Below are 288,358 nucleotides of genomic sequence, written 5' to 3'. Positions count from 1 at the left end.
AAAACCATTGTTAAAAGTGACCAACTTAGGGGACTACGACCATCCAGCACTTATCAAGCACCCAGTAGCCATAAGTGCATTGACCTTTTTGAGAATTTAGTGCGCAATGACTTATCTAAAATCAACTTCAAAAGTTCAACTAAACACAAGAACATCACCAAGAAAGACCGAGACACCTTAAAAACGTTGGCTAATAATCCACACATCAAATGCGTCAAGACTGATAAGGGAGGAGCGCTTGTGATCATTAATTCCAGCATGTACAATCAACGTCTTCTTGAACATATTCAGGACACTACCATCTACATGCAACTTGAGAACAACCCCACCCGGGAGTTTCAAAGCATCTTACAAAAAATAGTGGTGAATGCCCATCAAATTGGCATTATTGAAGATCGCACCAAAAACCTCCTTCTACAAGAACATCCCAGGAGCCCCACTATTCATATGTGTCCAAAAATCCACAAAAATATCCATGACCCACCCTTTAGACCTATCGTTTCCACCAAAGGATCTATCCATGAACCTACGGGCAAGTACATTGATAAATACCTCCAACCCTTGGTCACGAAATCCAGAAGTTACATTAAAGACACCACTGATTTTTTACTCAAACTGGCACAGATTCAAATCAACACCACCGACTCACTGATTCTTTGCACTGCAGATGTCAGCTCACTATACACCTCCATACCCCATCAGGGAGGAATTGAAGCCATTGAACAAGCTCTCCTCAGTAGTGACATTCACATGTCCATGCAAACATTCCTCATGGAACTTATGGTGTATACACTATACCACAGTTATTTTCAAGAGTATAAGAAATGGTACCTTCAGCTATCTGGAATGGCAATGGGAAACTGCGCAGCTCCAACATATGCCAATATCTATATGGAGAATTTTGAAAAGTCATATATATACGCTGACACTACCTTCTACGACAAAATCAAAATGTACGTAAGATACATCGACGACTTGTTCCTCATATGGACCGACACTAAAGACACACTCATCAATGCCCTGATGGAATTAAACACCAAAGATGAGCGCATCAAACTCACTTGGTCAATGAGCGAGACGGAGATTACGTTTCTAGATGTCAACATTAAGATCACTGAAAAAGGATTCAGTACCGATTTACACCGGAAAACCACCGACAGGAACAATACATTACACTTCACCAGTTTTCACCAGGGTTCACTCAAGAAGCACCTTCCTTTTTCTCAGATGTTACGTGTAAGACGCATTGTATCCGAAGAACAAACTTTCAACACCAGAATCAAGGAGATGCACGATCGCTTCTTAGACCGAGGCTACCCTGAAAAAATCCTCAAGGAAGCTCACACACGAGTGGCAAATACCACCAGACAAGAAAGCCTTCAAAAACAACCCAAACAAACAGAAGAACGCATGGTCTTGGTATCCAAATTCTCCACCGCTAGCACAAGATACAAGAGAATCATCCTTAAACACTGGCCGATCCTACAAATGGAACCCGACTTTCGGGACATCTTTCGAACTCCTCCACTGTTTGCCTATACCCGCACTAAGAACCTTAAGGAAATTCTCACCAAACCTACACCTGATATTAAAGTTTACAAAGGTACCCAGCCATGTTTAAACTGCAACAATTGTAATTGCATTATCAAGGGCAACACCATCAGACACCCTATGAAAGGTTACCCCATCAAATTTCAAGTCAGCGCCACATGTGACTCCACAAACTTGATCTACGCTTTAAAATGCCCCTGTGGCAAAATGTATGTCGGCAAGACCGAGAGAAAAATAAAAGTGAGTATGAACGAGCACAAATCCAACATCCGTACCAAACAGGAGAAATCCAATGTTGCCATGCATTTCCAAGAGTTTCACCACACCATTGCGCAACTCCAATTTACCGTATTGGAACTCATCACTCCAACAGAAGGCATTGACAACCGCAAGCTATTACTCAAAAGAGAACTTGAATGGATATAACGTCTACAGACACTCAAACCACATGGACTTAATGACCGTGTTGAATACAGTTGTCATTTATAATGATCATATGTGAATAATGTATCTCATTGCTCTCTATTGCTCCCTACTTTCTTCATTTTTTCCCCCTGATCAGCCTTTGTTGATCACCTTTTGACCACTCCAAGATGGCCCCCTCACTTTTAATCCACTACCTCTTCTATTTCTATTTTCGTAGTGACACCTTGTTAGTCCCACCTTTATTTTGACCACTCTGCACTTCCGCATTTAACTTCCTTTAACACACTAGAGTTGACCCAACTTGGATACACCGACCGAAGTAGCGGTTCCCGCCACTTCGTAGAAGTAAGTACCTTGCCTTCCCGCAGGGTCGCGTTGACGGAATTCTCACCTTTTTTCACTTACGCCAGGTTCCTATCACTTCCAGTCTTTCCACCCCACCCTGCTTATCCTCCCTTAAATCACGATTCGAATTACCACTTACATTCGTCACGCCAGCGTTTTGTGCACTTTTACTTGAGACACCGATTGATCGGCACTTAATTTTAATTTTTAACTAATGTCGTTCTTTTACCTATTCTCACCCCTGACACGGGCTTGTCTTTTCTTTCCAGCTCTCCTTGACAAAGGGCGTGCAGCCCGAAATGCATTGGAGTTCGTACTTACCATTTATGCCTTGAACCTTTATCACTGATATGACGACAATATCATTGAGAATTTCTATATAACTACGATTGAAAAATAAACCTACAGCTTTCAAACAATTTTGGAATCATTGTTTTGATTCCCCACGGAGTGCCTCATTCAGGGAACACAGGGTAACCCCATTACACTTTATGGTATTCGAGCGCAGGTACATACCGGCGAGGGTTTATTGCCACATTGATTGATTCTCTGACACAAAGGCAACATGTCAGAAAAAGAAACACTGTCCTACACTGAGGAATATATTAGGAAATTGATACAAGAACAAGCAGAATTCGACTACCTTGGCACAGGACTAACACCTGTTGACACCACACTTAACGATAAGTTGACAGATCTGGAAAGACTAGACGGACATCGCTTAACAAAGTACTTGCAAGAGAACATCAACCCTAAGGGATTACGAGTACGCAAAAAAAACGGGAATCTTCATCGAATTGCCAAAATTTCGTGAGGGATTTAGCTTTGTAGCCAGCAACTGTTCTAGACACTGGATGGTGTTAGGCGTCGTGACAGTCCTGGAAAGCGTGAAGAAATTGACCCAGGAAATTTCCGACCTCAAGAAAGAAATCTTGGAAGACAAGGCTTTGAGAAACGATAGAGAAGCCTTGGAACGGGCAGAAAAAGCAACTGCAGAATTCAACACCATAACACTGAACAAAAAGTTGGACAAATTGGCCAAAGATATTAAGGCATATGACAAGAAAGTCACAAATCCTTACATCAGTGACGGGTATTATATCCAAGACTCTCAAGGATACTATACTAACCGTAACAAACAGACCAACAGAAGGTTCGCCACCTTCTCAAATTCCTCCTTTGGAAGTGGCCAAGAAAGCGACTCAGAAAGAGCAAGCTCAAGTTCGGACCACAGAGGATACCAACAAGGACCCCTCTTCCAACCACAACTACAAGGTTACGCTACTGGAGCACCACCCCAAGGGGGGCTACAGTACCAAGATTCGTTCGGCCCTCAAAATCAGTCTCCTTTTTTAGGGAATCCTACATGGACTAACAGAGACTCCAACTGGAGCCGCCCGCCCAGATGGAACCAAGGAAGAGGCAACCACAGGGGCAACACCAGAGTACGATTCCAACCACAACAGAATCATGGAGAAATCAGTACGAGATGCCAAACATACCGCTGGTAACCACAACTATAATAGCGGCAACAAGCGAGAGCACCCAACTGCCAACACTCACAATGGAAGATGGCAATACTGCTAACTACAATAAAGACCCAATCATAAATATTTCTAATCATGTCCTCAGCCCGGCAGAAAAGGGTATTTTGGCCAAGGTTTAATCATTTGTACCGACAGTACCTCCTGACTCCTTTAATGTGAAACTAGAGCTCCAACAGTTCTTCAGGAAAATTTGCCTGAAATACTTCTTCACCATAAGAGATGACTATACAAGAAAAGCGGCTGCAACTCACTTTCATCCACCATCTACCTTTAACCCAGCCAGCTACCTTATGAATGAAAGAATACTGGCATAAGAGAAAGTGGTGATGTCGGAGGTCATGGAACGTCTGCAAAATACAAAATACATTCAGTACAACATCACCAAAGAAGAAAAAGAGGCACTACGTTCACTCAGAAACAACAAATCGATAGTCGCCAAAAACGCAGATAAAGGTGGGGCGGTAGCTCCACTGTGCCTCATGACGAGCTGAGCTCGTCATAAGCGTCGAAGGTGTTAAAAGTGTAGTATGGACGAGGGAGCAGAATCAAGAAAGTGGCCTCCTATAAGTATCTAGGGGTCTGGTTGGATAGCCGGGGTGGCCCCATAGTGCACATATATGCCCAGCAAGCATCAGTCAACTCATTGATCTTGGCTTTCTGGAAGCTCAAACAATAAAATGTTAACTCCAATGTATTAGTTCTTTTAAAGGGAGCTGCTAGAAAGCTACTACCCGCTACAACCTTTGGTGAGCTATCTTTAAGAGGCAAAATGTCCCATTGGCTAGACAGAGTCTAAGTACCCAGCCACAGGAAACGTTTTGACTTACCCAGCTGCAGGACTTATATATAGCAAAGTCCCATTAGAATTTAATTTTACCTCACAGCAGTCTATTCAGAATGCAAAATTCCTGGCCTATTGTTTGAAAGCGAAGCAAGCACAGCCTGGCACTTTAAAACATTCTTTAGTCAGCGATAAACAAGGCACAATTGGCCCCTGTATTTGAACTGCTCTCTAACAGAACAAGAAGCATTGGGTATATGGGCAGCAGACCTCTCGGCAAATCTGACCTCAAAACGGCTCTTAAAACAAGCTAAGCTAATATCATTGGACAGAGATCTGAAATCCCTGAAACGGAAGGCTCAAGGGAGATGGCGACCGATTTATGTGACCCAGAAAAACTACCAATCATCTCTTTAACGACTAGTCAAGAACATGAAAAGCCTCTTAAAGCATACTGGTATGGGAGAAAGGAGGGTGATGAAAACAGACTATGCAGGCTGTGTGCTACGGGAACAGAATAGCTAGTCCATAGAGTGTTCATTTGCAAACTGCTCCTACCCCACAGACGATTGTAGCTGTGACCTATATTTGAGCATTTAACATCCGGACAAACAATGAAGCTATGCTGCCTGAAAGGGGAATCCACCTAGCTAGCAGCACGCTTCTTGATGTTCTAAAACTGCGATCTGAGCTCTGCAAGTGGCAGGAGAGCACTATCACTGACCCCAGGATCACCCCGTGGACCTGGGAGTTGAAGCACAATAAGGGAGCTCCCTCTCTGTGCATAGATGTCCCTCAATAATACAGGGAAGGCTTCAGGATGGGCGTGGTGCTTGTCAGACCCATCTATCGTCAGGAAGTGCCAGGTAGATGTCCCGGGCACTTTGGACTCGTATTACGATGGATGCATTTTAATTATTGGACAAGGAGAATTTTAAATGTAATTTTTTTTTATAAATGACTTTTTTATTTTGTTTGTTGGGACACCCAAGCTGTGACTGTTTTATTCGAGGTAGTCTGTTTTTTAGAGCTATAATCACCTGTAGGAGACACCGCAGGATTTGATTTTTAACAGTCATCCATGCCCCCAAAGTGCCAGAAGAAGGCATTTATCGATTTTTGGGGGGGCGGACCCTCCGATACCCATAAGTATTAATATTTGTGGTTTTAAACTGATTTTAAATAATTGCACAGTAAAATTTGATTCTGAATCTGCCTCATTTGCTGCGCTTGGAAGACGTGAACAAATGTACAAGTTGTGTTTTCTGACAAATTTCTGCCTATTTTAAACATGGGAATTGGTGTTTTGCAGAGAGAGAAACAAAAGTAGAGTGAATTATGTGACAATCTTGCTGGGGTACAGGGAGTGAGAAAAGGCTGTAGGTTGATTTATTTTCTTAACACCCAAAAATTTAATTAGCTGCAAATAAACTGTAAACATTAAGCAGTTAGGAAAGTAAAAATGAAGTCAAAATGAAACAATTTTTGTATTTTTATTTTGCAGTGTGGTGGAAACAAAGAGGCAGATTTACAAGCCCCGAGCGGCACTTTGCGCCGCCACTGCGTCACTTCTGTGACGCAGCGGCGGCGTAAAGCTAGCACCATGCTGCTGAGAGAGCGCAAACTGATATAAATGTATGAGTACATCACACTTACCTATAGTAAGCATAATTCATGAAGAGAAATGCCATGAGTGCTAATAGTATCTGAAATTATATTCTAAAGGTATAGCTAATATAGAGATTTAAGTAGAAGTGGAACTAATACAGAAAGGTGTGACATTATATGATTTTATTAGACGTGATTATTTTGAATCTATGTCGTGTAGCTGTTAACATATAAGATGGTCTGTGGTAAAACGCAGAACGTGGTAGGCCACAGGGCCAGAGCTGGAGCTAAAAGGAAAGGTGGTTCTTTTCACGACACAGATTGTTTAACGTTTTTGGTCATTGCATTAATGGGCCATGATTTATAGTAATGTTTTTAAATAATAGAATAAGAGTTTTAACATGCTTTAATTAAATGAAGAAGTTGAATGCTATAATCATAATGAGAAATATTGTAGGCCTGAAATGTTTTAGCATTGATTTACACGTACATGTCTGGGCTGAGAAATGTTGCAAGCCTTTTTTAGAAGTCTATGAGAGTTGGGTTCTTGGCGGCAGATATCTGTCTGCAACAGGAAAGGGGGGATCCAATTATAAGTGAATGAATAGAGGTCTGTTCAGTAGACGGCCCAGACATGGAGGAGGGTTCTGGAATGTTTAAGGGGTATCAGCGGGCCGGAGAAGAGTCTGAGAAGCAAGGTCAACTCTAACGCATGAGGCCCAAGACAAAGCATCATGGAAAAAGCCTGAAGTTGCACCACGTGAGAGGCGTTTCGCAAGGGGCGTCTCAAATGTTGTTGACTGTTTTGTATTAGGGACAGCACCCCTGGGTGGAGTTAGAGCAGAGACCTGAGGACCCTTTAGAGAGCGGATGGGTAGGCAGTGAGGGGTCATGACTGGAGAACTTTAGGTTTTCACCAAGAGACTTAGAGTGGGTGACTTCCCTTGGGGGTCATTCATTGCTGACACCTTTGTTAGGTTGGGATTTGGTTAAGTAGGGATACCATCTAGAACAGGGTAGGGACGCCTAACCTGTGTTTGTTTTCCTCCAATCTAAATGAAGGAGCGATATGCGTCGATGCTTATAGCTTTACTATTTTTAGAACTTGTGTTAGTGATTTCTGTTGCTCGTCTGAGGGCTTTTCGAGAGCACATGTATGTAATTGGACCTGTGTATCTCGTGAATCTCATTCTGAGATGCTTGTATTTGCAGCTCATTATATCTTTACAATAAACTTTTGAAACCTAGAAGTTGTCCGTGATCTTTAAGAGTAGAGTCCTTTATTGGGTGAACTAACTTGCAGATAGGTGTACTGTTTTCTTCCAAGACAGGCAACAAAGGTTCAGTCGACCAGATCGAGGTTTGGATCAATAGATATAAGGTATCGATCAAAATCTCGCCCTTTCAGTTGGTAGCTATAGAGGATGGTTGCCTTCTTGAGGACGGTGACCTAGGCCAGGTTAGCTTACCCCAAGGCCCCTAGAAAACGATGATCGGAAGAACAGCCCGCCGAAGAAGATCCGGATGACGTGAGACAGAAAAAGCAGCAGTATCGGTCGAGAGTGAGTATAAAGGGTTATGCGTGTTAGATTGCGGTGTTTTGTATTGTATCTATGTTGTAATGTCTGGCGGAGTTGAATGTCTGTAGAGTGACTGTGGAACAGGTTGTGAGCGCGCGCAACCGGTGGAAATCTTAAGTTCAAGGAGAGCTTAAGTGGTTCGGGTGTATCGGACACCCAGAGTAATTGTCAACTAGAGTGAAGGGGGTCATGAGGTACCATTGATCACCCGAGAGACCGAGATAGGGGGAACGTAAGAGTGAGTGCGTGAGTAACGGACGCTGGTCGGAAGTTACTGTGTGTGTAAGCAACCTATCAGAGAGACGATAGACATCTCGTCAGTTGTGTTGACAATTACAGATAGACTGTGGACGTACAGTCGAGAGAAGTGACCGCTTGGTCGGAAGTAGTCATTTTTCAGTGTATGAATGGGACGCATGCATAACCGGGAGACGAGTTGAGAAAGGAGGGGTGCTGCTGCGAAGCGGAGAAAAGAGACGTCAGGTGGTGTCGCGCAGTGATTGGCTGACCGGAGAAAGACCGCGCTGTGATAGGCCAGCTAGCGAACACGTCACACAGGGTCGCGACGTGATTGGCCGACAGGAGAAAAACCGCGCTGTGATAGGCCAAGCTAGCAAAGCCGCGACAGGATTGGTGGAGTGTCATCAGGAAGTAAACAGAGTAGCGAGGCTGGATTTTGTGCGCATAATTATGAAGTGTTTTAAATGGTTGAAAGCGCTGTTTAAGAAAGAGAAGCGGGGATCGTATGAAGGGGAAGAAGCCCCGCCGGAGGGTACGCCAGCTCGTTACATGGCAGTAAACGTTGGGTTGCATACGATCCTTTGGATATCAGAGTGGAGTAAGATTACTGAAGGAAATGAGGAACTGACGTTCCCGAAGTACGGGACGTTCAGATTAGAGGTGTTACATCGATTGAAATCAGTCATGACCTCAAAGAGACCCTTGCCTAGACCAACCCAGTTTGAAGCCCTTGATGCATGGCTTAGGGCAGCGCATGAAAGGAATATGAACAGACGACAAGAAAGGGTGAAACGCTCGGTAAGGGCAGTACAGGATGCCAGGTGGGATGCGGATGCTAAAAGATGGAGAGTGCATAATTTGGAAATAAATAAACTGTACCCAGTATTAGAGGCGCCAGTAAATAAAAGTCCCCTAGAAGAAGATGATGAGAGCGAAACAGAGGACAGCCTGATAAACAGATTACTGACAGACAGGCCACCCCCGTATAATAGAGCAGGGGGAGAGGTCGAGAATACTGAAGGAGCAAAGGGGGGCAATGCAGGAGAGCATAGACCGCTTCCCAGTTCAGAGTGGGATCCTGAGCCAAAGAAAGAGTTGCTCCAGCCTAGTCAGGTGCAACAGGTAGTCGGTAGGTTTGTGGTACAAAGAGCGCCGGAAACGGAAAGCGCCACATCCTACCCATTACCAGATGCACTACAGGTACCTGTTACCATAGGTCCTATAATATCGATATATGACCAAGAGAGAGCAAAAGGGGAAGAACGGAAACGGAAAGACAGAGAAAGAGCAGAGCAGGCAAGGAGGAACGATACCACTAATTCCCCAAGTCAGATGCCGATACCCAGAGAGTGGAGCACCCCGATGCACACAGTAGGGGACCCAGGAGGAGATCCTGGGGGCCCCAGATGGCCAATGGATCTGAGGGGATCTGGACGAAAATCCTTCCAAGAGCTAAATGAGTACATGAAGCAGTGGGACGAGGCAGTGAAGGCTCAAAAGTGCATCAATGCTGCAGAAGCAGAAAGGGAAAGTCAGGATAGCCGAGCACGGACTCACTGCGGGGCTGGGGAGAGTAGCCCGGAGTGGGACTGTAGAGGGAGTAGGGGAGTCACCCATTGGGCCCGGAATGGAGGTAGAACAGACCTGGAAAACGGGGGCCCCGGGAGTGGAGGGGTGGCGTGCCCAATACTCAGTGAAGGGGAGAGGAGGGCGCAAGAGTACAGGAATAGCTTTAAGTGTCCACACTGTGTGCCTGGCACCAGAGAACAGAATGGGAGTTGTGAGAGGTCGCACCATAGTCCCTGTGATGACAGAAATGAGCGCAGCCCAGGGAATATGGGGAACCAGGAAGGATCGTATCGGATACTGAGCGATACGAGGCAAAGGGAGTGTAGCGACCAGAGGGAAAATAACAGAGAGATGTGCGGTGAGAGGAGAGAAGAAGATGAGAGTGGGCAGAGAGAGAGTAGGGATAACAGGCCCGTGTTCCATCACCTTCCAAGATCGGATGGCCGAGCATGGGACCTGGAGAGATGGGAGCAAGGGAGGCCACCCATTAATTCTCCTGAGCCCAAACGCAGAGCTCGAAGTTGGGATGGTAGGGAGACCAGTGAGCCCCCTTCAAAAGACATATTGCGAGCTGAGATAAAAGCCAAGAGACTTGATGTCTCCAGCTTAAGGTCAGATCTGGATGACATGGTAGATGGTACCCTGCCTTTAGAAAGAATGGAAATGTATGAACAGGATGAAATACTGTATATGGCAAAGGACATCACACGAAAGGCGAGAGCAGTCCATGAGAAGTTAGTCGAACTAGCAGGCAAATATATGGTGGACTTGTCAAGAACCAAAGCATTACAGGGTAACCACAGGCTACATTACTCAGATCGAGATCTAGATGAGAGGAGAACGATTGGGCTGAAAACACACATAAGGGAACTGATTACTGGAATAAGGACATGGAGGGCACTAGATAAATGGGAAGAGAGGTGGTCCAAGAAAGGGACCGGCAGAAGAAGCATGATTGGTATAACACCAGGACAGCAGGGAATAGAAGCTTACCCTTTGCGTGAAGTTGCCAATGGGAGCTATGTACATGTCCCTTGGAGTAGGGGAGATTTAGCTGCTTTTACCACATCTTTCCCCAAGTTACGAGAGAGCCCCGTGGAGTGGTACAAGCAAGTCGAGAGGTTTGTAAAGATCTCAAAAGTCCTATGGATAGATCTGAACACGCTGTTTGACATTGTAGTACCAGGAGATCTGTGGACAGCATGCAAGGTTAGCGCTGAGTGGCCCACAACGGAGCCAGAGAGAGATGCTAGGACTAATGGGCCGTCCGAGATCGTGATGGCAAAATTCGAGAGAGTGATGACTTGGCTGAAAGAAAAAGTGCCAATGCAAGACATAGATTGGGTCAGAATAGACAGAACGAGACAGGAACCCAAAGAGACAGTTCACGAATATTACGAGAGATTGCTGAAAGCGTTTAAACAGTATAGCGGCTTGGATGTAATGGATCCAAAAGATATAGGGCAATTCGTGTCCAAGTTCGTCCTGGGACTGAGACCGGATATTAGTTTAATGATTCAGCAACACTCGATTTGTTGGCAAAGTAAACCCCTAGATGAAATACTGAGATATGCCAGGTACTGCTGTGATGAGGTAGACTCCAAGGCTAAGAAACTAAAAGAAAAGCTGATGGTGGTACAATTGCAGACAGCAGGAAAGGGGGGACCGCAACAACAGCAGCAAGGGACAGGTACAGGAGGTAAGAAGCAATACAGTCAGAACAAGGGTAATGAGGAGAGTACTACCTTTAGACCCAGAGTAGACATAGCTACCTTGAAGAAAACGACTAGGTGCCACCAGTGCAACGAGTTGGGGCATTGGAAACGCGAGTGCCCTTACAATGTGGAGATAGGAGAGCAAGAGATAGAGGAGGAAGAGGTCCAGAGCGCACCTATGAGAGGGGCGACGCCATACCAAGGAAAGGTGCTCAAAGGGGGGGGGGCTCCTCCCCGAGCCCAGTTCCCGCAACCTCCTCGAGTAGGGAGTATGGGTAAGACCTATAGACAAATGCCCCTGTTTATGGAAGGGGAAGAATGCTATTATGTGGACCCATTAACCGGACAGAGAGTGGAAAGAGAAGACTGCACCCTCGGGGCAGCCTTAGAGGTAGATCAGAGGGGACCCTATGTGGAAGCAGAAGTAGCAGGGTGCCCTACGACATTTCTGGTGGACACAGGAGCCACTAGATCCACGATCAGATCAGCTGCAGTTCCAGACCTGCCCATGTCTGGAGAGACCATACAGGTGGTAGGGGTCGCAAACAGGAGAATAACCAGCCAATTGACAGAACCGGTACAGGTGAAAATAGGGAAGTACAGCGATGAGCACCAATTTGTGGTTTGCGATTCAAGCCCTGTGTGTCTGCTAGGAAGAGACCTGTTGTGTAAATTGAATTGTACTATATACTGTACACCCCAGGGAGTGGAGGTATTGACTAATGATGATGATGCAGATTTCAAAGTTGCAAACTCAAGAATATGTGTGGAGCTGTACCCTACTTTGACAGTAGACGAGCTTCCCTGGGATTTGAGAGAGACAGTGGCATCAGAGGTATGGGATTTCACTGGGGAAGAGATTGGATTGGTCAAAGGGGTGGACCCAGTGAAAATTGTAGTGAAACCGCATGCTGAGTTCCCAAGAACACCCCAGTATAAATTGACTCCAGAAACGATTGCAGGCATAAAACCCGTGATCGAGTCCATGATTAAACAGGGAATACTGAAAGAAATCGTGGGTAGTCCATGTAACTCCCCGATTATGGGTCTGCAGAAACCAAATGGGAAATTTCGGATAGTGCAGGACCTTCGAAAGATTAATAACATAGTCGTTTCATGTTGTCCAGTGGTACCGAATCCATCAGTGATACTGTTTCAGATTCCATTCCAAGCAGAGTGGTTCACTGTGATCGATCTTTGCCAGGCTTTCTTTTCGATCCCTTTGGACGAAGATAGCCATTTTCTTTTCGCATTTAAGCTGGAAAATCGCGTCCTAACATGGTGTCGTATCCCTCAGGGGTATACAGAGAGTCCATCGATCTTTAACCAGCTTCTGAAGAAAAATCTTGAAAGTCTAGTGCTGCCCCAGAAGTCAGTTCTGGTCCAGTACATAGACGACCTCCTTGTGGCGTCAGAAACAGAAGAAGCTTGCAGGGAAGACTCCATTGCTTTGTTAAATCACCTAGCTGCCAATGGGCACAAGGTGTCCCCGGGAAAATTGCAGTACTGCCTGACAGAAGTACAGTACTTGGGACACAGAATTGAGAAAGGCAAACGAAAGGTGTCACCAGACAGGATAGAGGCGATCATGAAAATGAATGCGCCTCAGACCCAGAGAGAGGTCAGGATGTTCCTAGGGATGGTGGGTTATTGCCGACAGTGGATCGTGAACTTTTCACTGAAAGCAAAGCCCTTGCAAAAACTGACGCACAAAGAGGTGAGTGATCCGGTACCATGGGACAAAGACTGTTTGATGGCATTCTTACAGCTGAGAGAGGACCTGTGTCGTGCTCCGGCATTGGGAATGCCTGATTACAATAAACAATTCTTTCTTTACTGTTGTGAGAGAGAAGGTTGTGCGTTGTCTGTGTTGGTCCAAATCCATGGGAATGCCCGTAGACCAGTTGCTTATTTCTCGGCTACTTTAGACCCAGTAGCCGCAGCGTTGCCCGGATGTCTCAAATCCGTTGCTGCAACGGGTGTCAGCATTGAGAGATGTGAAAATATCGTCATGGGGCACCCGTTAGAGGTGTGCGTGCCACATTCTGTTGAACTGTTGATGACCAGGACCAAAACACAGCATCTGACCAATAGCAGGCTCACGCGCTATGAGCAAGTTATTCTTGCTGCAGAGAACGTGACCCTCAAGAGATGCTCTGTTTTGAACCCTGCTACCTTAATGCCACTTCCAAATGATATTGATGATGATGATGAATATACAGACCATGACTGTCTCGATGTGACTGAACTATGCACCAAACCCAGACCCGACATCGTAGATGAGCCACTGACCGACCCAGACGAAGTTTTCTTTGTCGATGGCTCATGTGTAAGAGACGAAGTTGGGCAGTTGAGAGCAGCGTATGCTGTTTGTACAATTGAAGGAGTTGTGGAAGCAGGGTGCCTGGAAGGAGTAAACTCCGCTCAGGTAGCCGAGATTATTGCCCTGACACGTGCTTGCTTAGCAGGCAATCAAATTCGAGTCACCATCTACACCGACAGCCAATACGGGTTTGGGGTAGTTCATGATTACGGGCAGTTATGGTCTCAAAGAGGGTTCATGACTTCTTCAGGCTCTCCCATTCGCAATGGAGAGTTTGTGCGCCTGTTGTTAGAAGCATTGCAATGTCCAGCAAGTATCGCAGTTGTAAAGTGCATCGCACATACAAAAAATGAGGACTTTGTTTCGAAAGGCAATAGATATGCTGATGAAGTTGCGCGGTATTGCGCAGAACAAGGTTACTCTTTCACAGAGGTGGATGTGGGTGGAATAAATGTAAGAACTGAATTAGCCATGATACTGGAAACTGTTGATACTTGGGATGAATTGTCAACCATGCAAGAAAATGCTCCTGATTCAGAAAAGGAAACATGGGAAAAGGCAGGATGTGTAATGGGTGAGACTCATTTTTGGGTCTCAGCAGACGGCAGAGCAGTGTTGCCCAATGAGATGGTGAGTCCAATGGCTAGACTCATACATGGTCCAGTACACTTAGGGAGAGATGCTATGCTGAGAGTGTTTAGACAGACTTGGTACAATCCTAAGTTTAGAATAGCAGCAGAAGCAGTGTGCCAGCGTTGTGTGACTTGCCAGCAGCTGAACGTAGGAAAAAGAACACCAGTTGCACTAAGTCACATAGGAAGGTCTGGAGGTCCATTCAATAGAATGCAGATAGATTTCATTGAAATGCCAAGATGCAACCGCCTTCGCTATGTCCTGGTGGTTGTTTGTGTGTTCTCCAGATGGGTTGAGGCATACCCTACACGTAGGTGCGACACCCTCACAGTGGCTAAGTTACTGCTTAGAGAACTTATCCCTCGTTTCGGGGTGCCGGCCTTTTTGGAATCAGATAGGGGAACACATTTTAACAGTGAGCTTGTGAAGATGATTTGTGTTGCACTGAATATAGATCAAAAGCTCCATTGCAGTTACCGACCAGAAGCCTCAGGAATTGTGGAACAGATCAATGGAACGATCAAGTCCAGAATAGCGAAAGTTTGCTCCTCAACGACCCTGAGTTGGCCTGATGCCCTGCCATTAGTCCTCATGAGCCTTCGTAGTACCCCAGACAGAAGAACAGGGTTGTCACCACATGAGGTGTTAATGGGGAGAGCAATGAGGCTGCCATCTATTCCAGCTACTGCATTGTTAAATATCACAGATGATATGATCCTGGACTATTGTAAGGGGCTGTCTGACGCCATGCGTTCTGTGTCCCTTCAGGTGCAGGCTGCAGAGGTTCCAGCGTGCCAGGGCCCTTGCCATGACCTGTATCCTGGGGACTGGGTCCTGGTGAAGAAACATGTGAGAAGAAGCTGCTTGGATATTCGTTGGCGTGGGCCCTACCAGGTCATCCTGATCACAAGTACAGCTGTAAAGGTGGGAGGCCTGCCCAATTGGATACACGCGTCACATACGAAAAGGGTTCCAGCACCTCTGGAAACAGCTCCTCTCTCGGATGGACGTCCAGCTGAGGACCAAGAAGCCATAGAGGGGGCTAGCCAAGCTGTAGAGGTGCCAGTGGAAGCAGGGAACGAGTCTGACCAAGCTGAGGACGGTCAGTACAACAGCGAAACAGAAGACGCTACAGAAGGAGAAGACAGCTGGGAGTACGAGTCTGACCCTGACAGGTCTGAAAGAGAGCGAGAACAGACCAGAAGGAGAAGGAGTAGAAGGGCACGTGGAGAAGCAATTTGGCCGCAAAGAAGAAGTTCTAGCCTGAGGTCAACTCCAGAAGCAACCCTTCCTCCGATATCAGAAGACTCAGACCCAGAAGAAGGTGCTCAGGGCGCTGAGGCACCGGACCGAAGAAGGTCAAGAAGAGTGCGTGTGCCTAACAGAAGATACTCCACACCTGAGTGGACATATCTGGCGACAAATGTCTGTGAAACCGGAGACAGGGAGGATCCGAGCGGTGGTGGTGTCCAGTTCTGAGCCCATTATCACCGTGGAAATACAACTGTTGGTACCCGGTGTCGAACAAGAAGGGTCACTAACATTCGTGCTCCCCAGACCTCCCCGCCTCAGCAAGTTAAAACACATGTTTCTTACAGAATTGCAATTCCCCGACTTTGGTACAACGATAACAGCACATGAAGAGCATACTCTTCGCATGGAAATATTGAACTATGCTATTGAAGCTGCAACCACAAATCTAATAGTCGATTGTTAAAGGACTTTGTAAATAAAGCAAGCAGAAGAAAAGAAGATTACCTAGCGCCCAGGAAGCAGAGAATTTTAGGGAACCCCTTGAGTGGATGGAGAAGGGCTAGGGTTGTCTTTTTGAACTGTGAAAGGACTTTTTGCGAAAAAGGCTGTCAGCCTCCAGCTGTGTGGATTCTAAAGACAAAAAAGGACTGAAAGAGACTGTAAAGGAACGAGAGGAAAAGAACTTTTTGCAAAGAGAAAGGGATAAGCTAGATTGTCTGACGAAATGGAGGCCGGCACCCCGAACCGCAGAGCTAAATGTATAATAGGTACACTAATAGTAGGAGTGATAATATTAATAGCTTTAGTGGTAACAATTTCTTATGTAAAGGGACATGAGGAAGAGGTGAAGGTAACTGATGTGAATTCTGTAGTAACGCTTACACCCACTGTTGCTGGTGAGAAAAGGGAAAACACTCAAGAGAAAGCGTTATTGGCTGCAGAAGCCCGCAGGTTACATGTAGACGAGTCCCAAGGAGACTTTAGGTCGAATGCTTATGCTAAACTTTTGTATGAATACGTGGATGCCATGGAGGTTAAGGATTGCTACGTCTGCATGCAGTTGCCTGCGTCTGTAGATGAAGGAATTCGATATCATCACCTCCCTCTGACATATGGCATTACATGTAGCTTATTGCTTAGTATATTTTATGAGAGAGATAGTTTTGAATACTATTTCTCCAATTATGATTCTGTGTTGCCAGAAGTCCCGAATTATAAGCAGATGAATAAATGGGATTACTGGAAGAGTGAAGACAGATTGGCCAAGTTCTTCATTCCTTGGATTACCTTAGATACTTCACATGCCCGTAGAAATAATCTGACATGCAAGGTGTCCGAAGTCGAGAAAAAGTTCATAGGGCAGGTGGATGATCGTTACAGGAGACAAAAGATTTTGAAGAAATCAGGACAAGGGAAAATAGATTGGACCAAGGAAGAGAAGTCACATAAGAGAAAGGGTAGTAGTGGTCCAATAGCTTTAGATAAAGCGCAGAGAGGAAAGTTATGTCTTCACCGAGCCAAAACGTATTATGAAAATGTATACGTGGGTGAAGTTGACTGTGAACATGCTTTTAATTTAGAGTACTACACTAAGGATTTCCTGAAGGGAATGCAAGTGATTCCAAATGTGTATTTTGTATGTGGAAGAAATGCTTACGTGAGACTACCTGACAACTGGTATGGATCATGTTACTTGGCAATTGTCTTCCCCAAAATATATCATGCACAAGACTTATTGATCATTGAGGGCCAGACATCATCGAGGGGAAGGAGAGATTTAGGCGATGCAGAAATGGTTGGAGATGTTTTTGGAGCTATGTTCCCTCTTTTGGGAATAATCCTTAATGATGTTAAAATTAGACGACTGGCAACAGTTGTCGACAGGTTGTCTGCCAGCACTGCTCAGTCCTTAATGCTGGTAGAAGGAGAGATGCAATCGATAAGGGCTATGGTTCTTCAAAATCGGCTTGCATTGGATGTCCTATTAGCAAAAGAGGGCGGAGTCTGTAAGGCTTTGAAGGTTCAGGAATGTTGCACTTACATTCCAGACCTTTCAAAACCCCTTGAGAAAGTTATTAAGAACATAACTAATATTCACAAAGAGATCGAAGACTTGAGTAGAGAAAATGTCTGGGAAAAGGTGGGCCACGGAATGAGTGCAGTTGGAGGGTGGTTTTCCACCTTAGGAAAAAGCTTTATATGGTATATCCTAAAGCCTATCATCATAATATTGGTCTGTGGGATAATATTGTGGGGATTGGTGAGGGTATTCAAATGGTACAGAGCAAGAAGGTCAGAAAGGGCCCAAAGAGAACAGTTGCAGAGATTGGCTGCCATACAAGATAATCAGTACAGGAGTCTGAGAGCTCTGGAAGCGCAGAGAATGCCAGCAATAACTGCAGTTTAAATGTTAGTGATGACCCGACGTTTTTGGTCATTGCATTAATGGGCCATGATTTATAGTAATGTTTTTAAATAATAGAATAAGAGTTTTAACATGCTTTAATTAAATGAAGAAGTTGAATGCTATAATCATAATGAGAAATATTGTAGGCCTGAAATGTTTTAGCATTGATTTACACGTACATGTCTGGGCTGAGAAATGTTGCAAGCCTTTTTTAGAAGTCTATGAGAGTTGGGTTCTTGGCGGCAGATATCTGTCTGCAACAGGAAAGGGGGGATCCAATTATAAGTGAATGAATAGAGGTCTGTTCAGTAGACGGCCCAGACATGGAGGAGGGTTCTGGAATGTTTAAGGGGTATCAGCGGGCCGGAGAAGAGTCTGAGAAGCAAGGTCAACTCTAACGCATGAGGCCCAAGACAAAGCATCATGGAAAAAGCCTGAAGTTGCACCACGTGAGAGGCGTTTCGCAAGGGGCGTCTCAAATGTTGTTGACTGTTTTGTATTAGGGACAGCACCCCTGGGTGGAGTTAGAGCAGAGACCTGAGGACCCTTTAGAGAGCGGATGGGTAGGCAGTGAGGGGTCATGACTGGAGAACTTTAGGTTTTCACCAAGAGACTTAGAGTGGGTGACTTCCCTTGGGGGTCATTCATTGCTGACACCTTTGTTAGGTTGGGATTTGGTTAAGTAGGGATACCATCTAGAACAGGGTAGGGACGCCTAACCTGTGTTTGTTTTCCTCCAATCTAAATGAAGGAGCGATATGCGTCGATGCTTATAGCTTTACTATTTTTAGAACTTGTGTTAGTGATTTCTGTTGCTCGTCTGAGGGCTTTTCGAGAGCACATGTATGTAATTGGACCTGTGTATCTCGTGAATCTCATTCTGAGATGCTTGTATTTGCAGCTCATTATATCTTTACAATAAACTTTTGAAACCTAGAAGTTGTCCGTGATCTTTAAGAGTAGAGTCCTTTATTGGGTGAACTAACTTGCAGATAGGTGTACTGTTTTCTTCCAAGACAGGCAACAAAGGTTCAGTCGACCAGATCGAGGTTTGGATCAATAGATATAAGGTATCGATCAAAATCTCGCCCTTTCACTGCGATGGATTTACAAGTTGACGCATTTAGGGAGATGCATCATGTTGTAAAGCCCTGCACCACATGAAACCTGCGTCAGGTTTCATGTGGGCGTTCCGGCGTAGGGAGGGCGTTCCGGCGCAAGAACGCCTCGGAAAAGTGCCTGAGTGAAATCTACAAGATTTCACTCAGTCACTTTTCTGACGCCGCTGCTTCAAAACCTTGCGCCTGCTTGAAGCAGGAGTAAGGCGTGACGCACCACGTGGTGTATGGGCAGGCCACAAGCATTGCTGGAGTTGTGTCGCACTCCAGCAATGTGCCACCCCTTCCAAAGGAGATGCGTTGCACATCTATTTATCCTTGCGCCGTGATGCGCCGCATTGTAAATGCGGCACATCTGTGGTGGTGCAATGGTAAACTTGCATGACGCATCTTCTCTGGGGCATCTCTGCTGAATTGCAGGGATGCGCCAGTTGTCATAATTCTGCCCCAAAGATTTTAATAGCATCAAAAAAATCAAGACACTTAACTTGGTGAGGCACAAATGATAAATATTCGCTCTGGAATCTAAATCCAGTACTTGAGGAACTGTGTAACCTGTGTACCTTTATGAGGCCTTTTAAAAGGTGGAGTTGAGGACCAGGAGGAGACTAGGCGATGGCGGGGAAGCCCTCACCATATTTTGCAGGCAGAAGTCTACATTTTCCTAAAGACCCTCAATATTGGATCAAGAGTAGGTGTTAGTAATTGAGTGGTTACACCTTTCAAAATATTGCGTAGATGTCAATTTATCGATGTAATGATATCGACTAGTGTACTGTTTACATTATAAATCTGCTAGACCAAATTCACTTTTCATTCGCAACGTATGTTGATTCTTATGTCTAAACTTAGGTAAACGGGTTGCAAATTCTTGATTCTCCCCCAAAATAAACTTTATTTGCATCGACATTCAGCAGTTTTTTAGAAGATTTCCTGCGGTACAGTTCAGCAGCTGTTTGTTTCGCACAATGGAATACATAATATGCTTTTAGTTCATGAAAACTGCGGCATCGATAGAGTTATCACCCCCTAAATCTTACGAGCAACGTGTCAAATGAATAGAACTCGGTGCATGTATTTAAAACTGGCATTTGATGTCGGCAGAAAACAAGATTGGAACAAAGCACTTCAGCCTTTTGACGAAATCTATCAAAGTCATGGGACAAGCCATTAAAATCTGGAAGTCTCCCAAATGCATCAGCGCATCCATTTTACTTAATCCTGGCCTCTGACAACTGATTGGGACAGTTCGTCCTGAAATTGTGTTTACAGTTCTGATTTAGAGGTCAGGTGCAAGCCTAAACGCAGAAAGGTAATTTATTCACGTCCTAAGTCACCTTCAACTAAAGTGATTTATTTAAATCTCTGCTTCTTGTTATATTTTTCATAATTTCGCTATCTTTTTAACATATCTTGGAAGTATCATACCTAGAGTTCTCATTTTTGTTTTCATGTCTTTGACGCATTTCAAACCGGTGGCTGCGTTTTGAAAAGCTGGATTTAACCCAGATCTGTGACTGGGGTTGAATGTTTAATTTGTTCAGCATTGTGTCCATCATCTCTCTGTTATTCTTGCATTCGTTCTTTGTGCGTTTTGCAAATGTCACATCTAGATACCGTGAGCCATATTGCATTGAAAGCTTCCTGCCCCTCCTGCAGGCATAGACTTGGGCCTGTACTGGGCAGTGGCGTAGCTAGAGCTTGTGGCGCCCGGGGCTATCCCTCAGATTGCCGCGCATGGGGGGAGGGGGGAGAAAGGACGACGAGCACTTGAAAGAGGTCCAAGATACATGTAGTATCGCCGCTAATAGTTACCTCGATCATGCAAGTTACATGCACATACATGACACGGTCCAAGGCTACACCCTGCATTATTTCTGTTGCCTACCAGGGCTCAGTGAAAAGTCCTGCAACACTGATTTGTGGTTTCACTCCCTTATTTAAACCCTGGGAGTCTCCTGCCCACAGATGAAACACTAAGACACAAGGAACTGAAAACTTCACACTATACCCTCATCAGCCTTTTGTGGACAAAACAACAGGACACACACACCGCCTGCCAACTAGATGGGAGTCACACCTGAAAGAAACAAAGAATATGACATGGCAAAAGGCTATTACTGCAGTACTAACTGAACCTCTGTCTCTAAACAACAAACGCCACCTACTATCCTGATAGGGATTACACCTCAAAGGAACCAAGAATAGTACATGGTAAAAGGCTATTCCAGCACGACTAGGACAGCTGCCTCCAGCCCTTTCATACTCTAGAGGTTGGCTCAACACAATAGCGCCAGGAACGCCAAAAATAAATATCACTCACCTGGGCTTTTCTTTGTACATTTGTGCTTCTGCAACTGTATTTGGGTGAAAAGCCTGCACTACTGCTGTCTAGTTCTTTTTTTCTCTGTCAATTAAGCAAGATGGTAATGCTACAAATTATGCAGTACATGTTTCACTTCTGGCTGCTTCTTTGGCTGTCTTTGTGATGTGTTTGAGGAAAGCCGGCTCTAGGGATTTAGGGACCCCGGGCAGAAGGGAATGTGTGGGCCCCTTCTAATTTGCATCCACATCAAATCAAAGGAAATGACATCATAGGAAGTCCAATCAATGACTATTTTTGAGCGGCTTTGCAAGAAGCAATTTTCTTGGTGCGCATATCAGTAAAACAATAAAAACATAAATATTAAAACTAATTTTATTTTAAAGTTCTATACCACATGGAAATACATTATATTAGTCCTGTGGTACACGTCCTGCCTCCCAGTTGTCATGCTGGCCAACTCTGCATAGTGGTTGGTCCCAGAGTCAGTGTTGTGGCTTACTACTGGGATGGGCTGCTTCCAGGATTCCCAGCTAATCTATTTGTTTTGCACCCACTATTGATTATCTCGCTTGCCTACATCAGTCCCTTGGCAATAAAAAAAAAGTTCGAAATTTGGCATCCAACAGGAGCTTGCATTAGTATTCAGGACAAACATCTAAAATGAAGAACAATCCTGCACCCTGCCACTCTGCTTTGGTAGGCCTCAGAGCACTGGACCATGGCTATGAGGTCCAGGGGAGAGTATGACTCTCTTGTGCCTCGCAGAACTGGATCATGCTGTGAGGCGCAAAAGATCGGAACCAGTTGTGTAGCAATGATGCCATGGGCCATCGTGCAAGCAAGGTAAATTGTTTCTTCCCACTACCCTCTGGTCATTGACTGGACAGTAAAATTCAACCATAATCTGGGTGCATTGGATCCATAACCCCACTAGACCATGGTCCTATTGCACTTCCTACACTATGGCTACAAGGTGTAGAGTAGGGGCTTCCAATCCCTTAGGCCTCGTAACCATGGTGTAGTGTAGTGCAGTCCTGGTTCTACTAATGTAACCAACTGTTTGATCCTGGAAAATTATATTTTTCCGGTTCCTCGTCCACTGATTTGACAATATGGCAGCCCTTTGAAACAGGCTTCATGTATAAAATAGATATTAGTAGCCCCACACTCAAAGGTGTCAATAAATATATTATGCTCTGCACATCTGCTTATATACTATAATATTAATAATCACCCTCCTTCTGTATTTCCCTTGCAGGGTATCAGAGTGCTTTATATAAAGACACATTGGCAATACATCTTGCAAGTGTGTAAATCAATGTCCAAGATGTGTTGCATGACTGTGAAGGTTAAAAGATGCAGCAGTCACACATAGCTCACTGTGCAATAGTATAAGGTTTACTAATTATAAACTGCAAGGAACAAAATAATCTGTGTTCAAAGCAGTAGCCCACTAACCTAGCTACATTAAAAATGAATCTGTCATTTGCATATTACATGATGTGTTTTGCAGGAGACACATTAACCTTCTACATTACTTTGATTCAGATCCGGAACTACACAAAGCAGAGATTTCTCCGACAAATACATTAACCTCCAGGGTTCTCACAAATTTTTATTCCCTGATATTTACTGGGCACCTCTGCAGAGGTCTTAGCCCCATAAAATATTAGATAACACAGACTTTGCAACCCATTAAGCATAACAGATGTAGTACCATGCTTCTCCTTGTTGCCAGTTTCTTTATGGCAGGGTTTTAAAAACAATTTTAGTACTATGTGTTGAGCTCCACATTTTACATTGGGATTGTGCCACTTTTGCAGCACAAGCCTAAAGCACAATTTGTTAAATCTCATAATGTGCTTTATATACTCATGATAAGCCACAAAACAAATGTGTGGGATCTTATCTGATGTTACTTCGCGTGATGTCACTTACTGTGATGCCACACATTGTGACATCCTGCCCTGTGATGGCACACGCCATGAGGTCACTTGCATACTGACTAACTAGGTTGCTGACTAACTAGGTTGCTCCCCCAATTGCTAAAGCTGCAACTTCAATGCCTTCTATTTTGTGAAGAAATAATTCTACCCAAACACAAAACCTGCTTTGACAACTTTTAAAAAAAACTACCAACCATTAAGTCCAATATTTAAAAAAATACAATTTACACATTTTCCCTATAATGATTTGGCAAATTAACAGACGGGTCCCATGGAAAAAGGCACTAGCACAGGCGAGGTATTTCCATGCTTTCACACCCACACATGCATTCCACAGGCCTCCCGTCCCTCCCTAGCTACGCCTCTGGCACTGGGACAGCACAGCATTGAAAGGCAGACCGACAGCTTTGACATTGACACGTCATCTTTCAATGCAGAGGGACCTGCAGCACGTTGAAGAGGAGATCAGGATCTCCCCACAGTTGCATGCCTGTGTTGCACCCTTCTGCCGGGGCAAACAAGTCAGCTTCCTGAGACCCTGGCTGTACCCCTCTCCTAAGTTGCACCCTCTGCAGTGGTGGCTGGTGACATTTGAAAGTGGTGTGGCGTAAAAGTTTGTGATGATTCCTGTCACCGGCGGTGAGCGAGCCCGACCGTCAAAAGAGGGTTTTGGGGGTGGGGGGCTCTTAGAACAGGGAGTGCTGAGGCTGTAAACTACTGTAGCCAGAGTGAATATTTATTTTGAAGGAGACTGAGCTTTGTCTGCAAGCACATGTATATTAAGTTACAGAGCTTATTTCTGCAGAGTTAATTTTACTTCTAGTCTTTAGTTGAGTCTATTGCACACATCTGCGTCTGCACATAGGCAAGAAATGAAGTGGGCCTCGTCACCTGGAGTTTTGAAACCCTGACAATTAGCACTGCTGAAGGAGCACATAGGGTACAAGAATGCAGCTCCTTTTGAAGACAAGCCATGTGACATTACAGACTAGTGGAGAAGCGTGGCTCAATGGTTAGAGCGGCAGACCCTGATGCAGAGGTCTGGCCCGGGACCAGGGTTCAATTCCCGCCTCAGCGGCTCTTGGACTCAATTTCCCTGGACCTGATAATTCTCGTCTCGGTGCCTAGTCTAATCATGGGTCCCACTCTGTGACTCTGGGCAATAGCTTGCTTAATCTCCACAATGGCCCCAGCAGCGCTTGGATACCTGGCTTCACCTTGGGGGTGCCCAGGAGTGGACATTTCACAGGAAAGCCAGGATGGGTTCCACAGCGGTATGAATACAGCGCTACGAGACCTCTGGGTAGAAGTGCGCTATATAAATACAAACGCACATATATAAATACAAACACACACACTAGTGTCAGCAATTACATTACATTGCATCTTCAAAGTCCCACAAAACAAACACTAATGAAAATAACAAAGCAACACCATGGCCCCATCTCCAGGAGCCATCCTCCTGTAATGTATAGTGCCCCCTGCCTTCTCCCACTGTGGGCTAACACTTTAGATCCACTTATTGACTTTGTCAGCACTAATTTCTCCTACTTGTGGCATACCAGGCTTGCTGCAAAAGAACACATTGCTCACATATTGGTGCACATGAACCATAGCGGCATAGTTATGGAAACCTCCCTGTTCCCATATGTACGTTTTAGCATATCACAGCAGTGATGTACGATACAGCGTTTCACAGCAGTGAAGATGCTGTATCTGATTAAAAGTAAGGGCGAAATGAAGGACGATTCATACAATAGTACTAGTACTATGGCTATGCACAGATGGTGCTAGATTGATGTGCGTATGGTTGATCTATATCTGTAGTGACACTGTGCAAACAACTAATGAGCAGAAGTGCTGCACAGAGTAATAAGGTTTTACCTAATGCTCCTTGTTCATTATTTAGTAGTCATTTTGTGCTGTTTCTTTAAAGAAAATATGCCCGTGTTTCAAATTCTTTGAACCAGCTTTTCTTTGCAGGCCTGAACAGTAGTCAGTATCACATGCACGCAGCTTCTGAATATTGTTTAATTTTGGTGCTCTTGTTGATGCACAAAGTACATGTTTGATGCATCAGAGCAAAAACATCTAAAAAGGTCTTCAGCTAATATGTTTATTTTGAATATCTACAGTATGAAGTCACAGTGTTGCTTGGCAAAGAATGCGTCAATGCGGTATGATTCTGTGGGTTTCGGTGCCACTGTTAGACCAAATTCTTTGAAGCTGCACAAAGATCTATAAGCAGAAGTGTGAAGAAGCGCGATTTCAATAAAATTAAGGTGTGCAGATGATTTTAGAAACTGGTGGTCTTTACAGAAACGTGCATAATTCTTCAAAACAAAGCGTGCAGGACTTGGTGTCAACTACGGACCCTGGTTAGAAGCACAGGCAGCGGCGAATCGCTGCTCGCAATGATTGCGGGCGGGGGGAAGGTTTAAAATAAATAAAGTAAAGAAAACTTACCTGACTGGGTCTGGCACCGCACCTCCTCTGACGGAGGGTAAAAGACAGCGAGACCCGAAAGTGAAAAGGTGTCTCTTCTAATCATCCTCCCGCCGCTGCAGCCATTGAAAGACAACACTTGCTGGTGGCAACCCCTCTCAGCCAATCTAGGCGCTGCTCCTGCAGCACCAGGATTGGCTTGAGCAGTGACTTTCCCCGCCCATAGGCAGCCACTGGCCAGTAGCAACCCTCGCTCACTCTCCTAATGCAGGGCACTGCAGGCTAGTACTAGTGCGCATGTTCGGGCTGGTCAGAAAAATTACCAGCCTGAACCCGAACATGTGCACTAGGCCTCCCTGCTGCTGCTGCTGCTGTCAGTCAAACAGTTACAAACCCAACCCTGCAGTGCTGCCCTTCCACCTTCAGCGTCCTGACTCCGGCGGCCTGATTTCGAGTAAGGACGGTCACAGTGGTTTTGAAGTTAAAGAGGAAGAAATTAATGTGGCCATGCTGTTAGTGGGGCAACGCCCCCCATGGACGCACAGCCACTGGGGTTGCACTAATTATGCACCACTTTGTACTGTATTGTTTTACGGTTAGGTCATAACTCCTATTAAATAAACCAGAAGATATGAGAGATGGATTATTATAACCAATTTATAACACTACAAATTTCACTCCAATTGTTAGATACCAATTTCAGCCCAAGGGTGAGTGTCTAAAGAACTCAATGAAGATTGTGAAACGGCGAATAAATCAGAAAATGTCTGGGGACAAAGAATGTCAATTTCCAATGCAAACACTCTTAAATGTGCCAGAAAAGAAGAAAAACACATACTTAAGGCCAAAGCCCCCTTATTCCAAAAAGAGGAAGCAAAGCAAAGCAAAGAATAGACCGCAATAGCTATATGATGTAGCAAACAGAATTGCTAACCCACCACAACCAATCACTCTGTATTCTAAAAAGAAAATTAAAAGAAAAATGCCAGTTGTTTCCTGGACAAAACACAAACAAAAATGCTCATCCTAGTGACGCAGGATAATACACCTAATTCAGAACTTAGAAGGAGATTCCGCTGAGCACATCCCAACTGACAAAATCTATGACCCTGACTTCACCATAAAAATCTTATTCCAGCCTCTTTATAAAAAGACATGGCAATTCACATTTCTCCATACTGGACAACACATAAACTTTCTACTGAAAGAGGGGATGTTCACTGCCTGCATAACACTGGAGAGCATAGCCAACAAAGAGCTAAAATACATGTTAAGAATAAAAAGTACTCGACTTAAACCAGTCATGTGTCGGAGAAGATTGCAGTACCAGGATCGCAACCTTCACGGTCATTGAGGATGAATGTGAGAAACTGGGTTTTTGATTGAGGGGGTGAAAACGTTTGCAGCAGTGACCACAATCCTTGTCAGGGTAAACCACAAAAGTCACTCAATGAGCCTGTGCTTAAACCTCTAGTAGCTTGGCCCAAAAGCAGTCAACCAAGAAAAATCCCAAACCAATTTTGGAAAATAGATACTGTACCGTGAAGAGTTGATCTCAGGACCTTAGAGTCACATTTTTGGGATCAGGAAGTCACTCCATCTGAGGCCAGCAGGGCTCAGGTATGTCCAGTTGTAGGTCCAGGCATGTCCAGTTCATCAGATCACTGGCCAGTTGCAGGGTGACCTCTGCAACTTGTTTTGTCCCTGTAGCTTGGAACAGGAGGCCAGCTAACTAGACCTTGGAGTCACTCAGATGGCCTGAGATGAAGGGAGCAGGTCCAGCCTTCCTTCTTAAACAGCAGGACTGGTCTCAAACATTAGGCCAGTGCTCCGTCTGTATCATCCACAGATCTAAAAATGTACTAAAGTGTCATTCCGGGAGTACTAGCTTTATTCTCATATCTGTTTTGAATTGTAGGTTATATCTGGAGTTTTGTCCCCAGAGAGGGGTCTGGAATTTCCTGTGTCCCTGCCTTGTCCCCAGTGGCTATGAGGTCATAAAAGGATAGTGTGAAGTTCTTTGTTTGTAGGCTAAGGCACCTCTTTTGAAGTGCAAGTGTGGTAATTCACAGCCCCGTTTAACCAGGTGTAAGCCAGTTGTATCACATTTTAGGGCACAATCACAGTTTCTCTAGCGCTGGCTAAAAGTGGTACAGTGCACAGAGTCCTTACGCCAACATAAAATAACTCAGCAAAACAGGAGGTGTGAAGGCAAAATGTTTGGGGTGATTCTGCAGAGAAGGCCAGGTCCAAGAATGCTTTAAAGATTTTAGAAAAAGAAAATTCCTGGACCTTACCGAAGCCATTGCCATTGGTCCTCTTCAACATCTCAAGAAATGGGAGCTACACATCCATATTCTAAATTGATAGCAATTTACCTGGAAAACATATCAAATATAGTTAATATGGAAACCTTCTTCTCAGATTGTCACAATCTCCTCATGGAGTACTGCACACTGTTGTGCACAACCCTAGTTCCTACACTAATTAAACTCCTATTCAAATTATCCTGTACATTGAACCACTCAATGGAAATATCTGAGAAACTGGTCTTAACATAGGTAAATAGTCTGGCAATTCTCAGCTCCATCATAAAATTATCAGACGCAGTCTTGTTGCATAAATGATGTGGAAACTAAAGCTGTAGCTTACTTCCAAGAGGATCAAATATCATGAAGCTGCAAGAAAGACAACATTCTGAGGGAGTTTGGTGGACCTGTTAAAGTACCCAAAACATTCTTACAGCTTGTGATGGACAGAGCAAAACCTTGTCATGATGCATCAAAGTATGTGCTTACCTCTGCATGATACATGGAGACGCACTACTTAGAGGTTCTGAATATGCTTCTCTTAAGAAGCAGAATAGGATAGAGGAGTGCACAGAGTGTGGGCTCTTCCTGGACAAAACCCTTGTGTCTAAGTAGGATATAGTACACTAAACACCAGAGTGAAGGCAAGTTGGACTACCTATTCCACCGAGCCACAGTACTCTGCCAGGTTTTGCAAATGATGGTGGCCCTAATGAATGCTTAAGACTTAAGTTCCTTGTGGTTCATTATTTCAGTTTCCAGGCAATAGTTATATATAGTTGCTGCAGCCGGGACTTGCAGTCTAGAAGTTTGGAATCCTTGAAATCTCTTATTCTGGGAAGTAATCTTTGGAAACATAGAAGAGTTTTCACATCACACTTCTGTAAGGCTATAGACTAGCAGCAGTTACTTTTTCAAGGAAAAGTCCATTAGCATTGTGATCTCATATTTTGCCTTTTGTTACTTTTCAGAAGGATACATCTATTGGAATTGCAAATTGGTTTGCACTTTACTTCCACAAGAAGTTGTTCATTAGAAATGCAAAATCTACTTTGCTCTTTATTTCCACAAAAAGTAATCTGTGACTTCTGAGTATTAAATATTAATTGCATTGTTCTATATGAGGAGTCAGTTGAAGCACCTCTGACACAGATGTACTCATTTGTTCTTAGAACTACTATTGTATTAAGGTATTTATTAGAACGAGTACATGGATACTAAGTGTAGCAGGCAACCTACATGATGTTAAGGAATGCCTTTCATATAACAGTTATCAGCTCATGAACTTGAATGTAATCTGAGCCATGGATTGTTGTCACATTATATTGAATATAACGCCTGCTAAGAAGCAACCCATAATATCTCAGTGTGTCATTCATAATTTCCATATCAAATTTAGCTATATTTCATCAGACGAATAGCAGCAAGTTTTATTCCCAAATAGAAGGTTAGAAATACAGAGAATACCAGCAGGTATATCATAAGCAATTCTAGAATTTAAATGCCAAAGTCAATATCATGGCCATATTAAAGGCCTGCTCTTGTATTTAGATATCAATGCTCCTGCTATGCAGTCTACGCCCAGCTGTGCAAATATGCAGTGTTACTATATCCAGTGTCTCTATTTCTCTGGCTTGAGTTCCGATGGATCTACTTCTGACATACATATTGTTAATGTGAGGTTGGTAGTAAGTTTGAAGAACTGTGGAAGCTCTCCTCACCCCCAGTGAATTTGGTTGCAAATTAGTGCATCTTGAAAGATTGCTAGCTCATATTATCATTTCACCTGAGTGACACAATCTAATACCACACTGTCTGGTGTTTTAGAATGAGCAACACTGCAACAGGAGGGAGCTTCGACTAGGTCTGAGAATTAAAACCCTACAAAATGAATTTATAAAGATAAAAGAGGAAACAGATTATGTACTAAATCCTAACAAGAAATATGCCAGTCAAGTACCAATACCTAAAGAACATGAAAGGTTACTTATTCTTGTACTTCGCAGCCTCCTATAAAAGACTATAGGGCCTATTCACAACCTGTTTTTTGTTGTATGTTTAGGAATACTACACTAATACAACCAATGTACTACAAAATGCTATTCACTAACGTATGTATGGAGGTACATGCCTCTGCTTATCCTATCTTTTCCGTGGAGGGATCTCTACCCAGACTATGGAGATCTGCCCACATGTAGATATACATTTTAGTAGTAAATGTGGGAGGGACGGGGAAGTGGCTGAAACATGAAGAATGATTACAAGTGACTTGGAGGGTTTAAGGGAGGACTAAGGAGAGGTTATATATTTATATATATTTATTTATTTTACCTACTGGTGGTCGTCAGTAGGTAGTTATAGTTACCTACATACCTGTATACCTACAGTCAGACCCAGGGAGACAACAACTTTAAAGTGAGAACCCTTGCACGTGGGCTCCTAAGGGTCCATTATGTGGCCTGGGTTATCTGTATTATTTCCAAATGAGGGTGACTCAGCCACTCACACACCCAGTCACCAACCTATACAGCAACTCACATACCCACTGTTAAAGTTTACAGTTAGGAAATCAAATAAAAAAATACTTTGAAATTCACTGGAAAAAAACAAAGGTTACAGGTTTGCTATAGTTATGAATTAGCCTTTGAAAAACCTTAGCAATTCACTGAAAAAAAACAAAGTTTACAGGGACGTTATAGATAGGAAATACAGTTTGAAAAAAACAGAGGCTACAGAAACATCATAGTAGGCTTACATTTCCCTCAAACCAAACCAGAGAAATACAGCAGTTATAGATAGCTGAGCCAACTCTAACTCGTGCCCCAGCAATGCACTGCTCAGAAACTCTTTTGGAAATGGCCCTTTTTGCAGGGTTATGCCCAAACTTTTTGCTTCTTCCTCCCTTGTTTTTCCTGACCTGTGGTTGTTGGCTATAGGACTCTGGGCACTTTACCACTGCTAATCAGTACTAAAGTGCATATGCTCTCCCTGTAAATTGTTATTGTGATTGGTTATCCATGATTGATATATTTGTTTTACCAGTAGGTCCCTAGTAAAGGGCACTGAGCATGCCAGGGCTGGTAATTCAAATGCTACTACTGGGCCTGCAGCACTGATTGTGCCACCCACATGAGTAGCCCTAAAATGGTGTCTCAGGCCTGAAACCGCAGGGCCTGTGGGCAGTTGCTAACTGCCATGTTGGCCTGGCAAGTGTACACACTTACCAGTCCAGACCCTTCACTTTTCTTGCACATTACACACCCCTATGGTAGGCCCAAGTTACCCCCCTGTGCAGGATGTAGTGTATGTGAAAGGTAGGACATGTACTAGTGTGGGTGACATGTCCTGATAGTGAAATACTGCCATTTTCGTTTTTCACTATTGAAAGGCTACATTGCCCATAGGCTAGAATGGAGAATGCTGTATATAATGTTTACCTATATATCTTCCCATAGGAGCAAGATAGAAAATTGAAATCTGGTATCCCTGAACTCAGAATTTAATAACACATCTTTTAGGGAGGATGATTTTTAAATTCTGTATTCGAAAATAGCACTTTTAGGAAGTGGCTATTTTATTATTCAACCTTTTCTGTGTGCCTCTGCCTGTTTGTGAATTGACTGTCTGGTTTGTGAGTGACAGGGGCTGGGGGTGACTACAGGAGGCTTGGTGAGTCAGAACTACGCTGAATAGACCGATCTGGATTTGGAGTGGTGAGAGGAGTTGCGCCTGGGTCTGAATAGGGCTGTGTCTGCCTTCCACAATGCTGGCTCCACCTCCTGTGGTGTGTTTGATGGCCCTGCCCCACACTCACAAAGGAAAGAGAGGTGCACTGGCAGAGTACACCCAGAACTGGTTTGGACTCGGTCCAGCACCCCTCACACATGAAGAACAAAGACTTTTGGGGTATAAAAGTAAAACCTGAACCCCTGTAAAATTATATCAGTCCTGGAAGTAAGAAGAACCTTTGCCAAGGAGAAGAGCGCATGAAACTTGGAAGAAGGACTGCCCTTGCTGTGTGTTCTGGGGCTGACTTGCAGTTGCAATTCTGCCAAGGAAAGGAGAAGGACTTGTTGCTGTGTGCTGTGTCCCCTTCTGAAAAGGAAATCTCCAAGGGCCTGAGAAGAGCTGGCCTCCTGTTGAAAGTATAAAAGTTTGCCAGAGAAGACTACTTTTGCCAACAAGAGGAATCCCTGTAAAAGAAGATCTGCTGAAGAGGCTGCAAAGGAAGACTGCCCTTGCTGTGTGTTCTGGGGCTTACCTACAGTTTGCTGTTACTACTAAGGAAGGGGACAGGGGACTTTGCTTGCGATGTGTTCGCCCCACCTGCTTGAAGGCAGGACTTTGCTGTGTGCTGTGTCCAAAAGTCTCCAAGGGCCTGAGGAGAGCTGGCCTCCTGTTGCAGGGACACAGGGATATAAAAGTTCCAAAGATCGTGAGGCTCGCATTTATTGAACAGTGCTTAGATTTTACACCGCCTATACAAAACAGCTGTGTCTACCAGTAAGCCGCTGGTGCCTTTGTGAGACATGCATTACCAGCCTGTGATCTGTCCCAAGATCGTCTCTTCCATGCTGTGTGTAAGTTGGCGCACAACCGGAGACCTGCGGGGAGTCTGCATTGCCCCAGAGTGTTGCCTGCAATTATAGCCGCTAAAGGAATCACCCACGAGAGGCCGTTGATGGAGCAAGGTTTTACACGTAAAGTGACTTGCTCGTACTCAACCCTCTAAAAAATAATATTAATATACTAACTAACATGTTTTGTATTATTAATATTGCATTACACGACGTATTAGGCATCTAGGGGAAGTTTGCCAATGTGCTTTTACTAACTATAATCCGCTTGCACTAAAATGGCTGCTGCTACGCGGGATTTTCTACTGCGCATGAGTCTGTCATGCTCACGTGACATGCTTGGTGGGAAAACTTTTGCTTCTGCGCAATAGAACTAAGATGGCTGTTATGTGTCCTAACGTGCAAGAAGCTTGCATTGCTGCTTTGCTAAGCTGTTTGTTTTCGCTTAATATTTAATGCAATAGTTAAAATAAAATAATGGGAATAGAGTAGAAAGAAGTGGTATACAGTGCATTCATTTATTTCTGTGTCTCTAAAACTGTTTCTTTTCTATTTTTACATGCAACAAAATAATGGGCCTAAACGCTTTGCTGAACTCCATCTTTGGAGAAACTGCGCCTGCGCGACAAATGTCCTGAAGCCACTGAAGCTGTAGCCTTGAACTCAAGCTAATCAGAAATGGATAGCGGAGAAGAATGAACTCCTTGCCTTGCTAGAGGAAGCTGAATTGAACAATGTTGTTTATGTTTATTGTTACATTTCACTACCGGGCGGAATAAAAGTACATGGGTAGATAAAGTTATGGGAGGGAATAATTCGAATACATGATTGACAAGTCGCTTCAGAAGAAAATGGTGTGATGGCTACTCCTCGTTCTTTGTCCAATAAAAATTGTGGGATTCCCACATTTGCAACATTTGGGGGTGGTACACTGACCTGAAAATAGTATAACTAGAGTAGGCTTAGCTAGTTAGATTGTCCGACTTGTCCGAATAGCTGACCTGTCACTGACCCAACGCACTCAATAGGTGATCGGGAGTAGAGTTGCTGGCGGAGCACTCTGTCAGAAGATTCGATAACCCAATCGGGGTTCTCGGGAGGAGATCGATGATCTGACCGGGGTTCGACTGTTAGCTGCAGAGAGGGTTTACAACGCTGTCGTTTGAACTTTAGCTGTGGTGCTGGTCTTAGCCTATGGTGGTCTTGTCCTGATCCAATTTGGTTCATAACCTGTCCTGATCTGTCTTGCACCTGTTCTTTCCTGCTGGCACCTGTACTTTGGGATTCTTATTCTTTGACTCAGCCCGTGGCCTGGGTTGGTCTCCACACCATTCTAGGTAACTATAAAGTGTGGGTTTGTCATTGTACTGTTTTTCCATTCTTTACCCACCCTCTGTTAAAATGCTTAACAACATTTTTTCTTCAAATCATTTGCAATGTTTATGTTTAAATCTGCATTAGTCTAAACAGAATACGAAGTTAATTTGAGTTCATGTTTTATAACTTTTTCAAAAGATTTACTTAGATAAAGAATTTAAACTTTTTCCCGAGTTTGTGGTTATTTATGAAATGCTAAATGTTATTATTGCTACCTATTCTCTCTTTAACTCCCTTGATTCTTTTGAACTATAGGTGTCGGTGACTTGGATTGGTAAGATAAATGGTATAAATCCAAATGGTAAAAACCCTAATTGATTGTGTTTAGGTTTACCTGTCTAATATATACATAAATATATGGGCCCAGGTGAGTATGTTGAGCAGGTGAGCCCTCGCCCTATCACCGTAATTAACCTGGACGGAGCCACGCCATAACAAGAGGGGTTGTCTAGCAACTGGGGCTCCCCGGCGTCTGAATCACCACGTGTGGGCCTACCGGGGGACTGTCGGTCACGGTCTTTCCGCAACGGGGATAAGGGGGACTGTTTCAGGCACATTTTGATAGGGGCCATACAGGAGCACTGATGCTCATGACAGAAATGAAATGAAATGATTACGCTCTTGTATAGCGCACGACTACCCGTAGGCATCTCGGCGCTTGCTTAGGGAACCCGTCCTGGTATTCCCCTGTGAGATACCCCGGCAGGGTGTCCACAAGGTGAAAGCCAGGCATCCCGCCGCGAGGGGCCGTAGTGGAGATTAAGCAAGCTATTGCCCAGAGTCGCAGAGTGTGACCCTGTGAGTTGAGTAGGCACCGGAACGAGAATTATCAAGTCCGTGGAATTTTTGAGCCCGAGACCCGCCGAGGCGGGGAAACGAACCCTGGTCCACGGCTGATCTCAGCTTCCAGGTCTGCCGCCTCTAACCACTGAGCCACGCTTCTCCACTCCGTCATGACCACCGAAAGGGTTAAGGCGGAACCTGGAGGTTTTATTTTTCATTATGCTGCAGTAAAAAAGAGTAAGGTGCTAAAACATTCTTCTGTTCAGTTGCAACATATCAAAGACCTCAAATACTTTTCTTCTAACCAAAAAGATACATTAGGACATTTAGCTAATACTATATTAGAGTTTAACATATCATCTATCGAACATGCCTGTGGCTCTATATTAAAAGTTCATGCACAATACTATGGGGGATGCAAAATGGTAATAAGCCCTATACTGATTCTAAGATTTTGGATTGTTTTCTGAATTATAAACCAACTTTATACTCCAGAACGTCTTCCATCTGAAGAGACAATAGATAATTTTTAAAAATTCTATACCTAAAATACAGGACCAAGGGCCGGAAGGACAAAGACTAGGTATAGCAATTTCCAAATAGTGATTCCATCCAAAGCGCTATTTGGAAATCGCTATTTCTTATGTACGAACCTTTCGTTTAATGCTAATGATTCCTAGTCAATCAATTAATCAACCAATCAATCAGTACCTGTTAAGTGTGACTTCTCACCAGTGAGAATATCAAGAAGGGTTTGAATTGACCTACCTCATGATTATTAATGAGGCAGGTCGTAGTTTATGACCCATTAGGAATCACAGTGATCACAGGAATAGTTGCCTACTGAGGTGAGCAGACCACCAAGTCTGTGATTGCCTTTGAATAAAGTTTTTTTTTTGTTAAAAAACGACACGTTTTTCTTAAAGGAAAAATGGATGCATTTCAACAATAAAAAATGCTACTTTTTGTTTTAATTTTTTAAGAGCAGGCAGTGGTCTGTGGGCCCACTGACTGCTCATAAAAAATATTTTCTTAACATTCTCAAAGGGTAAGGGGTTACATTAGGGTTCCCTTCTAATTTGCCAATGCATTGCCATCAACTTTGAGTTGGTGGTAAAGTCCAAAAGCCCATCAGGCATATTATCAAGAAACAGCTTTAAAATTATCGCCACTTTAGCGGCAGGAAACTGCCGCTAAAGCAGCAATAATGGGCTTGATAATATGCCCGTGGGAATTCTCAAGGGCATATTATCAAGCCCATTATCGCCGCTTTAGCTGCAGTTTCCTGCTGCTAAAGCGGCGATAATTTTAACGTTGTTCTTGATTATATGCCCCCAAATGATTTGCAAACGCATTTCGGTTAGAAAGCATTTGTGCATACCAATGTGATTCAGTATTTAGAAGGCATGCCCTAAACCCACCCCTACCAAATATCAGATTGCAAAACCCAAATTGCGATTGCAATTTGGGCTTTGTACATTCAAAAAGCATTTTTCCAGTCACAAACAGGCCAATTGTGAGACTTTAGTTCCTAAATTATTGTTATTCATTATTTTCTCCCCACAAACAAAATGAATGTCACCTTCCTCAAACCTATGTTTTCCTTTATTAGTAAAAGAGGTACAGATTTGTCTCAATGTGGAAACTATAGGCCCACTGTGTTACTTAATAATGACGGTTAGGTTTTTGCAAAGATCTTGGACCTATGTAATAATCACATTATTCCTGATTTGATTACCATTGAACATTCAGGTTTTGTAAAAGGCAGATATATCACAGATAATTCTAGAACTTTTCTAGACAGGCAACATGCAGTTCTTGAACACACCATTCCCACTGCAGCCATAACACTAAACACAGAAAATGTACTTGATTGTGTTCATTGAAAAGAGCTCTTGAATGGGACCGATTCAGTCCTGATATCTTAAACAAGTCCTGATATCTTAAAAACCAGTGGTTACTTTATTCTATGTCCAGTACCTCCATGTTTGTTAATCAGGTACAATCCCCTTTTTTCAATTGTGCAGAGGCACTTGACAGGGATGTCTGCTATCTCCCTTGCAGTTTATTTTCTCTCTTGAACCTTTTTTAGAACAGATTCATATGCCACTTTACGTCTACAGCTTATACAAATGATATCCTATCTTTTGTATCTGACCCTCAACATGAAATCCTGAATTATTTTGTTTACTCAATGAATATTCAAAGATTTCTGGATACAAATTGAATATTGATAACTCAGATGTTCCACCCCTTGATATAAACTGTAATAAAGAGATGTTTCACAATTCTGGATTCATATGGAACTCTAAAAACATCAAATGTTTGGGTATTATGTACTCCAGCCCTGTATGCGAAACTATTTCTGGTAACATAGACACTGTCAAGAAAAAAATACTTACTATGGGCCTGATTGTGAGTTTGACTGCCATCCAGCCAGACTGCCTCCATGGCGGTAGGAGGAAAACCAACAAGCCTGCTGCATCTTGCCCACCCAATTACGATTTTGTATCTGGGCAGACAGGCTGCTGCAGTTGTTCCTTGGCAGCAGCATGCTTTGGCTGAGGATTGCAGCCAGCCATCAAGCCACCTTGGGACTGCTGGCAAATTGGGTGCACTGTTTGGCATGCACCATGTTGTGCATGCCACACTGCACGCACAACGGGCAATTCTAGGGGGCACACCATGGGCAGATTCATCAGGGGACCCTGTTTAGGTTTCACTGCCTTTCCACCAACCTTTTCATGGTGAGGTCCCTGTCATGAAATGGTCGGTGGAAATGCAGGTCATAATCTCCTCTGCGGGGCTAGCATCTGCACCACCACCATTTTCAGACCTTCTCAGCGCCGCTGCGGGATCCTGGATCCGACAGAGGCGTCATTCTTGTGGTGGTCCCACCATCATCATTATAATAGGACAGGAGGCCAGAAACGATGGTGGTGGTCAAACCACTATCCAAGGGCAGGGTGGCCCCGGGGCCACAGTACTCGTAATTAGGCCCGATGTCTGAGAAAAGGTCACTTTTATATCTATCATGGTGGGACAGATTAGACACCATTAAAATTATGATGTTACCGACTATTCATTTTTATTCCTCCATGCTTCCATTGAAACTTCCTCAGCTTTTCTTAAATAATGTTTTAGATCATTTGCTGCTAAACTCTGGGAGGATGAATAAAAGAGCATGCATTTCTTTGCATAAACTTCAATAAACTAAAGTTTCTGGTGGGTTAATTTTCCTAAATGTATAAAATACCACTCACCGTTTACCATTAAACAGATATGGACACCCTAGGCGGGTGATTATACCTCAACCCCTGCTGTGTGCAATTGTGGGAACATACCCTAACAACGCCTTTTACTTTTAAGCATTTTGCTTTTGTCTCACAACCTCCAAAATCTTTCTCTTCCCAGTTATAACTTTCTCTGTGTCCTTGACCAAACCGTTTCTCACAAGGTCTTACACCAATTTAAAAATGTTTCTCATTTGGTATAATAAAAATATTAAAATAAATAATAAAGTACTTTTTGGGAAAGATTGGATGAATTAGAGTATTATTATAGTAGGTCAGCTTTTTTTATTTTCTGACTTACAAATAAAATTGAATTCACCTTCATCTTCTTTTTGTGAATATGAACCCTTCATCACTCTTCACACTTTGGACTACAATCATCAGGATAAACCCCTTTCCATGAAATGTTTCAACCACAATAAGACCCTCATAGATATACAAGGGTCTTGATACACTTCCAGAGGTAGACCAAGATGAGAAAATTATTTTAAACCTATTTAAACATGTTTTTACTATCCAACTATGGAATAGAATATATCCTAAAATACATTCCACATCTTGTTCAGCAAGTACTACACAACCATTATTTTCTTTCTATAACGGGTTGTTTTTAATCCTAAGACTCATTTTAAATTTAAGTTGCCTAACAATAGTTAATGCTGGTCTTCCAATAACAACTGTAGTGATTTATTGAATTTGTTCTTTGATTGTCCAAGGGGTAGTTTGGGATAACATTACAGCCATATGTTCAATCACACTACCGTTTAACAAAGTACATATTTTTCCAGGAGGTTCCTATCATATTTAGTATTCTAATGTTATGACGGGAAAATTTAGTGACCTAATAATTGCTAGTGCACTACAAATGATTATGTCTAGCTGAAAACATACCACCAAACTCACTTTGCTTATGGTATGCAATAATCATAGACCGGATTCACCTTATATAAACTCCACTCAGCAAATGGTCAAAAGAGATATGTTATGGTTACCTTTTATGGCCCTCCCATCCCAACACCATGTGTATTATAAGGAGCCAAATGATATGTTTTAATCTCCATGATTAATTTTCTTTCAGTGTATGGTTGATCACTACACATTGACTTGCTCTATGCTTACATTTTCCTTCTTTGACAAGGCTAACTTCCTTCCTCTATTTTCTCTTCTTCCCTCTTTCTTTTCCTTTGATATACTTTAAAAAAATGTATGCTCTTCAATGTTGGTATTATGATAATATGTTTTGTTAATTCAATTGCAAAATTTTAGTTTTCTTTGATTTATAGAATTCTTGGTTATACATATTTTAGGTTATATTCATGGTGGGTATTACCAAATTGTTGTATTTTATTCTTATTTCTCTTGATCCAATAAACCTTTTTTTTAAACAGAAATATGAAAGACTTGAAAAGTAAACCCTTTCCTTTAGCTGTCTTTGCAACTCTCTGAAGTTGAGCATCATACTTCTAATCTTTACTTCTGTCTCAAATCTTTGAGGTGGAATTCGCCTAATGCTAAAATACCGGCCCACCATGCTCAATGACCCATCTCACTCCTGATTCTGTGTACCAAGATGATGTAATAGCAGTATATCAAATACTGATCCCATTGATGCTGTTTATCAAATAATGATCCCATTGATGATCCTCGTGTTGTAGGTATGTGTATCATGCCACATAGGCTATCCTGGCCAATTAACACACATAGGGCCGGATGTAGGTAATCCGATTTTACCGATTCTAAAATACCGAATTTTACCGAATCGGTACTTTAGAATCGGTAAATGGTAAGTTGAAAAAAAATCGGTAAAAAATACTGATTCAGTAAAATTCGGTATCGGACAGTCAGTAAATACCGATTTGGTAAATACCGATTCGGTATTCCCCATGCATTCCTATGGGCCTCTGGCCCATAGGAATGCATGGGGAATACCAAATCGGTATTTACTGAATCGGTATTTACCGAATCGGTAAATCAGAATCAGAAAGCAAACAAAAGTGAAACTTAAGTAGGCAGCCAATCAGGTGCTACCACCCTCCCCCTCCCTCCCAGGAAGTGGCTACACAGGCAGCTGCAACTAATTAGAAGCTTCTGGAAAGGCAGTTGGAGCTGAGCTGAGTCACTGAGCAGAAGAAAGGGTTTGGTGCACTTTTAAAAGTGAAAAATGACAAGCAGCAAGGAAAAAGAGCAGCCTGAGAGGAGGAGGAAACTCAAATTCAGCAGCATGGAGTTGCAGGTCCTTGTTGAGGAGGTGGTGAAGGTGCACCACAAACTGTTTGGCAAGCAGTCTCTCACTGTGGCAGAATCAGCCAAAAGAAAAATCTGGCTGGACATTTTGTACAAAGTAAATGCAGTTGGGGTGACCACCAGAGACACAGAGGACCTGAAAAAACGTTTTTATGACCTCAGGAGCCAAACCAAAAAGAAAATGGCAGAACATCACAAGCAGGCATCAAAAACAGGCGGAGGCAAGAACCCAGCAGCCCCCTTACTGACCTGGAGGAGATGGTGGCCTCAACCATTGTCACTCAATCCACACATGTGGCTGGTCACATTTTGGACCCATTTTTTACTAACTTAACGGATGTCCAAGTTCTGGCTGTTTCTCCAGTGGGCTGGACCGATCATTTTTTGGTGTCCGTCTGGCTATCTCTCCCCGAAACCCCTACTATTCCATCTCCTAAGTGGATCCCTCGGCGTCACTGGAATAAGCTTAGGCTAGAGGACCTACATTACATCTTGGCTGAAGAGCCATTAGGCCCTCTGCTTAATGCCACCTCGGGCTACGACCAGTTCTGCAGCTGGATTACCAAGGCACTTGACGTATTGGTGCCCATCATCTCTAGTAAATCCAGCTCCAGGCAGTCGAGTCCTTGGTATGACAGTGCCCTCCGCGCTCTGAAGGGTTCATGTAGACGGGCAGAAAGGGAGTGGCGGAAGACGTATGATGTCGTCAAAAAAACCGCGTACTTGGCTTCCGTCAAGCTCTACCATCGAGCTATTTGTAGAACCCGTGCCGCGTTCTACGCGACGGAATTCCGCACCAGCCTCAATCCATCTAAGACCATCTTCAAAACCCTAAAAAATCTGTTGGCTAAGAGAGCGGATCCGCAAGTGGATGGTTCTACCTCCCACTGCGAGACTTTAGCCGCTTTCTTTTTGGAGAAAGTTAAGACCATCTATCAGTCGTTTCCCAGTACGACGCTGCCCTCCATTCCTCTGAACGGCCTTTGTAGTTGCCGGGCATTACACTCTCTCCCTACTCTTTCCTGGGATGGGTTTGTTAAGTGGGCACAGCGAGTCAAGTCCGGTTCTCCTGCGGACCCGCTCAGACCTGCCCTCTTTAGAGATCCTTCTTTTCAGGGGCGCACTGCAGTGTGTTCGCTGATTAACCTTTCCTTGACCTCAGGTACAGTTCCTGCCAAGTGGAAGCAGGCGGTGGTTTCTCCGATCCTGAAAAAACCATCATTGGATCCTTTAAAACCGGAAAACTACCGCCCCATTTCACTGCTTCCTTGGCCGGCCAAAGTCATGGAGGCTCACGTCAACCTGGCCCTTTCCGAGCACATGGCCCGGGCCAATGTCCTCGATCCCACGCAGAATGGGTTCCGTGCTGGTCACAGCACGGAGACTGCCCTTCTGGCAATGGTAGAACATCTGCGGATTGTGTTGGATGCAGGTCAAACGGCAGCGCTTATTCTACTAGACCTTAGCGCTGCCTTTGACACGGTGTCCCATCGCATCCTTCTGCACCGCCTGGAGGACATTGGCATCTGTGGCTCTGCTCTGCAGTGGTTCCGTTCCTTTCTTAGCGATCGCTCCTTTTGCGTTGCCACCCCTCCTTTTCAGTCCAAATATCATCAGTTGGACCTGGGGGTTCCTCAGGGCTCCTCGCTGAGTCCCACGCTTTTCAATCTGTACGTGCGGCCGCTGGCTGATGTCGCCAGGCAGTAGGGCCTAACCATGTGCTCTTACGCCGACGACATGCAGCTAGCGGTTACGATCAGCGGGGACGTCGAACAGGATGCCCCCAGGTTCCGAAACGGGCTGAGAGAGGTGGCCAGCTGGATGAATAACAACTGTCTCCAGCTGAACGCGAAGAAAACTGAGGTGATGATCGTTGGGAGGGGAGCGGATCGCTGGGGGGACAGCTGGTGGCCTCTTGAGATAGGGCTGGCCCCTACACCTGTGATGGAACTTAGAAACCTGGGAGTGTGGTTAGATCACACCCTCTGCTTCACTACCCATACTAAGAGAGTGGCGGCATGCTGTTTTGGTGTCCTGCGTGGGCTTAAGCTGGTGCTCAAATTTTTTGATGCTCCAACAAGACAGTTGGTTATTCAAGCGACGATTATCTCCCGGCTGGACTATGCCAGCTCGCTCCTGCTCGGAGTAAACCAATCTGAGATCGTTCGCTTACAGCGCGTACAGAACGCGGCTGCGAGAGCAGTGGTGGGTTTGCCAAGGTTCTGTCCCACTTTGAACATTCTGCGGTCCCTACATTGGCTACCGATCAAAAGTCGAATTCATTTTAAGGCCCTTAGCCTTGTTTTCAAAATCTTAAGAGGGTCGGCACCTGAGATTCTCAATAATCTCGTATCCGCCTATGTCCCGACTCGCTCTCTTAGATCTCTAGGGCAATCCCTTGCGGTTGTCCCGCGTTTCAGGCTTAGCTGGATGGGCGGTCGTTCTTTTCGAGTGAGAGCTGTGGCTCTCTGGAACTCTCTCCCTTTAGAAATCCGCCTGTTAGAGGATCTATTAGCATTCCGTAGGGCCGTGAAAACTCATCTGTTTTAATTCTCTGTATACTCACTTTTGTTCCTTTTAGCGTTGTGTTATGGTCACCTTTTCCCTGCGCCAGGACGCTCCTTAGCTGGAGCATCTGTGCGCAAAATAAATGATAGTAACATAACATAACATAACATAAAAGACAGCGTCTGCGGACTGGGAGAAGTGGACAGCTCAGCCAGAGCTGCAAGCAAAAAAGGTAAGACAAATGCACAGCATTCCCCCCATACCATCATCCTTACCTGTACCCTTTGTGGGCAAGTGAACCCCAGTCCAGTACTGCTAGCACTATACAGGGCCAATGCATGATGCAATATGTAGTCAGGAAATGTAACAACATGTCATACAGCACAACAACCAACTAGTGAAGGAAATGACTTCATAGAGAATATAGCCAATGTTATACATATTTAATAGTAGTGACTGTGAGACAGTAGCGCTTAGCTAATGTACGCTCATATGTCCACAGGTGAAACGTCTCGCAGGCGTTCGCAGGAGACTGAAGGCACACCACCTGAGAGGGAGGAGAGTCAGGAAGCAGGTCCAACTACCCACACCGTACCACAGGACACAGGTACATCAAGTAGCCATCCTCATGCACAAGACTCAGAAATGCCTCAAGATTTCATGGCGTCCCCTGGCAGATCTCAATCCCCACTGTTGCTGTCATCCCCAGAAATGCCAGCATCACAGCATGATACCACACCTGCATCACAACCAAGCAGGAGGCATGTTGTGGCCCCACTCCTAGAAATGGAGTCAGCAGCAGCTGACATTGAGGGGGACGAAACTCACAACTTGCCTGCAGATGTTAGCTCAGGTACAACGCATTCCAGTGCTGGGGCGGCCCATAGTGGTGCAAGAGGCTGCAGAGTCCAAGAGAGGCCAGCAGATGCAACAGTTGAGGGTCCAAGTGTGTTCCGTGGTCTGGAGGGGAGCATGGTGAGGATGCAGGGAAGAGCCATCCAGTCATGCCAACGACAGATGAGGTCCCTGAACAGCAACATAGGAGAAATAGGAAAGGGCATCAGTGAGCTGGTACTAGTCAACAAAGAGATGGCAGCAGGGATGCGTGGAATTACCCACTCGGTGCAGCTGCTATGCACCAAACTAGACACTGATTTTGAGGCAAGGCGCAAGGAAAGGCAGTGTGCTCATGGCCAAGATAAAGCCATCAACCGCCTGGCCACTGCCACATCTCTGTTATGCAGCAGAAGCAGTAACATGCAGGAGGCCATGACCCAAAACACCAATGAGGTCACTAGAGGCATGGGCAGGATGACCAGTGCTCTTGAGGCGCTGTTAAATGCCCAAACTGCACATACAGCTGCTCTGGATGTGCCTGTAAGTGAGGAGAGCACTAGCAGGAACAGCATAGGAAGCACCCTTGTCCCTGAAACAAGGAGGAGCAGGCGCCACGCTGAGGCCACAGGCCAGCAAGACAGTGAGCAGGGTGAGCTACCTACAGGTGTTACAGGGAAGCGAGGAAGGAAATGACTTTTACAGTTCATGGTGAGGTGAACCAGGACTGACATCATTGCAGTTGTAAACTTTTTGTTGCACAGTTGCGCTTTAAAAATCTACCTCATTGCCAAATTAAACTACATTTGGTGCATACTCCACCTGTCTGTGTCTCTTTACTTACTTAAACGTAGTTGCGTGTGATCTCATCCCGTCTGTGTCTTCCATCAGTTGGTGTTGCAACTCTAGAAGGGTGTGGTTCAGGCACTGCTTCCTCATCATCATGGTCCTCATAATCAGAGAGTTCAACTGCTGTGCCCTTCTTGACAGCAAGATTGTGCAGCATTGCACAGGCTGCAATCATCTTGTAGCAGATGATTGGTGTGTACTGGCGGGCACCTCCACTCTTGTGGAGGCAGCGAAACCTGCTCTTCCACATGCCAAAGGTGCGCTTCACAATGTTTCGGGTTGTTTTGTGTGCCCTGTTGTATCTCCTCTGACTTGGTGTTGTAGGGTTGAGGTAGGGAGTGAGGATGAAGGACCGGAGGGCATATGCACTGTCCCCTAATAGTAAGAGAAAAACATTACTCACATGCACACACACACATCCACCTGTAATACGTATCAAGGGAGTTTCACACAGTGTGTTACCTAGAAAGTATCCTTCTCCAAATTCCCCCGCTGTCAGGCGTGCGTAGATCCTACTGTTTTGGAAGATGTAGGAGTCGTGGGTACGCCCGGGGAATTTGGCTACTAGGTCAGTGATCATGTACTTGGAATCACAGATCACCTGTACATTTATGGTGTGGGTGGACTTCCGGTTCCGATAAATGTACTCTGTGGCAGCAGGTGGGCATATTGGTATGTGGGTACCATCAATACAGCCAATTATGTTTGGGAAATGCCCCATCTGATAAAAGTCTGTCTTTGTCCTTAGCAGTTCTGCATGCGTTGCAGGGAAGCTGATGTAGAAATGCATTCTCTGCAACATGGCATCAAGGAATATTTGAAGGAAACGTGACAGACAGCTCTGGGACACCCCACATACCGCAGCAACCACACTCTGGTACCTTCCAGATGCAAGCAGGTGTAGGCTGCACAGCACCTGCACATGGGGTGGGATGGGGTGTGCCCTTGAGGTTGGATGGACCAACAGTGGGTGGAGGTCCCTGATAAGGTCCAGGATAGTTTGGGGAGCCAATCTGTATCTTTGTAGGATCTCAGGCTCAGTTAGCTGGAACAGAGTGATCCTCTGCCTGTACACCTGCTCCTTCCTCTTCCAGACCCTCTCTCCTTCTGCCTGTAGCCGTAGCCGCCTCGCAATGACACAGAATGCCGCCATTCTGGTGAAAATGATGCATTTTGGGGCCTTTTTTATACCCTGCACCTGTTTACCACCTCATTTGAATCCATGGTAAATACTGACTCTTAAATACCGAATTTCATGCAAATTTGGTATTTAAGAGGTTACCTACATCTCACATACTCATTTTTACCATTTCTTATTTTCCGATTCGGTAAATTTACCGATTCGGTACGGTTACCTAATCGGTAAAGTTACCGAATCGGTATATTTTCCGATTCGGTAAAATTACCGATCGGAAACTTTACCGAATCGGTATATTTTCCGATTCGGTAATTATTCCAATTCGGTAAGCTTTCCGATTCGGTAAATTTACTGATTCGGTAAATTCACCGATTCGGATGTTTTTGGCTCCCCTACATCCCAAATACCGATCGGTAACGGCCGAAATTCGGTAAATTCGGCCGTTACCGACAGGTATTGGCCTACCTACATCTGGGCCTAAGAGTATGATCTTGTACTTCACAGCCATGCCCTCAAAACCTCTTTATTCAGTTAGAAATTATCATTAAGAGCCATCAATAGTGAACCTCTACTACCACTGCCAGCATAGTGGCAAAATACAGAGATCAAACCTTAACGACTGCATCCCTAGTTCAGGTGTTCTGAAGTAAATGCCATTTGAGATGTCATCAGTGATGTCATCAGTGATGTTACTGACCATGTCATGAGTCATGTAATATGTGAGGTTGTTAGATCTGGGGGTCTCTAGTTGGCAGAGGTAAGTACCTTTGTCCAAATAGGGACCCTTATTTCTAGTCGGGGAAAGGGCGTACACACTGTTGATAACCCCTGCTCACCCCCTTGGTAGCTTGGCACGAACAGACAGGCTTATCACGAAGGCAGTGTGTAAAGAATTTGCACTAACATGCACAGTAACACAGTGAAACACCACAAATGTACACCACACAGGTTGTGATAAAAATATAAATATCTTTACCTAATTTAGGCAAGATCAAAATGACTTATCCAACATACACAATAAACGTGGTTTCAACAACAAAGGTTCTCCTATAATGTTCTTTTAAAAAACGTGTAGCTGCTGTATAGGCAGATAGAATGTGATCAACCAACAGACTCTAACAACTTATCACCAGTCAGTCACCCTAAGCACCTGCACGCGGTGCTCTTATGGCTTTGAAACTCTCCCACCGGAGCTTGCCAGCTCTACGATTCGTGTTGGTGAAAGTGTATCCCCAAATGCGGTTTCCGACGTCAAATCACAAGGTATTAGAGTGGGAGTTGGCTTTAGCATGGAACCTCATTGCACCCGGTCTTGGTGCGCTGTGCCCCTCTCAGCCTTCGACCTATTGGTTTGGCAAATTACTGGCCCCGTGGTCAGTAGCGGTAAAAGAATACTCTCCACTGCGGTGTCACTGAATAGAGGACTCGGTACTGTACTACTCGCCTATGCCAGTATGGCCCCTATCAAAATGTGCTGGAAACAGTCCCCATCATCCCTGTTGCGGAAAGACCGTTACAAACAGTCCCCCGGTAGGCCCACACGTGGTGACTCAGGATGGAGTCCCGAGCCTTACCTGGAGAGACTGTGCCAGATTTGGCTCAAGGCTTCTTGGTTCTCCGCATCGCTGCTTAGGGAGAGTGGGACAACTGAAACCGAAACACATGGGAGAGGTATCATTGAGGGTACCCTTCCCTAGTGGAACCCTGCTTGGGAATCTCCCCAGGAGGGTGATCCCCAATCAGGGTTCCACCCACTAGGCACCAGGGAGGAGGGAGCGGTCCCTTTGGCAAGGGCCTTTACTTCCCCATTGAAATGTGGCATAACTAGTCTTTATGTTTCCCTTGAGGGGCAGATGGGGCAGTAGCCCCCAAAAGCACCCTATACTCCAGGGATTATTTTTTTGTGGGCCAGGAGCGGGGGATGCCCAGGATGGGCATGCAAATGCCCCCACCCTTTTCCACAATAAATGCAAAAGTCCTTCTGCTCCACCAGGAGGCAGATGGGGCGATGGATCATGATCTGCCCCCCCCCCCCCCCGAGGGGCAGAAAGCCCAATAGACACCAGAGATTTCTTTTTTACTTAGGGGTGGGGGCTGCCCAGAATGGGCATGCCAATGCTCCCACCCCAAGAAAATGTGCTACTGTCTGTCTGCCCCCCTGGGTGGCAGATGGAAGCGATATCCCGTTATCTGACCCAGAGGGAGGAAAGCCCACGAGGCACTAGGGAATATATTTTTTTCAATGTTCAGGGGTGGGGGCTGCCCAAAATGGGTCCCAATACCACCACCCCCCAAAAAAAATAACAAAGTATTTTTGACCCCCCAGGAGGCAGATGAGGGCAGCAGCCCTGATCTGCCCCCGTGGGAGCAGACAGCCCCCTAGGCACAGGGTCTAACCAGGTTGTTTTGTTATAGACCGGGGGAATCGGCGGACATCTAGGGAAACCTACCAAACCCACACGTTTCTGAAAACTAGACACCTAGGGGAGTCCAGGGAGGAGTGACTTGTGTGGACCCCACAAAGTTTTCCTCCCCAGAATCCCCTGCAAATCTCAAATTTAGCTAAAAACACTCACATATTTCTCACATTTCTGTGTGGGACGGTTGTGGGATCACTGAGCTGACACAAATTTACTTCCACCCAGCGTTCTTATAGGTGAGGTATCATTTCACTCGGAAGACTGAGGGGAACACTGAGTGGTAGGACATTTTTGCTCGTGCCATAATTCCAGCCAGAAATGTGATACATTTGTATTGTTTTTGTGCTACATTTAAGGTTTGCAGGGGATTCTGGGTAGGAAATCCTTGGAGGTTTCAACCAAGTCATACCTCCCTGAAGTCACGCTTGTGTCTAATTTTCAGAAATTTCTGGGTTTGGTAGGTTTTCCTAGATGGCTGTTGAGCCTAGGACCAAAAACGCAGTTGGCACTTTTGTAAAACCATGTATTTTGTGTCAAATATTTTTGATGTCTCCATAATCAATCAATCATTTGTAGAGAGCTGTAATCACCCGTTAGGGTCTCAAGGCACCGAGAGGGGGGAGGGGTGCAGCTATTGCTCAAACAGCCGGGTCTTGAGGAGTCTCATGAAGGTCAGCAGGTCCTGGATCTGTCGCAGATGGGTGAGGAGGATGTTCCATGTCTTGGTGGCGTGGTAGGAGAAAGATCTGCTGCCGGTGGTTGTCCTGTGGATGCGTGGAATGGTGGCGAGAGCGAGGTCAGCGGAGGAAGCTGGCGGTTCAGGGTGTAGTAGGTGAGTCGTTTGTTGAGGTATGCTGGTCCGGCGTTGCGGAGTGCTTTGTGAGCGTGGGTGCGGAGCTTGAAGGTGATCCTCTTGTTGACTAGGAGCCGGTGCAGGTTTCTCAGGTGGGCTGTGATGTGAGTGTGGTGGGGGATGTCTAGGATGAGACGTGCGGAGGTGTTCTGGATGCATTGTGGTCTTTTCTGGAGTTTGGCCGTGGTTCCTGCATAGAGGTGTTGCTGGTGACGAGGATGATAGGTTTTGGACCCCTCCCTGCCGCAGGTACTTGGCCCACTCACACAAGTGAGGTACCAATTTTATTGGGAGACCTGAGGGTACACTGGATGGTATTCAATTTGTGCCAGACTGGTGATCCCCCAACTCTCCCACTCAGGAATATGAGGAAAATGTAAATTTTGGGGGCTAAATTTGAGGTTTGCAGGGGATTCCGGATAGGAAAACGATGGGAGACCCACCATAGCCACACCTCCTTGCACTCCCTTTGGTGCCTAGTGTTACAAAATGTGGATTGGTAGGCTTCCATAAACGGCCGCCAAACCCAGTACCTAAAACACAGGTGCCCCCTTGCAAAACAAGTTAGTTTTGTGACAAATTGGGAGTGTCTGTGTTTTTTGTCCCGGGCTCGGGGCCATCTAGGGAAACTTACAAAACCCACATATTTCTGAAAACTAGACAACTGGGAGAGTCCAGGGAGGAGTGACGTGCGTGAATCCCCCAAAGGTTTCCTACCCAGAATCCATTGCAAACCTCAAATTTGCTCATTTTTGTGTGGGAAAGTGTTGGGCTCACCGGGCTAACACTAATTTCCTACCACACAGTGTCCCCCCCCCCAGGTCTTACAATACAAATGGTACCTCACTTGAGTGGGTGGGCCAAGTACCCAATGCAGGGAAGGGGCCAAAATATATTGTGGAGACATCAAAATGATCTATCACAAAACGGGCTGGTTTTGCAACTGGGGCACCCGCAATTTTGGTCCCAGGCTCGGCGGCCATCTAGAGAAATCTACCTAACTCACACATGTCTGAAAACTAGACACCCAGGGGAGTCCAGGTAGGTGTGATTTGCGTGTATTCCCCAAAGTTTTCCTACCCAGAACCCCCTGAAAACATCAAATTTAGCTGAAAAAAATCACATTTTCCCCACATTTCTGTGTGGGAAAGTTGTGGGATCAGCAGGCTGACACCAATTTTGTACTACCCTGTATTCCCCTAGGTCTCTCCCCAAAAATGGTACCTTACTTGTGTGGTTGGGCCAAGCACCTGCAACAGGCAGGGCCTAAAACGTATTGTGGAGACATCACAATTATCTATCAGAATACGACCTGGTTTTGCAAGAGGAGCACATGCATTTTTTGGTTCTGGGCTTGGCAGCTATCCAGAGAAATCTCAATAAACCCAGACATTTCTGAAAACTAGACACCCAGGAGAGTCCAGGGATGTGTGGCTTGCGTCGATCCTCCAATGTTTTCCTACCCACAATCCCCTGCAAACCTCAAATTTTGCTTTAAAAAAATCACATTTTCCTTACATTTTTGGCATGGGATCACTGCGCCTGCAAAAATGTCCTACCAGCCAGTGCTCCCCTTGTTCTCCTGATAAAAACGTATACCTGACTTGTGTGGGTGTCCAATGCGGAATCGCCTAAAATGTGTTTAAAAAAACATAGTGCTTAGAGATTGCTATGCTATACCCTCAATCAGTATGTTTTTGCCCCTTCCCAGTCACAGGTCTTTGGCCCACCCACACAAGTGAGGGATCAGTTTACTTGGGAGAGTGAAAGGAATGCTGAGTGTTAGGACATTTGTGCTGGTGCAGTAATTCCAGCCAGAAATGTGAGGAAAATGTGATTTTTGTTTGCTAAATTTGTGGTTTGCAGAGGATTCTAGGTAGGAAAACATTGGGGATTCACACGAGCCACACCTCCCTGGACTCCTTCCTGGACCATTGCAAGTTGCAGCTAAGTTATTGGCTCTTGGTTATTTGGGTTTTTGGTGAACGTACAAGTCCTATGTATCCCAGCAACCAAACATTTGTCATACGTAGAAGATTTTTACAGGTGAAAATGTTGGCATAAATGGCTGTATTTTTCAATTCAATTTCAATATTTTTTTTTCACTTTCTATATAAAAAATTAAAGAATCTACACAAATGAATTCAGAATTGTGTCTAGTTTTCAGAAATGTATTGCTTTCCATGATCCATTATTGCTTTTGTACCCATTTCTACCACTAACTTGATGGAGGGTGAAAGCACATAAAATGGCAGAAATAGGCTATGTCCCAGTAAAATGCCAAAACTGTGTAACAAATGTTGGTTTTCTGGCATAAGTCTGCCTATCCCTGAAAGCCGAGAAGATGGTGATTTCAGCACCACAAACCCTTTATTGATAACCTTTAAAGGGAAAAAACAAGATGCTTTCTTCTGCAGTAGTCTGGGAGCTTCGATCTAAAAAAGGATTCGATTATAGTATCGCCTATAATAAAATTGTCAATCGAACAAACCCTTCATAGAATTGAGAGATTTTCCAAACATTAAAATAAAATTACAGATTGAGAGCACTGTATTATTTTGTATAATGATGACAATATGATTAGGGCCAGCATTACTAATGATAATCTAACTTTAAAGGTTGAGTAGGATTGGTTCTTCAAAGACTGGAGTTACTGTGAAACTGTAACATCATACCTTTCCCTATCTTAGAAACATATATCAATCATATGTTGGTTGCCAAAGTTAATCGACTGTCAAGTGGCAAAATACATTGCTCTAAGTCATCAAATCTTGGTCTGATCCTCAATGTCCAAACTGGGGTGGCGTAGTGGGCAAAAGAACGATGGATTTAACCCAGATCTTTTGACTGGGGGAGAATGTTTGCATTGTCAGCATTCCGTCCATCATTTGTTTCCTGGAACACTTTTCGCCCTAAGTGGGATGGGTATGCCCAGACGTGGGTCCCTTGCTCACTGTGTCACTGGATTCACGTTAGCCTGGCTAAAGAAGCGTAACATACCCTGAAACCGGTCCCAGGATGCTTGTTTCCATTTCAGGGAGGACCTGGCCTGGCATATCGGTCTGGACTGTTCCCAAGGGACACAGGGTCAAGACTGATTTGCATATGGCTGGGTCCAAACAGGGGTGGCAAAGTGGGCAAAAGAACGATGGATTTAACCCAGATCTTTTGACTGGGGGAGAATGTTTGCATTGTCAGAATTTCATCCATCATTTGTTTCCTGAAACACTTTTCGCCCTAAGTGGCATGGCTATGCTCAGACATGGGTCCTTTGCTTACTGTGCCACTGGATTCAAGCTAGCCTGGCTGAAGTAGGGTGACATACCCTGAAAGCGGTCCCAGGATGCTTGTTTCTAGTCCAGGGATGACCAGGCCTGGCAGTGCGGTCTGGACTGTTCCCAAGGGAGACAGAGGCAAGACTGATTTGCATATGGCTGGGTCCAAACTGGGGTGGCGTAGTGGGCAAAAGAACGATGGTTTTAACCCAGAGCTTTTGACTGAGGGAGAATGTTTGCATTGTCAGCATTCCGTCCATCATTTGTTTTCTGTAACACTTTTCGTCCCAAGTGGGATGGATATGCCCAGACATGGGTCCCTTGCGCACTGTGCCACTGGATGCAAGCTAGCCTGGCTGAAGAAGGGTGACATACCCTAAAACCAGTCGCTGGATGCTTGTTTTAAGTCCAGGGAGGACCTGCCCTGGTAGTTTGGTCTGGACTGTTCCCAAGAGACACAGGGTCAAGACTGATGTGCATATGACTGGGTCCAAATTGGGGTGGCGTAGTGGGCAAAAGAATGATGGATTTAACCCAGATCTTTTGACTGGGGGAGAATGTTTGCATTGTCAGCATTCCGTCCATCATTTGTTTCCTGCAACACATTTAGGAAACAGTAGCACAATATTGTGTAGGTTAGTAGTAAATCTGTCAACTTCAAACTTTTGCCAGCTTTGTAATGACACTAGCAATAGCTGAATGATTCATTTTGAATGTATTTATTTCATTGGGGATGTTCACAAGTGCAGGCTGATTATTGCTGTGATGTTGGAGTTCGCTAATCCTTAGAAACGTTTTAGTATAAAAGGTTTTGGTTTCCCATAGTCCAGCAGAAATCAGGCATGGCTTTAGGTTGGTTCATGGGTCTTCAAGTCAATGTTTAAAATTCTAATGCCACCCTCCTTAAGGGATGTCCTACTGTGTCTTGGGGGAAAGGAACATCGCCCCTTGGTCAAGAAGTGCTGGCAATGCATGTTAACATCCAAATTCCTGCTTAGTTGCTGGTGCAAAGATCCAAAGCAAGGTGCTATGGAGAGGTCCCAGAAAGTGGGTGATGGACGGTAACATTATATCAAAGGTCCATCTGGGATTTTGTGAGGTGAAGTTGTGCGCTGCCTTCTGTTATATTTAATCTAGAGTTGGCAAGTCACATTAAAACCCTTACTTACACTGCCAGAGTTAAGTGCATTCCTATCTATTTTATGATGCAATTATAGCTCACAGGGCAGTTAAAACACTACAGGAACACTTGTTTATCTAGACCTTTATACAATTGAAGCAGGCATTTGGTGTCTTGGATAGATAACTCCTTTGGGAAGTCGTCCTGAGTTTCAGATCTCATCCAGCCATTGAGGGATCCATAGGTCATTTACATTAGGCTAGCTGGTATGTTTAGAAACGTGTGTCCTGATTTCTCGCGAAAAAACATCTGACTAGAATGCCTAATGTACTTAGGAAATACTAAACAATTTTGCCTGACCAACATACTGATTATAAATGTTTCTAAATCCTAGGTTTTGCAGACATGGCCTAGGTCAAGATAGGCTTCTACTTGAATATAGCAAACAGCCCATTGGAATAGGTACTATGTTATCATTCCAGCAAAGTAAGTATTGCCACTCCTTTTAGTTTGGCCATAAATTAACTAAGAACAGTATTAGTTGGCAAAATGGAGTTTTGAGGTCTATAGGGGGTGAGGCAGAACAGGGGTTTGTCAAAGCATATAGCTATTTTTACATCTGAACCAATAGGTTGGGCAAATATTGGTCCCTGTTCTCTTGTATAATAGATATTTTTGTAGGACTTATTGGGTTTTACAAAAAGAACCACCTTTGCTTCATTCCTTGTGGAAATATGAACGCTCAAATTCAGAGTAAGTTAGAGTGAAGCACGTCTCATTTGAGCTAGACTGTGGTGGAATCCAAATGCATTTCTGTACAAATCAGAATACACTCTTGTTCAACCCATAATCTTCAGAAATTTGTGAGTCATTGTGAATCAGATCTAAATGTTGCTACACAAATAAATATAGTGAACTAGATTAACTTCAAACTACGACAACTCAAAAGAAATGACACTATAGAACTACCATCTGTGCTAATCATGGCTTGATTAGAGTACTCTGATACAGGACATACTGGCCGCTGTAAACATCTTATCACCAGACTGTAAATAGCACAAAAGCAAGCTGTCAGAATGTACTTGCAACTTTAAAAACAGGATCACATCAAGCTGGCCCTGAAGGAAAGCCTGTCTGCGCCCGTCTGCGCACCAACCGCACACAGTGCCAACCACTCTGCCTAATTTGATCTCCTAGGTAAAGGACAGAGGGCCTATACCTACAAAAGCAGGGAGCTGCGAGAAATAGATGAGTCGGGAATGGTGGCGAAAGAGGCTGCCTCGCCCAGGAGGCAAGTAAAGCCGACTGAAGAGGTCAGGCTCGCGTGTGGCATGCTTAATGTTAGAACATTGCACCAACACGGGTGGAGGTCCAATTACTCATAGACACTCACAAACTGGAGGTCCTTTTTATGACTGAAACGTGGATATAACCCGGGTCAGACTTAGAGTTAAGGCTAAGCTGCCTCCCAGGTTACAAGGCAATACACAAACCCAGGCAGACTGGGAAAGGTGGAGTGGTTGGTATTATTTTTAAAGACAAATGGGATTTCATCCCATTTGATACTGATGAGATGAGTGGCTCCGAACTTCTGGAATTTGCCCTTCGAGATCCGAAGGGACATGTAGTGACTGGTATAGTCTGCTAAAGACCGCCTGGAGTAGCTAGCCCCCAACAGCAGGGTGCCTTGGCAGATGTTCTTAGCAATATGGTGCTAGCCCACTCATGACCTCTTTTCTTAGGAGATTTCAACATATGGCTCAATAGGAATCTAGATTCTGGGTATCATAATCTTCTCCAGACATGCAAAAATATAAATATGGTACAGTGCGTCAGAGAGCCCACAGACAAAGGGGGACATGCACTGGATTTAGTTTTCGCAAATAAAGATCTAATTGAGATGGGTGCAATTCTACCAGTAGACTGGACTGACCATTATCTAGTACAATTTGGAATTGTCTGAGTACAGCTAACCCGATGGAAAATAAGACTTTCAGAGGCAGGGACTGGAGAAGACTCGCCAGTACGACAATGTCACTACCAGAGTCCCTTGTGCATCGTACGTTGAGAGAAACTATATCCACTTACAAACGAGAAATAACCACAGCAAAAGTCGAATATTTTGCAGATTTTATTCTGAAATCCTCTAATAGTGCTAAGAGCATTTTTAAGATAGTGAATGATATCACTAATCCCACCTGCACTAAAAAGGAAATTCCCCCAACACAAACTCTTTGTGATGTGCTAGCCATGTTTTTTGAGGAGAAAGTAAGTAAAATCATAAAGGGGCTGCAATCTAGTAATGCACCCACGCTGGAGGATCAGACTGAGAATTCTGAGAATCATTGTACATCCCAGAAACAAGAGCGGTAAGTGATATAGACCTCAGATAGTCTTGACCATTTTGAAATACCACAAGTGGAGGACTTTATCAAATTAGCCCTTAGTATGTCCTCAGGCTCCCCGTTGGACCCTCTACCTCATAAATTATGGAAAACTTTAGGAGTAGTACTTCTTCCGGCACTCAGGCTGATATGTAAGCAATCTCTTGATAGTGGAGCGGTGCCAGTATGCTGGAAAAGAGCGTTAATTACACCCCTCTGGAAAAAAGATTAATTGGATCCAGCCTGTCCTAAGAATTATAGGCCTATTTCATTGCTGCCCTACCCGTGAAGATCATAGAAAAACTGGTCAGTAGAGAACTCTCTCAGTTTTGGAAGTTAACGGTAAACTGGAGGATGTGCAGTTTGGCTTTCGCCCAGGACATGGGACAGAGACTGCCTTGGTAACCATATTGGATGATCTTCGAATGCGGGCGGACAGGGGACAGGCTACTATTCTGATTCTCTTCGACCTGTCCGCCGCATTTGATACAGTTAACCATGAGTGTTCCTAGCCAGGCTCACCAGAGTAGGAGTGAGTGGGTTAGCACTAGAGTGGTTCCAATCCTATCATTCAGATAGAGAACAGGTGGGTGCGCTCCTCCGTATCAATCTAAATTTATGAAAGTCCAGAATGGGGTACCACATGGGTCTGCAATCAGCCCCATCTTATTTAATATCTATATGAGGCCTCTGGTGGCAGTCATCAAGTCACACAATATTAGTTTGGTGAACTATGCTGATGACACCCAGCTGATTTTATCTCTGGAAGGCCATCAGGCACTCTCACTGGATAAATTTCATAACTGTATGCAAGATACGGCTCTTTGGCTTCAAATCAACTATTTGCAATTTAATGGGGAAAAACTGATATCCTGTGCTGCTCAGTGGGGAAAGTTCCCTACCCATTACCTATTGGGTTTTGGCCACTATCGGTGACAGCCTCTTTGACCCCGGCAAAGGTAGTAGGCAACCTAGGATTCAGCTTTGATTGAAATTTGAGCCTGGAGTTTCAAGTAAACCAGACAGTCGGGAGCTGCTTCGCCCTGATGAGAGTGCTACGAAGAATTCTCCCACTGCTTCCTAAACAGACCAGGCCGCTGTATGGAGTATTATCCTCAGACGACTGGATTATTGCAATGCTTTGTTGCTGGAGTCTCCTAAATATTTAATGGGGAAACTCCCAAGAATTCAGTCAATGGTAGCCAAGCTGGCACTAATGTGGCCTCACCAGTCCTCATCATCTCAGGCCTTGGCCGAGCTCCACTGGCTTCCAGTCATGTAGAGGGTACAATTCAAATCAACGTGCATCGTTTTTAAAGCTCTACATGTCATTGGGCACAAACCTCTACAGAGCAGATTTGAATAGTATGTTCCCCCACACAAACTTCACTCTTCCTCAGCCAAATTGGTGAGAGTTTCCAGGTTTAGAAGAGTTAGATCTAGTGGAAGAGCCTTTAGCATTGCAGCAGCTTCGGCGTGGAATACACTCCCAGCCGAGCTTAGACAGATAGATGACCTGCTGCTATTCAGAAAGAAGCTGAAGCCCTGGCTCTTTCCCAGGAGGTAGTTTAGTGTTTTTATCTTGTAACCGTCATCACACTCTAGGATAACTGATCCCACATGCTCTAGCGCCAGGATACCCATAGGGTCAAGTGCGCTCTATAAATTCCAAATACAATACAATACAATTGGCTCCCTGATCAATCAATCAATCAATGACACTTATAGAGCGCGCTACCTACCTGAAGGGTCTCAAGGCGCTGGGGGGGGGGGGGGGGGGGGTGCCGCTACTGCTCGAATAGCCAGGTCTTCAGCTTCTTCCTGAAGGAGAGGTGGTCTTGGGTCAGGCGCAGGTCGGTCGGGAGGGAGTTCCAGGTCTTGGCGGCCAGGTAGGAGAAGGACCTTCCTCCTGATGTCGCTCTTCGGATGCGGGGGACAGCGGCGAGGGCGAGGTTGGCTGATCGGAGGTGGCGTTTGGGAGCGTGGAAGTTGATTCGGCTGTTGAGGTAGCTCGGGCCTTGGTTGTGTAGGGCTTTGTGTGCGTGGGTGAGGAGGCGGAACGTGATTCTTTTGTTGACGGGGAGCCAGTGAAGGTCTCTCAGATGTCCGGAGATGTGGCTGGTTCGTGGGAGGTCGAGGATGAGTCTGGCTGAGGCGTTCTGGATCCGCTGGAGTCTCTTCTGGAGTTTGGCGGTGGTCCCGGCGTAGAGGGCGTTGCCGTAGTCCAGCCGGCTGGTGACGAGGGCCTGGGTGACGGTCTTCCTGGTCTCGGTGGGGATCCACCAGAAGATCTTCCGTAGCATGCGCAGGATGTTGAAGCACGCCAAGGAGACGTTGTTGACTTGCCTGGTCATGGAGAGGGAGGAGTCCAGGATGAAGCCCAGGTTGCGTACGTGGTCCGTCGGTTTGGGTGCGGTACCCAGGGCGGGGGGCCACCAGGAGTCGTCCCAGGCGGAGGGCGAGGAGCCCAGGATGAGGACCTCCGTCTTGTCCGAGTTTAGTTTCAGGCGGCTGGTCGTCATCCACTCGGCTACCTCTTTCATCCCTTCGTGCAGGTTGGCTCTGGCGGCGGCGGGGTTGTTGGTCAGGGAGAGGATCAGCTGGGTGTCGTCGGCGTAGGAGATAATGCTGAGGTTGTGTTTGCGTACGATGGCCGCGAGGGGGCTCATGTAGACGTTGAAGAGGGTTGGGCTCAGAGAGGATCCTTGGGGGACGCCGCAGATGACTTCGGTGGCCTCTGACTTGTACGGTGGTAGGCGGACTCTCTGTGTTCTTCCGTCGAGGAAGGAGATGATCCATTCCAGTGCCTTCCCCTGGACTCCGGCGTTGTCGAGGCGCTGCACTAGGGTGCGGTGGCAGACCGTGTCGAAGGCCGCGGAGAGGTCAAGGAGGATGAGGGCCGCTGTTTCTCCATTGTCCATCAGGGCTCGGATGTCATCGGTGGCGGCGATGAGGGCGGTCTCGGTGCTGTGATTGGCTCGGAAGCCGGACTGTGAGGGGTCGAGGGATCCGTTCGTCTCGAGGAAGGCGGCCATCTGCTTGTTGACGTTCTTCTCAATGACTTTGGCTGGAAACGGGAGGAGCGAGATGGGGCGGTAGTTCTTGAGGTCGGTGGGGTCCGCTGTTGGTTTCTTGAGTAGAGCGCTGAGTTCGGCGTGCTTCCAGCTCTCCGGGAAGGTGGCGGTGTCGAAGGATGTGTTGATGATGTCTCGCAGGTGGGGTGCGATGACTGCGTCGGCCTGGTTGAAGACGTGGGGAGGGCAGGGGTCGGTTGGTGATCCGGAGTGGATGGAGTTCATCGTGCGGATGGTGTCTTCGGTGCTGATCGGGGTCCAGGCGTGGAGGGTGGTGGTGGGGGGTGGTTGTTCGGTCATGGTGTGCGTTGGTTGGTTGTTGAAGCTGTTGTGTATGTCCGTGATCTTGTTGTGGAAGTATGAAGCGAGGGAGTTGCAGAGGTCTTGCGATGGGGTGATGTCGTTGTTTCCTGCGCTGGGGTTGGAAAGCTCTTTCACGATGTTGAAGAGTTCCTTGCAGTTGTGTGCGTTGTTGTCCAGCCGGTCCTTGAATGCTGTTTTCTTGGCGGCGCGGATCAGCTGGTGGTGTTTCCGTGAATTCAGGAACACATTTTTTAGAAATGGTATTTCTGGTTGGCTAGGGCTTGCACCTAAGCCAAGCAGGGCAAGGGAGTTAGACACTTTAGATAACTCCTGCTCACCCGCTTGGTAGCATGGCCCGAGCAGACAGGTTTATCCCAAAGGCAATATGTAAAGTATTTGCACCAACACCCACAATAATACCATGAAACACCACAAACTGGCACTACACAGGTATTTATAAAAATAGATCTCTTTATCTAAAATTATGCAAGACCAAATGACAAAAATTCCAACATGACTCTTCTTTCTTTTGAATGTTCTTGATAGAAATTAAAATGGTTGATTCTGTAAGTCTTTAAATCAATGTAAACAAACTGTCCCAGATGTATGGTAGGCTTCTGTTTACTTAGAACGTGCTATTCTGAGGGCTAAGCACACAGTTACTGATTCCGGCATCAGATTGTGCAAAAGTATGCCCCCACAGTGTTTATAGCTGAAATGCTGCTCTTGAAATGGTGGTGAAGTGACAAGCTCCTTGGAACAGGCCCCGGTACTGCAGCACGTCAGCTGTGCCGGTACGGACTGTTGAGGAAAACACCGGTCTTGGAAGCTCCCCTTTGCGAGGCCGACCGGGAAACTGAAACCACTCACTCTCACAGTCCTGCATCCCCCCCGACCCAGACGGTAACAATGCCACGCTCCCTGATCAGAGCAGACATGTGGTGCGAAGTGCGGTCTCTGTTCCTCCTTCGCCGGCAGCAGCTGATCGTGGGGACAGAGTCGGGAGGCCTCACACTTCCTGGATCCTCTTATGGACAAGCCCACCTTGTTGCTGAGCTACACCCCGTGCTGCCACCAATCACAGCGCGGCTTCCCTATGACGTCAGTGGTGACTCAGCAGATTGCTCCTGAGGCTCCCGGGTCGGCGGCGATGATTTACTGGTACATAGAGCTTCTTTCTTGGTCACGGACCAGCAGCACACACAGCACTTTTGGGCTCATGTGCCGGCGGGGGTGAACTTGGCACACAGGGCTTTGTGGAACACGAAGGAAAAGCCCTCCTCAGTAACACGGGCTCCACTTAGCACACCAGCTGGATATAAGCGCATACACACATCATTTCTGGGATCTCTTGGAAACTTTTATATTCCTGTGTTCCTGCAACAGGAGGCCAGCTCTCCTCGGGCCCTTGGATACTTTTGGACACAGCACACAGCCAGGTCCTTTCCTCAAGCAGGTGGGAGGACATAGCACACAGCAAAGTCTCCTTTTCTCCTCCTCAGTGGAAACAGCAAACAGCAGGTCAGCCCCAGAACACACAGCAAGGGCAGTCTTCCTTATCAGTCCCTTCAGCTGATGTTCTTTGGCAGAGATTCCTCTTGATTGTAGAAGTCTGCAAAACGTTTGTATCCCTGGGTTTTCAACAGGAGGCCAGCTCTCCTCAGGCCCTTGGAGACAGGTACACTTCAGAGGGGGCAAAGCACACAGCACAGCTTCTCTTCGAGCAAGAGGGACACAGCACAAAGCAGAAAGTCCCTAAGTCTTCTTTCTCAGCAATAACAGCAACTGTGGTTCAGCTCCCAGACACTCAGCAATGGCAGCACTTTTCCTCAGTCTTCCTGGCTGTTCTTCTTTGGCAGGGATTCCCTCTTTTCCTAATCTAAATTCAAGGGGTTTCAACTCAGATATTTATACCCCAAAGGTATTTGTTCTTCATGTGTGAGCAGTCCTGGACCCAGTCCTAACCAGTTCTGGGTGCACTATGCCAGGGCACATCTTCTTCCTTTGTGAGTGTGGGCCAGGCCATCAGACGCACCGCAGGAGGTGGAGCCAGCATTGTGGAAGGCAGGCACAGCCCTATTCAGACCAAGGTGATACTCCCCTCCCACCACTCTACATGCAGATAGGTCTATTCAGCCTAGTGCTGACCCACTCAGATTTATGGAGCCACCCGGCACCTGTCACTCACAAACCAGACCGTCAATCCACACACAGGCAAAGGCACACAGAAAGGCTGAACAAGAAAATAGCCACTTTCTAAAAGCGCTATTTCCAAACTTAGAATTTAAAAAACATCTTCACTAAAAGATGTTATTAAACTAAATTCTGAGTAAAGGGATTTCAGATTCCATATATCTATCTTGCTGCTATGTTAAGGTATGCAGGTAAACATTATATATAGCTTTTCCCATTCTATCCTATGGGCAAGATAGCCTTTCAATAGGGAAAAATGAAATTGGCAGTATTTCACTATCAGGACATGTTACCCACACTAGGACATGTCCTACCTTTCACATACACTGCACCCTGGCCTGTGGTGTACCGTTGCCCTACCATGGGGGTGTCCAATGTGTAAGAAAAGGGAAGGGTCAGGCCTGGCAAGTGTGTACACTGGCCAGGACAACATGGCAGTTAACCAACTGCGCACAGGCACTGCAGTGGCAGGCCTGACACAACATTTTAGGGCTACTCATGTGGGTGGCACAATCAGTGCTGCAGGCCCACTAGTAGCATTTGAATTACCAGCCCTGGCACACTCAGTGCACTTTACTAGGGACCTACTGGTAAAACAAATAAGCCAATCATGGGTAACCAATCACAATAACAATTTACACAATGAGCATATGCATTTTAGCACTGATCAGCAGTGGTAAAGTGCCCATAGTCCTAGAACCAACAACCACAGGTCCGAAAAAACAAAGGAGGAAGAAGCAAACAAAGTTCGGGGGTAACACTGGAAAAAGGGCCATTTCCAACAAAATTAAAAAACATTATGCAGCATACACAAAGAATATTGTTGTGACCCTGGCTAACTCCAAAAACTTTCATGCTATTACTTTTCATCCAAAAGCCTGTGTTCCTCCACAACACCTGATCAAAGAAATCCCTTTAAGAGACTTAAGTAGACTTCAAAAGACAATCTGTAGTGGCCCAGGGTCCAAAACTGTGGCACAGTCGTAGACCACATCTCTGTATTGAATCTTTAAAGTAGGATCTGCTTTCATGGTTATCCCTACTGTTTGCCCTGTGTCATTCTGTTTCTGACTAGCCTAACTGGGATCTTGCCAATCAGGACCCCAGTCTCTGTGCTTTCTCCTTTAAATTGGTAATGGTGAGTACTTAGGTACATCCCAGATTGGCAACTGGTGTACCCTTATAAGTACCTAGTATATGGTACTTAGGTACCCAGGGAATGGGTACACCAGGGGTCTTCCATGGGCTGAAGCTTGAATTATGCCACCCATGGGAGACCACTCAAATTGCGACTTCAGGCCTGCCATTGCAGCCTATGTAAGCTGGTTCTAGCATGATTTACGACAGATACAGGATTCCCAATATCTGAGGTCACTGCACTTAAAACCTAAAGTCACCCCTAAGGCAAGCCTTGCAATCTTCCCGGGTTGTAAGTGAATCAGCCTTATAACATACAGAGGGACCATGCGTCATTACGCAATGACCATTTCTAAACTGGCTGTAACAAACCCTGTCATGTTTAGTATCAAACATGTAGAAATCGTATCCTGACACCATACATTTTGTGGGAGGTATGATCCCATGCACTGTAAAGCTCCTCCAGGAGGCCCTCAGTGCTCCTGGTAGCAGTCTTCCAGAACGAGTCAGCAAGCTAGGGCTGCTGCTGACCAGATACATGTTTGCTCTACTGCTGCTGAGCCAAACTCAAGCAGGGGAAGGCAGAACAAAGATATCCTGTCACAGGGAGGTGTGACCACCTCCCAAACAGGATTTAGTGTATTGGGATAGGGTGGGGGCGCTTGCCAGCGCCACTGAGACTGCTTGAAGGGCACATTTGGTGCCCTCCTTGCATACTCCAGTTCAAACCAGTTCAGGGAGCCCTTGGCCCCTGGTCTGGCGTGAAACAAGACTCAGGACATAGGAGTATCCTTCCCACTGTCCAGCCCCACGTTGACTTAGGATTGTTGATGCTCTTCCTCAAAGATCTTTGAGCTCCAAATAGTCACCACCTCAAGCCGCTCCTGTGACCAGGATCTTCGTTCTCACTGCATCTCTTGCACCGTGGGCCTGCATCTTTGGTGAGCTGCTCGAGGTCCTCTTGCGACTCCAGTACCTCCAACTTGTGGGTCCTCTTGAGGGTCTTCTTTGATTCTAGTGGGCTCCTTCGATTGCTTGGGGCCTACTCTGAAGCTTGTTGGTGCTCCCGACAGTACTTCGGTACATCCCAGATTGGCTACTGGTGTGCCCTTATAAGTACCTAGTATGTGGTACTGAGGTACCCAGGGCATGGGTACACCAGGGGTCTTCCATTGGCTGAAGCTTGAATTATGCCACCCATGGGAGATCACTCAAATTGCGACTACAGGCCTGCCATTGCAGCCTATGTAAGCCTGTTCTACCATAGAGGTGTGACCACCTCCCAAACAGGATTTAGTGTATTGGGACAGGGTGGGTGTGCTTGCCAGCGCCACTGAGACTGCTTGAATGGCACATTTGGTACCCTCCTTGCATACTCCAGTTCAAACCAGTTCAGGGAGCCCTTGGCCCCTGGTCTAGCATGAAACTGGACTCAGGACATAGGAGTATCCTCCCCACTGTCGAGCCCCACGTTGACTTAGGATTGTTGATGCTCTTCCTCAAAGATCTTCGAGCTCCAAATAGTCACCACCTCAAGCCTCTTCTGTGACCAGGATCTTCATTCTCACTGCATCTCTTGCACCGTGGGCCTGCATCTTTGGTGAGCTGCTCGAGGTCTTCTTGCGACTCCAGTACCTCCAACTTATGGATCCTCTTGAGGGTCTTCTTTGATTCTAGTGGGCTCCTTCGATTGCTTGGGGCCTGATCTGAAGCTTGTTGGTGCTCCCGACAGACACCAACCCCTCAACTCTCGTCATCCGACGTGGGACAGCTCATGAACAGCTCCTGGTCTTCCACAGTGTCGTCTGGTCCACACAGCTGCAGCTCCAAGGTGACCGTCAACTTTCCTGCAACATCCAACATGGTGGGTATTCGTCTTCGGTGCCCCTGGTCACTCCTGAGTTGCCTAGACTCTGTCCTCTCTGCTTGCAGGTACTTTTCATCTTGAAACCACTGTTGAGTTCCACCGGACGCTAACACCTTCTTCGCCAGCTGCATCTTCCTGAGACCTTCATTGAGTTTGTCGGTGGTTTCCAATGCCACTTTGCACCTATGCATCCAGCTTCCCTGGTGTAGGTATCCTTGGTCCTAAGGTATCCATCGGTGGGGTGGTTATCCAACCTTCTATCTTCCACTGGGTTTCATCAGAGTCAAGTGAAAGGGTCCTTCTTCTTTAAAATTGCAACCGCAACATACCCATTGACTTGAACTGAGTGCCCGGTCTCGTGTTCCCACTCTGCACATGGCCTCCGTGGGATTCCTGGGTACTTACCTTTAAGCATGGGCTGAAAATTCATTCCGCTTGCGGAATTTGCCGATTTTCCGTGATTTCGCGATCCGCGAATCTCGCGAAATCGCAGAAAAATCCGCGAATCAGCGGGGACGAATTTTCAGCTAAGCACTTACAGGGTTACAGCAGCAGGTGCAATAGTTGAAGCTAATTTTTTGTAACCTTTTACAAAAGGGTTACATAGAAATTAACTTCAACTTGGGCACCTGCTGCTGTAAGCCTGTAAGGGCTTCCTGGCGCCTCGATGCCTACTTGCAACTATTCTCTGACCCTGCTCTGACCCTTGAAGCAGGGTCAGAGAATAGTTACAAGTAGGCAATGAGGCGCCTGTAACGAAAATTAAACCTCAACAGGAAGCACTGACAGATATAAAAACAAGCATTTGCAATGCAATAGGTCTCGCATTAGGAAAGTTTGAGCTATTGGTCTTGTAAATGACAATTTTTTTTATTTATGTGTTGATTTTGAAAATAGCTAAATTATTAGCTTTGTCATTTACAATGCCAATAGTTATAACTTCCGCAAATGTGACACCTATAGCATTTGTAATGCAACATGTTTTGCATTTACGTGACTTAGCTGTATTGATATTACAAATTACAATGGCTTTTAATTTTTGTTAAACAATTAATACCTAAATAAAAGTGATTTTAATTTATAATGGCAATAGCTTAAAGTTTTGTAAATAACTTTTGTGAAGATTATGTCAGTGTATTTTATTGTGACGAAAATCCAAGAACAGAAGTGAAATATTAACATCTTTTTGTGACATTTGTCATAAAGTTTGAAACATTGAGAGAACATATTTGAACCAGTTGTTGTTGAATGGTTGCGCAGATTGATGCTGGGGTGGCGCTGAGTGGTGCTGAGTGGTGCTGTGGTGATGCTGAGTGGTGCTGTGGTGGTGCTGAGTGATACTGGGATGGTGCTGAGTGATGCTGGGGTGGTGCTGAGTGGTGCTGTGGTGGTGCTGAGTGATGCTGTGGTGGTGCTGAGTGATGCTGTGGTGGTGCTGAGTGGTGCTGTGATGGTGCTGAGTGAAAATGTGGTGGTGGTGAGTGATGCTGTGGTAGTGCTGAGTGATGCTGTAGTGGCGCTGAGTGGTGCTGTGGTGGCGCTGAGTGGTGCTGTGGTGGTGCTGATTGGTGCTGTGCTGGTGCTGAGTGATGCTGTGGTGGTGCTGAGTGATGCTGTGGTGGTGCTGAGTGGTGCTGTGGTGATGCTGAGTGATAATGTGGTGGCGCTGAGTGATGCTGTGGTGGTGCTGAGTGATGCTGTGGTGGAGCTGAGTGGTGCTGTGGTGGTGCTGATTGGTGCTGTGCTGGTGCCTAGTGATGCTCTGGTGGTGCTGAGTGATGCTGTGGTGGTGCTGAGTGGTGCTGTGGTGATGCTGAGTGATAATGTGGTGGTGCTGAGTGATGCTGGGGTAGTGCTGAGTGATGATGTGGTGATGCAGAGGGCAGAAAGGCACAAAAAGCAGTCTAACAAAGGGCAGAAGGGCAGAAAAACAAGGGAAAAATGAGTGTAACAGAGGGCAGAAGGGCACAAAAAAGCCAGTCTAACAGAGGACAGAAGGGCAGAAAAACAAGGGAAAAACGAGTCTGACAGAGGGCAGAAGCGCACAAAAAACGAGTCTAACGGGGCAGAAAGGCACAAAAACGAGTCTAACAGAGGGCAGAAGGGCACAAAAAACGAGTCTAACAGAGGGCAGAAGGGCACAAAAACAAGGGAATAACAGAGGGCAGAAGGGCACAAAAAACGAGTCTAACAGAGGGCAGAAGGGCAGAAAAACAAGGGAAAAATGAGTCTAACAGATTACAGAAGGGCACCAAAAACAAGTCTTACAGGGGGCAGAAGGGCAGAAAAACAAGGGAAAAACGAGTCTAACAGAGGGCAGAAAAACAAGTGAAAAACGAGTCTAACGGAGGGCAGAAGGGCACAAAAAACGAGTCTAACAGGGGGCAGAATTAATCCCGCCCTGCGTGTTTGTCCACGAAGATGCCACCTTTTTGTGCAATACCTCTACTCAACTGGAGTACTTTCTACTGTCTAATCAGTAAGTGCTCCCTCGTTGGCTAAATGTATAGGGGCAGATTTACAATAACTGGTGCATCCCCAGGGATGCGCCATTTATTGTGCGCAGCAGCTCCGCCACCCATGATGCGCTGCATTTAAAATGCGGCGCACCATGTGGCAAAAACGGCACAGATGCGTCAAGCATCTGTGCCGTAAAAGCAGCGCATTGCTGGAGCTGCGTCGCGCTTGCGGCGCAGCTCCAGCAATGCTCTGGGGGCCATATCTCCCCAATGCTGCATCAAGCCTTGCCCCTGCTTCAAGCAGGCGCAGGGTGTTGATGCAGCATTGGCCTAAAAGTGACTGAGTGAAATCTCATGTAGCAAGAGAGGTTGTACAAAGTTCCCCTAGATTGAAGCCTGTAATAGAGTCTCTCTCTCAATGGGGGTAGTGGAGGGAAAGGGGGTATGGGAAGCCAACAGGTCCCTTATCGGAACTAAGAAACCTCATACAACTACAGGGCTGGATGACATGTCTCATTCAGCCCTTTGTGATGTTGTTTGCATCATCGGCTTCCTGCTCCTACGTCAAGCCGGCGCTGCAATGCCTGACGGGTAACAACGCGTGTTACTCTTTAACGGAGATCTTTTGTTCCTTGCCGTGATTTTCTGGGGTATGAGGTACATAAACAGGTGAAGTAGTGAGCAAAATGTGAGTTTAAAAAAAGTTGGATAGTCCACTAAGAGACCTTTATTCGTGTGGCTAGCCACTTTGTTAAAAAGTGCAAAGAGGGGTATAGAGGCCCAAGGTAACCATTAGTATGGCCTCATTTCAACCCTCAGACATGGTCAACATGTTTCATGCCCTAAGGGCAATTCTTCAGGACCAGAAAGTGCTCATAAACTTATTGGGAGCCCTAAGGTGAGCTCAGGAGTATGGTTTATACAACCTGGTTGGTCTATGACTGGAGCTAGCCAGAAGTACTGCCACACCGTCAGACCATTGCCAAACCTGTATCGATCTGCGCAGCTGGTTCAGGTGGGGCGTGCGCTAGAGATAGTACCCTTAGCGTCGTGGTGTCTGCGCCATTCGTAACCTACCCCCACTCACTCAGGCGTGTAGGCAAACGCGAACCACATCACAAAGGGCTGAATGAGACATGTCATCCAGCCCTGTAGTTGTATGAGGTTTCTTAGTTCCGATAAGGGACCTGTTGGCTTCCCATACCCCCTTTCCCTCCACTACCCCCATTGAGAGAGAGACTCTATTACAGGCTTCAATCTAGGGGAACTTTGTACAACCTCTCTTGCTACATGTTCTTTGGACAGGTACACTGGACCCCTTTAAACACTGTCCCCCTTCGTCCCCCTCTTTGTTAAAAAAAAAAAAAAATGAGTGAAATCTCAGCCACTTTTAGGGGGCGTTCCTGCGCAGGAACGCCCTCCCCTGCGCCGGAACGCCTCCTGATGGCGCAGGGCTTTACAACGTGACGCATCCATCAGATGCGTCACGTTGTTAATACCCAGCACCATGGCGCATCTTTTGTGCTACCGCTGCGTCACAAAAGGTCTCGGTAGAGGGTGGCAGTGGTGAACCAGAGGGTGGCAGTGATGAACAAGAGGGTGACAGTGATGAACCAGAGGGTGGCAGGGGTGAACTAGAGGGTGACAGTGCTGAACCAGAGGGTGGCAGTGCTGAACCAGAGGGTGGCAGGGGTGAACCAGAGGGTGGCAGTGATGAACCAGATGGTGGCAGGGGTGAACCAGAGGGTGGCAGTGGTGAACCAGAGGGTGGTATGGGTGAACCAGAGGGTGGCAGTGGTGAACCAGAGAGTGGCAGTGGTGAACCAGAGGGTGGCAGTGCTGAACCAGAGGGTGACAGTGGTTAACCAGAGGATGGCAGTGGTGAACCATAGGTGCTGTGATGAACCAGAGGGTGGCAGTCGTGAACCAGAGGGTGGCAGTCGTGAACCAGAGGGTGACAGTGCTGTACCAGAGGGTGGCAGGGGTGAACCAGAGGGTGCCTTTATGAACCAGAGGGTGGCAGTGTTGAACCAGAGGGTGGCAGTGCTGAACCAGAGGGTGACAGTGGTTAACCAGAGGGTGGCAGTGGTGAACCAGAGGTGCTGTGATGAACCAGAGGGTGGCAGTCGTGAACCAGAGGGTGGCAGTGGTGAACCAGAGGGTGACAGTGCTGTACCAGAGGGTGGCAGTGGTGAATCAGAGGTCCTGTGATGAACCAGAGGGTGGCAGTCATGAACCAGAGGGTGGCAGTGGTGAACCAGAGGGTGACAGTGCTGTACCAGAGGGTGGCAGGGGTGAACCAGAAGGTGGCAGGGGTGAACCAGAGGGTGGCAGTGGTGAACCAGAGGGTGGCAGTGCTGAACCAGAGGGTGGCAGTGCTGAACCAGAGGGTGACAGTGGTTAACCAGAGGGTGGCAGTGATGACCCAGAGGTGCTGTGATGAACCAGAGGGTGGCAGTCGTGAACCAGAGGGTGGCAGTGGTGAACCAGAGGGTGACAGTGCTGTACCAGAGGGTGGCAGGAGTGAACCAGAGGGTGCTGTGATGAACCAGAGGGTGGCAGTGGTGAACCAGAGGGTGACAGTGCTGAACCAGAGAGTGGCAGTGCTGAACCAGAGGGTGGCAGGGGTGAACCAGAGGGTGGCAGGGGTGGACCAGAGGGTGGCAGTGGTGAACCAGAGGGTGGCAGTGATGAACCTGAGGGTGGCAGTGGTGAACCAGAGGGTGACAGTGCTGTACCAGAGGGTGACAGTGCTGAACCAGAGAGTGGCAGTGCTGAACCAGAGGGTGGCAGGGGTGAACCAGAGGGTGGCAGGGGTGGACCAGAGGGTGGCAGTGGTGAACCAGAGGGTGGCAGTGATGAACCTGAGGGTGGCAGTGGTGAACCAGAGGGTGCTGTGCCCATACACGACCGCATGGCGAACACGCAAAAAGCCCCGCGAACACACAAAAAACCCCGCGAACGCGCAAAATACCCCGCGAACACGCAAAAACCCCAAAATCCACAAATTCGCATGAATTCGCAGATTTTACGGATTGCGAATTCAATTTCGCGTGAATTCGCGGAACACAAATTCACAAATTTCGCTCATACTTACTTACCTTGAGTGGGTCCTTAGGTCCCCAGCACTTCTATGTCTTCTGGATATAGTCTTAAGTTGAGACGTGGTTCGCATACAACTATTTTAGCATTCTGTTTGGTCTCCCTCTGGCTACCACTGTGTATTTGTGCTACTTACCTGTTTTTATTGCAAAGTACTGTGTGCATTGCGTATATCTCTGGGTAGGAGATATTTGTATGTGTTAGTGAGTGTCTTTTAATAAATACCTATTTTTCTAAATATACTGTGTGATTCTTTTTTACTTAATCGAGACCAGAAGATTACGTTCTAGTAAAACAAGCTACTTTAAACTCCTTCAGGACTAAGCCTGAAGGCTGTTCTCCGCAGCTACCACTTAGAGAGCTTTCTAGGGTTGTCTAAGATACCTAAAATCACCATTATGCATTGTCTGGATTAGTGCAGGGTGCCCACTTTAATAAGTGTGCATCATATACTAATACGCAAATCACCAGGTAGGGAGGAGGAAAATTAATTTTCCACTCAGTTTCCTCATATAAGTACTCAAAATCAAAGGGGGGGAATGGACAACTTGTAACTGCGTTACCAAGGTTCTCTATCCTTCTTAAAAACCCCTCATACACGCATTGTGGAAACGGTGGCGGTATATCTTGATTCTCCGCCTTCACTAATGCGTTATTGCATCATCATTGGGTTTTTATTTTGCTGTGTGCAAGCCTCAAGCCTGAGGCAACCACTGGAAAGCGCAGCAGTGTCCAGGGATAGATGTTGTACCACATACAGATTAAAAGTGGATAAAAAAACTTTCATCCAAAATGAAAATGTGTATGAGGGTTTTTTAAGAAGGATACAAGTTGTCCATTCCCTCCCTTTGATTTTGAGCACCATATACTAAGCCAGCCTCCTACAGTTATCATTAGGATAATGTATCTACACCTGGCCCCAATTCAATCACTAACCCTCGTTTTACCTCAATCATTGACCGTGGACCTCACCCTTGCAATATCTCTAAGCCTAGCTTTACCCCTTACACTAACTCTAGCTCTCTACCTAGTCGTAATTTAACGTCAACTCTAATGATAAGCCTAACATTAAGACCAAACATACCCTTTTATGGCTAAGCTCTAAAGTTACTTTAACCCATCTTCTAAGTGCCCTCCCTTAGGTAACAGGCTCTCTACATAGTTAACAAAAATGAGGTAGTGTGTAGAGTCCAGTGGGTCCCAATAGGTGTGAAGAGGTAAAAGCAGATAATGTAATGCTATTTTTGTGGAGGTGTTGGTTAGCAGTCAGGCATATCAGAGGATAGTGCTAAGCATTTATTGTCACACACTGAGGCAATAAATGAGACACACAAGAATAAATTAAACACCAATTTGTAAAAAATAAAGTTGAATATATATATTTTTAGAAACGAAGAACTTCATTCAACAGTTAATAAATGCTTTGTATGTCCATTTTTATCGAAATGCAGTTTAAGACAGAAAGGCAGAAACCGTTGCGGTCAAAGGGAAGAAAAGCATAGGATTAGATAGCGGAGTAATGTCAAAACATTTACAGTTACAGTCGTTGGAAGCAACACTCCGCCGCCAAGCTTTGGGGAACAATGGACACCCAGAGTACAGGGGTAGTTCTACTCCAGGGGAGTCAGAGTTTTGGGAGTTCTAGGGCTCAGGGTTACCTGGATTTGAGGTGCCATAGATCTTGGTATGCAGAACTTGTTCTTCATCGTCAGCGTTCAGCTATAGGTGTGGTAAGGGCAGTCCATCTCAGTCAGGGCAGTTGTACCCAAGTTGCTGCTTTCAAGCAGTCGATGCCACCATGGCTCATAGGAGTGGGGCTGTTACCGGCCTCAGTCACAGGTATTGTGAGTATCCCTCTAGCTGGTATACGCAATAAAGGTGGTTGGTTACCAAACTGGTGACCAACAAGCCTTGGCTGTTGCAACTTTTGGTTGACAAGGTGAATTGTGACAACACGGTCTATGCCGGTCTTCACCTCATGGAGGTTTTTACCAGCGGTGTTCCGGGGACTAGTACCGCTAGACCAAAGAGAGCTCCCACGCAATTGGCAAAGGCAAGCAGGGCTCCAGGGTTCTTGGAGGCTGAACAGTTTTCAGTTAGGGACAGCAGACTACAGTTGTTGAGGCCTTTTGCAGTTGTCAGGGTTTGGCGCCATTTACTTCTGCAGCAGGTCTCAGTTCCTGGATCAGAAGCACTTCTTCTTCCTTTGTCTTCTTTAGGTCCATGGAATCTCTATTCAAGGTTTCGGGCAGCCATGTAAGCACTAGATGTTGTGCCATGTAGTAGTCAATAGGATGCTTAACTTCAGGGTGACTACACCCTCTATATGCTTACCCCAAATAGGGGGGTGGGCATATCCCTGACCCTGATAGACTATTTTCCCCATCTTTAATATGGTGGAAAGTGAAAAGTGGGATCCACCTCACCTGCCCAGCCTTGTGGATGGTGCAGGCTAAAGGTGGGCACAACTCCTAGTCTCACTAGTTTTTCTGCCTTTTCCATCACCAAACATGGAGCAGGAAAGAGGGGTTTTCGCCTCCCCCACTATCTGAAGGTTCCTGGGTTGGATTTCAAAGACAGCCTTGCCTTTGAAACTTCCCATCCATGAAGGCCATGCTGTCCTGGAGGAGGTGTGCAACACCTGGGCGCAGAGCAGGCTTTGTTTCTGTCCTCTCAAGAGCGTGGGCTCTCATCCCATGAGGTCAGAAACATGTCTGGTGGTGGTAGAATCAGTTAGGAACCACACCAGAGTTTGGTAGGTTTTCAGGCCACCCTCTAAAAGAGTCTCCTGTGAGAATGTATTAATAAATCTATTACTGGTGTCAGTGAGGATTTAATAAGAAAATATGTTTGGTACCAACACCTTAGAAATCAGTAAAGCCACCATGGAGCTAGGAAACTCGTATTGACCAGTATCCAGCCAATGTACTCTTTGTGGCTTCCCTATTCATTTACATTACAGAATAGACTGAATATTATAGGGGCCTATATGCACATGCAGATATACCCAAACATAGGATATAGGGTACCGTGCCTTGGGGCTGAAGGCCTGCAGTAGGGGTGAATTACCTACATCTAATGCAGTGCATGGGAAGCATGGCACACAGGGCTATGTGCCATGTCGCCTCTTCTGATTTTCCTGCTTGAAGACACGCAGTCTTCGTAGGCAGAGAGCCTTGCCCTGGTATGTGCAATCAGTGCTGCAGCCCCAAAAAGATCCTCTTCAGTACCCATGACCAAGGTAGCTGGAGTACCATTCACAAGCGACTTATAGGGTTAACTGAAGTTGTGCCAATCGTAGCACAGTTTTTGGCAAAGAGACATGGCACTGGTAACCTGGTGCAGAGACCCGATGCAATTACAGTTCTAATCATATCAGGCATCAGTCAAAAAGTGGGGGCTAGCTATGCAAAAAGAGGCACTTTCCTACACCGCATTATTATTGAAATAATTAACTCTGTTACAGACCCTAAACATCAGTTTAACCCACAGCATGGCCATATCCTAATCTAAAACCTGAGGTTAATCCTAAACATATATTCGACTATAACAATAAGCCTAACAGTACTCCAACCACAAACCTATGCTTAGTTCAAACACAGCATTAGGGCAAATGTCGATCATCAATTAAAATGAAAATGCAAAGGCTTTGTCGATGTAATGATAAGTCTATGAACTGATATGATTATGCAAGTGTGATCATGTAAATGTAGGGTACTATGTGATTCTAGTGGACTCCTTTGATTGGTTGGGGCCTGCTCTGAAGCTTGTTGGTGCTCCCGACAGACACCAACCCCTCAACTCTCGTCATCCGACGTGGGACAGCTCATGAACAGCTCCTGGTCTTCCACAGTGTCGTCTGGTCCACACAGCTGCAGCTCCAAGGTGACCGTCAACTCTCCTGCAACATCCAATATGGTGGGTATTCGTCTTCGGTGCCCCTGGTCACTCCTGAGTTGCCTAGACTCTGTCCCCTCTGCTTGCAGGTACTTTTCATCTTGAATCCACTGTTGAGTTCCACTGGACGCTATCACCTTCTTCACCAGCTGCATCTTCCTGAGTCCTTCATTGAGTTTGTCGGTGATTTCCAATGCCACTTTGCACCTATGCATCCAGCTTCCCTGGTGTAGGTATCCTTGGTCCTAGGGTATCCATCGGTGGGGTGGTTATCCAACCTTCTATCTTCCACTGGGTTTCATCAGAGTCAAGTGAAAGGGTCCTTATTCTTTAAAATTGCATCCGCAACATTCCCATTGACTTGAACTGAGTGCCCGGTCTCGTGTTCCAACTCTGCACATGGCCTCCGTGGGATTCCTGGGTACTTACCTTGAGTGGGTCCTTAGGTCCCCAGCACTTCTACGTCTTCTGGATATAGTCTTAAGTTGAGACGTGGTTCGATACAAATATTTTAGCATTCTGTTAGGTCTCCCCCTGGCTACCACTGTGTATTTGTGCTACTTACCTGTTTTTATTGCAAAGTACTGTGTGCATTGCGTATATCTCTGTGTAAGAGATATTTGTATGTGTTAGTGAGTGTCTTTTAATAAAATACCTATTTATCTAAATATACTGTGTGATTCTTTTTCACTTAATCTAGACCAGAAGATTACGTTCTAATAAAACAAGCTACTTTACACTCCTTTGGACTAAGCCTGAAGGCTGTTCTCCACAGCTGCCACTTAGAGAGCTTTCTAGGGTTGTCTAAGATACCTAAAATCACCATTTTGGGATGTCTGGATTAGTACAGGGTGCCCACTTTAATAAGTGTGCACCATATACTAATACGCAAATCACCAGGTAGGGAGGAGGACAATTATTTGTCCACTCAGTTTCCTCATATAAGTACTCAAAATCAAAGGGGGGGAATGGACAACTTGTAACTGCGTTATCAAGGTTCTCTATCCTTCTTAAAATGAGGGTTTTTTAAGAAGGATAGAGAACCTTGGTAACGCAGTTACAAGTTGTCCATTCCCCCCTTTGATTTTGAGCACCATATACTAAGCCAGCCTCCTACAGTTATCATTAGGATAATGTATCTACACCTGGCCCTAATTCAATCACTAACCCTCATTTTACCTCAATCAGTACCACAACCCTAAACTAAGTCCTAAAAATAACTGTAAATCTGTTCTTTAGCTCAAATCCTAAACCTAACCATATCACCAACTCTAATCAAGATATAACCATTACCGTTGAAGTAAGACTAATCCGGTGACTTTATATAGTTATAATGCACAAACTTTATCAAACATTTATATTATTCCTCACCATAATGGTAACCGTTTTTGCTTCAGCCTAACTTAGACGTAGCCAAATATTAAACCTACAACTTACCCTAACACAAACATTGACCGTGGACCTCACTCTTGCAATATCTGTAAGCCTAGCTTTACCCCTTACACTAACTCTAGCTCTCTACCTAGTCATAATTTAACGTCAACTCTAATGATAAGCCTAACATTAAGACCAAACATACCCTTTCATGGCTAAGCTCTAAAGTTACTTTAACCCATCTTCTAAGTGCCCTCCCTTAGGTAACTGGCTCTCTACATAGTTAACAAAAATGAGGTAGTGTGTAGAGTCCAGTGGGTCCCAATAGGTGTGAAGAGGTAAAAGCAGATAATGTAATGTTATTTTTGTGGAGGTGTTGGTTAGCAGTCAGGCATATCAGAGGATAGTGCTAAGCATTTATTGTCACACACTGAGGCAATAAATGAGACACACAAGAATAAATTAAACACCAATTTGTAAAAAATAAAGTTGAATATATATATTTTTAGAAACGAAGAACTTCATTTAACAGTTAATAAATGCTTTGTATGTCTATTTTTATCGAAATGCAGTTTAAGACAGAAAGGCAGAAACCGTTGCGGTCAAAGGTAAGAAAAGCATAGGGTTAGATAGAGGAGTAATGTCAAAACGTTTACAGTTACAGTCGTTGGAAGCAACACTCCGCCGCCACGTTTTGGGGGACAATGGACACCCAGAGTACAGGGGTAGTTCTACTCCAGGGGAGTCAGAGTTTTGGGAGTTCTAGGGCTCAGGGTTACCTGGATTTGAGGTGCCATAGATCTTGGTATGCAGAACTTGTTCTTCATCGTCAGCGTTCAGCTATAGGTGTGGTATGGGCAGTCCATCTCAGTCAGGGCAGTTGTACCCAAGTTGCTGCTTTCAAGCAGTCGATGCCACCGTGGCTCATAGGAGTGGGGCTGTTACCGGCCTCAGTCACAGGTATTGTGAGTATCCCTCTAGCTGGTATACGCAATAAAGGTGGTTGGTTACCAAGCTGGTGACCAACAAGCCTTGGCTGTTGCAACTTTTGGTTGACAAGGTGAATTGTGACAACACGGTCTATGCCGGTCTTCACCTCATGGAGGTTTTTACCAGCGGTGTTCCGGGGACTAGTACCACTAGACCAAAGAGAGCTCCCACACAATTGGCAAAGGCAAGCAGGGCTCCAGGGTTCTTGGAGGCTGAACAGTTTTCAGTTAGGGACAGCAGACCAGAGTTGTTGAGGCCTTTTGCAGTTGTCAGGGTTTGGCGCCATTTTCTTCTACAGCAGGTCTCAGTTCCTGGATCAGCAGCACTTCTTCTTCCTTTGTCTTCTTTAGGTCCATAAAATCTCTATTCAAGGTTTCGGGCAGCCATGTAATCACTACATTTTGTGCCATGTAGTAGTCAATAGGATGCTTAACTTCAGGGTGACTACACCCTCTATATGCTTACCCCGCATAGGGGGGTGGGCATATCCCTGACCCTGATAGACTATTTTCCCCATCTTTAATATGGTGGAAAGTGAAAAGTAGGATCCACCTCACCTCCCCAGCCTTGTGGATGGTGCAGGCTTAAGGTGGGCGCAACTCCTAGTCTCACTAGTTTTCCTGCCTTTTCTATCACCAAACATGGAGCAGAAAAGGGGGGTTTGGGCCTCCCCCACTATCTGAAGGTTCCTGGGTTGGATTACAAAGACAGCCTTGCCTTTGAAACTTCCCGCCCATGAAGGCCATGCTGTCCTGGAGGAGGTGTGCAACACCTGGGCCCAGAGCAGGCTTTGTTCCTGTCCTCTCAAGAGCGTGGTCTCTCATCCCATGAGGTCAGAAACATGTCTGGTGGTGGTAGAATCAGTTAGGAACCACACCAGAGTTTGGTAGGTTTTCAGGCCACCCTCTAAAAGAGTATCCTGTGAGAATGTATTAAGAAATCTATTACTGGTGTCAGTGAGGATTTAATAAGAAAATATGTTTGGTACCATCACCTTAGAAATCAGTAAAGCCACCATGGAGCTAGGAAACTCGCATTGACGAGTATCCAGCCAATGTACTCTTTGTGGCTTCCCTGTTCATTTAAATTACAGAATAGACTGAATATTATAGGGGCCTATATGCACATGCAGATATGCCCAAACATAGGATATAGGGTACCCTGCCTTGGGGCTGAAGGCCTGCAGTAGGGGTGACTTACCTATATCTTATGCAGTGCATGGGAAGCATGGCACACAGAGCTATGTGCCATGTCGCCTCTTCTGATTTTCCTGCATGAAGACACACAGTCTTCAGTGGCAGAGCCTCGCCCTGGTATGTGCAATCAGTGCTGCAGCCTCAAAAAGACCCTCTTCAGTACCCATGCCCAAGGTAGCTGGGGTACCATTCACAAGCGACTTATAGGGTTAACTGAAGTTGTGCCAATCGTAGCACAGTTTTTGGCAAAGCGATATGGCACTGGTAACCTGGTGCAGGGACCCGATGCACTTGCAGTTCTAAATCATATCAGGCATCAGTCAAAAAGTGGGGGCTAGCTATGCAAAAAGAGGCACTTTCCTACACCGCCTTATTATTGAAATACTTAACTCTGTTGCAGACCCTAAACATCAGTTTAACCCACAGCATGGCCATATCCTAATCTAAAACCTGAGCTTAATCCTAAACATATATTCGACTATAACAATAAGCCTAACCTTACTCCAACCACAAGCCTATGCTTAGTTCAAACACAGCATTAGGGCAAATGTCGATGTTCATTTAAAATGAAAATGTAAAGGCTTTGTCGATGTAATGATAAGTCTATGAACTGATATGATTATGCAAGTGTGATCATGTAAATGTAGGGTACTATGTGAATGTGACAGTGTAATGTAATGGTGGTTCTAAGTGGCAGTGACTTTTAAGCTCTATGTATTGGGAATCAGAACAGAGTTGAAATGTTTTGTTACCATTTTTCAGAAAGATAGCACGTGTGCTGAACATCTCTGTTTATTGTCTGTTGTGCAATAAAAGGCATCTCGCCTATCACAACACCTCTTATTACCCAGTGCATGTTATTCCTTTTATCCTCAGTTGTGCCCTGGCTTCTGCTTTGATGGATTGACAATATTAGGTTCAGTCATTAATCATTTCACACAGGGGCAATGATGTCCCTGTCAAGCTCCTGGCAATGACGATCTGATCAGTTAATTCGGTACACTGGAAGGAAACAAAGCTCAGCTACTGCACGCTGTTTACGATGTTTGACTGAGTGTCTGGAAATGCATCACATGTGAATGAATACCTGTTGTAAGCTTGGTGTTTGCTTGAATGTTGCTCTCAATTTAAAACATGTTTTGCTAAATTATTCTGATAACACACGTTAAGTGTTTAGATGATAAGACAAATAATTAATGTAGGCTCCTCATAACTTTATCTGCAAATTATGTTTTCTCTAGAGTGCACCCATACCCTTAAAAAGTCTATTTCAGCCATCTGAGCCAGAACTCCACGCCTTAACTCTCCGGAAGTGGCCCACAATCTCCCATTCTTATCATCACCGATGATAAAGCACAAACTGCAGATCCTATAAGCCTTGTCTTCCATCCGGTTCGCATAGAGCCAGACGCCATACAAGGGGGGGCCAATAGGCCCCCACGCAAGCATGGCGGGGCCCGGCCCCTCCCACACCCCGTCCCTTTCGGGGCCGCTTGCCCCGCGCCCTCGCCTCGGAAGTACTGGTGTGCTTCCGGGGCGAGGGGGCGGGGTCGCAGCGACGAAAGGGTTAAAAAGCCTGGGGAGCGCGGGAAGCGGCCTCTTTGTGCCCGCGCTCCCAGGCTCGCTCCTCGCCCCACCGTGGGGCCGTGTAATTTTCTTTTGTCTATTTTTCAGGTGACTCTTGCTTTCAGGCGCCGCTTGGATCCCAGGACGCGGTATTCCGGAGACTGCAGTGGGTGCATCGTCGTCGTCGACGCCTGCGGAGGGAGCCGACGGAGAACTGCGGTGTGTGTGCTGCCGGATTATCAGGGATAGCGGAGCGAGGTCACCCAGGCCGACGAGGTTGTTTCGGCTTCTACAGCGAAGGAGGGAGAGCTGCGGTCGGTCGTCAGTGATACGAGGTATTGTGCGGGGCGTAGGGGGGCCTTAGCGGACGTCCGTAAGAGCCGGCATCGAGGTATTGTGTGAGCGCGCTGCAGGCTGCGCATTGTGAGGGGTACATCTAAAAGCTGTTGCAGGTACGCGAGTGCCCCGTGTAAGCATTGTTTGCAAATTGTCGGGCGGGTTAAGGAGCCGGCATTGAGGTATTGTTGTGAGCGCGCTGCAGGCTGCGCGTTGTGAGGGGTACATTTAAGAAGCAGTCTGCAGGCACACGAGTGCCCCGGGAAAGCACTTTTTGCAAATTGTCGGGCGGGTCCTATTGGAGACGCGTTCAGGGAAACTAAGTGAAGCAGGGACAGCTAGGGCAGAAGCCGGATGGGAGACCAGAAATCCCTGTGTTAACAAATCAATTTCGGCAAAGTGCTAGAGCTGACTGGGGTTACAATTAAGTTTAATTAACACGCTAAGTTGCCCTGCATGTTAAATTCGGTTGTATTGCCGCATATCATTGCTTTATAATTTGTGTGAAGTTGCAATCTAAAGTTGCCCTGCCTGTTGATGTGTATCTTTGCCAAAAATTCCCTGTAGTAGTGGAAACAATGGCAGCTGAGTGCTAAACTGTACTGGTTTGATATTTTGGTGGGATTTACACGCCAAGGGTGCCCTGCCTGGTTTAGTTTGAGTTCTATTGCCGCATATCACTGCTGTTAAATTTTCTCTGAAGTTGCACGCTAGGTGCCCTGCTTGTTTAGGCTGTGATTTAGCTTGGGTTCTATGTGCTCATACTACTGGTAGGGTTGAATTCGCACAGAAAAGGGGGCACTTTTATGTATGTGGGGTTTACTGTTCTCAGATCAAAGTGTCTTTAAGTAAGGCAATTAATTTTGGTTGTGAAGGGTGATCTGTTTGCTGGTGCTGCTTGCTGGAATTGGAGATAACGTGCTTTTTAATTTCAGGGAAGCAAGCCTAGGACCTAGGTCCGTGTGATCCAGCTCGGGCACCTTCAACGGGGTCAGGTAGGGAGCACGGTGTGCTCAGCAATATGTCTCAAAGAAGGGGCCATGCAAATGTGGGGTTAATGTTCCAAAAAATGATGCGCAGAATGTCTGCAATGGATAAGCGATGGGGGAAGTTTGATAAAGTGAATAAGACTGTAGCGGAGTTGGGGGCTAAGGTGGATGCCCAGGCCGGCCCATCTGGAAGGCCTAAGCGGACGATAGTACCGCCCAAGCCAAGGGGCGTCTTCGTGTCGCCACCCAGGCGGGCAAGAAATAAGAGGGTGGGGGGCCAGCCACAGAGTACTACCCCCAGTTTACCTCCTGCTGCACCAATTCCGCCGCCCCAGGTACCCCCTGCTGCCCCAATCCCGCCACCCCAGGTCCCGGTGGCCGTCCCAGTCCCGGTGCCCCAGTTGCCAGTGGCAGTACCAACTGTGCCAGTAATGCCGGTGGCGGCACCGGTGCCACCCGTCGCGCCACCACATGCTCCGGTGCCCCTAGGTGCGGCCCCTACTCCCATCCCCGCGTCGGGGCCAATGCCAATAGACCTGGCAGCTCAGGAGGCGGCTATTCTCCCATGGTTAGGGGGGGGGCGTTGCCGGTCAATACGGCCCTTACAACGGAGCAACAAACATTAGTGACTCAGATATTGTTGGCTAGTGGTAGGGGCGCCACGCCGCCTGCACCAGTTTCTCCCCAAACAGGTCCAGTGAATGATGGAGGCGGTGCCAAGGCCGCGGAAGCAACGTTACCCAACAACAATGGTAAGGAGATTGCACAGCCGCTGCTGGGCGAGGGAACATTGCCCTCTAGGGGAGAGTGCTTAGCGCAGCATGTGTCACAAAGTGTGAAGGAAATGATATGGGCTGACAAGTATGTGAATATTTTTTCATTGCTGGTTGATAACAGGGAATGGGAATATGCTAAATCACAGAAGGATATGTTGTTGCCCAGTGAATGGAGAGCGAAGTTGTACAAATTCAGGGTGGAGGAAAACATCATCAACTGGGTGAGGGCTTTTGCAGTGTACGGCGCGGTAATGGGCGAACGCTTTAAGGGAATGCAACCTGCCATGAACTGCTATCAGAGTAGAATAACAATGTACCATGAGAATCATGCAGGGGATGTATGGAAGGAATATGATATCGCTTTCAGAAAATCCAAGGAATTTGATAAGACTTTGTCTTGGGACAAGGTGGATTCTATCTCATGGCACAACCAATTCGAGAAGGGTCAAGGTGCAAGCACTAGCGCTACTGCGAATAAAAGTTATTCCCCCAGGCCACAGCAGCCGTTCCAACAGCCCTTTCGATCAGCACCAGGTGGGGAGACGGCCCAAAAACAGAGAACAAATGGAGGGGCGAAGGGGGTATGTTGGGATTTCAACAGGCGGACATGCCACAGGGCACCAGGTACCTGTAAGTTCAGGCACGCGTGCAACTTATGTGGGCACCCTTCCCACCCAGAAACAACATGCCGCAATAAGAACAGTGGTTCAGGAAACAGGGGTAGGAAGAAACCTGAATAGTAAGATCCACCCCATAATAGCGCATTCACCCATTCAGTTGTCAGCTTTGATCCCCTGGCTGAACAGGTACCCCAATCACACTTCTGCCAGGCTATTGCAAGAGGGTTTCACACATGGTTTTAGAATTCCTGCTGGGGGGTATGTCGGGAGACCACAGTGTAGAAATCAGCTATCAGTCCTTGCCAATCCAACCCTGGTGTCAACAAAAATAGGTAAAGAAGTGCGTTTGGGTAGGGTAGCGGGACCATTTCACGTCATTCCCACGCAGAATTTTGTGTGCTCTCCTCTGGGGGTGGTGCCTAAGAAGGAACAAGGGGAATTTAGGCTCATCCACAACCTGTCCGCACCTAGGGGGACATCATTGAATGATGCTATTGATGATACAATTTGCTCTGTGAAGTATGCGTCCTTCGATCAGGCAGCGGACATGCTGAGGAGTTTGGGCGCGGGAACACTGATGGCTAAGTCTGACATTGAGTCAGCCTTTAGACTACTCCCGGTTCACCCAGAGGACCAGCACCTGCTAGGTTTCTCCTTCAAGGGGAAGTACTACATGGATAAGTGTATGCCCATGGGTTGTTCAATTTCATGTGCATATTTTGAACAGTTCAGCTCCTTTTTGGAATGGGCTTTAAGACAGCGTACGGGTCACCAGTGGGTTATGCACTACCTGGATGACTTTCTTTTTCTGGGTCCGGCGGGTTCACGGGAGTGTGCGTCAGCATTGCAGGAATTTTGCGTGCTCATGCGCTCTTTCGGGGTCCCGTTGGCGCAGGGGAAGACAGTTGGACCTGTAACATGCCTCGAATTTTTAGGCATTGAGCTGGATTCTGTTGAGGGTTGTTTTAGATTACCAGCAGAAAAGATCCAGAAATTCAAACAGACTCTAGGTCTGTGCTTGCAAGCAAAGAAAGTGAACTTAGGACTGTTGCAGCAGACAGTGGGGCAGTTGAATTTTGCGTTGAGAGTAATTCCTGTGGCTCGCCCCTTTTCACGCTCAATTGCACAGGCCATGAGGGGTCTTCGTGAAAAACATCACCGGACACGGCTATCTGCTGAGGTGCGCCAGGACATGCGGATATGGATTGCATTCCTGGCGGATTTCAATGGCAGAGTGCTGTGGGGTGCACCCACGGTGTCCTCGGAGGACATTGGTTTATGGACCGATGCGGCAGGCAGTGTTGGGTTTGGTGCCATCCTTGGCAAGAAATGGGTTGCGCAGAAGTGGCCCGCCTGGTGGGAGGAGAGCGGGCTGACGGTGAACATTGGTTTCCTCGAGCTCTTCCCAATCTGGGTGGCACTGAAAGTCTGGCCCGAGGAGTTGGCCAACAGATCGGTAATATTCTGGTCAGACAATATGTCAGTGGTTGAATGCATCAACCAGCAAGCTGCAAGGTGTCCATTCATTTTACGCTTGATCAAAGAGATTGTGCTGTGTTGCATGACAGGGAATGTACTTTTCAGAGCAAAACATGTCCCAGGGGTGTTAAACAATGCAGCTGATGCCCTTTCTCGCTTTAAGATGCAGGTGTTCAGGGATCACTTGCCGGAGGCGGAGGCAATGCCGGCTCACTTCCCGGCGATTCTTTGGCAAATTGGTGCCCCCAACTACATGACCTCGTGGCAGCCAGCCTAGCACCCAAGACCAGGACGGCATACGAAGGGGCGTTCAGGTCTTACTGTCACTTTCTGGGACAGGGCTGGGAGAGTAGTTGGACTATGGAGGCTAGCTTCAATGGGTACTTAGGCAACTTACACAGGGAAGGGCGCACGGTGGCGACAGCCAACAGGCACAAGGCCGCTATCTCCTTTTTCGCACGTGCAAAAGGGGGCAGGGACCCTACGAACAGCTTCCAGGCCCAGAAGGCATTGAAAGGATGGCGGCGCATGCAGCCCGCCTCCACAGATTCTAGGAAACCTATAGGTTTTGAACGTCTATCAGCTGTTCTCCTCGCGCTACCAGACACATGTAGCTCTACGTCTGAGGTGGGCCTCTTTAAAGCTGCTTTCTCTTTAGCCTTCTATGGGGCATTCAGGGTAGGTGAACTCGTGGCGGCCAACAAAGGTGACAAGATAGGCGGCCTTCAGCTGCGGGATATCAGCATAAAGGGCGACACTATGTGGATCAGCATCAGGAAATCTAAAACTGATCAGGATGCTAGGGGCCAAAGCCTGGCTTTACATCGGGCAAGGAACAATCCCTGCTGCCCGGTGACACATGTGGAGGAACTGATAAGACAGCGGGCACAGGAGTGTGTGGGGTCACTGCTAATGCATGGGGATGGGACTCCTTTGACCAGATTCCAGTTCCAGAGGGTACTAGCCATGAGCATGGCAAAAGCTGGTTATAACCACAAAGAGTTTGGGACACACTCCTTCCGGATAGGGGCAGCCACGGAAGCAACAGCCAGGGGTTTGACCACAACTAGTGTGCAAAGAATTGGGAGATGGTCCTCAAGCGCTTATAAACGCTACGTGCGGTTGCACATGTTGTGAGAGCTGCCGCCATGTTGAGTATTGCTAATACCTGCTGTTTTTCTGGTTATTTACAGTTTCACGGGCCTGTGACGCAGGACGGAAACTACCCATGGATCATCAAGGCAACTTAACTACATCATGGAGGAACCAGGAGGACAGACAGAAGACAGTGGTCATCTGGGTAGTGGGGCATTCATATGTCAAGCGTGCTAACCAAATTTTTCTTGCAGGATCAGGCAAACAGAGGGTGGAAAGTAGGGGGTGCACGGTCTCCTTCCATGGCGGGGGGGGGCTCTGCCTCAATCAGTTCAGGGACTATATGTCGGACTTACTAGCACGACATACTACACCTCCCTCGGCGGTAATACTTCATTTAGGGGGGAATGATCTGGCAGGTCTGGGTAGAAGGGTCCTCCTGGAAGAAATTATTTCTGCAGCGGGTTGGCTAGCAAAGCGGTTACCAGGTAGTGTTGTAGTATGGTCACAACTGATACCAAGAATGCAATGGAGAGGGGGAAACTCAGTCAGCGCGTTGAATAGCTCGTTAAAGAGGGTCAACAACAAGCTGGACAAGTTATTTAGGACTCCGGTCTTACAGACCATCCCTCATGGTTGCATTTGGGGGGAGAACTTCTACCTGCGGGACGGGGTTCACTTAACAGAGGAGGGGAATGCCCTTTTTATAAGAAACATCCTGGCATGGGTGGAAGTTTTTGCAGGGAGAGTATGACCTTTCTAGGAGGGGTGTGTTCTGGGGGGGGGCCAGATAGTCGGTTAACTACCTGGCCTGTGGCGGTAAGGTCATTAATCGGTGAGCAGCATTTTAAGGTCCTTACGGGGGGGCGGACCCATTCACGAAAGGGGCCGCCCGCGGGAGGGGCCATTGGTCTCTCTCAGAACTTCAGGGGCAGGATATGATCTCCAGTAATTTAAAGGGTGCGGGGGAGGGAGTCTACGCTTTCCTCAGGCTGGTAGCCACCCCTCACAACACTATGACGTCACTAAGGTGCGCGAGTGTCTGGGCCCTCCTGTTATGGTTAAATGGAGTTCAGGGAGCGCACGTGGGTGTAACGTGCCCTGGGTTGCGCATGCGCATCTTCAACGTGAGAGCGCAGCTGTAAAAGGATCTGACACCGGTTGGCGACCTTGCCGTAGGACTTTATTAAAAATATTAGAATGCAGTTTAATTTTCAGGATGATTAGATTACGTTAGGAAACACGCTGTACTAGCTATTTGTTAAGGTTAGCCCATCATACCATGTCGAAACGGATGTCAATGTAATCTTCTGAAAAGTGTGCATTTTAATAATTGTCAGAAATGTTTATTTGATTAAAATTTTTGATTTGTTTTTATATTTTAATAAATACGGCCAGGGGGGGGGGCCCGTACCCCCCCTTGACTTCCAAAGACCCCCATGTGTTGACTGGTTGAATTGGGTAATTCAGTCGGTGTTCAAGGGGGGAGGTGGCCGGCAGTCCAAGACCATGATACAAGGGGGGGCCAATAGGCCCCCACGCAAGCATGGCGGGGCCCGGCCCCTCCCACACCCCGTCCCTTTCGGGGCCGCTTGCCCCGCGCCCTCGCCCCGGAAGTACTGGTGTGCTTCCGGGGCGAGGGGGCGGGGTCGCAGCGACGAAAGAGTTAAAAAGCCTGGGGAGCGCGGGAAGCGGCCTCTTTGTGCCCGCGCTCCCAGGCTCGCTCCTCGCCCCACCGTGGGGCCGTGTAATTTTCCCCACCCTCCATCCCTTATTAGCAGACCTTGGGGCTTGGCAAATGGTAAGTATCAGGTTTGTCAATGTGCCGGAATATAGGTGTAGGGGGGCTTGATCCAGTAGGCCTTGAATTTCCCGTTTACTGGAAGGTAGAACAGATTTAAACTTTTTGTGCAGTGCCGTGATATTTAACTAATTGAAACTTTTTGTGCAGTGCCGTGATATTTAACTAATTCTTTCCTTAGGCCCTTTTTCCCGCTTACAGGAGTATCTGTATATGTAGATGTTTGATGCTTTGCTGTGTATTAACAATTTTATCCTTAGGCCTTTTTTCCTTTTAGAATAGCAATGTCGTATTTATTATGTGTGTCTGGCGGTAAGGTCATTAATCGGTGAGCAGCATTTTAAGGTCCTTACGGGGGGGCGGACCCATTCACGAAAGGGGCCGCCCGCGGGAGGGGCCATTGGTCTCTCTCAGAACTTCAGGGGCAGGATATGATCTCCAGTAATTTAAAGGGTGCGGGGGAGGGAGTCTACGCTTTCCTCAGGCTGGTAGCCACCCCTCACAACACTATGACGTCACTAAGGTGCGCGAGTGTCTGGGCCCTCCTGTTATGGTTAAATGGAGTTCAGGGAGCGCACGTGGGTGTAACGTGCCCTGGGTTGCGCATGCGCATCTTCAACGTGAGAGCGCAGCTGTAAAAGGATCTGACACCGGTTGGCGACCTTGCCGTAGGACTTTATTAAAAATATTAGAATGCAGTTTAATTTTCAGGATGATTAGATTACGTTAAGAAACACGCTGTACTAGCTATTTGTTAAGGTTAGCCCATCATACCATGTCGAAACGGATGCAATGTAATCTTCTGAAAAGTGTGCATTTTAATAATTGTCAGAAATGTTTATTTGATTAAAATTTTTGATTTGCTTTTATATTTTAATAAATACGGCCAGGGGGGGGGGCCCGTACCCCCCCTTGACTTCCAAAGACCCCCATGTGTTGACTGGTTGAATTGGGTAATTCAGTCGGTGTTCAAGGGGGGAGGTGGCCGGCAGTCCAAGACCATGCTCGAATCATTCACCCGATAACGGAGCTGCCTTTCCCTCCTCAGACCCCACATCACAAATTGCTGAAACAAAACAAACCTGACGTGAAGTTGGAAAACCAAGCACATTGCTGAAGGAAAACACACCACATGGCAGCTTCTTTCTGAATTTGCACTTTCATTTAATCTGTTCCTCATTTAATATCTAGTGCTTTTCGAAACAACACAAATCACGCTGATAATGTCACTAAGCATCCTCCCTCTTCCTTACACAGCCTGATGTTGACCTCCTTTCGTTACCACCACTTCCACCGGGGACACCACTCTGCCCTTGGATACACCCGATTGTGTGTGTGTGTGTTCTTGTATTGCCCCCTGTCTCCACTCTTACGCTGTCACTGTGAGAAAAGCCTCTGAAAGTATGAGCGTTCTCCTAATGAGTTGCTTTGGCGATCTCTTTGGACAGTTACTATTTTTTTTTTTTTTTGCTGTAATATATAGCGCGAACTTGACCAGAAGGTATCAGAGAGCTTTACATGAGCACCAGTTGCATTACAGACGGACACGTTCATTTGAAAAATTGTTTTTGCCCAGAATCACAGGATGCTTGCGCCTTCTGTAGTGTCCTGCTAGACACGTTCTAGTATATCAGTAGGCACTAGCTTTATCATCCCCTCCCTCGAGCGCTGACCACACTCACACTCCACACCCATCCAACACAGGCGTCACGAGTGATATCATATGGGCCTGTCAATAAAAGCGCTTGAGTGCACGTGCTCATGCTCGTGGCCAGTTAACCAAGAATACTCACTGTGTCTGTGTCCATTAAAACAGCGTGGTTTCTTTATGAGGGCGTGGGGGCGTTGCCCCTCTGCCGCGGCCACATATTAAACAATTACATTTCCGTTTAATAGCCACAGCAGTGTGCGGCATGGCACGGGTGAACTTTGACGTTTTGTAATGTAGAGTCAGGTGCGGGTGGGCGGAGGCAGAAGTGGGTGAGGGGGTGGGGCTTGAATGGTGGCTGTTGAGTGAGTTTGACGACGCTGGGACCCCTTGGGGGGAAGTTCGCATGTCAGTTTCGACAATGCTTTGCTCTGCCCAGTCCCGACATGTGCACTGGATGCCTCGCCTACCTGCAATGATAGGAGCAGGGCTCGAGTCGGGGGGTACATGCAGGTACACGGTGTCCCCCGACTCTTTTCACAGGGTGGACGCCGTCCCCCCTGCCAAGAAGCTGGGTCCCACAGAGATATGCTGAATGTGTCTTAGTGTAATTTTCAGACACCAGGGCACGTTCATCACGTGATGTCATGAGATCATTTGCATATTGTCAGTCCTCCCACTTCTTTTTATAGGACTTGCACCCTGGATAGGAGCTTGGGATGGATTACATCCTGAGCCCCCAAGTCTCGAGAGGAGCGTTGGCAGCCCCCGACCGAGCCAATCCTCATGCTGCTCTCTCCTGCTGTTTATTGCAGTGGAGCAGCGCAAGGATTGGCTCAAGAGTGGAGGGGGGGTGGGTGGGGCTGCAGCTCACCGAGTTGGTGAACAGTGAAGGCCGTGACCAGACTGGAAGATGAGTACACCTGCTCATTTTGAACTTTTCACTTCAGTTCTGCTTAAACACATTGAGCTCACATTGTCAGATCCAACATCTATTAAAAGCCAGGTGTTTCCCGATGGAAGGGGGTGGGGGGTCGCTGCTATGGCTGTCTGGGATTGTAAAGAAATATTTTAAAGCTAAATACTTACTAGATTTGTTAATGCATTCTTTATGGTTTACAACTGACCCAGATACAAAGCGCGCAGGCTTTATTATTTATCTCTCAAACCGTTCAGTTCAAAAGCTTTTATTCGATTTGTACATACAAATCATACAAGCAAAATACATAATTGAAATATTAAAATCACCATATAATATAATCTTTCCTAAAAAAGGGAAAAAAAGCTAAAGTGCAGCTAGTGAAAAATAATCATGCCTCTATAGGTCATCATGTTCTTATAAAATACACGACGTTCTTACATGGACTAACTGGGAATCAGTAGAAATTACTTACTAGGCCTTTCCTGGGAACTGTATATTAAAATTGTTAAATAATCATTCAATACTGTGGATCACTGCATAAATACCTTAATTACAGAAATTGATATGAAATTCAAAGAGAAATAAAAACATGTGTATACAGACAGGAATGATAACATTAATTTCATCATGAATAAACCCTGGCAGCTGTATAGCATAAGTACAGACAGATCAGTAGACAACATTATAGTACAATACTTTTCCTGGCAGCTGTACATTTTAAAATAAAAGTAGCCAAGAAGAAACAAATCTCCTCGTTCACTAGTAAAGATAAAAATATCAATGCTGTTTGTGTGGTACAGATGTTGTATTTGATAAAAATTGGTTTAAGGTATTTTAGCCTGAAATACTGATAAAATTTACAAAAAAGTAAAAAATGGCAACTACTCTGACGAGAGGTACCGTCACACGGACATGGTGTGTTTGAACTAGTTTTTGTGTTTGGAAAAGCAACCAAGTGGTGTACAATACCCAATCTGACCCGTGTTAAAACATACTGGTGGGAAGGGCGGGTCACAAATACAAGATAGGATTGTAGTCCAGAAGCTAAATTTAAATCTTTGTAAAATTTCATAGTAGCAAGATTTCCAACAGCTTTGTCTCGCTCAGCCTTACGAAAATTAAGGAACGATATCTTAATTTCTTTTTTTGAAATGAAGACAACCTTTTCGGGCTCACGGAACACATTAATGTTGAACAGAAGTAGATACCAATGATGGATGTATCTTAACCATAATACCCGTGAGGAATGATCCAAACCTATACAGTCAAGGATAATATCCTGAGTGAATCGAGTCTCCGGCTTAGCCCAAATAGAACGCCACAATAAAAGTGGCCGAACTGCTGCTAAGTCAGAGATGTACTCGATCCCAACTTCTTCATGGATCAACTGTATGGAGGCGGAAGGGGGAACACATAATAGCCTCCTTAAGAACTTGTTTTCCTCCTTCTGCAGGAGAATACCCTCACAGTGACCCCACACCCCTGCCCCATACAGGGCAGAGGAAACACAACATACATTGTATATGTTCGTCATATCATAGATACTTCGTGAGCCAAGTTTAGAGGCAAAACGAAAAATGCTACTAGTGGACCGTAACATTTTTGTTTTTACGGCATCAAATTCCGCATTCCAGGACCCACTGTTGCTATATGTTATTCCCAAATAACAAAAAGATTTAACAGAGGTCAGCTTTTCCTTATCTAGGAAGAAAGTATGCTTTACCTGCTTAGCTGCCTGACCACATGACATTACAAATGTCTTAGTTTTATTCACACGAAGCTGCCTAGCTTGTATAAACTGCGTGAAATTATCAATTAGGCGCTGTAGGCCCAACTGTGTTCGAGATAAAAGAACAGCGTCATCCGCATAAAGTAACAGTGGAACAGGTTTACCACCAATCAGGGGGGCATCTGCTAAAATGTCGGTCAGGGATCGATCTACACCATTAATAAAAAGGGAAAATAAAAGCGGGGCTAAAACACAACCCTGACGTATGCCCCGAGACACTCTAAAGAACGGGGTACATTCGCCAAGGGTGCCATAGCGGACTTTACATGAAAGTTTTTCGTATAGTCTGGCTAAAAAATACACTATTTCCCTTGGTGCCCCTGCGTCAAGCAGAACCTCCCAAAGAATACCATGGTTAACCAAATCGAAAGCGCTGCTCAAATCAGCAAAACATAAAAAGAGGTTGCCACTTTTAGCCACAGTATATTTACTGATTAAAAGGTCCAGATTTACGCATTGGTCCAGTGTACCCAGACCTTTGCGGAAACCGTATTGGACTCTAGTTAAGATGTTAAAATCAGTTGCCCAGTCCTCAAGCCTCTTCAGCAAAATCCTACTCATCACCTTTACAGAGGCATCCAGTAATGAAATTGGGCGATAATTAGAGGCCTCTGACTTATCGCCCTTCTTATGTAAAGGAATGATGATCGATTGACCCCAGGTAGAAGGGAATTCATTTTCAGCCGCACAATTAAAAATCCTTGTCAAAATAGGAGCCCATAACGCTGTTTCATCTTTGTATAAATCCAGCGGGACCCCATCGGGGCCAGGTGCCTTGCCTCCTTTACTTAAAGAAATTGCTTCCTGACATTCTTCCAATGTTATAGCCAATGAAAGGGGCAACCATGGGTTTATATCTGGTGACGGTAACTCAGAAGTTGGCCCTTCAGGGTTAAATATTTTAGAAAAATGATTAACCCAGTCGCTACATACCACATATGAGGTCAGTTCTGAAACATTTTCTTTACTGAGAAACGGACTATTAATCGTTTCCCAATAGAGTTTACTGTTTTTAGTCTCGGCAGCCTCCCTCAGCTTGTCCCACGCCTCAGACTGTAATACCCTTTTCCTTTTATTAATAGCTAATTTGTAACTAGCCCTGAGGTGTTGTATCACAGTCTTAACACGTGGTTTGGTGCCTAGCGCATTCTTTAAGTTGCGGAGGGCGACGATACATGTCTTATCAAACCACCCCTGCTTTTGACCACTGTTGGCTGACGGGGTCTTAGTGAAGATACCCTCAATAATGTTGTTCAAAGATACAAAACATTCTATTAAACAGCCAGAGTCACTGTCATCATCCAAACAATAACTAATTTGATTCTTGCATAGGGTGACAACCTCCTTCTGCTTGACTTTGGAATTTAAACCAGTCCATTTAACCCTAAGGCCCTTTGGTCTGGTAGGCACTATATCGGTTGTACATTTACCACCTGGAACTGATGAGGTGCCATGCCCCAAGAGGGTAACACGTAAGCTATTATGGTCACTGAGACTTTCTTCATTCACATATAAATCAGTGTAGTCTCCACTGCTAGACAACAAAATATGATCAATGAATGAACCTGCATCTCTGCCCGTAAATGTGGGGCATGTTATTGCCTGATTGTTAACATTGCAGTTTAACAGGGTCATATCTAGCATGGCTAGCATATTATTTAGGGTGGAACCATAACTGCAGTGTTGGAAATGGGGAGAATCCTCCTTCCCCCCCTGGTCTCTCCAATGGCTATTTAATGCTGCATCAAAGCCACAGATATTCCCGTTAGATAGATGGCAAGGCTGCAAATTAAAATCCCCAGCCCATACCACCTCAGCCTTTCTTTTCGAGATATCTAGAGCTTTAATGATTTCCTTTTCTAAAGGCAGTAAAATATCCCCCCTAGTGGCGTCAAAAATGTTGTTATAGAAGTTAACAATAACTAAATCAATGTTCTTTCTGCATTCCACCCTTATAACTTGGCTGTGTGTCCCCACGGTTGTACTATATTTGACCGTACAGTCACACAGCTTAGTTGACACTAACAATAAAAGGCCTCCCTTAGCCCTACCCGAGCTGGATTTGGTTGCTCTGAGACAGAAAGATGCATACCCTTCAATATTAATAGGGTCTGGACACCAAGTTTCCTGTAATAAAATTAAATCAAAACCCTCACCCAAAAAGCTGGTCCAAAAGGGTGTACCCAATTTACTAGTAAGACCAGCAATATTCCAGGAAATGAGAGAGATTCCTGCTGGTTTCCCAGCATTACCAGCAACAGGTAACTCCTGCTGGTTTACTGGTGGTAATAAAGCAGGACCCTCTTCCCGAAAGATGGTAACCGGACTTAGGCTGGGGCTAGCAATAATTGTACATATATCCAGGCTACCTCGATTGCCTATGTGCTGGAAAGGTCTTAATGATGACAATTCAATAGATTCGTGGGGTACAACTGGGGGCTTGACAGAGGAAAAAGAAGAACACTCCATCTCAGAATTAGGGTTGTTTAGATCCAATGCTTCTGATGAGCTAAGTCAGTCTACCTCATCTAGCACGGCATATCTATTTGGGTGGGCGAATTGTGAGGACATGGGGTCTTGAGAGTGGGGCGGGTCCTGCCACGTTTGTTGCCAAGGATATTTATCCAATTGAGGTGGCTGAAAAGATTGCGGCCATTGGTAAGCTGGCTGGGGTAAAGGTGGCGGAAAATGAAAAGGGTGTTGCCAGTGGGCTTTAACTTGATGCATAGGAAAAAGTGGGGCATTTGGAAGCTGCTGCTGTGAATTAACATGATGTGGAAAAAAAGGGGGCGGATAAGGTGGTTGCAACCAAGATTTAGCAGGTTGCTGTGGAAAGTACCCAGGTCCACTATTGCTTTGAAAAGTGGGACAGGGAGGGTTAGGTCGTACGGGCTTTGATAGGAAATAAGACAGGGGAAGTGGGTTAATTTGGGTCGCAGGACCATTATTGGGTGCATTACATACGTAGCTTGCTGCCCCTACATCCCTAAAATTAACAGTTATTACGTCCCCTACTATTGATTTCTTGCTTCTGCCCACCCAGTCCCCTCTACGCACGGTAAGGATTTCACCGTTCATGTTGTTAGGTAGGGGTTTATGTAAATGGAGCCATTGAGCACATTTATTCCTAAGCTCGGTAAACGATTCTTTTACTCCCTCCTTCAATGGGGGAACCGCCGTCAACACGACTACAAAAGGGGAAACCTCTGGTGGTAGGTTTATAGACCTAAAACGAGTCTGCTTTGGTTTGGGCCCTTCTGATTTGTTTATAATGGGAGGTGCAGAGGTTGAATTAGGTTTCCCTGCTACTTCTTTGGCTTGGATAGTAGGGGTGGCAATATTAGCAACAACAGGATCTCTCAAACCATTTTGCACAATTTAGTATTGTTCTGTAAGGCGCTAACAATGTTGGAGCAACCAAGGGAGTGGCAGACTTCTATCTTAATTAAGCCTGCTCTCAGTTTATTAAGTGGAGTATTTTCAAGACACACATTACATTGATAGTTGACGTGATTTCACACCCGGTTCTTGCTCTAAAACACAGGAAATTACATCACGCAACCTTTAATCCCGATACTTGGCTACTAAATTTCTTTATTGAAAACTCAAGCCAGCCTGCTGTATGAAAAGGACAAGTGGCAATTCAAATCATCATCAAAATCTAAAACTCTACTCACTTTTAAAGATCAGAAATGCTAGATTAATTAAAACAAAATGGTAGCAAAGCTGGCCGTAAATCTGCAAAAGACAATACACGACCAACTATGCAGCCCTTACTTAATTCATAGTTCTCAAGCGGGCACATTCCATGAGGCTGACCTCTAGCTAGTCCTGGTCACTAAGCATACCTGCAAAGCGGAAGATGAAACTATAAGACCCTGCTTGACTTCAGTTTATTGGTGGAAACAATGGAGTTGTCACAAGCATGACAGGGAAGTTGGCAGGTCGGCATTGTGATGATTTGACATGTATTGTAACCATATGAGTTGAATAGCAATAGAAGTTCTATCCATAAGGCTTGGTGTTCCCAAATATCTCTCTATCAGCAAATCATGTCAGTCCAGTGCATTCTGGAACATGAAGTCCTCGTTTTCTTTCATTATATGTTGCTCTCAAGTTTTGCATTCACCATTTCTTTCAGTTAATACCATGTGCTTACCCAGAAGGCCCTAGACCCTATGCTTGCTGCCTGACAGGCCTCTGATGCAGCATGTGTAATTCTTCTTACACAGCACTGCTGGAAGCAGAAACTAAGATATGCAGGTTGATGGATATTCTCGGACATGACATGCAGTATGCTATTGTGAAGGCATCCTGAGCTCAGAATGTGTTGGAACAGCAGGAACAAGGCCTTTCCACTGCTTGTTATATCGTGTTGAAAGGTATTGACCCCCTGATCTCTGCACAGCTGTTGTGACTTTGTGAAAATGAAATGCTTTTCTTCAGACTAGGAGCTCTGCTATAATAAATTCAAGACAAAGGTCATGCAACATTTTCTGGTGAAACAATATACTTAAGTGTGGTATTGAAACTTAAAAAATCTTACCTTTTTTGGTCACAGAATGTTGTTAAGAATATTATTTCTGCCTGTCTGTGTTTCAAAAATAGTATTTGCTCTTTGCGCCTTTTGTATATTGACACATAGCTGAGGGAACAAGTGTGTGGCTTCCATGACGGGAAACGTCGTTTACAACGCGGTGTTTACACCGCACGACCTTTTCCACGCAGCTATTACAACGCAAGTCGTTACTACGACTTGCGCTGGATGGCGCTGTGGGATAAGGAATGTTGTAAATTTATATTCCAACACCTTCCCTACTGTTACGGGGACTGGTGTTGGAATATAAAATTATAAAATTCCTAAATCCGCGCCCTCCAACGCAAGTCATTGTAACGACTTGCGTTGTAAAATCTGCGATGTCAAGTACCGCGATCTAAAAGATCGCGTTGTACTGACATACATCCTCCATGACAAGTGACTATCATTGTTACTCATTTATCCTAAACAATTACAACCATTTGCAAAGCCAATTGTATTGTCCAGTTTTAGGTGTATGTCAGTTGTTATGTTATATATCTGGATGCAATGACATCTCAGAAATAAACCAAAATACTGAGCAGGTGGCACATTATGGGAATCACAGAAATGCATTTTACATGTTCCCTTTTGAGAGCCCTCACTTTTTTTACCCAACTCCAAAGTTGATGCCGTATGCAATGCAGGATAATGGACAAGGCAAGCACACACTTCAAAGTGCTGAAGTTGTTGCGCTGTACATTTTCCACATTACAGTAACCATTTAACATATTAATGTAGTAAGATATGGGGCAGTTTTTAACGTGTTTAATATTTCAAGAATATGCGTTCCCACTGCTTTATAAGCCAGCTTTATCACATTAATTTGCTTAAAAATGCACCATTGGTCCATTGTTTTAATTGGGAGGAGGCTCTACCATGGACTCACCTTCAACCCCACATTTGTCCATTAAGCTTGCTAGCGTCGCTCGCGTACATAAAAGTCATACCCAACTGTTACGCCTCACTACTTCTAAATGTCACCAGCTACCACTGTCCATTATGTCAGTAACAAGTGGGCCTAGGGCCAACAACTCTACAATGGTGATAAGGAGTCTGTCCCCACATGCAATGCTGCCTCGTGCCTGACCAGCTGTGAAGGTGGAGGAGAAACGCTTGTAGGTACTGCTGCGACTGCGTACATGTCACTCCAGTATGAGGGTGAAGCATCTCCCTACTTGAGAAAAGGAAACAGACATGACCTTCTGCTTCTCACACCTCTTAGTACCCTGCAATGAGGGGAAAACACAGGCATAGGATTCCTCAAGGCCCGAAGGTGGGAGAGCACCAGTGGCGTAACGAAACCTGAGGGGGCCCCCCTGTAAAACACATGGAGGGGGCCCCTCTCCCCCGGTGGCCCGGCCCACCACCTACCACTTTGCCCCACTTTGGATGGATGGAAAGATGGGTGGTTGGACGGTGGTACGGATGGATAGATGGATGTGGATGGATGGATGTGTGGCTGGGGACAGATGGTTGGATGGATGGACGGATGGATGGACGGATAGATGGATGGATGAGCGGACGGAGGTACGGATGGTTGGATGTAGATGGATAGGTGGAGGGATGGGTAGATAGGTGGATGAACAGATGGGTGTGTGGTGGCGGGGCGGACGGATAGATGGATGGATGAACGAATGTGTGTGTGGCTAGGGATGGATATGTGGCTAGAGATGGATGGACGGGTAGACTGAGGTACGGATGGATGGTTGGATGAAAGGATGGGTGTGTGGCTGGGGATGAATGGATGGATGGACGGACGGAAAGATGTATGGATGAAAGGATAGGTGTGCGCTTGGGGATGGTTGCATGGGCAGACGGACGGATGGATGGGTGGGTGGATGGATGGATGGATGGATGGACGGATGGGTGTGTGACTGGGGGATGGACAGATGGATATATCTGGCTGGGGATAGACGGATGGATGGGTGGACAGAGGTATGGCTGGATGGATGAAAGGATGGGTGTATGGCTGGGAAAGGATGGCTGAATGGATGGACGGATGGATGCATCAGCGGGTGATGCAGTTAAGCTCGGCGTGCGGGTGTTGTTGACTGATATTGTAATAGGATTTATTTATTCACTTTACTCTATTCTATTGTCTATAGATCCCCCCTCCGGCGCTTAACTGTACCGGCCGCTGCTGGATGGATGGACGGGTAGATGGAATGATGGGTGTGTGGCTGGGGATGGGTGGATGATTGGTTGGGTGGATGGTTGGTTGGATGGATGGATGGATATTTGGGTGAGTGGAACGGGTGGGCTGGATTTAAAGGTTAGAATGCACATGACGTAGTAGGCAGTGGGAGGCGATGGGACACTAGGGCCAGCTGGGGTCTGATTTCAGAAGTAGGCATGCGGCACTAGTGGCTGGGAGGCAAAGAGGCGCCAGTCACAGACCCTCCTCTCCCCAGGCCAGTAAGGGGTGCCGCAGTAAGCAGACCCTTCCTTAAGCTTCTCTTGAGAGTCTCGACACCCCAAAGGGACCACGGGCCCTTGCCAGACTGTCCCCGACTCATCAGTGAGTGAGGGCCCCATGCAACCCAGACTCGGCCTGTGATTCTCTGCCCCTAAAGGCCTATCCACAGTCTCTCTCCAGCACTCATGTATGTGCGTGCGTGTACATGTATGTGGATGCTTGTCTATGTATGTGCGCGTAGGTGCCCGCATGTACATGTGCGCTTGCATACCTGCATGTGTGTGTCTGAATGTGCATATTTGTTTGGGTATGTCGGAGTGCCTGCATGTGTTTGTACTTGTAAACGTGCATGCGTTTGTGTGTGTATGTATTTCCCCTCAGTGATGCTGTATTGGTATGTGCGTGCTTATCTGTGTGCAAATCTATGTGAGCGTGTCTGTGTTTGTGTGTATCTCAGCATGCCTGCGTGCCTGTGCATGAGTATGTATATATAGTTTGCGTGTGTTTGCGGCTGCACGTGTCTATGTTTGTGAATTTGTGCGTGCTTGCCTACGTCTCTGTGTGTGTCTGTGTGTGTGTGCTTCTGTGTATGTGTGTGTGCGTGTTTATTCTGGTCTGTCTCTGTTTATTCTGAAGTTATTTAATAGCTCATAGAAGGCGCAGGTGGTGAGAGTGCTTTATTGAGAACAATATATGTGACAATAAGTAATAAGCATAGCACACATTGAGGTGCAGGAAACACAACATTAGGAGCCCAGCCGGACACAAGATGGGACAGTTACACACCTGTACTGTTGTGATGCACAGGTGTCCTCCTCTGTGTTGTGTGCTTTGGCTAGCATGTATTTATTTGCTGTCTTCTTTGTGTGTGCTTCGAAGCTGATCTCATGGCATGTCAGTGCTATATACACTGGATACACATATTCTAGTATGAATAACAAAATCATAGTCAATAAGTAAAACACTACACCAGCGCATTCTGTACAACACCGACATACACACAATGCAGCAAGATTAACACAGCTGATCCTAGTGACAGGGAAGGACTAACAGAGGTTTGGAGAAAGAGGCATTCAATCCTCAGACCACACAGAGCAGAAAAACCAAGGGAAGGACACCAGGTGTGTGTCTGTGCTCCTGTGGGCCTGTGTATCGGTATGTGTGAGAGTATGTACCATTCCGTGTGTCTGTGTGTTTCTGTTGCTTTTATCAATGTCTGTGTATAACTGAGTGAGTGTGTGTGTGTGTCTATCTGCACTTGTGAGTCTTTGTGACTGTGCTTATGAGAGTGGAGGGTGTATATATCAGTATATGTGTATCTTTGGTGAGTGCCCGGCTGAGTGTATCACAGTGAGTGTGAGTGTTTAGTTATGCGTGTTTGTGTGTGTACGTGCGTGTGTGCCCCTATCTGCAGCGGTGGGTCCTTGTGCCTGTGCATATGAGAGTGGTCTGTGTACAGAACATATCTGCGCATCTGTGCTGAGTGCACAGCTTGGAGTATCACAGTGCGTGTGCTTAGTTGTGTGTGATTGTTGTTGTGTTACTTGGAGTGTGAATGTGAGCCTTTTGGTTGAGTGTATCCATCAGTATATCAGTGTGTGTATATCATGATGTTATATGTCTAAGTTGAGTGCATGAGAGTGGGTGTACACTGAAAGTGTGTTCGTGTGCATGAGTGTGACAGCACACTGTGAGTGTGTTCATGTGCATGAGTGTGACAGCACACTGTGAGTGTGTTCGTGTGCATGAGTGTGATGTGTGTTCGTGTGCATGAGTGTGACAGCACACTGTGAGTGTGTTCGTGTGCATGAGTGTGACAGCACACTGTGAGTGCGTTTGTGTGCATGAGTGTGACTTGTGATCATGTGCATGAGTGTGACAGCACACTGTGAGTGTGTTTGTGTGCATGAGTGTGACAGCACACTGTGAGTGTGTTTGTGTGCATGAGTGTGACTTGTGATCGTGTGCATGAGTGTGAAAGAACACTTTGAGTGTGTTTGTGTGCATGAGTGTGACTTGTGTTCGTATGCATGAGTGTGACAGCACACTGTGAGTGTGTTTGTGTGCATGAGTGTGACAGCACACTGTGAGTGTGTTTGTGTGCATGAGTTTGACGTGTGTTCGTGTGCATTTGTATGACTGCACACTGTGAGTGTGTTCGTGTGCATGAGTTTGACGTGTGTTCGTGTGCATGAGTATGACTGCACACTGTGAGTGTGTTCGTGTGAATGAGTGTGACAGCACACTTTGAGTGTGTTCGTGTGCATGAGTGTGACAGCACACTTTGAGTGTGTTTGTGTGTGAGGAGTCTGTGCGTGAGTGTGGTTTATCACTGTGTGCATGCGACCGTGTGTACCTATGAGCATGTATATTTGAGTGTATAACACTTCGTGCATATCACCTATTTGTGTATGTATGTGTTTGTGTTGTGGTGGTATCACTGTGGGTTTTTATGTGTGACTTGTGCTTATGGGTTTATGTGCCTGTGAGAGTGTGTGTATATCTGTGTGTGTGTGTCTATGCTGTGTGCAATGTGCAGGCCTGTGTGTCCTCTGAGATGTTATTTCAGGCACTGGGGTGAGTTCACAAGAAGGGGAGCTTGAAGTACCCTGTCTTTGAAAACATCCATCTCCGTGCTCTTCACTAGTGAATGTACCTCTGTATTTGTCAATAGTGAGTGCGCATGTGCCTGTCACCAGCCACTGTTATTAGCATGCTGCCGCCGCCAGGGTGCAATAAAGAATGCTAAATACTTCTGTGACGTCATCGTGTTAAAGGACGTTGTATCACATCTGAAGAACTGATGCTGATTGTATTGCAGCTGTTCTATAGCGCTTACTACACCGACGTGGGGGACTGAAGCGCTTGTCTACTTGGGCAGCATCTACACTATGTCCATTGGCCAAGCGACGTCACTTCCCGACATTGTGGTGTTCACGATGGACGATTCTCAGTGACACATGGACCAATCTGGGTGCAGCGCTGTGGCCCCAAAGATACTGTGGTTCTGCCCACAGTGTTGCTTCCATCGGCGGCCTCTTTGTTAAGCACTCAACGTGTTCACTTCCTACCCAGAATCCTTCAGTCAGTTACACAGATGAAGCAGGCTAAAAATTAACACGTTTCAGTGCCCCATCTGAGGACAGCGTCAGATCCGGTCCGGTACTCACTCTGAGCCCCTCCAATGATGTGTTTGCTGTTCTGCTACAGTAAATGCCTTCTACAAACTTGACTTCATTTGTTCGTCCCCTGTGGCTGTGAAAGTTTCCAAAGGGTGCCCTGTCTGTCTTTCTGTCTCTCGCTTCACTTCCATTGACTTGTAAAAGCGAAGTTGACAGTAGCTGGAGTGGAGGTAGCCCCTTTCTGTGCAGTGCCCTCTCTGGGGGGCCCCCACCCCCATCCTTGTCCCGGGCCTGCTCGTGGCTCTGACTGAAGAGAAACAATGTTGCTACTTTGTTTCTCTTCAGTCCACAGCGCGTGCAGGCTGCTTTACAGGCTGCTTTAGGGAGAGAGAGTCACAGCTCTCTACCCAGTTCTCTACAAGTGCTAAGGGGGCCCCCTTCACTTACTGAAGACTGGGGGCCCCCCCGCACCGCCGGGGCTGCGGGGGTGTTTGTTACGCCCCTGGAGAGCTCTGTGAGAAACCCAGCCTGGCCGGTGACGAGGTGCCTGCCTAGCATGTGGTGGAGCAAGCAGGCCAGCCCGAATACTTGTGTATAATTGGTAAGTGGAAGGTAGGGGCAGTGCGTCTGCAAGTCATGCAACGCTAGGGGACACAGCCAGTGGGTCCCGAAGGTATGCTATAAGCCGCCCGGCCCCCCCTCAGCCAGGGCACGGACCCTGCAGACGAGCCCTCTGCTGCAAGCAAGGCTGCGGGGTAAGCTGGAGTGAGAAAAGAATGTATAGCAGCTGCGCTGCTGTGAACAGTTCCCTGCCCTATCTACACTCACTTAGTCCCAGTGAGGGGCCTGCCAGTGGGAAGAAGTCTTGCGGCCTGGTAAAGAACATTCCTTCGAACAGTATTCCAGCATGTAGCCACCTTCAGGACCACCAGCAGTACAGGCAATGGAGGAAGAACAAGGGTGGTGCTAGCCTCTCACACTGGTTTCCCCAAGCTTTGCATGCTGTTTAATTTAGGGAAGACTGCTGTGAGAGTGCACAGGTCCTGAGGTGTTAACTGCACCGCATGGCACTTGTCACAGTTCGCCTAATGAGTGCCTATGCAAGTCAGAAGTGCGGTGAACCTACGTCAGGGCAGCACTAGCCGTCAAGCACTAGGAGGCCACACCTTCCCTGATTCACCATCCCTACATAGACACCATCAACGCACGTAGTATCACTAAAAAGCTGCAGGTCCACCTAGTGGTGGCTTATCACATCGTACCTGACCAAAGCCCCGCACCAGCATCTCAAGTGTCAGCGAGCTGGCAGCCTCCTGAATTCTCTACAGCGCCACCTGGCAGTAGCTTGTTGCCACCACTACCAGCCAAGCAAGTGACTCCCAAATAAAGCGGCCCAACAGGGCTCACCCACAGTCTACCAAAAGTGTCCAGCTCTCACCCCAGGTCACAAACACAGACGTTGACGAAAGCTCTGCTACGCTGTGACCCTGTGCCAGCAGCGGTAGTTGCAGCGGCAGGGAATAGTGATCTGGGTGCAAGGCTCAAGGCTCACGCTTCTGCCCAGAATGAACCTGAACTGTAAAGAACCCCAGCACAGAGACCCAAGTACCCTAAGCTACCCCAACCAAGGAAGCTGTCAAGAGTCCAGTAAAACCAAAGAGAGCCAAGCAGCAAGCCCCATGAAAGGCATGAGGAGAACTGGCACAGAGCACACACCCCAGTGGCTGTCTGACAGCAAAGCAAGTGGGGAGATTGGGCTGCACATCCCCTATTTGCAAGCCACAGCAGAGACAGAGGTGTGCATGCACAGCACACACTGAGTAAAAGCCTAGCATGGCCCGAATGCAGGAGGGAGAGTCTCTACATCTCCACTGCAGAAGAACATCCCTACAGAGGGTCAAGATGGCACAGAGTGTCCTCCCCCACACAGCCTCAAGATGGAATCGCCAGTGACCCAATGCAGGCAAGAGGAAAGCGGCACACTCCAAGTAGCAAGCTGCCACCACAGCATGTGCAGAGAAGACATGCGAAATGTGACTGGATGCCAGATCACATGGCAAGCAAATAGGAAAAATGTGGCACAATGCCACAATCCAAAGAACTGAAAAAAAGAGTAACAATCCTGTCGCCCTGAAGAACTGGACGAACACAGGTGTACTGGAGAGATCAACACAGGGAGAAAAATGAGGACTCATACCACTACAAGCATGAGTGCACCCGCAGACAAACAATCGCGGCCAAGACGGAGCAACGTTCCTGGAGAGAGCTCAATGGGAGAGCCACATGTAAGCAGCCAGCACGCTTAAACTGGGTCTCTCCCCCTATGCTTGCCAGTTCGGCCATCAGTTACCAAGCGTCAGCACTTTGAGTCAGATGGCATCCCTGCTCATGATCGCAGATACCTCAGGAGAAAAAAGTCCCTCCAGTCAATCTCACTTCAGGCGAATCATCACCAACTGTCATCCAGGTCTAATGGCAACCACATCATCGATGCAATGTGCATCACCCAACTCAGAAAAGGAGCAAGTCATCACCAGCATGGAGTCTTACCCCCACAAAGTTAGCGCTCTACAAATGACAATAAATATCAAATATATCAAAGCACCAAGTGCCAAGGGACTATCAGACAACCCACCCACCCATGTGTCTTGTTGGAAATCACACCAACCATTGTGTCACCTACCCTAGCAGTTGCATGAACAACATCATCGGATTCTGTCAGTGATCATGCAGCGACCCCAAGGCGTTCAACAAGCAGCCCTGCACAGTTCATACATCACCTTGGTAGGACCACAAAAGGGCGTCAAGGACATTCCTGCACCAAGGGATCCTTGTACAAGAGATGTTATGGAAGCGGCTCCACCAGTAGGGTACAGGGAGGCACCATGGCCTCAGACAATAATGTCCTAAGCATTGTTGACGCATCCCAGTACTGGCAAGATAGGTCATCACACTGCCCAGGTGCCCCCAAGAGAAGACCACATAGCAGTACTTCACAGACACTCTTGATACACCATGTTTGAGTCATCAGACAGAAACAGCATCACTGCAAGAGCACACAGACCCCTCCAACAGTGTGTAAGTGATCTTTAATCCAATGGACAGGCTGACAAAGAATTTGGATTCCATTGATACATTGTTTTTGCCTAGTAGTAGCCAGTTAAATTATGGGCAATGGCCAAGATGCCTGGGTGCTCCCAGATGCACCTGTCCACCGTTGTCCTGCCGACTGCCTTTCAAGGCCAAGAGATTAAGTGATGTCTTGTGTGCATAGTTTGTTTCCTTAGATTGGACATTGTTTCATTTTAATTAAGTTTGTAAGGAATGTAGTGTGTTGTGGGACATTTTCTAGTGCCTCAGGAGGCACTAACTTTACCAGACAGTCCCTCAAAGGCTGGTCACACTCAAACCCCCCACCCATCCAACACAGGCATCACGAGTGATGTGGGCCTGTCAATAAAGCATATTCCTTTTGTTTGTGTCTATTATTTCCACAGCTTGTTGGCCTAGGTCCCACAAATACACCTCTGCCATACTCACACCCGGTTACCTAGCTGCAAAGTCGGTGTCAGGAATGCTAATGCGACTTGTAGTTCTAAAAGAAAAGGTCATAGGATTAGACCTAGAGTTCATAAATACCCTGGTTGGAGAATCCAATTACATTTTGCCTGCTTCCTCCTTTGTAGTCTACTAAAGAGATTAAGCTCTGGCAGCTTCGCGGAAATCCAACATGGCCTTCTTCATGCTCATAAGGGTCAGTGCTCTATGCCTCCACCTGAATCCTTGAATGCTTCAAGCTATTAGTGCGGCTGCACGACGCTAGAGCAGTACACTTCAACTGTGACTTTTCTCAGAGAGCAGTGTCTCTCCTTCGAGCCTCAGAATTTTAGTCAGAGAATTTTTTGTTTTGAAGTTTGACTCCACCTTTTTTCCCGCCCACATAAAGACTGGTGTGCACACTGCGGTATTGGTTCATATTTTTTCCTCTTAATCCTTTTTTAAAGTCTCATGTTTGCGCATCCTTCCGATATCATCTGGTGAAGAAGTTCGTTGTTTGAAGTTATTACAGTACTCAAGCCTCACTTACCTCTGACAAGACCACTGTTCATTCCAAGGCACAAGTAAGGCTAATTAGAAAGAAAAAACGATCTTGCAGCATCACTAGAAAGAAAAAGAACGTACTCGAACTGTAAATACTGATTAAGAGTATAGAGAAATTTCAAGACCCTCTTAAAAGTTTTCCATTGGGCCGATAGCTAAGTAAGGGAGCAGAACTCTCATCTACAGAACCTCCCTTACAATTCTTCAGAAAGTCTCAAAAACTACTTGCGGATTAACACATTCAATATTTATTACTAATATGAAATAAGACTTTAATTCCTGAAGAACAGTCAAGAACATGCTGCAGTAATAAAAAGAGAGTGGCTAGACCTTGAAGTTAAATAGGTATCACCAATTTTCATAGAACTATTCATGTTAATACTAGAATGACTATTTATGAATGTTACTGTCAAATTTGTATTGCTTAACTCTTTTCCTTTTAGGATGGTGGTCTAAGAGTACTCATTGTTTCCAGAAGAAATATCTAACAAACAGGGAAGAACTCTTGAAGACTAGCCAGAAGCTTCAAGGCAATCTCTCTTCATTTTCTATCCCAATTTCCCTTCCGCCGGATGAATACCTCTCAATTAGAAAGTATTTAAGTATAGTTGAGGATGTTCGATCGGGGGATCTGGGAAAGTCTCTTCTGCTCCAGTGGAATCGTTTGGCACCAGGTTAGTGTTTGACAGCGGCCACTATAGCCACTAAGCCATATCTTCTTGATGTAGACTGCCCATATATAGCCACATCAAGATGTTACTTCTGTTTTCTACTCTCTTTTTCAACTCTGAAGTAGTCTGAGGCCAGTTGCAGGCTACAGAGAGGCATACGTTTTGTAAAAAGAAAGTTTATCAATTCCCTGCCAGCGCAGTCCTGTCACTGCCTCACATGATGCTAGATTATTAGATCTTAGATGGTAATTCTGTAACGTGTTCTCAAGATAAAATGATGAAATGTACTGAATACCTAGGCATTAATGGAACATATGCAACTTTGGTTCCACCAGTCAATCACTTTGAAGTAAAAAATATGTTGTAAGTAGAAAAATTGTGTGAACTCTAGACATATATGATCACATGATGTTAAGGCAATTTGTACAATCTAATTAGTACCTTGTGTAATCACAATAGTTATGCAATAGTTAATTACTGCTTTGCTTGTTTGATGAATAGCAGCAGAATTGTCATAACCTTATGCATCTCTATTTTAGAACACTCTGGAAAGACTGTGGAAGACACTCGCTTTAATACACTTCCACAGACATTTGAGTGTTAAGGCGTGATTTAGATTTGGGCGGCATCATGATGTGCCCTCAGAAACTAACCACCACTAGAATAATCTCTACCATTGCACTCATATGGTATAGGAAAATCTAAAGGAAGATTTTACAACAGTAGAGAATTCTCCAAATAAAGATTTACCACTTCCTGTATTAACTGAGTGAATTATTATTTGGTGTGGGCGGTTACCCACATCTAGCAATATTGGCCCTATCCTATCAGGTTGAACCCTAAAAGCTACTAAATAAACCTGAGCTCAACCCACTGGTTTCTATGGCACAGAGTATACAGGCATAACTTAGGGAAACGTGAAAAGTATACATACAATACCAAAACGGTAATAAAATCAGAACACTAAAGAATGGAAATCCCAAAATAAATTAGAAAAATGTAGTGAATTTTCATAATCAAAATCACAGCAAAAAATCTTTGAGGATAACCATAGATATGAGTTTTTTCAGTTGTTGAAAGGTGGTTTAGCTGTAGGTGTAGGTAGGTACCTACAACTAGTAATAACACCACAATCAAAAATAAGATCCAGTGAAATTCTCAATAACTTAATCCTCGCTCAAACCTTGGTAGCTTGGCTTAACTTAGCAGACAGGCGTGTTAACCATTTAAAAGCACCAAAACATTAAACAAGTAAGAAACAACATACAATAAAAATAGGAAATATTTGTATGACTAAAATGACACCTAATTGACAAAAATCCAATTTAGGGAACTGGAAATATGAATTTTTAAAGATTTAATACTATCTAGTGCTTAAAAGCCAAAAGTGCCAGCTTGGGAAATCTTGTCATGCTTGACTGGGACGAAATCAAAGTTTCAAGCCGACCGAAATGGAGCGTGGGTCGGATACAATAAGCGGTAGGGCCTAGGTGAGTTTTTACCATTCTGAGCTTTTTCGTTGAGCAGTTTTCTTCATCATGCCTGGTTACAGGGCAACGATGATGGCTTGGCTCAGCATGATGCCTCAGTCAACTCCTGGAAGTCTTGTTGATGACAAAAAGCTCCAGTGCTTCAATAGGGTAAACCTTGATCTCCGGCCAACTTCGGGGTTGACTGCTTCGTTCTCGACGATTGGACGGTCAACTTATGGAGATCTTTGACAAAAATTCTCCAAATGATTCCAAACATCCTGATATTTTTTTCCAGAAGATCCTTTTGGGCTCCTGATGGGCCCACAGCACCAATCCAAGGTTCCAGAATCTCTGGGCTCCTCCTTAGAAATTTGAGACCCCCAATGCACTTGGCCAAATCCTTAAAAGTCCACTGAATGCTGTCCATCTTGGTTTATCTTGGTAGCGATGATGCAGATGGAGCTATTGCAACCTGTATCTGTCAGGGAGCCCTCTCCTTTAACTTTTTGAGTCAGACAAAGTCCAAGTTTCAGTAGGTGCAGTCCTTCTCATTGCACTCCTTTTTGTGTACACCAGGGGTTCATCAGGGCAGTCCTTCTTCTTGTTTCTTCCAGGCAGGGATCTGAGTTGCTGGGTAGGTCTTTGATATGTATCCAGGTTTCTAGTCTGGCAAGCAGGTGGCACCCCTGAACAATGGGGTGCAGAGTGCCACCCCAAGGATGACCTCTTCCCCCTGAGGCGCGGCCTATTCTTGTCCCAGTAAGCACTGTTCTTTAAAAAACAAAATAGATAAACTCTCTCCACAAACTTCAGGTCTGGCAAACCCAACCTAGAGATGTGGCTACCTTTCACTAACACTCCCCCTTCAGCTCCTCTGCAAATTTAATTACAGGGCCTCCCATCTGGCTGAGGGTGCAGGAAGTGGAGGTGGGCCTGGGTCCTGGACTGTCTTTCACTGTTTGAAGACCCAGTTGGCTACCCTGCCCCCTTTCTGCCTTTTGTTCTGCAATTTGCAGATCTCTTCCCACCCGGTGTCTCTTGGATTCTTTTCAGGGCACTTCACACCACATCAGAGCAAGTCGGCACATCCTGCCAAAGGCTGGTCAACCAGGAGAGGTTGCCTAGAGCTGGATTTAGGCACATAAAAAAGCTAGTTCTATAACTTACTTCCTGTCATAGTTAAAATAAATCTAACTATGGCAAGTACCTCCCTACTCTTGGGACACCCACGCTAGGCCTTTAGGGGTGACTTGAATGTAAAAATAAGGTAGTTTAAGATTTTGGAGGTACCTTTAATTCCAATGTTAAAATAATACATATTTTTATTTTGAAAGTAGCCTACAAAGCAGAACTAGCTTTTAAAATGATTGCAGGCACCACAGCATTACACACTCCAGTGCATTATATCTAATGGGGCTCTAAACCTACATGTCCTACCATGTACTAGGTAAGTTAGTAAGTAAAAATGTAATGTGCAGTTAAAAAAACCCATTACAAACAGTCTCCGTTTCACACAGTTTCGAGCTAAAAGAAAGGAGAGAACAACAAATTACCATAGAAGGACATCGCTAAAAGGCTACTTGTTCAAAGTACAACATTAAAGCTATAAAAACATGTGATTAGTTATTAACAGGTTTCAAATATCCCTGAAGGCTAGCCCAGAACCTCCTTTACCGGAGCCTCTTATCCCACAGGGGAAGTACGATGGGGAATAAAGTGCCATGCACGCTAAACTCTTTGAGCCTTAGTCATAAAACCAGAGGGCAGTGAGAATGTTTTCTTTCCTCAATGCCCAATTGGGGTTGTGCTGAAGTTAAGAGCAGTTAGGCTGAACTATGTTTGCGAAATTGCTTTGCAGATGTATTAGACAGAAGATTCAGGGCATAGTTAAAATTCGAGCTAGGATGCTAGTTTGCAAATATTTCTAGGGGTAGACATCCTTGCAAACTTGGCCTGGCATGGTCTGAAAAGTAGAAAGTATCCAATTCCAAAATCATCGAGGGGGGTTTCAATGCAATAATGTTTGGCACTTGGGGCTTAGTGCAAAATGCAAAGTGTGCTAAAATTAAGGATGAATGCGGACCCAGAGCTTCTTGCCGGAGTAAGCCTGACAAGGTCAAAAAAATGAGGGGTACCTATTACGAGAGATGACATTGGCAGTTGTAGCGTGGCAGCAGGGGTAAACCTCCCAGGGTGATAGAAGCTTGCTGAGTCTCCATATCAGGCCAGCTAGTTATTAGAGCCTACAGTGCAAGGGTGAGGCAAGAGGAAACCCACCGCATGATCTTAAGCTGTCCTTGTTTCGGTCTATCAAATGTTCAAAATATATAGTTCAACATAGCACTCATTAAAACCAGGTAAAAAATTAATGGTCCAATTATCGATGCTGTATTTCCTATTTGTTCGCGGTGACATTCAGGAACTTTTCTCAGTATGGGTCAAGACGGTATGTTCTCCTCTGCATCCATACTCATATTTCATTGAAATGCTTTTTAAAAAAACCAAAAAAAACATTTTTGATTGCGTGCTTCAGCGGCTGCTACGAATTTTACCATCCGGCACCTCAGTTGGATGTCTTCACCGAAAAAACATGCCAACACCGCTTGCCTGCAAGACCGTATCCATTTTGTAATAAAAAGCGGTCTCAAGAAGTCCCGTTGTTCTTGCAGTAGTTCCCTACAGATAGTTATTAGATGCACTATGTTTTCTTCACCTTCAGAGGCGGCACTTTGCTGGTGTCTGAGCGCGTAGCCAGGGGGGTAGATGGTTTGCCGAGGGCAGCTGACCTATGCGCAATTAAAAAAAATTCTCTTTAGTTTAAAAAAAAAAGCCAGTCTGGAGGTATCTTTGGGGCATGAGTTTAGTGTAGGATTGAATGGTGAGCCAGCCATGTGCACGTTCTGCCAGGGACTCTTTGTACTGCCACAGAGATTTATTCCTGACAGTCATGGTAACTACTTTTTTTAATCCGGCCGGGGCCCCTGGGAGTTCCCAAAGCTGTTGTACACCGAGATGATTGATGGCGGCCTCCAGATATAGCCTTGCAGAGCAAGTTTCTTTGGTTTGTAGCTCCTTCCACAGGAGAGCATTTAGCGTTTTCGGCTCTCCTCTGCTTATTTTATGCCAGCATTGTATGTAAGATCCTTGGCGTGCTGGCTCTTCTCTTGGTAGCCCGAATTCAAGCCTCATCTGTGCGGGAAATGTGTAGCTTGGCAGGCCGAAGATCATGCGCAGTGCTCTTGCTACTGTGCCGTCGACTATAGCAGCATCCCTCCCTCTCATGGCCTCGCTGCTGTAAGTAAATGCAGGAATTTGTTTTGCTTGAATCACCTTAATGAGAGGGTGGAGGCTTGGGCCCGTGATCTTATTTTTTAAATTTCTTAAAGCTACCACAGTCATTAGACTCCTCTTTTTTATGGCATCGCATTGTATGAGCCCTAGGTTTCTGTATTCACATACGGTGTCCAGCTTCCTGGAAGCCAAGAGCCAGCTTTTTGTTCTTACCTTTTTATGGGTGTTAATGCATATGACTTTGTATTTCTCTTGGTTAATGCTAAGCATATTTGTTGCAGAGTATCGTGACGTAATATCCAAAAGCTGCTGTAAACCTACCGGGGTGCGGCTAATTAGTACCAGATCATCCATGTAGAAGAGGTTGGAGAGCTGGGTGCCCCCTAGCTTAGGTGCGTGCGCGTTGCTTTCATTCAGCAGAGTTGATAGCTCTCCCATAAATAGATTGAAAAGTGTTGGGGCTAGTACACAGCCTTTTTTAACCCCTGTGCTTGTTGGGATCTTCCTCAATAGATATTCTTTATTGCCTAGTTTAACTTGTACCCAAGTGCCCCTATGCAAGAGGATTAGGTGGTTTAGGAGCCATGGAGGGATTTTTTTTCTTGTTTTTGTAACAGAAGGTTTCTGTTAACATGGTCGAATGCAGAGCTGTAATCGATATAGCACAGGTATAGGGGTTGCTTTTCTGTGAGAACGGCGTCAATAATTAGGGATAGAGCAAGTATATTGGTAGTTGGCCCTGTATTTTTACAGAAGCCGGTTTAATTGTATGGGATTGCAGAAACTACCTCAGCCCATGATGTTAGTTCATGGAGTAATAGGCCCGAGAAATATTTGGCCTCATTGTCGAGTAGGGCTACTAGCCGGTACCTTTTGGGTCATTTCTGTTTCCTTTTTTGTAGATTGGGAAGATGATGGCCCCCCTCCAGGATGATGGATTTATTGATGTTTGTAAGATCTTATCGAACATTGGTTTTAGGGCAGCGGCCCAGAATTCCAGCTCTTGTTTAACCACTTGGCTGCTAAGGGGTTTTCCCCTCCTGCGCTACAGATTTATGTTCCCCATTATACATGACGAGTTGACCTTGTCATGAGCACAGATTCAGTGTGCCTCATGACGAGTTCACCTTGTCATTAGCATGCAAGTGGTTACACAAAATGGGGGGATCCCATTTGTTATGTTATGTTATGTTATGTTATATAACTTTTATATAGCGTACGGCTACTCGGTAGGAGTGTCCCGACGCTTTCCACCATCAACTCATAATGAAATAACACAACACAGCAAAAACAGACATCAGAAAAAAACAAAAAACAGTAAGCAGTAAAACAGACTAAGAATTAAAAAGCCAAGTGTTCAGGCCCTTCCTAAACTGGAGCAAGTTGGCAGTGCTACGGAGAGGAAGTGGAAGCAGATTCCAAAGCTGGGGGGCTCTGCAACTAAAAGACCGCCCTCCCGCGCGGGCCTTCCTCACCCGCGGGACCACAGCTTTAAAGAGGGATTCCGAACGGAGGGAACGAACTGGACGATAAAAAGTCAATCTCCGCTGCAGATATCCAGCTCCTGATCCATGCAGAGCTTTATGCATCAGGGTCAGGGATTTAAACTGGATCCGCTTCCTAATGGGGAGCCAGTGAAGCGTCTGAAGCAACCCAGAAGCTCGAGCTCGTCTCCCTAGGCCAAAGATCGCCCGGGCAGCAGAGTTCTGCACCACCTGAAGGCGCTGGACCAGGTAATCGGGGAGGCCAAGAAAGAGAGCATTGGCATAATCTAGCCTCGAGCCGACAAGAGCCTGCACAGTAATCCTCCTGTGCTCCTCAGACAACAGAGGCAAAAATTTGCGGAGCATTTTTAGTATTCCATAGCAGGTGCCGGCCAGGCCAAGAATGTGAATTCGTAGCGACAGCTGGTTATCCAGCTTGACGCCCACATTTTTGGCCACCACGGAGGACTGTGCAGGAGGGCTCATGTCGGACGGCCACCAATGCTGCCACTCCGGATCGGCAACGCAACCAAAAAATAAAATCTCGGACTTGCCCGAGTTGGCCCTCAGACTGTTCCGCTGGAACCAGTCGAAGACCAGCGCAAGGCAGTCCCGGATTCTCTCTCCATCAAACTCTTGATCTTTCCCGCATGTGAAGAGGAGTTGCGTGTCGTCGGCATAAGAGACGATCTGGGCCCCGTACGCCTCCACCAAGGCCGCCAAAGGGGACATAAAGATGTTAAATAACGTGGGGCTCAACACAGAGCCCTGTGGAACCCCAACTCCCAATGGCGGCATCTCGGCGGAGCTCTGGGAAACCCAGACCGTCTGGCGGCGGCCTTCAAGGAAAGAAGTAAACCACCTGAGCACCGTCCCCCTAAGGCCTATGTCATAAAGCCTAGTTAAAAGCGCCTTATGGGGGACGGTGTCGAAAGCCGCCGAAAGATCTAACATGACCAGCATGGCCCTACCGCCGGCATCCAGAGTCTCCCTGATGATCTCAGTCACCTCTATCAGAGCCGTTTCCGTACTAAAGTTAGGACGGAAGCCCGATTGAGATGGATGGAGCAGATTATTAGCTTCCAAAAAGCTCGACAGAACACCGTGGGCATGTTTTTCCGTTAGCTTCGCTAGTGCTGGTAAAAGCGAGATTGGCCTGTAATTCGCCAAAGCCTCGGTGTCGAGCCCCGGTTTTTTTAGGAGGGGGATCACCATCGCTCTTTTCCAAGAACTGGGGACCCTTCCCTCCCTCAGGGAGGCGTTGAGGATGGAGTTGACCAAAGGGTTCACCACTGCCGCCATCCCGGCCAAAAATTTGGCAGGGCAGGGGTCAAGTGGCGAACCAGATTTGAGATTGGCCAGCAGCATCTGAGAGACATCGTTGGAAACAGTAGGGAAATCGGACAGCACCGCCGCAGAGATCTGAGGAAGTCTGCAGTCCACCCTCACACCGCTGCTTCCATCCGGTTCCTCCACGAAGGTGGCCTGAATGGCCTTGATCTTATTTGTGAAGAAACCAGCAAGATCGCATGCCCAAGCATCCGCCGAAGCTGGTGGGGGCGGATGGGGGCTGGGGGTCGTACACTCCTTCACAATCTTAAAGATCTCCTTACAGGAGTTCGCCGATGCCTCTATCCTCCTAGCCAGATAGTCCCTCTTGGCACCAAGGATGTCCCGATGGTAGGCCTTCACCGCCGCCTTATAGGCAAGTTTAGCCTCCACATCGTACAAAAGGCGCCAAGCCCTCTCGGCCACCTTGCACTGACTGCGAGCCACATGGAGCGCCTCCGTAAACCACGGTGCAGATTGCCGAACCACCGTGGACCGGGGGGCAACCTTGGGGGCAAGATCGTCCAGCCTATCGGTGAGCCATCGCTGCAGAGTCTCCGTGTCGCTGTCCAGATCACCCGAAAGATGACAAGGGTGATCCAGCAGCGCCTGCTCGAGCATGTCGGGTGTCACTCTATGTAGCGCTCTCGAGGCCGGTCTGAGCAAGGTAGACGCTCTATGGTCCGGGCGCGCACATTCCAACACCGAAAAACTGATCAACCAGTGGTCAGTCCAGAGCATCTGCAGGGTATCAACCTCCATAAGTGGAACAGATGAAAACACCTGATCCAGGGTATGCCCCTTCTCATGTGTTGGCCCTGACACGCATGGTATAAGACCAAGCGGAGATGTAACATCCAGCAATTTGGCCGCATCAGGGTCATCCGCCACATCCAAGTGGAAATTAAAATCACCGGCCACAACGCAGTGCTGGGTGGTCAGCGCCAACTCAGAGACGGCTGACTGTAGATCCTCCAAAAAGGAACCCACAGGACCTGGTGGTCTGTAGACCAGCAGCCCCTTCAGGGCCTGGCCCGGGGACAGTCTGATCGTAAAGGCAAGCGACTCGGCATTCCCAATAGGGTTCAGGGGAAGCACTGAGCAGGAAACGCTCTTTTTCACCACAACCGCTACTCCCCCTCCCCTGCCCTTCGCTCTGTCCTGGCGGAAGATGTTATACACCGGAGGAATGGCAGAGAAGACATCCGGGTTGGAAGCCTCTCCCAGCCAAGTTTCCGTCAGTAGCAGACACAAGGGATTTTCCCTGACCAAAAGGTCATGAATGTGCAGGGCATGACGACCTACCGACCTCGTGTTCAGCAACAGGCAAAGATGCTTCGCGCCAGCAGTTGCCGGGCGAGGAACTGTAGCACAAGACCAGGCAGGCGTCCAGCCGCAGGACGGGCAGCGACGTTTGCCCCTAAACCGCCCCGGGAAAACAGAGCGGCAGGAGCTAGAGTGGCCCCGCATGTCCCGCAGTGACGCAGAAGAATAACAGATCATCGCAGCCAGAGTAGTGCCGGACCAAGGTCCCCCGCCGCCCCGGCGCCTCCGGAACGCTGACGGGCGCAGACGGGCAGGACTCCGGCACGACTCAGGCTAAGCGAGGGCGTCAACCTGCGCGTCACGCTGCGCGTATGGGAGCGACTTTAAGTAGGCTCTCACGTCACCCTGCGCGCGCGAAGTCCGCTCAAAGATGGCGGCCGCCGCCGGATGAAGTCCCCCAACCCAAAATGGCGCCCAGGCAGGCCCTCTTGTCTTCCTTTTGAAATTCTTTTCCAGATCTGCACAGTCATTATTGAGATTCCTTGTTCTGATACCTGGTTTTCATTGAATTGTGGTGGCCAGACTTTAGAGTCATGTACAGGAGTGTTATTGGGAGACCCTTGCCTGATTTCTTGTGATTCATTTAAAACGTGAACCAAGAAAAACTGTCCATGCATCTTCTGTGGCATAAGAATCAATACCCTGACTCCGCTTGCTAGTCAGGTTGTTGATCTTTTGTCAGAACTGTGCACTGTTACCGGTTTTAATATCATGTATAAGTTTGGCCCACAGAGTCTCTGCTTTTTCTTGTTTAAGTCACCAGATTAACTTCCTGCGGTCCCCTTTTAGTCGTCTCAGATCTTGTTGAGCGGCAGGGTCTGTCCTTAATCTTCGAAATGTTTGGTTGATTAAAGTTTTGAGTTTTTTCACATGAATAATATTTCTAAAGTTTAAGTGGCTCTTATGCCTCGTAGCTTTGTCCGCCCCTTCACCATGGTCATTGCCCTTTTTTGTTCCTGTTTTATTTTGTAATGTTTTTGTAAACTTTCCCAGTTCTCAATTAAATCTGTTGTTGCAATCGGCAGCTAACGTCCCAAGAGAAATAGCTAGAATAGCGAAAACATTATCAACGTGCCCTCAGCCAGAAGGTTTCACAGAAGGAGCCTCACAGAGATGTAAAGTACTGGCAGAATTCTTTAACAATAAAATTCTTAACATATACAACGCATTTCAACCCTCTCAGCAAAAGGATACACCGTATTACTTGGAGGACATCCCGATCTTGGACTTAAACACCCTGGATAAACTTTTCACGAAAGTTAAATCAGGATCTCCTTGCGACTCAGCGCCCGCGCACTTGCTGGGGAAAGTCAAGGAAACAATCCTCCCAGTGCTCCTGGAAAAGCTCAATCTTTCCCTTACCACCTCGACAGTACCGGTAAGATGGAAACACGCGATGGTAAAAAAACCTAACTTGAACCCAGAAAACTGGGGGAACTACTGGCCGGTATCATTACTCCCATTAGTCAGTAAAATACTGGAAAAACATGTAAATATGTCACTGTCAAACTACCTGGAAACACGTGAAATCCTACATAGCACACAGACAGGCTTCCGACCTAACCATGGAACGGAAACCGCACTCCTAACAGTAATGGAGGAATCCAGGAAAGTGCTTGATCTCGGTGGGACAGTAGCAGTTATCCTGCTGGACCTGACAGCCGCTTTTGATACGGTAAACCACGGCATCCTATTAGACAGACTGAAAGAAGTAGGAGTAGTAGGAAATGCCCTCTTGTGGCTGAAATCGTTCTTGACAGATAGAACGTTCCAAGTGTTCGAAGGCAGGCACACCTCAAGAGAGATCCCACTTACTAGCGGGGTTCCGCAGGGATCATCGTTAAGCCCCACCCTTTTTAATATGTACCTCAGACCACTGGCCGAGCTAGTGCTTCCTTTCAGAGCTAATATAGTCACATACGCGGATGACACCCAACTGGTGGTAGCCCTCAATCACCCAAAAAAGAGCACCATTGACCTAGAACCCTGCCTGCAGCAGGTGGCCACCTGGATGGATCAATCCTACCTCAGGCTAAACGGGGTCAAAACGGAGGTTTTGATTCTCGGAAATAAAGCAGAGGCACATTCAAATATAAGTTGCCCAAAATGTCTTGGTCCCCCTCCTATGCCCAAAGATAGGATCGAAAGCCTAGGAATCTGGCTTGACAGATCTCAAACATGACCACCAAGCGGTACTAGTTGCAGCCACCTGCTTCGGCGTCCTAAGGCAACTAAGAAAGATGCTGCCATTACTCCCTGATACCGCGCGAAGAACCATGGTTCAATCACTGGTCCTTCTCCGGCTAGATTATTGCAACTCGCTATACTTAGGAACGCCAAATACCACAATTAGAATGCTACAAGTAGTGCAGAACTCCGCGGCCAGACTACTGTACAAAATCCCGGGAAAACAATTGGCGAAACCAGCAATGAAAGCACTTCACTGGCTGCCCATAGCAGAACACATAACATTTAAATCCCTCTGCATTGCACACAAGACGCTATAGGGCACAGGCCCAAAAATAAATCAGGTCCTATTAGCTTTCCATCGACCTTGGCGTAACCTAACCTAATATCTGCCAACCTCTTCCAATCCAGTGTACCGAAAACAAGGAGAGTGCGATCAGGTGGACGCATGCCTTCCTACAATGCCTCCACCCTCTGGAACTCCCTCCCGCCCAAGCTTAGATCCATACCAGATAATCTTACATTCAGGAAACAGCTAAAAACATTATTTCAGAACCTGCAGTACGACTCTAGGTTTCTGTCCATTGCTGTGTAAGCGCTGGGATGCCTATGGGTAGGCATGCACTCTACAAGAATTAATTATTAATAATAATAATAATAATAATAATAATAATAATAATAATATTAATAATATGCACTTCGCCTAATACCTGTTTAGCATGAAGTAAGAGACTTTGTGGGTCATCCGTTCTGCATTTTACCAGCCTCTCATTCACAGTATATTCTAAGCTGTGTACTTTAGCTGTAGGTGGGCTTACAATTGAAATGGCATCTATCATGACTTCCTGGGGTAGATGGTCTCTGTAGTCTAGTAAGCCGTTATGGAAATACCTTGCCCTTCAATACAAACTGCATGAAAAGAATGTAAAATCAATTGTGGAGCTGGCCATTTTACTGTGAAAGGTTGCTGCTTGAGGGCGGTCCCCTGGGAATCTCCCATTAAGTGCTCGGAATCCCAACTCTTCTAGTGTTGAAAAAAATCTCCGTGCTGTTTTCAAGCTTTTGCCTCCCGAGGTGTTATCTTGAGAGTTTGGCTCCCAAGCAAATGGATCCTCTTCATAGTTGGTATCTATTGTTGGGTTGCTAAGCATATTTTGATTGAAGTCCCAGCTGATAATCCAGATATTTGTTTGCTCAGCATTTAGTAGTTTTGTGAGCTCTTCTTTCAGCTGCTGCAAGCCACTGTTTTTTTCTCGGGGATGTAAGTAGAGGTTTATCAAAATGATGTCCTCCTTTTCAGCCCTCCCTCGAATAGAAATTCGTAGCACTAGCATATCTTTTGGTGGGGTTAGCTTATGTGCAAGGGGCTCTGGTGCGTAAATACTCCCTATATAACTGTATATAGCAAGGCCGCCCTTTTTATGACCAAACAATGCTTTTTGCGTGGCAGGAATGAAGTTTAGGTTGTAGCCAGGAAGTGCTGGCGGATTATCGGACTACGTTTCTTGAAGTGCAATGATATTGATTCTTAGCAGATAGGTGTAGAGTTCCGTGTCTGTAAGCTTATCACTTAGGCAAAAACAACAGGTGATGGACAGAATGCAGAACAATGTCATACATTCACCCCAGTACAGAGATCTGGGCCTAAATCCATCGTTTTTTTGCTCAAAATGCCTTTCCAGTTTGAACCCAGCTATATGCAAATCAGTCTTGACCCTGTGCCCCATGGGAACAGTCCAGCCCGAACAGCCAAGCCAAGTCCTCCCTGGACTGGAAACAAGCATCCAAGGACCAGTTTCGGGCTTTCAGCCCTCATCAGCCTGGATAGCTTGATTCCAGTGGCATGGAGAGCACGGGACTCACGTCTGAGCATACCCGTCCCACTCGGGGTGACATAAGCAAAAACAACAGGTGATGGACAGAATGCAGAACAATGTCATACATTCACCCCAGTACAGAGATCTGGGCCTAAATCCTTTGAGTCCCTTGCTCACTTTGCCACTGGATTCAAGCAAGCCGGGCTGAAGAAGGCTGGAATGCCAGAAACCAGTCCTCGGAAGCTTGTTTCCGGTCCAGGGAAGACATGGCTTGGCAGTTCGGGCTGGACTGTTCCCATGAGGCACAGGGTCAGACTGATTTGCATATAGCCATGTCTGAACTGGGGTGGCAGAGTGGGCTAAAGAACGGTGATGGATTAAACCCAGATCTTTTGACTGGGTGTGAGTGTTTGATTGATTCAGATTCTCCGTCCATCACCACCCCCTTTTGTACCGCTTTTGGGCGCCATAAGTGTGGCAGGGTATGCTCAGACGTGAGTCCCTTGCTCACTTTGCCACTGGATTCAAGCAAGCGGGGCTGAAGAAGGCTGGAATGCCAGAAACCGGTCCTCGGAAGCTTGTTTCCGGTCCAGGGAAGACATGGCTTGGCAGTTCGGGCTGGACTGGTCCCATGAGGCACAGGGTCAGACTGATTTGCATATAGCCATGTCTGAACTGGGGTGGCAGAGTGGGCTAAAGAACGGTGATGGATTAAACCCAGATCTTTTGACTGGGTGTGAGTGTTTGATTGATTCAGATGCTCCGTCCATCACCACCCCCTTTTGTACAGCTTATCACTTAGGCCATTGATGTTCCAAGAGCACAGTTTAAGAGTGTTACAAGAATTCTCGTCATTTTGTCATTGATTTTCTGTTGACATTTATAGTCCTGGAGAGCCAGCTCCAGTCTTGGTGGTCTGGACTTTTCGTGACGATTGATCTCTTATTGCGTTGCTCTCTGTGATCTGGGATGTTAGAGGTATTTCTTCGAGCCCCACGCGGTACCGACAGTAATCGTGGGTTTGATTTGGCCTGGTCTTCCTCTTTCCTTTGTTGGCTGTCAGGTGCCAGGAGGTCGGGGTATCTTGGTTTTGAGAATGGTTGAAGCTTTAAACCCCAGGTGTTGAACTTGGCTTCTTCATTAAGTATTCTCCAAGCCACTTCTGCTGTTGACCAAACAGTTTTTGTTGCTTCAACCCCCGAACAATCTGATGATTCTATGAACTCAACTGACTCCAAGTTGCTGGTGGATATATTTTTTAGGCTGATTGTGGATTTCAGTAATCGTAGTATATTACCCCTATTAAGGGTATCTGTTGAGCCCTTTGATTTATACTCCGGGAAGAACACAATTGTGGGGCTGTCTACATGCCCCATCTTGAGTGTAGGTCTGTCCTGAGTAAAAGTGACAGCGTCCACTAAGCCGTGGTTTCCCTAGTTTGAAACTTCGTGACCCTGAGCGCTTTTTTCCTCTGCCTGTGTTGACTCTTGACCGGTGATAATTGCTGATGTTATTGTGGCCTCTTGTAGTTGACCTTCTTCATTTCTAGAAACACATTTACGGTTTTGAGTGCTATGTTTTTCTTTTTCAATCTCTTCCTAGTTTGAGTTTCCTCTGGGGTCATAGACCATATCATTTTCATTGCTCCTCTAAAGGTGTCCTACTTCATTTTTATGAGTGGCGCTAGAGGCCGTTTTTCCATTTCAAGTAGTGTTATATTTGGTCTTTTGCCTCTCCTCTTTGTTTAAATTTTCCTTTAGATCATGATCCGTGTCTATTTCACTACAATTCTGTGATGTTATATCTCTTGTTGGTTCCGATGTCATATCCCCGTACTGTTGTTCTTGCCTCGGAATATTGCGGGGATTTTATCTTTTGGTTATGGCCCTTCCTTCTCTGCTTTCTCCCCGGTTTCAAAGCCCTGAGGTGTTCCAGTGATTCTTTGTTTTGTGGGGTTTCTCCCAGTGGCGTTGTGTTAGTAGATGATAACACTTGGCATCTTCCTTTACTCAAGCTGCTGTTTGGTCCTTGCTTTGTTGAATGAGCGGCTTCCCCCACCTGATGTGCTTCTTGAGTCAGCTTTGGGGTCGCCAGACTTGATGCCCAGGAGCATGCACTCTGTGATGCCCAAGCTTTGTTTCTTGACTGCTCCGATCCCTGTGGTGAATTATTTTTTGTAGCCTGCCTGATGTCTGAGAGGAGATTACCCATTGCCATTGGAAGTGTGGCCAATTTATGTAGGATTGTTATATATGAGCAGTTAGATTGTACGAGTTTTGTCTTTGCTTGTGCCCTTCTGACCAAACTATTGAGTTCTGCTAACTTGCCTTCAACATTGGCCACAAAGATTGAAAGCGAGTTGAGAACAGACAGTTGGCGATCCATCTTGTCCGATTGATATTGGTTTGCAGTTACGGACATTTGCATTGTATGCAAAAGAGATTTCCAGATGTCTTCTTTCGTTTGTGATGTTTCCTTGCCGAGTTTGGGGTTTGTGGCACAATTGTTTAAACCTGGGAGTTCCTCTTGTGGGGCCGCGGGGTAGGAGGCTACCAATTATAGCAAGTACTAGGGGCTTACAGGTATGTTGTCATTCCAATTGTAATTACTCCTAATTACCATACACCTTTTAAACAGAGGGCTGGCACTGGGTATCGTTATCTGGGCCCAGAGCACAATTAGAGTCAGTAACCATCGATCAATCAAAAAATGGCGGTGATCAGGTAAAAAGTATGACTTTCTCACAACAGTTTTACGTGAAAATAGCGGCAAAAGAAGTAAGCACCAATGATGTGTATGCTCTCTGTAGTCTGGGATCTACACACTTGAATTTTACCAGAAAAACTCTGCGCGAGATATGTCAAATTTCGTGCCCAGGCTGTTGTTGCATCCTATGTACACTTTTGGTCCCTTTACCCAGGCAAGAATTTTACCTTTGTACACAGTCTCTGAAAGGAACCTGGCTTTTCTTATCAGGACAAGTTGGTGGGCTATACCAACTTGTTTGTCCTGCTTACAAGAGGGAGCTGTTCCAGCCTTTTAAAACTGATCTCAGGTTATAACAAGCAGGGTCAAGTCCTCTGCTGATCATCTTCAGGTCCAGCAATTGGTCTGAGGCAGGTGGCTTTGGGTGCCATATTTATGGTTGGCACCAACTAGTGGGCAGGAGTGACTCAATTCCTTCCTAACTTTTGGGAATTTTCGGGGGACAATCCCACACACTTTTTCAGTGACTCCTGTCTACCCTACAGCGAACAATCACAGAGTGCACCTTACTTCTAAAGCCCAAGATGGGTAATTCCTTACTTCCTTGTGCAGCAGCGTTTTTATGAGGGCGTGGGGGGCTTTGCCCCTCTGCCGCAGCCCCTTATTAAACAATTACATTTCCTTTTATTAGCCACAGCAGTGTGCGGCATGACTCCGGTGAATTTAGCAGTTTTGTAATGTAGAGTCAGGTCCGGGTGGGCGGAGTCAGAAGTGGGTGATGGGGTGGGGCTTGAATGGTGGATGCTGAGTGAGTGTGACGATGCTGGGACCCCTTTGGAGGCAATTGCGAATGTCGGGTGGACGGTGCTTTGCTCTGCCCAGTCCCGACATGTGCACTAGATGCCTCACCTGCCTGCAATGATAGGAGCCTGGGATGGATTACCTCCTTAGCCGGCCCCCAAGTCTCGAGAGGAGCATTGGCAGCCTGCGACCGAGCCAATTCTTGTGTTGCTCTCCTGCTGTTTATTGCAGTGGAGCAGCGCAAGGATTGAGAGAGAGAGAGAGAAGCTTGTTTATTTAGACCATGGTCTTTTAAACAATACAAAACAAAATGCAAACGGAATCGGACAAAGTACGAGCAGACACAATATTCCTACCTCATAAATAGTTAAAATTCATACTTGTTAACAAAAAACAAAATATACAATTCATTAAACCCAAATTTTACCGAAGTTTTCACATATCTGGAAGAATAAAAATACAGATTGGCTCAAGAGTGGTTGGGGGTGGTGGGGCTGCAGCTCGGCCGAGTTGGTGAACAGTGAAGGCCGTGACCGGACTGGAAGGTGAGTACGCCTGCTCATTTTTAACTTTTTTAAAAGTGCCTTGCTGGTGCCTCAGTCAGTGTTGCTCGGTTCTGCTTAAATACATTAAGCTCACATTGTCGGATCCAACATCTATGAAAGGCCAGGTGTTTACCGATGGGAGGGTGGGCGGGGGTCGTAGGCTGTGAATCGCATTTCCTCGGCGCTGCTAAGGCTGTCTGGGATTGTAAGAAAATAGTATAAAGCTAAAAACTTACTACGTTTGTTAATCCATTCTTTATGGTTTACAACTGACCCAGATACAAAGCGCGCTGGCTTTGTTATTTATCTCTAAAACCATTTCGCACAATTTCGTATTGTTCTGTAAGGCGCTAACAATGTTGGAGCAACCAAGTGAGTGGCAGACTTCTATCTTCATTACGCCTGCTCTCAGTTTATTAAGTGGAGTATTTTCAAGACACACATTACATTGATAGGGGACGTGATTTCACACCCTGTTCTTGCTCTAAAAACACAGGAAATTACATCACACAACCTTTAATCCCGATAATCGGCTACTAAATTTCTTTATTGAAAACTCAAGCCAGCTTGCAGTATGAAAAGGACAAGTGGCAGTTAAAATCATCATCAAAATCTAAAACTCTACTCACTTTTATAGATCAGCAATGAGAGATTAATTAAAACAAAAAGGTAGCAAAGCTGGCCGTAAATCTGCAAAAGACAATACACGACCAACTATGCAGCCCTTACTTAATTCATAGTTCTCAAGCGGGCACATTCCATGAGGCTGACCTCAAGCTAGTCCTGGTCACTAAGCATACCTGCAAAGCGGAAGATGAAACTATAAGTCCCTGCTTGACTTTAGTTTATTGGTGGAAACAATGGAGTTGTCACAAGCATGACAGGGAAGTTGGCAGGTCGGCATTGTGATGATTTGACATGTATTGTAACCGTATGAGCTGAATAGCAATAGAAGTTCTATCCATAAGGCTTGGTGTTCCCAAATATCTCTCTATCAGCAAATCATGTCAGTCCAGTGCATTCTGGAACATGAAGTCCTCGTTTTCTTTCATTATATGTTGCTCTCAAGTTTTGAATTCACCATTTCTTTCAGTTAATACCATGTGCTTACCCATAAGGCCCTAGACCCTATGCTTGCTGCCTGACAGGCCTCTGATGCAGCATGTGTAATTCTTCTTACACAGCACTGCTGGAAGCAGAAACTAGTAAAGATATGCAGGTTGATGGATATTCTCGGACATGACATGCAGTATGCTATTGTGAAGGCATCCTGAGCTCAGAATGTGTTGGAACAGCAGGAACAAGGCCTTTCCACTGCTTGTTATATCGTGTTGAAATGTATTGACCCCCTGATCTTCGCACAGCTGTGGTGACTTGGTGAAAATGAAATTCTTTTCTTCAGACTAGGAGCTCTGCCATAATAAATTCAAGCCAAAGGTCATGCAACATTTTCTGGCAAAACAATATACTTAAGTGTGTTATTGAAACTTGAAAAATCCTACCTTTTTTGGTCGCAGAATGTTGTTAAGAATATTATATCTGCCAGTCGTTGTTTCAAAAATAGCATTTGCTCTTTGCACCTTTTGTATATTGACACATAGCTGAGGGAAGAAGTGTGCGCCTTACATGACAAGTGACTATCGTTGTTACTCATTTATCTTAAACAGTTACAACCGTTTGCAAAGCCAATTGTATTGTCCGGTTTTAGGTGTATGTCAGTTGTTGTGTTATATATCTGGATGCAATGACATCTCAGAAATAAACCAAAATACTGAGCAGGTGGCACATTATGGGAATCACAGAAATGCATTTCACATGTTCCCTTTTAGAGAGCCCTCACTTTTTTCATCCAACTCCAGAGTTGACGCCCCATGCAATGCAGGACAATGGGTAAGGCAAGAACACACTTTAAAATCCTGAAGTTGTCGCGCTGTACAATTTCCACATTAATCATTCAATCAATCATATCATTTGTAAAGCGCACTACTCACCCGTGAGGGTCTCAAGGCGCTGGGGTGAGGAATGCTGCTACTGCTCAAAAAGCCAGGTCTTGAGGAGTTTTCTGAAGGTCAGCAGGTCTTGGGTCTGCCGTAGGTGGATGGGGAAGGTGTTCCAGGTCTTGGCGGCGAGGTGGGAGAACGATCTGCCACCTGAGGTTGCTCTTCGGAAGCGGGGGACTGTAGCAAGGGCGAGGTCGGCGGGGCGAAGCTGGCAGGTTGGGGTGTTGAAACTGAGTCGTCTGTTGAGGTACATTGGTCCGGTGTTGTGGAGTGCCTTGTGTGCGTGGGTGAGGAGCTTGAAGGTTATCCTCTTGTTGACCGGGAGCCAGTGCAGGTCTCTCAGGTGGGGTGTGATGTGGCTGCGGCGAGAGATGTCGAGGATCAGGCGTGTAGAGGCGTTCTGGATGCGTTGGAGCCGTCTCAGGAGTTTGGCCGAAGCTCCTGCGTAGAGGGCGTTTCCATAGTCCAACCTCCTGCTGACAAGGGCCTGGGTGACTGTTCTTCTCGTTTCAGTGGGGATCCACTTGTAGATACTACGGAGCATGCAGAGGGTGTTGAAGCAGGAGGAGGAGATGGCGTTGACCTGTTTAGTCATGGAGAGGGTGGAGTCGAGGATGACCCCTAGGTTACGTGCGTGGTCGGTGGGTGTTGGAGCGGTTCCCAGTGCGGTCGGCCACCAGGAGTCATCTCAGGCCGAAGGGTTGGATCCGAGGACGAGGACCTCCGTCTTGTCCAACTTCAGCTTCAGTCGGCTGTTCCTCATCCATCCAGCAACGGCCTTCATTCCTTAGTGAAGGTTGGTTTTGGCGGTGTGGGGGTCCTTGGTGAGGGAGAGTACCAGCTGGGTGTCATCGGCGTAGGAGAGGATGTTGAGGTTGTGTCGACGGGCGACGTGGGCGAGCGGTGCCATGTAGATGTTAAACAGGGTTGGGCTGAGGGATGAACCCTGGGGTATGCCGCAGATGATCTCGGTGGCTTCGGAGCAGAAGGGGGGAAGGCGGATGCTCTGTGTTCTGCCGGAGAGGAAGGAGGTGGTCCAGTCCAGGGCCTTCTCTTGGATCCCAGCATTGTGGAGGCATGTTCGCAGTGTGTGGTGACAGACTGTGTCGAAGGCGGCTGACAGGTCCAGGAGGATGAGGGCCGCCGTTTCTCTGTTGTCCAGCAGGGACTTGATGTCATCGGTGGCGGCGATGAGGGCAGTCTCGGTGCTGTGGTTGCTGCGGAACCCGGACTGGGAAGGGTCCAGGAGGTTGTTCTCCTCGAGGTAGCGGGTCAGTTGTTCATTGACGGTCTCCTCGATGACCTTTGCCGGGAACGGGAGCAGGGAGATGGGCCAGAAGTTCTTGAGGTCCTTGGGGTCTGCCTTACGTTTCTTGAGTAAGGCGTCGTTGATGTTGGTCCAGTAGAGCAGGCGGTTGGTGCGGATGGTGGTCATGGGGGCAGAGGTCTCAGTGGTTGTCGGGGCGGTCGTGGCGTTGAAACTGTCGTGGATGTCTGTGAACTTGCGGTGGTAGAAGGTGGCCAGCGAGTCGCACAGGTCTTGCGAGGGTCGTTGGTGTTGGAGCTAGGGTTGGAGAGTTCCTTCACGATTTTGAAGAGCTCTTTGCTGTTGTGCGCGTTGTTGTCTAGGCAGTCTTTGAAAGAGGCCCTTTTGGCCAATCTGATGAGATGATGGTGTCTGCGGGTGGCATTCTTGTGGGTGGCGTGGCTGTCCGGTGTTCGTTCACGGAGCCAGATCTTCTCCAGCTTTCGGCAGGTTTGCTTGGAGGTCTGGACGTCTTCATTGAACCAGCTGGCTTTCCTGTTGGTATGATTGTTGGAGGGTTTCTTGATCAGGGCGAGGGTGTTGGCGCAGTCGTTGATCCACTGTCTGAGGTTGCAGGCGGCGGTGTCGGGGTCGGTATGGTTGGCAGGTGGGCTATGGGCGAGGGTGGTGGTTAGCTGGTCTTCGGTGACTTTGCTCCAGCAGCGGAGAGGCATCTGTTGGGTGCGGTGGTGCGTGGTGGGTTTATTGAAGGTGAAGATGCAGCGGTGATTGGTCCAGTGGAGTTCGGGGGTATGGTTGAAGGAGACATGGGGGTTTGCGGAGAAGATGGGGTCAAGCGTGTGACCGGCGGAGTGTGTGGGTGTTGTGATGAGTTGTCTGAGTCCAAGGTTGGCTAGGTTGTCGATCAGGGTGGTGGAGTTGGTGTCGTTATTGTTCTCGAGGTGGAAGTTCAGGTCCCCGAGGAGGCTGTAGTCTGTGGAGGTGAGGGCGTGTGTGCTGACGAAGTCGGCGATGGAGTCACTGAACTGTGGTCGGGGTCCGGGCGGTCTGTAGATGAGGGTTCCTCTGAGGGTGGTGTTGGGGTCGGTGTGGATCTGGAAGTGCAGGTGTTCGGCGGTGCTGAGAGTGTCGTCAGTGTTGGTCGAGACTCTGAGAGTGTTCCTGTGGACGATGGCGATTCCTCCTCCCGCTCTGTTGGTGCGGTCCTTGCGGGTGATCTTGCAGCCTTCCGGGATGGCTATGGCTATGTTGGGTGCCGAGGCGGCGTTCAGCCAGGTCTCCGTCAGGAAGGCGACGTCTGGGGAGGTTGAGTCGAGTAGGTCCCAGAGTTCAACGGCATGTTTTCGGGCGGAGCGGGTGTTGAGAAGGATGCATCTGAGGTGGTTGGGTTCTTTCCTGGTCGGCAGCATGGTGGGGCGGATGCTTGTGAAGCTGCAGTTCCAGCAGGTGAAAGCTCTGTGGGTGCGCTTCGGGCGGCCAGGAAGCAGGTGTGTGATCGTCCGGTGTTGAGTGCGTGGAGGGTTCTGGCATTGTAGTGGTGTCGGGTGTTCGTGGTGTCCAGGGGTCCTGGCGCTGGGTGCGGTCCTGGCACGGACGGGCACAGTCGGGCTTGCCTTAGGTGCGCCAGCGGTGCGCCCGCTGAGCGCGGCTGCTAGTGGCTTCCATATGAGGGGATGTGGGAGGGAGGAGCAGCTGGGAGGCGGGAGGGGGGCGGCAAATGGGATTGCAGGTGGGCGGGCCGCAGGGACGCATCTGCTGGAAAATGGGCAGGGGCCGCGGGAGAACTGGGCACAGGAAGGAAAAACAAGTTTAGGCAAGAAAACAAGTACAGGCACAAAGGAATAAAAACAAGTCTGGGCAAGAAAGCAAGTAAGGCACAGGGGAATAAAAACTAGTCTGGGCAAGAAAGCAAGTACAGGCACAGGAGAAGAAAAGCAAGTCTGGGCAAGAAAGCAAGTTAGGCACAGGGGAAAAATACAAGATTAGGCAAAATCAATGCAGGCAGAGCCGTGCAGCAGCGTGGGGAGCGACCTGCATGCGAGCAGGGTCATAGGTCATTACAGTGAACATTTAACATATTAATGTAGTAAGATATGGGGCAGTTTTTAACATGTTTAATATTTCAAGAATATGCGTTCCCACTGCTTTATAAGTCTGCTTTATCACATTCATTTGCTTTACAATGCACCATTTGTCCATTTTTTTTAATTGGGAGGAGGCCCTACCATGGACTTACCTTTGACCTCGCATTGTCCATTAAGCTTGCTAGGGTCGCTCGCGTACATAAAAGTCATACCTAACTGTTACGGCCCACCACTTCTAAATGTCATCAGCCACCACTGTCCTTGTGGCAAGCCTGTCTACTCCTCCAGAGGTTTTCGAAGGATTTGAATAGACCCCTTTTTGTGTTTGCCTAGAAGTAGTTCTTTGGTCTCTGAGACAGCCTGGCAGGTGGATTAAATGGTTGTCTTCCCCAGGATTCACTTTATATTTTCTTGTGAAAGGGCAGGCCCCTTTAAAAGTTAACAAATATTCCTGGTCCAGACTAAATGGTCTCTTTCTGCAAGGGGAAGAAAAAGACTTCCACACAGGTAGACAATTATCTATGCTCTTAAAGTAGTTTTCACACATCATTAAGGCCACACACTAGCAAACCAGTTGTCAGTTGGTTAATAATAATTAGTGTAGTGAAGGCTCAGAAAAGTAGAAGGTAGCTTTCTAAAAGCTACTTTCCCTAAATAGTTATTAAAACATCTACATGTTTACCATGACATTGTTTCTTTAAGCTGAAAATTGTCTTTGAATGGCTTTTCCAACTGTTTTCTGTCATGTGAAAGATGCAGATATAAGTTTACAATCAGTTTCTAGGTTTCAGCTATAGCTCTGCCAGTAAAATAGTTTATGGGGGATAGTCACTGGAAGACAGTGCTAAAATTAAGATTGCACATGTAATGCTTTTAAATATCACCCACACTATCTTGTGGGCAGCAAGGTGTACTTTGGGATGATTTTTTAATATTTAACAGCAGGATTTTTCTCCTGTAAAGAAAGGTTATTTTGACAGGCTAGCCAGCAGGTTTTAGGCTGCTGCTGTCAGGTTTCACATGGTAGGCCTTAAGCCATGTTTTCAAGGCCCACTCTGTGGATGACACACTGTGCTGCAGCCACAAGTCGAATTTAACAACCAGAACCTGTGCGCATTTGCTACAGAATTCGCTAGGACTTGTAGGCAAGTTAACTACGTAAGTCATGGGTAAACCAATTTATATATGATATGGAAAAAAGTGGGGGGAATGGTGTAACAGCGGTGATTGCAAGTGCTCATCTTTAAATAGTTTTCAATCACTTGCACTGCTGAGTTTGTCAGAGCTCTGTTCTGCAGTTCTGCCCGCTCTAGGTGTTGAAGGGGGAAGGGCCATTGTTCGACCTTCTATAAAATGACCACCCAGGGGCAGACGTGCAGGTAATCATAAGCGCTCATCTTAAAATCAGTTTTATTCTCTTACACTGCTCAAATTTTACTGCTTTATTTTTAACTTTGGGAAATTGACTTGTTGGATTGTTAAAAAAAAACGCTTTGTGTAGCCAATAATATTCTGCACTTTATTTTGGGAGGGGGGCTATGTTACATTGTATCCTTGCAAGCAGATCCCATCATGGCAGACTAATGGAGTCTGTTAGAGTTCCATTTTCCGCTTCTACCCACTCTAGTTGTTGAAGGGGGCAGCACCACTCTTTGATCTTCTTCCATAAAAGGACCACCCAAGTGCTGACACAGTGGCGATCTTATGCAGTCATCTTAAAACTGTTTTTAATAACTTACACTGCTCAAATTTTAATGTTTTTTTTAAAAACTCTTAACTCTGGGTAATTGAGTTTTTAATTTTCTTTAAAAAATGCCCTATCTTGCATTTCCTTGTTGTGTATAATGTATAATATATTCCATACTAATTCACTTTACGCGGGTGGCTGTGCTACATTGTATCTTTGCGAGCAGATAATTCAATGGTAAACTAAATTAGAATGTCAGACCTCAATTTTCTGCTTCTACCCGCTCTACTTGTTGAAGGAGGCAGGGCCATTGTTCAAACTTCTTCCACACAAGCACAGAGGTGCCTCTCGGGGCACCAAAGGTGCACTCCCGCAAGTCCGTCTGCACCCAAGTCTGGTCCAGCACCAGCCATGCTGCCAGTTCATCTCCTGATTTGGTAAGACGTATTTCTTTTAGCAAAAAAGTTCTCCAAGGCTTGTGACCGCCCACGTTTACATTCCACACCTGTACCTTTGAAGCAGGCAGCCCTCTTTTTTGTCCCTCTTGTGGGCTTTCCTTTTCTGTCGACCCATCTCCTACCCCCAAAAGCAATAAAGACTCACACTCTGACCTTTCACTAAATCTCAACCCCAGGAAGCTCAAAAACAGCACTTTAAAAGTGTATTTAGTCAACGTAAGACCCTCCCTAAATATAGAATCAAGAGCTGGAGCATCTTTCAAGATTATTGTTGGGACATTGTCTTTCTTTCAGAAATCTGGATCACTCCTAGTTTAGGCCTGACCTCGCCTTAGTTCACAAAGAATACTCTCTCTAATTTAGACAGCACAGAAAAGGTGGGGGGGCAGGAATAGCCATTATTCACTGGTCTATGTTCCTCTGCACTAGTTAGCCCCTGCCCCTGGATTTACCACAAAGTGTAGAGGCTCTTTCTTTTACTATCAACATTTCAGATACCTACTCTTGCTTGGGTGTCCTCATCTATCGTGCCCCTCCCCCAGACTCTAAGTTTGCTGATCTACTATCCACAACAATCATGCCTCTTTGTCTTCACCAGGACAATTTAATGATTTTGGGTGATTGTTGCAACCTAAACGTTGATGACAATAACTGTAAAGCTGTAGAACAGCTTATGGAAGCATTGTCTGAGTTTAACCTTGCGCTGAAAGTCAAGATTCACACTCACAATGGGGAGGCACATGCTCAATGTCATCTTCTAAAATTTCCCGTATCTCGTGGTTGGCTCTTCAGCCCCTCTAGCTTGGACTGATCACTTTCTAGTCCCCTTCCATCCAGTGCTATCCACTTCCCAGGCCCCTCAACTAATGAAGCTATCATTCTATCATCTGTGGACTACTATTGATGATGCCAACTTAAACATGGTATGCTCTCACATATTGATACCTATCACACTGACATTGAGTTGGCAGTATTGTCCTTTGTCTTGAATCTCAAGGCTACTCTTGATGACTTATTAACTCTGAGAATGAGCAAATACAGAAGGACCTCTTCTTTGGTGCCCTGGTTTTCTGCCACTCTTAAGCTGAAAAACAAAGGTGGAAAGCTCTTGAGAGGAAATGGCAATATAACTTCTTATACAATTTAGGAAAAATATTAAAAAAAGCCAAAGCTTCACTATTCGACAAACAAATCAATGAAGCAGAAAACACACCTGCAACATATTTTTAAATTGCCAGCGCCTTAATCAAATCTCCAGTTCAAAAACAATCTGTAACTGCCTCACAGGAGTTTGTTGACAACTGATCAGGTTTTTTTCACTATAAGGCCTTTAATATCTATTCGAAATGTTCTAATGCCACTGACACTGGGCTGGTTACCCCTGGACCAACCACCCACATGTCTTACAGCCCAATGTTCTCTTTTGGAACAATTTCCTTAAAGGACTCAGTGAGATTAATACTTTCTTCAACCTCTCCCTTGAATCTGGCTCAGTGCCTACTTGTTGGAAGGAGGTTCTGGTCCTTCCACTCCTAAAAAACCCAACATGGACACTTCTTGCCCTGCTAGCTACAGACCAATCTCACTTTGTCCTGCTGGGGAGAAGATGGGCTGAAATCTGCAGGTAATCAGCAGGCTACAAAATGTATTGAGGCCAATAATGTGCTACATCCTTAACAATCCGGGTTCAGATCTGGATTTAACACAGAGACAGCACTTCTAGAGGTAACTGAGTTCATCACAATTCACTTTGACTTGGGTAGCAATACATTTGTAATTTGGTTAAACTGGTTGGCTGCCTTCGACACTGTGTCACATTCCATACTCCTGCAAAGACTGGCCAAATCAGGAATTGCTGACACCATGTGGAAATAAATTAAATCCTTCCTCTCCAACTGTAAGCAAGCAGTCTTTTTCTCTCCTTTTACATCAGGCATTCGTGAGGTCATCTGTTGTGTTCCACAGGTCTCTACCCTTGGCCTGTGCCTTTTTAACATCTATTTAGCTCTCCTTGCTGCTGTTGTTCCAGAGTGGGGTTTTACATGGTGTCCTACACCAATGATAGTTCATTTTCACCTTCAAACACCTTTGGCCAGATGTACAAAGCTTTTCAGAGGTTGGAAAGGCCAAATTTGCAGAGTCGCCCCGTTTGCGGCCAAAAAAAGCATTTTTTTAATGTACATATTGGATTTGTGATTTGGTATTAGGAAGGGGCATGTTTAGGGCATCCCTCCCAAATACCAAATTGCAGTGGTATGTGTGAATGTGTTGTAAGCAAAATGCGTTCACAAAACATTTGCATTTACCACCTACTTCACCTACGGTTAAAGCGGTCGATGCTGTGGAACCAGTTCAGGTCTTGGCAGGTACGTTCAACATCCTGCGATTCATTGCAAATCACTTAATCTCCCTGAGTTAACAAAATTATTGTGTCCAACTAGAACGCAACTGGGGCTCATGGGATGCACTCAGATACCTTCGGGTCAAGTTTGCGATATATGTAAAAAACGGAGCAGTCATTTTTGCTAAATCGATTAAATAAGTAAGTTATAAAAGTTGACCGAAATAACCATTTAGATCAAAAATGGTATCAAAGAATACAGCATATCATTTGAAGAGGAAAGATATAAGAGATTTGTAATCAAACATTGAAAAATGTAGAAAAGTGGGTTTTAAAGGCGCTACCATTGTGCTTTTTCTTACATCCCTGATCACCACATGAATTAGGAACGTTGGGCACTTTGGTATATCACCGTTTGCCACATAAGAAATGTCATGTCTTGTTATGTTACTTCTAGTCATTTCGCCTCTAGTAACCCCACCTTCCCATGAAGTCACTTCTTGGGATGTGCCCATTGTTGCGCCATAACCCTGCCCCCCCCACATCCTTGGAAGACCGACATTTTCTAACATCCTGAGATTCAGAAATTTACTCCGGTAGAGTTACTAAGAATGAATTCACATCAGACTACTTAGCACATGGGCCCTCATTATTTTTTTGGGGATAAACAATTGTATTTGTTTTGTAAGTGACAACATAAAACAGTGCATCACTGTGACATATGAGACAATTAATTGCATTATCAAAGTTCTTTCTACATGAGGTATGTATTTAGATTGGGCCAATATTGCACCTCCAGGACCTCCACCCCCCGCCCGTGTATCATCAGATCACCAAGCACAACTATTTGTCCCCTATGTGTTTGGACGGACAGCCCTTGACTTGTACACTGATTTTTCATGGATGGCGCACCAGTCCACTCCTTTATACCACCTTGCAATAGATGGATATGCTGAGTCCTTCGAGGCAGCTGCAATGTCTCTTATGGCCACCATATTGGCCGTCCCTAAGAACAAGTTTATCAGATCGGTAGCCACCTATCCCCTCCATCACCCCTAGGAGAAGGGCAAGAGGACTAAGGGGGATCATCCAGCCCAGTGTCTCACTCAATTCAGATACAATTAAAGCCTAGTATGTAATAAAGGGGGCACTGGCCCACACCATGTGATAGAAGTCTGTGGGTTCAGCCTCACAGCAAGGGCATTTTGGGACCAGGAGGAAGCCCACTTTGTGCAATTGAACAGGGGTGAGGTACTCACAAAGGAGATAGTAGATTTGAATTAGATGAAGCATGGTCAAGATGGCTAGTACCCTGGGTCCATCAATGCATCCCTCCAATCCTCCTCCTCCAGAGGACCAAGCAAAGGCCCCCAGTGTGTCCTGATGGAGCCTAGGGTGGACGGGAATTGTTTATCAAAGATCGGTAGATTTGGGACACTTCCCCTTTCCCCAGGTTGCCCATGAGGAGCTTTCAACAGACTAAACTTTGAGATTGCAGTGTGGTCAGGAAAGCAATAGAATGTCAGAGTTGGAGGTACTTGTAGAACTGAATAAAATGGAGGGAGTATGCTTGCTGCGGGCCCTCATTATACATAGTATGCACTGTGCCAGTTTACACATGGCACACCTTTCAAAAAGTGAACCTGGTGAAGACCAGTATAGTGCACACTCTTATCAAGAATGAGCTGCCCCCAGGGTGACTGTGAGCTTGCGTCTGTCCTGGGCCAGTGCATACAGAGAAGGATGGGGCGGCTGCTTACAAGCCACACAGCTTCCCACACTTTCACAAAAGAGAGAAAGATCTCCCCTTCAGGCTTGGTATCTGGGGGTCTATGAAATCCTTCCCCCTCCTCCACAGGGCTGCCCACAGTGGACACACTATGCACCCCCTCTTTGTGGAGTGCTGTTATTGCACCTCCGGAGGGCTTGTTTGCCTCCACTCCAGCATCCATAATAGTGAGTGGGCACCGAGACAAAGTGTTTCCCTCATTTGCATGGCACCATTTCTGCTAGCAAATGAGGGAAACCCCTTGGAAGATAGCACTGGAGCTACATGCAAATCTGCACTATAACTATAAAAGAATGAAGCTTACAAGTGTTTGCGGCCACTTCTTTGATACTAAAGTGCCCCAAGGGTGCGAAAAATGGGCACATACACATGTCATTAATCACTGTGGAATACCCCAATTACTTAACATTCATAAAAGATTGATTTGAGCAAAAAAAGCAAAACAGCATGGATGGATGCAAAAAAAATGTCTCCTGGATAGACCATGCTATTCAGTAATAATTTTAGAATCTTAGTACACAAAGTAAACATTTCAATGTTTTGCAGAAGTGACCTTTTTCTTTTACCATGTAAACATATATCTACCAATATTGATTGTTGCAGGATATCAGAATTGCTGCAATTAATTTGTAGTTTGAAACTTCAAAGCAAAACAATAAAAACTTCACAGGAAAGAGATCCCATGTCTAATTCACATGGAAACGCACTAGTTAGAGGAGCCCCGTTGTACTGATCAGAAATAAGTAAAACCCTGCAGTTAATATGTTCCAATTTCCCCTAACACACTGAGAAGGTACAGTAAAGTACTTGCTATCACCGTGTAAATCAAAAGGGCTCAGCATGTAGGATTTAGCAACTGAAGCAGAACAGCACACACGAGCAAAGGGATCAATAAAGTTATCACCGTACTTTTTTTAGCAACTTCAGCTAATGCAAACCTCCTGTTACTGGAATGCTAGTGCAATTCTAAAGACTGCAGAGGAAGTCAGCACTGGGATGACGATTTCAGGTATTGGCACCCTCTATGTGCCTGGCAGAAAACATTTAACCTGTCAGAAATCCCTCTCCATCTCTTTTCTGTTTATACCCTCACACGTGCCTTGATTCTTTTATTACAAACTCAACAGACTATTAACTGTCTGAAAGCAGGGCATGATATCTATCTATCTATCTATCTATCTATCTATCTATCTATCTATCTATCTATCTATCTATCTATCTATCTATCTATCTATCTATCTATCTATCTATCTATCTATCTATCTATCTATCTATCTATCTATCTATCTATCTATCTATCTATCTATCTATCTATCCATCTATCCATCCATCCCCCCTCTCTCTCTCTCGCTCTCTCTCTCTCTCTCTCTCTCTCTCTCTCTCTCTCTCTCTCTCTCTCTCTCTCTCTCTCGCTCCCTGTATTACCTGCTGGTGCTCACCAATAGGTAGTTATATTAAGGATCTAGTTTCCATTGGAAATGTGTTTATTGACTTGCCTATCACTTTGGTGTCGTTTTACGAATCTTCACTAAATGTTCCAAATAAAGTGTGCTGCTATGTCAAATGTTTCTGGGTGATTCGTCGAATGGGGCCCAAGAAAAGGAGGGGGAGTCTAAAAAAGTGTGCTTCCATGTTAATTCCCATGGCAATTTTAGGCCTCTCTACAGCCCAAACTGTTAGCTGAAATTATACCAGATTTGGCTGAAAAGCAACTGTAGGTCCAGAGCGAGCCCTTTTAGTGATTTTGTGTAAATCCGTGCAGTAGTTTTTGAGTTATTAAAGGAAAAAGAAATTTGCATATCTGTGAGGGGTCTAAGCACATATCTCATGGTGAGATCGGATTGGCTGTCAGCACTTCAACCAGGAAGTTCTGACTACCATCTTGGGGCCAATATACATGATAGCACCCCATTGAAATGCATTGTAGTGAATGAAAGATTTTGAGGGTCACAAAAAGTGGATTGTATAAAGATGATAACAGATTTTAGTTGCAATATAAATTTTGTTGATGGTGCCATGATAATTGTAGCCATTACGGTGTGTTCTAATGTGATTTTAACCTGGGAGAAAACTGTTTTCTCTTGATTTTCCCATAGAGTTTATGGAAGGTGCTCCAGAAGCTAACATGAGAGCATATTTTCTGTAAATTCACAGTATCCTTCTTTGCCCTATGAGAATGTAGTCTGGCATACTCAGCAAAATATTTAATTATAAAAGGAGCTGCCTGCCAGTTGATTCCCTTGTGTGTTTCTGCATCTTCCTAGATTGTTCTAAAGAACAACTAGAGCTCTTACAGTCTTATTTATGACAAAAGTCTAGCACAGCTGAAGTCCTCTTGATTGAATCAAACTGGTAAAACTTTTAATTTGGAAAGGAACAACATGAGGGGGTTCATTTTGTCATAGACATTATGGTTAGTGCTGAAGAAAGTCAACTGAAAACATTCTCTACTGAGGAAACTGCAGTAAATGTGGAAATTGGGGAGCTTCATAATAAATAAGTCTTCCATGATGGCCACCAGAGAAAAAAGAGCCCAAATGTAGCACAAATATCCCCCAAATCTAACCCAAGTATAGACCAAGGAAAGCATTGTTCAAAACAATTCCTTTTTTTCTTTTATATGGTGCAGACTTCACCCAAAGGCATTGGAGTGCTTTACATGAACATCTGCTACAGAACACACAGATAGACACTTCTGTCAAAGACAAGATCCCTTTGGGCTCCTTTTTAAGCATACAGGTACACACTTCTATCATGCATACACATTATTATCATACATGCACTATTCAGATCACCAACACCCAATAGAAACCAAGAAGATAATATAAAGAATGTAGTCTATTTTTTATTATCTATGATCCTCATAGGATTCAAAGTATACAAAAGATTTTTTTTAAAAACCAATTTAAAAAACATATACATCATCAATAAACTTCAAATAATCACATTGGTTAATAACATATCTTAAAAACAATCTAGGAGAATATGACAAATGTAAGAGACATCAGAAACTTGATAGATCAAATGAACACACCAAGTCTATATACTTAAGAACTAATAACTCTGGTCCATCACATTATCGCATTTGATTCTTCCCTAATGGAACACGGTAGTACTTGGGTGCTCAATCAACACAAAGCAATGTATTTCCGTGGTATAGTGTGATCCACCACCTTCTTCAGGATTAATATACACAATCTAAAATGACAATACATAATACACAAATTACATAAGAATTTCATCCTTATCCATACCCATATAGTACAGTGCATATCATCCTTTATCGTTTAACCAATGTTGAAACTTAAGCCGTACAGAAAAATGAATTCTTAAGATACATTAAACACATTTATTTTACAATTTTGATTCCACGTATGGTGATTCACATATCAATACACAACAAACCGACTCATTCAGCATCCACAGTTTAGCACATTCTTATGTATAACTCAAGGATTTTAGCCACCCGATAAATAGTACGTCACGATGCAATGGGAGATCTGTCACTAAATAGTAGACTGGGCACTCTACCTTTAATAAATTCAGCAACAAATTACCACTGGAGCCATGGCGATACATTTCTTATTTAATATATGCTCCTCATGAACTTTGGCACCGCTCATCCAAGCGTGTGATATTCCTGATCAAAATGCCTATATGAAAAAAGGACTCGTTAATGCTTAACTGCCCTCATCTATCGCTGCGGGTCAAGAAAAGCTGACTAACTCTAATCCAAGATAGGTTTGTCGGTGAGTGTTGTAACACTCTGCCGTGTATATGTAAAAAAAAGGGTTTCATAGTCAAATTGCCCATATAGATAATCCCTGCTTGTACCATGACAACACGATATCTATTTTGGCAGAGGGGCCCCCCTCGCAGATAGCAACTTATATATTGAACTCTAAAGACAAAGGAGTTCAAGCATAATGAGTGATATAAATTCTGAAATAACGACAAGGAAGTAGATTCTACAGTTCTTCAAACGCTCAAGCACTCCCCGTTCTAGGGTCACCCAAAGATTAAAACCACTATCTAGCCTACAAGGTCACTTACCAGGACTTAAAGAGTCTGCTGGCGTGCTCCAACTTCCCAAAATATTTTTCGGTAAATGTCGGTGAGTGGGCAACCCTGCTTATAAATGTACCCATCTTCTCTTTCCTCAAATCAGGATCTATATTGAAATATAAAGCAGACTGCGGAATTTAGGGGTGGCCGCCATCTTGGAATGAGCTAAAAGTCAATACTACACATAATTTTACTGAGATATTAAGTTTCCAGAAAAACCATAGAGTTTGATTCTATATTAGAGGAGGCACACTGTTATATGTTCCAGGCCTACATTCCGCTGCTCATCTTTCCATGTCAGGACCGGTGTCGTCTTCCCTTCCCTTAAATCAAAATCATAGAGCTAGGAAATGGACTACAGGCTGTAATAATGGCCGCCATCTTAAGTAGATTCTAAATCAAAACTACTCGGAATTTTACTAAGTGGTTAAGTTTCAAGAAAAATCCATTAAGTTTGAATCTATTTTTCAAAAGGGCATATTATTATGTGTTACAGTCATTCCTTCTGCAGCCCATTCTTTCATAACAACAACACACATGAGCATTATGAGATATTATGGTATACAACATTCTGTCTTCTATACAAAAAGAGACTAGGTTGTAAATGTCCATTAATGTTACAAGACCCTATTCTTCTTTTAACTATTCTAAGTTCTCAATGTCCATTAATGTTAAGGCGCCATAGTAATATTTTAAATATGGTTCCTGTAAAACTATGGAGAGGGCAGGCCTATTTCTAAACAGATGCTTGTTTATTCATTACTGTTACTCCCTTCCTTTGCAGTTAATTTTTATAAGTTTCTCCCATTCTTCTTGAGAATTTAATCCTTGCCTTATGGAATTAAGGATAGAAATGTACCACTGTTCTCTAGCTTTCCTTTTCTCCTCCATTTTGCCACGTCTTCTATTCATAATCACCTTTTCTAAAATATACCATTCAAAATCGGTTTCTTTATGTCTCTTTTCTAGAAAATGTACTACCAGTGGTGCATTACATTTCTTAGTTTTAATGGCAGAGCTATGCTCTAAAAGTCATATCCTGAGCTCTCGACCAGTCTTCCCCACATATGCATATCCACCGGGGCATTTAGAAGATAAATAAATCAATTTTGCTGCGGCAATTGTTTAAAATATGCGCAACAATCATTCTACCATTGTGCTTCGATTCCTTTGCCACTATACATTGAGGGCACAAGGAACAGTTGTCACAATTGGTATTGCCTTTCAATGTAGAATTGTCAATAGTTCTCTGTTTGTAAACTGGGTCTTCCCTATATGTGTGAACCAATTGGTTGCATGGGTGCGCATTTCTTTTATATGCAAACAATGGTTCCTCTAGTTTCATATTTTCCTCATCCTTTAGTATATTCCAGTGCCTATTTATCACATTTTTTATTTTGTTGCTGATCTCATAAAAATGGCTAACAAACACTACTTTAGTCCTATTTCTATTGTTCTTAGGTCCCTCAAACATCACTTCCCTGTTGTAGAATTGTGCTCCTTCGAATGAATGGGATATCACGTTCCTAGGGTATTCCCTATCTCTTAGCTTAGTTTTCAATACCTCAGAGTGTTTATAGAAATTCTCTAACTCACAATTTCTCCTAAGGTGGAGAAATTGACTAAATGGTATATTGTCCCTCTGAGATCTGGGGTGGAAACTGGAGTAGTGGAGTAATGTGTATTTATCCATCAGTTTGGTGTAAAGTTTCACTTCCAATCTTCCACCCTCGGATCTGATGGTAATATCCAAATAGTCAACACTGTCCTTACTGTAATGGGCCGTGAATCTGAGGTTGTCATCCCCTAAATTCAGCCAGCTAAGGAATTCCTCTAGTAATTCTAAGGGGCCGCTCCATATAAAGAAAACATCATCAATAAAGCGATGCCATTCGCCAATATTCTCATAGAAAGGTGTGAGTTCATTATAAATATGATGTTTCTCGAACTCCCCTATGTACAAACATGCTAGACTTGGGGCGCATGTAGCGCCCATGCTGCTCCCTTTCTTTTGGCGAAATAACTGATCCTTAAACAGAAAAATGTTGTTTTTTAACACCATATCTGTACATTCTATAATAAACTCTTTGTTGACTCCCTGCATCTCTGTATTCTCAAGAATTTCCTCTTTTACGTCCAGAGTGGATTGCTGCGGGATGTTAGTGTATAAGGCCTCAATGTCTAGAGTTACTAGACAGTGGGTATCTTTGCCGGAAGGTTTGTTTTCCACCATGCTAATAATGTGAGTAGAGTCCCTTACATACTATTTTGATTGACTCAATAGAGGTTTCAGGAAAAAGTCAATGTATTTGCTCAATGGTTCTAACAATGAGCCCAAGCAGCTGACAGTCGTCACATTGGAGGGTCAAGGTGATCCTTGTGAACCTTAGGCAGGCCATATATAGCGAGAATTTTAGGATTACTATTGTGGAGGAATCTGAATTCCTCCTCGCAGATCCATTCTCTTTCTTTGGCTTCCTCCAAAAGGTCTCTACACTTTTTAGCTAACACTGACAGCACCCTCTCATGCACCTTCGCATAGTGTGCTTGAACATTTGAAAGCTGAAACATTCTATTTTCATAGTCCTAAGTATCGAATAAAACTACCCCTCCGCCCTTATCAGCAGGTTTGATCGTTATTGAACAATCCTCCTTAAGGGTGCTGATGGGTATTCGTTGGGCACTATCTAAATTATGTGCATAGCAGACTTCTTTTTTTAGAATATTCTGAATATCAATCTCTATATTCCTACCCACTTGGGCTATGGAGGGCGTGAATGTAGACTTAGGTTTAAAACCAGTAATGTTATATGACTCTCGCATTGGTCTAGTCTCAAAGCATCTCTTTAATCTGATCTTTCTAAAAAATGATCGTAAGTCCCTTTCTAATTGGAATCTATTTACTTTCACTGGGGAAACAAAACTAAAACCCCTACCTAAAACTTCAGTTTCACTTTTGCTAAGAGACCTACTTGATAGGTTAAAAATGGGTATCTTATCAACCTCCAATATCTTTGGCTCCTGGTTTGCATATATTCCTGTGGTGGTTGGTTGTGTGCTTGTTGAGCCCCCATCTGATTCCCATTGTATCTCCCCCTCTGTTCCTTTGTTCTAAAAAAAAACCCTGTTGTCCGTTAGGCCCTCTACTATTCTCTTCTCTATATGCATATTCATCTTCACTGCTAGATCCTGATGTTTCAGAGAACGTTATTTGCTTCCTGCCACCCCGTGTATATCTAGGTTGACTATAGGCGTTTTTGGCCCAGCCCTGACCATTTTTTTGTTCTTAATAGTTGTCTTTAAGGTACAGGTAGGCGAGTTCTTGACTAAATCTATTGATGTCCTTCTTACGTTTGTTTGTTTTCTTATTAGTTAAATAATCTCTGTATCCATCTACATCCTTATTAATTTCTTCCAACTTAAGTTTAGCATCCTCAAGGCCTGTTTTTTTTTTTAGTTCCAGTTCTAGTTTTTCTATTGCCTCCCTCTCTATGATGATTATTTCTTGGGCAGTTTCTATTATGAGGAGCATCCAATCCCGGCTGCAATGATTTGGTATTTGAGTCCACATTTCGAAGAACTTTTTTTTCAATAAACAACCCTGGTTCGTTACGTATCTGTAACCTGATAGGTGTGACCCCGGATTTTACGTATTCGATTAAAAACTCTGCATGGGCCTCAGTTCTTATCAATTTTTTCTTAAGGATTAGCAAGGTACCCCATTTTTCTCCTTTGATGGCAATTACTGTAATTTGTTGCCCTTTTTGGTATTAACTATTCTATTGTACTGATCTTCGCTAAAACCAAAGGTTTTAAATTGGTCCATTCGCTGAAAACAAGCTGGGACTTTTAGGGACACGAAATGTCGAGATAAACAGTGTAAATAGGACTACGCCCAAAGCTCTCCAGTCCAAAGGGCCATGCACAATTCAAAAATAAGAGAGAGGGGTCCTACTCACCAAAGGGACAGGACACCAAAAAACATAACACAAAGACATTTTAATTTTTTATTTTTTTTATTTATAAAATGTTTCCATTTACGAACAATACAATCCAGAGTTCAGTCAACGATACACAGTACAGAATACGTATTCGTAATGCACATTAGTAATAGTACAATCAACGACGTCTTAAAAGCATATAGTGAAATTACAAATCACACAGCTGTGGCATGGAATAGTGCAAGCTTGAATATCATCAATCATCTGAGGAATGAGCCAATACATGGCTAGTAAAGGGACCCCAAATGTCACGCGGTCGAGAAGCCGGTGGTAGTTCCTCCTCATAACAGAGCAGTTTGTCCCGGCTTTAGGCCATATCTTTTAGCCATTGCGCCATCTGAGGTGCAGGTCTATCGTCCCAGTGACTAGAGACCCTGCGCCATGCCAACATTAGTCCCATAGCAACCAACTTTTGAGTAGCAGATTTTAACATCAACACATTACCCAGGAGACATATAATCATGGTACAAGGTATTGCTTCGCCAACCATTTCTCCCAATGCTGCTGTAACCTCCACCCAGAAGGTTGACACTCTTGGACAACTCCAGGCTAGATGACAAAAATCAACAGGACGAGTCCCGAAGCCCATACTTGTGAAGTTGCAGCGGCGTATAATACATTTGGTGCAGATACTTGTAATAAATTAACCTAAGATTACCATTAGAGGCATATTGACCCGTTAATCTACAGCATGCCTCCCATTCCTCTTCAGCACAAAGACATATTTATTTTGGTTTTAGGCATGGGGAGATTAAGTGATTTGCCCAAAATCACAGGTTGATGCCGGAACTCGAACTGTCTGCAGTTCTTGCCATAACGCCACATCCTTTCCCCTAAGTGTAACATATAATCAAGTGATCAACTGGATTAGAAAACAAAAAGATAGCAAATAATTTAAAGTGCTTTGTCGCTATTTAAAAACTCAGAAAAGATGTCCTCATTTCAGTTTTGTTATAGCACTCACCTTAATTTCTATGGTTATGGGAATAAGACCCTCTCATTTCTAATTGCTAAAGGAAATGCTTTAGGTATTACAGTTTTGATTACCTCAATATGTCATCAGGCATGCCACACTTTTGCAATAAATATAGAATGTTAGCAATCTAGTTTGGTTAAAATACTGTGGGGAGGCAGATGTCAGGGGCATGGACTCAGATAGATGAGTGCAGGGAGGAGGGTTCAGAGGAAACAAGTTGACCAAGCTGGGCAGTTGGGAGAGGCAGTGCTAGCACATCGGACCATTGAGGGCAGGGGAGGGGGGTAGAGACAACAAACAAACAATGCAGGAGAGGGAAGAGAGGCTGTGGTAATAAAACCGACCATTGTGGGCAGAAAGAAGATGTAGTGACAGTACAACCATATATGCCAACAGACCCGACTCAGGATAGGAGATTCCCAATGTTTTTAAGGCTACCTGGATTTTTTTTTTACCTGTCTCCTGACTAAAATCTCCGCTTTTTAATGTAAATCAATGAGGAAAATCCCAGTTTTTGTTTTGTAAATCTCCCTCTTGCCAAGTTCAGAATGTTGGCAAGTATGGTATAATGGATTACAGAGGACAGGAGGACTAGGGTAGATATATAAGTGGGGGTAGGAGGGCGATGGGTCGGGACACAAAAATGACCTTACAGGGCAGGCGTCAGCGAATGCAGCACAAGGTGTAAGCAGTATGGCAGTGCAGCAAAACAGACGATGGAAAGCAATAAGGAGGGGACAGGTTCATGCACATCAACAACAGAGAGCAGAGGAGAGACGCAAAGGCAGCAAGCTGACCATGCTGGACAGATAGGAGGGACACCCGTAGCATAAGGGCAGACAGGAAGGGACGTGGCAAAACAACAGCCAAGTAGGGCTGTAATGAGGTAGCAGGTGCATGGCTTTCGACAATGGATGGCAAGGAGGAGGGGCACCAGGAGGAATAAGCTTAGTTGGGACAGCACTACGTCATGCCCTGCATCCAACAACCCCCAACAATGTACATTGAGATGGGCATGTTACTTAATGTTAAAAAACCCAAGTACAAGGAAGACAATAAAGATTACACTGATAACATCTCAATAACATCACTGATGACATCATCCATGTGATAATCTGATGCACCTCCTCACACCCTAATATAAACTTTGATACACCCACTATAAAATACAGACTACCATTTTCAAAACCATAGACACACTAATACCAGTTACTATATACCCACTCACTGATTCCTAGGTCTATACACACATCCACTCATTTACCCATGCAGTCACTCATACATGAAGTCACTCATCAATACAGCACTATCATTTGTACTCATACACCTATACAGACACTCACACACCACCACTCATCCTTAGAGTTACTCACACACCCAGTCAGTCACGCACAGAATCAATCACACTCCCATTTACTCACCTATACAGTTGTACACATACCACCTCACTTATTCATACTTGCTCTCTTCTACAATCCCTGACACATGCACACACTCATCCATACAGCCACTCTCACAATCACTCACTCTCACATAAAGTCATTTATATACCTCAACACTCACATATACTGCCTTTCAAATATGTAGTTACTCACTCACCAACACACCCATACACACACTCACCCACCCATACAGCCCTTCACAGATGTACACTTGAACCCATACACCCAGTGAATCACCCACTCCTACATCTAGGCACAGAGACACAGAGCCCCCTCCCACCCACACAAACATTCAGGCACCAATACAGATACTGATAACCCATATAGACACTCATGTAGCTACTCATCAACCCATGCAGCCGCTTACATATCAACTGGCAGACTGACACAGACATTCACACAGTTTAGTCACAAACCCATGCATTCAACAAGACAAGTTAAATCACTCACTTATACAGTCGGTCATGCACCAACTAAATATATCTATAAAACAAATTTAAACTTTACAGACACACATACTCACTGGATGATGTCATCAGTGATGTCATTTTAGATGTCATCAGTGACTTCACTGAACATGTCATGAATGATGTAATTTATGACGTCATCAGATGTGCATTGTAGGGGCGTGAGTTATAGTTAGCTCACCTAACTATAACGGACAAATTTCTCTGGTTTGGTGCAAGTGAAAAGTCCAACTAACTATAATGTCCTTGAATCCTGTGTTTTTTTCAGTGAATTTCTAAGGTTTTTTAAATGCTAATTTCTAACTATAACGTCTCTGAAACCTATGGTTTTTTCAGTGAATTTCAAAGGTTTTTTTAAATAATAATTTCTAACTATAACGTCCCTGAAACCTATGGTTTTTTCAGTGAATTTCTAAGGTTTTTTAAATTCTAATTTCTAACTATACCTACAGAGGTAGGACATGTGCAGAAAGAGGAAGAAAGGTGCAGAAAGAAGCAAGAGATATGCAGAAAGAACCAACAGAGGTACAGCAAGAGGCCTTGTTGAAAAGTCATCCTGTGCCCGCAACATTTCACCCTTTTTTAATATATATTTACTAATTTTGTTTTATATATATATATATATATATATATATATACACCACCGACCCAGATGCATGATCATGTTGCATTCTGGGAGTTGAAGTATGACATTATATTGCTACGAACAACAGGTGAGCATTAACTGCTTGGGGAGGAGCGTGTGAATCTCTATGACATTAAAAGAGAAGCAGGACTATTCTTTGTGAATGAAGGTCTTCAATCGGTGCAGGGTGCTGAGGAAGGCACATTTCAAAGCCGAAATGCATTCGCCGCCACTGATTTTTATTTCAAGGCAATAAAGACATCTCTGAAGAATTCCCCTTAGGCCTCTGCTTTCTTTACGGAGGGAGTTCCTGTCATATTTCATGCACCAGCCAGAGGCACAGCACAGATGGCCCTGCTACACAAGTGACCCGGAATTCACTGGCATGCTTTACGACTGTTTCACAATCTGAGGAATCAGAAGGACCGGTGTCCGCCACAACTCCTGGGCTGATTACAGTGTTCAAGAGGTATTTTACCTCCGGTACGGCATTATGTTGTTACATGATTGCCCCCGCTTACTCATCTGGGCTGAAGGGCTGTAGCAGTTCGAGGGGAGTTGAGGAGGCGCCTTTTGAACCTTGGTGCAACTCTGGGGACTTTGCGTCACAACCTGCATACATATCACCGTGTTTTTCCATGCAAAACACCTCCCCACACCACCGACCCAGATGCATGATCATGTTGCATCCTGGGAGTTGAAGTATGACATTATATCGCTACGAACAACAGGTGAGCCTTGGGGAGGAGCGTGTGAATCTCTATGACATTAAAAGAGAAGCAGTAATATTCTTTGTGAATGAAGGTCTTCAATCGGTGCAGGGCGCTGAGGAAGGCACATTTCAAAGCCGAAATGCATTCGCCGCCACTGATTTTTGTTTCGAGGCAATAAAGGCATCTCTGAAGAATTCCCCTCTGGCCTCTGCTTTCTTTACGGAGGGAGTTCCTGTCATATATATATATATATATATATATATGTACATGTATATATATATTCACTGAAAAAACCATAGGTTTCACACCAGTTATAGTTAGGTGGAAATTTTACTCGCATAAAACCATTGAAATTCCCACGTTATAGTCAGTTGGACTCACTATAACTTGCGCGTGCAATGCACTGCTGATGACGTCACATATTACATCACTCATGACATGGTTAGTGACATCACTCATGACATCACTGATGATATCTCAAATGACATCACTGATGACAACATCCTTGTGACAAAGTGGCAGACCTCCTATCAGCATAAAATAACCTTTGACACACACATTCAAAAATAGAAACTAACATTTTCTTAAAAAAGGAGAAACCAATACCAATTACAACAACTTATTAGGTAATTCCAACATCTACATACACATCCACTCATTCACCAACAGTTCTATATAGTCACTCATGCATGTACTTACTCATCATATGTACTCATACACCTATACATCCTGTTACACACTAATACTCATCCATATAGTTACTCACACACAACTTCACACATGCAAATAAACTATCAAAAAAACATTTACTTGATTATACTGCTATATACACACCACTACACATACTTATACAGAAACGGAAACATATTTACTCTCTTAACCCCTTCGCTGCGGCGGCTATTCTGCCGCAGCGCTAAGGGGGTGGGGCGGCCGCGCTGCGGTTCCGTGCTTGTGACGGAACCGCTCCGTCACGGCTCGCGGGTGAGCTGTGCTTGTGACGGAATGGTTCCGTCACGGCCCCGCCCGTTCTTCAGAACGTCAGCGCAGGTGCGGAATTCGCGCCGCGCAGGCGCCGTGGCAGGGCCGTGACGGAACCGTTCCGTCACCAGCACAGCCCACCCGTGGCTCGTGACGGAACGGTTCCGTCACGAGCATGGAAGGGGTTAAACAATCAATTATAAAAACACATACTCACTAACCCACCCATACACACAATCATCCACCCATACAGTCTTGCACACATGCTGTCTTCAAAATACATACAAATAGTGAGTCACTCATTCATGCATCTGTGCTCTAAGTAATATCCCCCACCAAACCATACAGACACTGATACTGATACTCAAAAAAACAACTAATAACCCATATACACACTCATGTAGCTACTCACCAACCCATGCAGCCACTTATACACAAAGTGAGACACAGATACAGATATTTAAATATTTAAACATTACTCGCTAATATATGTATTCACTAAGATACATTTATTAAGTCAGTTAACCAATCAATTTTACACAAAAAAAATCCATTTAGACATTTATTTACCCATTTATTCTTCCATCAACCTTTAGATATACATATATAAAAAATATTTATTTTTCAGAAAGATACACATTCACTGGATGATGTCATCAGTGATGTCATTTGAGATGTCATCAGTGATGTCATGAGTGATGTCACTGACCATGTCATGAGTGATGTAATATGTGACGTCATCAGCAGTGCATGGCACGCGCAAGTTATAGTGAGTCCAACTAACTATAACGTGGGAATTTCAATGGTTTTATGCGAGTAAAATTTCCACCTAACTATAACTGGTGTGAAACCTATGTTTTTTTCAGTGAATTTAATAGGTTTTTTAAATGCTAATTCCTAACTATAACTGGTGTGAAACCTATGGTTTTTTCAGTGAATATATATATATATATATTTTCACTGAAACAACCATAGGTTATAGACCATATATAGTTAGGAATTAGCATTTACAAAACCTTGAAAATTCACTGAAAAAACCATAGGTTATAGACCATATATAGTTAGGAATTAGCATTTACAAAACCTTATTTTACTCACACAAAACCATTGAAATTCGCATATATAGTTAGTTGTACTAACTATATATCGCGCACCCGCAATCCACTGCTGATCATGTCACATATTACATCATTCATGACATGGTCAGTGACATCACTGATGACATCACTGATGACATCTCAAATGACATCACTGATGACATCACTGATGCCATCTCATTTGATATGACTGATCACATCACTGATGACATCATTCATGTGATAATACGATGAACTTCTTCAGACTCTAATATAACCTTATATACACTCAGTGTAAACAGACACTCTCAGAGTGTCACTCATCCATGGAGTTACTCACACACCTAGTCAGTCATGCAAAGAATCAATCACACCTCCATTTCCTCAACTATACAGTTATACACACCTTACTTATTCAAACAGATACTAACACATATTTACTCTCTTATACAATCCCTGATACAATTTCAGAATGATCCATACAGCCACTCACACATTCACTGGCTCTTATGCACAGTCATTTATATATGTCAACTCTCACATATACTGTATTTTACATATGTTCTTACTTTGACATGTAGCACTGAGATATCCATTCACTCACCAATACACTCATGCACACAGTCAACCGCCCATACAGCTGTTCCCACATGCACTTTTGAACCCATACATCTAGTGAATCAACTGCTCACACATCTATGCACAGAGTCATACACCTCCCAACCACCCACACACACACTCAGTCTCCCATACAAATACTTGGGCAACCAATCAATAACCCATATAGTTACTCATATAGCTACTGATCAATACATGCAGCAGTTTACAGAACAACAGACATAATGATGCAAACATTAGACCATTATATATGGTCTATAACCTATGGTTTTTTCAGTGAATTTTCAAGGTTTTGTAAATGCTAATTCCTAACTATATGTGGTCAATAACCTATGGTTTTTTCAGTGAATTTCATAGGTGTTTTAATAGCAAATATCTATATGTATGAAAGTAATACTTTTTATTAGAAATTTAAAAATGTGTAAAATTTTTTTTTAATTATTTGCCCCGGTACGCGCCCTGGGGCGCTCCCGGGGCACGTACCGGTGAACGTACGGGTGAGCGTCCCGTGAGCGCTTTACCCGCGAACGAAAACAACATCATGACGTTTCACGTAGTCGCGTGATGCGCCGCGTAAACGTGACGCATCGCGTAACCGCTTGATGCGTTTCTTCGGCATGCTCCGTAAACGTACCCGGAAGCGCTCCGTGGCGCGACCCGGAGCGCGCAACGTAAGCGCTCCTGTGCACGTAGCGTAAGCGCGTCGGGACATGTGACCTGAAAATAACACTTTTCATTGGTTCTCAACTTTTTTTTTTACAAATGATGAAAGCCCCCTCCTTTTTTCCTCATTCTTACTTTTTTCTTTGAGAAAGCAAGAGCTATTTGTGAGACATGGCTTCAGTAGTATCTGCAGCTAGTGCACCCCCACCACCACCACCACCACCCAGAAAGGAAGGTCCACCACCCAAGATCCTTCCAGGAGTTGAAGAAGAGGAGGAAGAAGATGATGAGGACCAACAAACCATAACATACTTGCCTGAAGAACCAAGACAAAGCCATGTCAAAGTTCATTATATATGGCAGTATTTTTCCATCCCTGCTGGGCAAAAAAAAGTGAATGCCCCGAAGGTGACATGCTTAATTTGCAACGAGGTCATGTCCAGGGGCAACCCAAATAAAAAATATTCATTTGGGAACTACACAATGATCCGCCACATTCAGAGGTGGCACCCTAACAATCTGGCACAAGTTGAGGTACGGGATCTGGCTCAGAAAAAAGAGACCATCAGGCCAGCACCTCCTCAGGTGAATCTTCATTTGCAGCACCAGAAGGGCGCGAAACAGTACCAAATATACAAAAAAAAATTGGTGTAATAAAAGTGGTCTGCATTTTTTGCGGAAAGACCCTCTGCTACGGGGAACTAAGCATTCACCTTATTAATGCTTCCATCAACAACCACAACTGCAGCAAGAGAAGAAAGCAGTAGTTTTTTTTTTTTTTTTTTGCTCCTCTCGAGCCACTGTTAATTCCCAGTTTTTTGTTGAGCCCTTTATAATGGCTGTTTTTCGTTGTTTCCCCCCAAAAAAAACCAACAAAAACATAAAATTGTTCAAAAAATACAAAAAAAACAAAAAAATTTCAGAAAAATAAAAAAAATATATAAAACAACAAAAACATTTTAAAAAAAGTTCTTTTCAGAACTACCTCCCATTTAAAAAAAATTACTAAAATTTTTAGCACTCTTGACTTCATTTTTCTCATTGGTGCGCTTCCCGGTACGCGCACCGATACGCGAACCGGAAGCGAACCAAAAAAAGTTTTAAAAAAAAAAGAAGAGTTAGTATAAGGGAAGGAAACAGAGAGTAATGTTAAAAGAAAGACAGCTAGAGGGAGTAACAGAGAGATACTGTTTAATAGATCTATTTACCGAAGAAAAGATGGAAGAGGGTATAATTGTGAAAAACAAAATAGATAAGGAAGTGAAAGAAAAAAAGGAGAGTAGAAGAATAATAAACAAGAGTTTCTTAGAGAATGTGAGTGAATGTTCAAAATAAGAAGAAAAATAGTAAAGGATGTGGAATGAGAGGTGGGGACAGAACCGGACTAAAAGAACAATCCTGAGGGAAAGTGTTAAGAAAACAGTGAGCAAAAGTAAATAGGAATAAAACAAGATGTATGATAGTGACTAAGGTTAAAACATGTGGAATAACAGAGAGAAAAAACAGAAAGCAGAAAAGAAGAAGTGAGAGAAAAGGAATGATTGAAACAGCAAAGAAATGTAAATAACATAGGGGCATATTATCAACACAGGCGATAAAATTTTCGCTGCTTTTATCGGCAGAAAACTGCCGCTAAAGCCGCTTTTGCGGCAGTTTTCTGCCAATAAAAGCAGCGATAATTTTATTGCCTGTGTTGATAATATGCCCCTTAGTGTGCTTGAACTACAGGGAGAAAGCATAATGAACAAGTAGTGAAAGAGTGATCAGTCAGAGACAGTGAGAGTAATAGAACAGGAGTGAGGAACTATGAGAACAGAGGGACTGAGAAAAGGAGTGGAAGGATTACAGTAAGTAAGTAATAGAGAAAGGAATGAGGGAAATAGCAAAGGCAGGAAACTGAGGGTTAAAGAAATGAAGCAGTGGAACTAATAGAAGTTAAATGTGATAGAAATGTAACGAAAAGAGTACAAAACATTTACCTTATAATTGTCGTTAACTTAGTCACTTGTTATTTTTATACTTTCAATCTGTGAAAGAAAGAACAAAAATTTGAAAAATATTAAAACATGTATTTAAAAATTAGAAAAGACAAGGGAAAAGATTGACAATCTTCCAATTTTACAAAGAAATAAAGTTAGAGATAAACATGCAGAAAAAAAGAGAAAGAAACGGTGATAGACAGTCAGACACAAAAAGAAATTGAAATAGAGTAAATTACTAAGAGAAAAAAAAGAAGATACTTTCAGTGACAAAAAAGAAGGATAGAAGAGAAAACTAAATTGAAGTTGTGTAAGCTACTAAAAGAAAGTGAGTAAGGTAAACTATATAAGGAACGGGTGAATAAGGAAAAGAGAGTAAGGGAGAGAGGAGACAGAGGAAGTGAAGGAAAGAGTGTCAGATACAGACTGAGTGAGGCATCTACACAATGTGATTCATAATGTTAGGAAACACAGGTAATGTAATTGAAAAACGTTCTTTTTTGCTCATTCCACAATCACATCACCTGTGTTTCCTTTGCTTAGGTATCTCATTGTGCAGATGTAGTCTAGCATATGAAAGACTACGCAGAAGGTGAGCACTGTATGCAACAACTTTGACACTTACAGAAGCCTCTGCTTCTCCATGCCCCCTACACAGTCCTAAATATATACATTTTAAACTGACGGTATCTTGTTGCAGATGAAGTGAGGCCTATCTTGCAACATGGTGCATCTTTTGCACTGCTGCTGTGTCACAAAAGTGACGCAACGGCGGCGCAAAAGAGGCGCACGGCCATCATAAAACTGCCCCTAACATTTTAAATGATTGTTTCAGGATGCCGATAAGGTGTGGCCTATCCAGAGATTTGTTTGGGGTGAGGCCTACTCAGAGTTACAGATTAAATTTAGGCTTGTTGAAGAGTACAGAGGAGATAATACATGTGCAGGCCTACCAACGAAGTGAGTCATGTCTACTGCACTCTTGAACAAAGGCCAGACCTCCTCTGTCTCCCTGGACAGGCCTAAACCTCATCTGCACAATGTGATTCTGTAGTGTAGTTCCTATTATCCCAATAGGCTCTGCGCATTGGAATAATATCTTCAATAGTATAGATCTAGGGCAGAGGTTAACTAGGTCTTCTACTGACGATATTAGACTTAAAGTTTTTGGTTTTGCCAGCTAGCTCAGAGTTCACTAGAAACTTTCTCGAATAGACAAGGAGGAGTTTAACTTCCCTGGATAGACAAGAAGGGATTTAGTTTCTGACAACCATAGAACATGACAACTTTGCTCTCCCCCAATCAAGAGTGTATCTCTAGAGTCGTGTGAAAACAAAAGACAACTTATTTTACTCAGTCAGTACGTGCATTCTTAGTTTCACCAGTTTGTAGAGAAAAGGAAGAGACTGGCGTGTTCAATAAAAGATGTTATTTATTGATCAGTCTCTTTTCTCGTACAAGAGAAATGAATCGATATTATTGCGATACTTATGGTTAAGTAAAGTGCATACAATAAAAGCAGAAGTATAAAATAATACTGCAGAAGCATTGATATGGTTTCTAAGCCATATGATAGTTAAAATTGATAAAATAGATACATACATATATACATTTGACTAATCGTACTCAACTGGTGCTTCTAACCACGCCCACCCCAGTGTACCTGACCTAAGCCTAATACGTGGGCGGGAGTAGATAAGTAGCAGTTTAAGTTAAGTTTGTTTTGCCAAGTGACTGACTCAAGAATTCTCTGCAAGGGGTTGTTCAGTTCTGTACCTGAGATCTAGAATGGTTGAGGGCTGGTATCTCTCGTCTCTGGTCTTGATATTCCAGCTGCCTGCGAGGGCTGCTTGGAAGCGCCGGAGCTGGATTTCTCGGCAGGAGAAAAACAGCGTCTCGTTCTCAGCGCGTCAGGAAGGCGGGGCAGCGCGTGTGGGCTTCGCTCTCTGCTGGGCTCCTCAGCGCGTCTCGCTGCTCCGATCTCGTCACCACCGCGTGTGTTTGCTTAAGGCAATGTCGGTAATATTTATACCTGTAAGGTGTCGAGATTGACGTAAGGATGGACATGGATACGTCAATAAGGATGTCATACGAACGGGCTTGTTCGCACATTCTTTTGCTGAAGTTCTCGGTGAAATCAAAACAATGGCCGCAGGGATTTTCCCAGGTTGTCATAGGTTTGATTTGTTTTGAGAACTCCGTATGCCTTATCAGGGGCTGGAGGAATAGTGCTTGTCTAATTAGATGGCATGCGTTATTACCTAATCAGATAACACGTTTCTGTGCCGTGGTGTGGCTTAATCAGATAACGGTTTTTTGCACCATGGGTCGGCTGCTAGTTAAGTATTAACCAGAACAGGGCCGGGAATAGGGGAATCGATACAGAACCTATAGGAATACATCACAATTCGTAATGTTAGGAAACACAGGTGATATAATTGAAAAACATGCAAATATTTTTGCTCATTTAACAATCACATCACCTGTATTTCCTCAGCTTAGGTATCTCATTGTACAGATGTAGTCTAGCATATCCAAGAGTACGCAGAAGGTGAGGACTGTATGCAACAGAGCAATGTACATTACTCACCTCCCTTGACACTTACAGAAACCTCAGTTTCTCCATGCCTCCTGCACAGTTCTAAATGTATATCATAAATACAAAAAGTACAGAATTAATTATACATGTTAAATGGTTTATTTTTGCTGTTCTCAGAATATATCAAATTTCACTAAAAACAGTGACTTGAAGGTATTCATCATATAACAGCGGGGAAAAAAACACAATCAAAATGATTGTGTTTAAAAAAAAACATATAACATAACCAATCAGAAATCAGAACTCCTCAAAAGTAACTTACTTTCCATGACGTCGAAGGATGTCCTATGAACAGCTTATACTCCGTTGTGCTGTTATTATTTTCAGCCCGCCACTTTCTGAAAGAAATGCTCCATCGTTTTGACAAATATGTTACATACAATAAATGACTTCTCGCTCTCTACCGCACTTCTCCTCAAGGCCAAATCGTGTAAGAGCCATTTATAACTCTTGGAATTCTTCTAAGCAAATCCCGTCATTTTCTTTTTCCGCAACTTTCAGAAAGAAAACGTTCAAGATCACTTTCACAATCCTGTACTAGTAATATCTCACCCTTCTTGCTCACTCATGTTCCACATTTCCTATGACACAGATACTGCTTACTATGAAGCAGACTTACACTACCTCTATGACTACTACAATTATTTAATTCTCTACATCACTTTTAATCACAAAGCAATTTAAAACAGTACATAAAATTATATCAACTCCTAGAATCATTATAGGCCAGTTACCTACCCTAAATTCTTTCTTCTGAAAACAGAAAGTAAGAATATTTTTAAATAAAAAGGCAACATTGTTTCATAGTGAAATGTGAATTATTTCCGGAACATCAGCTTTTTTTACATTTTGAATACGATGTGTAATAAGTGGATGTTGTCAAAGGACCATCATGTCATATAATAGCTGCAGTTAGAAATGTTCTTCCTAAAATCAACGACTGTGTAGCCACAACATTTGTAATTAAAGTTGAAAACTTATTTTCATCAGGTTTATATAGTTGGAATTTTTAAATGACATTATAACCAAACGTTTGTTCAAAAAATGTGTACACCATTGCAGACTTACATTACCTCTACTCCATGTTTTGATTGGCTGCTTGAATTAGCTTATTAAAAGAAACTGTTTTTCTGAACTCATTCAAAGTGCAGTTATTTTTCCATGACGTCAAGTGTTATGGTAAGAACACCGTTTGCTTTGGGAAATACTCTGTTGTCCTTTAACTAATCCGTGCCCACCACTTTCTGTAAGAAAACCTTCTTTTTTTCAGGAACTACTTAAAACTCAAAAATAACTTTTGACTCTGTACTACACTTATCCTCAAGGCAAAAAAGTGTAGGAGCCATTAGAACCTCTTGAAATTCCTCAGAGCAAATCCCGAGATTCTTTCCCTAAAATTTTGGTTGTAAAAACACCAGGTAAGAATTTTTAAGGTCAAAAGGCAATTTTTTTTTAAAGTTAAAACAGAATCATTGCAGAATGACCAGCCGTTCCTAGACTTCAAATAAGCTGTGTAATGTCCTGATGTTGTTGAAGGACCGTCATGATATATAATTGCTGCAGTTACAAAAGTCCTTCCTGATATTGACAACTGCGAACCCACAACATTTTTAATTAAATTTGTCAATTTTGTTCCATCAGGCCTACATCGTTGGAACATTAAAATGACATACTGGCCATATGTTCGTATAAATAATGTGGACAACATTTCAGACTTACATTGGCTACACTCCATGTTGTGATCGGCTGCTTTTACTAGCTTATTAAAGGACACTGATTTACTGTCTGGCAAAGTTAAATATATAAATCTTTCTGAGTCTACACTAGTAGTACTTGATACCCTACAGTTCTCGCAGTCATGCTGCCATTGATAAGAAAGGCCAAACAGGTGATCTACATCTACACCTTCATCTTGCAATACATCAAGCATATACATTAAAAACTCCTGACAATCTTGCTGAATATTTTGAGAGAATTGCGTTTGACCTGAACATTTGTCTAACAGATTTCGAATTTCAGACACACTTTCTATTTTTGTTCTATCAGTGCTACATTTCTCTAACACAGAATTCAACAAACTGCAAAATCTTTGATCCAAATTGAGCACAATCTCTTCTTTTAAAGTTTCTAGAGAAAAGACAACATTAACCACAACATTCGCATAGCAGTTGACACCAGAACTATTTTCAAATTGAAAACAACCAACATCTTCAACAGAATCCATTTTTTTCTGCTTATGATTTTGGGTTCATCGACTTTTCGTCTTTTTGCTACAACCTCCCTACTATTGGTCACATTTCTTCGTTTCCGGCCTACCACACGTTTCTCAAACAAAGGATATTGAGGCAAATGTGGCGCATACTCTCTTCTTAACCTATTGTATTCCTTAACACAATCTAGATCCGCACAAATGTTTGTGACATCACACTCAATCAAGTACAATCCTGATAAAGTTCTGACTCGTGACAATGCCACATATGCCATACCTTCCTTGAACACAGAACTGCCAATTTTCACCAATGCACTGTCTACACTTAAACCTTGCGATTTATGGATTGTCACCGCATATGCCAAGCAAACAGGAAACTGTTTACGGCGAACATATAAGTCTTTTACAAGCAAAAACCTAGCAGAGCAACGACCAATTAGCTGTACTTCCTCAATGCCATCAAATGTAATTTTTAAAAATTCAATTCCATCTCTATTTCTGTATTTCTCAAAATCAACAACATTACCCATTGATCCATTTACCAGACCTCTTTCAACATGTAAATTCCTTCTTAAAATTATACGGCAATTTAAGCACACATTCAGAGTCTTTTCAAAACCAGCAGTTTTAGATATAGTCTTCTCTAATGAATCCAATTTTGATTTCAAATTCTCAGACAAAATAATTGTTGCTCCCATATGCTCTATTCTGTCAATAGCTTCCAGTTTCACAATCTCTTGGTTTTCTAAATTCAACATTTTGTTGTTGAAGATGGCACATTCTGCAAGAGTTGGCATCAAACATATTCCAGATTTCTTCTCAGTAATTTTCCGAAAAATATTCTCAGGCACAACGTCTTCTTCTGGATACAAATTTGATAGTAATCGTGCATGTAAAGCTTCTTTCCCATGCTCGGTCACTTTTCCGATTCCAACATCTTGTAGAATATTCTTATAATCTTCATCCTTCGCTTGACGCATATTTTCACGCAGTTCAGCATAATTGAAGTTTAACCATATATTAACGTTGCCAATGCTCCCTAGGCACTTCCTGGTATCTTCATGCGTGAGCATTTTGAACACAGGTTGTCCTTTCACTGGTGTCAGCTGCAGAAGATCACCGAAAACAATGATGTGTTTGCCACCAAATAACACATCATACTCTGTTTTGAGAACTTCTTGCATTCTCAAATGCACAAAGGCAAGCATGACATTGGAAACCATGCTTACTTCGTCAATGATAAGAAGTTTCATTTTCCTCAAGACTCTTGAAACTTCACAACAAGCATCTCCAGCTAACTTGTGGTATTGTAATTTGTTATCATGCTCCACTGGCAGCATCAGTAGACGATGCAAAGTAATACCTTTAATGTTATGTGCTGCCAGTCCAGTTGGAGCGGTGACAACACAAGACAGCGATGACTCAGTCCTTTTCTGCAAATAACATGAAATTGCTTTAATGAGGAAACTTTTGCCAGTTCCCTCTTCTCCACTCACGTACAGTCGGACAGGCTTCAACGACGTACATGAGCACTCTTTCTTCTCATGACTTAATCCATGATCTATTTGTTTGGTAAGTTCGTCATATATTTTCCTCTGCTCAACGTTGAGTTGTCTTTCCAAGTCTTCTAAGTTAACCGCATCCTCCTGAGCATGTGCCATGGCTCTTTCCACTTCAATCATGGCAGTGGCAGCTTCATTTTCGATAACTGGTCCTCCTAGTGGATCCTGACTCAATGAAACAGAACTCTGACTGTCCTGAGAACTGTCTCTAGCAATCTCGGCTGCAATCGTTGCTTCCTGCTCGATTTCCGAAATCAAAATTTCTAGATATTTGGGAGAAACAGGACATTCTATGGTCTCCTTGGCGGCATTGAAAGAATCTTCATAACAGACGAAATCTCCAAGCAGTTCCTCTTCTGCACACCAAGGCTTGAAAAGTTGCAAAAGTGCTAAATAGCAAAACTCTTTTCTTTCAGGAGATTCGCCACCCAATTTCCGATGGTTTACCAAGTGGCATTTTCTTTGCTTGACCAGACATCCCTCACTTCCAATTACAGCATACACTCCTTTATCAATATCTTCTTTGATGTTCCTCTTGAATATGTAATTTTGTAGAACCTCATACAGACAAACATTCTCGAGGTGACTGCTTCTATTTGGATAATATGTATCCAACATGTTGGTCTTCAAAATATCTGTACTGTTTGGCTCCTTTTCCGCCAAATACTCAATTTCCCGTACAGGTTTCAGAACTCGATTACGCGTTGCAGCAAGACCAAGACTCGCCCAAATGATACTCCTGGATTTGGCATAGAGACTTGCTGAAGACAACCGGTCAGAACATTCGTAAGCTCCGATTTCTCGATGCGACAACATCTTCAGACTGAAACTGTACAACTTCTTACTGAGGCTCTTTTCATGGGAAATGTCCTCCCACATATCCTTCAATTCTGTCTTTTCTTTTGTGGTGATGTAAGATGTCACATCCCGAGCCACAGCCATACAGTTATCAGCCACAAACTGTATATCACGCCCTATGTGCCTGCGAGATCCTTGAGATCGGAGGGGCTTCATCTGGCTGTTTGTCCACGCTTTAAGCTGAGCAGAATGGGCGGCCGTTCCTTTAGGGTGCTAGCGGCAGGCCTATGGAATTCTCTCCCGGTATACGTCCGTGCTCTTGAAGACCTGTACGCCTTTAGGCAGGCGATTAAAACTTTTCTGTTTCCTGTGTCTGGTTAATTTCTTTCTTTTACTGCGTGTTATGTTATAGTGTCTGTCAAAGCGCCAGGACGCCCCTTTGCTGGGGCAGCTGTGCGCTATAAAAATTTAATAACATAACATAACATAACATATCCATGTTAGCATTCCACATGGACAAAATCACTGGGTTGTAGTCGTTGATGTACTTGGACTCTTCGTTCCTTTTCAAATTGTAGATATTTTTGGGTGATTTCTTCATCACATTATGTCGCAGCGAAGACATCAAACTGTTCACTCTTCCTTTAGAAATCACCGGTCGTGGAAAGGCGAAACGACATTTTGTGTAGAACTTGTCCTTGTTTCTGAATTTACGACGACAGTACTTTCCACAACGATGGCTTTGGAAGCGTAAAACTTGTTCTCTTAGGCTTTTGTCTTCCTTTGCCTTTGGAACAGCACATGTAGAATACTGTTCTATGAAACTCATCACTAAGTCATCCGGATCTGTTCCAAATTTGGGTGCATCTTTGATCCACAGCAGCATATGTATATGAGGAGCACCTCTTGCTTGGTACTCCTTTCTCCAGAAGAAATCCAACACCTCTCCAAGAGGTGGATTTTTCTTGTTCATGATGAAAGACATCATAGCTTCAAATCTATGATTGAAGTACCTGCATACATTCACTGGATCCAAAGAGCACAGTTCTCCGGGTGTCTTGAATTCGATATTTTCAATGTTTCCATTTGCCTCTCGTAGAAATTCAAGTAAGTCTTCCCAGCCATACTCGGCACAGCTGAGAGTGAGGAACCATGTGGGAGTTCCTAAGTTCCTCAGCATACATTTTAAATCACCATGACGACGGTACCAGTACTCATTAGTACCACGCTGACACGCCATGAGATTAATCAGGTGAGAATCCAAAATACTGTCTTGCCCATTGACTTTATCCATAAAGTCCCTTGCCGAGATATTTTGCATCTGTACACCACTTTTCAAGATGTGGTTCACTGCATATGACAGTCCAGACAGATCGCTTTCAAACAGTAAATGAAACAAATAGGGAATGCATTGATGAAACCTAGGATCTTCTGCATACAATCGTAAAGTCCGGTATTCAGAAGCAGGAATTTGATCAGGTCGCTCATCATATCTTCCTCCTTGACCTGTTGGAAATAGCTGTGGGAAACACCGAGCTTCCAAACTTTCCTCCCAAACACTAATGGGACTTCCTTTGGCTTGTTTCATTTGAAACAACTCAATAGCATTCCCCATGACTTCCTTGGAATGCAAAGGATGAACACTATAATGTTCATATATTTCTTCATTTTTAGAGGCTTCTACTTTCTCAATTTGACCAGCACACAAATCGCTATCCTCTTCTTCACTTACTTCCTCTTCTGCAACATATAGATTCTTGTAGTACTTATTGTTTTTCTTCAAATACAATGTTGCCTTTTTGACTTTCCTAACATCCACTAAATCTTGCCAGATTTTCTTACTCTTTGTCGGAACCCCATTAACTAAGATAACCAGAGGTTCCTCTTCCACTTTCTCTACTCCAATTGTATTAATGTTTTTCTTCAAATCTAGAGGCAAATAAACAACTCTTCCCTTTAATCCTCTCTGTAAATCTGATGGAGGCAATTTCCCTGTCTTTGGCTCCATTCGTACAATAGCCTGAAAGGGATGGACACTTTGAATCAAAATAGATTCATAAGTATTTAAATCCTTCAATTCAGAAGGAATCTCAACCAATTCCAGATTATTATGAACCGCTCTAGCAGGCATCTGGTTTTGATTTAATTTGTTACAACAATAAGTACACACACGTTGATCCGATCCCAAATCAAAACAATTTTCTACCATCAAGTATGTTGCGAAATCCTTCATTCACTATTATTTTCCCTTTCACTTTTTGCATATAAATCCACTAACTTAGTCTGATTCTTATAATAAGTGCGTCGACAACACACACAAGTGAAATTAGGCCTCTCACTTGATTTCACCTGAAACGTGGCAATTTCCTTCTGAAAATTATCTGTACTGGAAACCTGTACACTCTCTTCCACATTACCTTCTTCTTCTGGGTCAATTTCAACATTCTTCTCTTTACTTGCAAAGTAACAAAACTCAATTTCTTCACAAATATTCTTCACATCTACTTCAGAACCATGCAAAAGAGCAGTGCATAATTGTTTAAGCATAATTGCTGGACTCTTAGCATAATACAACATTCTAACTAATTTCCTCACTTTATTATGATGCACTGCTAGCATCCTGAAATGATGAAAAACACTCTGGCATACTCTTCTGGAAAGACAAGCCAGTGAATGACCATGCAAACCTGTCACTTCTCTCACTCTGCAAGGATCTAATTCTTGCCACAACTTCATTTTCTGTTTTAAAGTTTTCTTATTAAATGTCCGTACAAAATCACAAAGCAAATTGATGGAATCCTGTCGCACACTGCAAATACTACTACACTTCCAGGTGTACACTGGTCCCTTAGGACGTCTTCCTAAAACCTCATTACCTAACACCTCTTCTGCCTCTGTTGACACAAGTTTTTCTTTTTCAACCGGACAACCATCTTTCACCTCATATGCTCGACCACTGGTGTCAACTGCATGCACCAAATCATTATCCTGGAAATAACTCTCCTCATTAAAAAATGCCTCACAACTTGAACTATGCATCCATTCTCCTGAAAAAACGTCACAAAAATTACTACGATTAACTGTTCTCTTCCATCTACTATTTGTTTTGAAATCATAAATTACCTTGTTTAGTTTCCTAATTCTATTGATTATCAAAATAAATAACTTTCGCTTAATTTCGAATGCCTGATCAATAATTTTCTCAATGTTTCTCTTTCTCTTATAAAAAGCCACTTTTTGTTGACGTTTCTTAACATTTTTTCACAAATTGCCAATTATCCTGTTGCGAAACATTCGTCTACGAATGTCCCTAAACTGATTTTTCCTACTACTACCATGCACAGAGTTATCTCCTGCTCTAGCAGTAACATTTTTGATTGGCCTTTCCTTTCCGTTTAAATTGGCTCTCTTTTTCTGGACTAAAACATGTTCTGTACTGATATTTTTTTTCCTGCAAATGTTTCTTATGAATGATTTTGTTGTCTTACCCGGAGGTTTCTTGGTGACTTGACGAGTTTTTATTGTAGAGGACTGCTGCAAGCATGTAGTAAGCTGCTGTCTTTGACGTTTTGTAGCCTTTTGGCTTCTTTGCTTCGATGGCATACTGTAGTTTTGAAATGATCTGCAGTTGAATCTGTGGTAAAATATAATAAAAAATGTTATTAACCACTATTACCAAACAGTAAATCAATAACAGTCGTCAAAAAATTAACACACTTCTTGTCAATTTTACATACAATAATTTTTAGTGCATTGGCAAATTTAGTACTCACAAATAGTAGCAAAGAAATAGAATGCTTCTACATTTGACCTTTGCTCTTTTGTATGTGAATCTGAACTAATTTTTATCAGCATATTTCCATATTTTATTAAAGACACTTCACACAAGCTGTTTTTGAAGATGTGTTTAATTTTAAATTAAACGGTCAACATGGTTACTTTTCATTTCCAGTAACTTTTAAAAATAACTATTTATAGTTCCATAGGCTTGAGCAGGTCAGCTTCCCACCCTATATCATACAATTCTGACGAATCGGCATCCTCATCATGTTCTTCATCATCCTCAGGATTTAAATCATCCAAGGGATCTACTTCCACTGATGTTTCAATCACAATTTCAATGATAATATCGAGATCAACAGATTGCTCATTATCACTCATGCTTGATGTGTCGTTATCTTTAAAGAAAGAGAACAACCATGAGATGTTGCAGAGTAAGAGACAAATCTCAGAGACTATAATTGTAAAATTGTTTAACAAGAGTAACATTTTGCAGATATTATTTAACCATGTCCAGCGATGCTGAGGAGGTGAGGCCTATGTCCAATTTTTCAGTGAACAGGACTCATCTCTTCTTAACCTTGGATAAGCCTCACCAACACTGTGTCCCCTGCTAATACTTAAATTTAAAGGAGCAGATTTATGTTAACTGGCGCATCCCCAGGGATGCACCAGTTAACGTGCGCCACTGCTCTGCCACCCATGATGTGCCGCATTTACAATGAAGAGCACCATTGAGCAAAAACAGCACAGATGCGTCACGCATCTGTTCCACAAAAACGGCGCATTGCAGGAATCACGTCGTAAGCGCGTTGAAGCTTGTCTTTGGTGGCGCTAGTGAGCAGAGTAGAGCGAGTTCTGGGAGCGTCGCGGAGAGCAGCTGCGTGTGGTGCCGCAGTGCAGCGCTGAGCTGAGCTGAGCAGACCTGAGCGGGAGGGGTCAAGCGGTGTGGAGCGCAGGAGTGGAGCGCCGTAACAAACCCCGGGACCGGCAAACCGGCAAATCTGCCGGCTCGTGGTTGAAGACTGCTCCTCCTTGCAACTCGTAGCACACACAGCCAAAGAAAGCAGGAGTGCCGAGCATCGGGAGTCCTGCAGCGCCTCAGAGCCCCAGCGCTCCAACGTACTGGAAGAAGCTCCGGTCCAACGAGCCGCCTCCCCCAGCCTGCAGCCTGCAGTATCGGTGAGTGAGGCTACGGGGGGAGGACTGGCCTGACTTTAGTTTTCAGACTTTTACCGACCAGCGCTGCACTGCTCGAGAACTGCGGTGACACGGCTTGAGGCCAGAGACGTGGCAGGCAGATGAACACGAGGAGTACCTCCCGCTGCCCTGCATCCCTGCATCGTAACAATAGAGTAACAAACCCCGCCCTAAAGACTGCCTAAAGATTGCCAACTAGACAGCAATCCATCAGGTAGGGGGCTTCTAAGCACCCACCAGCAGCTAGAAGAGCGAGAGGGGGGGTCAAGGCACCAGAAGGTGGAGAAAAAACGGGCCTGGGGCACAGGGGGACAGCGAGAAAAGGAGTCCTTAATTGCAGGATTAAGGCTGGTGATTGAAGTACGGCCTAAGCGGAGGGGGCCAAGCGGGCTCATGACAAGCTTAGCCCAGCCCAGCTCTGATCTATAAAGCCTGCCCCATCATAATTTGGTTGCCAACTAGGATACCTACAATTAATTAACACAGAAATAAGGCGCAGCGAAGCAACAAGAGGCCATCAACTGATCAAGGCTGGCGCGCTAGAAAGGCAGTGGCCTACATTCAAGCTAAAGGCATCATTTTTAACCCACTCGCTAGCCGGCAGTAGTGAGCAGCAGCAGCAGCAGCAGTGAGCGGCCGCATCGGGAGCAGTAGAGCTGCAGAGCATAAACTACGAGGAGCTGGGGAGCTACCCGCCGGTTAAACGCCAGCAAAGGACATAGTAAATTTGAAGTAAAAACGCTGCCTCGGGGGCCCGCCTGGGCTCAGGGCTCGCGTGGATCCGGGAAGCAGTGAAGCAGTGAGCAGTGAGCAGTGAAGCGGCAAACAAAACACCCTTAGCAAGCATCGCAACGGTGAGTGAAACCGGCAAGGGTGCCAAGGGGTTGACAGTCACAGTTATAGCTGCCCCCCGCCCGCCCCTCATTTAGCAACGCACTCCACAGTCCAGCATTGTGCACCACGTTGGCAAGACACCCCCCCCCCTTAGGGGATTTCAACATCAGCAGGAGCCTGACGGGGGGGTTGAGTCAGCACTGGCCAGGGCTGGAGCACTGAAGTACAAGAGGACGACTAAAACCTGTAGAACTATAGAACTGCAGAACCGCCCAAAGAGGAGGTTGCGGCGCAGAGCCTGCCCGGTCCCCGACCCTGCCCAGCCAAAAACCTGCATCTACCGTGCTTTGGGTAACACCCTACTCCTCGACATCGCCCCGCTCCCTCCCCGACTGCAGCTGCCCTTCTTGTGGGGGGTAGACGGGCTTGGGAGGCAGGCCTGGGAGCAAGCTTAGGAGCAGGGGCGCGGAGTTTGAGCAGGGTACAGGGAAAGGCGACATGAGATCAGGGCGCGTTCGTGGATGCCCCACTAGCAAAGGAGGGTCAAACAATCGGTCAAACAAACGCAAAAGATCACCGAAAGCAGCCGAGGGGGCAAGAGAAGACCAAACAAGTAAATCAAGGCAACTAACTCAGTGTGAAGGTTCACTAATCGACATAGCAACCGATAAATTTGACTCCATCAGCGCGAGCAGTGAACAACCTGCAAATACAGAGAAGAGCAGCAAATCAAAATCTAACCTTGCAATGCTCCAACCAAAAATTTTTACAAAATTTCACTTCCTAAAAAACGTGGGGGATACACTACTCTCCAACATCAATGAACCTTCAGGTCTACAGGAACCCATTGAACCTTCCCAGACTTGTCAGACAGTGTCTGTGCACAACACAGGTTCAGCAACCAATGACAACAGTAACAGCAACAGCAAGAGTAGCCCTATTTCTACAGCCAGAGACCCACTACAAGTGACATCAACCCCTCAGGGCGACAAAAACAAACTCACAATGGCTGTTACAACCAAAGGGACAACGCCCGGCACGAAAATCGTTTTAGAACCTAACCTTATCCAAGTGCACAGGGCGAACGACAATAAAAATAGCCAGCCTACACACATGTCACCCAAAAGTCTTACAGCCCGCGGCAAAACTGCTAGCAACAAACTGTGTGAGAGGTCAACATCTGGTAAGGGCAGCGAAGCCGACAAACCTCCACATCGCACTACGAACTGTACGTCGGAAATCCAAGCACCAAAAAAAGACCCCAACAACCACAATGGGGCAAGCGGGAAAGACGTAAAGGAGTGCTGGGAAGAGAATGCCTCAACTCTTGGGAATCAAACTCTAACACATTCTGAACGTACAACTGATCACAACAGTACGATGAGGCCAGGGAAGGATACTGCACACTTACATAGTCCACCAACCTCGCCCCTAGACGTGATAGAAATACCCTCATACTTGGGTAAGGAGGAGTGGGAGGACCTCCTAGCAGCATATACCCAAGACAAAAGCAGCAGTGAAACAAGTATGAATACGTCCTTACCGATCATCATAAATGATGTCTCAGAGGATCACCCAGTGATGGTCGTGGGGGCTCCAGTGGTGGGCCAAAAAAGCCCCTTGTCCGCGGATAATCAGGACAAAAACTCGAAGCAAACAGATCAGGAAATCGCGGGAGTAGTCTGCTCAAAACAATACAACTCCTGGTAGAAGCCCTCAACTACCAATCGGATAAAATGGACACCCAACTGTCGCTACTTGACACATTGGCTGTATTTGTGGTGGCCATTGATGGTAAGCTGGGCAAGCTCAATACGTTTCTTCAGAATAAATTGCCATTGACGAACCAAGAATCTGGGTCTTATAAAGAAGAATGTGGATGCGGTCCAATAATCGACAAATTGTCGACACTACCAACAATAATGAGCGACTTGTGCACAGAACTTAGAAGAACATCTAAGTGCAGGCAAAGTAACTCCTGTACCAGTCCCCTCGTGTCTGAGACTAACCATTCAATGACAAAAGAGGTGCTGGGGAGCGACGGACAAATTAATCCTAACTTAAGGGCCCCTGTATCCACAAAACCACCAACCCCGGTGGTCAGCGAAACAGGAAATACAGAACCGCAATTCCCTGACATTGCGGAGGAAGAAATAACAAACCCAAAAATGAATGCCAAACAAAGACGAGCAAAAAAACGCAAAGGCAGGAAACAGAAAATCGATTCTCAACGTAATGGTTTTTTACAACTCTTTGGGAACACTCCGAACATGGAACAAAGCACAGCACATCCCGAGGGTGCCACGTATTTATCAGAATCCGATGAAGTCATCGGCACACCTGAGACCTCGACCAAGGCAACAGTCATCAAAGGGCTGGAGCGCAACAGCAAAATAAAAACAATCCTGGAACCACACAACATCCGCACACAAAAAGAGCCCGGGAGAGGAAAACGAAATTCAAGCCTCCAACTCGATGAAACCAGCAATATAACCCCTGCCTCCTGCGGGAAACAAGCGCAAAAAACCAGCATGCAGTCCAGTTTGGACCACCAGCAAACAAAAAATCATGGACCCAATAGGGGAACAAAGTCTGGGACCAACCAAGGACCGGCCATCGCAGTGATAGGTAAACGGCTGCCAGAAAGCTACCTAGCAATGACTATGGAAGGTGCATTGTCTGCAAGGAGAGAAGCAAACTCAGCTATCATGGGGACACCGGGCCTCACGTGCAACATCTCTAGACCTTGCGAAAACCCCGATCTAGCCGGGTCACCATTAAGGAACAATCACACCTCTGGCCAAGAACTAAGAATAACCACAAGTAGTACAAACGACGTTAAAACCACTGTAGCACGACTAGTAGAGGTTAAGCGACGGTCAGACGAACGACCACACGCTGAACCCTATGTACCAAATGAACATATACTTGGCCGACGGCTAAGAGTTACTGCACCCATCTCTAGCCAACCGGAAACAACTTCAACACGATGAGTAGAGGTTATGGGATCTAGTCAATCAACAACAGAGAGTGCAATAGGGGAAGAACAAAAAAACCCAACAGGCACCGTCTGGTTCAACCCGGACTACTTGTCGCAAGGAAGACATGACACTCTCAACAGAGGTAACATCTTAAGGCTGCTATCCCATATTCCATCCTTGACAGAATTAAAAAGCTCCGACCTGGTATCCATCGAATTTGTAGCCGATGAGGATACAGGCAAAGAAAAAACAAAAGCAACTTGGAGAACCCTGGAAATTTCACAAAAATTAATTGCTGAAGCTGATATCTTTAAAAGTTGGGGGATCACAATAAAACCTTATGTCAAGACAGGGTACCCAGACATTCTTGTCCCGGTGGAAAGTGCGGTAGCTCCACCTATCACGAAAACCCAAAAAAACTCGGTCCTCAGAGGAGCGGTAGGACCAGGGAGCAATAAATCTGATGTATGCACCAATAGCACCGGAGTAACGGCAGATGAACACACAAATACCTGGAATGTTTGACTCAGGATGGATAGCTAGAACTCTAAACAATAACGAATGACAAATCGTCCAGAAGCCAAAGGAAGATGTACACGATTCACTAAAAATATGCTCATGGAACATCAATGGCCTGGCTTCCAAAATAACTGACTCAGATTTCATGAATTACATCAGAAAATTTGACATTGTGGCACTCCAAGAGACATGGCTCGCAGACCCGCCCAACATCCATGGTTACTTACGTTTTTACTCAGCTGCAAACAGGACGGCAAAATATGGGCATTCCAAAGGCGGCCTAGTAACCTATATATTGGTTACAAGTGTACTGGCGGCAAAAGAAGACGGGCCATCCTCCACAGCCGCCCTGGCTGTAAATATCTGCTTGCCACAACTCAAACAAGGCATCACTGAAACCGACTTCCTTCTAATAAATGCCTACATTAACCCAAGAAGGAAAGGGAAAGCAGCTAAAGACCTTTGTAGCTTCATGGAGACACATATAAGGGAAAGACCTACACCAAATGTTGTTCTTACTGGGGACTTCAACCTTAACCTCATGGGTGCGACGCAGGATGACATACAACTAATCCAAAATGCAATTTGGGAAATCCCAACACAAGCAATCTCACAGATATCCAAAAAACCTAAACTAGGCAACAGGACACTAGAAGATCTGGAATACTTTAACATCAGGGCCCTCAATGGCAGGACCTCTGGAGATAATCCTCCAGCCGCAACCTTTCACACAACAAAAACAAGTAGCATTCTAGACTATACTTTTATATCATTACCCTTTTTTCAGTTTTTAAAATCATACCGGATCGGCTGCAGTGGGGATAGCGATCACTGCCCCCAAGAAATTATCATCAAGACCATAAAGCCCAACTTTGAGCGATCAAAAGTGCCAAAAGAGTCAATCCAAACCATCAACTTTAAAAAAATCAAATATTCATCAGCAACAGATGGAACGTTAGTGGAAAGGGCAAAACAGCACTTTGAGAGCCGCTCCGGGCATAGTGAAATTACGAAATGGGAACACTTTACAAGTACTATGTCTATGTATGCTACAAGATCCAAGCCTCAGCCACAAAGACTTCAATTTACTGTACAATGAGGGAACTCCAACGGAAACCCATGGACATCGTAAAGCAAGATCATTTACGAAAACTAAAATCAACACTAAAAAAACTAAAATGGGAAGCAAACAAATCAGCTGAGGACAATTTATGGGCGAGACTTCACTCCGATATCAAACGGAATGATGGAGCAAGGTTTTGGAAATCAATAAATGCACTCATAAGACCTGCGCACCACGGGGTCTCATCAAACATCTCAGAGGACATCTGGGCAAGCTTTCTCTGCACCCATTTCAGCCAGTCTGAAGGAAATAACCAGTACCACGAGCCTGCCATTTATAAAAATCATACAACAACTAACGACACAAGGCCCACAGAATGCTATACTCCAAATGATATCAAGAAATTGTCGAACTTACAAAGCTCCATCCAACGGCAAATCAAAAAAGGAAGAAAGGAGGGAGCGCCAGGGCCAAATGGCATACCTCCTATTCTTTATAAACAAGATGTGCCAGGCTGGGCAGCAGCCCTGGAACCCCTCTTTTTGGAAATAAGACAATTCAACACCATACCAAGATCCTGGAGGGGCTCTATCATCTCCCCAATTTACAAGGCAGGAGATAAGGCTTCCCCACTTAACTATCGACTGGTGGCGTTAATTGATAACGAGGCAAAATACTTTGCAGGTATCCTACTCGAAGAGCTGACGACCTGGGCAACAGAGAGATCTTTAATTCCAGTCAACCAGACAGGATTTATTAAGTCAGTAGGCACGATGACGAACATCTTGAGCATGGGCATGCTCATAGACAAAGCAGAATCTAACAAAATGCCCATTCATTTCTGCTTCATCGACTACAAGGCCGCTTTTGATAACATAAACCGGAAGCTTTTGTGGTCTAAACTGAATGACTGGGGGATCTCGAGACCCCTGTTGGATTTGCTCATTAACCTGCACACAGAGACCTGGGTACAGATAAAAATAGGGGACGGGTCCACCTTGTCAAGGCCCATACAGACCAATAGGGGCCTAAAGCAAGGCTGTGTCCTGGCCCCCACACTTTTCAACCTGTTCCTAGGCGACCTTGTCCCAATTCTAAATGGTTGTAACTCCCACGCCCCTAAACTAGGAGGGCTCCAGCTACCTTGCCTACTATACGCAGATGACATCGTCCTAATAAGCCACACTAAGGTAGGACTTCAACATCTTTTGGATGCAACACAAAAGTATTCAAGTAAGAACGATCTTACAATAAACCTGGAGAAAACCCAAACAATGACCATTAGCAAGAAAAAAAGGAAACCAACATCATGGCATTGGAATACGACAAGAATTGAAGACACCTCAACATACAAATACCTAGGAGTGAAGATCGACAACGGTGGGCAGTTCTCGGTCCAGAGAACAAGTATACGAGGGAGAGGACTTTCGCTGGCGATTTAATTGAAGTCGCTAAATCACAAAATTTCCGGCCCCTCTCTCCTACCCTTGACTCAAGTAATTTGTTCTAAACTTCTCCCAACAATTACTTACGGGAGTGAGGCACTCAGAGGAAGGGATGCCAAGACCCTTGACAATACTATAATAGCTGCATATAGAATCATTTTCAGCCTACCTAGGCAAACCTCACCCGCTCAAATCAGGCTCGAATTCGGCATCGACCAACAGCTCCTGGCAAGGCAGGGAGCCTATATGATAGCCTGGGACAAAGTGAGGAAATCAAAACAAGGAACTCTGAACGAACACCTGTGGAAGGAGTTAGAACAGCATCCTTCATCAGCAGCAGCTAAGTACCTCATGGGCAGCCTGACGAATACAGGTCTAGAACAGCTCTGGGACACCCCAACAAACCACACAACATTTAAAAAATTGGTTAAAAAATCAGTCAAATTACAATCATGGTTGCAAGACAAAGAAGTCTTATCGAAAAGAACACATGGCTGGCTAACCCTCAATTCGTACACAACCAAAGCACAACAGTGCTACCTGGCCGAGGGATACTCCAAAAGTGTCAAGATGTGCTTTTTAAGGCACAGGTTGGGCCTGCTACCTTGTACTCAAAATCTCCCACGCTGGCTCAAAATCAAAGCTGACCCCCTATGTCGGCTATGCGGCTTGGCACAAGAGGACATGCTGCATTTGATATGCTCTTGTGAAAAACTACGGGACGAACGGAAACGCTGGTTAAAGCACCACTTTAATCGACAAGGGATCCGTACAAGAAGGACGGCGGTCCTTGCTTGCTTTCATCCTAATGACCCTGGCTTGAATTGCAGCTTTGTAAAATTTCTGAGGGCAGTTGAAAAGAAGATGCCAAAAAAATTAACCCATAACTGTCCCAGTTCAACTGATTTGACATCACTCTGCTGACTGTTTCACCGACTTCATGGGTTCATGAGAACACTGAGCAACACCTTACAAATACGAAGTCCAAATATTTCTTTTAAAATTTTATCAAATGTGAACATTCTAACTACTAATTCTTTTAAAACTGCAGTTTTATCTTCATTGTTCTTAATCCATTTTACATTGCAATGGTTTTAAGTAACTATGCCAAATAAAGATTACTTACTTACTTACTTACGTCGTAAGCGCGACATATCTACTGCAATGCACAGGGGCAAGCCACACATTGCATGGTGCATCACTCCTTATGCCTGTTTCAAACAGGCGTAAGGATTTGATTCAGCAATGCCATAAATGTGACTCAGTGAAATCTTCTTACTTTTACTGTGTTAGTTTTACAGGGCTTTCATGCAAATGACTGCCCACCCTACAACAAAACGCTCACATGAAATCTGACGCAGGTTTCATGTGGCACAGGACTTTACAGCATGACACATCTGCCTAGATGCATCAAGTTGTAAATATGTCGCAACATAGCAAATCTTTTGCACCGCCGCTGCGTCACAAAAGTGACGCACAGCGGCGCAAAAGAGGCACACGGCTATCATAAATCTGTCCCTAACATTGTAAATGATTGATTCAGGATGACGATAAGGTGTGGCCTATCCAGAGGTTTGTTTGAGGTGAGGCCTACTCAGGGTTGCAGATGAAATTTAGGCTTGTTCAAGAGTACAGAGGAGATAATACATGTGCAGGCCTACCAATGAAGTGAATCATGTCCACTGCACTCTTGAACAAAGGTCAGACCTCTTCTGTGTCCGTGGACAGGCCTAAAACTCATCTGCACAATGTGATTCGTAATGTTAGGAAACACAGGTGATGTAATTGAAAAATGTGGAATTTCTTTTCCTCATTTCACAATCACATCACCTGTGTTTCCTTTGCTTAGGTATCTCATTGTGCAGATGGAGTCTAGCATATCAAAGAGTACGCAGAAGTTGAGCACTGTATGCAATAATTTTGACATTTACAGAAGATTCAGCTTCTCCATGCCGCCTACACAGGCCTAAATGTTTACAGTTTAAACTGACGGTATCTTGTTGGTGATGAAGTGAGGCCTATCTTGCAACATGGTGCATCTTTTGCATCACTGCTTCATCACAAAAGTGACGCAACAGCAGCGCAAAAGAGGCGCACGGCCATCATAAATCTGCCCCTAACATTTTAAATGATTGATTCAGGATGACGATAAGGTGTGGACTATCCAGAGGTTTGTTTGAGGTGAGGCCTACTCAGGGTTGCAGATGAAATTTAGGCTTGTTGAAGAGTACAGAGGAGATAATACATGTGCAGGCCTACCAATGAAGTGAGTCATGTCCACTTCACTCTTGAACAAAGGCCAGACCTCTTCTGTGTCCCTGGACAGGCCTAAACCTCAACTGCACAATGTGATTCATAATGTTAGGAAACACAGGTGATGTAATTGAAAAATGTGGAATTTCTTTTCCTCATTTCACAATCACATCACCTGTGTTTCCTTTGCATGGGTATCTCATTGTGCAGATGGAAACTAACATATCAAAGACTACGCAGAAGTTGAGCACTGTATGCAACAATTTTGACATTTACAGAAGATTCAGCTTCTCCATGCCCCCTACACAGTCCTAAATGTTCACAGTTTAAACTGACGGTATCTTGTTGGAGATGAAGTGAGGCCTGTCTTGCAACATGGTGCATCTTTTGCATCACTGCTGCATCACAAAAGTGACGCAACAGCGGCACAAAAGAGGCGCACGGCCATCATAAATCTGCCCCTAACATTTTAAATGATTGATTCAGGATGACGATAAGGTGTGGCCTATCCAGAGGTTTGTTTGAGGTGAGGCCTACTCAGGGTTGCAGATGAAATTTAGGCTTGTTGAAGAGTACAGAGGAGATAATACATGTGCAGGCCTACCAATGAAGTGAGTCATGTCCACTGCACTCTTGAACAAAGGTCAGACCTCCTCTATCTCCTGGACAGGCCTAAACCTCATCTGAACAATGTGATTCGTAATGTTAGGAAACACAGGTGATGTAATTGAAAAAAGTGCAAATATTTATGCTTAATTCACAATCACAAAAACCACAGTTGATGGACAGAATCTAGAACAATGTCATACATTCACCCCAGTACAAGGATCTTGGCCTAAATCCATCGTTTTTTTGCACTCCACACCACCCTGGGTTAGACACTGGCTATATGCAAATCAGCTCTGACCCTGTGCCTCATGGGAACAGTCTAGTCCGAACTACCAAGCCATGTCTTTCCCAGACCGGAATCAAGCATCCAAGGACCGGTTTCTGGCTATCAGCCTTCATCAGCCTGGATAGCTTGACTCCAGTAGTGTGGAGAGCCTGGGACTCACGTCTGAGCATACCCAGCCCACTCGGGGTGAAAACTGCAAAAAACACAGTTAATGGACACAATGTAGAACAATGTCATACATTCACCCCAGTACAAGGATCTGGGCCTAAATCCATCGTTTTTTTGCACTCCACACCACCCTGGGTTAGACACTGGCTATATGCAAATCAGCTCTGACCCTGTGCCTCATGGGAACAGTCCAGTCCGAACTACCAAGCCATGTCTTTCCCAGACCGGAATCAAGCATCCAAGGACCGGTTTCTGGCTATCAGCCTTCATCAGCCTGGATAGCTTGACTCCAGTGGTGTGGAGAGCCTGGGACTCACGTCTGAGCATACCCAGCCCACTCGGGGTGAAAATTGCAAAAAAACACAGTTGATGGACAGAATGTAGAACAATGTCATACATTCACCCCAGTACAAGGATCTGGGCCTAAATCCATCGTTTTTTTGCACCCCACACCACCCTGGGTTAGACACTGGCTATATGCAAATCAGCTCTGACCCTGTGCCTCATGGGAACAGTCCAGTCCGAACTACCAAGCCATCTCTTTCCCAGACCGGAATCAAGCATCCAAGGACCGGTTTCTGGCTATCAGCCTTCATCAGCCTGGATAGCTTGACTCCAGTGGTGTGGAGAGCCTGGGACTCACGTCTGAGCATACCCAGCCCACTCGGGGTGAAAATTGCAAAAAACACAGTTGATGGACAGAATGTAGAACAATGTCATACATTCACCCCAGTACAAGGATCTGGGCCTAAATCCATCGTTTTTTTGCACTCCACACCACCCTGGGTTAGACACTGGCTATATGCAAATCAGCTCTGACCCTGTGCCTCATGGGAACAGTCCAGTCCGAACTACCAAGCCATGTCTTTCCCAGACCGGAATCAAGCATCCAAGGACCGGTTTCTGGCTATCAGCCTTCATTAGCCTGGATAGCTTGACTCCAGTGGTGTGGAGAGCCTGGGACTCACGTCTGAGCATACCCAGCCCACTCGGGGTGAAAATTGCAAAAAACACAGTTGATGGACAGAATGTAGAACAATGTCATACATTCACCCCAGTACAAGGATCTGGGCCTAAATCCATAGTTTTTTTGCACTCCACACCACCCTGGGTTAGACACTGGCTATATGCAAATCAGCTCTGACCCTGTGCCTCATGGGAACAGTCCAGTCCGAACTACCAAGCCATGTCTTTCCCAGACCGGAATCAAGCATCCAAGGACCGGTTTCTGGCTATCAGCCTTCATCAGCCTGGATAGCTTGACTCCAGTGGTGTGGAGAGCCTGGGACTCACGTCTGAGCATACCCAGCCCACTCGGGGTGAAAATTGCAAAAAACACAGTTGATGGACAGAATGTAGAACAATGTCATACATTCACCCCAGTACAAGGATCTGGGCCTAAATCCATCGTTTTTTTGCACTCCACACCACCCTGGGTTAGACACTGGCTATATGCAAATCAGCTCTGACCCTGTGCCTCATGGGAACAGTCCAGTCCGAACTACCAAGCCATGTCTTTCCCAGACCGGAATCAAGCATCCAAGGACCGGTTTCTGGCTATCAGCCTTCATCAGCCTGGATAGCTTGACTCCAGTGGTGTGGAGAGCCTGGGACTCACGTCTGAGCATACCCAGCCCACTCGGGGTGAAAATTGCAAAAAACACAGTTGATGGACAGAATGTAGAACAATGTCATACATTCACCCCAGTACAAGGATCTGGGCCTAAATCCATCGTTTTTTTGCACTCCACACCACCCTGGGTTAGACACTGGCTATATGCAAATCAGCTCTGACCCTGTGCCTCATGGGAACAGTCCAGTCCGAACTACCAAGCCATGTCTTTCCCAGACCGGAATCAAGCATCCAAGGACCGGTTTCTGGCTATCAGCCTTCATCAGCCTGGATAGCTTGACTCCAGTGGTGTGGAGAGCCTGGGACTCACGTCTGAGCATACCCAGCCCACTCGGGGTGAAAATTGCAAAAAACACAGTTGATGGACAGAATGTAGAACAATGTCATACATTCACCCCAGTACAAGGATCTGGGCCTAAATCCATCGTTTTTTTGCACTCCACACCACCCTGGGTTAGACACTGGCTATATGCAAATCAGCTCTGACCCTGTGCCTCATGGGAACAGTCCAGTCCGAACTACCAAGCCATGTCTTTCCCAGACCGGAATCAAGCATCCAAGGACCGGTTTCTGGCTATCAGCCTTCATCAGCCTGGATAGCTTGACTCCAGTGGTGTGGAGAGCCTGGGACTCACGTCTGAGCATACCCAGCCCACTCGGGGTGAAAATTGCAAAAAACACAGTTGATGGACAGAATGTAGAACAATGTCATACATTCACCCCAGTACAAGGATCTGGGCCTAAATCCATCGTTTTTTTGCACTCCACACCACCCTGGGTTAGACACTGGCTATATGCAAATCAGCTCTGACCCTGTGCCTCATGGGAACAGTCCAGTCCGAACTACCAAGCCATGTCTTTCCCAGACCGGAATCAAGCATCCAAGGACCGGTTTCTGGCTATCAGCCTTCATCAGCCTGGATAGCTTGACTCCAGTGGTGTGGAGAGCCTGGGACTCACGTCTGAGCATACCCAGCCCACTCGGGGTGAAAATTGCAAAAAACACAGTTGATGGACAGAATGTAGAACAATGTCATACATTCACCCCAGTACAAGGATCTGGGCCTAAATCCATCGTTTTTTTGCACTCCACACCACCCTGGGTTAGACACTGGCTATATGCAAATCAGCTCTGACCCTGTGCCTCATGGGAACAGTCCAGTCCGAACTACCAAGCCATGTCTTTCCCAGACCGGAATCAAGCATCCAAGGACCGGTTTCTGGCTATCAGCCTTCATCAGCCTGGATAGCTTGACTCCAGTGGTGTGGAGAGCCTGGGACTCACGTCTGAGCATACCCAGCCCACTCGGGGTGAAAATTGCAAAAAACACAGTTGATGGACAGAATGTAGAGCAATGTCATACATTCACCCCAGTACAAGGATCTGGGCCTAAATCCATAGTTTTTTTGCACTCCACACCACCCTGGGTTAGACACTGGCTATATGCAAATCCGCTCTGACCCTGTGCCTCATGGGAACAGTCCAGTCCGAACTACCAAGCCATGTCTTTCTCAGACAGGAATCAAGCATCCAAGGACCGGTTTCTGGCTATCAGCCTTCATCAGCCTGGATAGCTTGACTCCAGTGGTGTGGAGAGCCTGGGACTCACGTCTGAGCATACCCAGCCCACTCGGGGTGAAAATTGCAAAAAACACAGTTGATGGACAGAATGTAGAACAATGTCATACATTCACCCCAGTACAAGGATCTGGGCCTAAATCCATCGTTTTTTTGCACTCCACACCACCCTGGGTTAGACACTGGCTATATGCAAATCAGCTCTGACCCTGTGCCTCATGGGAACAGTCCAGTCCGAACTACCAAGCCATGTCTTTCCCAGACCGCTCACTTGGCCACTGGATTCAAGATAGCCTGGCTAATGAGGATTATGAATCCGAAACCGGTCCCAGGATGCTTGTTTCCGGTCCAGGGAAGACATGGCTTGGCAGTTCGGGCTGGACTGTTCCCATAAGGCACAGGGTCAGACTGATTTGCATATAGCCATGTCTGAACTGGGGTGGCTGAGTGAACTAAAGAATGGTGATGGATTAAACCCAGATCAGTTGACTGGGGGTGAGTGTTTGATTTATACAAACGCTCCGTCCATCATCCCCTTTTGTATCAATTCACAATCACATCACCTGTGTTTCCTCAGCTTAGTTATCTCATTGAGCAGATTTAGTCTAGCATATCCAAAAGTACGCAGAGGATAAGGACTGTATGCAACAGAGCAATGTACATTACTCACCTCCTTTGACACTTACAGAAGCCTCAGTTTAATATTTCTCAGTTCAATATTTATTTAAAGAAGCAGACACCAATATGACCTTCTCATAAATGTGAAAAGCGTTTGTTTTAAAAAAAAAACGATGTCCTGGTCATTATTTGAAAACACAACACAGGTCCTATGTAGAAGCACACCCTATCAGTACTTAAATTTGCCAAGCACACATGGGGGAGTATTTACAAGGACCTTGCACCACGGGGAAATGACTTAAATTAAAATGGGGAAAATAACATCAAAGGGACTCAAAAGCCTTTTAAATATGCCCCAAGCAGCCTATGAAACTCTAGCAGTACATATCAAGAAACTTAAATGACTTCAATAAACGTTTTTAAACACATCAAGTAAAGCAGTTATTCAACTACATTCAAGGGGAAGTGACTTAAAATGCCCTAACACACATGAAAGCGTATTTTGAAGGCCCTTGCACCATTTTTCCATCACTTTTAACATGACTATGTAACTCAAAGAAACAAAATCTAAATTTGCCAAGCACACATGGGGGCGTATTTACAAGGACCTTGCACCACGGGGAAACGACTTAAATTAAAATGGGGAAAATAACATCAAAGGGACTCAAAGGCCTTGTAAATATGCCCCAAGCAGCCTTTGAAACTCTAGCAGTACATATCAAGAAACTTAAATGACTTCAATAAACGTTTTTAAACACATCAAGTAAAGCAGTTATTCAACTACATTCATGGGGAAGTGACTTAAAATGCCCTAACACACATGAAAGCGTATTTTGAAGGCCCTTGCACCATTTTTGCATCACTTTTAACATGGCTATGTAACTCAAAGAAACAAAATCTAAATTTGCCAAGCACACATGGGGGCGTATTTACAAGGACCATGCACCACGGGGAAATGTCTTAAATTAAAATGGGAAAAATAACATCAAAGGGACTCAAAGGCCTTGTAAATATGCCCCAAGCAACCTATGAAACAAAGCAACATTTTAAATACACAACTTTCTTCATAATTTTCTCCCTAAAGCATACTATTCTCTATCTAAATTAAATGAATCTTTTCTCACCTTAGCAAATACTTTTTGAGTTTCAAAACAGTCTCAGACACACACCAATTTGTCTTCAGCAGAGCAAAAGGTATGCACTCCAGAGGCTGCAACCAACAATGGCACAGAAATGCTGTAATTCATCACACATATCTCTCATGTCACCCAATCAAAACTCTTCCCTCACTTTTTTCAAATCAACACCCTTCCCCCTTCTGCCCTTTCTGCCTTTTTTCCATAGCAACCACCTCCTGAAAGACCTCTCATGTTTGCAAGTTCACACAACAATGTTTCAATTGAACTCTGAACTCTCAGTACACCTGCGTATCCAGTGCAATCTTTCATAAAATGATTTTTTCTTGACCATTCAAATTACATCTTTCAAAGAACTCATCCATGCACCCTAACTTTCTGTTTATCAGCAATCAAAATCCACCAATCACTGCTACTGATTAATTACTACAGAAACTCCACAGTTTTTTTCATTACATACTCCTACTGTTCCAACTGCCATTTCATTCCCACACTTCATCTGACTGCAGCAGAACCTCCTCTCACCATGTTTTCTGTCTGGATTATTGGACATAGTTACATCCACTGGGCTCAAAGGTATGCTGATAACAGAAATTTACACAACCTCAATTTACAAAATGTGGAAATCAAGTGGATTGGCCACAGAGGATTAAGATGTCACCAATTGATACCATTGGTGAAAACCTTTTTGCATTTGCCAAAACCTGACCTGTTAATTGTGCACTGTGGAGGAAATGACTTGGGCACTTTGACTGGGGTAGGTCTGGAAATGCTTTTAAAAGACACCTTTGACCAATTGATGGCATTTTTTCCTCAAACTGCCTTGGTATATTCAAATATATGCCAAAGACAGAAATGGAGGTGGTCCAACCAATTTTGTCCACAAATTGAGAAATCGAGGAAGCATGTAAATAAGTCTGTTTCAGCTTACATGAGAGACCATGGAATGGGCTCCATCTACAACAATAACTTGCGTTACTACATGCAAGATATCTACAGAGCAGATGGAGTTCACTTCTCAGATGAAGGGAACAGAATTTTCATCCTGAATTTAAGACTGTGCATTGGTACCTACTTGTAGGTACCTAAATCAGCCAAAGGACCCAAAAGCTCTTTTCAGAGCTACCCTACATCTGATCACTCACAATTATTATTTTACTCTAACTTTTTGCACTAATTTTCACCAAAGTACGCTCCCCGGAGCGCCACCCGGTACGCGCATCGGACGCTAACCGTGCGAAAATTTGAATTTTTTTTTTTTTTCGCACATATGTGCCTCCTCAGCCACCCTCAGAAAACCTAGGGGGTCAGGATACGTCTACCGTGCCCCCTTCTACCCATTCTCAACATTATTTGCCCTCCATCTTGTATCTCAATTCTACCGAAACACAAAATGGAGGACTCCCGTAACGCTGCCGGTTCGCGTACCGGGGCGCGCACCGGGAAGCGCTCGCTCAAAAAAGGTGGGAAAGTAATATACAGAAAAACCACTGGAGACACTTTCACCAAATATAGATTAGCTAATACTACATACCAATCCCTACCATTTTCACAAATTTGGTTGGAATTCCATTTAGCCATTTAGCCTGTAGACCTCTCTAAATACCCTGAGGTAAATTACTTCACAAAACACATCTGAATTGTTGGAATTGACAACCAATTAAAATGTTACTTTCATTTTCTACTTTTTTTACCTGACATTTGATTGGTTATGTACCTGAATATATATAAAGAAAGAGAGAGAAACACAGCCATTTTGACTACTACTTCCTGAAGTACATTGCAAGAGCATTTTCACTGACAACTTAAACTTGTTTTGAAAAGGTAAGATGTTATTTTGTAAATTTGAAAGGAGAACTATGTCATGCACTTTAAATTAATTTGGGAAAACATGTTTAGATAGTTATGTACTGTCCCTCTGTAAGAGTTAGACATTGAGAAATGCTTGTTTATTATAATTATGGATTGATTTAGGTTTCTGTGGTATAATTATGAATTTACTTAGGCTTCTTCACAGGCACTTTTTAATAGTACTACTTCACGCCTGAAACCATACAGTGCCCATAGATTACTTCTCTGTTATAAACTCACAAGTACCTGTCTGAACTTAAACCCAACAGTGCCCTATCTCTACTGATATATTTATTTTTTATGCAAATTACAGCAAGAAAATGGAAGGAGAGCAGAATATTTCCTTCAAAATTGTTCTGGAGAACAACACAGAAAAAGATATTGAGGACAATGATGACTCAGATTTCATGGATGAATCACGGGACCATGAATTAGTTCAATGTGTAGATGCAGTAGATTCGCTGATTGAAAATGAGGACATTTCCAACAATGTGTTGTTAAATGTTCTGTTAAATTTGGAAAAAGAATCACAAAAATAAATTTATATTTAATAAAAAAAGCAAAAAAAACCTAACAAAATGAACAATCAATAAACATACAATATTTAAAAAGTCTATCATTCTTTTTTCCTTATAGTACGCTCCCCAGAACGCTTCCCGGTGCGCGTACGGGGCACTCCCCACGCAAAAAAAATGTTTTTTTTTTTTTATTTATTTTTTTCCCCCGCGGGGCCCTTTTAAAGCCTCCACATCAAACCTAGGGGGTCAGGGAGGATCTGCTATGCCCCCTTATGGTCATTAACCCCTTTGTTTTGGCCTCCTCTTGTCTCTCGATCCTACCGAGAGACAAGATGACGGCCGCTCCGGACTGTTTAGAATGTTGACAGACACCGGAGAGCCAATCAACTTCGCTTCGCGAAGTTCCATTACGCGTCAGGTACGCGAACCGGGGCGCTGCCCGGAGCGCGCTTACAGATATATATATTTTTTTGAACGTTAATTTCTCAAAATCCACTGGAGCACATATATTGAGACCTAGCAAAGGCACATCGGGCTACCAGTCCCTACAATTTTGCCAAGTTTCGTGGAAATCCATTCAGCCGTTCGAGCTAAAAGTGAGTCCAACCGCCCTATGGAAAATTGCATGGGAAAAACGCGTTTAGGGACCCCCCTTTTTTCTCGGCCCCCCTTGACGAAACCCCCCCAAATTTTTAGGGGCTGCTCAGAAACAAAATGTTCCATTTTCCTGAAAATTTCAGCCAATTCCGTCCTCAAACGCCAAAGTTATTAGACATAGAATTTTCAAAAATCCCATAGGGAAAAAATCCTAACTATATATACCTACTGGCGACCTGGCAAAAAAGAATGATAGACTTTTCAAATACTGTATGTTAATTGATTGTTGGTTTTGTTGATTATTTTTTAATTTTTTTATTTTTTAAGCAATTATTTATTATTGTGATTGTGTTTCAAAATTTAATAACATTTCTAACATTTAACTAGTTTATGAATTGCATATAAAAATGATTAAAGACTCAAACAATTTTTTAATATTACATACAATTTTATTTTTCGGATTGTTTTTCAAAATTTAATAGAACGTCTAGCATTTGACTGTCCGATATGTCCTCTTGTTGAGTGAACATAAGTTCCCACATTTGACCGTCATCATAATGAAGTAAATGATCCACAGATTCTACACATTGAACTAATTCATGGTCCCGTGATTCATCCATGAAATCTGAGTCATCATTGTCCTCAATATCTTTTTCTGTGTTGTTCTCCAGAACAATTTCGAAGGAAACATTCTGCTCACCTTCCATTTTATTGCTGTAATTTGCATAAAAAATAAATATATCAGTAGAGATAGGGCACTGTTGGGTTTAAGTTCAGACAGGTACTTGTGAGTTTATAACAGAGAAGTAATCTATGGGCACTGTATGGTTTCAGGCGTGAAGTAGTACTATTAAAAAGTGCCTGTGAAGAAGCCTAAGTAAATTCATAATTATACCACAGAAACCTAAATCAATCCATAATTATAATAAAGAAGCCTTTCTCAATGTCTAACTCTTACAGAGGGATAGTATATAACTATCTGAAAATGTTTTCAAATTTATAAAATAATATCTCACCTTCTAAAAACAAGTTTAAGTTGTGAGTGAAAATGATCTTGCAATGTAGTTCAGGAAGTAGTAGTCAAAATGGCTGTGTTTCTCTCTCTTCCTTTATATATATTCAGGTACATAGCCAATCAAATGTCAGGTAAAAAAAGTAGAAAATGAAAGTAACATTTTAATTGGTTGTCAATTCCAACACTTCAGATGTGTTTTGTGAAGTAATTTACCTCAGGGTATTTAGAGAGGTCTACAGGCTAAATGGTTAAATGGAATTTCAATCAAATTTGTGAAAATGGTAGGCATTGGTATGTAGTATGAGCTAATCTATATTTGGTGAAATTGTCTCCAGTCGCTTTTCTGTAAACTACTTTCCCACCTTTTTTGATGGTGCGCTTCCCAGGGAGCGACCCGGTACGCGAACTGGCGAGCGCCCCGGTTCGCGAACCTTAAGCGTTACGGGAGTCCACCATTTTGTGTTTCGGTCGAATTAAGATACAAGATGGAGGGCAAATAATGTTCAGAATGGGTAGAAGGGGGCACGGTAGACTTATCTTGACCCCCTAGGTTTTCTGAGGGTGGCTGAGGAGGCCCATATGTGCGAAAAAAAACAATTTTTTAAAATATTTAGCGAGGTTAGCTCCCGGTTCGCGTACCGGGTAGCGCCCCAGGGAGCGTACTTTGTTGAAAATTAGTGAAAAATGTTAGAGTAAAATAATAATTGTGAGTGATCAGATGTAGGGTAGCTCTGAGAAGAGCTTTGGGGTTTATGGTACATTTAGGTACTTATAAGTAGGTACCAATGCACAGTCTTAAATTCAGAATGAAAATTCTGTTGCCCTCATCTGAGAAGTGAACTCCATCTCCTCTGTAGATATCTTGCATGTAGTAACGCAAGTTATTGTTGTACAGGGAGCCCATTCCATGGTCTCTCATGTAAGCTGAAACAGATTTGTTTACATGCTTCCTCGACTTCTCAATTTGTGGACAAAATTGGTTTGACCACCTCCATTTCTGTCTTTGGCATATATTTGAATATACCAAGGCAGTCTGAGGAAAAAGTGCCATCAATTGCTCAAAGGTGTCCTTTAAAAGCATTTCCAGACCTACCCCAGTCAAAGTGCCCAAATCATTACCTCCACAGTGCACAATTAACAGGTCAGGTTTTGGCAAATGCATAAAGGTTTTCACCAATGGTATCAATTGGTGACATTTTAATCCTCTGTGGCCAAACCACTTAATTTCCACATCTTGTAAATTGAGGTTAGGTAAATTCCTGTTCTCAGCATACCTCTGAGCCCAATAGATGTAACTATGTCCAACAATCCAGACAGACAACATGGTGAGAGAAGGTTCTCCTGCAGTCAGATGAAGTGTGGCAATGAAATGGCAGTTGAAAAAATAAGAGTTTAAAATGAAAAAAACTGTGGAGTTTCTGTGTTAATGAAGCAGTAACAGTGATTGGTGGATTTTGATTGCTGAAAACAGAAAGTTAGGGTGCATGGATGAGTTGTTTGAAAGATGTATTTTGAGTGGTCAAGAAAAAATCATTAAATGAAAGAATGCACTGGATATGAGGTGCACTGAGAGTTCAGAGTTCAATTGCAACATTGTTGTGTGAACTTGCAAACACCAGAGGTCTTCCAAGACGTGGTTGCCATGCAAAAAAGGCAGAAAGGGCAGAGGGGGGAAGGGTTTTCATTTGAAAAAAAGTGAGGGAAGAGTTTTGATTGGGTGACATGAGAGATATGTGTGAAGAATTACAGCATTTCTGTGCTTTTGATAGCTGCAGACTCTGGAGTGCATACCTTTTGCTCTGCTGAAGACAAATTGGTGTGTTTCTGAGACTGTTGTGAAACTCAAAGTATTTGCTATGGTGAGAAAAGATTTCTTTAATTTAGATAGAGAATAGTGTGCTTTAAGGAGAAAATTATGAAGAAAGTTGTGTTCTTCAAATGTTGCTTTGTCTCAAGTGTTTTACAAATAGATTTTGTTTCTTTGAGAAATTGTAATTGGAGAAAATGTGAAGTATTAGTACTGACAGGGTGTTATTGTGCATAGGAGCTGGGGAGTCTTTTCAAATTATGACTTGAAAATCGTTTTTGAGGAAAATGAATGGTTATAATATTTATGACAAGGACATAATGGTGTATGCTTCATTATAAGGCAATTGAGTGTCTCTGATGTTATTTTTCCCATTTTAATGTAAGACCTTTCTCTGTGGAGCAAATTGCTTGTAAATATGCTCCCACCTGTGCATGGCAAATTTAGATTTTGAATGTTTGCGTTACATAGCCATGTTAAAAGTGACACAAACATGCTGCAAAGGCAATCAAAAAACGCTTTTATGTGTCTTAAGGACATTTTAAGTAATTTCTCCATGTGCAGTGTTTTGAAATTATGATTTGAAAATCATTTTTGGGGAAAAGGAATGGTTTTTAAATTTATGACAAGGACATAATGGTGTATGCTTCTTTATAAGGCATTTCAGTGTCTCTGATGTCATTTTTCCCATATTAAATTAAAAGACCTTTCCCCGTGGGGCACATTCCTTGTAAATATGCTCCCACCTGTGCATGGCAAATTTAGATTTTGAATGTTTGTGTTACATAGCCATGTTAAAAGTGACCCAACCATGCTGGAAAGGCAATCAAAAAACGCTTTCATGTGTCTTAAGGACATGTTAAGTCATTTCCCTATGTGCAGTGTTTTCAAATTATGATTTGAAAATCGTTTTTGGGGAAAAGGAATGGTTTGTAAATTTATGACAAGGATATAATGGTGTATGCTTCTTTATAAGGCATTTCAGTGTCTCTGATGTCATTTTTCCCATATTACATTAAAAGACCTTTCCCCGTGGGGCACATTCCTTGTAAATATGGTCCCACCTGTGCATGGTAAATTTAGATTTTGACTGTTTGAGTTACATAGCCATGTTAAAAGTGACCCAAAAACTTGCAAAGGCTTTAAAAAAACACTTTCATGTGTCTTAAGGACATTTTAAGTCATTTCCCCGTGGGCAGTGTTTTCAAATTATGACTTGAAAATCGTTTTTGAGGTAAAGGAATGTTGTTAAAATTTATGTGTGCCATATGCCCCCAAATTTCTTTTTCAGGGGTGCAGCAGGGTGTTCTTGAGACACCCCTGCACCTTTGGAAAAATTCCTAATTTGCGATGAGCTAATTGCTAATCGCAAATTGCACCTTCATTCCTATGGGCCTCCTGGCCCATGGAAATGAATGGGTAATTTGCAATTAGCAATTTGCTCATCGCAAATTAGGAATGGTAAAGAATCGCTATTTATTCCTTAAAATTCGCTATTTTGGAAATGCAAAATAGTTTGATGATACATATGGCGGTTCATCTCTAACAAGATAAGAAGCATAGGGATAGATTTATGATGACTGGCACAATGAAGTGGACATAACTTACTTCATTGGTAGGCCTTTACATGTATTATCTCCTCTGTATTGTTCATCAAGTGTAACTTTGATCTGCAATCCTGAGTAGGCCTCACCTTAAACAAACCTCTGGATAGGCCACACCTTATCGTCATCCTGAATTAATCATTTAAAATGCTAGGGACAGATTTATGATAGGTGTATGCCTCTTTTGCGCCACTGTGCGTCACTTTTCTGATGCAGCGGCGGTGCAAAAGATTTGCTATGATGCGACAAAATTACAAATTGATGCATTTAGGCAGATGTGTCATGGTGTAAAAAAAACGTGCCACATGAAACCGATGCAGCAGTGATGCAAAAGATGCACCATGTTGCAAGACAGGCCTCACTTGGGGCCATATGTATCAAGCTAATTAGCATTCGCAAAGGCCAAAATTCTGTGAATTTCAGCCTTTGCGAATGCTAATTAGACAAATGGTATGTATCAAACAAGTTTGATGCAAAATAAGGAATAGCAAAATTTGCTATTCCTTATTTTGCGATTGCACTGAAGGATTTGCAAATTTTGCGATTCCTTAAATGCAATGTATCAAACAAAAAATATGCAAAAAATGCCATTAAGGATTTGCAAATTACCACCAACTTCTAGTTGGTGGTAATTTGCGAATTCTTTTCAAAAAGCTTTTTTTCCAAAAAACAAAAGGTGCCATATTACGCCCATACATGCCCTTAGGGCATGTATGTGCGCCATATGCCCCCAAATTTCTTTTTCAGGGGCTGCAGCAGGGTGTTCTTGAGACACCCCTGCACCCTTTAGAAAAATTCCTAATTTGCGATGAGCTAATTGCTAATCGTAAATTGCACCTTCATTCCTATGGGCCTCCTGGCCCATGGAAATGAATGGGTAATTTGCAATTAGCAATTTGCTCATTGCAAATTAGGAATGGTAAAGAATCGCTATTTATTCCTTAAAATTCGCTATTTAGGAAATGTAAAATAGTTTGATGATACATATGGCGGTTCATCTGTAACAAGATAAGAAGCTTAGGGATACATTTATGATGACTGGCGCAATAAAGTGGACATTACTTACTTCATTGGTAGGCCTTTACATGTATTATCTCCTCTGTATTCTTCATCAAGCGTAACTTTAATCTGCAATCCTGAGTAGGCCTCACCTTAAACAAACCTCTGGATAGGCCACACCTTATCGTCATCCTGAATTAATCATTTAAAATGCTAGGGACAGATTTATGATAGGTGTATGCCTCTTTTGCGCCACTGTGCGTCACTTTTCTGATGCAGCGGCGGTGCAAAAGATTTGCTATGAGGCGACAAAATTACAAATTGATGCATTTAGGCAGATGTGTCATGGTGTAAAAAAACCGTGCCACATGAAACCGATGCAGCAGTGATGCAAAAGATGCACCATGTTGCAAGACAGGCCTCACTTGGGGCCATATGTATCAAGCTAATTAGCATTCGCAAAGGTCAAAATTCTGCGAATTTCGGCCTTTGCGAATGCTAATTAGACAAATGGTATGTATCAAACAAGTTTGATGCAAAATAAGGAATAGCAAAATTTGCTATTCCTTATTTTGCGATTGTACTGAAGGATTTGCAAATTTTGCGATTCCTTAAATGCAATGTATCAAACAAAAAATATGCAAAAAATGCCATTAAGGATTTGCAAACTACCACCAACTTCTAGTTGGTGGTAATTTGCGAATTCTTTTCAAAAAGCTTTTTTTCCAAAAAACAAAAGGTGCCATATGACGCCCATACATGCCCTTAGGGCATGTATGTGCGCCATATGCCCCCAAATTTCTTTTTCAGGGGTGCAGCAGGGTGTTCTTGAGACACCCCTGCACCTTTGGAAAAATTCCTAATTTGCGATGAGCTAATTGCTAATCACAAATTGCACCTTCATTCCTATGGGCCTCCTGGCCCATGGAAATGAATGGGTAATTTGCAATTAGCAATTTGCTCATCGCAAATTAGGAATGGTAAAGAATTGCTATTTTTCCCTTAAAATTCGCTATTTAGGAAATGCAAAATAGTTTGATGATACATATGGCGGTTCATCTCTAACAAGATAAGAAGCTTAGGGATAGATTTATGATGATTGGCGCATCACCAGGGATGTGCCAGTCATCCTGCGCTGCTGTTCCGCCACCCATGGTGTGCTGCATTTACAATGCGGCGCAGCATGGGGCAAAAATGGCACAGATGCGTGACGCATCTGTGCCGTAAAGGTGGCGCATTGCTGGAGTTGTATCGCAAGTGTGATGCAGCTCCAGCAAGGCTCAGGGGTGCCCCATCTCCACAATGTTGCGTCAAGACCTATGCCTGCTTCAAGCAGGCGCAGGGTTTTGACGTAGCTTTCTCCTATCTGATTGTAAATGCGGCACACCATGAGTGGCAGAGCAGCGGTGCACGTTAACTGGTGCATGCCTGGGGATGTGCCATTTAACATAAATCTGCCCCTTTACATTTAAGTATGTGCAGGGGACACAGAGTCGGTGAGGCTTATCCAAGGTTAAGAAGAGATGAGTCCTGTTCACTGAAAAATTAGACATAGGCTTTACCTGCTCAGCATCGTTGGACATGGCTATATAATAGCTGCAAAATGTTACTCTTGTTAAACAATTTTACTATTATAATCTCTGAGATTTGTCTCTTACTCTGCAACATCTCATTGTTGTTATCTTTCTTTAAAGATAAAGACAACATCAACATGAGCGACAATCAGCAATCAGTTGATTTTGACCTCATCATTGAACTCGTAATTGAAACATCAGTGGATGTTGATCCCTTGGATTATTTAAATCCTGAGGATGAAGAAGAACGTGATGAGGATGCAGATTTGTCCGAATTATATGACATAGGATGGGAAGCTGACGTGCTTGAGCCTATGGAACTATAAACATTTATTTTAAAAATGTATAATAAATAAAAAGTAAAAATGTAAACCGTTTAATTTAAAAATAAAGACACCTTCAAAAACAGGTTATGTGTAGTGTCTTCAATAAAATATTAAAATATGCTCATAAAATTAGATCAGATTCACGTATAAAATAGCACAGGTAACATGAATATAAATTCCACTTCTTTTCTGCTATTTCTGTATTCTAAATTTGCCAAGCACTAAAAAATCTTCTATGTAAAAATGTCAAGTAGTGTTTTAAGTTTTTGATTACTGTTATTGATTTACTGTTGGGTAATAGTGGTTAATAACATTTTTTATTATATTTTATCACAGATTCAACTGCAGATCATTTCAAGATTTCAGCATGCCAACCAAAGAAAGAGTGAGAAAGGCTGCAAAACGTCAAAGACAGCAGGTTAATGAAAAAAAGCAGCAGTCCTCTAACAAAAAGATTTGTCAAGTCACCAAGAAAGCACCGGGTAAGAGTACAAAAACATTCATAAGAAATATCTGTAGTAAAAAAAATATTACTACAGAAAATGTTTCAGTCCAGAAAAAGAGAAGCAATTCAAACGGAAAGGAAAGGCCAATGAAAAATGTTACTGCTAGAGCAAGAGATAACTCTGTGCATGATAGTAGAAGGAAACAACAGTTTAGGGACATTCGTAAACGAATGTTCCGCAACAGGATAATTGGCAATTTGTTAAAAAATATTAAGAAAGGTCAACAGAAAGTGGTTTTTTATAAGAGAAAAAAAAAAGTTGAGAAAGTTATTGATCAGGCATTTGAAATTAAACGTAAGTTATTTATTTTGATAATCAATAGAATTAGGAAGCTAAACAAGGCAATTTATGATTTCAAAAGAAATAGTAGATGGAAGAGAATAGTTAATCGTAGTAATTTTTGTGACGTTTTTTCTGGAGAATGGATGCATAGTTCAAGCTGTGAGGCATTTTTTAATGAGGAGAGTTATTTCCAGGATAATGATTTGGTGCATGCAGTTGACACCAGTGGTCGTGCTTATGAAGTGAAAGATGGTTGTCCAGTTGAAAAAGAAAAACTTGTGACAACAGAGGCAGAAGAGGTGTTAGGTAATGAGGTTTTAGGAAGACGTGCTAAGGGTCCTGTGTACACCTGGAAGTGTAGTAATATTTGCAGTGTGCGACAGGATTCCATCAATTTGCTTTGTGATTTTGTACGGTCATTTAATAAGAAAAGTTTGAAGCAGAAAATGAGGTTGTTGCAAGAATTAGATCCTTGCAGAGTGAGAGAAGTGACAGGTTTGCATGGTCATTCACTGGCTTGTCTTTCCAGGAGAGTATGCCAGAGTGTTTTTCATCATTTCAGGATGCTAGCAGTGCATCATAATAAAGTGAGGAAATTAGTTAGAATGTTGTATTATGCTAAGAGTCCAGCAATTATGCTTAAACAATTATGCGCTGCTCTTTTGCATGGTTCTGAAATAGATGTGAAGAATATATGTGAAGAAATTGAGTTTTGTTACTTTGGAAGTAAAGAGGAGAATGTTGAAATTGACCAAGAAGAAGCGGGTAATGTGGAAGATAGTGAACAGGTTTCCAGTACAGATAATTTCCAGAGGGAAATTGCGACGTTTCAGGTCAAATCAAGTGAGAGGCCAAATTTCACTTGTGTGTGTTGTCGACGCACTTATTATAAGAATCAGACTAAGTTAGTGGATTTATATGCAAAAAGTGAAAGGGAAAATAATAGTGAATGGAAGGATTTCGCAACATACTTGATGGTAGAAAATTGTTTTGATTTGGGATTGGATCAACGTGTGTGTACTTATTGTTGTTGCAAATTAAATCAAAACCAGATGCCTGCTAGAGCAGTTCATAATAATCTGGAATTGGTTGAGATTCCTTCTGAATTGAAGGATTTAAATACTTATGAATCTATTTTGATTCAAAGTATCCATCCCTTTCAGGCTATTGTAAGAATGGAGCCAAAGACAGGGAAATTGCCTCCATCAGATTTACAGAGAGGATTAAAGGGAAGAGTTGTTTATTTGCCTCTAGATTTGAAGAAAAACATTAACACAATTGGAGTAGAAAAAGTGGAAGAGGAACCTCTGGTTATCTTAGTTAATGGGGTTCCAACAAAGAATAAGAAAATATGGCAAGATTTAGTGGATGTTAGGAAAGTTAAAAAGGCAACATTGTATTTGAAAAAAAATAATAAATACTATAAGAATGTATATGTTGCAGAAGAGGAAGTAAGTGAGGAAGAGGATAGCGATTTGTGTGCTGGTCAAATTGAGAAAGTAGAACCCTCTACTAGTGAAGAAATATATGAACATTATAGTGTTCATCCTTTGCATTCCAAGGAAGTCATGGGGAATGCTATTGAGTTGTTTCAAATGAAACAAGCCAAAGGGAGTCCCATTAGTGTTTGGGAGGAAAGTTTGGAAGCTCGGTGTTTCCCACAGCTTTTTCCAACAGGTCAGGGAGGAAGATATGATGAGCGACCTCATCAAATTCCTGCTTCTGAATACCGGACTTTGCGATTGTATGCAGGAGATGCTAGGTTTCGACAATGCATTCCTTATTTGTTTCATCTCCTGTTTGAAAGCGATCTGTCTGGACTGTCATATGCAGTGAACCACATCTTGAAAAGTGGTATACACATGCAAAACATCTCGGCAAGTGACTTTATGGATAAAGTCAATGTCCAAGACAGTATTTTGGATTGTCACCTGATTAATCTCATGGCGTGTCAGCGTGGTACTAATGAGTACTGGTACCGTCGTCATGGTGATTTAAAATGTATGCTGAGGAACTTAGGAACTCCCACATGGTTCCTCACTCTGAGCTGTGCCGAGTATGGCTGGGAAGACTTACTTGAATTTCTACGAGAGGCAAATGCTAACGTAGAAAACATCGAATTCAAGACACCCGGAGAACTGTGCTCTTTGGATCCAGTCAATGTATGTAGGTACTTCAATCATAGATTTGAAGCTATGATGTCTTTCATCATGAATAAGAAGAATCCACCTCTTGGAGAGGTGTTGGATTTCTTCTGGAGAAAGGAGTACCAAGCAAGAGGTGCTCCTCATATACATATGTTGCTGTGGATCAAGGATGCACCTAAATTTGGAACGGATCCAGAAGACTCAGTGATGAGTTTTATACAACAGTATTCTATGTGTGCTGTTTCAAACGCAAAGGAGAAGAAAAGCCTAAGAGAAAAAAATCTGCGTTTCCAAAGCCATTGATGTGGAAAGTACTGTCGTCGTAAATTCCGAAACAAGGACAAGTTCTACACCAAATGTCGTTTCGGCTTTCCACGACCGGTGATTTCTAAAGGAAGAGTAAACAGTTTGATGTCTTCGCTGCGACATAATGTGATGAAGAAATCACCTAAAAACACATACAATTTGAAGAGGAACGAAGAGTCCAAGTACATCAACGACTACAACCCGGTGATTTTGTCCATGTGGAATGCTAACATGGATATACAGTTTGTGGCTGATAACTGTATGGCTGTGGCTCGGTATGTGACGTCTTACATCACCAAAAAAGAGAAGACAGAATTGAAGGATATGTGGGAGGACATTTCCCATGAAAAGAGCCTCAGCAAGAAGTTGTACAGTTTCAGTCTGAAGATGTTGTCGCATCGAGAAATTGGAGCGTACGAATGTTCTGACCGGTTGTCTTCAGCTAGTCTCTATGCCAAGTCCAGGAGTATCGTTTGGGCGAGTCTTGGTCTTGCTGCAACGCGTAATCGAGTTCTCAAACCTGTGCGGGAAATTGAGTATTTGGCGGAAAAGGAGCCAAACAGTACCGACATTTTGAAGACCAACATGTTGGATACATATTATCCAAATCGAAGCATTCACCTCGAGAATGTTTGTCTGTATGAGTTTCTTCAAAATTACATATTCAAGAGGAACATCAAAGAAGATACTGAGAAAGGAGTGTATGCTGTAATAGGAAGTGAGGGATGTCTGGTCAAGCAAAGAAAATGCCACTTGGTAAACCATTGAAAATTGAGTGGCGAATCTCCTGAAAAAAAGGAGTTTTTCTATTTAGCACTTTTGCAACTTTTCAAGCCTTGGCGTGCAGAAGAGGAACTGCTTGGAGATTTTCTCTGTTACGAAGACTCTTTCAATGCCGCCAAGGAGACCATAGAATGTCCTGCTTTTCCCAAATATGTAGAAATGTTGAATGCAGAAATTGAGCAGGAAGCAATGATTGCAGCAGAGATTGCCAGAGACAGTTCTCAGGACAGTCAGAGTTCTGCTTCATTGAGTCAGGATCCACTAGGAGGACCTGTTATCGAAAATGAAGCTGCCACTGCTATGAATGAAGTGGAAAGAGCCATGGCACATGCTCAGGAGGATGCGGTTAACTTAGAAGAGTTGGAAAGACAACTCAACGTTGAGCAGAGGAAAATATATGACGAAGTTACCATGCAAATTGATCATGGATTAAGTCATGACAAGAAAGAGTGCTCATGTACGTCGTTGAAGCCTGTCCGACTGTACGTGAGTGGAGAAGCGGGAACTGGAAAAAGTTTCCTTATTAAAGCAATTTCATGTTATTTGCAGGAAAGGACAGAGTCATCGCTGTCTTGTGTTGTCACCGCTCCAACTGGACTGGCAGCACATAACATTAAAGGGATTACTTTACATCGTTTACTGATGCTGCCAGTGGAGCATGACAACAAATTACAATATCACAAGCTATCTGGAGATGCTTGTTTTGAAGTTTCAAGAATCTTGAGGAAAATGAAACTTCTTATCATTGACGAAGTAAGCATGGTTTCCAATGTCATGCTTGCCTTTGTGCATTTGAGAATGCAAGAAGTTCTCAAAACAGAGTATGATGTGTTATTTGGTGGCAAACACATCATTGTTTTCGGAGATCTTCTGCAGCTGACACCAGTGAAAGGGCAACCTGTGTTCAAAATGCTCACGCATGAAGATACCAGGAAGTGCCTAGGCAGCATTGGCAACGTCAATATATGGTTAAACTTCAATTATGCTGAACTGCATGAAAATATGCGTCAGGCGAAGGATGAAGTTTACAAGACTATTCTACAAGATGTTAGAATTGGAAAAGTGACCGAGCATGGGAAAGAAGCTTTACATGCACGATTACTGTCAAATTTATATCCAGAACAAGATGTTGTGCCTGAGAATATTTTTCAGAAAATTACTGAGAAGAAATCTGGAATATGTTTGATGCCAACTCTTGCAGAATGTGCCAAATTCAACAACAAAATGTTGCATTTAGAAAAGCAAGAGATTGTGAAACTGGAAGCTATTGACAGAGTAGAGCATATGGGATCAACAATTATTTTGTCTGAGAATCTGAAAACAAAATTGGATTCATTAGAGAAGAGTATATCTAAAACTGCAGGTTTTGAAAAGACTCTGAATGTGTGCTTGAACTGCCGTATAATTTTAAGAAGGAATTTACATGTTGAAAGAGGTCTGGTAAATGGATCAATGGGTAATGTTGTTGATTTTGTAAAATACAGAAATAGAGATGGATTTGAATTTTTTAAAATTAAATTTGATGGCATTGAGGAAGTACAGCTAATTGGTCGTTGTTCTGCTAGATTTTTGCTTGTAAAAGACTTATATGTTCGCCGTAAGCAGTTTCCTGTTTGCTTGGCATATGCGGTGCAATCCATAAATCGCAAGGTTTAAGTGTAGACAGTGCATTGGTGAATATTGGCAGTTCTGTGTTCAAGGAGGGTATGGCATATGTGGCATTGTCACGAGTTAGAACTTTATCGGGATTGTACTTGATTGAGTGTGATGTCACAAGCATTTGTGCAGATCTAGATTGTGTTAAGGAATACAATAGGTTAAGAAGAGAGTATGCGCCACATTTGCCTCAATATCCTTTGTTTGAGAAACATGTGGTAGGCCGGAAACGAAGAAATGTGACCAATACTGGGGAGGTTGTAGCAAAAAGACGAAAAGTCGATGAACCTAAAATTATAAGCAGAAACAAAAAGGATTCTGTTGAAGATGTTGTTGGTTTTCAATTTGAAAACAGTTCTGGTGTCAACTGCTATGCTAATGTAGTGGTTAATGTTTTGTTTTCTCTAGAAAATGTAAAAGAAGAGATTGTGGTCAATTCTGATCAAAGATTTTGCAGTTTGTTAAATTCTGTCTTAGAAAAATGTAGCACTGATAGAACAAACATAGAAAGTGTGTCTGAAATTCGAAATCTGTTAGACAGATGTTCAGGCCAAACACAATTCTCTCAAAATATTCAGCAAGATTGTCAGGAGTTTTTAATGTATATGCTTGATGTATTGCATGCTGAAGGTGTAGATGTAGATCAGCTGTTTGGGCTTTCTTATCAATGGCAGCATGACTGCGAGAAATGTAGGGTATCAAGTACTACTAGTGTAGACTCAGAAAGATTTATATATTTAACTTTGCCAGACAGTAAATCAGTCTCCTTTTATAAACTAGTAAAAGCAGCTGATCAGAACTTGGAGTGTAGCCAATGTAAGTCTGAAATGATGTCCACATTATTTATACGAACATATGGCCAGTATGTCATTTTAATGTTCCAACGATGTAGGCCTGATGGAACAAAATTGACAACTTTAATTAAAAATGTTGTGGCTTCGCAGTTGTCAATATCAGGAAGGACTTTTGTAACTGCAGCAATTATATATCATGACGGTCCTTCAACAACATCAGGACATTACACAGCTTATTTAAAGTCTAGAAATGGCTGGTCATTCTGCAATGATTCTGTTTTAATTTTCCAAAAAAAATTGCCGTATGACCTTAAAAACTCTTACCTGGTGTTTTTAAAACCAAAATTTTAGGGAAAGAATCTCGGGATGTGCTCTGAGGAATTTCAAGAAGTTCTAATGGCTCCTACATGATTTGGCCTTGAGGATAAGTGTAGTTCAGAGACATAACTTCTAACCATAAGACTGGACGTCATGGAGAAATAAGTGCACTTTGAATGAGTTCAGAAAAACTATTTCTTTTTATAAGCTAATTGAAGCAGCCAATCAAAACATAGAGTAGAGGGAATGTAAGTCTGCAATGCTGTCTACTGTTTTACATTGCTTTGTGATTAAAAGTGATGTAGAGAATTAAATAATTGTAGTAGTCATAGAGGTAGTGTAAGTCTGCTTCATAGTAAGCAGTATCAGTGTCATAGGAAATGTAGAACATGACTGAGGAAGAAGGGGAAGATATTACTAGTCCAGGATTGTGAAAATGATCTTCAACATTTTAATTCTGAAAGTTGCGGAAATGCCAAATGACGGGATTGGCTTACAAGAAATCCAAGAGTTATAAATGGCTCTGACAAGATTTGGCCTTGTGGAAACTTGTGGTAGAGAGCAAGAAGTCATTTATTGTATGTAACATGTTTTTCAAAACAATGGAGGTTTTCTTTCAGAAAGTGGCGGGCTGAAAGTAATAACAGCACAACAGAGTGTAAGCTGTTCATAGGACATCCTTTGACGTCATGGAAAGTAAGTTAACTTTAAGGAGTTCTGAATTCTGATTTGTTATGTTGTATGGGTTTTTTAAACACAATCATTTTGATTGTGTTTTTTTTTCCCCGCTGTTATATGATGAATACCTTCAAGTCACTGTTTTTAGTGACATTTGATACATTCTGAGAACAGCAAAAATAAACCATTTAACATGTATAATTAATTCTGTACTGTTTCCATTTATGATGTACATTTAGAACTGTGTAGGAGGCATGGAGAAGGAGAGGCTTCTGTAAGTGTCAAAGTTCTTGCATACAGTGCTCATATTCTACGTAGTCTTTCATATGATAGACTACATTTCCACAATGAGATACCTAAGCAAAGGAAACACAGGTCATATGATTGTGGAATGAGCAAAAAAATTTGCATGTTTTTCAATTATATTACCTGTGTTTCCTAACATTACACACCACATTGTGTAGATGAGGTTTAGGCCTGTTCCTGGAGACAGAGGAGGTCTGACATTTGTTCAAGAGTGCAGTGGACATTACTCACTTCGTTGGTAGGCCTCCACATGTATTATCTTCTCCAAACCTAAATTCCATCTGCAACCCTGGGTAGGACTTACCTGAAACAAATCTGTGGATAGGTTACACCTTATTGGCATCTTGAAACAATCATTTAAAATGTTAGGGTCAGATTTATGGTGGCCGTGCGCCTCTTTTGCTCCATTGTGGGTCACTTTTGTGTAAAAGATGCACCATGTTGCAAGATAGGTTTCAGTTCATCTCCAGCAAGATACCATCAGTTTAAAATGTATATAATTAGCATTGTGTAGGGGGCATGCAGAAGCAAAAGCTTTTATAACTGTCAAAGTTGTTGCATGCAGTGCTGCACTTCTAGGTACTGTTTAATATGCTGGACTACATCTGCACTATGAGATACCTAAGCAAAGGCAACACAGGTGATGTGATTGTGAAATGAGGAAAAGAAACTCCACATTTTTCAATTACATCACCTGTGTTTCCTAGGTTTATGAATGACATTGTGCAGATGAAGTTTAGGTCTGTCCACGGACACAGAAGAGGTCTGGCCTTTGTTCAAGAGTGAAGTGGACATGACTTACTTCATTGGTAGGCCTTCACATGTATTATGTCCTCTGTTCTCTTCAAACAACTCGAAATTTCATTTGGAACCCTGAGTAGGTCTCACCTCAAACAAACCTCTGGATAGGACACATCTTATTGGCATCCTGAAGCAATCATTTAAAATGTTAGTGTCTTGCGACACTTTTCTGAGACAACAGCAGTGCAAAAGATGCACCATGTTTTAAGATAGGCCTCACTTCATCTGCATCAAGATACTGTTAGTTTAAAATGTATATATTTAGGACTGTGTAGGGGGCCTGGAGAAGCAGAAGCTTCTGTCAGTGTCAAAGTTGTTGAAAAACTGTTTGTCCTTCAATCTTTTCCCTTGTCTTTTGTAATTTTTAAATACATGTTTTAATATTTTTCAAATGTTTGTTCTCTCTTTCACAGATTGAAAGTATAAAAACAAAAAGTGAATAATTTAACGACAATTATAAGGTAAATGTTTTGTATTCTTTTCGTTACATTTCTATCACATTCACCTACTATTAGTTCCACAGCTTCATTTCTTTAACCCTCAGTTTCCTGCCTTTGCTACTTTCCTCATTCCTTTCTCTATTACCTACTTACTCAACTCCTTCCACTCTTTTTCTCAGTCCCTCTCTTCTCATAGTTCCTCACTCTTGTTCACTCACTCTGTCTCTATTACTCTTAGTGTCTTTGACTGATCACTTTTTCACTACTTGTTCATAATGCTTTCTCTGTGTAGTTGAAGCACACTAAGGGGCATATTATGAACACAGCCAATAAAATTATTGCTGTTTTTATTGGCAGAAAACTGGTGCAAAAGTGGTTTTAGCGGCAGTTTTCTGCCGCAAAAGCGGCTTTGGTGACATATTTCTGCCGGTAAAAGCTGCAAAACTTTTATTGCCTATGTTGATGATATGGCTCTATGTTATTTACATTTCTTTGCTGTTTTAATTAATCTTTTTCTGTTATTTTTTGTTTTCTGTTTTCTATTTTTTCTCTCTGTTATTCCCCATGTTTTAATCTTATTTCGAACATTCACTCACATTCTCCAAGAAACTCTTCTTTGTTATTGTTCTACTCTCTTTTTTTTCTTTCACTTCCTTATCTATTTTGTTTTCCACAATTATACCCTCTTCCGTCTTTTCTTCGGTAAATAGATCTATTAAACAGTATCTCTGGTTTACTCCCTATAGCTGTCTTTCTTTTAACATCACTCTCTGTTTACTTTCCTTATACTTACTCTTCCTTTTTTTTATTTTTTTTATTTTTTGGTTCGCTCCCGGTTCGCTCCCGGTTCGCGAACTGGGAAGCGAACTAAAAGAAATAGAGCTTGCCAGAGTGCTAAACATTCTAGCAATTTTTTTTGAAAGGGGAGGTAGTTCTGAAAAGAACTTTTTTTTATGTTTTTGTTGTTTTATATTTTTTTTTATTTTTTAAACATTTTTTGTTTTTTTTGTATTTTTTGAACAATTTTATATTTTTTTGGGTTTTTTTGGGGGGGGAAACAACAAAAAACAGGCATTGAAAAGGGCTCAACAGGAGCAAAAAAAAAATTACTGTCTGGGGCGGTTAGGGCAATTATGATTGTTATAAGCTAGGTTGATGGAATTAATACTCATGTTACCACATGATATCAATGCACCGCAGTGCAGACAAGTATATTTCATATGCCCAAAATTCTCCTGGATGTTTGGCACGGTTTCCCGTGCCTCTGCTGCTGTCAATGATATTAACGATGTTGACCTGGCCACAGGAGTTGCTATTGGGTTTTGTTCCATGTCACGTATTTCCGCCCGGCTGTAATTGAGTGGATGCCACCTGTTCATGTGCCTATGCATGGTATAGTTCCCATAGCTATACTTTTTATCAGTCCCTCTTGATAATTTCTCTTTGCAAATGAGGCAGGTGACATACCTCGCATTTACTTTTTTCTGCCCTGGAGGGATTGAAAAAAACTGCCAAATGAAACTGGCTTTCCTATGGGAAACCCGGGGCACCTCTTCCAAGAACTGTGGTCCTTCTCTCTCCTCTTCCTCTATTTCTTCCTCTTCCTCCTCTGTGTTGGTGATGACCTGGGGAGGTGGTCCTCTCTTCCCATGAGGAGGTGGAGGTGGTGGTGGGGGTGCACCAGCTGAAGCAACTACTGAAGCCATTGCTCTACTATGAATAAAGGTCTTCCTCTCACAATGATGAAAGTCAGAGTGAGGAAAGAAGGAGGGGTTTTCATCATTTGGGAAAAACAATAGTTCTAAACCAATGAAAAGTGTTATTTTTAGGTCACCTGACCTAGCCTTACATGATTATGAAACCAAAAGTTAAATGAACCAATGAAAAGTTTTATTAACAAGTCACATGACCTCTCACGCTTATGTTACGCGCTGCGGAACGCGCCCCGGATCGCTTCCGGGTCGCTCCTCGGTTCGCGTACCGGAGCACTTCCGGGTGCGCTAACGCAGCGCGTCATAAGACGCATTACGCGACAACGTGATACGTCGCGCTTCCGCGACGCGTCACGATGTTGATTTCTAAAGCGGCAGTTGCGCTAACGGAACGTTTACCGGTTCGCGGACCGGGTCGCGGCATCAAATTGAGCTAACGGAAAGCTTCCCGGTTCGCGAACCGGGAGCGAAACAAAAAAAATATAAACAAAAAAAATTATTAATAAACATATAAAATATATTTTTGGATTTAAAGAAGAATACATTTTACAGCTATAGATATTAGCTTTTAAAAAACCAATGAAATTCACTGAAAAAACCATAGGTTATAGACCATATATAGTTAGGAATTAGCATTTACAAAACCTTGAAAATTCACTGAAAAAACCATAGGTTATAGACCATATATAGTTAGGAATTAGCATTTAAAAAACCTTATTTTACTCACACAAAACCATTGAAATTCCATATATAGTTAGTTGTACTAACTATATATCGCGCACCCGCAATCCACTGCTGATCATGTCACATATTACATCATTCATGACATGGTCAGTGACATCAGTGATGACATCACTGATGACATCTCAAATGACATCACTGATGACATCACTGATGACATCTCAAATGACATCACTGATGACATCACTGATGACATCTCAAATGACATCACTGATGACATCACTGATGACATCTCATTTGACATTACTGATCACATCACTGATGACATCATTCATGTGATAATACAATGAACCTCTTCAGACTCTAATATAACCTTAGATACACTCAGTGTAAACATACACTCACAGACTGTCACTCATCCATGGAGTTACTCAGACACCTAGTCAGTCATGCAAAGAATCAATCACACCTCCATTTTCTCAACTATACAGTTATACACACCTTACATATTCAAACATATACTAAAACATATTTACTCTCTTATACAATCCTGGATACAAGTTCACAATGATGCATACAGCCACTCACACATTCACTGGCTCCTATGCACAGTTATTTATATATGTCAACTCTCACATGTACTGTATTTTACATATGTACTTACTTTGACATGTAGCACTGAGATATCCATTCACTCACCAATACACTCATGCACACAGTCAACCGCCCATACAGCTGTTTCCAAATGCACTTTTGAACCCATACATCTAGTGAATCAACTGCTCACACATATATGCACAGAGTCATACACCTCCCAGCCACCCACACACACACTCAGTCTCCCATACAAATGCTTGGGCAACCAATCAATAACCCATATAGTTACTCATATAGCTACTGATCAACACATGCAGCAGTTTACAGAACAACAGACATAATGATGCACAAATTAAGACAGTTTAGTCACTAACCCATGCATTCAGTGAGACACATTTAATCACTCACTCATACAGTCAGTCACGCACCTACTAAATCCTTCATCCAGACACTTCTACATCTACTCATTCTTCAATATGTAAAACATATTTAAACTTTACAGAAACACACAGTCACTGGATGATGTCATCAGTGATGTCATCAGTGATGTCATTTGAGATGTCATCAGTGATGTCATCAGTGATGTCATTTGAGATGTCATCAGTGATGTCATCAGTGATGTCACTGACCATGTCATGAATGATGTAATATGTGACATGATCAGCAGTGGATTGCGGGTGCGCGATATATAGTTAGTACAACTAACTATATATGAAATTTCAATGGTTTTGTGTGAGTAAAATAAGGTTTTTTAAATGCTAATTCCTAACTATATATGGTCTATAACCTATGGTTTTTTCAGTGAATATATATATATATATATGTAAAATATCTATGGCAAAATGAAACCCCTCATTTTGTTCATTTTCAAATTAAATGTATTAAGTGTTACCACTTTATTCCAATCGAGATGACTTCAGGTGTGCCATACTTTTGTCATAAGTAAGACTGTTAGCGTTCTAGTTGTTCTTTAGAACACTCCGGGACATTCTGTCATTGGGCTATAGTTGGGCTACATCTGGCTGATATTTGGGCTACATTTGGGCTCTTTTGTCTCTGGTGGCCATCTTGGGAGACTGCATATCAGAATTTTTTTTAATGAAATATAAGAGGATTTGAGAAGTCACTCAAAATGAGCCCTAATTTTTCTTTCTTCAGCACTAATCATAATTTCTATGGCAAAATGAACCCCCTCATTTTGTTCCTTTGCAAATTAAATGTTTTAAGTGTTAACACTTTATTCCAATCAAGATGACTTCAGGTGTGCCATACTTTTGTCATAAGTAAGACTGTTAGCGCACTAGTTGTTCTTTAGAACACTCTGGGACATTTTGTCATTGGCCTATAGTTGGGCTACATCTGGCTGATATTTGGGCTACATTTGTTTTTTTTTGTCTCTGGTGGCCATCTTTGGGCTACATTGGGCTACATTGGGCTACATTGGGCTACATTTGGGCTCTAACATATATATAGCCCAATGTAGCCCAATATATATTTTTTCAAAGTTAATTTTCGTAAAAACCACTGGAGCATATATCTTGAGACATAGCAAAGGCACATCGGGGTACCAGTCCCTACAATTTTGCCAAGTTTGGTGGAAATCCATTCAGCCGTTCGGGCTAAAAGTGAGTCCAACCGCCCTATGGAAATTAACATGGGGAAAACACGTTTTGGGACCCCCCTTTTATCTCGGCCCCCGCTTGACGGATCCCGCCGAAACTTTCGGGGAATGAGCGGAGTGCAGCGAGGCAAAGTTAAGGAAAATTACAGGCAGATCCCTCATTCGGCGCCAAAGTTATTCCCAATAGAATGTTGCAGATTTCCTATGGAAAACGATCCTAACTATAACTACCTACTGGCGACCGCCAGTAGGTAATATATATATATATTTCTTTTCTTTTAAACTGTGAGAATCGCATGCGGATCGCCTACCGGTCATGGTAGGTGCGCAAATCCAAGCATTGTGCCGCCATATTTCTTTCTTCACGTTGGATGCGCATACGGTGCACAATGGGTGCGCGAGTCCTACATTTTTAAAGATGTAAATACATGTTATACACTACATATATTTTTAAATCAATCTTATGTGTTTTATTGAAAGTGATATTAATATAAATATTTTGAATATATGAGTTCTTATAATGAAGTTGCAGAATCTGTGATGCTCCTGCGTGCCTGCTCGCACATATTTCCAGGTACGCAATAGGTTTGCGACTCCAGTGCAAATTATTTTGTTCTAAAAAAAATTTATATATAATTTTACAATGTATATTATACCAACAGATTTACTTTCAAATTTTTAAATCTACTATATTTGCAACTGGAATAAATATATTTTTCAGAATCGCGTCCAGAGCGCACTGAAGACGCGTCCGGTACACAAAACCCATGTGACCTCAAAAAAAGGAGGACCCCACCCAATGTTTTCATTCTTCTAGGATCATCTTTAGAAGAAACACCTCTTGTGTTTTCTCTCTCTCCATTTATTTTTTTGGTGTTTTTATTCAACCCTAGAAATGGCATCTGCAAATTCACCCCAGATGTATTTGTTGATGAAGAGGAGCTGGAAGAACCAATAAAGAAAAGAAAGGAGAGTGTTATTTGGGCTTTTTTCTCCATTCCACCTGGGGAGAAAAAAGTGAATGCCTGCAAGGTGAAGAGCCCAGCCATGTCGGAATTATCACCGGCTCAGCGACCTTACAGAGGGCCCAAAGTTTACGTTAGCCCCGAGGAGTCGCGGAAATTACTTTCCTTTGCGACGAAACACGTGTCGGCTGGCCATTAAGAGTATTAAACAAAGATTCACTCTAAAGACATTGCCATTTTCTCTAGCAGCTGCTATTGCATTTGTTCTGGTGTCCACAAGGACATACGTTGTGCTATACTATTTTCTTGAGTGCAGTTGGCATTTTGTTTTTGAGAGCACAGATAGTGTTTGCATGAAAGGATGACTGGCTGATTACATCAGCAACATGATGATAGTTTTCAAATAGTGTAAAGGTTCGACATTATGTATACTAGAAACAAATAACAAATAGTTAAACTTGAAACATTTTTCCTCTTTATCATGCACATTATATTACGTATTTTTACCTTTTAAGAAATGTAGATACATTACTCAGTACAACTATTTTAGAATAGTATTCTCCTAAACAACATTAAAACTCTTTTGACACTTCAACAGTACCTACTATAAAGAAGAAAAAGAAAAAACGTTATTCAATGATAATATATTACAGAAATGATAATATTATATTTTTCACAACTCTATAAATGTAGAATTACATAACATTTTCAGATTCCCTATTTTGCTGTTATCAGATTCCACTTAACTTCACCATACACAGTGATGTATCATCATTGAACAGCAGGGAAAAACAATCAAATTGATTGTAGAAAAAAACAAATCAGCAAAGAGCATCATCATCAATATGTGTAGCTATGTGTTTTCCTATCTAAACTTTCTTAATAACTTCCATCATCTACATTAACTCTATTATTTATTTCAAATACATTTACCAAAATGTAGACTCTCATTTACATCAGATACAATATAGACAACAAAAATATAAAGTATTTCCTTTTAAACACAATTTTCCAAATGCAATATCAATTAGCGCAAATAGTATTCCAAACACTAATTATGAATACTAATAGTTTCCTGTCCAGTCTACTTTCTGTTCACATCTTCCCGATAGCCCGAATGATGTACTCAAAACTTTGGTTTAAAAAATAACAAATATGAATTTGGTAATTCATAAGGAAATCTAGGTTTGAATTCGAAGTGGGCATCATTGCAATGTGTTAATCCTTTATTACACTTTAAATACACAGTATAGTGTCCAGATATTGTAGTATGTCCATCATGGAAAATAATAGCCTCTTCTCTAAAAGGTTTTACTGAATTAGATATTTGACTTCCTTTAACATTTTACATTTTAGTTTGCAATGTTCTTTCATTTGCTCTACAATGTATAGCATTAAAACTAGATATTTTCCAAATCTTCCAATGTGTAATGTAGACAACATCTCTGATCTACAATGTGAACATCTCATGTCCTGATTAGCTGTTTTTATCAATTTGTTAAAAGTTTCTGATTTGCAGTTTGGTATTGTCCAGTTTATGAATCGTTCTGTTTGTATTTTAGTGGTAGAAGTAAATGAACACTCTTTACGTTTATGATCCCATCTGTAACTTAGTCCAAAAAAGTTATCTATATGTATTCATTTATGTTCTAATACTCCAAGCATAAGCATTAGAAATTCTTGTGCATTTTGTTGTATATTGAGAGTAAATGTGGAGAGGAAGTAACCTTAGTGCTAGAGAGGTCGGCCTCGGAGCTGGGGAACCAGGTTTGAGTCTCGAACAATGCTAAACATCCTGTGATTCTGGGCAAATCACTTAATCTCCCAGTGCCTAACAAAAATTAATGTGTCCTTCTGTAATGAAACTGGTGCTCATGTAAAGCACTCTGATACCTGATGTCTCGGGTCTAGGTTGTGATATATAAAACAAAAACAAAAAAGTAATGTCAATGTACCAGTACATATATATCCACAAGATGCAGAATGCCAGATGTATTTTAGTTCTGTCAGTTACCAACTGTTGAAATACAGTATGTAGTGCAGAACAGATTTCCCATGATTTCACGATGAAGATCTTATAGATGAAACAGAACATTTAGAATCACATTAGCATAACAGTTGATACCTGAACTATTTTCCAACTGGTATCCTTCAATGTCATCAGCAGTTTTAATGTTCTTTTTCTTAATGCCTTCACATTTCTTTTCATTTGTTTTCTTTTTTTGAACCTCAATTCCATCTTTGACATATTTCAGTTTTTGACACACTACATGTTTCTCATATATGGGCTATTCACCTAATTCAGGTGTATAAAGTCTTCTTAAACGATTATACTCCCAATTTGTATCAACGCTAACTTTTTTTCATCAAAATCAAATCATCAAGTACAAACCAAACAATTTTCTTACTTGAGACACTGCAACGTCTGCAATTAGCCCTATGAATCTTGTAATTCCAACTTTTACAAAAGCACTGTCTATACTTCAGCCTTGAGATTTTTGAACATGTACTGCATATGCTAAAGACAGGGGTAACTGTGTTCTGTGAGCATAGAAATATTTTACAAGCAAAAAAGGTACAACACAACACCAGATCTGTCTTACCTCTATAATCTGACTGTATTTTATAATAAAACATTCAATTCCATCTCTGGTCTGAAATTTTAAAAAATCAACAACTTTTTCCATTGCTCCGTTTACTAAACCTTCTACATTCAAATTACGCCGTAAGATTACCTGACAGTTTATACTTAAATGTAAAGTCTTTTCTAAGCCTGCCATTTTAGATACAGACTTTTTAAAAGAATGCAATTTAGTCTGTAGTTTCTCTGTAAGAAGAATAGTCACTCCCTGGTGTTCAATTTTAACAACAGCTTCAATTTCCTCTATTTGTTGTTTTTCCAGTTTCAAAAGTTCTTGATTAAATGTAGAACACTCTTGCAGTGTAGGCATTAGGCAAACTATAGACTTCTTTTTTTCAAGCTTATTGTACATTACTTCAGTCGCTGTGTTTCCAGTTGTAAACAAGTACCTTAGTAGCTGACTTTCTAAAGCTTGTTTACCATGTTTCGTCAAAACACTGATTCTTATGACTTGAAGAATATTTCCGTAATCTTTATCACTTGCTTGCCGCATATTTTTAACAAGCTCATTATGTGCAAAATGTAACCAAATACTCACATTTCCAATACTTCCCAAAGATTTCCTAATTTCTTCATAGACAAGTGTTTTAAAAACAGGTTGTCCTTTTATAGAAGTAAGTTGTAGTAGATCTCCGAACACAAATGTTTTCCTTCAAACAGAACATCATAATTTGTATTAAAAATGTGTTGCATTCTTAAATGTACAAAGGCAAGCATTAAGTTTGAGACCATGCTCACCTCATCAATCATTAAAAGTTTCATTTTCTTCAGTACTCTTGAGACTTCATAACAAGCTTCTCCAGATAGCTACATGATATTCCAATTTATTATCATGTTCAACTGGTAGCATAAGTAATCGATAAAAGTAATTCCTTTAATGTTGTGTGTGGCTAATCTAGTTGGAGCAGTTACAACACAAAATAAATGTGATTCTGTAGTTTTGTGTAGATACCTGGTCAAATATTTTTTTTTTTTTTTAATGTTTTTATTGAAATTTTTCCCCTTTTCCCCCCCCCCTGAGATGTGGACAGGGCACAATAACATTCATTACAGCGCAAAATCATGTATAGAAATGGGAATTATACAAAGCATTAAAGTCAAAAATAATATCAAATCATACATAATTCTTCCAAGACAGATCATATATACCAAATATACACAGACTTCTATATACTTCATTCTCGATTTCCCTGCCCCCCCCTAGTAAAACAGTAATCAGTAATCGGGACCTTGTTTCCAACGGACGAGAGGCTCCCATATTTGTAGACCAAGTTTCTTGCCATTCCTCCCCCTCCTCGCATATATAGCTGATTCTAGCTTTTGAACAGATAGTATCTTCCCCAACCATTGATGATATGTAGGAGGGTTAGGATCCAACCAAGCCGAGGCAACTACTAGTCTGAGAATAGCCAATGCTACAAATAGAAACTTTTCATTACCCACGTGTGTCTCAGGGTTGACTCCTAATAACATTACAGCTGGATTTAGTTCTATTGTAGTTGCTAATACATTCTGTAAAAATTGCTCAATATCTCGTTTTATACTATTTAAGTGTGGACAGAGTGAAAAGATATGTAATAGGTCCGCCCGCGGACTACCACATCTGAAGCAGGTGGTTCCCGTAGAGCCCCCCCATTGAGCAATTTTCCCAGGCGTATAATAGAGATGGAATAGGGTCTTATAGTGTTGAGCCTGTAATGATGATGAACACAACAATTTTCTTCCCATCTCTAATGAATCTGAGAAAATATCCCTATTTATATCCAAATCTACAGACCACCTGTTGATCCATTTCTCCGTATCATCTTTCTTTAACATTGTCATCTCAAGATAGAATCTCTTAATGGTACAATCCGAGCCTGTATGGATTTACGAGATCTACTCCATTCGGGAAACCCAGTGACCGAAATACGGCATGGGAAATAAGTGGATTTGACTGCGACAGTCCTGAGGAAGACCGAAGTGACCTCTCGGGGCACAACTGAACCGGTCGAAACATGTTGACTTTAGCAGTGGTAGGAGGGAAGTCTTGAGGAACCTCATTTTCTCAATAAGACATTTTCCCATCCTCTTTCATTCTTTTTAATCCTGTTAAGGGTATCAAAATTAGGTTTAATAAAGTAATTCTTTCTACTGGCACCCTTAATCAGTTTTAAACACATCCTTACTACACTTCTTTCGTCGCACTAACAGCAGATCCACGAGGTGTTCACTTGCACGTTCTATCACTCATGTATGTTATTTGTTGTACGTATTGACTGATTGTGCTGTACGTCTTGTAACGTGGAATTTATTATTTTTCCCCTTCCTTAATGCTCCGCCCTGGATGTGGCTACACCAGGGCGTTTGTAGCAGGCCCTATGATGAAGCATGTCACATACTTCGGTATGTGAGTGAGGGCCGTTTTTCCAAATTGGAGAATTTTCCTTTGTTGTAGTTGTGCACTCTATATACCCCTTGTGTGTGATCAGCTGGAAAAGGCCACCCGCAAGGACAGCGGCATAACCGCCGGTCCAATTAGCATGCTCCGCAGTTGAAATCCAACCACGGTGGTACCATCACAGGCATTAACATTACGGCGGTTGCTGCTACCAGCAGCACCGACGCAATGTGAAAAGGAGCATGTCATGCACATCACTGCAGTGCGTGGCAGGCACAACACAGTGCCTGCCACCTGGTACAGGGACATGTAGGGGGTACCATGGGTACCCCAGTGCACCCACACCCCCAAAGACATTGGGGACCCGCAATGGGTCCTAGGAGACCTTCTCTGCATGCCTTTTCATGGCAGTTCTACCACCGCGGAAAGGCTGCCTGCCGCCGGCATCATAATCAAGCCGGCTGAGCCTGGCCAAGCACCAGCACCATTGTAGTGTCCAGTTCCGCCCGCTGGGCAGGAGTGCGGACTGATACTGGTGGAAAAGTGCAGTTGTAGAAAATCTCACCGCCGCGGTCGTCACCACCATGCGAATGGTACCGGCGGTTTTCCGGGTTGCGATCATGGGCGGATGTTCCCCGCCGGCCCGGCGGTTACCACCGCCGGCCCGGCATCGGCCATCCATCTGCCATCCTAATAGACCACTAAGCATTCGATTTCTTGTAATGTTTTCTATACTCTATTTTGTGTGGCGGCAAGACCTAGACTTACCCAAATGATTCCTCTCGACTTTGGATATAAACTGGCAGGGCTCAAGTGATCTGAACATTCATAGGATCCAATCTCTCGATAGGAAAGCATTTTCAAGCTGAAGCTGTACAATTTCTTGCTAAGACTCTTTTCTTGTGAAAGTTCTTCCCACTTTGCTTTCTTCTCTGTCTTTTCAGATTTGGTTATATATGATGTAACATAGCGAGCAACAGCAATTGAATTATCTGCAACATATTGAATATCCATGTTTGCATTCCACATTTTCAAAATCACTGGATTGTAGTCATTAACATACTTTGAATCTTCAGTTCTTTTTAAGTTGTTTATATTTTTCAGAGATTTCCGAGTTATTGAATGCCTTACTGCTGACATAAAACTATTTACTCTTCCTTTAGAAATTATTGGAAGTGGGAATCTAAAATGACATTTTTTATTTAATTTCCCTTTACACTTGTATTTTCGTCGACATCTATGAATTTGAAACTGTAAAACTTGGTGTCTCAAGCTTTTTCTCCCTCCTTCTCTTGGAATGGCACAGATAATATACTGTTTTGGAGCATTCTTGATCCATAATAACATGTGTATATGAGGAGCAACTCTGGCTTTATACTGCTTTGTCCAAAATAAGTCCCTGGTTCAGTGCGGGCCGCTCCCCCACCGCGTTAGCAAACCCTGCTGGCGCTGTGTCCCCGAGCCTCGCTGCTGCTGCGAGTTCGAGGCCCTCCTCCACCCGCAGGCTCCTGCCTGCTCCTCATCCCTGGTGGCCCTGTGGTGGGCCTGTAAGTATTTTGTGTGTCTTCACTGTCGTTTATCTTTTTTGTTTGTTTTTATCTGTTACTGTTACTGTCTGTACTTGTCCTTCTTCGTAGGTTTGCCCTTTAGTTTTCCCCTGTCTCCGTTATCTGCTGCCTGTGTTTGCCACTGTTTTTTTCTGCCTTCTGTGCCCCTCAGTAGTTGCCACTGTGTTTTTGTTTGCCTTCTGTGCCCATTTCTTGTTTTTTGCCACATTGTTCTGTACCGCTCCCCCTCCCGCCGCCCCGTGTTTCCTTCGGCACGCCTAAGGCAAGCCCGTCTGCGCCCGTCCACGCCTGGACCGCCCCCCAGCGCAAGAACCCCTGGCCCCCGCCGGAGCCAAGAAACCCGACTGAGATAAGACACCGCCACCCTCCACGCCCTCAACACCGGCCGATCATCCACCTGCTACCGAGCCACCCTGAAGTGCACCCACGGACCATTCTCCTGCCGAGAATGCAACTTCACCTGCCTCCGGACCTTCACCCCACCCTCAGCACCAGGCAACAACAACCACCTCAAGTGCATCCTGCTCAACACCTGCTCTGTCCACAAGCACTCCGTTGAACTCTGAGACCTCCTCGACACTACAGTTCCGGACACCGCCTTCCTCACAGAGACCTGGATGAACGCCTCCTCAGTCCCCGACATTGCCATAGCCATCCCTGAAGGCTACAAGATCACCCGGAAAGACCGCACCAACAAAACCGGAGGAGGAATCGCCATCATCCACAGGAACACCATCAGCGTCTCAACCAACACCGAGGTAACCCTCACCACCGCCAAACACCTACACTTCCAGAGCCACACCGACCCAAAGACCACCCTCAGAGGAACCCTCATCTACAGACCCCCGGGCCCACGTACACAATTCAGCTAAGCCATCGCCGACTTCATCAGCCCGCACGCCCTCGCCTCCGCAGACTACATCCTCTTAGGGGACCTGAACTTCCACCTGGAGAACTTCAACGATAACAACACCACCACCCTGCTCGACAACCTAGCCAATCCCGGACTCAAACAACTGGTGACCACCCCCACCCACTATGCCGGACACACGCTTGACCTGATCTTCTCCGCCAGCAACCACGTCACCTACAGCCACACCACCGGCCTCCACTAGACCGACCACAGCTGCATCCACTTCACCTTCAAGAAGACTACATCCCACTACCACCCGCAGCATATCCCCCGCAGAAGCTGGAGAAAAATCACCACTGCAATGTTAAAAATGCGCGATGCACCCACCACTGTGGCGTGTGCATCCTAATTCGGCGCACGGGACCTACGCCCTTATGGCGGATGGTCCCGTGCCACGACAGGATGGTGGACGGACAAAGTCCGTCCGCCATCCTAATGGACCCCATAGTTTGGTTTTTCAGATGAAACTGTCTTAAACTTTGTAATTTCTTCTGCAACCTCATCAATACTAAAATCTACAACCTGTTCTTTAACACCCACACTTATCAAGCTCTCACTTTCTCTGCATTCCTCTTTTGAACCAAAAAAACAAAACTGTATATCATCACAAACTTTTTGTATATCTGATACTGCACCGTTAAAAAGAGCTATGTTAATTTCACTGACACATAATGCAGGACTTTTTTCATAGTAGAGTCTCCGTACTAACTTTTGCATTTCTGAGTGGTGTACAGCTAACATTCTTAAATTATGAAAAGTACTTTGACGCTCTTCTTAAAAGACAAGCCATGGAATGACCCTGAAAGTTAGTATATTTTCTTACTTTACAAGGCTCTAGTCCTTGTAACATCTTAATCTTCTGTTTAAGACTTTTTTTTTGGCATTTTCTAGTAAACAAATTCGTAATATTTCAAAAGATTCCTGTCGAATACTGCAAATACTACTACAATCCCACTTATATACCGGAGCTTCTGTACACCTCCCTTGAATTTCTTCAGCTATTACTTCTTCCACATTCCTAGGAACCATTTTTTCTTTTGCAATGGGACAATCATCTTTCATCTCATAGCATCGGTCACTAGTGTCAACTGCATGAACTAATGTGTTCTGTTTAAAATAGCTTTCTTCATTAAAGAAAGGCTCTGTACTAGAAATGTGCTGCCAGTCACCAGTGAAAGTTTTACAAAAGTTACTTCTATTAACCAGTCTTTTTCTTTTTCTTTTCTGCTTCATAAACAGCATTGTTTTATTCAATGTTTCCATTCTTTTCAATACTAAAATAAATAATGTTCTTTTTATTTCAAAAGCTTTATCCACTAAACTTTCAATCTGTTGCTTTTTCTTATAAGCTGCTGATCTTCTTTTATATATTTTACAATCTTTCAATACATTTTGTAGTACTCTACTTCTATACATTCTTCTCCTTATGTCTTTATGTTCTTTTAGCCTTTTTTCAACAAGCATTATTTTCCCATAACATGACTTTCTTTTATCATCTCCTTTTTTCCATTCCTTCTGATTTGTTGTTGAACTTTTCTTTTTAACATTTTCAAATTGCTCAACATTCTGTAAAATTCTTTTAACAAACTTTTTAGTTCTCTTATCAGAACTCTTTTTCTTCAGTGTACCATTTTGGAGTTTGCCTAATTTCCTTTTTCTATTTTCTTTAAATAATAGTTTTTTCCTTGTCTTCTCTTTGATCTTTTTTTGCAATTTTCAATTGTGTTTACCAATACATGTAAATGTTTGAAAAACCAAGGTAAGTTTCAATAGTTTAATAAATATTTTTATACCTTTAAAATAATTATGTACTAATATTGATGACAATAAATAAACAAATACTTTCAATTACATTCCAAATGTCTCTATAATAAGTAAATATTTGGACTACTGTACTTTACACAATAGCAAATCTGGCACAAGACCACACACCTTTAAACAATCACATGGTTGAGATTGCTGTTTTAAATTTACCTAGTCCCAATATTCTCAGCAGTTGGTAAAAACTGAAGCTTCAATAGAAAAGTGAGATTAAGACATGTTGACAAAAGAATTAAAAATTAGGCTACTTGGTATGAGTTTGTGGAAAGGTACCCTTGAAGTAGGCTGTATACGTTTACGTGTCTGCTTAAAATGAGAAATGTAGTTTGTCAAATTTATAACTCCACGTTCTCTTTTGAAAGAAGTATGGGTCTATTTCTACATCTATTGTCTCATGTATAATTCATCTGAAAATGGTAGCTTGAAAACCTGGTTGGTTAGGCTACCGGTGGACAAATCTCTCAGTTCTGCTCTATCATTCGGTCACACAGCCTCTGGTATTATGGAGCCTCTCAAGTAGCCTGTTCAATACTCATGTGCCATGTTTTACGAGCTAAAAGGCATACATAGACTTTTTTTACACAAATTTAGTGACCATACACTGTAAAACACAGGGATCCAAAACACACAGACTGATGTATGTATGCTTTGAGAAATATGGTGAGACTTATAACTGATATAGTTGAGTATGTGTGCTTTAGAAAGCATGCTGTCTAAATTTGAATACAAAAGTGTATGTATTTCTTTCTGCTCATAAAACATGGCATCTTGGTATTGTGCAAGCTATGTGGGAGGCCCCACAATACCTTAATTCAGAAGATTGTATTTTTTGTATTGTAATTGCATTTATATAGCGCTTACTACCCCTGACGAGGCGTCAAAGCGCTTTTTCAGCGGGTAGCACGCTACTCCGGGACCCATAGAGGATTAGTGTTGAATTAGTATAGTGAAACATGCAAGTACATTTTAAGTGGTGGATAGGTTAGTCAGTTATTTGGATTTGGAATGATAGCAGAAGTATAGAGGAGGAGAAAAAAAGGTTTGTATTTATATAGCGCTTGTTACCACTGATGAGGTGTTCAGGAAGCCCATAAAAGATTAGTGGTGAATTAATATGGTGAAATATGAAAGTACTTTCAGTGGTTGATATTAGTCAGTTATTTGGAGTGAGAAAGATAGTGGAGGGATAAAAGGGGAAGAAAGGTTGGCATTCATATAGCACTTGTTACCCCTGATGGATGTTGAAGAGCTTTTGTGGGGAGTAGCACACCACTCCGGAACTCATACCGGATTAGTGTTGAAAATTTGTATAGTAAAATATAAAGTCATTTGAGTAATGGATATGTTATTCAGTTATTTGGGTAGAGAAGGGTAGGTGGTGGGATAGTGAAGGGAAAGAGATTTGTATTTATATAGCGCTTGCTACCCCTGATGGGGTTTTGAAGCGCAAGTAGCACACTATTTTAGAACTCATCAGGATTAGTGTTGAATTAGTATGGTGAAACATGAAAGTAATTTTAGTGGTGGATATGTTAGTCAGTTGTTTGAATTGAGAAGGGTTGGAGAGGGGTAGAAAAGAGGGAAGAGTTTAGAAAGATTTAATTTGGGGGATCGGTACAGTAAAAGAGATGTAAGATGATGCAAGGAGGGGTAGAGTAGGAGAGAGTCTAGAAAGGGTTATTTTGGGGATCATAGTAGTGGTATGGGGTTTGGGGTTAATTGAGAGAGTGGATGTAGAGGATATATTGAGCGAAGTATAGGCTAAGAAATAGGGAAGTGCATTGGAAATGCTAAATTAGAAGAAAGTGATTAATATATAGATCCATAAGTACATTGAAAGTATATAGATGCATAATGGAGGTATGTATATTGGGCAGCATTTCTGGCCCTGGTCCTGACCAGTCTCGAACAGGCTCAAACAGGCAACTGCCCTTGTCCTCTCCGCCCTTAACAGGGTCAAACAGGCAACTGCTCTTGTCCTCTCCGCCCTTAGCCTCAACCCCCGGGCTGAGAGACCCTAAACCTGGCCTTTTATAGCCCTAGTAATCAGGTGATCCCGTCAGCCAATGGGAACCCTAGCCCTAACACTATCCAATCACAACACTAGCCCTAAAATTCTAGAACCAATAGGAGACCAGGACCTTACAGCCAATCTTAGCCCTAGTCCAAGCACCCAATCAGTTCAAAAACCCTAATCTCTACGTACAATAGAGGCCCTAGCCCTACCAGTAGTCCACCCCAAGTCCAAGCAACCAGTGGCACAGGAAGCCCTTGGCCCTACTTCCAATAGAAAGCCTAACCCTACTTTTAGTCCCACAACCAGTCCAGCAACCAATTACACAAGAAGCCCTAATCGCTACTTCCAATTAAAAGTCTAACCCTAGCCCTAGTCCCAACAACCAATAACACAGGAAATCCTAGTCCCTACCTCCAATAGAAATCCTAACCTTAGCCCTAGTCCCAACCCTACATTGATTGAATCACAGACCCAGAAACCAATCAGGACACTCAAATACCCAACCAATGAGGACACTAACCCTAATCCAATAGAAACATCAGATACAACCACCAATCAATGTACACATGAACCAAACAATATCAGACCATATAAGGTCCCAGCCACCTCAGACAAGGGTTGGTGGCCAGGGAGGTTGGAAGCTACTTTTCCTGTTCAGAATCTCCTAGGAGACAGACAGGCTCAATCCACACTTTGGACTTCTAAAGGTAAAGGCCTCACTAACTTGAAATCTAACAATACTGTTTGAATACAACTTTACTCCCTCAACTGGCTAAAAACCAAAGTGCACAATCCCTAGTAGACACAGTTTAAACAGCCCACAGAAGCAACCTCTGATGTAGAATATCCCTGTTGCTGGGGGGGGCTGGTTTCACTGGCTTGTGAACACAAAATGGTGGCTGGGGGTGCACTGTTTTAACATACAGGTCTTAGCACAGAGCAAAGGAGAAATTTGGAGAGAAAACTTAAAGTCATCAGCAATGAGAGGGAAAAACTACAGAGTTTGGACTGCTAATCCCACAATTAGCAGCAATTAACAGTAGCAAACCCGACCAGGTTTTCAAACTACCATCTTTAGATGAATAACAGATCAGCCAATATAAATAGAAGCAGACACATTTGTCATTCACAAGACTATTAAGTCCCTTAAACTTGACAGTCTGCACTTTCCATTTCAAGGAGACGCTGAAATTTAGGCGGCATACTTCAAGTGTACCTTTCTACAGACTCATAGCAAGCAGCCTAATCTTTAATCGTTTTGTTAACATGTCTTAAACCTCATTTTTCTTTTGCAGCTTCAGTTTTCAACAACTGCTCAGAATCTTGGGTCTAGCCAAATTTAAAACAGCAACCCTTCCCATGTCACTCCTACAAGTCTCACTATGTTTCTCAAAGCATGCATGCACATGTCTGTACCTTTTGAAAATGGCATCATATATAAAGGAAACATGCAAATAGACGTATACCTCTGTTTTATACATCTAGCATCTTCAGATGCATAACAAGTTTGAGAATGCATTGGAAGAACAGACATATCTCAGTCACAAGACCATGCAGACCTTAAAACTTCACAGAATGCAGTTCCCATTTAAGAAGATACCTAAAATTAAGTGGCGTATTTCAAGTATACCTTTCCACAAATTCATACAAAGTAGCCTAATCAGTAAACCCTCTACCAACATGTCTTAAACCTCACTTTGGAGCAGCACGTTCACCATTCTGCAACTACGTATGGTGTTGGGCCTAGCTAAAAATAAAGCCGTAACCCTTTGCATTTGTCCCTTGTAAGACTCATCCTATTCTAGAAAGCACACCTGCATGTGTCTGCACCTTTTCCTAGTGGCATCATATATAAAAGAAACATACAAATAGATGTGTACCTGTGTTTTATATGTCTAGTATCTTCAGATGCATAACACGTATAAGAATTAACCATGGGCGGAGATCTCCACTGCGCCCACAGAGTGTGCGGAGTTTTGCCTACTCTGCCCTCCGTGAAGTAGGCGGAGTAGGCAAAACTGCACACTCCACGGTGGAGTGGAGTTGAGCAGCCCCCGCCTCCCACCCGTCCTATTAACAATTGGTATACAAGCTTAAATATAAATATAAAGTAAATAAAAATGCTTTACCTGAGCTGCGGCATCCGCGGGCTTGCTCGTACATGTACATGTATTGGTTTCTAGACACATTATGTGTTTTCAAGCTTGTTGATAGGATGATTATATACTCAAGCATTTAACACCAAGCTGCACACTTTTTCTCCAGGTATGAGGAGCACGTTGTTACGGGCACAATATTCACATCTTGATTATTTACATCTTGGTCTCAAGGCACATGTTCATTTTAGCACACTTGGCACTGCATATATCGATTTGTTACATCGTTTTCCGTTTTTTTATATTGCTTTGTGCTTTTCATTGGTCCTCACATTTCAGGGTTTACGTCCTGTATATAATATTTATTTTCAGTTTATATTGAATTTTCACCCCACTCTTTACTTAGAGGATTCCACATTAGCAGTTCACACACGGAGGTAAGGACATCATTCCACTTTTTATTTCTACAGTAGTACAGGGACAGCTGTAAAGTCCGTTCCTTTGACTAGTCCTATTTCTATCGCGTCTACTGGCGCGGCTTTCGAGTTTCTCCATTCCTGTCCGGACCAGCCGAATTGTTTGGGTATCTAGACGTTTCGTGGCGTCCTTTTGGGTAAGCAGCTAACCCTCGCTTCTTTTTTTCGGTAACAGCTTTTGGATCTCTATAGGACCACAGGAATAATACTTTGTATTATTTCCTTTCTAGGCACTGGCGTCCATAACGATAGTCGCAATACCAGTTGTTATGACAGGTAAGAATTGGTCCTCATGTCATTTCTTTTCCCGTATTGCACACATGCATACTGTTTTATTCAGAATGCCTATCTTTGTATTTACGTTCACAGGCGAATATTCTTTTCATTATCCATGAGATACTCCAGTCTCACTTGGGTAAGCATAAGACCAGTTCCATTATGAGCATGTTATTAACTCTTTTTAGGGATTTAGTAACACGGAGTCATTTACATTTTAGATTTTTTTCAGTATTCCACCACTCGGACAGTTTCGATACTATTTGCGGCAGGTACTTACATACGATTTGTATTCTTTCGGTGACGTGAACACTGGTACATCTTGTCACTATTTAAGATTTAAGCACAAATTTCGGTTGCTTTACACTGATTGCCCACATATTGACCACTGTGAGCATTGGTTATACCGCTCTCACACACTAACTTCTATCTATGACCATATCTGGTTGGTTTCCTTGTTTGAAATCACGGAAATGTACACATTTACCACTGGACATGATGGAATCACTACATCAAGTTTTTTCTACTCAGAATATTTTAGCACCAGCATGTTAGTTTGGCATGTATCACATTATTTTCAAGACATGTTTAAGACACATATTGATCAGAACACCATCACGTGTCTATTTTAGAAACTAGAAGAGGTACCAGGCTGTTCCTAATGGGGGGGTAGTGGTGTTGGTGACACCCGTGTGTTGCGAAAACGCGTGGGTATCCAATATGTTGGATATAATGGCCTTACACACCCTTGCAGGTGTCATGCTTCATCATCGGCAATGCTCCTCGTTGGGTCGGCGGTGCAATACCCAACAGGCAACACCTCAAAGAGGGGCTCTTTGGCGGAGATCTTTTATCCAACTGCCGTATAGGTGAAGTGTGAGTATGGGGCCAGTGCTATGTAGACGTAGTGGAAGTTAAAATTGGGGCAAAGGGTACCAAAATCAAGTTTATTCTAGCAGTCCCTCACTCCAAGTTAAAAGGAGATATAGAATAGGCTCGGAGGGAAATAATGAACCCTGATGCGAGACTAGACTAGTGAATGAATCAATAGGTCGACATGTTTCTCCTTGTTTATCCACTGACTAGCGATTCTTCAGGACCAAAAATGAACAAAATGTTTGTGGTTAAAAAGACTATCTACATTTGCCTATCTTTGTAAAGGACCGGACCCGGCAGCGAGGGGTAGGTCCACCCGAGGAGGCACGGGATTTTGCAACCTGAAAATTACGAGGTCGAACCCGTAGCTCTACCTGCCGGGTGCTGTTGTTGCAGCTCACCTTCACAAAGATAGGCAAATACAGCACAACACAGGTATTTTTTGACCCTTTACACTTAATGGAATAAGGATTCTATAGCAAGGTAAAGGCACTCTGTAGCTAGTCTTTTTAACCACAAACATTTTGGTCCTGAAGCATCGCTAGTCAGTGGACAAACAGCGAGAAACATGTGAAAGAGCCCCCTTTGAGGTGTTGCCCGTTGGGTATTGCACCGCCGACCCAACGAGGAGCATTGCCGATGATGAAGCATGACACCTGCAAGGGTGTGTGAGGCCATTTTATCCAACATATTGGATACCCATGCGTTTTTTCATAGATCTGCACACTTCAGAATTTATGTCTGCAAAGACCACTGTTTATTTTGAATTGTTTTTGAACATTGTGTTAATAGAGGTGGAAATGGCATCCACAGATAACCTATGTTTGTAATTTATGTTCATGTATTTTATAATACATGTTTAATATAAATTTGAAAAGAATATTCTTAGTGTATTTTGTGTATATATACATTTTGGACTGAAAAAACGCTTGATTCACTTTGGCAATTGCCATAGGTATAGTGCTACCCACTCTGCGATCATTCCCTCAGGAGTCCTTCTACCAACATGTCTTAAACCTCACTTTTGAGCAGCATGTTTACCATTCCGCAACTACTTAAGGTGTTGGGCCTAGCCAAAAATAAAGCAGTAACCCTTTGCATGTGTCTCTTGTAAGTCTCATCCTATTCTAGAAAGCAGACATGCATATGTCTGCACCTTTTCCTAGTGGCATCATATATAAAAGAAACATACAAATAGACGTATACCTGTGTTTTATACATCTAGCATCTTCAGATGCATAACACGTATGCGAAATCATGTGCAAGTAAACACATACCTCACTCACAAATCCATGCAGACCTTAAAACGTGACAGACTGCACTTCCAAGTTGAAAGAGACACCTAAAATTATGCGGCATACTTCAACTGTACCTTTCCACAGACTCATACAAACTAACATAATCACTAATCCATCTACCAATGTATACATATTACTATGCACAAACTATTTTAATCATTTCAGCACAATGAAACAAAGTACAATACACATCTGTACATTTTGTAACACATTTCAAACATCATACTTCTCAAATAATTTCAAACCTTTGAAAATCAAGATGTTCAAATCTAAAAGAACCACTACAAAGAGTGAAGCACTACTACATAATATATAACACAACTTAAAAATGTGTAACTCACCTTTTAAATAGTATTGCAGAACATGAAATATCAGAAACTCATAAAATATTTTCTTTTGCACACATTAAATGTAATACACCACTCTCAAAAAGGTAACACCAGTAATGGCAAACTTTCCCTTTCTTTCTGCGCATGAAACAAAAATGCAAGTAACACATCAAATTGCTTTCTAAGTCATTTCAAATTGTGAAACACATTTCTATTGTTTAGACATATTAACCCTTTCTAACTGTCTTCTAAAAGCGCCCATATTGGTTCTTTTATAGAGTCATGACTGCACTGCGTGCCATAGTGTAGCGTCGCAATGGAGCCGCGAATCCATATGCGAGTTGAAAAACCTCTTTCTAATAATACTAGTTTTTTTTAAACAACAGACTACTTCTACACATAATATTGACATAGAAAAACTAAATTTAGTAACATATCACTTATATATAGGTTACCATTTCACATTTTAAATCCACAGTTAACTTTCAACCCTTCACCCATTCTGCTTAATCTCAGTTTCCATAGTAACACTTTCTGCAACATTCACCTGTACTGGCAGGTCACAGGTTCACCAAATTTTCAGTTCAGCAAAATAGCTTTCAAATGCAAATAGCAGGTATGGTTGACTTTTTCAAAATATTACCTTATCCTATCTACTGTACCTTTCAAACATTTTTTAATAACCATTAAGAAACATGCTTCTTCAGGAACATAACATTCAACCTATTTTTGAGTGCACAATGTTAATGATCAAACAATCACTTATCAGCTTTTTCTAAAACAGCATCTTCTCCACCATTTGAAATACCTCTCATTCTACCAACTGACTATCTGAGCTACAGACATATTTTCATTCATTCCAGACATTCCTTCAAGATACTTACAAGGTGAATTGTAGGGCACAGCTATGTTTTCTGGTGCAAAAAGTATGCTGAACTCAGAGGTATTGACAAAGACCTAGGTTTGCAAATTGTGGATATAAAATGGATTGCACAGAGAGAATTAAAGTGGCACCAATTCATGCCTTTGATTAAAACCTTTTTGCATTTCCAACCCCTGACCTCATGATTTTTTCATCAACCTCACTTCAATTCGGACTCAAGATGTCGATACCCACACTCAGGGAGCTGAGAGACGTAGGCAATTGAACGTGGAGACCCGCCTACAGGTACCAGAACTTACTTGGTTGCTATTGAAGAACCAGCTGAGATAACTCTTCTGCCAAGCTCCAAGAGCTACATGACACTTGTCGTAGAACTGCCAGGGGAGACTGGGAGTAACTGACTTAGCCCGGAGAGTATTAAGGCAGCTTAATCATAGGACTCAGAACAAAACAAAAATAAAATTCAATCAATCAACTCTGAGCTCCATCTGAGTAAGCGTGGGCGCAAAATCCGTTCCGCTCGCGGATTTTTGGCAATTTCGCGGTCCGCGAATCGCGCGAAATTGCCAAAAACCCGCCCGCGAGCGGATTTGTAATTTTTTTTTTCAGTAGAGGGTGGCATCTTTGTGGATAAATATGCAGGCAGGACTCATTCTAGCATAGTCACAAAAATTAAACCTCAACAGGAAGCACTTACAGATATACATAAAGCAGGTGCCTGAGTTGAAGCTCAAATTCAGTCACGCATTATAATCAGCCCAAACAACTATTGAGCCTGGTTGAGACTAGGCAGGTGTGCTTCCTCCCCATATCTACCGCCTACAATTAGATGTAATCCTTGATGGAGGTCTTTGCATCCACGAGTTTCTCGAGCGCAATCCCGTGTACTTCCTGTGACCAGGAGGCTGCTTCCTTCTCATCTGCTGCTCTGATCAGACCCTTTAAACAAGAGGCATGTGAACTCACATGGAAGCCCTGCCCGTTTGGCCCCACACACACTAGGGTATGCAACGTCTTCTCGCCCTTTCCTCACAATGATGGGCAGCTCACTCGAGGGACCTCTGGCAAAATTACAGACACACGTGGTCACTGGAGACAACTCTTCTGGCCCTTCACGCAGCCATTGTGTAGCAAAAGCACTATACATTTACCCAACGAGGTAGCACTTACTGATTAGACTGTAGAAAGTACTCCAGTTGAGTAGAGGTATGGCACAACACGGTGGCATCTTCGTGGATAAATATGCAGGCAGGACTCTTTCTGGCACGACGCTCCTGTGCCCGAGTTGAAGCTCAAATTTAGTAACACATTATAATCAGCCCAAACAACTAGTGAGCATGGTCGAGACTAGGCAGGTGTGCTTCCTCCCCCATATCAACCGCCTACAATTATATGTAATCCTTGATGGAGGTCTTGGCATCCACGAGTTTCTCGAGCGCAATCCCCATGTGCTTCCTGTGACCAGGAGGCTGATTCCTTCTCATCTGCTGCTCTGATCGGTCTCTGACCCTTTATAAACAAGAGGCATGGAAGCCCCGCCCGTTTGGCCCCGCCACACACACACTTTGGGTAGACGACATCACATTAATGCAAATGGCAAAAACATCTGCGAGTTCGCGGGGATAATCCGCAAATTCGCGGATTTTTTTGCCATTTGCACGAATTCACAGACCGCGGATCCGCAAAATTCACCCATACTTGCATCTGAGTTGCAGCAAGTTCCAGAATGCTTTCTTCTTCTTACTGCCTAATATAGCCAGGTCTAGCTTGGAGGCCGTCAAGACTGAAGTCTGCCAGTCTAAAAAGGAGGGGGGAGTGGATTCTATTCATCTTTTGCAGATTTGTCTCCTAGCTAGGAGGATGGCATAGAAAAGAAGCGATCTAGCAGGGCCCATAACTTTATCTAGAAAGCCAAAGATAATTAAAGGTAAGTCAATGCGGATAGGACACCCCAAGGTATTTGCTAAAAGATTTCTGACACTATCCCAAAAGGAAGCAAGGCAGGACATTCTTTAAACATATGGATGTCAGAAGCTGAGGCCAACCCACATGTCTTGCAGCTCACCGGTGGGCCTTTGGTAATTTTAGAAAGTTTTAGTGGGGAGAAATAGGCCCTATGAATAGTAAACAGGTGGTTCCTGATTCCTCCTGAGGCACAGCCGGGAGCAGCGCTTTTTGCGTTATTTTTAAAAATTGTATATTGTGTGCTTTTAAAACTGTTATCACTCACCCCCTGGGCTTTTCATCTTGTTCGAGGCACTGACGCGCCCGCACAGCGGATTTATCGCTGCAGCGGGCGAGGTGTCTGAACCTTCTTCCCGCCATTCCCCGCCATCGGCGGGACACGCCCACTTGCCTAGGCCACGCCCCCTCCACCAGGCTCCTTCTTAAGCTCTGATCACTAGTGCCGGCCACCATACCTGATTCCTCCTGAGGCACAGCCAGGAGCAGCGCTTTTTGCGTTATTTTTAAAAATTGTATATTGTGTGCTTTTAAAACTGTTATCACTCACCCCCTGGGCTTTTCATCTTGTTCGAGGCACTGACGCCCCCGCACAGCGGATTTATCGCTGCAGCGGGCGAGGTGTCTGAACCTTCTTGCCGCCATTCCCCGCCATCAGCGGGACACGCCCACTTGCCTAGGCCACGCCCCCTCCACCAGGCTCCTTCTTAAGCGCTGATCACTAGCGCCGGCCACCATACCTGATTCCTCCTGAGGCACAGCCGGGAGCAGCGCTTTTTGCGTTATTTTTAAAAATTGTATATTGTGTGCTTTTAAAACTGTTATGACTCACCCCCTGGGCTTTTCATCTTGTTCGAGGCACTGACGCCCCCGCACAGCGGATTTATCGCTGCAGCGGGCGAGGTGTCTGAACCTTCTTGCCGCCATTCCCCGCCATCGGCGGGACACGTCCACTTGCCTAGGCCACGCCCCCTCCACCAGGCTCCTTCTTAAGCGCTGATCACTAGCGCCGGCCACCATACCTGATTCCTCCTGAGGCACAGCCGGGAGCAGCGCTTTTTGCGTTATTTTTAAAAATTGTATATTGTGTGCTTTTAAAACTGTTATCACTCACCCCCTGGGCTTTTCATCTTGTTCGAGGCACTGACGCCAGCGCACAGCGGATTTATCGCTGCAGCGGGCGAGGTGTCTGAACCTTCTTGCCGCCATTCCCCGCCATCGGCGGGACACGCCCACTTGCCTAGGCCACGCCCCCTCCACCAGGCTCCTTCTTAAGCGCTGATCACTAGCGCCGGCCACCATACCTGATTCCTCCTGAGGCACAGCCGGGAGCAGCGCTTTTTGCGTTATTTTTAAAAATTGTATATTGTGTGCTTTTAAAACTGTTATCACTCACCCCCTGGGCTTTTCATCTTGTTCGAGGCACTGACGCCCCCGCACAGCGGATTTATCGCTGCAGCGGGCGAGGTGTCTGAACCTTCTTGCCGCCATTCCCCGCCATCGGCGAGACACGCCAATTTGCCTAGGCCACGCCCCCTCCACCAGGCTCCTCCTTAAGCGCTGATCACTAGCGCCGGCCACCATACCTGATTCCTCCTGAGGCACAGCCGGGAGCAGCGCTTTTTGCGTTATTTTTAAAAATTGTATATTGTGTGCTTTTAAAACTGTTATCACTCACCCCCTGGGCTTTTCATCTTGTTCGAGGCACTGACGCCCCCGCACAGCGGATTTATCGCTGCAGCGGGCGAGGTGTCTGAACCTTCTTGCCGCCATTCCCCGCCATCGGCGGGACACGCCCACTTGCCTAGGCCACGCCCCCTCCACCAGGCTCCTTCTTAAGCGCTGATCACTAGCGCCGGCCACCATACCTGATTCCTCCTGAGGCACAGCCGGGAGCAGCGCTTTTTGCGTTATTTTTAAAAATTGCATATTGTGTGCTTTTAAAACTGTTATCACTCCCCCCCTGGGCTTTTCATCTTGTTCGAGGCACTGATGCCCCCGCACAGCGGATTTATCGCTGCAGCGAGCGAGGTGTCTGAACCTTCTTGCCGCCATTCCCCGCCATCGGCGGGACACGCCCACTTGCCTAGGCCACGCCCCCTCCACCAGGCTCCTTCTTAAGTGCTGATCACTAGCGCCGGCCACCATACCTGATTCCTCCTGAGGCACAGCCGGGAGCAGCGCTTTTTGCGTTATTTTTAAAAATTGTATATTGTGTACTTTTAAAACTGTTATCACTCACCCCCTGGGCTTTTCATCTTGTTCGAGGCACTGACGCCCCCGCACAGCGGATTTATCGCTGCAGCGGGCGAGGTGTCTGAACCTTCTTGCCGCCATTCCCCGCCATCGGCGGGACACGCCCACTTGCCTAGGCCACGCCCCATCCCTACCCCCGTGTCAATGGTATAAAGTATGTGTCTTTTCCGGAAGCGCAGCGGACGGGCGCAGCGGGCGCGCCAAAGGCGCGCCTAAGGCAAGCCCGTCTGCGCCCGTCCGCGACCGACCGGACCAAGGGCCACCCCCCCTGCCCCACTAAGACACTACTCGTCTGCCCAACTGTACAGTCTTCAAGGCCCTTGGCGGATTAATGATTCGGTGATCTCTCATATTGACAACCTGGGACTCACAGTCCCTACACACCCCACCTTTCTTCCCTCCCCGTCTTTCCTCCCTTTGCACTCCCCTGTCTCCTGTCCCCAGCACCCCACTTCACCCACTCCCGCCTCTCTATCTATCTATTATCTAAACACGCGTTCTGCTGTTAAACACTACCATGAGCTTTCTGTTCTTTTAGACCTACACAAACCTGATCTCTTATTTCTTACAGAGACCTGGTTTCGTGATAGCTCTCTTCCTTCTCTATTAGCGGCTCTCCGTGCCACCTATTACGCGCTTCGAGCAGACCGACCCGCGGACAAAGTGGGTGGGGGCGTTGCTCTGATCGCTCGAAAAGAACTTCTTTTTCAGCCTCTCACTTTCCCCCCTATTGGCACTTCGGACTTTTTAGTCGTCCGCTCTCTCTCTCTAAAAGTTCCTCTCACTTGCTTACTTATGTACCGTCCCCCTCAATTTTCCCAAACCTTTCTTCCCGGGTTCCAAGAGTTGGTGGCCACCCTAGCGGTAAACAACTCTTCCGTTATGGTGCTAGGGGACTTCAACTTTTGGCCCTCGGACCCTGCAGAATGCTCTTATTCTAAAGAATTCTCTGATACTCTCCTTTCTCTTAATTTTAACTCCTATGTGCACTCTCCCACTCATAATCTGGGTCACACTCTTGACCAGATCTGGTCTCTTAACTGTCCTATAGTGTCCCTCTCTATCTCCCCCTGCTCCTGGTCTGATCATTGTCTGATTTCTTTTTCTTTACCTCTTAACCCAATTTCTAAGCCCCCCCTTCCCAAAAATATCTGGGCACGCTCTTGGGGCCGGGTTGATGCATCCTTAGTGGCTTCCACACTCCTCCCCCTCTGCCCAGACCTATTAGGATTACCGCTCTCAATCCAAGCTGATGCCATTAATACATGGCTTCAGTCAGGCTGTGACTCGATCGCACCTTTCCGACGAGTCTCCTCCAAACGGCCTAATGACTCCAATCGCTGGTTCAGTGAGGAACTTAAGATGCTGAAACTCTCAGTTCGCCACGCCGAACGAGCCTGGAGACGTCATTACTGCCCCAACCTTAAAACTCAGTACACCTCCTTCCTGTCGCAGTATAAGAAAACCATTTTATCTACTAAAACAGATTATTTCTCTTCTAAAATCTTAGCAGCTGAGAATCAGTCCAAAGAAATCTTTTCCATAGTCCACAATCTCGCTTATGCTGATAGAACCACTCTTAAACCCCCCTCCCTCACAGTCTCTTTGTGACTCTTTGAATTCCTACTTTCTGGACAAAATTGTTAAAATCAAAACCAATATTTCCCCCCCTTCTTCTTCCTATTGTTGTCCCCCTAGCCCTCCTGTACAGGCCCGCTTTGACTCATTTCCTCCCTTAACGGAAGAATCTTTTCTTTCTTTACTTTCCTTGGTCAAATCAGGTTCCCCGCTAGACCCCTGCCCCGCTCACATCCTTAAACTTATCTTCACAACTTGTAGGTTACCCCCACTTTCCTTTCTTAACTGTTCCTTATCTCAAGGTATTGTTCCTCCATTATTAAAAGCAGCCATTATTCTTCCTATTTTAAAAAAACCTGGTGCTGACCCCTCTGCTCCTGTCAACTTTCGTCCCATCTCCTTACTTCCCTTTTTAGGGAAGGTACTTGAACGGCATGTGACCCGAGCTCTTCGTGGAAGATAACCAGGTTTTGGCCCCTCGTCAAGCCGGATTCCGCCCCGCTCATTCCACCGAGTCGGTGGCACTATCCGTCCTTGACAACCTTAGAGAAGGCATGGACACCAACCTTCCCCAGGCCCAGGTCCTCCTCGACCTGTCCGCCGCCTTCGACACGGTGGATCATTCCATCTTACTTTCCCGTGTCAGGGCGGCTGGGGTCGGCGGGGTAGCCCTGGTATGGTTGTCCTCCTTCCTAAGGGACCGCACCCAAGCAGTTCGGCTGGGCGACTTCTCGGCTGAGACCTGTAAAGTGCCTTGCGGGGTCCCCCAGGGTTCCTCCCTTTCCCCATTACTTTTCAATCTTTACATTGCCCCTCTTATCTTTGCCCTCCAACAAATGGAGGTCTCCGTATTTAATTATGCGGATGACCTCCAGCTTATTTTCAACCTCTCCTCATCCCCTGACTCTATTTCTAATTTTCACACTATTATGACATTTACCCAGGACTGGATGAGCCACAACCACCTGAAACTAAACCCGGATAAAACCGAACTGGTTTTGACAGGTGGTTGTTCCAGTCCCTGGTCATCTCTCTTTTGGCCCCCCTCCTTAGGTACCCCTCCCTCCCTGTCTCCTTCTGTCAAAGCGCTTGGCTGCAAGATTAATGATCAACTCACTCTGCACTCCCAGGTGAGTTCCGTGGTGTCCTCTTCTTTCCTCTCCCTCCGTACTATCCGTAAGGTATCTCGCTTTTTCTCTTTCCCCGCTCTAAAACTCATTGTATTGGCTATGGTTGTCTCCAGATTAGATTATGGCAACGCCTTATATTGTGGTATGCCAGCCTATAATGTTCGACGGCTGCAGCTGGTGCAGAACCAGGCCGCTCGCCTAGTCTATAAATTGTCCAAGTCACATCACGTCACCCCGCTTCTAAAATCCCTTCACTGGCTCCCTATTCGTGAGCGCTCACTGTTCAAAATGGGTTGCATTACCTTCCAGGCCCAGTCAGGATCCGCTCCCTCCTTCATATCCTCTGAAATTAAAGCGTATAGACCTGTGAGGGAATTGAGATCTTCTTCCCAACATCTGTTGATTGTCCCCCGATTTCGCCGTAAAAAATGGGGAGGCTCCAAATTCTCCACCATTGCCCCTAGCTTTTGGAATTCACTTCCGCTTTACCTTAGGTCTCTCACTGAATATTCTCAGTTTCGAAAAGCTCTTAAAACTTTTCTTTTTTCACAAGCCTTTCCCCTATAATTTTCATCTGTTTCCGGTCCTTCCCCCCGCTAATTGAGGCTCAGTGTACCATAGCGCCATGAAACCGTAAGGTGTACGTGCGCTCTATAAGTGATTTAAACTTAAACTTAAACTTCCTTTTTAGCCATGCTGGTTTTACTACGTCATATAAAATCTTACAAGAATTCTGCCATAAATAATCGCAGTATTGTGCAGGTAAGGAGCCTCCCCACAGTTCCTCGGCTAGTTTGAACTCGCCGTCCACAGCTTCGATTATGGCTTGATACCAAAAAAAGACTTCCTTCCTCCCAGGGGACTTGGCCACGAGCTGATGTTCTAGGAAGCTGCCGCTCACTATGGGGATCTTGCAATTTAATTGTGCATGTGCTTGGGCCCAGCTTTTCAACTAAAGATATTTAAACCTAGAGATGCCTATTCCGACTTTGTCTTTAAGTTGTTCCCATGACACAAGAATACCATCGGAGACCAGGTCCCTCCAAGACTGCCAACCCAGCCTCTCTCAAGGGTACTGCCAGCCTATCCATCAAACACTTCCGAGCACCCGGAGAGTCCCAGAGGGGAGCCAGGCTAGAAAAGTAACCAAGTGCAGCCGAACCCCTCAGTTTGGCCCAAGTTTTGGCAAAGCCCTGGAGAACCTTCAGCTTGACCTTTTTAAAAAACTTTGGGTCCCCAAATTTTAACAGAAATCCCTCCTCCGGTAAGTTGGAGCCTCTAAGCATGGCTAGGAATATACCCCCGCACCAGTGTTAACAGGCATTTTCAAGAGCATACATGAGTGTGTAAGTTGGAAAGCCCAGGCATAGAACTGGAGATCCGGTAGAGCAAGGCCTCCTTTCTCTCTCCTCTGCCCTAGCTTTTTCCATGCTATCCCAGGTGATTTATATGCCCAGACAAATGAGTTAATATCCTGCTGTAGCTTGTCAATAAAAGATTTTTGAAAGTGAAGAGCAATACAATTAAAGAGAAAGGTGATTTTAGGGATTATTGACATCTTAACCAGATTGACCCTTCCTAGAATGGATAATGGGAGTAGGGCCCAAGATTTCATTAGCCTCTAGCACTCCTTAGCCACCATAGCTAGGCTTGTCTTGGCAATCTTAGTAATATCTTGAAGGACATTAATGCTCAAGTATCTCATTTTAGAGCTGATCTGGTGCTGTTGCTGAGTCCCTCCAAGATTCCAGGCCAGAATTGCTGTCTTTGAGGCGTTGATCTCATAGCCTGAGACCAGGTCAAACTCCTGTGCCAGGCTGACCACGGCTGGAAAAGCTGTATGTAAATTAGCCGAAAGAACTAAAATATCATCAGCATACAGGGCGACCTTCCTCTTCCACTCCCCCATACTTAAAAGATTGGATATTTGGGTTGTCCCTGAGCCGTTCATCAAATGGCTCGATATATAGGTCAAAGAGGAGAGAGGAGAGTAGGCAACCTTGTCTGGTCCCTCTTGAGATCTTAAAGGGATCAGTGATGTTACCATTAACAAAAAATGTGGCTGTTGGATTCTGATAGATCAAATGAACTGTTCAACAGAACATTTCCCCTAGGTTAAATTTTCTCAAGACTTCCGACAGGTAGATCCAATTCACCCTTTTGAAGGCCTTAGTGGCATCTAAGGTCATGGCTGCTAATGGAAGAGAGTACGTGGAAGCCAAATCAATCGTGCCTATAGAGTCATAGGTGAGATCTGATAGCTGCCGACCCCTGACAAAGCCCTTCTGATCCGGATGAAGAATATCTCCCACCACAAGTCCCAGTCTGGCTGCCAATATTGAGGTGAAGATTTTATAGTCAGCATTCTAAAGTGATATGGGCCTGTATGAACCACAGCTTGATGGATTCAAAATCAGAATTATAGTGGCCTCATTCCACGAAGCTGGGAGCTTTAGGCCCTCCTGTAATATCTGATTAATAAGCAATGTAAGGGTGGGGACAATCTTATCACTCATTAGTCTGTAGATCTTCTGGGAGCCCATCAGGGCCCGCAGCTTTCCCATTCTTACAGCGTGAAATGGCTTCCCTAACCTCAGCATGTGTAAATACCTTGTCCAAGTGTCTTTGCTGATCAGAATTCAGGGAGAGAAGAGAGATGCCTCCCAGCCAGCTCTGGACATTGGAACTGTCCACCCTTTTATCTTCACAATAGATGTCTTGAAAGAAGGTCTGGAAAGCATCACAAATTTCCTCATCTGAAGAAAGGGTAGCATTCCCACTAATAATTTCTTTGATGTGATTCCTAACCCGGTCTGATTAAGTCTTCCATGCGAGAAGCTTACCTGCCCCTTCTGCATACTCGAAATGGGCGATTTTACTTGCCTTCCATCTTCGAGTGAGCCTATTGTGTAAGATGTTCTCCAACTGACCCTTCAGAATGTCATACTTGGATTGGCATTCTTGCTGATTTTCGGAGGGAGCTTGGCAGATTAAATCGGCATCCACATCCTTCAACTTAGCTTCAATAGATGAGATCTCTTCTTTATATTTTTTATTTCTGTAGCTAGACCTGCTGGTGATTTGACCTTGCAAGAAAGTTTTTAAATGTAGATGTAAATGTAGACGTACTTGTAAAGCGCACTGATTCTCCTGAGTGTCCTGGTGCTGTACTCATACCGCTAGGGAACCCTTCCTGGTTTTTCCCCGTGAAATGTCCACTCCTGGGCATCCCCAGGGTGCAACCAGGCATCCCTAGCACTGTAGGGGGCCGTTGTGGAGACTAAGCAAGCTATTGCCCAGAGTTGCAGCGTGGGACCCATGCTTAGAGTAGGCACAGAGGCGAGAAATCAGGTCCGAGGAATTATGAGCCCAAGATCCGCCGAGACCAGCCAAGGCAGGAATTGAACCCTGGTCCCGGGCCAGACCTCTGCATCAGGGTCTGCCGCTTTAACCATTGAGCCACACTTCTCCAATCCCTTACGACTGATGTTGAAGCCGATCTGGAATTTGCCCTCAGAAACCATTCAGTTTCCTGGGATAGGAAAGAGATCTCCTCTTCCTCCAAAAGTAAGGCAAGATCAAAGGACCATGCCCTAGTGGGACTAGGTAGTGGACACTCTAAGCCCAGAAGAATACCTGAATGGTCTGAAATATGGGATGCCAAGTAAGACATTTTTTTACTCTTCCTTTTAGCGAATGACTCACCAACACATAGTCTATTCTGGATTGTTGCCGATATTTATAATTCCTGTACGAGACACCTAACTGCTGACCTGATCTTTCCCTCCATATATCCGAGAAGGCGAATAGCTTCATTGCCGCTAATAGAAAATCCAGAGATTTAGAAGGGACCAAAGCTCTATTGTTTGGTGTCTTGTCTAATAAGGAATTCAAGACAATGTTGAAATCCCCAGCTAGGACTATTGGTTCTTGAAAGTCCAGCAAATGGGAAAAATGGTCTTGAGAAAGGAGGGGTTATCTTGGTTAGGTCCATAATAGCCAACCAAGGTAAACAGGATCCCCATTATAATAACTTTCACAATGACCCATCTGCCACCTGGGTCAACTAGCCCTGGCTGAATTCTTAAATAGAATTAGAACCCCTCTGATATTTGCTGACTGACTGGTGCAGACGTACAAACCAACTCATCTTTTATTTTTAAAGAGAGTGACCGTCTCTTCATTAAGTAAATGTGTTTTCTGGAGAACAATGACCTGCGCAGGGAAGTCACTGAGATATTGCATGATCTTGTCTCTTGCTTGGTCTAGTGCGCAGGCTATTGATGTTCCAGGACAGAATCTGTATGGAACTCATGGTGGGTCAAACCGATGACCTATCACTAAAAGGGAAGATTGGAAAGACCAGCACCAGCACCCAAACCAACAGAATTCCGTAATCATTGCTATCGAAGAGATTGGTAAGATCAAAAAAAGGAGAATGAGGACATTTTTTACCCTGACCTCAAAATTGTGCACTTTGGTGGCAATGACCTAGGCACATTGAGTGGGGTAGGTCTGGAAATTCTAATTAAGGATACCTTTGCACAATTGATGTTGCTTTTGTCTCAAATTGTCTTTGTATACTTTAATATATGCCAAAGACAGACTAGGAAGTGGTCAAATCAATTCTGTCCACAGTTTGAGAAAGCTAGGAAGAATGTCAATAAAGCTGTTTCTGCTTACCTCAGAAACCATAGGATGGGCTCCATCTATAACAACAATCTACGTTTTGATATGGATGACATCTACAGAACTCATGAAGTTCACTTCATAGATGAAGGAAACAGAGTATTTCTCAACAACCGTGCGATGTTCATCCGGACTTACATGTAGTTCCAACAAAGTCACAATGAAAACAAGGGTTCTTTTTAGAGCCACCCTCTAATCCAATAGTCAATTTTCTTTTTTTTTACCATACACCTTTTCATTTTTGGGTGGATTGGCAAACCTGTTGCGAATTCACAAAACAAAAGCACAAATTCAATGTACTGCAACACAATGCACTTTTCAACTTTAACTTTAAAAAAAATATTATTACTAACTCTATCAAATGTAATGTGATTATTAACTTCAATCTCACTAACTATGAAAAAAGTTCAGAAATGCAACACTACCTTCTAAATTATAAGAGCCTTGCCCCTCATTATTTAGAGCGGTATGCACAATGGAACCTCCAAACATGCTCAAAGTATTGGTTATGATGTACACCCTTGAATATGCAGGATGTAATAAACTACTTTATGAATGAATACACCCCCATTTTTCTACAACATGCTGGACATCAGTACACACAGATACACTCGGATCGCTGCAATCTGACTTGCTTGAAACATGCCACTTGCAGACATGCGTCTATACCACAAACCTGGTCATTCATATTTTGCCATGTGCAATATAAATCTGCATATAAATCTGATTTATATTCCAATGCGGAAATGCTTTTGCTTCCAATGAAAAAATGCTGACTTTAATGCAGTTGGTCATCCTCAAAGAAGTATCACTTGTACAAGGGAAAAGCATTAGTGACCTTACTCCAGTGCCGGGCCCAGAGGCTGTTACAAAAGCTGGCATTCCAAACACTAAGGCCCTCCATTCTAGCCATGGGCAACATCCTTAACAGATGTTGATGTAGATTTTGTCTTTGACCCTTCTTTGAAAGAGCTTCTACAGTATGAGCATGTTTAAACGATGCCCTCTTCTTTAGGGTATTCCTTTGCTGATGAAGCAGCTGAATCTGCAGTCGCCACAGCTACAGTTGCAGCAATTACTCTAAAACGAAAATAGATAATAACATTTAGGCTTCCATTAATGCAAATAAAAATGCACCCCTTTACCTAATGGCTTTCCTTCTAAACATTCTTAGCACCTAAATGAACACAACATCCCTTTCGTGACAATTCCAAAAGCTGGTGATCGTTTGATTACCAAACAAGACTGCAGATTTGCTTTAGCGATAGCAGCTCACAAAGGTGTTGCTTTGTCACATGCTGGAGTGGCAGCCACAATCTCGCTGCTACATCAATGTTATTGATGGCATGGCTTATATCATCAGGCAAAGATATATGTCCTGTATTGTGACATTTGTCAACAAATCAAGGCTTTCACAGTGGCTTTTCCACCACAGACACACCTGTTGATCTCCAACAGGCCTTTCGGATGCATTTATTTTGACACTGTGTTCCAATTTATTTTGGTTGCAGTCAATTCTTGCTCTAGGCTCCTCTGGGTTTGGCTAGAGTATTAGACACTGGTTGTAGTTGTATCCTTCACCAATATTGAGTTCAACTAGCTCTAAATAACTCTCTAAATGTTCTCTGGATGGGGGACCCCATATTAAGTACTTTTTGGCATCAAGATGTATCTTCCAGACCTGATGGTCCAGACATTGTGGGGTCTTTCACAACCTTTGACTTAGATAATGTCTGGGCTGTCTTACAGGTTCTACACAAGTTCTGTGATGACATCAACTGAACAATTGAAGACATCTCCCTCTTCATGTATGGATGTGAAACCTGAACTTTCTGGCTGGATTCCCCAAAAATTTGACAAGTAAAAAGGAATTTGGGCTATCATACCAAGCACAGGTGCCCATTGTTGGTGTCCAAAGCACAACAACTGTGATGCTGCCAAGTTCTAAAGACAGGCGCTTTGTCCCCATTAAATATGTCTAACTACACCATGAGGCTGATTATAAAAAGTAGGCCATAAGGTATACTTGCTATTGAAATGAAATGAAATGATTACGCACTTGTATAGCACACGACTACCCGTAGGCATCTCGGCGCTTGTACGAATACCGCCGAGGAACCCTTCCTGGCCTTTCCCTGTGAGGAGCCCACTCCTGGGCACCCCCAAGGTGAAGTCAGGCATCCTCAGCGTTGTTGGGGCCGTTGTAGAGATTAAGCAAGCTATTGCCCAGAGGTGCAGAGTGGGACTCATGATTAGATTAGGCACCGAGGCAAGAATTATCAGGTCCAAGGAAATTGAGCAAGAGACCCGCCGAGGCTGGAATTGAACCCTGGTCCCGGTCAGACTACTGCATCAGGGTCTGCCGCTCTAACCATTGAGCCACACTTCTCTACTATTGCACAAGATGTTCCTCTGTAGCTATGAAGCACCATCAAAATTGTTCATCCTTGGCTGGGGGTAGACTGAGCTGTAAACAGAAACATAACTGAAGTGACTACTGTTCTTACTTCTGTGTCTTCTGCAGCTGACATAGTTTATACTGATTCACCATCTGTGGATCCACCGCTTTTGGAGTTTTCAAGTCCTGCTATAGAACCGTAACTTCTATTTTTAAAATAAATGCTTCTGGGTATTATATTGATCAAGATGATTTTTCCTCAGACAGTTCTTCTGTTTTAAAGGATCTGTGTCTTTTTTTCGTGGTTGAAAAGTACACTTATCTATTCCCACCTTGGATATATGTTTGGATTGCACTTTCCTTTGTCTTTCTTTTCATGTGGATTGTATTTGTAGCTGTTTTATTTCTATTGATTAATGGCCACTACCTCCCAGAACACTCTGTCATGGAACTGGGTTCAGGGTTTTGGCTGCCAATTCTTCTTCCCATAAACTGAAAAGAGACTTGTCCCTCATGAGCATTTCAACAGTTCCAGTATCTGATCGAATTGTTTGGGATAAAGTTCCATTTGACAAATTGGGCCCTACAGAGACCCTGCAGATACCATATGTGTTTAACCAATCTATGGTGGATGTAATAGTACCTGGGTAAGATTTGGATAATTGGGATGTTGAAACTATAAATTCTATGCTCTTAGATCTGGATTATTACACAGTTTTCGAATCATATGACCAGTACTTTAATTTTGCTAATTACGCTGATATGTTCTGTTATCACCATCACTGCCACCATTTCCTTCACAAGGCAAGTGTCCAATGTACACTTTTTAATTTTACACAATGGGTACATTGTCTGACTCCCCCACAAGGATATGACACTTCAGATTCTACATTGTACTATTTCACCCAAAACAAATACGCTTACACAGACAAAGCAAATATATACATCCTTGTTTGTCACCCAGTTAGTCCTTAAATGATATGATTATTTGAAATACAGGGCAAGTTTAGGGGAAAGAAACCTTACTTTGAGCATGTTTAATCCCAACACAAATGATTTCCATTAATGACACCGTCCAGCAGACTATGAGTCCGGGGCTGGCAGAAAATAAAGGAATGAATGCCCTACATATTCCTTCCATTGCTTGATTTGATAATTGGCGACATTTGACAAATTATGCTGAGGAACATGTTAATATTGGTGAATGTAATATCAAAGTACTAAATAGTACAAAAAGGGGGACCCCCTCTGGAAGTTACTTTCAGGTCAGGGAGTAGAGGGGAGAGCAAATATCAAGACAACAGAAGAGGCTCCCTCTTGACCTATAATTACTTATATCATGGGAGTTACCTCTCCAACATAGGGCATACACCAACACTGTCTACACAAAATATAAATTTTTACTCATTTTATTTCATTTTGCAGTACAAAAATCTTTTTTTCCTTTTTTTTAAATATCATATTTTGCAAATACAACAATTATAAAAATATATACACATTCTGCACAGAGGCTTCAGGAAGAACACTTTGCAACACAGTAAAGTTATGAATATATATCCTTAATTTTACGAATTCATGTGAAACACAAAATCAATTAAATGTGCACAACCAGGTAAAGAACCACACATACAACACACGCATACTTTCTAAACATCCATCTCATCACAAAAATAACAAAAAGGTTTTCCTATAGCATTGAATCTGTAGTCCAATTAGTGACCAAAGTCATTTAGATGTAAAGCAAGAAGAAGGGTTGACGCGTTTCGGTGGCAAAGCCGCAGTAGGAACCACCTTCATCAGGACCAATCAGATACAATAAGATATAGGATCTCTAAACCTGGAGTGCAGATCTTTCTAAGAAACATGCGAGCTTACGAAGATGCTCCCACTGGATTTCAATATTTTAGCACGATCTGGAAGTTTGTCAAAATCCGCGGAATCAGATTTGTATTTTTTTTTTTAAAAGGTTGGATAAAGCAGCTGCATGCTGTAGAATGTACAGGAGAGCAGGACGCAACAGAGAGCGACTTTTTGCAGTCTCTAGCCTTGGCTTATTCTTCTTCACAAGCCGCCTCTGCCATCGTCCGCAGTTCGCCCCATACGATGGCAGAGGCGGCTTGTGAAGGGGACTAGAACATCTGCACCGTGCAAACGCATCTGCAATTTTAAGAGACATCGCACTATCGTGATTAGGTGACATCTGTACGGCAACTAAAAAATATTCAAAAATGTGGTGTCCCCTCCACACCTTTAAAGAAGAATAAGCCAAGGCTAGACTGCAAAAAGTCGCTCTCTGTTGCGTCCTGCTCTCCTGTACATTCTACAGCATGCAGCTGCTTTATCCATCCTTTTAAAAAAAAGAAAATACAAATCTGATTCCGCAGATTTTGACAAACTTCCAGATCATGCTTAAATATTGAAATCCAGTGGGAGCATCTCCGTAAGCTTGCATATTTCTTAGAAAGATCTGCACTCCAGGTTTAGAGATCCTATATCTTATTGTATCTGATTGGTCCTGATGAAGGTGGTTCCTACTGCGGCTTTGCCACCGAAACGCGTCGACCCTTCTTCTTGCTTTACATCTAAATGACTTTGGTCACTAATTGGACTACAGATTCAATGCTATAGGAAAACCTTTTTGTTATTTTTGTGATGAGATGGATGTTTAGAAAGTATGCGTGTGTTGTATGTGTGGTTCTTTACCTGGTTGTGCACATTTAATTGATTTTGTGTTTCACATGAATTCGTAAAATTAAGGATATATATTCATAACTTTACTGTGTTGCAAAGTGTTCTTCCTGAAGCCTCTGTGCAGAATGTGTATATATTTTTATAATTGTTGTATTTGCAAAATATGATATTTAAAAAAGGAAAAAAAGATTTTTGTACTGCAAAATGAAATAAAATGAGGAAAAATTTATATTTTGTGTAGACACTGTTGGTGTATGCCCTATGTTGGAGAGGTAACTCCCATGATATAAGTAATTATAGGTCAAGAGGGAGCCTCTTCTGTTGTAATATCAAAGTACACCATTATGTATGTATGCACAACTGCAGCAGTACCAAAAATGCACTATCGATGTACACCATAAACTATGAACATACCACAATGTCAATACCAGTAAAAGAAGTGACTATATATGCTATGACAACTATATGCTTAATAATGAGAATGTTGGTGTATGTGATATCGATGACCGCCATGTTCTATGTACACACCATAATGAACTTGTATTGGTGCTTACAAATTCTCCCAAGATGACTTCCTCATCAGTCCTGAGTCAGAGATACATGGTCAGACAGGCCTTGCAACCCAAACGCATGGCTACCGATTGATAGATAACAGGTGGGGTTACCCTCACCCCAAAGACAAACGTGCAACCAGGAAAAACCCTGATCGATCCCACAGCTAGGCAGTTACACTAGAAACAGGTCAGAGAAAATTGGCCCCTTGTAAACACATTTGGACAATGGCTTACATTCCCAAATTACCACAAAGTTAGATACCACCCGTAGTCAGGAAAACTCTGCTAGTCAGAACACAGCATGCTTATCACACGTAGTGATTACGAGTTCCCCATGCCGGACATCTGGATGCATGCACACTGACCCACACTAGCTGTTTCCAAGGTCGGGACCACCTGTGTACTCTATCAGATGGTTGTATTCATGATTTATGACCAGGCCTGGACCCACATGCTCTCTCGAATGTGAATTTGGTGTATTTTACCTCACAAACTGTATATATGATCGGCTAAAACGTCTGTATTTTGAGACTGTCTACGATCGCGACTCTGCCGATGCTCTCCCAGCCGCTGGGTTTAATTAAATCAGCTTGTTCCTGTTTTGCCAAACACCTCTTGACTTGTCATTTTTTCAAAGTAAATTCATATCTGTGAAACAAACAGCTTAATATTATGGTGCAGAATGGTACAATGGTTGTTACACTGGTTTACTTAATTCCTCCAAAAAACAAATGAAGAGAAAGAGGAGGAAACTAGAGAGCTCGTTTGTCTCCTCTGGAGATATATATAAACAAAGAGAACTAGCACAGAGCTTCGTTCGAGAAAACCCAAATTCAAGGTTCAATTGAATTAATGCATTATCACAATTTTTTTTAATTTAATTTTAGGTCTCCTTGATGGGGGAGCCATTTGGGTTGTTAGAAGAACCCTCACCCACCAACCTAGTTGGTGGCATGCTTCATGATCGGGTTCCCACCACGAAGGGCGAGTGCCTACTAGGTGTGCTTCGACGCCTGATTACACCGGAGCTGGTATTTTTAGTTTTTTGCGCAAAATGGATTCTCTGATAGTGAAAAGTTAATACTACCTGCAGGATACCTGATCCTTTAATATATAGTTTCTGGGGTAAGATTTAAAATTAAACATTTTGATGGATGTGAGTGAGCCACTGGTCTTGCATGTTTCTCTGATTAATGTGCAAAAGTGAGTTTTTTTATGTGAGGTGGTCTACATGTTTCAGCCACAAGTGTAAATTAAAATGTCTTTCTTCAAGACCCGTGGCTCAGAGTAAACCCTGAGCTCACATAGAAAAATGCGCACACGCTAAGGTGCACACAGGGATATGACTTTCAGTTAATTACCGTGACCATTCTGTACTTTAATCAGGAGAATTTTTGGTGATATAGATCCCAGAGGGAGGAGGCGCCTATTTTCACCCTTGCGTCAAGGTTCGCCACCTGTATTAGAACCTATTAGTTCTTCTCTCTGGATCCTGGTGAGGAACTAATAATTTCTAATACAGGTGAAATGAAGGTTTGGTATGCCTTTTATGTAGTGAGGGGTGCTGGCAAGCTTAATTGGCAAACATGGGGTCTAGATTGGATTCTCCTACAGAGAAACAAAAATGAAAAAAAAAGATTTCCGTATGGTGCATTTTAAAACAAATTCATTTAGAAATAAAGCAAGGCTTATAAAGCAGTGGGAACATACATTTTTGAAATATTAAACACATTAAAAAGCTGCCCTATATTTTACTGCATTAATATGCTAAGCAGTTATTATAATGTGCAAATTGTACAAGTGTGTAATCAGACTTTGAGAAGGACCCACCACTGCTGATTGTAAACAGTCATATAGAAATCTGTGAAAATAGGTCTTAAAGTGGGATGAAAAATGTGGGCACTATCTAAAAGGGAACATGTAAAACAAATGTCTGTGATTCTCATAGTGTGCTACCCAACTGGTATTTTGGATTTGTTACAAATAATTAACCTTCAAAATGTTTCAAATCTGAAATTTCAATAGTATTGAGGCCTGTGAAAGGAGTTTCGCCTTTAGTCATGTGAGCTTTATTTTACAAATATTTGTCCTTTTTCTCTGCACATCTTATCCTGCTGCACATCTCCAACCACCTCTCTTTCCTCTTCAGCATCTTCTTTTCACTCTTCCCCGAATGCACATCCTTGCATCTTCCTCACTTCCAAACATACACTGCACTCACTCACATTTAAGCAATTTATTTATTTTTGCTTTAGCCCTGCAAATATCTTGCCAACTGTACACCCTCTTCACACACATTTCAAAATATTGCACTTGCAACTGGAATGCACGATCATTGTTTTGTGTGCTCTGGGGAGAGGCCAACTCACTGACAGGCACTTTGCTTTTGCTTCAGAGTCAGTGTCAGGGAGCTCAATCAAAGAATTTCATAAACACCTGCACAGCTCAAACTATGCACAGAAATAAAAACGACAGAAAGAAGCACAATATGATTAAATAGCTAACTCTTGAGGAAGGCAAGATTAGGTAAAACTTGAAATAAGAGAGGATCTAAATCGCTGACATGCATTGCGTCAAAGGTTTTAACACTCATTTTTCATAAACCAATCAATGTTTCTGGCTTTATTGTTGTTAAGGGCATGAAGATAGGGAGAGTTTTAATGTCATATAGCAAATAACTGTCTACTGTAGCACATATCTCTCTCTTTGCCATTGACGCAGATATTTTGATCAACTTCACAAGCAAACAGGAACAGCGTCACTGACCTATAGTTGATACTTAACTAGACTACAATGGCAATGATTCATTATGAATGGCTTTAGAATAGTAAGCCCTGCATCACGCATCACAGTTCAGAAAGTTGCTTACAGCCTGATTTCCTTCTTCTGCATCAGAGCGAGACGAGGCAGGCAGCCTGGAACAGACAGCCCAGACTTAAATACATCAATTTGTTTAGAGATACGATTATATATTTACTTAAATCGATCTATTTACATTGTACAGGAATGTGAAGGAAATATTTTCAGTGGGTGTGCGGTCATAGAGCCCAAATAGAAAATCTACCCCTGCATTACGGACCTGCATTTGTTTGCTAGTTGTAGCACAACAATTGCATTTTAAAGCACAATAGCCGAAATAAACATTATAAACTTTCCTTGTGTCTCCTTTCTATTTATTGTGGACAAGTATGAGTAAGAGAGAGCAAAAGGGGGTGACCTGCTACCACAATCCTGGAAGGGTTGGGAGTGCTGTGTTCTGGGGTGCCAAATCACTGTACTATCAGACAGAAGTATACCACAAGTCAGCCATAGACATTAAATGACTATGGATTACCTGAAGAACATGGTTTTCAAATTACTACAGAACAGCACTTCTGAGGGCTGCATTCTGAGATCAATCAGGAGAAGGTTTCACATTTTCACTACAAGTAGGCTACAGGATCTTCATACTGATGTTCCAAGGTCTCAAGCATAGTTCTGTTCCTGAGCAAAATTCCTGCAACAGTGAAAGAGGATGCTAGGCCTGTAAATGTGCTCTGCAGGCCGGACATACACTATGAATGCCTTCCAGGTAAGCTACCATCTGTTTCATGTGGCAACTAAGCCCCTGAATGACATTCAGGAGTGTAGTCTGGCCTACAGAGATGCTTCATTTGGCAAACTGGGAGGTAGCAAGAGGGAGGGTGCAGATGGTTTTCTTGGTGGCAGACTGGGATACAGTTGATAGAGTTCCTGTTGGGTCCACCACCACTAGGGAGTGCTCATTTTTGGAGGCCTCTGAAGATGATGTTGTGGACCTGGCGGCCTTGTTGTGGACCTGGCGGCCTCCATTACACTCCCCTTACTCTCTGTGTCACTGGGTCCCTCAGTGTTTGTGGTCTCAGCACCCAAATAACAGTGGCCAGCTGCTTTTCTGCTACGTGGCCAATGTCTCCTCCGCCTGTTCCTGATGATGCTGAAATGCCATATACAATAGTTTTAATGAATCTGTGTAAACGGAACTGATCGTGAACTTTGATCACAAAAGAGTTTCCATATTTCAAGGCTCTCAAACTTTGGTTCTACATTAGCATCAGCTCATGCATTTATGCAACATTTTCTGAAATTATTTGCTCACAGTTTTGTAATTCCCCATGATAGCTCCTATCTCACGTATGATCTTGTCTCTTATCCATTTGTGTTTCTCTCCAGGAAAAGTTTAACACCTCTGTACAGTGTGTTGAGAAGGCCCACAAATCTGCCTTATTTCCATTCCCAAAAATTAAAATATGAATCAATGTGTGTCAACAAATAATGCAATGTTGTACCAATAATTGTATAAACAGAAAGCCTGTTTCCTTTGTTTGGGGATTTCACAATGGTAACACTTACTTCATGTTACTAAAGTATATTTCAAAAGTATACAAAATTATTTGGATTCTGACTAGAAGTAGCTTATCAGTGTATCTCACACCCTGTAGATACTTATGCTATGGAAGACATTAGGAAAAATATTGGATGGTTGATTGACAAATTACTTTTACTCCATACGTAAATACATAGGCCTTGATACATTTCCAATCCACTTCAATACAGAGCAAAACCATTTTCACATTTGATTCCTAAATATCTCTAGTCTTTTGAACTTTGTTTTACTATTATGAAATTATTTAACAAAATATGCTGAACAACCCAAAAGTCTCCCTACTTTACGCGGATGATGCGATGCTTATGGCCAGAACACAAATCGGCTTACAGCGAGCCCTTGCCACGTACATCAGTTTTATGGACAGCCAAGGACTTAAACTAAATGTAAAAAAAACTTTTGTAATGTCATGCGGAAAGGGGAAAAGTAAATATAGTAGTTTATTGGCAGGGAAAGATAGGATAGATTCTACCAATACGTACACCTATTTATGAGTCGTATTTGACCGCAATTGTTCCTGGGGAGCGGTAATTAAGAGTTGATGCCTTCTCTTCAGAAAATCAGTTATGGGTGTGATAAAGTTTGCAAAAAAGTTAGGTACAAGGCCCCCAGAGATTCTCATGAAAATTTATCAAGCAAAGTGCATTAGCATTGCAACATTTGAATCTGGAATTTGGGGTTTTCAGGACGTCTCAACAATTCAAGTAATTGAAAATATATTTTTAAGATTTATTTTAGCGGTTCCACAGAGTACCCCGGTTTATAATTGCCGCAGTGAATTGGGGATCCCATATATTTCGGACTTGATTAGCATGCAACCTCTTTTATTATGGTACCGAGTGTGGACATCTACCAGTAAAGGTTTGAATAGAGAAATTATAGGGGATATAATGAAATTGGAACATGTCTCCAGGGTAAAGTGGTTGAATTATATCAGAAACTTTTTATCAGATATTGACGATAATGATTGTTATACCTTACCTGAAACTATGAATTCCATTTCTAGAAAAAATTTTAAACTATTATGTATGACACACTTAGTGTCCCTAAGAGCTGCACAGGAAATGAACAAACGTATGGTGGTTCAGCACCAACTAACTTTAGTAACCTACCTCATACAGCCAGACCTGGTCTGGTGTTTAGGAGGGTTTGACAGATATGTTCTTACTAGGTTTAGGCTTGACTGCTTCCATCGATTGGTCAGCTTTCCAGTTCTTAATGATTGGTCCAGAAATCTATGTTATTGTCCATGTGATAATTTATCAAATCAATCTCCCATACATCTGATTCTTTTTTGTAAATTGTATTGTAACGAAAGAAGGAGATGGTTTCAGCCATTTTAAAAACAGGGCGGTTGGAGGCAGTGACATCCGCTATTTTTATAATTGCAACCACTGGAAAACGTATACTGTGTGTCCATCATGACGGGATTCCTGAAAAGTATAATAAAGAAAAGAAAGAGCATAACTGTGTAATAATGTGTATACCATTTTTAGAATGATCGATAATAACAATGATATGATGAAAATGTTTAAAAAAATACCATCTGCTTAGGTGAATCTGTCGAATGAATTTTTAACAATAATGAATGTTTAAACTGTGACTTTTATGATTTTAACATGCTTTGAAATCGAATAAAGTTTATTCTGATTCTGATTCCTAAATATCCCTAGTCATTTGAACTTTGTTTTACTATTATGAAATTATTTACCAAAATATGCTGGCTTTCACTTTAGATAAAACTTGGTACATCACAGTAAATATTGCATACACTGATTCATATATAAATTATACATCAAATATTAAAATGTAATTCACAATATACAACATATTACACCCTCATACATTCCTAGATTAGCATAATAAAACATGATCTGGGCCTGGTTTTCCATCTGCAACAGTCCATTTAAGCGTCTGATTTTTCTCCATCATTGATTTATCATCTGGACAGAACAAAATAAATTGAAAAATGGCTTGGGGTATGTGTTACCGATGTCTACATATTCCGGTCTGTGCTGTTTAAAAAATGGTATGCCTCTCACAAATATTTTCCTAAAAACAGATTAGTGTATATGCATATTGTGAAGGAGTAAGACATCATGCAATTCTGTCACTTGTAACATGAATGAAATAGTATTTTGTCATCAAAAACACATATGGGAGATGTGTTGAATCTAAAATGAAGCCATTAACTCTAATGTTACTAGATATTTTGGCTCAGTTACTCACTCTTGTTTCAGTATAAAATTAACATACCAATATGACTGTTGGAAGGGAAACATCACTTACAACGCAACTTTTACCACACAAAGCTTTTACATCGCAACTTTTACAACGCAAACCATTTAAACACATTGCGCTGGGGGGCGCTCTAGGATAGGGAATATATTTAATTTACTATCCAACACCTTCCCTACTATCCACGGGGACTGGAGTTGGAATAGTAAATTAAATAATTCACTATCCAGCGCCCCAAATCACTATGCGTTGTAAAGGCATGCGTTGTAAAACTTGCGATGTAAAAGCATGCGTGGTAAAAGCATGCGTTGTAATGTCATACATCCCTGTTGGAACATCCACTGTATCATAAGTGCATTGCATGCTATGTCACAAGGCTAACCTTACATAATTCACAATAGTGAAGGAGCGTCACACTTTACAAAATAAAGACTTGTGGCCTCTCTGATACAACTGTCCCTTGTAACATAAAATAAACTCTTGTAAGATAAAACAAACTCATATACATTTTTTGTTTAGGCATGCATGTGTCTGCTCAAACCAGTCCTATGGTAGCCAACCGAAATCAGGTGGAATCCTTCTCCACAAATTCCTATAAAACAGATCATACACCTTGTGCAAAACGTAGACCTTCAAGAACTCTTCTTATGAATTGGGCATGTGTCTACCTGAATGTTGATAGCAAAATTAGTTGTTGAAGCATTAGTTATTTAGCATGTAGAACTCACACTAGAATGTAACTCCTTGATGCTAACTGTTGGGCTTTCAAATGCCTATCAAGGTCTGGATAGGCTACCGCAAGTGTTCAAGCCATGGGGGGTGCCAGGGCATGGCCCACACGCTTCCCACTTTGGGAAGACTTCCCCACCTGGACTTCTGATGGCTTCTTGGTCCAGTGTCGTAGGTCCTCCCACCGCTTATCACAGTGTATTCTGCACTGATTGTTGATCCCTTGGGTCTGCACCTTCTTGTCGAAGGCTCTCTATATCTCCTTTTTCTGATGCACATTGACCTGTATGGATACAAGAAATTAATGAAAAAAGAAGTGTTTTGTGACTTGTTGGGCTTATTGAAGTAACAGAATGTCACTACATTAATCACAAGCTTCTTACTTCTCATCAACTGTATGTGTAAATAATAACTCACCATTTCATTCTTATCCCATAAAAAAGCATTCAGAAGCATCATTTTATTCACAATTCCAATTTTGAGTTGGCAAGGATTCTTTCTAAGAGTCCAATACCTCAGTGCTTCAGTTGTTCACCTCTGTGACTCAGTCACAGGCTGGCCCACTGAGCATTGCTCATTGTCAGGCCCTGCTATCTGCAGTCTGATGATCATGGTGTCACAGGAACATAGCCTTCCCTTAACTTTGAAATGAAAATATATCCTTGTACCCATTTGAAACATAACTCAAGGTCTTGAGCTACTCTGAATCTAATCTATGCTGAGTGATATGTGGGATAAAACACATAGTAAACATAATTTCCATTTGGCATGCAAAAAATGATATCTATGTACAGTAGTAAATAAGATAAAATATGTTTTCTATTTTTACATGATGTGAAATTTCTACATTTCACATGAATATCAGACATATACATAGATAAATCTCAAAATATGCACCAAAAATGTAGGGCTCCAAACACACAACACCTACTATTTTTGTAGTGTTCTATAATAATATGTGCTGAAAAGTTCACACTATAATTGTTTTATGTAATGTAAAACATAAATGACACTTCACTTCCATCACTACACTTCACTCACAAACTAAAAGGGACATTCTAGCCTGTGTATTAAAAGAAAACAGTTAGATAGATTTGCAAATCAATTAAAAACATGTACCTGTTCCTTTGGTGAGCTAAAGAGCTGGCTGTACATGGACAGAACCTTAGTTGCCAGCAACTCCACCTCGTCTAGCAAAAAGGCTGGTGTGCTTTCACATGCTCTTCCTGGCATAATGACTCCCAGAGGTCGGAAACAGCAGCAAATGTTGAGGAGGTCTTGTTGGTTGCCGTGCTTGGAGGTAAGTGAACTTTTTTTTAAAAATGTTTTATACTTCAACTGTGACGGCCACATCCATTGGCTGCCCTATATTGCTTTCACCCATGTTAGCCTATGACTGGGGCCATCATGACGTTTTACACCCGCAAGGTTGGTAGCTACGCAGCAGTCGACTAATTTCATATGTCCTGATGGTAAGATCAGGCAGCTGCCATTTTACATTGTGGAATAGTGTGTTTGTGACTGTTAAGTGTGTCACCACCATTCAAAATGGTGGCTACTTTGTTTACAGGTTGAAAATGCTAATGTACTTCATATTTTATTTTTATTAAAAAGTATGATGTAGTGCCTTAATCTATTTTGAAGCAAGATTCGAGTAGTGGTGTTTATACCGCCATTGACAGTATTTTTAAATAAAATAAATACAAAAATATGAATGTGGAAATAATAAATGGCCAATGTATTATTTAAGAATTCAACATAGGGGATAGGATGCACAACATATTTGCTTTAGTTCATCCAAACTTGTCCATTTTATTTCAGAGTGCGTGCAGATTGATCGTGTGCCATGCCCAATTGGCACCTGGGTAGACAATACGACATGAACTGGGGCCTCATCTTTGCCCCTATCAATCGCACAGCTATGGCGCCTCTCTGGCAATGTTTAACTCCAGGTTACACTTAGTACTCCATTTATCCACATTTTTTACCATTTTCTCTAATGCAATTCTTTTCAATTATCCACACACGGAGTGGTATGCTAATTTTCAAGTTTCTTATACTCAAGCTGGGCCCTCCGGACCTCTTCCAAGAATACGATAAACGCAAATTCGTCCAAGACAGTGTTTTATTAAAAGCCCAACGCTTTTCGGGCAACCGGTGCCCTTCATCCGGGGTCACTATAAATGACATGAAAATAAAAACCATTACTGTTTAAATCGTAACTTTACATTTCCAGATAGTGTTTTATAAAAGTACATTGTTGCAATACATCTTACACATGTGCCCCCACACTAACCCCTCCAACCTGCATTACAAATGGTGACTCACCATACTCCACCTGAATCATCTCTGAGCCAATTATTTCTTTGTCCTCCTTCCCATTCATTAAAACAAACATCTCTCCCTTCTTACTCCCAATTAACATTCATCTCTCTGTTACATTGATGAATGACTCTTCAATTAGGTTAAATCCGAGTTTAATACAAGATAGAGCAGGTACACAGCCAGACAGGTTAGCAGTCAGTAGTAACTGAATACATTAGAATTACATTGGTAAGAACTCTAAGAGTAGAATATGGAATGAACATTGTTAAAGTGATATTACATGAATTACACAACATAACACTCTCATTCACTACTATAATTCCTCACCCTCTCTATTTATCCTTCTCTATCACCACTCTTCCCTCTTTTCACACAGCGAAGCCTTAACTAACTTAATATAACCCTTGAACACATGCAACCCATTTACAGCTCTTTTGATCTGTTATCCGTACGCACATCTGACCTCCCTCATTTCGTTTTTCTTATATACAATACCTCCCTCTCCCCATTCGCCATCATCATCCACAACAAAAGTGCTCAAAATTCCTCTCGACCTTCAAGCATACTCGAAATCTCACCCTTTCTTAAATGTCATACCTCTGCACTCATACATTCTTTCCAATTACTTACAACCCCTACGGCATTCACAAACCACCCACTTCTATTGTACTGTTATACACGTTACTACTAGGTCTCACTTCTCACCATCACCCCCTTCTTTTTCAGAGCGTATCTGTGCACTAATCCCGTCTTCACGTATCTTACATTCACAATGGCCTGCTGCAGAAACCAATTTCTCATATTAGTTCTTCAAAGGCAATTACCAGCAAACACTTTTTCGTACCTGTCTCAAAGGTTAAAAAGCTTCCGGCCTCATCTCCCGTTCTACCAATGATTGTTTTCTCCCGTTCTCCCTCCCCTATTTCACTACATTCTCCCTCCCTTGTTCCTCCCAATTGGTCAGTTATTCACCGTTTTCCCGCTCAACTGAGCCCCCTATACTGCTATGCAAATTACTATCACATTCAACACACTACTTATCCCATAATGCACTGCATTTGTAAAGAGTCCGATGTAAACATCCTGATCACATTACTGTCACAATTGATCCTTGTCAGTATACTTCAACTGTGACGGTCACATCCATTGGCTGCCCTATATTGCTTTCACCCATGTTAGCCTAAGGCTGGGGCCATCATGAAGTTTTATACCCGCAAGGTTGGCAGCTACGCAGCATTCGACTAATTTCAAATGTCCTGATGGTAAGATCAGGCAGCTGACATTTTACATTGTGGAATAATGTGTTTGTGACTGTTAAGTGTGTCACCACCATTCAAAATGGTGGCTACTTTGTTTACAGGTTGAAAATGCTAATGTACTTCATATTTTATTTTTATTAAAAAGTATGATGTAGTGCCTTAATCTGGTTTGAAGCAAGATTCGAGTAGTGGTGTTTCTACCGCCATTGACGGTCTTTTTAAATAAAATAAATTAAAAAAATACGAATGTGGAAATAATAAATGGCCAATGTATTATTTACACATTTACAAAAATGATAATTTACACATGTAATAAATGTGAGTGTTTAAAAACATTATACTAAACAGAATTAGGCTCTGTCTATTTATGTATGAAACTGTATATGTATTGAAAACTAAATGTAAAATGTAGTTACATTGAAACTATGTTGACATTCAGAACAATTTTTTTTTTCAGGGCAGACATATGAACGCAGTGAGTGTGCGGAGATGACAGCCTCAAGTGTTCCAACTCTTTCCAGACCATTCCACCATGGAAGAATGGGATGTTATCTAAAAAATCTGAGTGAATAGGCAAATAGTTTTTTATATATGTCATCAGCTGCAGTCAGATCTTCTGCCTCACAATATGAATCCCACATCAATACCACCAATAGGAAAAATAATGGCAGCACCCCATTTGGTGGCCACAGAATCATTCCAATGCACTGTGGCAGGATCTGGTGGAATGTCACAACAACGTTTCGGTAGTGTGTGATAAGAAGTTCTTTCTTCAATGATGAGAAACATCAACATCTTCATTCAGTTTTCTACAAACAAGGATTTTGCCAATGTCATGGGGGATTTTTACACCTTGGGCTGCCTACCACATGTGGTTGGAGCAATTGATGGCACACATATTACTTTTGTGCCACCACACTCCAGAGAACAAGAGTACCACAATCGAAAAAAATTCCATTCAATCAATGTTGAATTTTGCTGCTTACCAAATTTGTACATCACACGTGTTTGTGTTCGATTCCTGCATCAACCCATGATTCCTTGGTACTACGGAACAGTAGCATACCCCTGCAAATGCCACTACTTCGACCTGAGATGGGCTGACTTGTGTACTATCTGATATTGTATTGCTTGGTTATTGTAAAATCTAATGATCTAAAATTATGTTATAATTTTTTGCTACTCCTTTTTTTCATCCCATATAAGACACTCTGCTTATCCTAACCAACCGTGGTTGTTAGCACCGTTGAGGAATCCAACAATGCCAGGGGAAGTCTGCTTCAGTGAAGCCCATGGATGAACACATAGGCCAGTGGAGTGGGCTTTTGGGCTCATAAATGAAAGATTTCGATTTCTGGACACAACTGGTGGAGCCCTCCTCTACTCACCCAATAAGGTGTGCAAAATCACCATGGCATGCTGCATGTTAAACAACATTTTCCTGCAACGGAACATCCCATGCATTGCAGATAAAGAAGACCATCAAGAGCCACCTGGTGATGATGCTGAAATGCCAAATGAAGATGATTGTGCTGAAAAGGAAGAAATTGGCGTACGTCAAGTTCTCATTGAAACCGTCTTCACATGAGCATAAGTATATCATTGCATTTTATTTTATGAAATGTTAAACCAACTTTTAATGTAATGGAGATAAATCTCTGTGCTGGACATTTGTTTGAAAGGCCAAGTAAGTGATGTTTGCTGATTAAAGTTTTGACAACTGTGTCATTTACATTCTTCATGTTTGAGTGCACTTAGAAAATGTGTTCTCAAATATATTCATTTGCAAGATGTCTATTTTATATTGTAATTTAACTAACCTTCTTGTTTTTCATTGTTTTTGGACCTTTTACCTTGTCATCTTCATTTGGACATTTAAAAACTGTGACATTTACAGTTATGTGCTGCTGTTGCAAAGTACGAAAGGAACATGGGCTGATTCTGTAAAAGACATACACAGATTTTGGGTGCACATATCTTGTACTGAGAGAACTTGCACATTAATTGAATGGTACTTTGTAAAATTGCATTAGACTTGTTTTCTGTTGAATATTGGCACCAAGCCAAAATGTGGTGCTTGATTTTCTCTAACCACATGTGGGACTTGATCCAAAGCATACAAATCTCCCTTCAAATTGGCAAAATGCTTATTTTGTGTTAAATGTGCGAAACTGTTGATTTTTTTCATCATTGTAGAACTAACGTTTTGTAGCATACCATTTGAGGTAGGTTGTGACATTCCTCCAGATACTGCTACAGTGTATTGAAATGATCTTGTCACCATCAAATTAAGTACTGCCAGGATTTCTGACTACTGGTGTTATTGTTTGTCTCTGACTTAGCGGCTATGAATATTTTACTTCATAATAGCGAGCCCACACACAAAGCAGGCCACTTCCTTGACCCCATTCTTTCAAATCTTCCTTCCCTTCATTGCCCAGCAGCCATTCCGCTGTGCTGGTCTGACCACTTCTTAGTGGGCTTCAGTCTTGAAGTCCCTTGCCTCGTACAGCTGAATAATCATAGCACTGCTTTACATTCCAGGAATTGGAAAAATCTTGACCTCACCAAGTTTAATCTATTCTTGTCTAATAATGCTCCTACTTTCCAAAACAATGTGGCGTTGGACCAGGTAGCATTCCAAGATTGAATTCAACTGGCTCTCGATACTTGCATTCCAACCTCAGTTAGGAAGTTCAACAGTCATCGCCCCCCCGCTCCCTGGTTCTCCGAAGACCTAAACAAAGGTAAAAACAAATGTAAAAACTCTGAGCGTCGATGGCGAAAGACCTATGCACCTGACGCTAAAACTGCCTATCTCGCTAACAAACGGGCTTACCATTCTAATTGTAGGACGGCATGTGGCACTTACGTCTCCACATCCATTATCCAGGCCAAAAACTGCCGTAAAACTTTATTTAATAAGGTCAAAGATCTTTCTGGCTCTGCCACAACGCAACCTCGTCCCGGTCTAAATACGACTCGAGGTGAGAATCTTGCCCAATATTTCCTTAATAAGGTGGAAACTATCTACTCCAATTTGGCTAGCACCTGCTTCTCTTCTTCTCCCCCACCTAATGATGCCGTCGACTACCTGGCCTCAGTGCCCGCTATCCTCACTGCTCAATCGCACATGTTCACTCTTGACACCTGGCCACTCTTGGACATTGTAACATTCACCCAACACCTCAGTCATATTAAATCAGGTTCCCCCTATGACTTATTGCCCAATGCAGTTTTACAGCAAATCAAACCACCCACACTTAATCACATCCTTGAACTTCTCAACACATCCCTAACGACTTCCACTGTTCCCCCTGACTGGAAACATGCAATGGTGGTTCCATTATTAAAGAAAACGGACTCTGACCCTGCACTCCCGTCTAATTTCCGCCCAATTTCACTTCTGCCCGCTCTCTCAAAGATCCTCGAGAGACATATTAATGGGCATTTATCGAAGTTTATTGAAACCAATGGACTGCTGCATTCTTCCCAGTCTGGCTTTAGGAGTGGCCACTCCACTGAGTCTACCCTCCTAGGGGTTACAGAAATGCTTCGACACAACATTGATGCGGGCAAAACTATGGCTTTGAATTTGCTTGACCTGAGCGCGACCTTTGATACGGTCTCTCATACCCTACTCTTAAAGGCCCTCCAATCTTCTGGTGTCACTGGGGCGGCTCTGAACTGGCTTAGTTCCTTTCTTTCTGACCTCACCTTTCAGGTCTTCTCTTCCACCTCGAAATCCAAACCTCATTCTTCAGCGTACGGGGTCCCCCAGGATTCTATTCTCAGCCCCATGTTGTTCAACATTTATGTTAGACCCTTGGCAGATCTGGTCGAAGAATCTTGGCTGTAGCTTTTTTCATATGCTGACGACACCCAGATCGTCTTTTCTCTCAGCCAGGAAAACCTCTGAGCCGTCTGCACTCAGATCAGGCCTCAGCAGAGTGCTGGCCTAGATGAACGCCAATTTCTTAAAACTCAATGGCGATAAAACTGAGGTCTTGATTCTGGGCAAAAATGGAGGTCTCTGGGGCCCTCAACACTGGCCGCAAGAAATGGGAACATTTCCTCAACCCTCTACCCAAGTACGCAACCTCGGCTTCATTATCGATGACACCCTCTTTATGCGGCAACAAGCCACCAAGATTGAGGCCTCTTACTTTACCATCCTAAAATGGTTGAGGAAGATTGTGTGGATGCTCCCACTCGACGCCCAGCGTACCTTAATCCAAACCCTTGTAACATCTAGGCTGGATTACGGGAATATTCTTTGCCTGGAAGCTAACAAAGAGGTAACACGCAAATTGCAACGAGTACAAAACTTGGCTGCTAGACTGCTCTGCCGGGCACAAAAATCTGCCCCGACGTCCGGGCTGCTGGTAGACCTCCACTGGCTTGCAATGGAGAAACGGGTCAAGTTCAAAGCTCTGACCTACATGTTTCGTATTAAGAATGAGAAGTCTCCCCGTTACAACATCTAGCAAGTCCCTATGTCCCTTCCCGCACCCTCCAGTCTTCCAACCAAGAGAAATTCCAAATTCCTAAAGTTAGACTTGCTCGAATGGGAGGACGCTCATTTGCCTACCTGGGCCCCACCATATGGAATGCCCTGCCATTGCCTCTCCGCATGCAATCTAACCTTCTCCTATTCCGTAGATCTCTCAAAACATTATTTTTCAGCCAATAGGTCCCTCTAACCTCTGCTTTTTCATATAGCGACGGGAAACCCTTGTGGGTAGCTGTGTGCTAACATACAAATTTAAATAAATAAATAAAAATAAATAAATTGTTTGCATTTCCTTTTGTGAAGCAGAATATCTGGCTCCAGCTGATGACATGATTCAATAATATTTTGACTATTGAATCTGATTGTTTTGATGATATCCCCTTCCATGGTTGCAAGCTGTAGAGCTGGAAATATAAAAATGGCAGTGAGTATTTGTGTTATGTATGGTTTGTTATGTTTAGGAAAAAATAGACAGACACAATTTTTTCAAATTTAACCGCTTCAGTGCGGCGCCGATTCCGCCCCTGTGCTGGACATTCCAGAACAGGGCGCGGTCGTGACGGAACCGTTCCGTCATCAGCACAGCTCAGCCGTGACTGATGACGGAACGGTTCCGTCACAAGCATGGAAGGGGTTAATAAACTACTAGTCTTTGTATTTTGTTGTCATGGTAAAAATGTGTGTGAAACATTACCTACTTCCAATGCCTTCATAAAAAATGATAATTTGATTGTTCACATTTTAATATGTATGATGGAAGGAAAAATACAGAAATTGACTACAACACCAGCCTCTGACTTTGTTATTCTTACTTCTATTAACCCTATCCATGCTGCCGTCGGCCTTTGGTCGACGGCAGCATCATGGTAAAAATGTGTGTGAAACGTTACCTACTTCCAATGCCTTCATAAAAAATTATCATTTGATTGTTCGCATTTTAATATGTATGATGGAAGGAAAAATACAGACATTGACTACAACACCAGCCTCTGACTTTGTTATTCTTACTTCTATTAACCCTATCCATGCTGCCGTCGGCCATTGGCCGACGGCAGCACTGCCTCGCTGATGCTGCCGTCGGCCAATGGCCGACGCGGCTCCACCCGTTTTGCGGAAGTAACGGGCGGCGCAGCCAACGAGTTAAACAAAACAAAATACCCAAAAACAGGATGTAAACTAAAAAGCAAACAAAAAATAGAAACATCAGTCATGGTGAATGAAACCAATATTGAAAGGCCAAAAGCCCAATCACCAAAATACAACTGGCACCAGAAAGAAAAATATGCCCAAAAAATAGTCCACAGATTGAATGGTAGTCACACCCTGGAAGAAATTCGTTTCTGTACCTCTTGGTGGTGGTAGTCTTGCCATTCTCTCCTAGCAGTCTGGATAAATTGTGCTCCTGTGAGTAGCTGGTTGATCACAGTTGCAGGTCCTGAGGTAGATGCAGTTGTTTCCTGCTGTGGAAGGGCTTCCATTTCTGTGGCAGATGTAGTCAGCCCAGATGTTGTTGGACCACAGAAAGGGGAAGATGGTGCTGGAAAAGTCTGACATATATGAGTGTAAATGTTCTCCAACACCTTAGCCAAGGAGCCCAAATTGGAGTGCAGATTCTCCATCTGTACACTTTTTTTGAGAATGGAATTGGCCATGATTTAGTCGGCCACCAATTGTTTGACCAGACAACAAGTGCCTTCACAAAGAGCATGATTTCTGTTTTATTGGAATTCAGCTTGAGAAAATGTGATGACATCCAGAAAGCAATCTTTATCATGTAGTCCCTGAGTTTGTGGTTAGTAGTCTCAGGGTTGGGCTCCATAGTGATGACAAGGTGTGTGTCATGTGCCATCTGTATATGTAATGGCAGAAAAGCCACATGATCTACATGAGAGATGGTGTCAAATGGTGCAGATATATCCAAAAGAACTTGCTTGGCTGAGTTCTCTTGGTCCAAGGCGAGTCTGATTATATCAGTATCTGCTACCATGGCTTTTTCTGTGATATGAGATGTCTGGAAACCTGACTGGGAGTTGTCCAGCAGGAAATGGGTTTCCAAGAAAGATGCAAGTTGTTGGTTGACTAGGGTCTCTATGATTTTTCCAAGAAGGGGGAACAGTGATATACGGCCAGATGTAAGACCAGCAAACATTTTGCTTCACAGATTGGGACTCATTTGCAATTTGCCATGTACAACAGTGTGTTTAACACTGTTTGCGATTCCCAATGGGGTCGCTAGTTGCGAGGCTCTTTAATATTAATGCAAGCCCATTGGGAATGACAGTCCTTCCAAGTATGGTGGCCTGCTGGGTTCAGCAGACCACCTTGTCTGAAACTGCTTTTAAATAAAGCGTTTTTTTAAATTTTTTAAATCAGCCCGTTTTCCTTAAACGCCCTGGGTAATTTTGCATGCGCAAATGGGTCACAAGCCCGTTTGCGCATGCAATTCAGGGTCGTACATCTGGCCCATACATCAGTAATTAACCAACTCCTTGGGATCTACCGTAGGTTTCTTGAAAATTGGTCTGTCCGGGGCTGCTTTCCATTTGGGCCAGAGTAGCCATTATGTATGGATGAGCAGGATCCTGTAGTGACACAGATTTGATCCGGTTAAGCAGGACCAGCACTTGTTCAGGAGTGACAGGATTAAAGGATTCAAGAGTAGCTGAAAGGACCCGGACCCCCATAGAGAGCAGACCTCTGTATTACGAGCTGCATTCTTTGTATGTTTATTTTTCTAATCACCTACAGGTAGTCTCTAGTGTATCTCAGCCAAGATAGAGAACCCAGGGTTTAGTGGAAAAACGCACTGCCCCAGTAAGTCTCTCTCAAGAAATCACCTGTGAATCTCTTCACAGTAACCATCCACTGCATCATAATTTGCAAGATGCTGGTAATATGAGATACTATCACTCGGCTTTTCCTTTTCTGTGTCCTTTTTCCACAGTTCAGATAATTTTGGCCTAATTGTGGATTTATTTAAAAGGTCTATGAAACAACCGAGTTAAATTTGGGTCCTGCTGTTGTTAAGTGAGGAGTACAAAAGTCATACACTACCAGAATAGAACACACTACTACCAGTAAAAGTAACCTCGATGCCCACGTGTAGATAAAGAAATGGAAACAATTAGTAACAAGTGAATCACCATATCACTCCAGGGGCGAATGAATACACCCCTTGGCCTTCGCAGATAAAATACTTGTCTTGATAAAGGTGGTCATAATAAAGAGACATCACCGAAACGCGTCGACGCAACTAAAATGTATAATTCAAGTCTCCAACACCATAATTGATATGCTGAAGTGGTAGCGACTTAATATTGGTGTTAGCAGATCGGAGCAAGAATATACAATACTGTATTCAACAATGTTATGTTGTAACTGTTCTGTCTGCTTGTAATTGTGCAGGTCGCAAATATTTGTATTGTCTTAGCTTTATTGTCCTTTTATTTTAGCTTAAGGGATTCAGTCTAGTAATCCTTATATTGTGTTAATTTTAATGTTGTCATAATAAATGAAATGTTAACGTTATTTACAGTCTTGGTGTATGTCATTGTTTCGTCATAAGGTCCATTATTTTAAACCTGTATTAAGCAGCGCCTTAAGGGAACCCTTCCTTTTGTCAGGCTGAAAGGAAAATGGCAAGGATTTAGATGGAAATTGCCCTACCAGTTGCTCATTTATTGGAAAGGATTGAAAAATGTTCACGATTTTTTGTTCAAAGTAGTCTGCGATATCATCAAAGAGAGCCTGAGATGCTGAAATAGTGGAGGTACATATACCAGGGGTGAGAATTCAGTCAGGATCTTTTTGAGTTCTTTCATTGAGTTTTCAGCATTATTGGTCCTGTCTACTATATGGGTCTTTCTTGCCACTTTGATGTTTTTATGATACTTTCCTAGCGCAATTTAAAGATGAGTAAATCCTTAGAGGATTTTGAGGTCCTACACTTTCGTTTGAATTTTCTGTAGCCTGTGTTTTACCTTTCTAGGGATTCAGAATACCAGGGCTACGCAAGACTCTGTTTTCAATTTGCTAAGTTTGAGGGGGGCGATGATGTCTAAGGTCTGCACCAATGCTCCCTCAAAGTCATTTAAGGATGTGTTAATATCTCCGTAATCCTTTAACGGAGGAGGGGAGAAGGCTCTTGTTGTTTCAGATTTGAAGATGACCATCGCCATCCAATTTGCAGAGGATGATTCTAAAAGCGTAATTTTTATTAGGTTCTGGGAGGCGATGGCAACACCCTCTCTAGTTTTTGTTTGTCTGTCCAGTCTAATTAAACTGAAATCGGTGGGTAATGCAATAGCAATACAGGGAGGTGGGGCTGCAGGATAGACCTGGTTTCTGTAATTGAAACATATTTCTGGTTTGTCTCAGTCCAAAAGGTCGCAGAGTTCAGAATCATGTTTGGAGATGGAGCGGGCATTTAAATAAAGTACCTAAGAGTTTCAGACTGCTCACTACTATCTTTGCTAGAATGTCCTTGCCTGGTAGCATTATTATACAAAAGACTGCACTTGCCTTGAGAAGATAAAGGAAGACATGCAAAGTTGCAGAAACTGCATTGATGAGGACCTTCGTTATCCAAAGATAGACTACCCATAAAAAGAGGGCTTGCTCTCCTTTTATCAGTGAGGTTGGCACTTGTCTAAGATAGAGGAGACATATTAAATACTTATCATAAAAGAGGCAACATTCCTGGCGGCTGGCTGCATCTAGGCATGGACGGTTGCAGACGGGCTTGCCTTTGGCATGCTTTCGACTCGCTGGTGGTGCGTCCACACAGGAAAGCTTCTTGAGTAGCCTTCAGGCTATCCAGAAGCAATGTAGGAATTGGGACATCTAGACCACCAACCACTCTAAGATGGTGAGCACTGATTATTTGAGCAGTACAATTAGTGCAGGATTCATTCGGGAGCCAGGACCTAGTAAATGTAGATTATGTCAATGCAAGTTTTGCAATTTAAAAAAAGAAACCAGTGCTCTATTGTCTAAGTACATAATAAGAACAGTGCACACATGCTATAATAATACTGTGCAATATTTCAACAGCAAAATGAATTGTTCGGCAGCAAAAGCAATGTTAGTAAAAAGTAATTTATAAGGTAGAAACCTGTGAGGGGCAGTGCGTCCGTGCAGGCATGCATCTTAAGTAGCCTTCAACCTACCCAGAAACAATGCAAAATGTAAATTTTAATAAGCAAATGAGTGAAAATAGGAACTGTGGGAACACGTTTTTATAAATAAATAGACTGCCCCCGTAGAAGTCAGTGGTGGCTCACACAGTTAATGCTCTGGGGCTGTGAGGTGGTGTGGGGTGTGGGGTAGTAGAGTATGACATACAACGGGAAAGGTGAAAGTAAATAAATGAAACCACTTACCTTGCGCTCGCCGCATCGCCCTGGGTGTGTTGGTGCCCCAGGTCCAAGCCTGGGTGGTCTGTCTCCATCCAATATCCTCTATGCAGATGACCTGCTTCTTCTTAGTAACACCCAAGTAGGGTTGCAAAGATTAATCAACCCCCTAGCAGTGTATTCAGATGAAAGCCAGTTAGAGATAAATAAACAAATATTATCACACTAAACTGATGCATTCCCAAGCACATCAAATGACTTCTCAACCGATCACCAATAGAAGAACCAACAAGTGAATTTTCCAACTGCCAAGGTCTTCCTCTCTTGCGCAAGTTAGACTTCAATTTTCACTGATAAGGCAATTGCTAGCCAAGGTTGGGGCCTTTGTAAAATGCTGACATAAAATGAGGAATGCTACTAAGATTCGCTAGTGCATTATATTTGGCCAAAAATCAACTTGCATTGAGGGAAAGGTGGGTTCTAAAGGTATTTACAGGTTTGCATCGAGACCCTCGTCCTCCGTGAATTATGGCAGCTAGACACAAGTGAGCAAGTCTTCAAGAAAATTATGAAAAGCATCAGGGTAAAAAGTCGGTAGGAAGACAAAATAACAGTTACTAAGCAAGCACATGGATACCTGGGACCTCATTTATGAGGCTGTGCGTCACTTTTACGCCGCTGGTGCGTCACTTTTTGTGACGCACCAGTGGCGTAAAAAATGCGCCTTGTTGCGCCATATTTACAAAGTGACGCACCTAGGTAGATGCGTCACTTTGTAACCCCCTGCGCCACATTATACCTGCGCCAGGTGTAATGTATGCAAGTGGGGGCGTTTTGACGCAAGAAAGGGTCATGGAAGTGACGCAGTGAAATCTATAAGATTTCACTGCGCCACTTCTAGGACACTAATGTTTCAATTTCTTACGCCTGCCTCACAGCAGGCGTAAGACTGATGCAGGCCCTTTCACATGGGGCGTGCCCCATGTGAAAGGACACATTGTTGGAGTTGCGTCACTTTTGTGACACACTCCAGCAGTGCGTCACTTTTGCGCCATACAGATACGTCAGAAATACTGACGTATCTGTAACTCCTTACGCCATGATGCATCATACTGTAAATATGACGCATCATTGGTGTCGCAAGGAGGGCGCAGTGAAAAGTGACGCAGCGATGCGTCACTTTTCATAAATGAGGCCCCTGGTGTTAAACTCGTATGAGGATCAAACGTATCAGTCCTTTTTCGAGGTTGCCTACTGTGGAAATTTTAAGAGAAAACTAATGTTGAATGAGACTGTGGGTGCTCCCAACCCTAGATTTTAAGCCTAAGTGGCAGGAGGTGGGGCAACGGGAGGACAGGAGGTGCCGCTCACACCTCTGAGCAATGGGAACATTGGTGTATGTCCTCTGTGCACCTGCCTAATTATGCAACGAAGGACCCTGCTGCAGAACAAATTTAAAGCCCTAGGGATAAGAACTTGCAGTTCTGCTGTCATGGAGTCCCTAAGTCCTCGAAACATTAAGCTGAACATTAGGCTGGTGCAGTTTATTGACATTTTTAAAAGACTGGTTAAGGCTAAAGACTCTGCTAAGTAGGGCCTTAGGCCCTCTGTTTTAGGAAGGTGCAAATGGCAGGCTGCGGTGTGCATAGGTGGCGCTCTGAAGTTGGGCTGCTAGGGGGCCTAATAGGTGTGCAGCAAGAAATATGATGCTTATACCCCAATCCTGCCAAGCTAGGTGGAGACCCTCAAGAGGACCTTATAAAGGTGCTATAGGTAGGCTGCAGATGTGCTCTGATGGTGCCTTGTAGGTGGGCTGCTAGGGGGCGTATCAAATGTATAGCAAGAAGCATATTGCTCATACCCTCTATCCTGACAGGTTTAGGTGGAGCCCTAGAGGTGGGCCTTGTGTTTCCTAGGCCCATTGGGTGGCAGGTGCTCTAAAGTTCATCGCCTATGCTGCTGTGCCCGTTATGTACTATGCACTTTATACCCCGAAGCACATTGGCTACCAGCAGTTGTCAATAGGCTGGTATATTTAGCGATATTGTATCATGTTTGTATAGATGCCTGTTTTGATTAAGCTTTTTTCATGGGTGTTTTTTTAATTTGTGATTAAACTCTTGACAATAGAGTTAGGGTCGAGGGGGGAAGTAGGTGCTTTTTAGGCTTTCTCACTTTAGCATCCACACGCACCTTGTAAAAGCCACGGTGAGGCATTTAAGCTCTAGAACTCCTATTATTTGTTTTTACACGGGGGAGTTTTGTTAATTCCTGTTGTTACACTAGGTCTTTATCGAGTAGTTATTTCAATGCTTTGATGCACAATTCTTTTTTTTGTTGATTTATATTTATGGCTTTTATTACGTAATTAATGTAACTTACTACAGGTAATGTTTCCTACTGCCACTTGTCAGGTGTTTGCCTCCCATTATAAAAGGCTATGTATAGTTCGGATTTTGAAGATCTGGGGCACTAGTAAATTTTACTTTCAGTTATTCTCATTTGAATTTTAGATCCCTTATTTACTAATCTCATTATTGGGAGCACTATGGCCAAAAACTGATCAATTAAACGCCACTAAATGTTAGCAAAGCCTAGGATGCTTTGTATTTCGTTAACACTCAAAAGTGACTTCCAATGTTCAATCACTTCTACCATTTCAGGATCCATTTGAATTACAGCGGGTGTGATAATAAATCCCAATAATTGCACTCTACAGGAATGAAAGATAATCTTCTTCAGCTTTCCAAGGCAGTGACTTTCCCGTATTTTTCGAACATTGCCCTCACATGGTTAATATGTTCCTCCTTCGTATCAGAATAGATAACAATATATCATTGATATATACCACCGCACATCTATAAATAAACTCATGCCTTGGCTTCTGACAAGACAGCGAGCGGGTCCCCTCGGCAGTATCATCAACAAATGTGCTCAGCACTTCAATGCCCAATAGGGCACACAAAATAATCAACATCTCATAATTGAAATACCCCTAGCCATAGGTTATCATGTGCACAAAAAAACAGTTCACTGCCCATGACTGTACTTATACCATTGTGCCACCTGCCTTTCAACGTGACTTGATGCAAGCACTGCCAGGCGAGAATTAACTTCAATATGGAAAATGAAATGTAATTTTGCTTTCGGTTTCGATTCCCCTGAATGAGTAGGAATGCCAGTGTTACCTTTCCCAGTCACTCTGGGACATCTGGCCAACTGTTGGTTCAGGGGAAGGCCATGCTGATCTTATGGAGAAGAGGAAGACCCAACATTTGTGAAGCATGTCTTCCATGATGGTACTCTCACCTGTGAACAGTCATTGCATTGTGGCATGACCTTCACCTGGACCACTGCTGAAGGAGAGAAATCTCATTGGTTTTGGGTCATCCATTGAAAGACTTCAAAATCAGGGGCATATTTACAAGCCCCTATCGCCACAGGAAAGTCACTTTTTGAGACGTGCTTGTGGTGATAGGGGCTTCACCTTATTTACAAGACAGCGTTAATCCACTTAACTTGACTTGAAGCACTAGACTTAGCTTGAAAGGGGTGGGCAATGGGTGTTGCGGTGGGTGTTCCAGGGAAAACCTGGTCTTAACATGCTGAACTGCTTTATTTCTCATCGTTTTGGCTGTTTCTTTGTGCGCTGAGCTGTGCAGCACACATAGAAACAGCAAATTGCCATTAACGATTGTTTGTGTTGGAAGGTGCCCCATCCTTCACATAAACAATCATTTAACAAATGACAATTTGCAACTTCTATGTGTGCTGCACAATGCAGCACACCTCTTAGTTATGAAACACCATCTGGATTGTTTATCTGAAGGACTGAACTTTTTCCTGCATATAAACAATCATTCCTTCAACGCAGGCACACTTGCACTAGAGTGCAAGGGTGTCTGCTTTGGTGCTAAGCAGCTGAATTTAGCATCAGTGCAGGCAGAAACGCAAGGGTGTGCAGTACTATTGTAAATATGGTGCATCCCTGCATTTCTAAAGCGAGGGAGATCGCTGTTAGCAATGTTGGAGCTAATCCGCTGTGAGAAGCAGGATGGGTAAATGGTGTACACTTATGTAAATGGGAACTCTGCCCCAATCCAGACAACCCTTATGGAGATTTTAGTGGTGGTGGACAACCTTAGAAAGCTCTCCAAGGGGTAGCTGTGGAGAGCAGCCTTCAAACTCAGTCTAGAAGGAGTCTAAACAAGCTTGTTTTACCTGAGCATAATCTTATTTGTACAGATTAAGTAAAAAAGAACCACACAGTGTATTTATAAAAATATGTATTTATTATAAGATACTCACTAACACATACAGATATCTAGTACCTGGAGATATATACAATGCACACAATGCTTTTCAATAAAAAGAGGTAAGTAGCATGAATACACAGTGGTCACCTGGGGGAGACGAAACCTATACTAAAATAGTAATATGCGAACCATGACTCAAGTCAAGACTATACCCAGAATACGTACAAGTGCCGGGGACCCAAGGAACCACCCGAGGTAAGTAACCAGGAACCCCACAGATGCAGTGTGCAGAGTGGGAACATGACCACGGGCTCAATACATTTCAATGGGTAAGTCACAGAGGCAATTTTAATGTAGAAGGACCCTTCCCAGTGGTACCTGAAGAAACCCTGTGGCGAACAGAAGGTTGGAGAGCCACCCCACCCATGGATACCCTAGGATACCTACACCAGGGAAGCCAGCTGCATAGGTGTGAAGTGGCATCAGAAACCGCTGTCAAACTCAATGGAGGACTTTAGGAATATGCCTCTGCTGGAGAAGGTGAAAGTGTCCAGTGGAACCCAAAGGAGAGGGGACAGAGTCTATGCCATTCAGAGTGCCCAGGAGGCATGGAAGACAAATGTTCTCCGATTTCGGATGTTGCAGGAGAGCTGACAATGTCCTTGAAGCTGCAGCTGTGTGGACCAGGCAAGGCTGTGGAAGACCAGGAGCTGTTTAGAGCTGTCTCACCTCGAATGTTGAGAGCTGAGGGGTCACTGTCTGTCGGGAGCACCAACAGGCCTTAGCAACTGCAACCAACTTGAAAAGCAAAGTCGGTACAGTGCTGGAAACAGCAAGGTCTAGGTGACTCACCACAAGCAGGAGAGTCAGGGCAGGCCCGAGCAATCAGGGGAGCCCAACGAATTCAAAGAAGACCCTCAAGAGGACCCATAGGACGGAGGCACAGGAGTTGCAGGAAGACCTCAAGTAGCTCACCAAGGATGCAGGCCTATGATGCGAGTGATGTGGTGAGGGCAAAGATCTTGGTCACAGGAGGTGCTTGAGGTTGGGGCTTCTAGAAGCAATGGGGTTCAGTTTCTGCAGCTTCGATGAGGGATACTGGTCTCAAACTTGGTGAGAGGACAGGGCAGGCCTCGAGGGATGTGAAGAACCACTACCTCTGTTGTTGAACCTTTTTGAGTCTGTGAGAGCCCAGGATTAGCAGACCGGTCAGCTTTGTTGTGGTGCCTGCAGATGCAGGGAAGTGACTCCTTCACTTCAAGGGAGATTCCTTCATGTCTCCTGGGCGTACACAGGCCTTAGAAGGTTCCTGTATGGATCACAGGCATGGATTTTGCAGCAGACGAGCAGTGCGATGAGTTCAGGAATAGTAGGAGTCGTCCTAGTTGAAGTGCTCTTTTACCTGGTTTAAACTGGACTATGCAAGGAGGGCACCAAATGTGCCCCTAAACCAGACTGAGCCACTGAGAAGAGCTCCCACCTGGCCCCAATACACTAAACCCTGCCTGGAAGTGATCACACCTCCCTGTGACAGGATACCTATTGTTCTGCCTTCCCCTGCTTGAGCTTGACTCAGCAGCAGGTGGGCAGAATTGTGTCTCTGGTCCGTAGCAGCCATGTTGTGCTGTCCGAGTCTAGAAGACTGGTACCCAGGAGCACTGAGGGCCTCCCTGAGGAGCTTTACTGTGCATGGAATCGTACCTGCCACACAGTTTATGGTGTGGGGGTATGATTCCAACATGTTTGATACCAAACATGACAGCGTTTATTACAGCCAGTTTAGAGATGGTCATCGTATAATGACGCATGACCACTCTATGTATCATAATGGCTGATGCACTTACAACCCAGGAGAATAGACTCTGAAGGTTGTGGTGGTGTCCAACTTATGCATGGGCACCCTCACACTTAGAATCGAGCACCATGCTTTCAGGACTGAAAGGCCTGCATTAGGGGTGACATATGTTTTAAGTGCAGTGACCTTAGATATAGGAAACTTATATCTTTCGTATGTGGTGCTAGCAGCAGCTTACACAGGCTGCAGTGGCAGGCCCATAGTTACAGTTTCTGTGGTCCCCCATGGGTGGCATAATACATCCTTCAGCCCATGGGTGCACCTGGGGTACCCATGCCCTGGGTACCTCAGTACCGTATACTAGGGACTTACAAGGGTGAAGCAGTATCCAATCTGAGAGGTACCTAAGTACTTACCATAACCAATTTAGGGGAGAAAGTACAGAGACTGGGGTACTGGTTAGCAGGATCCCGGTCGGACTGGTCAGAAACAGCACAGCACCAGGCAAAAAGTGGGGGCAACCATAAAAGCAGATCCTACTTTCCTACACTGTGCTTGCCACTTTCTTGTAAATATGTCCCTCAGTTCAATGGACTAGTGAGGGAACAATGGCTCCTGTGGGGTAATAAGGGATATTCTAATAGAGGTATGCACTAAAAAATTGAAACTTTGTACATATGTCACCTCAAATGTCACTTTTTAGCTTAGGTTCACCTGTTCTTTCACTGGGACACCATACCCTATTGTCTCATGTTTAGCTGTTGTACAGAATATTTTTCAACTTAAAACCTTATATATGGATGGTTTTACCTCCTTATTTCCTGTATAAACAATTTCACAAATTGACTGAATCTTTGATGTGTGTAGCCGATTTCCTTTCTGACATCACCCCAACCCTGTGCATTGCCATTGTGCATAACTCTATCAGAATATCCCTTATTACCCCACAGGAGCCATTGTTCCCTCACTAGTTCACGCACCCAGGCTCCCCTTTAGTAGGGTTCCCTTGTTCCTTGTTCCTTGTTCCCAGTCCTCAGTTCAATGGAGCAGGAGTTCTCATGAGGCCAAGCAACATACGCCAGTGCCTTCTGAACCACTAATTTATGGAGGGGACTCTGAAGCACATCTCCTGCGTCGGTGCAGTGTGACTACTGGCTCAGAAATGGAATCCATCTGTGCACCTCCAGTTCATCTTTTAGCTGAACCGGAGATTCACAATGGTGGCAGTTCCACTACATATACAGGTCCCCAGAAGTGCTTTGGCCATCAACGCAGTTCAGGCAGCACCCAAATCAGGTCTCTCCGAAAGCTTTTTTTTTCATTCTTGAAAAGGTAGTAGAGTGAACCTATTTACTAATGTGAAATAAGTAAAATATTCTAAAACACAGAAAAAAACAAAGGACTAAAGACAATGAGAAATCGCTCACAGCCCGAACCTAAAAGAAGGAAAGCCAGAGAGCGAAATAACATTTATGTCTTGTTAGGGAATGAGAGGCCATCAGCCTCCTGATGTGACTGGGAGAGTCACCAAAATTTTTTTTGTCAATAGGAAATCGGATTTTAAAGCTGAGAGGTGTCCAAATGGAAGTGCATAGAGATGTCACCCCTTAAGTAGTTTCAAAGGTGGCTTCATATAGCTATAAACCATAAGTATAAACCATAAGTTGGGCAAAGATTGAACCTATGGACACACCACAGTATGCAGGCACGGAGAAAGAATGAAAGAACCCAAGTATGACCAACTCGTTCTCATGAGAGACGTAGGAATATTCTAGAACCCGATTTCCCATCTCCTTAATGGAGCATAAAACAGCTAACAGCCCCCCCATCTATAACTGTTTCATATGTTGTTGAGAAGTGTATTTGGACATGGAAGCCAAGTTTCTAATTTTTAAATCAGAAAGTGTAAAATGTGAGTGTTGGAACTGGCCCTCCTTGCAGGGTCATCCTCAAACTTTTTGCTTCTTCCTCCCTTATTTTTCCTGACCCGTGGCTGTTGGCAATAGGACTCTGCGCACTTTACCACTGCTGATCAGTGCTAAAGTGCATATGCTCTCTATGGAAAGTATTATTCTGATTGGATATACCTGTTTGGCATATTTGTATCACCACGAAGTCCTTAGTAAAGTGCACTGGGTGTGCCAGGGCTGGAGATGACAAATGCTACTAGTGGGCCTGCAGCACTGATTGTGCCACCCACAGGAGTAGCCCTAAAATGATGTCTCAGGCCTGACACTGCAGTGCCTGTGTGCAGTTTAGAACTGCCATGTCCTCCTGGTCAGTGTCCCCACTGACCAGGCCTAACCCTTCCCTTTTCGTGCACATCAGTCACCCCTATGGAAGGCCCAAGGTACCCCCCTGGGCAGGGTGCAGTGTATGTGAAAGGTAGAGCATGTACTGGTGCAGGTAACATGTTCTGGTAGTGAATTACAGCCATTTTCGTTTTTCACTATTGTAAGGCTATCTTGCTCCGTAGATTAACATGGGGGACGCTGGCTACAGTGGTTAACAGCATTTCTTCTCATAGGAACAAGATAGGACATAAGTATCTAGTATCCCTGAACTCAGAATTTAATAACACATCTTTTAGGAAAGGTTGTTTTTAAATCCTGTGTTTGAAAACAGCACTTTTAGAAAGTTGATGTTCTCTTGTCTGACCCTTCTGTGTGCCTGGGCCTGTTTGTGTATTGACTGTCTGGTTTGAGAGTGACAGGGGCTGGGGAATTCCCCAGGAGGCTGGCTGAGTCAGCCCTAGGCTGAATGACTGCATTTGCAACTTGAGTGGTGGGAGGAGTTAGCACCTGGGCCTGAATAGGACTGTGCCCGCCCCCACAGTGCTGGTTCCACCCCCCTGTGGTGCGTCTGATGTCTCTGTCCTGCACTGTGAAAGGAGAGAAGGAATCATGTCAACAAAGTGCTCCAGGGCTGGGCTTTCCCCCCACAATGCTGGCTCCACCTCCTGCTGGGCGGCTGAGGACCCTGCCCCTCACTCTGAAAGGAAAGAAGCAGCCAGCAAAACAAAGTACTCAGGAAACACCCAGAACTGGTTCAGACCGGGCTCAGGGCCCACATGCACAGAGAGAACAAAGACTTTAGGGGTAGAAGTACAGGACCCCTGACAACAGAAAATTAGATCATCCTGGAAATCAAGAAGGAACCTCTGCCAAGGAGAAAGCTGAAACTGAAGAAGGAAGATTGTCCTGCTGTTGCTCTGCTGGACTGACCTGTTGCTTTGCTGCCAAGGAGAGGGGAAGGACTTTGCTGTTGAGCTGTGTCCCCTGTCTTGAAGGAATCTCCAAGGGCCTGAGAAGAGCTGGCTCCCTGTTTTGAAGTCCCAGGAACAAAAGGACTTCACCCCCAGCTTCCCTGAACTCTGCTGAGAGAGTTCTGTCCCTCCTAGAGTGCTTGATCCAGTTGTGGGGCCTCTGGAGGTTGGACCTGTGCTGGGAAGCTTGAAATTAAGCTTGAGTGACTTTTGAACTTGAAAAGTGTCGCATCGCTCGCTTGCTGAGCGCATCCCCGACAGTGCGAGAAGTTTCCCGCCGCTACGGAGGTCGAGATCGTCGCAGCGCCTGACGCCGCTGCCAGAGACGTCGCATCCTTCGTTTGCGGGAAGCACCAGACCGGTGCGGGAGAATCGAACATCGCTGCGAGTATCGTCGCTGGGTGAGATCGCCGCACCGCTTGCTTGCGGACCGCATCACGTCGCTGCGAGCATCGTCGCAGAATCAACGCATCGAGGAGCTGCGAGAGAGAGGATCCCCGCTGGACCGCGCATCGTCGCCCCGGAGATCGTCGCAGCCCCTACGAGATCGTCGCATCGTGCCTTTGCGAGAACAGACTTCCTACGGAACCTACGCACCGGAATCCATACAAGTGGCCTTCCTCCCCATACAGAACGGATTCGTCGCAACACGCCCGCTGCTGCAGCGGGGCTGTCGCATCGCCTCCCCAGGGTCTCAGCAGCAACGCTTCGCTTGTTTTCCACCGCACCAGCTTCTGCTTTTGGAACTTTGTTGCAACTAAAAGGTACTGTGAGTAAACGTGACGCAACTGTGAACTTTTCACGCATCAGTAGAGAATTCTATCGCAACGTAGAGAATTTTAACGCAACCTTAAGAACTCTTTTTGAAGCCATATTCTTGAACTGTGTATGTTGGATTTTTGTCGTTTTGGGTCTTGTGTAGTTTAGATTAAAAATACCTTTATTTTTCTAAACTGTTGTGGAGTCAGTTTGTGGTGTTTTCACTGTGTTACTGTGAGTGTTGGTACAAATACTTTACGCATTGCCTCTGATTAGCCTAGACTGCTCGTGCCAAGCTACCTAGAGGGTGAGCAGGGGTTATCTCAGGAGGTTATCTCCTTGCCCTGACTAGAAGCAAGGGTCCCTATTTGGACAGTGGTACCTACCTCTGCCAACTAGAGACCCCCAGATCTAACAGTGAGGGAATCTTGTTCACCCTAAAAGGACATGCATTAAGTGTGCTGATTTACGTAGTTGCCTTACCAGAATTGTAGGTGGTAAATAAGGTATCAGTTCTCTGTTGCGTGATGTCCTCAATGTCGTGTTTAGATGACACACATCTGGGCATTAGGACACTGGTTGATATTAAAATGAAGGTCAGTCTATTCTGATAGTAGTATCTTATCAGGGTGGGGTGAGGTTGCCTATGACAAAGCATGCCACTAAAACATTGGTAAGGCTACCTCCACAACATCGTACCACAATACCTCAACAACCGCCTATCCTTCCATACCCCCAAGTGAAACCTCCACTCAGCCGACCTCACCCTCACCAACGTCCCATGCTTCTACAGGAACAGAGCGGGTGGAAGGCCCTTCTCCCACCTCTCAGCCAAGACCTTCAAACCCCCCCCCCCCTTCAACCTCCGGTGAAGCCCAACATTGCACCAATTCAGGAAAGACCTCAAGACCTTCCTCTTCGAATGACTCTAACGGAGCTGCATACACTCCCCTCCCAACCCCCCAGCGCCTTGAGACCCTAACGGGTGAGGAGTGCGCTTTAAACCCTGATTGATTGATTAAAGAAAGCATTTGGTGTGGCATAACTTGAATGCTGTAGTTTTCAATATTGAGTCATGTCATTGCTTATGTAACAGTGTTTGACACAGGGAGGCTATGCAATTATTTATTTCCTCTCAATCTTTTTTATATATACAGACAGCGACCCTACAGCAGTGGGCACTTCAATGCCTCTCAAGAAGAATAGGAAGGGCAGTTAGAGAGACCACACAAAGCAGAGAGGGCAAAAGATCTGGATTCCAGTTTAGCCGGGAGAAAGATACCTGCCCTAATGTTCGCTGACAAACCTCTCCTGGTGTCAAAATCGTCAGGGGGTATACAGCGCACTCTAGAGGCATTTTGGGGCATATTACCAACAACCAGCGATAATTATCGCTATGTTGGCTTAGCGGCAATATTCTTATCGCCGTGCTGCGGGGATTTTTATCGCTTAGGAACCTTGCTATTATCAAGGTTTATCTCCTAAGCGATAAAAATCGGCCGAAATGCATGAATATCGCTGAAAAGTCAGCGATATTCATGCATTACCGAGCTAATGCTCTTAGCCATGTTATCCACCTACCATTGGATAACATGGCTAAGAACTGCTCAGGGGCAGGTGTTAGCTTTTGGAGATATTCGCGCTTAGCGCAAATATCTCCAAAAGTTGGTAATAGGAGATAGCGATGTTAGTGACTGTTTCCAGTCGCTAACATCTTGGCACGCCCACTTTGCATGTCATTAGTGATAAATTTCACTGACAGGCAAAGCGGGGCCCAAGATGGTCGCTATCTCCTACTAGCTGTCGCTAACTGGTGTTAGCGACAGCTAGGTAATAGGGAGATAATTTTATCTCCGCTTTCTTGGCTTTTAAAGCCAAAAAAGCGGACATAAACCCCCTTGATAATATGCCCCTTTGTTCTTTCTGCCGTCTGAGAAATTTGGAGAATAATATCTCCAAAACCAAGTTTATGGTCTACAACTATAAATCGGCCAACTGCCCTCGCCCACACATGAATGGAACGCTGTTGGACCGAGTGTCCACCTTCGAGTATTTGGGGGTCACACTCAATGATAAGATGGACTGGGGGTCTCACAAGGCCAGGGCCAATTTAAAGCTAGCCCAATCATCGGGTGGTATTTTAAAGGTTTTTAACGACACCTCACTTAAACTTTTAAGCCCGCCCATTGAGATCTATAAGGCTGAGGCAAGAGGGGGAGCACTCTATGGCGTAGAGCTATGGGGCCACACTACAGCCGCCTCATTGACACTTACTGAAAATAGTTTTATTAGACGCTTGCTCCGCCTGCCTATGGGCTCTCCCTTGATCCCACTGCGGTTGGACTTAGGCCTGGTATCCATCCAGGAGGTTGCAGCAAATCGCCCTCTCTTGTATTGGAGGCACCTTTGGGCGACCCCCGAGCTTTCGAGCTACAGGGAGGATCTGAGAGACATCCTGCAGAGGGGGACTTCGGGGAAAATACCTTGGCTGAACTATATCAAGCACCTCTGCCATGTCATAGGCAGGGGAGATTTGTGGTCCCCCCCAAGACTCCTGCCCATTGCTCTCCAAGAAATTATTGAACGTGGCTCTAAGGGGGCACCGATTGGAGTCCACAATAAGTAATCCTTCCATGGGTAGGCTAACTGACACCTTTTTGAATATGAAGCATCATCCTCTTTTTGAAGCCTTCTTGGATAATATTCAGCCTCCCATGGTTAAGAAACTTTTCATCCAGTTTAGACACGGCACATTGCCACTGAGGGCCGTGTCACACAAATGGCGGAACGCCCCCCCATCGGTGAGCACTTGCCCTGGTTGTTCGAGCAGCAGAGAGACAGATCTGCACGTTTTGCTCTTCTGCCCCTCCTACGCAAGGGCAAGGGAGAAATGGATTTTGCAGCTATGTAGGGCTAGGGGCTTCAGGGACTTTAGGGAGGTCTTCAGGATCCTTAAATATGATACTCCCCCTCTGATAGTGTTCGCCACAGCGAGATTTCTCCAATCTATGTGGTATACGAGATGTGCGATATTAAAGATGGAAGCTCGTACCTTGGGCTAAGGGTCATCTAATGATGTGTTTGACTCTTTTAGAAATGTATTTTTGTAAACTGATATGTTGCTGTTTTTATTGATGTTTTTTATTATCTGCAGGAATTGTTATATGAGATTTTTAATATTTCTTAAAATGTAGTACTATTAGTGATAATATGTTATTCTGATATATATTTTGTGTATATATGTCCTTTTTATGGTATTGTTTACCGAAATAAAGTACTTTGACTGACATTATTTATTTCCTCTCAATCTTTTTTATATATACTGACAGCGACACTACAGCAGTGGGCACTTCACTGCCTCTCAAGAAGAATAGGAAGGGCAGTAAGATAGACCACACAAAGCAGAGAGGGCAAGCTCCTGTTGCTGTATGCCTTAGGAAACATTGCACATCAAATCTCCGAATAAAGCCTCTTAAACCACTCCCTGCATCCCCGGGACTTTCCTCCTGTGCTGTACCTATCACACCTCAATGTGCCGGTCCCTTTAACGAAGAAAGGGCCTGATGACAAAGGTTAAATGGAGCCGCCGTTTGAGTTATTCAGATTACCTACAGGAATGTAAAGAGAAAAGAACCTCATTTTCACTGGAAGGAAAGATAATTATATTAGGAGGGAAACGCTCCTGCCAAGGTGAACTCCTGTGTGATATAAGTAATATGAACATCAACTATACTAGGCCATTAGCATTTCACCTTCAAGGCACTTACAGTTCAGCCACAAAATCACCTCAAAGCCATTTTAAGGCAATTAGGATTCTGCCACACATCTGGAGCATTAGAGACAAGTGAGCCCGTGTACTGTCGGCGGTGGATGATAGCAGTGGCCCCTTCCGCACAAAGCCAGCGCTTCCATGGCACGCAGGGCACGAGCTGTAATGCAAAGGAGGGGCCGTGAACCGTGCCGCAGCGAGGTGAGGACAAGAGCGCATTATTAGGATAGCGATTCAGTGACGGATTAGTGTAAATTGGGTCAGGGGATCTCTGCCTGTGAAATGCATCACTATTAGCTTGCAGTCTACGCCACTGCAACGCATTCCTGCAATTGGTGTAAATTAATGTGCTACCAAACAATTAGCATCGCTGCTAAAATGATTAAAGCAATTCCCCTAATGTTCATTTACAAAAAGCTTTTCCATTCTATCTATTCTGCCTCATTTCCTCATTATAATGAAAAGTTGACGGCGAACTATTTTTTTCTTTCCGCGGTTTTATTCCACTTGAGCGGCCTTTACAAAGATTGCATTTTGCTCTCCTGTTCCTGTCAGTTTTCAAATCTCTCTCCCTGAGAGTTACAGCCTGGCTGTGAGGTTCTCATTTGCACAATGTTCTTGAACAGTGTCAACATCTCTGTGCTGCATCAAAGCACGTCTGCCAAAATTATGTAAAATGCTCAAAGGGACTCGGGCAAGTAAAAATATGTTTCTTTTGCAACAGGAAATCTTTTCATAATATCACTTTGAAGCTTTGCGAATATGAATATGCTGAGTGATTATACGGTGGCATTCAGACAGCTCCCTGCCACATACCCACATGCCCATTCACCCAAAATGAATCTTCAACACATGCCACTGCCTGCAGACTGACTATGACTCAGACTAAACATAGAATTAACTTGTTTTCTCATGTAAAAATGAAATCAAAAGTGACAAGTATGAAAAGAGGCGACTTGACATACCATGCTCTTTTCAACGAAATTGCAAGATGTTTGGTCTAAATTATGGTGCAGATGCTCTGCTGTGATGCTGTTTGCATGCCGGCTGAAAATGTATGCCGGGTCTGGAAAATTGCCAAGAAATACTACGAAGTTTTAATCGATACAATTCTCGCGATAAACTGGTCTGCTCCAAATTAACAACAATAACTGGAATGTATATAGCTCCTGCAGTACGTGTGGCATTGTGGAACAGCTATACAACTCCACGTCTAGGTTATTTTTTTAAATATATATGCTATGGTTAAATAGTTTGGCACCTTCGCTGCGGTGTTTCGTACTTGAGATACAGTTAATTGAAGTGTTTGCCACACATCCCACCGGGAGTGAGTGAAAAAGCACTTTGTAACTCAAGGAACTCTTATCATTAAACCAATATGACAGTTGAGGACATGTATTGAGAGCATTACTGTATAGTGGTGTATGAAACACAGTTAAAATGTAGGTTTAATAGTCAAGAATGTAGTTATTTTCTCTGAGTAATTATCCATCACTTTAATTGGAAGCCAGCACTGGTCGCAAAACATTAGTCGCAATTAGCAGCCATTTTTTTGCAAACAGCGTGCTTTTTTGTGATTCAGCTTATGTACTAATAGGTCGGTTTGTAAAATACCCATTCTTAGTGGGTTGCAATTCGACCTACCTTATGATTAGTATCGAGATAGGTCACAAATTGTGACCTACTATGAGTTGCAGCCAATACAGTGTCCTGCTGAGGTCGGCAGACTACCGTGTCTGTGATTGCTTTTAAATAAAGCTATTTTTTGTTCTAAATTCAGTCTGTTTTCCTTCAAAAAAATATTAATAGAAATATAACAAACATTTTTTAAGAGTTCATGGGACCACTGTCTACTCTTAAAAAATGTTTTTTACCATTGTCAAAGGGGAAGGGAGCAACCCTAATTTACAAAATATATGCCTCGAAGATTACATTCAATGTTTCTATCTAGAGGTCCCATTAACAGTTGAATAAAAAGGCCCTTAAAAATCAGGAATGTGCAATGGAAAAATTGGAACACCATGAGATTGAATCTAAATTTAGGGCTGATGGTTAAAGTACCTTACTTAAAGCTATCTACAGCTCTCATCAGTGGAAAAAAATGGCAATTGCAGGTGGGGAGTGCCTTTGCTGATAAACATTTGGGGGCCCATTACGATGGCAGGTGGACATAGTCTGCCCGCGACTGTAATGGTAAACGGTACCAACCGCCAGAGGTGCTGCAGTCTCACTGTGCCCATTAGGATGCGACCGCCACCCTGGCGGTCGCATCCCGCATATTCAACATTGTGGCGGGCTGTGCAGCTGCAAGCAGCACCCGCCACAATGTTGAAAATGCATGTTGTGCATTGGCATGCACCATGTCACAGGCACCGCACGGTGCATGCCACCTTGTGAATGCCAATGTAGGAGGTATCATGGGTACCACCCAAGTGCAGCCCCCCAACCCCCTACTCCCCGTGGGCCCGCAACGGATCCCCAAATTAAACTCTGCATGCCTTGCAATGGCAGAGTATCCGCCATGAAAAGGCATTCCACAGCACACATCATATAATGGGCCTTTTCCGCCCAGCAGGCAATCGTGACGATTGCCTACTGACGGAAAAGCAGCGGACAGTCTTTCCGTCCGCTGCGGTACCCCCCGCCATGCTAATGTGGACGGGGGTAAATGGCTGTCCAGCGGGGTGTTTTGACCGGCGGATCAACACCACCGGTAAGGCGGTGGCGGTCCGCCCACCATGCTAATAGGCCCCTTGGTGTTCTTTCGGGTTTTTAAGGAGGAAATGGAAAGTTGTAATGGTATATTAAAAAACAGAGTTTCAATATGAACTTTTATATAACTAGTGTTTCTCCATCGATCAGAAATATTTCACTTAATAGATTAAAGGGATTAACAACCACTTCATATGCATTCAACACTGTGTGCTATAAGGGCCTAAAATTTTGAATGAATGTTATGTATCAAAAACAGCTAAAAACCTCTAACAATCTGTTAGTGTTACTGTTTGTATGCACTCAAGTAAATGAGCCTGTCTGTCCTTCGATCGCCACGTTGAACCAATTTACAGAGGCCTATATTTTTGAGGGTGTACAGACAAAATATTGAGTTTTTTATTTCAGCCTACGTTAATATCGAGTTTTAAATATCGTAGGAACAGAATATCAACATCATGAATATAGACCTGAAGGTAAGAAATATTGTTTTTTAAAATATCGAAATTAGTAATATCGATAGCAAAAATATTGATGTTAATAATATTGATGTTTATGTTAGCATTATGTATTTTAGTATGTATTTTATATGTATGTGTTCCACAAGTTTAGTTACCTTTTTTTTTTAAATAGATGTATTAACTGTTTAGAAGTTAGTAATTTTTGATAAAGTAAATTGTGTGTGTTAGTACTGTAGCGGGTTGTGGGTTTATAGGGAAATAGGGTGGTAAGAAATGTAGTTATAGTAAATTCATTCATGATTTTTAGAAATTGTTAATTATTTTTAATTACATTTGGCATTTTAGTCATGTAGCGTGTTGTGGTTTATAGGGGAATAGAGTGGGAAGTGATTTAATTGTGATTAAGTAACTATTAATTTTTATTTATTGGTATTGATAATTAATTTATTTAATTGGTAATTAAGTTTTATTAATTGATTAATTGATAATCATATTATGTGTATACATTTTTTATTGGAGCATGTTGTGGGCAGGTAGGGGAATAGGGTGGGAAGTAAATTAATTATAATACATTAATGAATATTTTTTATTTTTTAGGTATTGATAATTAATTTATTGTTAATTAATTGGTAAATAATTTTGATTAATTAATTAATTCATAAATATACTAATTGTGTTACATTTTAAGTGGAGTGCGTTGTGTGTTTTTTGGCGAATAGGGTGGGAAGTAATTTAATGTTTTAAACATTGGTTGTACCTCGGCACTCTAAAATTTAACTTCAAAAATTTGGATTTGGTCATTAGATTTATCTAAATGGCCAGTACTCAAAATCCTACAACAATGATTGCTTCATCAATAGGGGAACATTATAATTGTATCCAACAAAAAGAGAAGAGAACCTCAAAAGATCGAGTATTTATCTTATCCAATTTAATATTGTTTCAGTCCAATATTTTGTCATGGCAATTGTAGAAAGCTTTAAACATAGTACTCAAAGGTGTCTAGAAATCAGAAAACAGTCCATTTAATATTCACATTAAGTACATAGTTTGCTAATTAATTGAGCACTACAAGCAAAATCAAGAGTAGCGGCCAAACTGGAGGTCCTAATCCTAGGGCCTTCCCGGTCGTGGTGGTTGAAAAACAGCAGATGACAGCCGACACGTGTTTCGTTACATATGTGTAACTTTCTCAAGGCTGTAAACAGAGATGAATACTAAAATATAGTGCTCATAACATACTTTTTTGTTACGTACATCAGAGAATATTTTTCTCCAATATCATGCGTATCCAATATGTGAACCGAAAGGAAGGAAGGTACAAGCAGTGATGTTCTCTTGTGATATCCAGAAAAGAAAAAGTGTTAAGCAATTCCTTTCTAATACAAAGATAACATATATAAAAGATGGTTCCAAGAAAGCCAAAATTATCCCAGAAAGTGACCAGCGTGAAGCAATATAGATCCAAGAGAGTGATTGAAAAGAAAAAGTTGAAATTCATGAACAAATACCAGATTCAAAGGGCCGGTGTTCAGAGAAGTGATAGATCTGGGGCTGCACCAAGAATATGGAACTCCTTCCCACCCGTCATCAGAAGAATCCTCTCTCTGGCACGCTTCAAAAAGGAGGCTAAATCCTTCCTCATGGGTAAATTCCTTGGATAATCCCCGTCTCACAACCATCTCAGAGACTATTGCCTTCATCCTTCGACCTCGCCCCACCAAGAAACTAGGGGCCTGTCCTCAGCAACTGTAATATTGACTATCCTTGTATACTCTCATCCCTCTTGTATTCAGCACCCCCCTCCCTAATTTACAGTATACTCTTCTGATATCATACCTATTGTATGACATTTTGACTCTGTAAAGCGCTCTGATACCCTAACGGGTATCAGAGCGCTCTATAAAACACAAAAATAAATAAATAAATAAGTAAATAAAATAGATCATGCTAAAAGATTCAGAATTTACACTAAATGAGAGTAACAAACGGGAGACATGATATGTACCTTACTCTGTATATTAAACAGCTGATACAACATTGAACCATTTGAGTGTTTTACTTGATGTAATACTTGATTTATTGGGTAAAATCTGAGAGACAAGAATAAAGAACATGAGTGTGATCACACTCTTGATAGTTCACAATTATTCTCTAGTTAGCTAAGGAAAGTTTCAAGACTGGTACCTGAAATTCGTATGTCTTATATCTCCCCCTCTTTTATTTTGGGGTACCATAAAATGTAGAAAGCAACTAGATAAGATCCGTCATCAAAAGACCTGTAAAATAACGTCAGTAAAATGATTTAAGAATTAATGGTGAATGTCAGTTATCCAATCTTTGATTATTATCGATATACTTTATAAGGGTTGCTGTCAGTCGAAGAAAAAAATATATAAACACAGGTAACCCATAAATTAATGAATCGATGCAACATGTAGTCCTGAGTTTAGCTAAATTAGCTTCACCACAGTTTATATCTGATATTCTATTTTATTCTTATTCTATTTTTTTAGAACAGTGAGCTAAAAGTTAAACATTGAGAGTGTAATCTGTACCTGGCACGTAAATTAGGAGGAGCTCACCCCGTTAGAATCCCCAACCTGTCAGTGGGTGGTTCTCAAATAATATGCAATAGACCCTCTGTTGAAAAAATGGATACAGAAGGGAACCAAAGTGTCAAAGAACATATTCTTTTGTAAAGACTTCAGATAAAAAAGAGACTATTAAAAGTAGTTAATTACAACAATTTAAAATTGTGGCGATTAAGCTACCCATACTTGGTTTGGGTGCTTCGCATCAAGGGTAAGACTTTATATTATGCATTAGAAAATCCAGTATGAGAAGAAATGGAAATGATATTCTGTGCATGATATAGTATTCAAAACAAATATAGTTTTGTTGAAAGTCCGATCTACAAGTTCAAAAAGTAGACATCCTACCATTTAGTGAGACGGCCGTTAGTATGCCTATGACAGAAAAAATAAAAAAGCAAAAAAAAGTAAGCACTTTTTAACTAAAATATTATGAGCTTAATTTAGCACATCATGCAGAAGATAAAATAATTACTTACATGAAAAGCATGTTTAGTGTGGCAACCAAGGGCTTTGATACATCCCTAGGGTGCAAGAAGTAAAAAGATTGTATTTATTTTTTTTAATATGTTCTCAATAGAGAATTCATAGTCTCATAACTAGTTAATCTGGTATTCTATCGTTCTTTGTCATTTACTTTTTTAAAGAACCAGTAAGGTCCAACCTTTGGGGCGATCCTGCAGTGTATTCAGAGACTGCTATGTTCTGCTCCTTCTCCTCTTTTTATGTTATCAAAATCATGGAAGTAGAAGGCGGAAAATTCTACTTCCTGTCGAGGCCCAGTCTGGTAAACGGAGAGAGAGAAAGGACTATTTTCCTAAGTCCAACATGTATCCTACGCCATGTTTCATTGTTATAAAAATCATGGAAATAGAAGGCGGAAAAGTCTACTTTCTGCCGAGGCCCTGTCTGTAGAGGGAGGAAGGACTATTTTCTTAAGTCCAACATGTATCCTACGCCATGTTTCAGTGGGGTAATAAATGAATGATAGAGTGACAGCCTACAAACAGATTAAATTCTTCCACGTATTGTGTGAGCAGCACTAATATATCATATTCCTTATATGAGTATGCATTGGGATTGTATTTTGTGGAACTATATTAAGAACGCGATGTCTATGACTGTAAATGCATAAAGCATTACTAATGTACCAATGCCGATATAAAATCTATCTAATTGGTATTCTTAGAAAAATGGTGTCCTGTCCGAGTGACAGCTGTGAGAATCCTTAGCGAGAATAAGTGTATGAGGAAAAACAAGTCCCCCATCTTTCATGCTGTTAATTTCATGCTGTGAAATGAAATATTGCCAATAACCAAAGGACAAGTATTGTCCTCTGGGTATTGGCAATAGTGTCATGGAATTTACCCATATTGGCTACACATGATATTGGAGAAAAATATCCTCTGATGTACATAGTATGTTATGAGCACTATATTTCATGATCCATCTTTGTTTACAGCCTTGAGAAAGATGCACATATGTAACAAAACACATGTCGGCTGTCAGCGGCTGTTTTTCAACCACCACGACCGGGAAGACCCTAGGATTAGGACCTCCAGTTTGGCCGCTACTCTTGATTTTGCTTGTAGTGCTCAATTAATTAGCAAATGTGAATATTACATGTACTGCTTTTTGATTTCTAGATACCTTTGAGTACTATGTTTAAAGCTTTCTACAATTGCCATGACAAAATATTGGACTGAAACAATATTAAATTGGTTAAGATAAATACTCAATCTTTTGACGTTCTCTTCTCTATTTGTTGGATACAATTATAATGTTCCCCTATTGATGAAGCAATCATTGTTGTAGGATTTTGAGTACTGGCCATTTAGCTAAATCTAATGACCAAATTGCAAATTGTTGAAGCAAAATTTTAGAGTGCCGAGGTACAACCAATTTTTAAGACGTTTAATAACAGGTATTCTATACCTGTTGATCTGGCATCCTTGGCAGTGGGATGCCTCTGTTACCTTGAATGGCACCGTAATCTCTATATATTGAAGTACTGGAAACGGATAACGCTGATTTACTTAGAGAATTTGATGTGCGACTGTTCAAACCATCACTACCATCCTATGATATATAGCAATTTAATGTTATTAAAGTAATTCGTAATTTTAATTTATTAGTATCTATAATTAATTTATTGTTAATTTATTAGTAAATCATTATTTAATTAAAACAAATACTTAATTGATAAGTATATTATTCTTAACCCCTACACTATCCAACACTTTCCATACTGTTGCACTCTCTGGAGTGGAAATAGTTATTTTTACTCCTACGCTATACATCACTTTCCCTACTGTTGCACTCTTTGGAGTGGGAATAGTAATTTTTACCCCTATGCTATCCAACACTTTTCCTACTGTTGCACTCTCTGGGGTTGGAATAGTAATTTGTACCACTACTCTATCCAACACTTTCCCTACTGTTGCACTCTCTGGAGTGGGAATAGTAATGTTTACCCCTACACTATCCAACAGTTTTCCTACTGTTGCACTCTCTGGAGTGAGAATAGTAATTTTTACCACTCCGCTATCCAACACTTTCCCTACTGTTGTACTCTCTGGAGTGGGAATTCCATTTTTACCCCTACGCTATCCAACACTTACTCTACTCTTGCACTCTAAGTAGTTTGAATACAAATTTTTACCCCTACGCTATCCAACACTTTCCCTACTGTTGCACTCTTTGTTGAGGGAATAGTACGTTTTTTTCTCTCCGCTATCCAATATTTTTCTGTATTGTTTTAGTTAATGTTGTGTATCATTTATTTTAAAAACATGAAAAATATTGTAGTTTTTTAATTTGTTATATATATTTTTATATTTTGATTTATATTATTTATGTGTATAAATGTATTTATAATTTATAAAATGTTTTTAAAAATGTATATGTTATTAAAATAATTATTTATGAATATTATTAAGTAAGTATATTTATTATATTGTATATGTTTAATTTATTTTAACATTATGGGCTCCATTCCAAATCGGGGAATAAAGCGTCTGTCCGAATCGTATCCGGAGCCCTCTCCGTACGATTCGTACACGTCCGTCCGAATCACGTAGTACGATCCGTATCTCATCAATCCGTCCGAATCGTCGCAAACCATCTGAATTGCAAGGCTGAAACCGTACGACACGGACCCTCACAGTGAACCGTACGATTCATAAACATGCCGTACGATCCGTACGATCCGACGCACCATACACCCTGCGATCATGGGGTATGGTGCGTACACCCCATGATCGTGGGGTACCGTGCGTACACCCCATGATCGCAGGGGTACGAACAGTACCCCTGCAGACATCGGGTGTATGCACTGTGCCCGGGGGTGGGGGGAGGGCATTCTGTACCTGTTTTGAGGCGTACTCTGCTTCTCCGGACGTTTTGGGCTTCTGTAAAAAAAGCGTTGTGCGTACCCAACACGAATCGTACTTGCTGGGTCAGGAAAACCTGCTTCGAACCGTACGGATGTCGCGTACAGCTTGTTTCGAGGGAGAATCGTACGGAGATTAGAGTCGTACGGTCTTTGTACGATTCGTATGGAGTCCTGCTCCTGGTACTTCATCGTACTTCATCGTACGTACAGGGGAGGCTGCAGGGTACGATTCGTACGGGAAAAACGCTTCGTACGGCTATTCGGAGTGGTTTTTCCCGCATCGGAATCGGCCCCTTTATGTGTTAGTTATTATTTTTACATTTTGTTTTATATTTTTAACTAGGTTTCTTTTAATTATGTGCATTATTTACTTTATTTTACATTATTGTTGAACATTTTTAAAAAACAATATTTTTTACAACATTTTTTACATCAATATTTTTTTCTCAATATTTTTGTACTTACCATGATATAGGTCGGATGTCGATATTATTGACGTTGACATATTTGTCACAATATTTTTGTACCTCGATATTTTTGTTATCAATATTTTGTCAGTGATTCATATTTGAGGGCATTTGCGATTTCCACATCCCCAATCCTTTTTATTCTGTCATTTATATGATTCCTTTTCCTTTTAGCTGCCTCCTAAATTAACTAAATGTAGAGAAGGTTAGGGATAAACAACCATCTTCTATATGGAGAGATTGTGCATTTTTTCATCTGTTTACTGAGTGGCTGCCCTACTTTCAGCATCAAGTTTGCCCGGTATGATGAAAATAAGGACACCATTTCTTCCCTTATGATTGTTTTTTTTTTATGCCAGTCATTTCAGATGGGGTTGGAAAAAGGATTGGAGGTACAGTGGATGCCTTAACTTAGGAGCTGATATAGAAGAACATCACTTGATAACAACGAAGTCCCTATTAATACTAATAAATATCATTGTGTTGATTTTGAGGGATGTCTTGCATGCAGTCTTCAGTGACATCGGTCCCTTCCAAAATATCCTCTCAGGACATATGTGGCAGGTTTCTTTACAGACAACATTGATTGCATTAGATGAGTGTTTTATCTTGCTGGTGCACTGCCTAATCTTGAGCCTCTAAATCCCGGTCCTGCTGTGCCCTTAAATGTAATTTTTCTCAGCTTCAGTCCTTCAGAGTCAGAGACGTGACCACAATGGCTACCCTTATCTTATTAAATAACTTTTGATCTCCTGTCTGGACTCGTCTGGAAACCGCTGCTAGTCTTTGTCTATTTCTCAATTAATTAATCAATCAATTAATCAATCAATCAGTGTTTATTGAATGAGGTTATTCTCCCAAGAGGGTATACAATGCTAAGATCCTACTGGGCTCAGTCGAAAACCCAGGTGTTGAGTCCCTTTCTGAATTCCATGAGAGAGGGTGATGTTCGCAGGTGAAAGGGAAGGTTGTTCCATAACTTGGCGGCGAGGTAGGAGAAGGGACAACCTCCACTGTACCTTCAGCGGATGCAGGCCATGTGTGCAAGGGCGAGGGAGGCAGTGCTCAGGTGTCTGGAAGGTTGGTGGAGTTCAGGCGGTGGTTAATGTATGCCGGTCCCTGGTCATAGAAGTATCTTGAATTGCCATCTCTTCTGGACGGGGATCCAGTGGAGGTTTCTGAGGTGGAGGGTGATGTGGGTCGGTTTGGGAAGGTTGAGAATGACTCTGGCAGCTGAGTTTTGTACCATCCTGAATCTCTTAAGGAGTTGGGTGGAGATTCTAGAGAAGAGCAAGCAGCCGCGGCCGGCAGTGGGAGTACCTGCAGGGCGGTGACATGGGGAGGGGGAGGGCCAGGGTGGGAGGTAGTAAAGTATGAATTTAGGAGTTTTACAGGTAAGTAAACATAAAATAAATAAAACAAATTTCATTGCGCGCACTGCATCGCATTTGGGAATGCAGTGTACTCAACAAAATTCGTTTTATTTAAGCTCCGATATCCATACATTACTACCCCAGACCCTGCCCCTCCCCCTCCCCACGTCACTGCCCTGCAGGTACTCCCACTGCCGGCCGTGGCTGAGAGCAAGTTTCTGGAGTCCAGCTGGCTGGTGAGAAGGGCTTGAGTGATGATTATTCTGGTGTTGATGGGATCCATCTGTAGATATTTCACAGCATGCGAAGGGTGTGGAAGCAGTTGAAGTAGAATGAACTGATCCAAACCTGCACCCCGCCCACCGAACACAGCAACAACAACAACAACCACCTCAAGTGCATCCTCCTCAACACCCGCTCCGTCCACAAACACGCCGTCGAGCTCTGGGAACTCCTTGATACAACAACACCAGACGTCGCCTTCCTCACGGAAACCTGGATGAACGCCTCCTCGGCCCCCGACATCGCCATAGCCATCCCGGACGGCTACAAAATTACCCGGAAGGACCGCATCAACAAAACTGGAGGAGGAATCGCCATCTTCCACAAAACCAGCATCAGCATCACAACCAACGCCGAAGACACACTCACCGCCGCCGAACACCTACTCTTCCAGATCCACATCAACCCCCAGACCACCCTCAGAGGAACGCTCATCTACAGACCCCCGGGCCCACGGACACAATTCAGCGAAACCCTCGCCGACTTCATCAGCCTGCACGCCCTAGCCTCACCAGAGTACATCCTCCTAGGGGACCAGAACTTCCACCTGGAGAAAAACAACGACAACAAAACCACCACCCTGCTCGACAACCTCGCCAACCTCGGACTCAAGCAACTGGTGGACACGCCCACCCGCTACTCCGGCCACATGCCCGACCCCATCTTCTTTGTGAGCAGCCACGTGCCTTCAGTCACTCCACCGGACTACACTGGGCCGACCACAGCTGCATGCACTTCACCTTCAAGAAGAACACATCCCACCACCGCACGCCTCAGATCCCCTGCAGATGCTGGAGCAGAGTCACCACTGACCAGCTGACCACATCGCTAAGCCAGAACCCACCTGCTGACACCGCTGACACCAACGACGCAGCAGACAACCTCACACAGTGGATCACCAACTGCGCCGACGACCTCCCTCCACTGAAGAAACCCCCAGGCAAGACCAGCAACAGAAAAACCTCATGGTTCACAGACGCCCTCAAAATAAATCAGAAATCATGCCGCACCCTCGAAAAAGCCTGGCGCCACAAGCGGACATCAGAAAACATAACAGCCCTCAAGAGCGCCACCCGCGAATACCACCAGATGATCCACACCACCAAAAGTACATCATTCAAAGAGCGGCTGTACAACAACTCCCACAACAGCAAGGAACGCTTCAGCATAGTCAAAGAGCTCTCCAACCCCAGCGCCAGCAACAACGACATCACACCGTCGCAAGACCTCTGCAACACCCTCGCCACATTCTTTCAACGCAAGATGCAGATATACACAACAGCTTCGGACCCCAGACTCCGCCCCCAGCCACCAAACCAACGATCCCCACCACCGGTCTCAGCGCATGGACGTCCATCAGCACTGAAGACACCACCCGCGTCATGAACACCATCCACTCCGGCTCCCCTGCCGACCCATGCCCTCATCATATCTTCAAAAAAAGCCGACAGCATCATCGCACCCAACCTCCGGAATATCGTTAACAGCTCCTTCACGTCAGGCACCTTCCCTGGAAGCTGGAAACACGCAGAAATCAGCGCCCTTCTGAAGAAACCAACAGCAGACCACAAAGACCTCAAGAACTTTCGCCCCATCTCTCTCCTCCCTTTCCTGGCCAAAGTCATCGAGAAGACCGTCAACAAACAGCTAACTGCATTCCTCGAAGCAAACAACTTGCTCGACCCATCCCAGTCTGGATTCCGAGCCAACCACAGCACCGAGACCGCCCTCATCGCAGCTACCGACGACATCAGGACCCTGATGGACAACGGAGAGACAGCCACTCTCATCCTCCTAGACCTCTCGGCCGCCTCTGACACCGTCTGCCACCGCACCCTAACAACCCGCCTCTTCAACTCTGGGATCCAAGGAAAGGCTCTAGACTGGATCACATCCTTCCTCTCCGACAGAACACAGAGAGTCCACCTGCCTTCCTTCTGCTCCGAGGCCACCATGATCATCTGCGGCGTACCCCAGGGCTCATCACTCAGCCCAACCCTCTTCAACATCTGCATGAGCCCCCTCGCCACCATCGCACGCAAACACAACATCAACATCATCTCCTACGCCGACGACACCCAACTGATACTCTCCCTCACCAAAGACCCTCTCACCGCCAAAGCCAACTTCCAGGACGGAATGAAAGATGTCGCAGAATGGATGAAGCACAGCCGACTAAAACTCAACTCGGACAAGACGGAGGTCCTCATCCTCGGACAATCCCCATCCGCCTGGGATGACTCCTGGTAGCCCACGTCACTGGGCACCGAACCGACACCCACGAACCACGCTCGCAACCTGGGATTCATCCTGGACTCCTCCCTCACGATGACCAAGCAGGTCAACACAGTCTCGTCCTCATGCTTCAACACCCTGTGCATGCTCCGAAAGATCTTCTGAAGGATCCCCACCGAAACAGAAAGACGGTCACACAGGCCCTCGTCACCAGCCGACTGGACTACGGGAACCCCTATACGCAGGAACGACAGCCAAACTTCAGAAACGGCTTCAGCGCATACAGAACGCCTCCGCACGACTTATCCTTGACATCCCCCGCCACAACCACATATCTGCCCACCTGAGAAACCTGCACAGGCTCCCCGTCAGCAAGAGGATCACGCTCAGGCTGCTCACCCATGCACACAAAGAACTCCACAACATGGGCCCGAATCCCTCAACAACTGCCTCTCGTTCTACACTCCCACCCGCCAGCTCCGCTCCACCAGCCTCGCCCTCGCCACCGTCCCACGGTTTCGCAGAGCCACTACTGGAGGAAGATCATTCTCCTACCTGGCAGCCAAGATGTGGAACTCCCTCCCCTCACACCTACGACTGACCCAGGACCATCTCATCTTCAGGAGACACCTCAAGACCTGGTTATTCGAGCAGTAGTTGCACCCCCCCTCCCGTCAGCGCCTTGATACCCTCACGGGTGAGTAGCGCGCTCTACAAATGTATTGATTGATTGATTGATTGGTGAGTTTGCTGTCCAGGATGATGCTGAGGTTGTGGGTGTGGTCTGTTGGTGTGAGGCCAGGTATTGGCCCATGGGGAAATATTGTTCCCAAAGACCAGCACTTACGTCTTGTCCGTGTTGAGCTTCGGGTACATGATCTTCATCCAGTCAGTGACACTCGTCATGGCATTGTGGAAGTTGGTTCTTCTGGTGGAGGGGTCTTCCGTGAGCAAGAGTATGCGTTGGGTGTCGTTTGTGTAGGATATGATGTTGAGGCCATGGATTTTGACATATTGAAATTGGACCAATGTAAAGCAGACTGTGCCCTGATGAAGAAAAAAAACCTTAATTAGATGCTAAGGATAAACCTACCTCTGTGAAGTGATGAGTGTTCAATTATTTACAATCACAACCAGTAGTTTTCTGTGGCCGGAGGAGTTGTGTGCGACACTGCAGTGCATTCCGCTGTTGTCTTTGCCTTCTTTTATCACCTCATCTGAGGATCCTGGAGTGGGAGTTTCAGGGGTCAACTTTAGCCCCCTAAGAGTTATTGAGCCATTAGCAAGTGGAAGACACTCCTTACTCAGCGGCTGTCTTCGTGGGACCCTCTCTTGTTTGGGCGGGGATTATATTTGGGTCTGTAACCAAGAGTTGTGAAGTTGCAGTTCTACCAGATGCTGCTTCCACTGTGAGCCTATAGGAGCACAGCTGAAGAGGCAGGGCATGGTCAATGAAGGAGCTGTGACAGGATGGTTACTGACAAGAAGACTGCTCCTCAAACTCATTCCCCTGCACAATATCATGAGCTACACCATTGCTCTGAGGGCAGCAGCAGAATAAAGACTGCCATTTTACCTTTTAATCTGTGGGTGGTCTTTTATAGGGCTAGAACATGATAGAAATTAAAGTTTATGGGCTGACACTTCAACTTATGTAAAGAGCAGAAGCTGAATCACTTATTACACTGTGATGCATGTTCTGCCTAGATCATCTTTTA

This window comes from Lissotriton helveticus, chromosome 4_1 (genome assembly GCF_964261635.1).
Source record: "Lissotriton helveticus chromosome 4_1, aLisHel1.1, whole genome shotgun sequence".
NCBI classification, from domain to species: Eukaryota; Metazoa; Chordata; class Amphibia; order Caudata; family Salamandridae; genus Lissotriton; species Lissotriton helveticus.
This window is presented reverse-complemented; position numbering follows the sequence as displayed.